The sequence below is a fragment of the Schistocerca serialis genome, chromosome 2, assembly GCF_023864345.2.
Source record: "Schistocerca serialis cubense isolate TAMUIC-IGC-003099 chromosome 2, iqSchSeri2.2, whole genome shotgun sequence".
NCBI lineage: Eukaryota > Metazoa > Arthropoda > Insecta > Orthoptera > Acrididae > Schistocerca > Schistocerca serialis.
The window spans coordinates 791,416,485-791,704,842 of NC_064639.1; the positions used below are offsets into that span (position 1 = coordinate 791,416,485).

The 288,358-nt window shown below is 42.6% G+C and overlaps 1 protein-coding gene and 1 pseudogene across 1 annotated transcript; one reads left to right on the forward strand and one right to left on the reverse strand.

The window, feature by feature from the left end:
* The first annotated feature begins 42,636 nt into the window (after positions 1-42,636).
* Positions 42,637-196,982, forward strand: LOC126456423 (uncharacterized). The gene is made up of 3 exons (XM_050092175.1): positions 42,637-42,959; positions 196,606-196,740; positions 196,906-196,982. Exons 1-3 carry the CDS (start codon positions 42,806-42,808, stop codon positions 196,980-196,982), a joined length of 366 nt encoding a protein of 121 aa, XP_049948132.1. The 5' UTR covers positions 42,637-42,805.
* Positions 196,983-214,773: 17,791 nt separating this feature from the next.
* LOC126458834 (5S ribosomal RNA) lies at positions 214,774-214,891 on the reverse strand (annotated as a pseudogene).
* Positions 214,892-288,358: the final 73,467 nt, after the last annotated feature.

Sequence of the window (288,358 nt, forward strand, 5' to 3'; positions counted from 1 at the left end):
ATCCTGTCTGATCACCTGCATCCGTTCATGTCCAATATGCATTCCGACGGACTTGGGTAATTCAAGCAGAACAATGCGACACCCCACACGTCCAGAATTGCTACAGAGTAGCTCCAAGGAACTCTTCTGAGTTTAAACACTTCCGCTGGCCACCAAACTCCCCAGATGCCTTGCGACTTGTTGTTCAGAAAAGATCTCCACCCCTTCGTACAATTGTGGATTTATGGACAGGTCTTAAGGATTTATAGTGTCAGTTCCCTCCGGCACTACTTCAGACATTAGTCGGGTCCAAGCCACGTCGTGTTGCGGCACTTCTGCTTGCCCACGGAGGCTCTACACGGTACTAGGCAGGTGTACTAGTTTCTTCGGCTCTTCATTGTATAAGGGGCGACCAAAATGTTCACGTTCGAATGTCGTACTGTCCACAATCGGTATGCCAATCAGGCAAAGTCACTGCAGTCATTGAGGCAATCATCCAACCGACGCAGCAGGATGAAGATGCCCATGAGTAAAACACCGTGTCCTGCAGCATGAAGAAGTCCGTAAATGCCTGCAATATATCCTCACCGGACAGAAATCGTCGAAACTTCGTGGCCTTTTTTAAGGGACTGAAGGTGTTATAATCTCATGCGGACAGATCAAGACTATAGGGCGAGTACTCGAGTGTCTGCCACTTGAGTTGGCGTAACTTCTGCGCTATGATATTTGCAATATGGGGACGTGCGTTATCATGAAGCAGCGGCATCCCGTGTCGCTCCATTCCACAACAGTGGTTTTCGACGGCCTTGCTGCCCCATACACGCTCTTCATTCTCCGATGGATACGTACCGGTATTTCTACTGTAGCAGCCAAGAAAAGAATAATAGCACGTTGGCCCTGTTTGGACGCATTTTGTCATAACGTCACCATATTTCATTTCCGCATTTATTACACTCACGGCGGAAAGACACAAATGCCACACTGACCCCATGTCTACATATCGATGTTTCTACACACACACCAGAATAGCGCTGCTTTGCATATAAACTGCAGCAATTCCCCCATACGGAGGCTCTTTGATCGACCCTTACGTGATACTGTGAAACATCCCCTTAGAAAAATTTATGAATTACTATGCTGGTAAACCTCTTACGTTATTTGATTTTCAAACAGCTGAGCACAACTGTATGTACTCAGATATTTCTCTCTTTATCATCACTAAACTGACACACAATATTTTTAGCGCAACGCAGTCTGACTTTCAATAATCCCTACAAAAGAATGGCCCTGACTAACAACAACCTGTACCTTTCATGAATCACTTACCTCACAAAAATCTTTGTTACTCGAACTGTAGGGAAGCAGCATACTCACGCCTTATAAAATTCACATCAGTCTTCCCATTGTGTGCCAGCCTAGTCCGCTGTAACTAGCTCTGACGTCATAAATATTGCGCAATACTTTAAAATGAAGTAAATAACCTGAAACGATTCTAGCATGTCAGGAGTAATACAAAATCAATATGTGTTGGATATCAGTTCAATAACTTTTCGAAATTTGGATGTTTTTCTGTAAAAATCATTGGCGCAACAGAAAAGAGCTAGAAACTTAAAAATTTGTATTTAGATTCCTTCTGCATAATAATTTAGTAGAAACAGTATTCTGGATCTCACAAATTAAAATTTTAGTTGAAATTCATGATTTTCTGGTTTTTGTCTTAGAAATTAAGGAAGCAAGATAGATTAAGTAGGCGAATAAATAAAGCTAGGATGTTTAAATTTAAGTAGAAGGGAGATCCGCTATAATTATAAAAATGTGAGAAGTTTCAACAGAATAATTATAAAAATATAGCTATAGCGTATCTCCAAAGAGCAAGTTCAGAGCTCGTCTACTGCGTGTAGTGTAATTTAATTAATTCTTTCGTCCAAAATATTTGACTTAGCCACGTCAGACTTTTAATATGATTACTTACTTGTGTGCTGATTGCACAATTAAATTGAAAGCTTCATCGGCCATCAGCAAAGGAAGCAATGATTTATTCGATAACATAAAGTGGTGCATTACTAGTCCAGCGGCTAGTCGGGAGAGCAGATTTGATCAGGCGTTCCCTTAGTCGTCCGCACCGCGGCTTTATATGTAAGAACGCTGCGCGAGAAAAGGAAGGCCCCAGTTCTTTCCAGACGCTGATTAGCGCACCACCTGTGCCGGGAGTCGCGTCGCGTAGCGTCGGTATGCCGTAATAAGTTTCTCGGGATACGCGTAACCATGAAATCGTTTTCGAGTGAAGTGTTAATTCTGGGATGACTTTAATGATCTATCTTAAGTTTGCGTATGTCGTATTTTCACGTGCCGCCGCAGGACAGACATTCTACCATTTTTTATCGTGGCGTTTGATGAACATTATCATCAAATTATGGCGAGCATTCACTTAAACATTTAATTTGAACAGTTATAGTGGCATCAGGGCATTAGACTCTAAACTGCTCTGGTAGTTGGATTGTGTGGATTCTTTTTGGTCTGTGACTTTCAGAATATAGTGATCATTTTAGAGAGAATGCTTTTTGATTATGAATCCCAGACAATCTCCTAATTCCTCAGAGCTATAAGCTGTAGCTATAAATGTATTTCTCAGATGAAGTGGGCACTAGGAATTCTAATTACAATCTTCACGTTTTGCTAATCACTTTCTGGTTGCCAATACTGTAGTTAGAGAGCCAGTGTTGAGAACGGCAAACAGCATAAATACAAAACATTTATTCTATTATTCCACCCGACGCCCCACAGAACTACTGCGATACAGCTAGCGCCAATACTGCCAGCTAAATAAAAGATTCTAACTACTTAAGGCACTAACTACTGATAGGCATAGTTAGCAAATGAAAAAAATTGATAGAGAACAAACGATGTATTTACCTTAATTGTGTTCAAAAGTCATAATATATATATCAGTTTATGACATCCAGTCTTACAAATTTCCTTTTTCTGGCGGAGATACGTCTTGATCGTCCGCTCTCAAACTCTGCCATCTCTCTTCCTACATCCATCACTGCTGGCGGCTCACCTCCAACTGCGCAACGCTATGCGCTGTTCACATCCAACTGCCCAACACTACAATAGCAAATATTCCAACAATGCAAATGAGCCACAGACTGTATACAGCACAGTCAGTGATTTTCATACAGAGCGCTACGTGAGGTTACCAACATAAAAACCTAAACAGCCTACTTATAACTGAAACGGAATTGTGATTTTTTCCAAATTTTCTGACGCCACTTGAGTCTCATTTCTTCTATATCTGAGTTATTTATGCTTTTAATTGTCATGCCATTACCACTTTCGGGGTGTGAACCACATCTTCAGCCGGGCGGAGTGGCCGTGCGGTTCTAGGGGCTACAGTCTGGAACCGAGCGACCGCTACGGTCGCAGGTTCGAATCCTGCCTCGGGGATGGATGTGTGTCGCTTGGTCTCCGGATCCTATTAGTAGTACCATGTCTCGTCTCCCATAATGATGCGAATGTCCAACAACGTGCGTGGCGGTGCTTCTTGCGATTCCACAAGAAGTGTTTGCTGACCGTTTCCAACAGCTTTATAACCGATGTCAGAAACGTGTTGCAGCTAATGGTGATTACTCTGAAGACCAATAAAGGTATTTTGTTTGAAACTCTTCTTTTCTTTATTTTCCGAGACCATACACCGAACTTTTCAGGCGCACCTTGTATATTCCAGATGCATGTAGGTAAACGTACCTAAGTTATCCTATGGTTGTTTTCTTAGTTGCAAAATAACTCTTAATACCACTACATAATTACTGAGATGATTATAATGATTACTTATCAGAATGTGGTGCAATAAAATTAGAGACTATCTCCCCCCTTCTTATTTCAGTACTCACCTCTCTCTCTCTCTCTCTCTCTTTCTCTCTCTCTCTCTCTCTCTCTCTCCCTCTCTCTATGTCTATCTCGCTCACAAATACACACACACACACACACACACACACACACACACACACATGGAAACCTCCTCGTGCTTTTAAAACACAAAATTACCAGGAAAATCACTCCTGATGAAATAACTAAAATTTAATTCCTTTATCTTTCTCCAACATTTAAATATCAAATCGCAAAGATTTGAGAAAATATTCTTGACGATAGTTTGTGTGTTTGCATTTAAGCATCTTGTATCATTTAGAGTTTACGAAACGATTTGTCGTACATTCAAGTTCCAATGGTGAGAAAAGCCATGTTACATAAACTGAAAGAAAACCAACATGCAAGTTTACAGGAATAGATCGCGTAGTCTCCCTTCCTTCTGCGTGCGGAATTTCACAATTTTCCGTAGGAAAGCTTTCAGGCGAAGGCAGCCCTGTCTCAGCCACCAAATTTAGTGATCGACCATATTAATTTCATGTAGGTTTCCCTAGACTTTCGACGGTGGAAAGAGATAATTAATCAGATTACATAATTCAGTATCACTATAATAACTCTGCTCATAGTGTTTGGAAAGCAAATGCACTTATATCTTTGCAGATCTGGATATATTCTGCTCCAGTAACTTCACGAAGGAACCAGTAAAATAAATCGAGTCTCGTTATTTAGCACTTACAATTACCTGTTTCTCAAGTTGAATGATAACGCGTTCATGAAACACAAATTCCATTTCACACCAATCAAAATAGGAAACTACTACTACTACTATTACTACTACTACTGTAATGGCTCACACGACATTACGTAACGTTTCAGGACACATTTAATTTAAAAGAAATTGGTTTAATAACTCTTTTGTTTGATCAACCCTGTTCACATATGTATAACTGGTAGAAATCTTTTAGTGGTCAGAATGTCAGTTTCGAATACTTCACTTGACGTCTACAAGAAGATGGGCCATTAGTAGCGTACGTATGTTGTATATCAAACGCTTATACCCGTTATCTAGCGTGTTCAAAAATGGTTCAAATGGCTCTGAGCGCTATGGGACTCAACATCTTATGTCATAAGTCCCCTAGAACTTAGAACTACTTAAACCTAACTAACCTAAGGACATCACACACACCCATGCCCGAGGCAGGATTCGAACCTGCGACCGTAGCAGTCCCGCGGTTCCGGACTGCAGCGCCAGAACCGCACGGCCACCGTGGCCGGCTATCTAGCGTGTTATCAGATATGTCTTCACTATTATTGTGTTAGATTTTGTGTCATCAAAAAAATGGTTCAAATGGTTCTGAGCACTATGGGACTCAACTGCTGTGGTCATCAGTCCCCTAGAACTTAGAACTACTTAAACCTAACTAACCTAAGGACATCACACACACCCATGCCCGAGGCAGGATTCGAACCTGCGACCGTAGCAGTCCCGCGGTTCCGGACTGCAGCGCCAGAACCGCACGGCCACCGTGGCCGGCTATCTAGCGTGTTATCAGATATGTCTTCACTATTATTGTGTTAGATTTTGTGTCATCAAAAAAATGGTTCAAATGGTTCTGAGCACTATGGGACTCAACTGCTGTGGTCATCAGTCCCCTAGAACTTAGAACTACTTAAACCTAACTAACCTAAGGACATAACACACACCCATGCCCGAGGCAGGATTCGAACCTGCGACCGTAGCAGTCCCGCGGTTCCGGACTGCAGCGCCAGAACCGCACGGCCACCGCGGCAGGCTATCTAGCGTGTTATCAGATATGTCTTCACTATTATTGTGTTAGATTTTGTGTCATCAAAAAAATGGTTCAAATGGTTCTGAGCACTATGGGACTCAACTGCTGTGGTCATCAGTCCCCTAGAACTTAGAACTACTTAAACCTAACTAACCTAAGGACATAACACACACCCATGCCCGAGGCAGAATTCGAATCTGCGACCGTAGCAGCAGCGCGGCTCCGGACTGGAGCGCCTAGAACCGCACGGCCACCGCGGCCGGCTATTTGTGTCATCGTTTCAGTATTTTACTGCTACTATGAGTTAATTCATCCTGTTATTAAGACACATAAAGCGTTTCGTTTTGGTATTTTAGAACTAATTAACTACAGCCGTACCATTAAGCTTTGAAATCAATTTAGTTAATGCTATTGTAAGGCTCAGCTATTAGCTGTTTCGTCACTATTACTTCCGTATACAGGGTGAAAAGTATTTAAGCCGACAAACTCTGGGAGGTTGTAGGGGACATCAAAACAAATATTTTTCCCTAATGTCATTTTTTCCTATGAGGAGTATTTAAACCAGCAGAGGCGGCAAATCAATTAAACCAACAAACACTTTTCCATTTTTTTTATGACCAAGAGATAACAGATTAACACAACCCAGTTTCAATTACAGTAGATTTTCAAAAATGCCTCCACAGGTTACACCGTCGGATCATGTTCTGTCTGACACGGGCAAAAACCCCAGGAGTATCCTGAATTGTTCCTGTTGCTGCTACTATCCGGGCAACCAGATCCTCTTCTGATGCAACAGGAGATGCAGAAACAAGGTTGCGCATCTCTCCCCACACAAAAAAGTCCAGAGGGGACATGTCTGGGGATCGAGCAGGCCATAGTACAGGACCACCTCTGCCAATCCACGTTTCTGGGAACCGTCGGTCCAGGAATCGACGCACTCGACGGCTGAAATGTGCCGGCGCCCCGTCATGTTGGAACCACATGCGTTGTCTTTTAGGGAGCGGGACGTCTTCCAGAAATTCTGGCAATGCTCTGGCGAGAAAATTGTAGTAGCGCCTACCATTTAATGGCCTAGGTAGCAGATACTGCCCAATTAAACAGTCCCCAGCAACACCGACCGACACATTAACGAAGGAAGAACCGCACTTGTTGAGCGTTAGTAACTGTGGCATGTGGGTTATCCCCACTCCAAACATGCGAATTGTGAATGTTGAAGACTCCATCACGCCCGAACGTTGCTTCATCGGTAAACAACTCAGAGGATGGAAATGTAGGATGCATTTCACACCGTTCCAGGTACCAGTGCGAAAACTGTGCTCTGGGTGGATAATCAACCGGTTCCAGGTTGTGGGCACGCTGTAAGTGAAATCGACGCAACGACTGCTCTCGAAGGGCTGTTCTCACATTCATCTGATTCGTCCCCGTGTTACGTGCAATTTTACGAATGCTGATTGAAGGCTCCCGCTCCACATGTTGCAAGGCAGCTTCCTCAAATTGCAGTGTTCTTAACGTGCGACTGCGTCTCTGTCCAGGTAATCCGCTAAATGACCCGGTCTCACGCAGACGTTGGTACACAGTAGCAAAGGTCATATGATACGGGATACGGCGATTAGGATATTGTTGTTGATAAACCCGCTGCACAGCTCGTCCGTTGTGATGTGCTACGTAGTACTCACCAACCATATCAGTGTACTCACTCCAGGTTTATCGCTCCATTAGTAAACAGAGACAATGCACTACTACACTGGTGGACAGCAGTTGCCTACAACTGAAGAGCGTAATACGGCCTCCACCGGTTTAAATAATCCTCATAGGAAAAAATGACATTAGGGAAAAATGTTTGTTTTGATGTCCCCTAAAACCTCCCAGAGTTTGTCGGTTTAAATATTTTTCACCTTGTATAGCTTATAGTCGCGGCATGAGGTGTACTAAGGACAAGGTATCAGCAGTAAGAAAATGTATGTTACACCACTATTGGAGATACTGCGAACAGTACGGACTAATTTTATTACTTTTATCCGCTTTACTGTCAAATTTTACGTTAGTACAAATGTAAATTTACTTGGTGATGTCACCAGAAGAGTTCACACAATGTTAATAAAACATGCTGTAAAGGATGTTTTGTGTGCAAGCGAGAGTACGCCCAATATAGTAAATTTGTGAACTACAATCTCATGAGTGACTGCAAAAATCGTGCTGTGCTACTTACACCTCACTGTTTAACACAGACTATGGATTAAGACAGGTCAAAGGGAAGATGGAACGGGTAACGAGTAGTCGAGAGAATACTAACGATTTACTGAAATTAAAATTGGGTAACAAGAAGCGCAGAAGCGATAGAATTCTGTTAACCAGAAAGCAAGATAGAACAAAACGGTGATAGAAGCAGACTGGTACAGACAGAGAAGGAGATAGACAAAGAAAGAAAGTGGTAAGTGTAGCGTGCCAGGGCTAATTTTAACCAGAATATTAGCACAACCTTTTATTACCCTACTTCTCTACAAAAATAACAAACACACATTGTCTTTAAAAAACTTATCTAGGCATTTAATCGTAAAAGAACATTTACTTAGTTCAGTGGTTAAACAATATGCGTATTATTAAAAACAATGAAAGAGTGTTACTAACTGCGATAATTAAACAATCTTTACTTCAGGACAATACACTTTTGGTTCACAGGTGTTACCGGTAACTTAACCAGTTCACTGGAGCGTTTGGAATATTAATGCCAATTAGTCAGGATAATAATAACGCGGGGCTATAACAGAGAGAAATAAACAATTAAAATAGCATCGAGATTATTAAAATCCCACTTTAAACAAGTAATAAAATCTTGGTTTGAAAGCAAGTGAGATTCCAATTATATACTTTGAAACGATTAAAGGGTACAATAGAATGTTAATAAAAAGTACGTGTGGTTCACCGATGCAGACATTATGTTCTGATTTGGTACCCCCGAAATTGTCATGTGGTGCATGGGGGCTTAATCAAATATAATGCAAATAATTTTAACTTTCTAGATTTAGTAGCTGTCTGTTCGGCTACGCTGTTTCGTAGACGGTTGGCCCTGACTAGTTCTTGTACGCAATCTGACTGCTTAGAACAACAACAAAGAATGAAAGAAAATTTCGTTAACACAATTAATTGATTAAGTCCCCAGCAACTATAAAACCTACGAAACCAAAGCACAAGTATAACTGTTCTGTATGTGGAAGTATGACTCAACGCACATCTGGCACGGTTCTTCTTCAACAAGACAAGAATTTTTAAATACCAATTATACTGACGTGATAAAAAAAATTAGAAATACTATAATTGCGCAAGAAAACCAGAATTACACTCTAATACAAGAACACACGCCAGATGCTTTGTTGATTGAACCTGTAATGACGCATTATTTAAGACATTGAGATAATAAAAAGAAAAGGAAAAAAATTTTTTTTTACCTTCATATATTGACGAAAATCTCTCTAATCATTACAATATATCTCCACACCGACTCTCTACTACCACATCTCAACAAGAACTCTCCACCACGACCTTTCGACAAGCACTCTTCACTACCACATCTCAGCAAGCACTGACTACTACGAGTTCTCAACAAGCACTGGCTACTACGAGTTCTCTCCAAGCACTGCCAGTGGAGGCGGCTGAATAATACTCTTTGGCGCAATCTCTGGCGCTGTGACTCAGTGTAGCCACCTTTCATATGCCCTTCCTCCACGGGCTGGAATTTGATGGTATTTTTGCCAGCATTGGTGGTGAAGATACCACCAAATTCGTCAAAAAAATACAGACAAAAATAAAAGATAATATTAATACGTAAATATCACATAATTAGATAAAATTTTGGCTTTGCACTGACCTTTCAATAACCTAATATATGAAATACAGTAAGCAATACAACTTCTTTTCATACATGTGACTTTACATAATAGTTCACACAATACACAAAAAATCAGTTTATACAAATGTTCACATAAAATGCTTTTAATTATTAAAAAAAAACAAGTAGTTGATAGTTCCAGCAATGGTCAACAGGTGCAAACACCAACAAGTGACATCATTTTAGTAGAAACAGTTCCATTAGTGGCACCCAGCAATGTTGAACAGGTGCAGACACCAACAAGCACTAATCAGACAGTTCAGGCATGAACAATAGTTTGAATGCACATACAAATGCTTTTACAAAATTATTCTCAATTCTCTTACACTAAACATACAAATTCTAATAAACACACAAATGATATCAGATAATTGTCATATTAACTATTACAAATACTCAAATATCAGTAAACCTATAATATTTATGGGTGTCAGTGCAAGCCACAACAAACAAGTAAAAAAAATATTTAGGAGATAGGTGGGTAGGATTAGGAAAGGAAAACACACAAAACACACTCACTCATCTTTCATCCACATTAAGTACTACTGTGTAATTGAATAGTGTTAACTGTGTAAACGCAATTCTGTCAAAATTTGATGTTCATCATGTGTATCAAGTAGTAGTGGCAGCAATGTATAACAGTCAATAATAGTTAAGTCAACGTCATAGTCATCATGTCAAGACCAATGTATGCCAAGCCAGATCAAAATGTACGGTTGCTGAACAACTGTCAGTGAGCCAAGATATGCAATTACTTCCTCTCTCCAAAAAAAAAAAAAAAAAAAAAAAATATATATACTGCTTATTGATTTAACAAAGTGTGTGTAGACAATCTTCCTTCTACTTGAGTGTTCCAGTCTGCTATCTTCATCCTCCTTGTTCCATATAGACCAACAAAAAAAAAAAAAATATGCACCTCACTTACTTTACCTCTTATCCACCAAAACTCCAATAATCATCAGCATCACACAATCTCAATACTTCAATAATACCTCTTACGTCGATACATACAAATCTTATCATCAATATCATTTACCTTACCTCTTGTCCACAAAAACTCCAATAAACATCAACTTCATATAATCTCAATAATACCTCAATAGTACCTCTTCAATACGTCGATACATATAAACCTTATCACCAATATCATTTCACTTCCATAACAACTCTTTCCTCTAGTCAGTCTCCTCGAACAAGTACAGATTAAATCCTAATGCAAACCTCATCATCCCATACAATCCGAAGACACACTGTCAACACACAGCCTCTGTGTAATCCATCTGACCCAAATGTTCTACTCATTATAAATTATAAGATGGATTTTAGTTACCCTTCCATCATTAAATAAAAGAAATGCATACATGACCTCTAACAGACTTAGTTCGAATAACTCTCAGTAGTTAAGTACGATTACGGAGTGTGAATGATCATAATATTTCACAGTGTGTACACCACTTCAAGAATTATGGCAAACAGAAGCAAACATGTGGAGTATTTCTTGTGTCAAGTGTCACTTCCTATTTCAATTGCTCACGAAAAATGCAGTGTAATAACTGTCAATGGTCTAAACCTAGTTTTGGTATGTCATGTCGTTAGCTTCCTTCCTATTAGCATAAATTTATACAGCTTCCATAAAACCTCCAGCTCTTGTGACTTCTATGAAGTTTCTTGTACTAATGTCGTTTATGTCGAATTATAGCAGTTCATTTTCCTATCTTAAAAATATAAGGCACTGAGCGTAAGCAAAACATGCAATAGCGAGTAAATACACCAGTAGAGAACAGAATGTCAACAAGTGGATGCAGCACAATTCTTACAACGAGGCTCTGCCAAGCGAACAATCTATAATTAATACAATAGTGTGACCTAAACTCTATGTTTGTACACAGTATATCAGCATTTCTATATACAAAATTAAAGAGTAGTTATGACAACAAACAGAAATGTATAAATATGCAATCCATATGCATAGCAGCAAACATATATCTTACGTAATAAACAGGTCATTAGCATCATATCAGCATAAGCAAATAAATGTTCATATGTCATCTTAATAAGTAAACATGAAGGCGCAAGCAGATAAATCACAAAGTATAACTTACATACATAACCACAGTCAGCACAATTAATCAGGTGACAATTATTATTTAAATAAATAAGCACAGCAGGCACATAATTAAAAAAATATGACATCAGTGAAAAAGCATTGCAGCCAAGCGATGCATAATATATACAAATAACAACCCTGTTCACTAATAAAACATTGACAAAAATCAGCAAATGTACGCAAGCACGTCGCTTCACAAGTAAATTCATAGAACATGAAATTAGCACAAAGTATGAATCACGTAATTGCGAGCAGCAAATTACGTCTAAAGTATGTACCTAAGTGGAAATATGTTACCTGAAAAAATAAACTCAATTAATAGTTACCTTTTTAGTTTATTAGTTTCTTCTTGGAAATTACATTCTTTCTGAAATTTTCTCGATAGCAAGTCGTCTTAACGTCGGATACACACAGAATTTACCTGAAGTTCTTAAATATTTTATAGAACCGTATCCTGAAAAATACTGAACGTTAATAACATAATTCATCAAGTCACTATAGCTTTATACTGAATTTAGTCGGAGAAATTAGCTGTGTATTTGTTTACGGCTGTCAGTGCATTCGCACTGAGCGCTCGATCAGCTGTAGGCGCGTGACGTAGGAAGCAATTGTTTGCGGTCAACGACTGCCTTGTGCGGCGCGCAGACTTGACTGTTGCTTTGAGTATATGCCGCCGCCAAAACACAGCGCGATATCCTTGTATTCTCTGCATGTTTACTTGTAGCTGTTAGTTTCTCTAAAGTATGTCATTCCACAAAAATTTTAATGTTTGATATATGATGTATTCCCTTAGAGCGTCGTGATTTAAGAGTTTCTACTTCAACAGTGTTATCATGAATAATTTTGCGAATTCTATATGGACCGTTATAAAGCAGAAAAAATTTGCGACACAAGCCTTTTCCTTTGTGAGACAAACGGTGAGACTTAATTAACACTTTTTGACCAACTGACAACATTTTTAAACGACCAGGACGCTTAGCTGATTTATCTCTTCTAGGAGCCGCAGATGCAATATTTTGCAGAGCCAGGTTCACAACTTCAGAATGCCGCAGTTTCCGTGAAGGCGGAAAAGGAACGATTTCAGATATGCGATTTGTCGGTGCTTTGTTTTTTAATATCAGTATAGGCGGTAAAGAAGTTGAGTCATTAGGAAGTTCATTCAGAATGTTTTGAAAAATATGAAGATACTGATCCCACGTTCTGTGATTCTGATGACAATAAAGACGACACAATTTATTGATTTCCTTCATCCATCTCTCTGAAGCGTTAGACTGTGGGTGAAAAAGTGAAATGAAAATTGGTTTAATTTTACGACGCCGTAGAGTACGAAGCCAAATTTTAGAACGAAACTGTGATCCATTATCTGATATAACCTTATAAACATGACCAACTTCTTTAAGAAAATGGTTGATGAAAGCGTTAGATACTGAACGAGCTGTTGCTTTGCGTAACGGTGTAAAACACACATATTTTGATGTCAACTCCACTGCTACGAAAATGTACGCAAAACCATTAGTAGAACGAACCACTGGACCGAACAAATCGACTGCAGCCATCTCCTTTAATTTCGCTGGAATGATAGGAAACAACAGTGCTCTGTGAGAAATTGTTGGCGGCTTAGCCTTTTGACATAATTTGCATTTCGCCAGAACAGATCGAATACGTTTTTCCATATTACTGAAGTAGTAATTTTCCCGTAATTTATGAAAGCATTTTCTGGGACCAAAGTGTGCATAACTGAAATGCGTATACCAAATCAGCTTATTAACCCACTCATCAGGAATACAAACTAACCAAACAGAGTTGTCGACGGATTTTCGTTTAAAAAGAATGTCATTGTGAACTAAATAATGCTGTCTAATTGCTACGCTTTCCTTTCTCCTCCACTTCCCCTTAATGTCCTTCCAGATTGGATCCTTATTTTGCTCCTTAGCGATTTCCTGGAGCGAAGACGAAATAAAGTTCTCAAACGCAACACCTTGAATATACATCAAACAATAATTGTTTTCCTTGCAGTCCTCGTCAGCACTTTGTTTCAAACCCATAGGTGCACGTGATAAAGCATCAGCAACAATATCTGAAGAACCCAGTATGTAAACAATACTAAAATCAAATTCCTGTAGGTACAACGCCCATCGCGACAATCTGCCATGAGTTAATTTTGTTGACATAAGAAATTCCAGAGCTCGATGATCGGTGTAAACCTTAGTATGTCTGTCAAACAAAAATATGCGAAATTTTGTGAAAGCCCAAACAACAGCCAAAGCTTCAAGTTCCGTAATCGAATAATTCTTTTCTGATTTAGAAAGAACACGACTTCCAAATGCAATAGTTTTCTGTACTACAACGCCGTCTTCTTCTATCTCTTGAAATAAGTGTGCCCCTAGGCCCTTGTATGATGAGTCCGTCGCCAAACAAAAATCTTTAGATAAATCCGGGTGTGAAAGAAGTGGAGCAGCAACTAAAGCATCACGAAGCTGTTCAAATTCTGACTGAGCTTCCTCATCCCAACACCAATTAGATTTCTTTCCAGATAGTTCACATAAACGAGGTGTGGCCAAATCGTCCAATCTAACAAAGCGTCTAAGAAAATTACAGACACCAAGGAAACTACGAACATCACGTTTTGTGGTAGGAACAGCATAATTACGAATAGCGTCTAATTTTTCTGGATCAGGAAGAATACCTTCTGTAGAAATAATGTGACCGAGAAATTTCACCTGTGAACGTCCAAATTCAGATTTTTCCAAGTTCACTGTAATGCCAACGCTTGCAAAGATACGTAATAATGAATCCAAAATTTTGTTGTGCTCACTCCAAGAACGTTTAGCAATAAGAATATCGTCAACATATGAAGTAATATTGTTTCGAAGATAAACAGGTAAAATTTCGTTTAGGCTACGAATGAATGCTGCTGAAGATACAGTAAGTCCAAACGGTAATTTCCGAAATCACTTTTGGGTAAAATAGTCATATCCGGTTATTGTTTACTTACTCTCTAGATAGATTGATAGTCGAAGAGTTGTTTTGACAGATGCAAAGAATAGTAAAAGAGTAGGCAGCGGTACAGAAAACTAAAAGAGAAATAGCACCACTACAGCTCGGGGCCCTATGCACGCTACGGCACATATTCAGTTAGAGTAGTGAATCCCCTGAGGACATTAATAGCCGCACATAATTTCCAGTTTGTGACTTAGTGGCAAATTTGGCGGGAATGCGTACATAAATTGATCTAACCATGAACATGGATGTATGTCATTCTTAGAGTTGCGGAAGATCTTAAATTTCCGAACAGTCAAAAAGTGTTTATAGTCAAAGTTTTCGCCTCGTGGCGACAAAGACCTACCGCGTCTGTCCCAGTCACAATGACGATTATTGTTAAATTCACGCGCCTGGCGCTCTCTTGTTGCATCACGTAAATGAAACAAATTATTTTCTTCAAACCCTTCTGCTAAACTAACACTTGTCAATTTATTTGAGATCTCCTCAACTCTTTCCGATGAGTCACTTAATTGTTCTTTCTGTTTATTTACGTCTTCTGTAAATGTCGCGACTCGGGTTTCAGTGTTGTCACATTTAGTAGTTAACTGTTCACACTGTTGCGTTAAGTTATTTATTCTGTCATTTGGTACGGATTCCTCGATTCTTTCAATTATTTCTTCCTTATCGTGTGCACGTTGTAAATTTAATTCTGAAAATTTTTGTACTATCACACGATCTCCTTCTTCCTGTTCTCTGTCCTGTTCCTCTTGTCTAATTTCTATTGAAATTAAACTATTATTGTGAGCATTCAAAATCGGTTGTACTTCTTCTCTGATTTCTTTCTTTAATTCATCTTTCATGTTTTTGAAACATGTCCCTATTCATGAGTCTAACCGTGTTTCCATTGTTTCCATCTCTGTTTCTAAACGTGTTGCCACTGTTTTTAATTCAGATCCTAACCGTGTTTCCATTGTTTCCATCTCTGTTTCTAAACGTGTTGCCACCGTTTTTAATTCAAATCCCAAAGTTCCCATCTCTGTTTTAAATTCAGATCGTAACTGTGATCCCAGTGAGTCTAACCGTGATCCCAAATTTAATATTGCACCCATCAACTGCTCCGTATTAACTTGTTCGGAATTCTTTTCGCCCCTAACATTTCCCGCAAAACCAGTTTCCTTCGTCATAGCTGTAAAGCTATCTGTGTTCGATACTATTCCTGAATCTTCTATCGTTAATCTCGTATTCTGTGAATTTTCTGATTGAGAAAAATTTTGAAATGGTTCCGGACTATCTTCCCGACTTATTAAATTGTTTTCCACTTCATTATTCATGATACTGTTTTCCTCTTTTAGCGAGTTCACCATGTTAACAATTTCGTCATTCTCACTATCCATCATTTTTGCCTTTTTCATCGATCGCGTAATCATTTACAAAACATACAAAACTCGTCACTGTACGAAAATTACACACAATGACTCTTTATCTCCAACAATACCATTTACATGAAATGTTTCCCTCAAACACGATTAATCGAACAATTGAAATAATTGCCCTAAATTGTCAAACCCATAGACAAGACAATAAAAATTAAATTTTGAAAAATACCATTAGAAGAATGCCAATTACCAAATCTACACATGCAAAATAGACTACAATTACTAAACTACAAATTACTACAACAATACTACTGTCTACTATTTTTACAATCAGAAGAATTCCAAGGGACGATCCGAAGCAGCGGTCGCCACGTGCATGGGGGCTTAATCAAATATAACGCAAATAATTTTAACTTTCTAGATTTAGTAGCTGTCTGTTCGGCTACGCTGTTTCGTAGACGGTTGGCCCTGACTAGTTTTTGTACGCAATCTGACTGCTTAGAACAACAACAAAGAATGAAAGAAAATGTCGTTAACACAATTAATTAATTAAGTCCCCAGCAACTATAAAACCTACGAAACCAAAGCACAAGTATAACTGTTCTGTATGTGGAAGTATGACTCAACGCACATCTGGCACGGTTCTTCTTCAACAAGACAAGAATTTTTAAATACCAATTATACTGACGTGATAAAAAAAATTAGAAATACTATAATTGCGCAAGAAAACCAGAATTACACTCTAATACAAGAACACACGCCAGATGCTTTGTTGATTGAACCTGTAATGACGCATTATTTAAGACATTGAGATAATAAAAAGAAAAGGAAAATTTTTTTTTTACCTTCATATATTGACGAAAATCACTCTAATCATTACAATATATCTCCACACCGACTCTCTACTACCACATCTCAACAAGAACTCTCCACCACGACCTCTCGACAAGCACTCTTCACTACCACATCTCAGCAAGCACTGACTACTACGAGTTCTCAACAAGCACTGGCTACTACGAGTTCTCTCCAAGCACTGCCAGTGGAGGCGGCTGAATAATACTCTTTGGCGCAATCTCTGGCGCTGTGGCTCAGTGTAGCCACCTTTCAGTGGCTTAATTAAAACAAACCATGGTTATAAGTAGTCTCTGTTGATAACAATGGTTATAAATAGCTAAAACAGTATTCAACCGTTATCATTCGATCCAGAGGAAGAGAAGGCAAATGTCATCACTCACAGTAAATCATATCGATAAACACACACATGAGATATTAGCAATGGCAAGCAGCAATAATTGAACTTCAGTGCCAATTTTCCGGTGCGATGCGAGAGGCAATTTTTGCATAAAGTTCTCACCAGATAATATTTCTCTGTGACCGTCCTAGAGTAACGATTTCATAGACCTCGTCGTCGTGTGCCAAACGTATGGGGCCAGAACGCTTCCACTTCATTCAATTAGACTAACCTCCATCTTAATGCCCTTTTCAAAGATAACCGCCAGACGTAGACTGCAGAAGCCACACCGGCACACGAAGGCGCCGGGTAAAGCCTTCTCGCTCGGCGACAACATGAAATTACATGGCTATGCAGCGCCTCTAGCCAACGGTATCTAGACCTACCTCTAGCTGGTGTTGCTCTAGCCAACCAGCGACAAAAATTTCCCTGCTAACTCCAGCACACTTCTGACTTCAGCGAGCGCGACCGATTCGCTTTAAGTCGGTGTAGCTCCGGCTGTCCCCTGTGGGTGAAGAAGTTTAACGCGTTCTTGCGAGTTAAGCAAAGTTGCAGTAAGACATACTATCGATGCCGCGCACTCGAATGGGTGAGAAAGGCAAAACGTTTGCGACACAGTCATGACCTGGCAAACGAGTCTCTTCGCGCCACGCTAGTTTTTGGAAATGTGCACTGCGCGCCAGCTTCCTTTCTACACAGCTATGTAGAAACACAGTTTGACTACAGCGCTGACCATAAAGGGAATTTAGTTCCTTTACGTAGGAACGGGCGTAGATTCTCTTCAACATCTACGATAATTAACTATTGTTAATAAATTACCATAGTATCAATAAATGAGTGGAGGAAGTGTGGGGGGAAATTGAAGATATCAAACAAGAAATAAATCTGTGAGTAGCCCTATTTGGACTCAATAAGTCAATAAAGGAAGTAGATATACGCTCTTAGTAAAAAATTAAATATAGTGGTACATAGAAATGACGACGAGAAGTTCAAGTAATTCACACTATAAACAAGTACCAAACGTGTTTCAATCTAAAATTTATAAATGTACTTTAAGATCAGTATCGATAGCATCATTGGTACAGGGGACTGCGAAGAATAACTGGCAGCGTAGTTCGGATGTAAAATTATACCCAGAAAGGTAGGAACAAGAGGGTTCTCAAGATCTAAGGAGGGAGGCGGGAGGGGAAGGGGTGTGAAAGGAGGGAAGGGGGGACGGCGGTTCATTTTAGTACTTCGGTGAATGACAAAATAGTTTTGAGAGTTCATAACAGATGACTTTGGGCACAACTGCTACCTGTCAGTATCCATCACATGTTTCACTTTCCTTATAACGATATTCTATCGATGCTCTGCTGTTTGGTGCGACCAGATACGAGTTCGGTTTGAAAATATTGTTTACCCTAGGATGTGGGGAGATGAGTAGTATTCCTCCGTGAACCTTCCAGCGTAACATTTGGAGAACACGTGAATCCGTGTACATTATAAGTGTGGTACGCATGTACACTATTGGCCATTAAAATTGCTACACCAAGAAGAAATGCGGATGATAAACGGTTATTCGTTGGACAAATATATTATACTAGAACTGACATGTGATTACATTTTCACGCAATTTGGGTGCATAGATCCTGAGAAATCAGTACCCAGAACAACCACTTCTGGCCGTAATAACGGCCTTGATACGCCTGGGCATTGAGTGAAACAGAGCTTGGATGGTGTGTACAGGTACAACTGCAAATGCAGCTTCAATACGATTCCACAGTCCTACAAGAGTAGTGACTGGCGTATTGTGACGAGCCACTTGCTCGGCCACCATTGACCAGACGTTTTCAATTGGTGAGAGGTCTGGAGAATGTGCTGGCCAGGGCAGCAGTCGAACATTTTCTGTATCCAGGAAGGCCCGTACAGGACCTGCAACATGCGGTCGTGCATTATCCTGATGAAAAGTAGGGTTTCGCAGGGATCGAATGAAGGGTAGAGCCACGGGTCGCAACACATCTGAAATGTAGCGTCCACTGTTCAAAGTGCCGTCAATGCGAACAAGAGGTGACCGAGACGTATAACCAATGGCACCCCATACCATCACGCCGGGTGATACGCCAGTATGGCGATGACGAATACACGCTTCCAGTGTCGCCAAACACGGATGAGACCATGATGATGCTGTAAATACAACTTGTGTTCATCCGAAAAAATGACGTTTTGCCATTCGTGCACCCAGGTTAGTTGTTGAGCACAGCATCGCAGGCGCTCCTGTCTGTGATGCAGCGTCGAGGGTAACCGCAACCATGGTCTCCGAGCTGATAGTCCATGCTGCTGCAAACGTCGTCGAACTGTTCGTGCAGATGGTTGTTGTCTTGCAAATGTTCCCATTTGTTGACTCAGGGATCGAGACGCGTCTGCACGATCCGTTACAGCCATGTGGATAAGATCCCTGTCACCTCGACTGTTAGTGATACGAGGCCGTTGGGATCCAGCACGGCGTTCCGTATTACCCTCCTGAACCCACCTATTCCATTTCTGCTAACAGTCATTGGATCTCGACCAACGCGGGCAGCAATGTCGCGATACGATAAACCGAAATCGCGATAGGCTACAATCCGACCTTTATCAAAGTTGGAAACGTGATGGTACGCATTTCTCCTCCTTACACGAGGCATCACAACAACGTTTCACCAGGCAATGCCTGTCGGTTAAATTTCGCGTCTGTAGCACGTCATTTTCGTGGTGTAGCAATTTTAATGGCCAGTAGTGTATGTAACATTTGTGCCTTATAAAGAGCAATTAAATTCTGTTATAATCAGACTTGACCTAGATGTCAAGACACTTTTAGTCTTACAATTTTTCCATAGTTAAGCGATCCACAGATGTCAACTGTGACCTGTTTTATACCTAAGTTGGTGTTCTGTGATGTTGTTTACGTGGTGTATAGTGGCCAGACACAACGAACTGCTATTTGAAGTTAGAGAGACACCCCATCGAGTTTTTCTGTGTTCGGGTGCTTTCGTGGCTAGGGAAAGGCCCCTTTATTGTGCTTACGAAAATTCTAAATGCATAAAGATATGGAGGTATACAAATTTTGTAGTATTGCATAGTGCGTTCAGTAGAATACGTTTGGAGACAATGAATGTATGAACATGACAAAAAACCTTTTATAAAGCAGCGTCTTTGAAGGATAGTTTGTGGATAATAACATTCCTGAAATGGACTGGCCTGCTCTTATTCGCGACCTGAACCCAATGGCGCAGCTTAGGGATGAGTCAGAACGTCGACTTCGCCCCAGACCCCACACTACCTCCTCTGGTTTCGGCTGTTGAGGCAGAATGAGCTGCCACTCATTTGCAGACACCTCAATGAAAGGAGCCGTCAGCAGAATTCAAGCCGTCGTAGAGGTCATTGGCGAACACACGATATATCCATGTACATTAATTGGTATCCGGATACTTTTCGTCGAATAGAGTATAATCTTTCACCCTTTCTCAGATTCACATTAACTCGACTGCCCTTGGGTTCGGTGCAGACCTCGGAAAAACTCGAGCGACAGTGCCTCGTCTGGAATTCGTAATAATATCCTCTTTTTAGCATATTGTACACTCGGTATAAATCGAGCCCTGTGTCCCATGTGAATTGCCACCTATTCAATTTCCTTACACAGTGTAAAACAACTACATATCCCTAGGAACCGTTTACAGTGACAAAAAACGAAGAATTAATGAACGTTGTGAACTACATATCTCTTGGAATTGTCTAAAATTTGAACAAATGAAGTAGCATTGTTATCACGACCTAAAAATTGACTAACATAAATGTATCCTACTAGATCTGTCTATAGGAGCAATTAATAAACAGGAATTACAGTTTCTAACATCAATACAAGATATAAAAGGGAAAACGTAACGCTACATAACACAAATGAGTCGTCGTAAGGAACTTTAACACTTATAAGCTGAGAATCCCTTGGCTCTTTTGTGTTCTGAAATCTAGTAGTACCAGAGCGCACGACCAAAACCCCGTCTCATCGTTTCGTGGCCAAAACCATATTAAATCCTCAGAGCAGATGATCACGGATCCGACTAGGTGGGTACTAATGGTCAAAAACGTCTAAGCTCCACGTGGGTCCACTTCTACTAAGACCAAAAAAAAAAAGTTTCTTTTCAGATTTTCAGCCATTTTCGATGTCACTTTGTAACTTCCCCACAAATAATTGTATATATAATAATATGATTATGATTCTAATTTTAGTATAACCTCAGAACAAAATTGGTTCCCATTTATAAACTCCCTACAGAAATTCATTCACATTTAACCTCCACACAAAATTTGTTTCCCATTTAATGTAAGCTCGAAACAGAAAAATTCCTAAACCTCGTAATAAAAAATAAATTCAGTAACCTGGTAAATTTTGGACGAGAGCAGTGCTGCGTCATGGCCCTGTAAGATCATTCTGATTAAAAAAGCAAAAATTCTTACCTCAATAAAGTCGCCAACTATCTGCTCTTACAATAACCTTTTTCCGGCACAGCTCTGTGCAACGCTGGCCGATAGATTTGTCATTTATGAAAGGAAGCAACTGATTTTTCTTTTGCAACAATCGGAATGATCATGGATTGGAGAAATTAGTAAATTCTTTAGATTGAAATGAATGCTTGTAAAAAAAATTAATTTATACACTCCTGGAAATGGAAAAAAGAACACATTGACACCGGCGTGTCAGACCCACCATACTTGCTCCGGACACTGCGAGAGGGCTGTACAAGCAATGATCACACGCACGGCACAGCGGACACACCAGGAACCGCGATGTTGGCCGTCGAATGGCGCTAGTTGCGCAGCATTTGTGCACCGCCGCCATCAGTGTCAGCCAGTTTACCGTGGCATACGGAGCTCCATCGCAGTCTTTAACACTGGTAGCATGCCGCGACAGCGTGGACGTGAACCGTATGTGCAGTTGACGGAATTTGAGCGAGAGCGTATAGTGGGCATGCGGGAGGCCGGGTGGACGTACCGCCGAATTGCTCAACACGTGGGGCGTGAGGTCTCCACAGTACATCGATGTTGTCGCCAGTGGTCGGCGGAAGGTGCACGTGCCCGTCGACCTGGGACCGGACCGCAGCGACGCACGGATGCACGCCAAGACCGTAGGATCCTACGCAGTGCCGTAGGGGACCGCACCGCCACTTCCCAGCAAATTAGGGACACTGTTGCTCCTGGGGTATCGGCGAGGACCATTCGCAACCGTCTCCATGAAGCTGGGCTACGGTCCCGCACACCGTTAGGCCGTCTTCCGCTCACGCCCCAACATCGTGCAGCCCGCCTCCAGTGGTGTCGCGACATGCGTGAATGGAGGGACGAATGGAGACGTGTCGTCTTCAGCGATGAGAGTCGCTTCTGCCTTGGTGCCAATGATGGTCGTATGCGTGTTTGGCGCCGTGCAGGTGAGCGCCACAATCAGGACTGCATACGACCGAGGCACACAGGGCCAACACCCGGCATCATGGTGTGGGGAGCGATCTCCTACACTGGCCGTACACCACTGGTGATCGTCGAGGGGACACTGAATAGTGCACGGTACATCCAAACCGTCATCGAACCCATCGTTCTACCATTCCTAGACCGGCAAGGGAACTTGCTGTTCCAACAGGACAATGCACGTCCGCATGTATCCCGTGCCACCTAACATGCTCTAGAAGGTGTAAGTCAACTACCCTGGCCAGCAAGATCTCCGGATCTGTCCCCCATTGAGCATGTTTGGGACTGGATGAAGCGTCGTCTCACGCGGTCTGCACGTCCAGCACGAACGCTGGTCCAACTGAGGCGCCAGGTGGAAATGGCATGGCAAGCCGTTCCACAGGACTACATCCAGCATCTCTACGATCGTCTCCATGGGAGAATAGCAGCCTGCATTGCTGCGAAAGGTGGATATACACTGTACTAGTGCCGACATTGTGCATGTTCTGTTGCCTGTGTCTATGTGCCTGTGGTTGTGTCAGTGTGATCATGTGATGTATCTGACCCCAGGAATGTGTCAATAAAGTTTCCCCTTCCTGGGACAATGAATTCACGGTGCTCTTATTTCAGTTTCCAGGAGTGTATCACAAAGATTATTATTAGGACATTTTTAAAACATTTACATCGGAGTTCACATAACATTACTAGATATGCGCGAGGCTGCTTTTTACCTTATACAATAATACTCAGGCTCCGGCATCACTGCACCGCGACCGGCCAGCCAACACGATACACCAGACCAGAGCAGAGCAGACTCCACACAAGCGCAGACTAGCGCAGACTAGCAACAACTTGCTGCTACAGCTACACAGTTCGTACTGCGTCAACACTGCTCTCTGGTCAGCGATTCTCTTATACCTTGCATATCGCAGGCAGCGCATGAGCAATACATCGAAATTACATCTGCTTGGACCTCTTACATAAAATTACATCTGTATTACATCTGCTCGGACCTCTTGCATAAAATTACATCTGCTCGGACCTCTTACATAAAATTACATCTGTATTACATCTGCTCGGACCTCTTGCATAAAATTACATCTGCTCGGACCTCTTACAACCTATACTTCCAAAACCGAGAATAAAGTTCCAGTGCTTGTTGCCCTCCTATGTTGAAAACTGCTACTTACTTGCTACGGACCTTGGCTCGGATTTTTCATCTCATAAACGAAACAAGTTAGACAATCGAATTTCATAAAAGAATTGCAGAATTTTAAATTTAAAGAATATCCTATGGAACTTTAATTAATAATTGGTCACAAGAGGACACGGCTCAGATTATCGGGAACAAAACCATACATACTAATCAAGAGATGAGCTATGAATATTGAATCGAATATGGTACTGTTAATTAAAAAATTAATGAAGGTCTAATTTCTTAAGAACACGAAGAGATGGTTTACTCTGTTTGTCAAATTAGTTATTGCATTCAGTATTCAGCACTGGCCTTTTAATGTACCATATTTGTCAAATTAGCTATCGAGATCGAGTATGTATTCAATATACAGCACTGACGTTTTCAGTATAACGCTTTGGAGTATGGTATTTGTAAAAAGTTCCATAAAGTTCATAAGATGTTGGCGTTGGCTATTGCCGCCATTTCGTATCAGTATGAATCAACTACACTAATATTTCGTGCCTGTATGAAACAGTCGGATTCCTTTAGTGAAATATTTACCTGATCTTCATGCTTTGACCGGTTGCGACTACAATCCTGCGTTCTATCACAAAGGGAAAGAAAAAGTCATTGACAGTTCTGAAAAGTACAACACGCCACCAAAAATCTATCACAGAGTTCGCAAGTATACTTCTGACACTTCTGAATGTACTGAATGTCTTACAAGAATTAACGTGAAGATTCTGCAACGAAAAAAGTTAATGATGTCGACTGGCTTAGATTAAACACTTTTAAACAAACATATAAAATTAAAGGTGAACATTCTTCTACAGCTCTAAATCTGAATTTATCTAATTTTGACGAGCGCAATCTCCTGCCGTATAAAACAGATTTGGAACAGCATTTACTCAAAAGAAAATGCATTTCACAAACGTGAAGCAACGCTCATGCGAAAAACCTAACAAAGATTTCAGTTGGTATGGCAACTAGCGACGATACGATTTTTCGTGATTCTGCGGTAGCCAACTACCAGAAATGACCGACGTTATTTTAGACGATGAAGCTACATACGCAAAACGTATAACTGACTCGAATTTCACTGTAAGAGTTTTATAAAGAAATGAGTGTTTTTACTAATTATATTCTTGTTCTAGAAGAAAATATTAAAGAAGTTGGTAGTGATCTGGAGAGTGAGTTTGACGATGATAGTTATATTAATGAGTTCCACAATTATTAAAAGACGCTCACATTTTTTCTCTTTAAATAAGTTGTATTTTTCGATCTTTATTACACTCTCTTTTTGTGCAATTTATTTACAGAATCTTCGGTACGATAGTTTCGAGTGAGCTCTGTATTAATCTAATTATTAAAATGCAACACTCGTTACGATCTTGTAATAATTTGTGAGTATCTAGTCGTTGTCTGATTAGTAAGGTGCACGACTAAATTTGTCTGATATGAATTTTTGGTGCATTGTGGCAATTTATTTTATCATATCCAACAGTTTTCTGACGTAATGTTTTGTTACCGGTGGGTAAAATATTTTAACATTTTCACAACGGTCTCAAAATTGAATGTGCTCATATTTTCTCCTCAAAAACAATTTCTGCGTGTTAACTGAATCAAATCTATTAGTAAAAGATATTTTCGGACGGTTTGCTATGATTTTGTTTCTGGTTCCATTTTGTATTCTTTCAGGTGAATCCCCAGGTTTGCGGTACGTCACAGGCATCTGGGAAACGTGTGTTGGTATGTTAAATCTGTCATTCAGTTATACTCCTAAATTCAGACGTACTGCAATGACAGAGTTCTGTAAAATTTGTTGACGTTTTTAAAAATAAGGTCATATCAGACTTGGCGTAAGAAATATCCGAAATTGCTATATTTAAGTTTACGGTAATCGAATCTATACAGGGTGGTCCATTGTTCGTGACCGGGCCAAATATCTCACGAAATAAGCATCAAACGAAAAAACTACAAAGAACGAAACTTGTCTAGCTTGAAGCGGAAAACCAGATGGCGCTTTAGTTGGCCCGCTAGATGGCGCTGACATAGGTCAAACAGACATCAACTGCGTTTTTTTAAATAGGAACCCCCATTTTTTATTACATATTCGTGTAGTACGTAATGAAATATGAACGTTTTAGTTGGACCACTTTCTTCGCTTTGTGATAGATGGCGCTGTAATAGTCACAAACATGTGGATCACAATTTTAGACGAACAGTTGGTAACAGGTTGGTTTTGAAATTAAAATACAGAACGTAGGTACGTTTGAACATTTTATTTCGGTTGCTCCAATGCGATACATTGCCTTTGAGAACTTATCACTTCTGAGAACGCATGCTGTTACAGCGTGATTACCTGTAAATACCACATTAATGCAATAAATGCTCAAAATGATGTCCGTCATCCTCAATGGATTTGGCAATACGTGTAACGACACTCCTCTCAACAGCGAGTAGTTCGCCTTCCGTAATGTTTGCACATGCATTGACAGTGCGCTGACGCATGTTGTCAGGCGTTGTCTGTGGATCACGATAGCAAATATCCTTCAACTTTCTCCACAAAAAGAAATCCGGGGACGTCAGATCCGGTGAAGTTGCGGGCCATGGTATGGTGCTTCGACGACCAAGCCACCTGTCATGAAATATGCCATTCAATACCGCTTCAACCGCACGCGAGCTATGTGCCGGACATCCATCATGTTGGAAGTACATAGCCATTCTGTCATGCAGTGAAACATCTTGTAGTAACATTGGTAGAACATTACGTAGGAAATCAGCATATATTGCACAATTTAGATTGCCATCGATAAAATGGGGGCCAATTATCCTTCCTCCCATAATGCCGCAGCATACATTAACCCTCCAAGGTCGCTGATGTTCCACTTGTCGCAGCCATCGTGGATTTTCCGTTGCCCAATAGTGCATATTATGCCGGTTTACGTTACCGCTCTTGGTGAATGACACTTCGTCGCTAAATAGAACGCGTGCATAAAATCTGTCATCGTCCCGGAATTTCTCTTGTGCCCAGTGGCAGAACTGTACACGACGTTCAAAGTCGTCGCCATGCAATTCCTGGTGCATAGAAATATGGTACGGGTGCAATCGATGTTGATGTAGCATTCTCAACACCTACGTTTTTGAGTTTCCCGATTCTTGTGCAATTTGTCTGCTACTGATGTGCGGATTAGCCGCGAGAGCAGCTAAAACACTTAGTTGAGCATCATCATTTGTTGCAGATCGTGGTTGACGTTTCAAATGTGGCTGAACACTTCCTGTTGCTTAAATAACGTAACTATCCGGCGAACGGTCCGAACACTTGGATGATGTCGTCCGGGATACCGAGCAGCGTACATAAAGCACGCCCGTTGGGCATTTTGATCACAATAGCCATACATCAACACGATATCGACCTTTTCCGCAACTGGTAAACGGCCCATTTTAACAAGGGAAATGTATCACGAAGCAAATACCGTCCTCACTGGCGGAATGTTATGTGATACCACGTACTTATACGTTTGTGACTATTACAGCGCCATATATCACAAAGCGAAAAAAGTGGTCCAACTAAAACATTCATATTTCTTTACGTACTACACGAATATGTAATAAAAAATGGTTGTTCCTATTTAAAAAAAAAGCAGTTGATATCCGTTTGACCTATGGCAGCGCCATCTAGCGGGCCAACCATTGCGCCATCTGGTTTCCCCCTTCAAGCTAGACGAGTTCCGTACTTTGTAGTTTTTTCGTGAGATATTTGGCCCGGTCACTATCAATGGGCCACCCTGTAGATTTTATATGCTGTAAGTCAGAAATGTTACTCGTGGGGGGTGTCGTACTATAGAATTTTCTTGTGTGCTATGTATAGGAGCAAAATTTATTAATGAATAGCGGAGTGGACAGTGGACACTCGTCCAGAACATAATGTGGGATGATTTTCAAGTCACTGTAGAATCATAACCGTATTTTCCGCATCAAAACAATTCGTGTAATCGGATCGTACAGGCTAGCCCCTTCAGCAAACGCCGACAGGAATTGTGTGCACGGTGAACGCTGGCAGCCAACTGACTGACCTCGCTTCACAGCCCAGGTAGGACATCAACATTCTAGACAAATGGTGTGCTACCGTATGCAAATAGCTAGCTGTTATAACTGTAACGTCTGCTAGCCTTCCTGTCGTCTCTTACCCTTGTACATAATTTGTGTGACTTCAACGTTGATGATAGTAATCTTTACTAGTCGATGCGTGATCTGCTGTCGTCCGGCAAAACACCTATCGTGCGACTCAGTCTACCCGTTATCTTTCAGACCGTAATTCCCCCTAGTAAACTGTTGAAGCACGGGATATATGAAACAGCAAATCTTTTTTGGAGGCAGCTGCAGGGAGAAATATTTTGTTATATGGCGTAAAAATCACAAAGGATCATTATGAATTATGTGCTGTCAGTAATAGTTACCCATTGTACGCTAGAGTTGGAAATTGGTCAGTAGAGTATTACAACGATATCTGTACAGTCGGGTCGCACACTCTAGCTCCTCTTCTGTTGTGAGATGGAGCAGCAATAGTGTAAATGATGAAAATGCACATACATAGAAATCTTAATGTTAAACAGAATACGTCCGTCAGAAGCGCACACACACACACGCACACACACACACACACACACACACACACACACACACACACACTAGAGCAGATAACATTGTGTATATTAAATAGAGCCCTATTGGCAGTGCAAATATGTCTGTCAACTAGCGTAAATTGCAAGTTAGTCCAAAATCAACTGTTCATAATGTTACGTGATTAGGATTTTGAAAAAGACATTCAAATTGAAATTGTTTTACAGAATAAAACAGAATTTCCCAAAAGTGTCAACTGCGTAATCATTATGACACAAAAGATGTATGACAATGAAAAATTTTGAGATATTTTCACATAGGAGATAACTTCTCGTGTCAACAGGTGCGTCAGTCAGCACAAATTCTGCATCTGGGGTGTGGAGTATCAAGCGGAAAAGTTGATTTTCATTTTAGTTCGCCTCGAACAAAAGTTACCCAAACTTTATAGAACTTGTGTGCTTTTCTTACCGAATATGAGAGCTATATAACTAGAAATGAATTGTATTAGCATCAGCTTCCATTTTACAACAAAGATACAAAGGGCGTTCAAAAACTTTTACACAGTCGCCTCTAATTATTTGCAGGAGGATACTGAATTTTTTTGTGAACATACTTGGAACATTTAGCTATAAGTTGGTGTATAGAAGTATTTTATTTTATTTGCAGGTGAGCCATAATGGACCGTAAAGTAGATGTCAGGTTGCGACAACGGTCGAAGAGTGGAAACAGTGTTTTGACGGGGCCATTACCAAGGATGAAACCTGGTTGCTTTTGTCCGAACCTGAGAGCAAAACCCGGCAATGGAGTGGCGTCATCTGGGTTCCCCTCGGAAGAAGAAGCCAAGACTTTCACGAACAGCAGGCCGAAAAGTGATGGCCTCCTTCTTCTGGGATCAGTGTGGTGTCATTTTCATTGACTTTTTGGAACCTGGCTCCACAATTAACTGGGACCGTTACTGTTTGGCACTGGACAAGCTGCAACTTGCCATCAAGACCCACAGACCACAGCTTCAGGTTCAGCTCATCAAACTACACCATGACAATGCCAAACCCCGTACAGCCCTTATGCCGCAAGAGAAAATCCGGAAAATGGGTTGGAAAATTGTTCCTCATCCTCCCTACAGTCCGGACTTGGCTCCATCTGATTTTTACATCTTTGGCCGTCCGAAGGCCCACCTGCGCGGTAAAACATTTGATAGTGAGGAAGACATTTCCTGCGTCAAGCCGGCCGCTGGTGGCGGAGCGGTTATAGGCGCTTCAGTCTGGAACCGCGCGACCGCTACGGTCGCAGGTTCGAATCCTGCCTCGGGCATGATGACCTGAGATCTTAAGTCCCATAGTGCTCAGAGCCATTTGAACCATTTATTGAATCCTGTGTCAAGCGATGGTGTAAAAGTCAATCCCCAGAATTTTACCAAAGAGCATTTACATCATAGAAAGAACGTTGGGCAGCTGATGGAGGCTACATTGAGTAGGCTCATTGTACAGGTAAATGTTCCAAGTAAGTTCACAAAATACGTCATTCTCCTCCTGCAAAAAATAAAAAAAATAGAGACGACTGCGTAAAACTTTTTGAACGCCCTTTGGCGAAAAACAGCTGAAACAGTTCCCACTGTCCTAGGGATTATCTGTGAGGTCCTATATGGAATTTGCGACTGCTGTTAATCACAATTTACTCCTCAAAAGATATCTAGTCTTTGCTGTGGAAACAAATCACTCAGAAACAAATAAAAGGCAGCAGAACAGATCGCCATTAATATCGTTCTGTATCTCTTAGGCCGGTATTACACTATCAAATTTCTTTGTCAAATATCTTTGTCCAATATCTTTGTCAAAGATATTTGATGGTGCAATAGGGAACGTTGTCAAATGTCGTCAAATATTTGATCAAATCTAGGTCTCGCTCTAGATTTGATCAAAGAAGTCGCTTGTCTTCTGCTTACTGCAATGTGACATGTTACCACATGGAGTGCTAGCATCGCTGCATTCTGTCGTCTGTAGTGTTTTTATAAACATTGCCGGTAAATACAATTGGTGTTTGACAACAACTACAAAATTAATAGAGATGTATGAAGCTGATGAGGCGCTTTACAATGTGAGGCACGCTGAATACAAAAATAGATTACGAAGATTTGAGACCTGACGTGACCTAACCTAATCTAACCTAACCCTCTCCTGTCCCCAAGGAATCGGAGTGTTACGGTGAGCCTACCTTCTGCAGATGTAGCAGTTCTTAAGTGAATATTATGCGTTGTGATATGAGGATACACTTCATTGAGCGCATACAGAAATGTATTCTCATCCATTCTTAAGTAATTGATGTACGACTTGACGCCCTCCAGTATAAGCTTATGTAACAAGTTTTGTTGAATGCTTTTATCGTGTCGTCGTAAAACCCACGGCTTCACCCAGGTATGTTTCCTTTCTTCCCCCCGCTTCTCTTCCGCATGTGTACACAGTGCAATTGTGGTACAGGCAACTGCTGCGGTTAATAACAAGTTGCTGTCGTCAGCCATCTTGAACTTTGACGAAAAATATGATGACAGTGTAATACCCCTTCTAACGCTACGTCAAAGATCTTTGTCAAACATATTTGACGGAATATTTGATCACATCTTTGATCAAATCTTTGACAAAGAAATTTGATAGTGTAATACCGGCCTTACCTCTACCACTACAGAATCAGCGCTCAAGTGTAATTACTTGTAGCAAAAGACCTTCTCTATAGCAGATCAGTATTTTTTTTTTCTTTGTGTTACGGCGTGAAGTCAAGCGCCGGCACCTCAGCCAGGAACGAAAGAGAAGAGAAGGCCATGAGAAGAAATCAGCCAATCGAACGCTGAACGGAGCTCCCGCCAGGACGACAACGCGACAGCAGCGACCCCTATGTGAAGAGGACATAAGCGCCACGACCGACTGATGACGGCCCGGTTCAATAGCAGCTTCAACATTAGGCCCTTGTATAGCAGCGTCAACGCTAGTCACGTCGCTTGTACTCTCTACGTAGTTGTTGGGGTTGTCTATACTGAAGAAGATCGAGTATTTTGCATGTCGCCTTTTGCTTGCGACACATCTGTGTGGTTGGCAAAGTTCAATACTCTCTCTTTTCTTATTGTAATAAAACTCATTAACACGACTTGCTTGATTGATTGTCTAGCGAACTGAGTACGCAGGCTTCCTAGACAGCCGGCCGCTGTGGCCGAGCGGTTCTAGGCACTTCAGTCTGGAACCGCGCGGCCGCTACGGTCGCAGGTTCGAATCGTGCCTCGGGCATGGATGTGTGTGGTGTCCTTAGGTTAGTTAGGTTTAAGTAGTTCTAAGTTCCGGGGGACTGATGACCTCAGATGTTAAGTCCCATAGTGCTCAGAGCCATTTGAACCTTCCTAGACACAAGATTGACGACGAGGCTGGACGAAACACTTTGGGTTCATTAGTCTTACAATTGGTTTGATGCTGCCCACCACAACTTTCTCTCGTACGATCAGCATGGACTGAAAAAACAGGTTGTGCAATAAACTTGCTTCACACATGACATTCTAAGATGGTTCAAATGGCTCTGAGCACTATGGGACTTAACATCTGTGGTCATCAGTCCCCTAGAACTTAGAACTACTTAAACCTAACTAACCTAAGGACATCACACATATCCATGACCGAGGCAGGATTCGAACCTGCGACTGTAGCGGTAGCGCGGTTAGAGACTGAAGCGCCCAGAACCGCTCGGCCACACCGGCCGGCCTTTATTAATTCCATCACTCGTTTTGCACGTTATCTTACCTCATTATTTGCGTCTTTAAAAGGAAAACAAGTTGGTGCGGAATCTAATATCAGCTGCGACTTGTTGTCAAATATCTCGCAAAAGTTGTTTCGTGACCAGTCCATACTCAGATAGCCTTAAGTTACGTTCACCATTCCTAGAGAGAAAGAATGAAATTGTCCAGTACGAGGACAGTAAGGTTATAGATGCAGAGATAGGGGAAGGTAGGTTGCTCTGCTCTTAGTGCCAAGTTGCCAAGTGTTGCCTACCTGTGCTATCTATTTCGTGCCGCATTCACTAAGTTTAAAAATAATGAATAGAGTATAAGGAACGTCCAAATGTTTGTGTTTGTATAACAGAAAGCGATCAATTAGTTAGGCAAAATGTGCAGGACGAAATACGGAGAAGACAAATGAAAATTACACGTGATTTGATGAATAGAAAGGACATTTTCCAAAGGCACAATACTTGACAAGTTTTCTTGCATCAAGTCGGTTTCCGTGTAGGCTGATCTTCTACTTTGAAATGACCACGTAATTAAATTATTTAGCAATCACTTTTTTCGCTCCAAAGGGCACTATCAAACTACTTGCTGGTAAAAAGAGTAACAACAGTTGTGTCGTCTTCGTGCAAAGAGAAAAAATAAAATAAAAAAACTAGGAACATATAGAAAATACACTACTCAGTCACTTCCGTCACGATAAAAATTGTTATGTTACATAACTATGGTTTTATCGAGATTCAGTCATTGCTATGCTAGGATGAACAGGCCATAGAAATTCAAAATCACAAAAACAGCTGTAATAGAAAGGAAGGAGGATTGAAATTAGACAAACTGTAGGCTTTAGTGCTAAATAGAGCAAACAGTGCCAACTCTTCCATATTACAAGCTTCATGACACACGTCGGCGCGGCTCTGCAGTCTTAGACATCGGTCTAATGACGACACGAACCAACCATTGCGTACGTACGTCTAAACTGTTTGGCTTGCTGAGCTTCTTAAAGTGTGTACTGCTGTCTGAATCTGTATAGCCTCTGATGATGTCCCCAGGACTGGAAGACGGTTTCGTGGCGCTAAAAGCCACATCTTCAGGTGAACATATGACTAAAACACTAGAGCGGAAAAGCTTGGAATGTTTTTAACCCAACATTCGTAGTCCGTCTAAAGAAAGCACAGCTAAAAGACAGAACTTCATAGATTAAAAACTCCAGTATAGTGGATGGATCCAAAGAAATCGTACCATAGTGATCGCTTTTCCGATCTATACAGAACCACGCATAGGTCGGAGAAGCGATCACTATAGTACGATTTGTTTTGGACCCATCCACTATATTGGAATTTGGCAGTTTTTAATCTATGACATACCGTCTTTTAGCGGTGTTTTCTTTTGACGTACAACGAATGTTGGGTAAAAAGATTCCGAGCTTCTCCGCTCAAATGTTTTAATCATACGTTCACCTAAAGATATGGCTTTTAGTGCCACGAAACCGGTTGTGAGCCAGTAATAAAGGACTAAATAAAGCTGAAGCGGCTGTTAATACTAAAGATAAGATGGACTGGTCAAGGCTTAGGCCAAACTAAGCAAAACACCGCTGATAAATACGATACTAGTATTGATTTTATGAAAGTTATTTTTACTCCCAGTGCATAATAGCCGAAAATGAGGCGACAAGCAGCGTAATAAATCTACAGTAATGCTACGATCAAAACTACAACCAAAGGAATTTAGCATGTATCAGTGTAGCAACTCGATACTTGTCACTACACATGCACGCAGCAGCCATGCTGACATTCTCTCTCTCTCTCTCTCTCTCTCTCTCTCTCTCTCTGTCCCTCTCTGTCTCATCTACACACTCCGTGAACCTTCTGTTACGCTCTCTCCATCTCGCTCTCGTCCACAACACCTTCAACCGCCTTGAAGGGTTGTTTCGCTTCGCTGTGTATTCTTCGCCGCCCTGGGCTATATAAACCCGCACCGCGCAGCTCCTACTCGTTTTGTACGCGTAGTTCTTCAGCATGTGAATCCACGCACCACTTTCGGACCGCAGTCTATTAGATTAGTGTTTGCTATTGACTACAGTTGTAAAATTCAACATCTTATAGCGATTCTGTGCTATGCTTGCGTTTTGTAAAACTGAAAATCTCGATTTTGAAAGACAGAGTGGAGTGTTGACTTAAATGTATTGCAACAAAACCTTTTATCAAAACTTCCAAGGTGGTTCGCCAGGCAAATGCGGCATAAACCTTAAAGAATTCCCAATCAAGACCATGAAAGAAGGTGATGTTACTATTTCAAGCTCTGCAGCCCTCCAGCAGTAAGATATGTTATATAACAAGCTAGTTCTGGATAGTTCCATGCTAAGATGCCCCAAAATTTAGAAACTATACACCCCAACTGCAAAGACAAGAATGAACAATTTTTTATACGCACGAAAGAACAGTTACTGAAAAGTCAACAAACTATGAAGTATGTACCCAAAACTATGAATGAAAAAGTCATGGAGGTATTGTATCTGGGTTGGTTATCGCACTGCACATGTCGACAAAGCTCACACTATACTTGAGAGTTTAATAAAACCATGTGTGGCAGACGTAAAGAAATAAACGCTCGGTGTAAAACCTGCGAAGCATCTGTCTACAGTGGCGATTTTAAAAGGCACTATTTCACGTTGAATTAATTGTCTTGAAGGCTACATCCAACAAGGACTAATCGGTTACCTTCAACACAACTAATTCGATTTGTAAATGGATGAGTCGACTGATGTTGCTGGACTGGTCATTTTGCAGACAATTATGTCATATCCATATAAACGCTCATTCAAAGAAAAAGTTCATTATGTCCGTATCGCCCACAAAAGAAATTTTTGACATGATTAACAGTTTTTTTCTTTGAAATAGATTATCTCGACTGGAATGACTGTTTCGATGTCTGTACAGATGGAACCAAGCCAGTGATTGGTAACACAGCAGTAGCCGAACCACTAATATAAAGTAAAGCGCTAAAATGTAGTTCCAGCGATTGTATCCAGGATGGACAAGCAAGCACTCGCCGTAAAGAAGATACCTCCAATCTAAAACCGGCTCTTGGTGAAGCAGTAAAAATACAAAATTGCATTACATCATGCCCTCGTCAGTGCCAATTGTTTTCAATATTGTGAGAAGATTGTGGAACCGAACACGAAACACTACCGCTCCATACGGAGGTTGCATGGTTATCTCTAAAATACTACTGCTTATCTTGGGGCAAGACCTTAAGAAGATTATTTGAACTAAGAAATAAATTACAAGTAGTTATAAATGATATTTATTTTAAATTAAAAGACCGTTTGAGCTATGTGACTTGGCTGTTGCGACTAGCTTTCTAGCCCTATATTTTTGGAAAAGTTTAATGAATTACATCCATCTTTACAAGGCAGACAGAAAACAGTTTTCAGTACTAATAACAAACTAACTGCCTTAAAAAATAAAATTTTTGGCTTCGTGGTGTTGCAAAGACAGAACTAGAAACCTTTTTAACAATTGATGTGATTATTGGCGTTTTGAAGAATTGGTGCAATTACTTACTTTACTTTTCCGTGTCCAGATCAAATTTTATTTTTCCAATAGTTAGCCACCGCTACGGCTTTGTCGTTGGCTTGTAGCAAGTCACTAAAACTGCAGGGCTCCGGCAGTAGTCGGCACATGAGCAGATGTGCCTCGTCTTGTACCTCTCCGCATCCGCAAAGAACGTCGTCATCGTTAGTCAGCAGTCCGCACTTACACAGATTAGTTTTGCATCTGGGTACACCAGCACTCAGCCTATTTAGTGTTCTCCACACTGTATAAGGAAGTTTGTTTCCAGGCGCCATTTGCTCTTTTGGTATTATCTGCAGTGCGGTTTGTTCATTCTTCCATTTACGGACTCTATTATCTTCCTGTGAACCGTCAAGGATCTTGGTTCTTGCAATAAAGCTATTTCTAGACTTAAGCCTCCGAGCCTGAGTGACGTGCCCATTCAGTGGGTGTCGAGAATTTGTTTCTTTCTTTGTTCTCTCAGCGTCTGCTGCCACCTGCCTTCTGATCTTGGATGGGGAAATTCCAGCAAGTAGGTACAAATTACCCGTTGGTGTGGGTCTGAGACAGCCTGTAACAATTCGCATTGTCTCATTTTCACTTACATCAACCTGTTTAGCATGTGCAGATGCTTCCCATACTGGCGCTGCACAGTATACTGCAGAAACACACAGAGCATGTGCTGATGTTCTCAGTACTGATGGTTGAGCTCCCCATTCATAGTTTGTCAGCCTGCGGATGATGTTATTCCTGGAGCAGACTTTAGCCTTGGTGTTTTGGCAATGCTGCCTGAAGGAAAGCGTTCTGTCAAGTACAACCCCAAGGTATTTAGGTATTGGACAGTGCTTTAGCTTCTTACCTTGCCATGTAACGTCGAGCTCAACTACAGCATCTCTATTGTGCAGATGGAAAGCACATACCTGGGTTTTGTCAGGGTTTGGCTTGAGGTGATTGGCGTCGTAGTATTGAGCCAGTTCTTCAAGCGCTCTAGAGAGATTTCCAGATGTTGGATCAAAATTGGACCCCTGGACCACCACAGCTGTGTCATCAGCGTATACGAACACTCTTGCATCTTGAGGTATAGGTTGGTCATTAGTGTACACATTATAAGGGATGGGAGAAAGTACACTTCCTTGTGGTAAGCCATTCTTCTGCAGTCGCCATCTACTGTTCTTACCATTTAGGGAGACATAAAATCTTCGAGTCTGCAGAAGACTACCAATAACCATCGTCCACCTACAGTCCCCTATGAGGTGATAGAAATTGCGCAATAGCTTTCTGTGGTTTACCGTGTCGTATGCAGCAGTAAGATCTATGAAAGCTGCTCCAGTTATTAATTTTTTTTCAAACCCATCTTCTATATGTTGCGTCAGATTAAGTATTTGCCCACAACAAGATCTTCCTGGTCTGAAACCGGATTGTTCCTTTATGAGCTTTCCATCTATAGTTTCTGCCACCCGAATGAGAATCATCCGCTCCAGTATCTTATAGAGATGGCATAGAAGTGACACTGGTCTGTAACTTTTGGGGTCCTTTATCTCCTTGTCAGGTTTTAGTAAAGCCATCACTCTCGCCTGCCGCCATAGTTTTGGAATATTCAGCTCTTTAATACAGGTGTAATCGGCGGCAGTTTGAATGTTCTGACTGAATCTTACTGCTAAGCACAAACAAATATACTGAAGCGCCAAAGAAGCTAGTAAACAAGCAGAATACGGCGCTGCCGTCGGCAACGCCTATATAAGACAACAAGTGTCTGGCGCAGTAGTTAGATCAGTTACTGTTACTACAATAGCAGGTTATCAAGATTGAAGTGAGTCTGAATGTGGTGTTATAGTCGGCGCACGAACAATGGCACAGAGCATCTCCGAGGTAGCGATGAAGTGGGAATTTTCCAGTACGACCAGTTCACGACTATACCGTGAATATCAGGAATCCGCTAAAACATCAAATCTCCGACATCGCTGGGGCTAGGAAAAGATCCTGCAAGAGCGGCACCAACGACGACTGAAGAGAATCGTTCAACGCGACAGAAGTGCAACCCTTCAGCAAATTTCTGCAGATTTCAATGCTGGGCCATCAGCAAGTGTCAGCATGCGAACCATTCCACGAAACATCATCGATATGGGCTTTCGGAGCCGAAGCCCCACTCGTGTACGCTTGATGTTGCACGACACAAAGCTTTACGCCTCACCTGGGCCCGTCAACATTGACATTGGGCTGTTGATGACTGGAAACATGTTGCCTGGTCGAACGAGTCTAGTTTCAAATTGTATCGAGCGGATGGACGTGTACGGGTTGGAGACAACCTCATGAATCCATGCACGCTACATGTCAGCAGGAGACTGTTCAAGCTGATGGAGGCTGTGCAATGTTGTGGGGCGTGTGCAGTTGGAGTGATATGGGACCCCTGATACGTCTAGATACGACTCTGACAGGAGACACGTACGTAAGCATCCTGTCTGATCGCCTGCATCCATTCATGACGATTGTGAATTCTGACGGACTGTGACAATTCCAGCAGGACAATGCGACACCCCACTCGTCCAGAATTGTTACAGAGTGGCACCAGGAACACTCTTCTGAGTTTGAACATTTCCACTAGCCACAGACTCCCCAGACATGAACATTATTGAGCATATGTGAGATGCCTTGCAATATGCTATTCAGAAGAGATCTCCAACCTCTCGTACTCTTACAGATTTATGGACAGTCCTGAAGGATTCATGGTGTCTATTCCCGCCAGCACTATTTCAGACATTAGTCGAGTCCATGCCACGTCGTGTTGCGGTACTTCTGCGTGCTCACGGGGGCCCTACACTATATTAGGCAGGTGTACCAGTTTCTTTGGCTCTTCAGTGTATGTCGTTATTATTATTATTATTTTCTCTGCATGGTGTCTGGTATTATGTCCCCTCACATTTCACTATTTCATACATCAGCATCTGTTTTCTAATTCTTTGCTGTTCACCAATGTTGACAACCGTTTCTGTTTGTCTTTGTGGCTGCTTTTGTTTCTATTGTGGTTTGTAACGAGCCAGGTGGTGCAGTGGTTGGCACATTGGACTGATATTCAGGCAAACGACGCTTAAAACCCGCGTCCGGCAATCCATGTTTAGGTTTTCCGTGATTTCCATTAAACGCTCCAGGAAAATGCCGCCGGAATGGCTCCTGTGAAAGGCACGGCCAATTTCCTTCCCGATTCTTGACGTGATCCGAGCTCGTGCTCCGTCTCTAATGGCCACGGTGTCGACGAGACGTTAAACCCAGTCTTCCTTCCTACCTTCCATACTTTCTTATTTTGGTATGAAAATCTACCTCTGAGTCCTCATTTCGTTGTTGCATACATGTACAGAGGAGAAGTATCGTAGGTTTAAAACCCAGGCATAGCTAGCAGTTTATGACCCGCGGGCCTCATTCACGTGCTTCCTTAAGCTCGCGAGTCGGGTCGTCACGTGACACAACAGCAACGCTTGTTACAAAGTCAAATCCATACCACCCGTAATGGTAATGTGTATGGAGTAACGCACCGATATGAATGACACACCTTTCCAGACACGCCACTCAACAAATTATGGCTAAAAAAATGGCTCTGAGCACTATGGGACTTTACATCTGAGGTCATCAGTCCCCTAGTACTTAGAACTAGTTAAACCTAACTAACCTAAGGACATCGCACACATCCATGCCCGAAGCAGGATTCGAACCTGCGACCGTAGCAGTCGCGCGGTTCCGGACTGAAAAATTATGGCTAAAAACACGCGTTTTTGAAAAGATATTCATTTTATGTTCTCCCCATCTTCAGATGTTTACATTTGTTTACGTATCGTGAACATTGTTATCTAATTTACAACGCTTTGCAGTAGCTGTCTTAAAGGCTACCGTTGCTAAATTCTGCAACGCGATTAGTAAATAAACAACGTCCAAGACACGTAACTAACGACAGGGTGCCAAGTACCTTGAAGTGTCATCATGGAAATATAAACACCTATCAAAGGGCCGGCCGCGGTGGCGATGCGGTTCTAGGCGCTTCAGTCCGGAACGGCGAGACTGCTACGGTCGCAGGTTCGAATCCTGCCTCGGGCATGGATGTGTGCGATGTCCTTAGGTTAGTTAGGTTTAAGTAGATCTAAGTTCTAGGGGTCTGATGACCTCAGATGTTAAGTCCCATGGCGCTCAGAGCCATTTGAACCTATCAAAGCAACTGGTTGCAACTAATTCATTATTAATGCCTTTCAGCTTCAACAACAGCAGTGCTCTAATACGTCGACAACGGGCAAGAATTATTGAATTATTTACTACAGTTAAAACAAGAAAGAATAGAAAAACGAAATACGGCAATGATGCAGGCAATCCCAGTCGACAAATAATTATGAGTACTTTTGTGATTTTTGGCCACGGGCATGTCATTAGAGTGTTTGAAATTTAGGTGTCAGTATAAAAAAAAAAATGAAAATTGAGGATGCGTTAAATGACGATCAGGTTGGCTGTGGGAAAGGTAAAGGCACCAGAGAGGCAATTCTGACGTTGCGGTTGATAATGGAAGCAAGACTATAGAAAAATCAAGACATGTTCATAGGATTTGTCGACCTCGAAAAAGCGTTAGACTTTGTAAAATGTTGCAAAATGTTCGAAATTCTCATAAAAATAGGGGTAAGCTATAGGGAGAGACGTGTGATATACAGTATGTACAAGAATCAAGAAGAAACAGTAAGGGTGCCCAACCAAGAACTGAATGTTCGGATTAAAAAGGGTGTAAGACAGGGATGTAGTCTTTCGTCCCTACTGTTCATTCGGTACATCGAAGAGGCAATGCCGGCTGTTGTGACCGAGCGGTTCTAGGCGCTTCAGTCCGGAACCGCGCTGCTGCTACGGTCACAGGTTCGAATCCTGCCTCGAGCATGGATGTGTGTGATGTTCTTAGGTTAGTTAGGTTTAAGTAGTTCTAAGTCTAGGGGACTGATGACCTCAGATGTTAAGTCCCATAGTGCTCATAGTCATTTGAACCATTTGAAGAGGTAATGATGCAATAAAAGAAAGGTTCAGAACTGGAATTAAAATTGAAGGTGAAAGGATATCAGTGATAAGATTCGCTGTTGGCATTGCTATCCTGAGTGAAAGTGAAGAAGAATTACATGATCTGTTGAATGGAATGAACAGTCTAATGAGTTCATAATATGGACTGAGAATAAATCGAAGACAGACGAAAGTAATGAGAAGTAGCATAAATGAGAACAGCGAGAAACTTAATATCAGGATTGATGCTCACGAAGTAGATGAAGTTAAGGAATTCTGCTATCTATGCAGAAAAATAGCCAACGACGGACGGAAAAGGAGGACATCCAAAGCAGACTGGCACTGGCAAAATGGGTATTGCTGGCCAAGAGAAGTCTTAATTTGAGGAAGAAATAGGTCTTAATTTGAGGAAGAAATTTCAGAGAATTTACATTTGGAGTACAGCATTGTACGTCAGTGAAACATGGGTTGTGAGAAAACCGGAACAGAAGAGAGCCGAAGCATTTGAGATGTGGTACTGCAGAGGAATGTTGAAAATTAGGTAACATACAGGGTAAGGAATGAGAAGGTTCTGTACGGAATAGGAGAGGAAAGTAATATGTGGAAAACGCTGACAAGGAGAAGGGACAGGGTGATCGGGCATCAGTTACGACATCAGGGAATGACTTCCACGGTACTAGAGGGAGCTGTAGAGGTCAAAAACTGTAGAAGAAGACAGAGATTGGAATACATCCAGCAAATAACTCAGGGTGTAGGTTGAAAGTGCTACTCTGAGATGAAGTGGTTGGCACAGGAGAGGAATTCGCGACGGGCCACGTCAACCCAGTCAGAAGACTGATGACACAAAAAAAAAAAAAATCCACAAACACTGTTAGCAAGCATTTTTTAAAAATATTTGTCCAAAAATATTTTTGATGACTGGTCACATGAGCGTGGGTTGATCTGCATCACTAAATAAATTAAACTATCATTTCTTTTTTCATTTTAAAACGTTTAAAAGCCCAAATCACGCGATCTCAACATATATTGGTTGTCTTTAAATGGGAACATTTCGGGTTAGGCTTTACCGTGACTGTTACTGATATCTAATAAAACAACAAGTTACTGTTACCAGTCACGGTTTATTTACACCCACGACTCACTTCGAAGGTTTAAACCTCCATCATCACGTGAAGTTACATGTATTAGTATGAAATGTGTGGTGTATCATGACAGAGCAAAGAGCCTGTAATTCCTGGAGACAGTGCCACAGGCCACACAAAGTCTTAACACAACACACACGTGTGGTACTAACACATGAAAATCTAGTTGATGTTGGAGGTTTAGACCTTCGAAACGCGTTGTGGATGTAAATTAACAGTCACTGGTAGAAGTGAACTTGTTTCATTCGCTACATCGTTTATATTGCACAGAAGCCAAACTAGAAAAATGCGAACAACAGGGTGGTGAATATCTGAAAACGCGTCGCGGGCGGTGTACAATGCGAGCGCCTCGCTCTCCCACGAATTTGTTCCGCGGGCCGGACTGAAAACAATCGCGGGCCCGGATCCCGGTCCGCGCGTCGTCGGTTGCCTGCCCGTGGTTTAAGTGACTGAGAAACAGACTGCTGAAATCCACAAATACATTCTCTGCTTATGTTTAGGAACACGTTACAACTGCGTCAGATACTGGCACACTGTTTAAGAAACGCGGAACATATGACAGTTGCGCTGCAGCGGCGTCGCCGGCCCGCGCCGCGAATTGCGATCGCGGGCGCGCCGCGTCCGCTGTCGACTGGCCCGTCTTCGCAGGCGGAGCTCTTTGGCACGCGGCTGAGCGCGGAGCCCAGCAGTCGTATCGTGACAGCGCGCGCGGTAGGTTCGGACGCGACCGCGGCGGAGGTGTGGGGCCACGCGCACGCGCTCAAGTTGCCGGTGCATCGCGACGCGGCCGTCGGACGCCACCAGTGAGTGACATGCAGTGAATCCTCCCGTGCCAGTGTCGTGTCATCGCAGTCGACCTCTACCGCTGGCACCATGGACGCACCGACGTCATCGTCAGCTGTAGCTGGGACTTCGTCCTCCGCAGCGGAGACTACGCAGCAGCAGATGGAGCAGCAGAAACTGTTGCAGCAGATTCGGCAGCCCGTCATCGTGGCTACGGAGACTGTCACCCACGAACTCACATACGGTGAGTTTAGCCCATGTCCCGTTCGCGAAGCCGGTGTTTCACGTAACTGTTGCTCCACTGTAGTATGGTGCCAGCAGTGAAGACCATTTCTCAGCTCTCTGCAGGGTCTTCCACATGCCGTGGCCCACGTGCAGGCGGGACCACCTTTCTGGGAGAGGGCGGGGCAGCGGCGGCGCGTTCTGAATCACGCTGTTACCAAGGCTGACCGCGCTTTCTGCTGAGGCACGCTCAGGTCGGCGCGCTCTTGTCTTCGCGAAACCCGATAAGCCGCCACTTATCGCGGGTTTCCTTGACAACTGCAGAGGCTGTGTCGCTCTGTTGCCTTGCGCGGGAAAGCGCAGCTGTTGCCCCACTGCTAAGCGTCTGATTAATGTGGTGGCGCGAACGGTGGAAAACATCTCACTTGTTGTAATCATTAGACACTAAAGACAAGCCTTGTTTATTTAACCAGTCTTCTCTGTCCTTCGCCATCTTCGCCATTTTATGGTAGTTGTTACGGTTCGTTTCACTGACAACACTTCGTATTATGGATTTGCTCGGTGAGCTTCTTGATTTTTTTTACTAGGATTTGCCCTTTGAAGCTGCTTTTATGAAGCTGTTATGTCAAGTTAAGAGTCACAATTAATGAAATGTTCCGTGTTATTATGCCGTCATCGAATGGATTTCACTTTAAAGCCCGACGTTTCGTCCCCATCTGCGGATGAATGTCCGTTTCACACCCTGGCTCTTCCCGCAGATGGGGATGAAACGTCGGGTTTTAATGTGAAATCCATGCGACCACGTCATAATAACCCGTATCATTTTATTAATTGTGACATTTCCGGCCGTGAAAGTTTACATTTTACAACAAGTTAAGGATACAAATAATTTCGTTTTTCTTCTCTATATTATGTTAGTCGATATCCTTTCCTCTTTACTCTATTGTGATATTTGTCGATTAGATTTTCTTTCAGCACAGAATGTTTTTGTGGTTTTTCCATATCAACATTTATGTTTCTTCTGATTTTTTCTTTTCTTTTACCCCGGTATTATCTGCATGAGGCGTTTAGCGGTTTGTCTTTCCCCTATTGCACGTAGACAGTTTTGTTACATTATAGCAGTGATCTTGAATTCTAATCTAGTGTAAGAAGTGTGCCCCTCTCAAGATGAGAGAGTAAAACCTTCACAATTCTATCTTACATCGTTCCAAAGTGTTGTAGCTGAATAAATCAACAAACCATTCGTTTCTACTTTGCTTCAGCTATTAAACGTTTCGGACATTTTAAGATGCCTTCTGCCTTTACTTGGTTATTGTTTTTTTAGAAAGTGTATACTGACCAGTGCAGCAAGTGTATTTTGGTGAGAACTGCATTACATAGCAGATTGCTGCGTGGTTCTGATTGTATCTTCTGTTAACACAGGCAGATATACAGTGTTTTGAAAATTTTACATTGTTCGTCAACAGAAAAATTTAAATTGACAAACAAAACATGCTGCAGAGATTTACTATTATTATTTATTATCTGCATGAGGCGTTATACGGTTTGTCTTTCCCCTACCCTAATTCACGTAGACAGTTTTGTTTCATTACAGCAGTGATCTTGAATTCTAATCTAGTGTAAGATGTGTGCTCCTCTCAAAATGAGAGAGTAAAACGCGTTCTGGAACAAATAATAATAATAATAAGGGACACATGCATTGTTTTTTATTAATCAACTCGATTTGCACCATCTCGGACTTAAAGCCCACCGTGGATGTCCTTAAATTAAAAGTGTTTTGTTATTAATTTGTAATGCTCAACACCGTAAACACATCTATTCATCTTCGTGTTGACCAATTAGGATCACATAGCTACTTCAGTTTCTCGCGTTTTTCCAATACTTCATCCTCTACTTGTGCTGTCTTTTTCTTCCATGTTGCTCCCGATATCTTATTTCATCTTCCTCGTAATCATGTCAATTTAGTATTTTATTCTTGAAAAGGCTTTTTTATGTGGTATTACCAGGCTACGATAGCATAAAAAACTTTTTAAGTTAAAAAGCTCACTATAATACTATTAAAGACAGCAATTTTATGCTACTTAGGATGTTTCTGTACCCTGAAAGACAACTCGTGGCACTGCCAGTTTTCAACTGGACATCCTGGAAAGTAATGCCTCCGAATTTTTAGTGCAAAAACTCTTAAAGCTTATGAATAAAACAAACGTTATTAATATTCTACTTCTTAATTCTTCATGTCTAGATGTTTATTTCTCGTCGCAGTCACCCTGGCGACGAACACATTTCTCCCAACGAGAGACCAGTCTGTTAACACCGTCACTATAGAATTTTGACTTCGTTGTTGGACCCGCACCCTTACCTCTGCTTGCATCGCTTCATCGCTATCAAAGTGAAGCCCTCCAAAGTGTTCTTTAAATTTTGGGAACAGATTAAAATCGAATGGAGCCAAGTCGGGGCTACATTAAGCATGATCAATGACAGTGAACCCAAGGCGTCGGATTGTTGCAGATGTCGCAGCACTCGTGTATGGTCTGGAATTATCATGCTGAAGAAGAGAGTGCTCAATGTGTGACCGAACTCTTCAGATTCGAAACTTGATTACAGCACGCTGTTTCTCAGGCGTCGACATAGTTACGGTAGACACCGCCGTGTTACACGCTACAATTCGGAAGCCTCTAGGGGCATTAGGCTGCAACTATGTAGACATGAATAATAAAGATATACAACGTTAATAACGTTTATTTTATTACATACCTCTAAGATTTTTCACATAAAAAAGTCGAATGATTGACTTTTCAGCATCCCCTCGTACTAAGAATTACTACCCAGGTGTTCAAGGACAGCTGACCTTCTCATTCAGTGAGAGAATCCCAAATGACGGTGAATTGCCTCTATTTCTAATGGGACCTGTTAAATAATACGACGAGTAGACTGGTTGTACTACATTGCACCCTCAGTTTACAATTTCTTTCACCGTTTCGGACGAAGTAGTAAGTTTTACTAAACAGTGCAGTGATGTCTGAAGGCATGCAGCGCTGATAGGAGTGACGGGAAATATAAATCACATTACTTACGAGGTAGATAAAAAGTGAGTTGGAAACTTCGATTTGTGTCAATCCGCCGGCCGGAGTGGCCGAACGGTTCTAGGCGCAACAGTCTGGAAGTGCGCGACCGCTACGGTCGCAGGTTCGAATCCTGCCTCGGGCATGGATGTGTGTGATGTCCTTAGGTTAGTTAGGTTTAAGTAGTTCTGCTTTATAGGGGACTGATGACCTCAGAAGTTAAGTCCCATAGTGCTCAGAGCCATTTGAACCATTTTTTGCGTCAATCCAAAGACCGTCTGAATGAAAGAGAACTACCTTGTAGACGTACAGTGTTGCGGCCAATAGAATTTCTCGAGTTTACAATTGGCTGTGGTGTCATCAGTTCTCGAAGTGACGGCCTGAGTGACAGCCACGTGATAGGGAGATCAAGAGATAACAGCGTATTCGATCGCGGGCCGATGATTAGGACGAGACACATAGAGCACTTCCTCTAATCACGTTAGAGAGTGCACTAACATGTAATCAAATGTGACAAAATAGCGGGTAGTACAAAATTAGCCTTTAAGGTACAGAAATGTAAAGGTGTCCACATCAAGAACTGTTTGAATGCAGTAAGCTTTCACTACAAAGCTAATGAGTCAGAATTGGATTACGTCCAACCATACAAACAACGGCCTAACTGTGCGTGGACGTATAAAGTGGAATGATGATACAACTTCACTTTCAGGTAAAGCAAATGGCAGGCTTCTATATGTACCTATAATATACCGGTACATTATTTTCGTGTCCAAGACATAGGATTGTAAAATCATGCAATGGCACAGGGGAAATATACAACAATGCAAGTGAAGAGTATCAAATGTAAAAAAAAAAAAAAAAAGAATAAAGACGTCAAATATGCAAACAATATATCAAAGCTACACAGAAATAAAAATATGAAACTGGTGGTAGGGCTCGATGTTCTACTACCTGTATGTTGTTTAAAAAATGGAGGATTGGATTTAACGTCCCGACGATATCGAGTCATTAGAGAGTGTGCATGTTGTTTCCATTAGCTTTGAACAGAGGCAGAGGTGCTATGTACCTATCAGTTCCCCACGTTCACAGAGTCTGAGCTGATGCTTCGGATTGTCCTTGCACTACTGCTCTTCTCTACTCCGTATGTTCCGCGCTGTACTCCGCTTGTCGGGGCCAAGACCAAGTGTCTGCTTGGTATCGTTAGATTGACTTCCAGGTATTGTTCTTCGTCAGAGCTCTATTCGGTGGGACTTAAGAGGGTGCGGAATGAGTTCCGCCTTCAGTAGAAAGGCTTTGTTTGAGCTGAGAGCAGGAGACAGCTTCCATAATCACTCAATGAATGACCGCTGCTGTCGTTTTTCTGCTTCTTTTCTCGACTTCTGACTCTGCCCTTAATCTGATGTCAGAGGATTCTATGACTGTAAGGTCTGCCTTGCTGACAGGAGTCAATCGTAGCCATCCTGTTACAATACGTCATTTATCTTTCGAAGCAGTGACAACCGGTTTGGTGCAGGAAGTATATTTTCAGACGGGTGTCACGTATTGTGTCGCGCAGAAGCACAGAGCAAGAGCTGACGCGCGGGGAACGTCAGGATGCGTACCCTGCTTCTGCTACTAGCGAGCGTGCGGATAACATGCCTTCATGTCCAGACTGCTCGTAAAACACTTGTGGAATACTGATAAAGTACATTGGATACTTATCATGCTGAACCGACTAAAGACAACGAAGGATTGAGGGCGAGCGCCAAGTTGTCACATGTTTATTTGACAGATGGGAGATTAAAACAAAATCTGCATTACTTGAAACGGCAGGCACTGAAAGAAGACGCATGATATTCTTCAAGAGCCTGATTAAAATTTTCAAGATGACCTTTTCTGGGCAGAAGTTACGGTTATTAACCAGTTTTCTACATATCACTTCTATCGAGACTCTGAACATAATTAGAGGCTTAGTCGTTCTTCAACCAGGTCCGTCTGTGAATCGAGGGGAAGAAACTGTACGAAAAAGCTGTTCTCAACACGAAAGCTGGTGTGAATACCATAGCGCTTTATCAGGCTGCTTCTTATTGGGTGCAGTAGGATGTCATTGCCTTACTTTTATCTTCGAATTGGCGTACCTCTGCCAGTTAACAGACCTTCCGTTGGACTCGGAAAAACGGCGCGACTTGACATTTTTCACATACAGGAATAAAATCGGCATGCGATTCCTCATTCAAGACATACGTTATGTAAAGAATTCATATCGAGTGCATTTTGAGCACACGTGTATGAAAACGAGGAGTCGACAACACTATCACACTGAGTAGCGCATCGGAATGTATAGAGAAACGTGTATCACGCCGCTGTTTCGTATCAGCCGTCGTAACTCACTGAGTAGACTGCTGAAACATCAAAAAACCCACATCCATCATGGACCTATGGTTCGAATCCTAATGTGGTCCCTTTTTTTAATTTTGTTTAGACGTTCCATTCTCTAGTTTCGTCGTTTATAAGCAGGACATCATTTTATCACATGGCAGTAGACTGTCACATGACAGTGGGATCCATCAAACTGCTTGAATGTGTCTACTAACTGCCCAGTGTACAACCATAACTGGTCATGTCAAGTTCATGTAGGGCGGCTACCCGACGGAATACAAAACAATGAATATGTCGATACGCTTTTGGTGCTGGGTGCATCAGATAACCAAGCTGCTGCTGCTGTTCGTGTGTATGTTGGTCGGTGCCCTCAAAGGCGCCATCCATGTTGTCCAAGGGCTAGACGTACAGCACAAATAGAAGGTGCGATTCTGGAAACCGTTCACCAATCACCTCGGCGAAGAACCCGTGATATTGCAGTGTAGTTCCAAATACCTCGAAAACTGGCTGAAGAAATGCTGCACGATAAAAAAACTGCATGTATATGATTACACGTTAACTCAATACCAGCAGCCAAAAGACCGCATTCGACGAGTATGGATGTGTGATTAGCTTTTGCACCAAGTAGAGGATAACGAATGTTTTATAAATAACGTGATGTGGACTGACGAATCTAGCTTCACTCGTGTGGGTGATTTCGAACTCCACAACAACCGTTATTGGTCTGAACACAACCCACATGTTACACGTGAACGAGGCCCTCAGTCATATTTTGGTATAAACCAATGGGCTGAGCCGGCCGCTGTGGCTGAACGGTTCTAGGAGCTTCACTCCGGAACCGCGCTGCTGCTATGGTCGCAGGTTCGGATCCTGCCTCCGCCATGGATGTGTGTGATGTCCTTAGGTTAGTTACGTTTAAGTAGTTCTAAGTTCTAGGGGACTCAGATGTTAAGTCCCATAGTGCTCAGAGCCACTTGAACCAATGGGCCAGAGTCGTAAGAGGAGTGCTTTTGGGCCCTTGCCTATTGCCGGACAAGTTGAATGCACCCCTGTATCGTAAGTTTCTTTGCAATACTTTGTCTGACCGATTAAAAAACTTTCCACTTGATGTTCGGCGACGGCTGTGGTTTCAGCATGACCCTTTGGAATGAATGTGCATAACTATTTTAATGAAGCGTTTCCATTGGCCATGGAGGCCCAATGCTCTGCACTACATTTTAATTTGTGGCGACACTTAAAGGAACAAGTTTATAGTAATCCACACATGGATGTACACGACCTAGTAGCTCGTGTGCATACCGCACCGGCAATAATGGATGCAGGAGTGTTGCGTAGTGTCTAGCAAAGTACGATCCAGCGAGTGGCTAAGTGCTTGCAAATGCAAGGTGGTCGCTTTGAACATCTTCTCTAAGGTAAATGTTGCCCATACACGTACGTACCGGCTTTGCGAATATAGGCCTGGACGTCAATTGTAGAGAATGCAATTATCGTACATGGCATCACGTGCAACTAGTGTAGCCTACCTGTTGCACTTTTTGTACCTCATTTTCTACTGACGATTTATTGTGTCCACTATTATTTTCTATTAGCTTTATTTGTGTCATGGACGAAACAAAGTGGTTGTTTATGTCTGTGAGAAGTTCATGTTATGTCTTAATGTAACAGAAAGAAACACACAAAATACAGCGTTGTGGAGATGTAAATTGGATACAATTTTATACTTTAAATGAAAAAAAATATTGAACACGAACACGACTCGAACATCGGCGAGTCTGCATACGCTTCCCCACGGCAGTGCCCTGTTTCACTGATCTAATGGCACAGCTCTGGCACACTGCATAGTTCATGCTACCTGTTCTTGGCCACTCTGCACGCAGTTATAACGTTGCCATAAACTCGTTTTTTATCGCATTTCAGTTAAATCTACTGGCTGGACTAGGTTTTGCTAGATACACTTTTGTCTTGATTTGGGATGAGGAATCGTATGCTGACCGCCAAGTGCAGTATTTTTTCTTCATCCTTTATACAAATCGCAGCTAGAGATGAAAAAAAGAAAAAAAAACAAAGCTGTGGGCATATTGAATACTGAACAACGAATTTTTGGATTTTCCGTCTGACAGCTATCCATGTAGCCACCACGTCACACGCCATACATAGTAAAGTAACCTCTTTCGCACGTAATTTATAGAGCACAAATTTATATGTAGCAACCGTGGAGGCTCTAATTTCTTTTTTCGCCAGCGACCGTTCCAAGGGTCACGTTTAAGTACCTCAGTTCAGGCAAAATTGTAACTGTCAGCTCAAGTGTTGTGGTCAAAAACGTTCGAATGGCAGGGATAACCGCCAGCTACATCGGACAGGCAGAAGAGAAATGCGCATCAAAGTATTAAAGATCGCTAACCAGCTAGATGATGGAGTAAAACATTTCAAGAGTAGAGATATCAATGGCGAGCAACTGCTCGTCACGAAGTGCAGTGGCCGCCGTCCTACACGTTTTATGGCAGAGACGTTTCCGTTGGAACTCTAAATGCGGAAAAATTATCAACGGGTAGATGAGGCATACACATACTTGTGCAGCTGAGGTTCCTTCTAGAGAAATTGTCCGTAAAATGGAAGTGCATTACACTGAGATTCGTCACTTTCTTCGGTTCGTAGGCTTCTCAAGTGAATAATTACTGTGTGCGTATAATATCACGAATGACATTGTGTATATTAAGAATCTGAGAGCAAGACTAGTATCATACAATAAAATACTTTGTAAAAGCGTGTTCGCAGAACTGTATGATTGATCGAAGAATTTTAAGCACCCCACGAACGGAAGTACAGAGGGCGAAGATGTTATTTCGACATAGCTCCAAACAATTTTATTTGAAACAAAAATAAATGAAACCAGTTATTGGTGTTTAGAGGGGGTTATTAAAATGGAAAAGGTGAAACCACTGACTTGCTCTTTTACACAAGAGTATTGGACACTTGCAGTGGTGAATTGTAGCAAAAGTCGCGAAGATAAGCATGGAGAGATGCACACCTGCATCAGCCAAGGCACCAGCCACCATAGCAGCCGTTGCGATGATATCAGTGCAAGAACTGGGCCTCGAAATAGCTTCTCTTACTGTGTATTTGACTCCTTGAGAATATTTTATATTCCCTGTCTTAGAATACTCCAAGGGAACAAATTTGCAAGGTTATCTGTGATTTATACGTGGGTCAAGTATTAAGCGGTGTTGAAAACATTTTAATTTTCTGAGGCTATAAAAATATGGAGATTGTTTTGGATAACATATTTCTGAAAGTTTTTCGCCCCTATGTGATGAGATGCACGTCATAAGATGGATTTCTGGTACCAGTGTCGGCCAGTGATGATGATCTTATACCGAGTGATTCAGCTAAACACATCGACTCAAATTTTTTCGTAACCGTTTACAAATATCACAATTCTTTTTTAACCCAGATAAATAATAAGAAAATTTTCACTGCAAAAAATGTACCCTTTTTCCATAAGATATTAATTACGTAAATACTGACAGCAACTTGGCTTGTTTCATATAGGGCTGTAGCAATTTCTGTTGCTGGTGCAGCAAATTTCGAAGAGATGATTGCAACTGCGTTTCAGTCTTAAAGCTCGTCGGAGAAATTGTAATATTTAAAACATAGGATGTATCTGTTTTGAACATCAGCCGATTGCTGTGTTACGTGCATTTTCGCAACTTCACATCCTGTAAGGAAATACGACACAAAAGATAAGGATGAAACAGAGAGTTTCGCAGCCAAGATACCGTTTTAAAACGGTCACTGTTTTCAGTTTTGTTTGTGTAGTTCACGTTTAGTGAGCCCTGGTTTCTTTTAAAATTCCATGCACCAATGGTCTACTTTTTTTGGAGGTTGTAGAGAAAATGAGAAGAAACAAATTAAGTTCAATGCACAAATTTATCCTGACGCACAGTGTCCAACAAGTACGACAGTTCAGAAAATATGCAAACAATGGTTGGTTGAAAGGCACCGGAATGCCTCGCTCAGCGTAAGGGGCAAGACGGCAACAAGTGGAGCGAACTAATTGGATGTTCTGGCAGCTGTTGGTCATAATTTACACGTTAGCTCCAGAGATACTGTGAGTGCCTCTGGAATAAGTCAGTCAGACGTTCTTGGCTTTATGCGTGCAAACAGCTTCCATCCCTCTCATGAGTCAGTTCAGCAACAGATTAACCAGTGGGATTTTGGGAGACGCGTGGGATTCTGTGACTGGGCTCTGACTCGACAGATTGTTTTTTGAGAACTTTCTTGCAATTAATCTGACTGAACACAGAATTACGATATCTTAAACGGTTCCATAAAAAAGTGAGGTGAGCAGCTTAGCTGAATTGGCCCGTACATTCGATATTTACGCAGGATACTTCACAAAGGAAGACGTAGAAAGCTGTTTACAAATCATGTACAACGGGATTTTCGTCCACAACGCTCTGTAGTGGACCTGCACGTGTTTTAAGACAAAGGACCACCACCAAATATGGTCGTAATTAGTGTATGGATACTACACATATGTGAGGGTGAATTCATTATACCTACATATATGAGGGTGAATTCATTATACGTGAGTTCATGTGACATCAGTACTGTGGAATTAATCTGGGATACTATACAGAGGAATGCACGTACATTGGATTCAGTTCCGACCAGTTGGACCCGATAGATGAAATGTGTTCGCAGTTGCGAATATGGAAAACCATCAACTGGATAGTGGAATACCGACTATGAAAATTTTTCTGCCGGACCGGGATTCGGACTGACTCGCCTCTTATCGCGAGCGGTCGCCTGACCATTAGACTATCAGAGCACGTTTCACAGCCAGAACCAACTTCCATTAAAACGTCACAATGAATGTACGAGTGCAGGTTATAGATACGTGGTTGGCAACATATGGAAGTTTGGTTTTTGTCGTGGAGTGTGAACGGATAGCCTAATGAAAAGGCGACCGTTTGCGTTAAGTGGAAAATACGAGTTCGAGTACCGGTCCGGTACAAATGTTCACTGTCGTCATTCTGTTATAGAGCTGATGGTTGTCCGTACTCAACTCTGAGAGTACATGTCATGTATTTCATAACGGCTGTAGTCGTCGCAGAGTCTGGTCCTTTGGACATGCTTGGATCCCCGAAGGAATATTGCATTGTACTTCTGAACAACAAAGACACTTCAATGTCGTAATTGGACACGATGCTGAACTCTTCAATACTTTCGATGTCTTACTAAAGTTCATTCCACAGAGAGTCATCATCAGTACCAGGATCGCACATTTGCTACATGCTACGTGGAAAGAGTGTTTGATTCAGCCTCCGGCGTATGAGGACGCAACGGTGACCGAGCCAAGAATTCGCGTTATAGAATGGAACAAAATGGTTATTCCCGAATGTTTCCGCTCATCGAAACGTTCAATAATATCCCTAGGGATACGTTATTAGACGAAAGAAGACCGGTGTTTGCTACACCGTTGACGCATCACACAGCGGAAATATTGTGTGGTGGTCGAAAATTCTAACAGCTCAGCTATTACAAACACATCGCTATGACGCCTGCGGCAATAGAGGTATTGGGCAGCCAGACATGGATTATTTTCCAATTACAAAAATGGTTCAAATGGCACTGAGCACTATGGGACTTAACAGCTGAGGTCATCAGTCCCCTAGAACTTAGAACTACTTAAACCTAACTAACCTAAGGATATCACACACATCCATGCCCGAGGCACGATTCGAACCTGCGACCGTAGCGGTCACGCGGTTCCAAACTGAAGCGCCTAGAACCGCACGGCCACACCGGCCGGCCACTATTAAGTAATACTGCTTATGTGGACGACTGACGAGTTATAAATAATGGGAAGTTAGTGGCAGTAATAGAACTGACGATTTATGAGTGGTGTGGTTTAATTAGGGTGCCCATTAACCGGGATTATCCCATTTTCTTAGTCTCAATAATTCGTTCTGACATTACAAAAAAATAAATAAAAACAATAAAACTGGCTATTTGGCCAGATTTTCAAAAGGCTTATTATCAAACATTACCAAACTGGTTATAATATTTTCTTATTGTCGATTTTATGAACTAACAATCGAAAATGTCATTCCTTATATGTTGGTACCCCCTGATATGTGTATAGATTAAGCATTATAACCGCTGCGATCTATATTTTCTTTGCTTTTGCCTGGTGTTAGCACCAGGATTAATTTCGGAAGGGCTAGCATATGGTGGTGATAAATTACAACGAGTCGTAATACTTATAATGTCGCAACGGAAATAAAACTTCTTGTAAGAGCTTCAGCGCAAACTGCATTGCATCACTGCCACAGACAATGATTTTCCAACAAAATGTAAGATTCGTAATTATGGTGTATCCGTGTCTCGCGACTGTGCTGCAGGTCTCGGATTCCGAGAAACGCGGGAAGAATCTTCTATCGGCAGATTCCTCGCTAAAGACGACTAGATATTTTGTGACTTCAAACGCAGAGAAACTGAAAAAACGTAGTTGCAGCAGAAGGATCCATGTCATTCTATGTTGTTAAACATCACCAGAGCTACCATTCTAATGACTGCAGTGTGCAACTACACACACACACACACGCAGAAAATGTTTCGTGTGTTTCGTGTAGAAGAGTGTATGAACCAAGTGCGAGGCAATCACCAAAAAAGTTATAGCTCCGTGTACCCAAAGGCAAGTGTGTAAACAGTACAATTCCAGAGGAAGAGGAAATTTGGAATCAAAGTCGATATTTTACGAGAAACTAAAGTCTCTCTTTTGCCCAAGGAAATTATGGTCATTCTAGGTTTAATGTTACCCTGGCTGCGTACGACAGAGTCCTGAAGATGCAGCTACATTTGGAGGAGAACGTACGAAGTTACGAAATTACGTAGCTGCTCAGTATGGAAATATTGGAGAGGATAAAGGTAACCTAATACATAGGACACTGAAGTAATAGCGGATGCATGAATTATGTATGTTATCCTGTCGGAATTTCTAAATTTAAATATGGATGTCTTTCTATTCTACTGAAAGATAGCGTGAATAAACTTTTCTCTTTCCAAGAAGAACACCTAAACATTAGATTAATCCTTAGGCGTATATGTTGTTCTTGAGCTACGTATCTAATTAAATAGCTGGAGCCAGTTTTGATGTGGAAACGTTGTGGAACTTCAGAGTTTGCATAGACCTGTGCGCCCTTATTATGCAAATATCTGTTAAGAGCAGTTTAGCGTCCAGTGTGGAACAGTATGGAGATTCGTTCTTGTGGAACTCTGCCACGTCGAAAGATACCCTCGAGCGAGGTGACTTTGCAGTCAGCATACACAGTAGCTTCGTCTCCCGATGTAGCGGGTTTCGAACCACCGTCCGACCTTACAAATTTAGATTTTTCTTGGTGCACCCAAATAAATTAAAGCGAATGCTCAGATGTCTCTCACAGAATTCCACGGGCGATTTGAATCTGCACCATTCCGGAATTGCCGCCTATGTAACTAGCCCTACTACTAGCATGCACAATCCCTCCCCAATAAGAGAAGAACTAGAAAAAAATAAATTTACATGGTGTTAAGAATTATGATTTGTAATGTAAAGGAACGCAGTGCTAGCAGCCTTGCTACACAGAAGTTAAGGTTCTGGGCAACTGCAATTGAGCATACAAATGGCTGTTTTCTGCGTAGATTGTTATTGGTATAGTTTTCAAATATTTTTCCGTTATGTATTGTTATTTCTTTACTTTCTCAGACGCTAAGTCTGGTTAAAAATGGAAAGTGACGCGGACCTTGATCAAGCGTCACTTCCCTTTAACTGTACGGTGTATGTTACATTGCATTTAGGAACTTTCGGGTAATTGAACATGTATCAATAATTACGGATTTCTGTAGTTGTATATATAAGTTTGGATGTAGCTGTATTGCATTGATGTACTGGTGGATATTGTGTGGTATGACTCCTGTAGTTGATAGTATAATTGGTATAATGTCAACTTTATCCTGATGCCACATGTCCTTGACTTCCTCAGCCAGTTGGATGTATTTTTCAATTTTTTCTCCTGTTTTCTTTTGTATATTTGTTGTATTGGGTACGGATATTTCGATTAGTTGTGTTAATTTCTTCTTTTTATTGGTGAGTATGATGTCAGGTTTGTTATGTGGTGTTGTTTTATCTGTTATAATGGTTCTGTTCCAATATAATTTGTATTCATCATTCTCCAGTACATTTTGTGGTGCATACTTGTATGTGGGAACGTGTTGTTTTATAAGTTTATGTTGTAAGGCAAGCTGTTGATGTATTATTTTTGCTACATTGTCATGTCTTCTGGGGTATTCTGTATTTGCTAGTATTGTACATCCGCTTGTGATGTGATCTACTGTTTCTATTTGTTGTTTGCAAAGTCTGCATTTATCTGTTGTGGTATTGGGATCTTTAATAATATGCTTACTGTAATATCTGGTGTTTATTGTTTGATCCTGTATTGCAATCATGAATCCTTCCGTCTGACTGTATATATTGCTTTTTCTTAGCCATGTGTTGGATGCGTCTGGATCGATGTGTGGCTGTGTTAGATGATACGGGTGCTTGCCATGTAGTGTTTTCTTTATCCAATTTACTTTCTTCGTATCTGTTGATGTTATGTGATCTAAAGGGTTGTAGAAGTGGTTATGAAATTGCAGTGGTGTAGCCGATGTATTTATATGAGTGATTGCTTTGTGTATTTTGCTAGTTTCTGCTCGTTCTAGAAAGAATTTTCTTAAATTGTCTACCTGTCCATAATGTAGGTTTTTTATGTCGATGAATCCCCTTCCTCCTTCCTTTCTGCTTAATGTGAATCTTTCTGTTGCTGAATGTATGTGATGTATTCTATATTTGTGGCATTGTGAACGTGTAAGTGTATTTAGTGCTTCTAGGTCTGTGTTACTCCATTTCACTACTCCAAATCAGTAGGTCAATATTGGTATAGCATAAGTATTTATAGCTTTTGTCTTGTTTCTTGCTGTCAATTCTGTTTTCAGTATTTTTGTTAGTCTTTGTCAATATTTTTCTTTTAGTTCTTCTTTAATATTTGTATTATCTATTCCTATCTTTTGTCTGTATCCTAGGTATTTATAGGCATCTGTTTTTTCCATCGCTTCTATGGAGTCACTGTGGTTATTCAATATGTAATCTTCTTGTTTAGTGTGTTTTACCTTGACTATGCTATTTTTCTTACATTTGTCTGTTCCAAAAGCCATATTTATATCATTGCTGAATACTTCTGTTATCTTTAGTAATTGGTTGAGTTGTTGATTGGTTGCTACCAGTAGTTTTAGATCATCCATGTATAGCAAATGTGTGATTTTGTGTGGGTATGTTCCAGTGATATTATATCCATAATTTGTATTATTTAGCATGTTGGATAGTGGGTTCAGAGCAAGACAGAACCAGAAAGGACTTAATGAGTCTCCTTGGTATATTCCAAGCTTAATCTGTATTGGCTGTGATGTGATATTATCTGAATTTGTTTGGATATTAAGTGTGGTTTTCCAGTTTTTCATTACTATGTTTAGAAACTGTATCAGTTTAGGATCTACTTTGTATATTTCCAATATCTGTAGTAACCATGAGTGGGGTACACTATCAAAAGCTTTTTGGTAATCAATGTATGCGTAGTGTAGCGACCTTTGTTTAGTTTTAGCTTGATATGTCACCTCTGCATCTATTATCAGTTGCTCTTTACATCCTTGTGCTCCTTTGCAGCAGCCTTTTTGTTCTTCATTGATAATTTTGTTCTGTGTTGTATGTGTCATTAATTTCTGTGTAATGACTGAAGTTAATATTTTGTAGCTTGTTGGTAGGCATGTTATGGGGCGATATTTAGCTGGGTTTGCTGTGTCTGCTTGATCTTTAGGTTTCAGATAAGTTATTCCATGTGTAAGTGTATCAGTGAATATGTATGGGTCTGCAATGTAACTTTTAAATAATTTAGTTAGATGTGAATGTGTTGAGGTGAACTTCTTTAGCCAGAAATTTGCTATTTTATCATTTCCAGCAGCTTTACAATTGTGCATAGAATTAATTGCTCGGGTGACTTCATGTTGCAAAAGTATCACTTCAGGCATTTGTGGTATCATCTTCTATGAGTCTGTTTCTGCTTGTATCCACCATGCATGCCTGTTATGTTGTACCAGGTTTGACCATATGTTGCTCCAGAAGTGTTCCATGTCTGTTATGTTTGGTGGATTGTCTATTTTTATGTGCGTGTTATCTATTGTTTGGTAAAATTTCTTTTGGTTTGTGTTGAATGTTTGGTTTTGTTTCCTTCTATTTTCACTTTTTTTGTATCTTCTAAGTCGTTTGGCCAATGCTTGTAATTTCTGCTTCTTTTCATCTAATTGCTCTATTGCTTCTTGTTGTGAGATTTTACCTAACCTTTTTCGTTTTTTGTCTGATATTTCATTTCTTATAAATTGTGTTAGCTGTCCGATGTCTTTTCTCAGTTTTTCTATTCTGATCTGTAGCCCGTGTTGCCATGCCGGTTTTGTGGGTTTCTTCTGTGTGTTGGTTGGTTCTGATCTCTGCCTGGTGTGTATATTTAGTGTAGTGAGTGCTCCTACATAAACCAGTAGTTGTAACTCTTCCACAGTTGTGTATTCATTTATTTTGTTGTTTATGATTGTGTTGATAGTTTTTATTGTTGTTTCGACTTGTGGGCTATTTGGTGGTCTATGCAAGAATGGTCTAATGTCTGTATTTGTGTCTTTGTATTCTATATATGTCAACTGAAATTTTTCTTCTATATCTAACGTGTGTCACTTCGTGTTCTATTTGTGCTTGTGCTGCTGGCTGTCTTAAGATTTCGTTTTCCTCTGATTGTTTAATTGATGCGTGTTGTTCTTTGTTTGCTTGCTCTGGGATGTTTGAGTCCATTACTGTATTTTCTTCTTCTTCTAATTGCACATTATTTTGTTCCAGTACTTGTTGTTTGATGTTTTCTAATTCTGACTGGGGTATCCTGTTATTTTTTATTATTACACGGATCTGATCAGCTAGTTGCTGTTCTGTTAAAAATTTTAATTCCGGGTATCTGGTAACAAATGTTGTGTATACTTGTGATCTGTATCCAGTTGTGTTGGTTCCTAGGTTTGTTGCTTGGTAATAACAGAACATGAGGTGTCGATTAACTTCATCTGACCATCTCATCCTCTGTCTTTGTTTTCCTTCTAGGGTGGTTGCAGGAAGCATATCCTGCAAAACACCTCTATTTGGATTTAAATCATTTTCCAGTTGGCTAGCAGTGTCATTACCATGTGGGCGGGCATAGGGTTCAAGCGTCGTCCCCGACCATGACGGCGCTTGTCCGAGGCTTCTTTAGTTCTGTCCTGAACCAAGTAATCACACTAAAAGGGGGGTTAGCCCTATTAGTGGTTTGTTCTTTTCGTCGCCTTTTACGACTGGCAGAACATACCGGGGGCCTATTCTTTTCCCGGGCCTCCACGGGGATGTATTGTTATTACTATTATTATTATTATTATTATTATTACATTCAGGACAATTGCAGTGACTTTCAATAGATAGTTCTTCCTATAATGACGTCAACACACTAACTGAAAAATTCAATTGCGTGCCATATACTGTCCAGTAATGCCAAAGATTAAATACCATAAATTGATCGAAATTAATCTGAAATTATTTTGTCTAAATACGTGTGTAAGAGGTAGCGCTCTAGAATTGTTCCCATAATGGAAGTAATTTATTTTTCTTACTCCTAACCTAGTGCAGTAGCCGAGAATCACTACTACCAATAACACATCAGACAGCTCTTTAACGTAAGTCACAGATCTTAAATGCACTCGCTTTCCTATTAAGCTTTTAGTAAAATCACAGTAAAGGTTAATATATTTTGCTACCTTCTTACTTACGCGTACTACCTTCATCAAAAATCCGAAATATGTTTCAAATGTATGAATTTTGACAGAAACAGTCAGAGATCTATTTTGATTGTACGGCAGCGCCCGTCCATAATGTAAACAGCGTCTCTGTCTATTACGAAACTACATTCGTAAACGTTAAACTTTAGAACAAAAATAAACCAATTCTTCGTATTTTCTGTACTTTTAAATAGATAACTCACTCTTACATCCTTTTAAAAGCAAACTATAGCCCTAATTATTTTATTATGGTTTTATCAGTTAAATGATCTTGAAGTGAAAATTCTTTAACTCGTAAATACTTTGGATTACCTATCTTGCGTTCATTTGTCTCTCAACAATCTAAGACTTTGACAGCTCTTTTCTACTTGCGAGTATTAAACAGTTTAAGATCTCAAATAGCAATTATTTAGTAACTTTGGGCTGAATGAGAACGCGTGGACTAGGTTTTGACTTTTAAACAAAATAGCAATTTATTTCCTTGTCTTTACTAACAACGTACACAGCAAACGCCAACGAGCGGTCGAGCGACAAACAAAATTAAATCCCCACTCTAAGCGAAAAGAAGTAACACAAAAAAAGGTGCTACAGCCACTTTTTAACTCAATTTCAAACTCAGACTGCAAAATTCTCAGCCACATCAGTTGTTAGCAATCCGCGATCCCACTAACAAAACCTCAGTGAAAATATTACTCGTCAGTATTACCTACATTAATAATGCTTGTAGTGGAATTCCCTTTAAATATGGTTCAGCCAGGGGCTGGATCAACGCGAAACGTTACTATTGCTACTCTGAATGGGGTAAACGTTATCAAAACAAAAAAAAAAAAAAAAAAAACAGCGGTAAAGATCTTCAAATCTCTACAAAAATCGAGAACTCCGCTCGACGATAAAGTAATTCATTGTCCGTAAAATCCTACTCACATATCACCTCAAATATCAAATCCTTCTGCGTGTGTGCGTTATCTTAGCGTAAGTTAGTTTAGTTAACTTAAGAAGTGTGTAGGCCTAGGGACCGATGACCTCAGCAGTTTGGTCCCATAGAAACTTACCACAAATTTCCAAAAAATTTTTTACCAAATCCATCCAATACATTCACGGTCGTTGCTCTATGCCTCAGAGAGACTTCGCCAACTTTTACAATAATCACGGCACCCACTTAATAGGCGTGTTACAGATTCATCATAACCGGAACCCCGACTCAAATAGCTTCAGTCCGACGGCTGAAGTCAAACATTACTTCTTCGATTCATGATTCACAGTCTTCAGAAAACCCGCAATCGCGTTACAAGTACAAAACTTAAATCCACAATCAGCTAATTGAAGAATGTGTCACTGCGATAATTCTTCAAATTAAATTGAAGAGCACAATAAAATTAAATTATTCCCAGTCTTTGATATGTGGCCCTATACACGTGGCTGCAACCTTTCACGGAAATACAGACACACTCAGCAATACTTCTAAAATTGCGGAATCTTTCTACCTGCACAATAAATCAATACAACCGTCTGATTAATTAATATGGAATCAGCTCAAATTAAGGATCAAACAGCAACTAAATATCCAATTCTTCTGACGTGCTACACACAAACTTAGGTCCTCTCAAGAGTCTGTCACTGCTCCTCGATAGTAACTCAACTTTCCTCGGACATAAAACCATGGCTTAATCATTTCCTTGACAAAAGTACGGCGCCACCATTATTCATTACCAATTGTAAATGAGCAACATATAGCCGTCGGTCGTTCTTCTAGCGGCCAGCAGGTGCACGATGGTCTCTGGCTCCATCCCTCTGCTGTTCTGTGTGGGCTGACGGATGATCTTTGCCGCCACCTCCCGAACTTGCTGTACAAGGTAGACGACTATCTACACAAGCACACGAGCCATACAATACACAGAGAAAGTTACAAATTTTTACACGCTCGTTTTCCCATATTTTATTTGTCTCGTCTTGTTTCAATTAATTACGTCGCCAAAGCGTGCAAAATCATTCTTTCCAGCACAAATCATCATCGTTGTCCAATCCGAGCTTATGCACTGTCTCTAATGACCTCGTCGTCAACGACACGTTAGGGCCTAATCTTATCTCCTTCATCACTGTTTGTCATACTCCCAAGATGATAGCAACACGTAGCTGCCGTATTCCAGCACCTCTTTTCCCTTAACGCCAACTCCTTTGTGACCGAGGCCGTGTACACAAGCATGTTGGGTCACGTTACATCAAGTGAACATCATCCTTGAAAGGGAAACGTATATGCATTTGATCCAAGCCAAATCACAGAAAGGGGTCGCAAGAGGACACTGAGGTGACAACAGTCATGGAATACCTTCTAATATCGTGTCGTATTTCCTTTTGAACGGAGTAGTGCAGCAGCTCAACGTGGCGTGGTCTCATTTAGTCGTTGGAAGTCGCCTGCGGAAATATTTAGTCATGCTGGCACTATAGCCGTCCGTAATTGCCAAAGTGTTGCCGGTGCAGAATTTTGTGCACGAAGTGACCTCTCGATTATGTCCCCTAAATATTCGATAGGGCTCATGACAGGCGATCTGGGTGGCCAAATCATTCGCTCGAATTATCCAGAATCTTCTTCAAACCAATAGCGAACATTGTTGCCTGGTGATATGATGCACTGTCATCCATAAAAATGGCATCGTTGTTTGGGAACGTGAAGTCCATGAAAGGCTGCAAATGGTCTCCAAGTAGGCGAACATAAGCATTTCCAGTCAATGGTTCGTTCATTTGGACCAGAGGACCCAGTCCATTCCATGTAAACACAGTCCACACAATCATGGAGCCACCACAGGTAGCAGAGTGCCTTGTTAACTACCTGGGTCCATGACTTCGTGGGGTCTGCGCCACCCTTGAATCCTACCATCTGCTCTTACCAACTGAAATCGGAAATCATCTGACCAGCTCCGGGCTTTCCAGTCGTATAGGGTCCAATTGATACGGTCACGAGCCCAGGAGAGGCTGCAGGCGATTCGTGCTGTTAGTTACGGCACTCATGTTGGTCGTCTGCTGCCATATCCCAGTAACGCCAGATTTCGCCAAGCTTTACTAACTACGTCTTACAATGATTTACAATGCGGTTGTTTCACCCAGTGTTGCTTGTCTGTTAGTACCGACAACTCTACGAAAACGCCGCTGCTCTCGGTCGTTAAGTGAAGGCCGTCGGCCAGTGCTATGTCCGTGGTGAGAAATGGTGCCTGAAATGCGGTCTTGTCGGCACAGTCCTGACACTGTGGATCTCGGAGTATTGAATTCCCTAACCATTTCGGAAATGGAATGTTCCATGTGTCTAGCCCCAATTACCACTGTGCGTCGTGCGGCGATAATCACGTGGGAAACCTTTTCACATGAATCACCTGAGTACAACTGACACTCCGCTAGTGCACTGTCCTTTTATACCTTGTGTACGCTATAGTACCGCCATCTGTATACGCGCAAATCGCAATCCCACGAGTGTTACCTCTGTGTATACCTATCAGACAGGACACAACTATTATTACATGGGTGGATGTGAAGTAATAAACATTCGACCAACTGTTTCACGGTAGCCGGTCTTTCGTTCTCTGTGCTACATGCTGCGTGCAGTTGTGGGGTAATGTGGAGGGCGGTTCGCAGAGGCGACATATCGCTGGGGTGAGTGTGACAAACTGTGACAGCGAACGCTGCCGACTGTATAATGCGGAGCAGGTTTCAGCTTCATAAACAGAAAATATTAGGCTGTATGGCATTGCTCGTAGGCTAAACGACGAAGGTACTATGAACGTTTCTAGTGTGTGAAGGTAGTGGATCTGCAGAAGTAAAATATGGCGCGCATCATTTACCTGTTTAAAATAAATAAATAAATCAATAAAATATGTTAGTGGTAAGTCTTTTCCGTATGACGAGAATCTGCAGAAATATGCCGTACATTGGGTAACTCATCAAGCACCGCGTGCTGTGAGAAAGAATTTCCTAGCCTGGTGCCAAGATATGCCAGACTGTCTTGAAGGCTATTGTGTAGAAATAGTTTAATCTTTTCGGCGTTTGGCGGTTGTATATAAGAACATGTATATAAGAACAATGACATTCAAATATCTCGTCTAACAATTACAGAAATGGAAACCTCAAAAATGAAGCATTATTTCGTAACAGTGACTCACTAGTGCTTTACTCATGTGTTAGTCTAGCTTCCCTTTGGAACCTATGCAATCGCTTAGTACGGTGGAGTGATGCCGAGCGACAGAGAATGCAATGCCGACATGCCGTTAGTGGAGCCAGTAATCTGCCCTCGAGCCGTGGTTGTGGTATTGCATAACCACTTAACCAAAGACGAATTCCGAAGGCGACACGCAGTCGCAACAGGTTTCGACAAGATGATGTAAAGTGAGTCCCAATGATATGGACATGCACTCGAAACGGATGTAACAACGTCCGCGAGGATGTTTTGAACCACGGCCGAATATCCACAAAAGGAATATCTGGACATCATTGGGTCGTGACTTCATACAAAAATCCGAAAAATGATCCTCCTATCTCATCGATTTTGGGCTTATTATAGACGGATGTGGCTATTACAGACTCACTCTGCCCAAGGATGCGACAGCGAATAGTTCGTAGCATCTTTGAAGCAACCGTTTGCTACGACCCTGAAATGATTTGGGGAGACTACGGTAAACTGATATGAGGAGAGGTGCAAGTTCACCTTACCTCATCTCGTGTATCACTACATTTTCCCCACAGTTGTGCGCTATCAGTCGGTCAATGACCCGAAGATAGTTGGACTAAAACCCGTCTAGACGAAGGACCATACCAGATGTTTCTCGTGGGTTTCTAGGACGAATGTCAAATTTCGTGTAGTGAGTTTTGAATTTTTTTTTACAATAAAAGCAAAATATATCTAGTTCATGTTTCTCTGCGCCACAGATGAAGAAGGGAACTGAATTATTCTTTGTAGACTCCACAAGTATTTTTTTCTTTTTATGTGTCAAGTGCACAGGGGTTAATCTGTAACAGTTGCGACTGCATGTATGTGTAGCAGAGTACTGCAGACTGTATTTTTTTTTTTACTCAATTACACTACTGGCCATTAAAATTGCTACACTGGCGAAAATGACGTGTTACAGTCTCGAGATTTAACCGACAGGAAGAGGATGCTGTGATATGCAAATGATTAGCTTTTCAGAGCATTCACACAAGGTTGGCGCCGGTGGTGACACCTACAACGTGCTGACATGAGGAAAGTTTCCAACCGATTTCTCATACACAAACAGCAGTTGACCGGCGTTGGCTGGTGAAACGTTTTTGTGATGTCTCGTGTAAGGAGGAGAAATGCTGATAAAGGTCGGATTGTAGCCTATCGGGATTGCGGATTATTGTATCGCGAAATTGCTACTCGCGTTCGTCGAGATCCAGTGACTGTTAGCAGAATATGGAATCGGTGGGTTCAGTAGGGTAATACGGAACGCACTGCAAGATCCCAATGACCTCGTATCACTAGAAGTCGAGATGACAGGTATCTTACCCGCATGGCTGTAACGGATCGTGCAGCCATGTCTCGATCCCTGAGTCAACAGATGGGGATGTTTGCAAGACAAAAACCATCTGCACGAACAGTTCGACGACGTCTACAGGAGCATGGACTATCAGCTCGGAGACCATGGCTGCGGTTATCCTTCACGCTGCATCACAGACAGGGGCGCATGCGATGGTGTACTCAGCGACGAACCTGGGTGCACGAATGGCAAAACGTCACTTTTTCGGATGAATCCAGGTTCTGTTTACAGCATCATGAAGGTTGTATCCGTGTTTGGCGACATCGCGGTGAACGCACATTGGAAGTGTGTACTCGTCATCGCCATACTGGCGTATCACCCGGCGTGATGGTACGGGGTGCCATTGGTTACACGTCTCGGTCACCTCTTGTTCGCAATGACGGCACTTTGAATAGTGGACGTTACATTTCAGATGGGTTACGACCCGTGGCTCTACTCTTCATTCGATCCCTGCGAAACCCTACATTTCAGCAGGATAATGGACGACCGCATGTTGCAGGTCCTGTGCGGGCCTTTCTGGATGCAGAAAATGTTCGACTGCTGCCCTGGCCAGCACATTCTCCAGATCTCTCACCAATTGAAAACGTCTGGTCAATGGTGGCGGAGCAACTGGCTCATCACAATACGCCAATCACTACTCGTGATGAACTGTGGTATCGTGTTGAAGCTGCATGGGCAGCTGTACCTGTACACGCCATCCAAGCTCTGTTTGACTCAATGCCCAGGCGTATCAAGGCCGTTATTACGGGCAGAGGTGGTTGTTCTGGGTACCGATTTCTCAGGATTTATGCACCCAAATTGCGTGAAAATGTAATCACTTGCCAGTTCTAGTATAATATATTTGTCCAGTGGTACCCGTTTATCATATGCATTTCTTCTTGGTGTAGCAATTTTAATGGCCAATAGTATTTTTCGATTTTCAACCTTAGGCGACGAAAAAAGATAAGCACTATCACTAATCAGCAAGACCAACGATAGGTTTAAACTATCACTACATCCACAGTACTATCAGCTGTCGTACATTCCTATTTAAGCCAAGACCAGTTGTTGAATTTCTTTGAGTTCAAGTGTTGCTTTGTTAATAAGTTCAGTTCTCACTTGCAGTTGAGTTTAATGCAAGTTCTACCGTTTATTGGCTTTGTGCTGTGTGCTGTTGTGATAGTTTCTAAGTATGGATAAGTTTGTAACAAGAAAGAAGAGGAAAATCGATTTTTATTCATTCGCTAGCGTTATGGTAAGTTAAAAATATGTACGCACTACCGTAATAACCTTAATACCTATCTACAGAATTTTAATGTTAACACATTAGATTTGTTATTTGGAGGCTGGTAGAACTTTGGGGTTGGAATATTTCAGCATTTCAGAAGGCAATGGAGCGGTAAATATCATTACAAATAACATTAAATTAATAGCGGTGCATAAAAATACACTCGGATTTGTCTGTGTCGCCCAAAAATCGCATTGCTCAACAAAAATATCAACCAAAGGGCGATGGTTGCATTTCTTTTTTAAAAAAATTGCTGAATATTGTATCATTAGTATTCCAAATGGCAAAATGTCACCCAAGAATGGTCATCTGAGCGGTACTCAATTATGAAAATCCGGGCTGCTTGAATTCGTTCAAGTCGACTGCACCCACTTTCGTCCAAAATCTATTTACACTGTTGTAATAATGTAATAACTGAAGCCAGCAATTCCATGTACAATTAAATTTTAAAATATGCATGTATTCATGCGCTATCAAAAGACTAAATATGCACAATTAAAGAGAAAACATGCAGTATCAGAATTCAGTCTTTTGCTGTGATGCATTTTCTTTTATTTTGAAACAATGCACAACAACCAATTTTTAAAATACTCCACCGACTTGGCTTAGCGCCATGTGTTCGGCTGCTAAGCTAGCAATCCCTGGATTCGTTAGGCGAGATAGTTTGAACCAATCCGCTCACAATTTTGAAAATGGTTTTTCCGTGGTTTCCTATTTTCAATTTAGGATAATTCTGGGTTGGTCTCTTACTGCAGACCACAGCCAAGTACTTCCGAATAACTTTCTTTTCTGACAGATTCCAGTTCTCTTAAAGATGCAGCCCTTCTGCTTAAATGAAAAGAGTTGCATTGAAGGCTATCCGAGCATCTCTGTGGAGACTCCCGGCACAAAAAGCCATATGATAAATAAACAATATTCCAAATTCTCCTCATTTAGGCTCACACATTTGTCTGCCGGGACATTCTTTAATGCATAAAATGCTCTTTCTTACATTGCAAGAAGCTAGAGATGCATAATTAAATGAGGAAATTTGGGAAAGTATAAGGTTGAATAATTCGGAACCTTTGTATTTGCGCCACGAAAAATTGTTCTCTTCGCTAGCTTCTCTTTCGAAGAGAGCTCTCTTTATTCCAAAAGCCCTGTCAGTAATAATCACGATGTCCCAGAAAATTAGTTCTCGTCCGTTCTTGATCAGTTCCCCAGTTCCAATCCAGGCTGAAAGAAGAAGAATGTAACATGACAGTGGAGGGAGAAGAGAGACTGGAACACGACTATTTTTTTGAGGCTTGCCAAAATACAGCACTTCTATGTAACGAGATTAGATCACCGCTTGGTGACAACCTCGAGATCATTGTCGAATAAAATGGTCTACCGTTATTTAAGGAATTTTAATCATAAATGAAAAACATGAGTCTTTTCGAGGCCCTCTTTAAAAAATTGTACACCCCTGCCCCTTAGACAAAATTCTGGCTACGTCCTTGACAGAGAATAAACTGAGAGCACCGGCGGCTGCCTTCTACGACAAATGTCTCTTCTATGTAGAGAAGTAGCTGGAAAGTGTATCTAAATGTTGCAAATAAAACAGTTCTGATTTTCACTGCGGTTTCCATTTCGCGACTGATCAGACCTTGAAAAAATAAATAAATAAATAACCCTCTTACTTAATGGCATCAATATGATAAACCTCTGGACGGAAATGATTATATTTGAAGGTGTACTACTGTTCGAACGTTTATGAATGAAACGAAAAATTAACAAAATTCTTTGTTGCGAAATAAAGCGACCGGCTCGTTGTAGTTCATGTTCTTATGATCTTTGGCCCGTTTGGCAGGCGTGATAGGGTTCAGTTTACAAGCTGTAATGGTCGAATTTCAGTCGGGCCTCGACACTCAGTCGCTCTACATGAAAAAAAAAACGAAGCACACTAGAAACAATCCTTACGGAAATAAAAATCAAATGTAGTAAAATGGGGGGGGGGGGCCGTTCAGTAAGTAATACAACATTTTTTTTGGTTGATTTTATTCAGTATTCCAGCACACCACATTATGCCTTAGTCTTCTGACTAGAAAACCCTATTTTTTGAACATAATCACCATTACAGTCCGCTCCTGGTAACTGAGTGGTCAGCGCGACGGAATGTCATACCTAACGGCCCGGGGTTCGATTCCCGGCTGGGTAGGAGATTTTCTCCGCTTAGGGATTGGGTATTGTGTTGTCCTTATAATCATCATTTCAGCCCCATCGACACGCAAGTCGCCAAAGTGGCGTCAACTCGAAAGACTTACACCAGGCGAACGGTCTACCCGACGGGAGGCCCTAGCCACACGTCATTTACATTTTATCTCCGTTCAATACAACGGCCTCACGCCACCTTACTGGGAAAGCCTGTATACCAGCAAGGTGCCACTCCACTGGTCGACGTCGGAGCCACTTGCTGCATCAGTAACCTGCCGATCATCCATGTACTGCTTCCTGCGGAGGGCATTCTTCATTAGGCCAAACAGATGGAAGTCGGAAGACGTGAGATCCGGGCTGTAGGGTGGATGAGGAATGGCAGTCCAATGAAGTTTTGTGAGCTCCTCTTGGTGCACAGATTGTGTGAGGCGCTGCGTTGTCATGGAGAAGGAGAAGTTCGTTTGCATTTTTGTGGTGACGGAGACTCTGAAGTCGTCTCTTCAATTTCCTAAGTGTAGCACAATATACTTCAGAGTTGATCGTTGCACCAGTAACACACAATAACCCCTTCATAGTCCCAGAAGACTGTCTCCATGACTTTACCGTCAGACGGTGCGACTGTGAACTTTTTCTTTAGACGAGAGGTCGTGTGGCGCTACTCCATGGATTGCATTTTGTTTCCGGTTCGAAGTGATGAACTCATATTTCATCGTCTGTGACAACGTACGACAAAAATTATCACAATCAGCCTCAGAATGCGCAAGCAGCTCCGCAAAGATGTCTTCACTTAGGAGGCGAGGAACCCACAAAGCACACACCTTTGAGCATCCCAATTGATGGACGATTGTGTCAGCCCCTCCCCTCCCCCCCCCCCCCCCCCCCCCAACAAAGACGTCCCGTTCTGCAACGAAGTGTTTGATTGTCATCCGTCCATCATCTCGAATGAAACAGCCCGCTCGCTCCAACATTGCAGGATCTGTAGATCAATCAGGATTGCCCGACCCAACGTCTCAACGTGCTTTTGTTCACTGTCAGGTCTCCGTAGACATTCCGCAAGCGCCTATGAATATATGCGATGCTCTGATTTTCCACCAAAAGAAACTCAATGACAGCTCTGTGCTTGGAACGCACCTCCGTTACAGACACATTTTTGGTGGCTACGTATAGTTCCGGCACCTACGGGAACTTCGTGAAACTATAGGACCTAAAGCGGTAATATTCCACGATGTTCCATAACAAATTACACATTTTTCAACTCAAATTGGCCTAGAAAAAAAAGTGTTGCCTTACTTATTCAACGCTCCTCATATAAATTAATGTGCTGATTAAGAAAATGCAAATTAAATATCCAAGAGTAGGCGTAGAGAGTGATTTAATATGGAACGACAACATAAAAGCATTCCCGCGCTCGAATGGTCTAGAACGTTAATGCACTGCTTCCAGGATTCGGGAAGATAAGAGCTTGTCCACGATCGAATCCGCCACGCGTATTAACATGGAAGGTTGGTGAGCCCTTCAGCCTGGATATGGTATTCAGGAGCTTTCACACCTCCAACTAGGTAAATACCAAGCTGCTTCTCGCGTCCCGCCTCAGATACACGCTACGCAAACATTTGGAAATCGTTCTTACATTTGAACATGAGAGTTACTCTAGACGATAGCATATGGGGTACACAGATTCCATCACAGGGGGACTGCTGGCATCAGGAAGGGCTTTTCGGTCACTACCTGGCACTAACATGCAAAAAACTATGTAACAATTCCGTCCACGTTGAGGTACGATAAAAGGGAAGGAATAAGAAGAAGGAGAAGAAGACCAAGTAAAACTAATCGCAGGTAAGGTAGATGACAGAATGGGGTTCACTGGAAGACTCCTGAGGAGGTGTAGTCACTCATAAAGGAGGTAGCTTACAAAACCATCGTTCGACCAATACTTGAATATCGCTCGTCAGTCGGCAGTCCGTACCAGACAGGATTCTTAGAGGAAGAAGGAAAAGTCTAAAGACGAGCAACGCGTTTCGTCACTGGTTCATTTATTAAGTGCGAAAGCCACACGGAGATGCTCAGCCAATCGACCAACTCCAGAAGCAGACGCTGCAAGAGAGGCGTTCTGCATCACTAAGTTGTTTGCTGTTAACATTCCGAGAACGTACATTCCTGGAAGAGTGAACCAATATGTTGCTTCTCTCTACAAATATTTTGCGAACAAGACAATAAGGCAAAATTGGTAAGATTAGAGCTCACACAGGAGGCTTATCAACGACAGTTCTTCCTGTGGACCTTTACCGACTGGAGCTAAAAAGGGGGGGGGGGGGGAAGTGACAGACGTACACAAAGTACTCTCCACTACACACCATAATTTGATACGGAGTACAGATGTAGAATCAAATGCAAAATATGTCGTCATTACCTGTGATTTGGTGCTGCGAGGGGAGATTTTCCTCTTTCCCGTCCCTCCAGGACGGCTCTCAGCTTCTTATTAAATGAGTACCAGGATTCTTTCCCAGGGGTAAAAGGCACCCGGGGGCGAAGGGCCCGTCAAACTTGCTCTCCTCGTGCTGCGGAAAGGAAAAAACTGTAGTCTAGTCACAGTCAGGTCAACAGACCTGTTACAGGGCTTACAGCACGGCCCGTACCTCTACGTTGTACATCTCGTAGAACGAGGCACAGTCATTGAGGCAACGGTGCCCATTCTACTGCCTGTTAAAGTGCCTATCACGAAACTCGACATATCAAGGTCATCCATCTTACCTTCTTATAGGGTTGTTAGTTAGTGATAATTCCAAATGTTAGTAAATATTCCCAAGAAGAATGAGGCATCCCTATCTTTTATGTAGAATATGAGAGTGTGTTTTACACAAGACAGTTCTTGCCAGTGGTGACGAAAAAAATTAAATAAAAATCAACTTTCAAAGAAATTTTGAAGAAAAATATACACTCCTGGAAATGGAAAAAAGAACACATTGACACCGGTGTGTCAGACCCACCATACTTGCTCCGGACACTGCGAGAGGGCTGTACAAGCAATGATCACACGCACGGCACAGCGGACACACCAGGAACCGCGGTGTTGGCCGTCGAATGGCGCTAGCTGCGCAGCATTTGTGCACCGCCGCCGTCAGTGTCAGCCAGTTTGCCGTGGCATACGGAGCTCCATCGCAGTCTTTAACACTGGTAGCATGCCGCGACAGCGTGGACGTGAACCGTATGTGCAGTTGACGGACTTTGAGCGAGGGCGTATAGTGGGCATGCGGGAGGCCGGGTGGACGTACCGCCGAATTGCTCAACACGTGGGCCGTGAGGTCTCCACAGTACATCGATGTTGTCGCCAGTGGTCGGCGGAAGGTGCACGTGCCCGTCGACCTGGGACCGGACCGCAGCGACGCACGGATGCACGCCAAGACCGTAGGATCCTACGCAGTGCCGTAGGGGACCGCACCGCCACTTCCCAGCAAATTAGGGACACTGTTGCTCCTGGGGTATCGGCGAGGACCATTCGCAACCGTCTCCATGAAGCTGGGCTACGGTCCCGCACACCGTTAGGCCGTCTTCCGCTCACGCCCCAACATCGTGCAGCCCGCCTCCAGTGGTGTCGCGACAGGCGTGAATGAAGGGACGAATGGAGACGTGTCGTCTTCAGCGATGAGAGTCGCTTCTGCCTTGGTGCCAATGATGGTCGTATGCGTGTTTGGCGCCGTGCAGGTGAGCGCCACAATCAGGACTGCATACGACCGAGGCACACAGGGCCAACACCCGGCATCATGGTGTGGGGAGCGATCTCCTACACTGGCCGTACACCACTGGTGATCGTTGAGGGGACACTGAATAGTGCACGGTACATCCAAACCGTCATCGAACCCATCGTTCTACCATTCCTAGACCGGCAAGGGAACTTGCTGTTCCAACAGGACAATGCACGTCCGCATGTATCCCGTGCCACCCAACGTGCTCTAGAAGGTGTAAGTCAACTACCCTGGCCAGCAAGATCTCCGGATCTGTCCCCCATTGAGCATGTTTGGGACTGGATGAAGCGTCGTCTCACGCGGTCTGCACGTCCAGCACGAACGCTGGTCCAACTGAGGCGCCAGGTGGAAATGGCATGGCAAGCCGTTCCACAGGACTACAGCCAGCATCTCTACGATCGTCTCCATGGGAGAATAGCAGCCTGCATTGCTGCGAAAGGTGGATATACACTGTACTAGTGCCGACATTGTGCATGCTCTGTTGCCTGTGTCTATGTGCCTGTGGTTCTGTCAGTGTGATCATGTGATGTATCTGACCCCAGGAATGTGTCAATAAAGTTTCCCCTTCCTGGGACAATGAATTCACGGTGTTCTTATTTCAATTTCCAGGAGTGTATTTCCACTGCGACTTGTGGAAATAAAGAGAAACAATAACGTATTTTTACCGAAGAAATGTATGAAAATTCTCAAAGGTGTGATAGGTCTTTTATTGTGAAAAACTAAAAGTATTCCGAGATAAAAGATAACATACTGTAAGAGGTGTGAAAGTGTTTCGCCTGTATAACGAAAAATGTCGTCGCTGATGAATTTAGTTCCTGTTGGACCTAGTAGAAACTTCCAGCGATAAAGCTGTTAAGGAAACTATAAAATTATTCTTACAACGTCTGAGACATCATTATTGTATCGTGTCACCTATGAATCCAATTTATTTACGAGACGCACCATGCTCGGCAGCGTTTAGATAGTTGTATTCCGCCGTCAACATTTTATTTCTCATGGTTCGCCTTAATAACATTGAGAATACTCCCTACCGCCCGAAATTTTTTTATCTGCTGTTGTTACACACCTTTCATTCATCATCGCCCTTGCCTCCTAGAACGCCGATATATGCCAGACTAAAGTAACTATACGAACTTGAGGCCACTACTTACGTTGCAGCCGAGGAAAATATATTTGTTCCTATGGATTTGTGAAACCCATGTTTTATTGAAGCATATTATAACACTGTCGTAATTTTTCCCGATGGCATGTATCTCTACTGTACGACTAAGTGATAATAGCATCCTCATCGGTAAAATATTTCGGAGGTAAATTAGTCCCCCATCCGGATATCAGGGAGGGGACTACTCAGGAGAATGTTGTCATCAGGAAATACAAAACGGATCGTAGCGTGGAATGTTAGATCCCTTAATCGGATAGGTAGCTTAGAAAATTTACAGAGGGGAATGGATAGGTTGAAGTTAAGTGCAGTGGAAATTAGCGATGTTCGGTGGCACCAGGAGCAGCACTCCTGGTCAGGTGAATAAAGGATTATAAATACGAGGTCAAAAAGGGGCAATGCAGGAGTAGGTTTAATAATGAATAACAAAATAGGAAAGGGGTAAGCTAATAAGAACAGCATAGTGAACGCCTTATCGTAGCCAAGATAGACGCAAAGTCCACACTCACAACAGTAGTACAAGTCTATATGCCAACTAGCTCCGCAGATGATAAACAGGTAGAAGAAACGTACGACGACGTGAAAGAAATTATTCAGATAGTGAAGGTAGATGATAATTTAATAGTGATAGAGGATGGAATTCGATAACAGGATACAAGAGAAGGAGAAGTAGTCAGTGAATATAAAGTGGGGTAGGGGAAAGGAATGAAAGAGGAAGCAGAAGCAGCCCGGTAGAATTTTACACAGAGCATAATTTAATCATCGCTAATAATTGGTTTAGGAATCATGAAAGAAAGTTGTATACTTGGAAAAGACCTGAAGACACCGGAAAATTTCAAACTGATTATATAATGGTAAGACAGAGATTTCGGAACCAGATTTTAAATTGTAACATACACTCCTGGAAATTGAAATAAGAACACCGTGAATTCATTGTCCCAGGAAGGGGAAACTTTATTGACACATTCCTGGGGTTAGATACATCACATGATCACACTGACAGAACCACAGGCACATAGACACAGGCAACAGAGCATGCACAATGTCGGCACTAGTACAGTGTATATCCACCTTTCGCAGCAATGCAGGCTGCTATTCCCCCATGGAGACGATCGTAGAGATGCTGGATGTAGTCCTGTGGAACGGCTTGCCATGCCATTTCCACCTGGCGCCTCAGTTGGACCAGCGTTCGTGCTGGACGTGCAGACCGCGTGAGACGACGCTTCATCCAGTCCCAAACATGCTCAATGGGGGACAGATCCGGAGATCTTGCTGGCCAGGATAGTTGACTTACACCTTCTAGAGCACGTTGGGTGGCACGGGATACATGCGGACGTGCATTGTCCTGTTGGAACAGCAAGTTCCCTTGCCGGTCTAGGAATGGTAGAACGATGGGTTCGATGACGGTTTGGATGTACCGTGCACTATTCAGTGTCCCCTCGACGATCACCAGTGGTGTACGGCCAGTGTAGGAGATCGCTCCCCACACCATGATGCTGGTTGCTGGCCCTGTGTGCCTCGGTCGTATGCAGTCCTGATTGTGGCGCTCACCTGCACGGCGCCAAACACGCATACGACCATCATTGGCACCCAGGCAGAAGCGACTCTCATCGCTGAAGACGACACGTCTCCATTCGTCCCTCCATTCACGCCTGTCGCGACACCACTGGAGGCGGGCTGCACGATGTTGGGGCGTGAGCGGAAGACGGCCTAACGGTGTGCGGGACCGTAGCCCAGCTTCATGGAGACGGTTGCGAATGGTCCTCGCCGATACCCCAGGAGCAATAGTGTCCCTAATTTGCTGGGAAGTGGCGGTGCGGTCCCCTACGGCACTGCGTATGATCCTACGGTCTTGGCGTGCATCCGTGCGTCGCTGCGGTCCGGTCCCAGGTCGACGGGCACGTGCACCTTCCGCCGACCACTGGCGACAACATCGATGTACTGTGGAGACCTCACGGCCCACGTGTTGAGCAATTCGGCGGTACGTCCACCCGGCCTCCCGCATGCCCACTATACGCCCTCGCTCAAAGTCCGTCAACTGCACATACGGTTCACGTCCACGCTGTCGCGGCATGCTACCAGTGTTAAAGACTGCGATGGAGCTCCGTATGCCACGGCAAACTGGCTGACACTGACGGCGGCGGTGCACAAATGCTGCGCAGCTAGCGCCATTCGACGGCCAACACCGCGGTTCCTGGTGTGTCCGCTGTGCCGTGCGTGTGATCATTGCTTGTACAGCCCTCTCGCAGTGTCCGGAGCAAGTATGGTGGGTCTGACACACCGGTGTCAATGTGTTCTTTTTTCCATTTCCAGGAGTGTATTTACAGGGGCAGATGTGAACTCTGATCACAGTTTATTGGTTATGAACTGTAGATTAAAACTAAAGAAATTGCAAATAGGTAGGAAATTAAGTAGTTGGGACCTTGATAAGTTGAAAGAACCAAAGGTTATTGAGCGTTTCAGAGAGAGCATTAGGGAATGATTGAATAGAATAGGGGACAGGAATGCAGCGGAAGACGAATGTGTAGCTTTGAGACATGAAACAGTGAAAGCCTCTGAGGATAGAGTAGGTAGAAAGACAAGGCCTAGTAGAAATCCTTCGGTGACACAGGAGACAGTAAATAAATTGATAAAAGGAGAAAATACAAAAATTTAGCAAATGAAGCAGACGAAAGGGAAAAGAAATGTTTAAAGGCCTGGTCGACAGGAAGTGCAAAATTGCAAAGCAGGAATGGCTAAGGATTTAGAAGCATATATTAGTAGGTGAAAAATAGATACTGCCTACAGGAAAATGAAAGATACGTTGGGAAGAAATGGAAGGTGTGTATAGAAAGTCTGTAGAAATGAAAGAAGACGTAGATGAAGATGAGAGGGGGGGGGGGGGGAACAAACTGCGGTAAGAATTTGTCAGACGACCTAAGTCGACACATGACCCCAAGGAATAGACAATATTCCGTCAGACTTATTGATAGCCTTGGGAGAGCCGGCCATCTGGGCGTGCAAAATGAATGAGACAGACGAAATACCTTCAGATCTCAAGAAGAATATAATCATTCCAATTCCAATGAAACCAGGTGCTGACAGTTGTGAATATTACCGAACTACCAATTAAATACGTCGTGATTGCAAAATACTCACACGAATTCTTTACAGAAGAATGGAAAAACTGTCAGAAACCGCCCTCGCTGAAGATCAATTTGGATTTCGGAGAAATGTAGGAACACGCGGGACATTACTGACCGTACGATTATCTTAGAACATAGGTTACGGAAAGGCAAACCTACGTCTATAGCATTTGTAAACTTAGACAAAGCTTTTGACAACAGTGACTGGAATACTTTCTTTGAAATTCTGAGGGTAGCAGGTGTAAAATACAGGGAGCGAAAGGTTATATTGGGAACTTGTACAGAAACCAGACGGCACTTATAAGAGTAGACGCGCATGAAAGGGAACCAGTGAATGAAAAGGGAGTGAGACAGGGTTGTACCCTATATTATTCAATCTGTTCATTGAATAAGCAGTAAAGAAAACCGAAGAAAAATTTCGAGAAGAAATTAAAGGTCAGGGAGAAGAAATAAAAACTTTAAGGTTTGCTGATAACATTGTAATTCTGTCAGAGATAGCAAAGGACTTGGAAGAGCAATTGAACGGAATCGATAGTGTCTTGAAAGGTGGGTGTAAGATGAGCATCAAAAAAAGCAAAACAAGGATAATGGGATGCAGTTATTAAATCAGTCGAAACTGGGGGAATTAGATTAGGAAACGAGACACTTAAAGTAGTAGATGAGTTTTGCTATTTCGGCCAAAACAGAGAGGATATAAAATGTAGACTGGAAAAGGCATGAAAAGCATTCTGAAGAAAGGAAAGTTATTAGCGTGGAATGTAGATATAAGTGTTAGGAAGTATTTTCTGAAAGTATTTGTATGGAGTGTAGCCATGTAAGGAAGTGAACCATGGGCGACAAACGGTTTGATAAGAAGGGAATAGAAGCTCTTGAAGTGTGATGCCACAGAATAATGCTGAAGATTAGATTCGTAGATCACGTAAGTAATGAGGAGGATCTGAAAAGAATTGGGAAGAAAAGGAATTTTTGGCAGAATGTGATTTGAAGAAGGGATCAGTTGATAGGACACATTCTGAGACTTAGTATTGAAAGGAAGTTTGGGGAGTAAAAATGGTAGAAAGAGACCAAGAAATGAATGCAGGAACCAGATTCAGAAGGATATAAGTTGCAGTATATATTCGGAGATAAAGGGGGTTGCACAAAATAGAGTAGCGTGGAGTAGGATGCGCCAAACTGTATTGAAGACCACACCAACAACTACATGACTGTTGTCCTCGGCACGCGGTAAGTGCAATACACACGAAAACTTCGCTCTTGCTGCTGAAATTTTTCTGCATTCCATTAAATATTCAAGACGCAGAAGAATTTATGATATTACCTGCCAGTAGGCATTAGTTTTAATGAATGGGCAAAGTTGAAATTTGTTAACTTTTCCACGCACTACTGATTATGCTCATTACTCGTGGCATTTCACTGATTCCCGTAAGAATTCGAGCGTGGTGTGCGTCCGCAGTGAAGTGATCATTGACAGTCCTCGCCTTAATTATATACGTGGTATCTGTTCTTTCGTGCGTGTCCGAAGAAACACACACCACACATACCATTAAATATTTTTGTCCGTAATTACACTTTTTTGAATGGAAAAGCAAGTGAACGAGCAAGACGATGAACGGAGGTCGGATGCTCTCCTCTCTCGTAATAAACAAGTAGAATAAGTTGAGCATACACATTATTTTTTTTTTAAATCATCAAGTTCCGTTAGCTTTCCGTTTCCTATTATATCCCTGTCGTGGAGAATCAAAAGCGGGCCGGAGTGGCCGAGCCGTTCTAGGCGCTACAGTCTGGAACCGCGCAACCCCTACGGTCGCATGTTCGAATCCTGCATCGGGCATGGATGTGTGTGATGTCCTTAGGTTAGTTAGGTTTAAGTAGTTCTAAGTTCTAGGGACTGATGACTTCAGCAGTAAAGTCCCATAGTGCTCAGAGCCATTTGAACCATTTTTTTGAGAATCAAAATACGGCCTCATATCTAAGATTCTGCCCATGTTTCTGCACTGTTAACATTGATTCGGAAATGCGACAAGCTTTTGTTTTCAGTTTATAAATTTGAGAATTTTTTTTATTATTCTTGACTTCTTCATTGTTGACCAGATCAGTAAAAAAAAACCTCCAGTACATTTGATACTACACTGAAGCGCCAAAGAAACTTGTATAGACATGGGTATTCAAATACAGAGATCTGTAAACAGGCAGAATACGGCGCTGCGGTCGGCAACGCCTATATGAGACAACAAGTGTCTGGCGCAGTTGTTAGATCGGTTACTGCTGCTACAATGGCAGGTTATCACGAGTGAAGTGAGTTTCAAAGTGGTGTTACAGTCGGCGCACGAACTTTGGGACACAGCATCTCCGAGGTAGCGATGAAGTGAGGATTTTCCCATACGACCATTTCATGAGTTTACCGTGTATATTAGGAACCCGGTAAAATATCAAATCTCCGACATCGCTGTGGCCGGAAAAAGATCTTGCAAGAGCAGGGCCAATGACGACTGAAGAGAATCCTTCAACGTGACGGAAGTGAAACCCTTCCGCTAATTGCTGCAGATTTTAATGCTGGGCCATGAAGAAGTGTCAGCGTGCGAACCATTCAACGTAACATCATCGATATAGGCTTTCGGAGCCGAAGGTCCACTCGTGTACCCTTAATGACTGCACGACACACAGCTTTACGCCTCACCTGGGTCCGTCAATACCGACATTGGACTGTTGATGACTGGAAACATGTTGCCTGATCGGACAAGTCTCGTTTCAAATTGTATCGAGCGGATGGACATGTCCGGGTATGGAGACAACCTCACGAATTCATGGATTCTGTATGTCAGCAGGGTACTGTTCAAGCTGGTGGAGGCTCTGTAATGATGTGGGGCGTGAGCAGTTGGTGTAACATGGGACCCCTGATCCAGAATTGCTACAGGTGGCTCCAGCAACACTCTTCTGAGTTTAAACTCTTTCGCTGGCCACTGAACTCCACAGTCATGAACATCATTGAGCATACCTGGGATGCCTTGCGACGTCCTGCTCAGAACAGGTCTCCACCCCCTTGAACTCTTACGGATTTATGGACTGCCCTGCAGGATTCATCGTGTCGATTCCCTCCAGCACTGCTTCAGACATTAATCTAGTTCATGGCACGTCGCGATGCGGCACTTCTGTGTGCTCGCGGGGGCCCTACACGATATTAGGCAGGAGTAGCAGTGTCTTTGGCTCTTCAGTGTATAATTTTAGTTTGTTTTCGAGAGTCTCGTATCCCTTTACGCACAGCAACTAGTGCAAGTCTTTGCCCCTGCGTCATACTCGCTGCAAAACAAAGGGCAGTGCATCTTTCTAAGGAGTCCTGAAATCACATGTGAACACATGATATCGCACGAATACTAAACGTGCAGCTGGAGCTGACCTTCGACGTTGCTGCATTGTGTATGTGGCAATAAGGCTGTAAAACGGACAAATCAAAGCGTTTTGCGTCTAACGACGCCACACAGCGGGTATAGCGTTGTGACGCCTATTTTGGTCACAGCCATCGAAGTAAGTGTTATGGAAGACGGAGGTCTGGCACTGCGGCAGCGCAGTGCTGGGTCGTAGGTGTGGAGCAGCTGTGAGGTCCACGGGCGTCACAGCAGCCAGGGTAGGACAGCGGCGCCTGTTGCCCGGCTGGCAGGTGTCTGCGCGAGGCGGCTGACCGTAAGCGCTGGTCTGGCCGGGCCGGGCCGGGTCGCGTGGGCGGCGGCCTGCGACCCACGCCGCACGCGCCGCCCGCTCACTTTCTCCGCAGCGCCAGCCGCAGGCTGAGCCCTGCGAGGTGCGGCGTGGAGTCTGTGCCGGGTGACGCGGCGGCCAGCCAGCCCCCCACCACGTCATAGGGGGACGCGGAGGAGGACACGCTCTAGAGACTCCGATATCGTCGAGCCACGGGGTTCGGTACTCGCGCCATTCCATTTTTGCTTTTAAATAATTCAGTGAATGGGTCGATATATCAGTAGCAACATACGTTACTAAACTAGGGTGTCCATTTCATTTTCATTGAAAAAGGGGACATTTGAAATAAATTAGAGAAAAACCTGGGACAACGAAGAAAACATGAACGGGACATAAATATTGTATTGACTAAATTTAATACACGTACAAGCTTTTGACAATGTTGACTGGGATACTCTCTTTCGAATTCTGAAGGTGGCAGGGGTAAAATACAGGGAGCGAAAGGCTATTTACAATTTGTACAGAAACCAGATGGCAGTTATAAGAGTCGAGGGACATGAAAGGAAAGCAGTGGTTGGGAAGGGAGTGAGACGGAGTTGCAGCCTCTCCCCGATGCTATTCAATCTGTATATTGAGCAAGTAGTAAAGGAAACAAAAGAAAAGTTCGGAGTAGGTATTAAAATCCATGGAGAAAAAATAAAAACTTTGAGGTTTGCCGATGACATTGTAATTCTGTCAGAGACAGCAAAGGACTTGGAAGTGCAGTTGAACGGAATGGACAGTGTCGTTAAAGGAGGGTATAAGATGAACATCAACAAAAGCAAAACGAGGATATGGAATGTGGTCGAATTAAATCTGGTGATGCTGAGGAAATTAGATTAGGAAGTGAGACACTTAAAGTAGTAAAGGAGTTTTGCTATTTTGGGAGCAAAATAACTGATGATGGTCGAAGTAGAGAGATATAAAATATAGACTGGCAATGGCAAGGAATGCGTTTCTGAAGAAGAGAAATTTGTTAACATCGAGTATTGATTTAAGCGTCAGGAAATCGTTTCTGAAAGCATTTGTATGGAGTGTAGCCATGTATGGAAGTGAAACATGGACGATAAATAGTTTGGACTAGAAGAGAATAGAAGCTTTCGAAATGTGGTGCTACAGAAGAATGCTGAAGATTAGATTGGTGTATCACATAACTAATGAGGAGGTATTCAATACAATTGGGGACAAGAGGAGTTTGTGGCACAACTTGACTAGAAGAAGGGATCGGTTGGTAGGACATGTTCTGAGGCAGCGTGGAAGGTAAAAATCGTAGAGGGAGACCAAGAGATGAATACACTAAGCAGATTCAGAAGGATGTAGGCTGCCGTAGGTACTGGGAGATGAAGAAGCTTGCACAGGATAGACTAGCATGGAGAGCTGCATCAAACCAGTCTCAGGACTGAAGACCACAGCAACAACAAGTTTACCTTTACAACGTGCACTCAGATGATCCCAAATCACTTTTTACAATTATTCTGCCACACGGTCACCATACTTCTCACTTTTATGTACTTTATCAAGAAGTGGATTTTCGTTTGAAATTATATCATCAAAGTCAGTACACGATACACCATTAAAGTGTGTTTTGGCAATGAGCAAGGCCCTCACTGTTTCAACTTTCATTCTGTTTTTTTTTTTTTTTTTTTTTTCAGCTGACCACAAAGAGTTCACTAACGAAAACACACGTTCCACAGCAGCATTTGACCCAGGAATTGCCAGACAAAACTCCACCAAATGAATCATGTTTTTCATGTTAATGTTTTTACTTTTGAAAAAAGCAAATATTTTACACCACGTTGCACCAACGCTTTCTTTTTCTCCTTCTTCACTTTTTATGAAGTTCTGTGCACATGAAAATTCATCGAACAGTTCGTCTTCATCAGTAGGAAAATTTGGTACAATATTTTTAACAAAAACACAACAGTGCTGAATATCCTTCCACTGTAGCTGCACCTTTTCAGTATTAACCCAGTCAACTGCTTTAAAAGGTGTGAGAAATGGTTAACACCATTCTTTAATATACTCAATACAAGAGTCATAGAAGATGTCAGCATAAATATGAAATTGTTCTACAGTAATTTCACCCTATTCTTCCAGCTTTCATAGAGTCTCATGTACAAAGGAAGTGAGAAATCATTCGGATTTTCTACATTGTAATTTGCCCAATAATTTGTTTATTTCTTGATAAACTTCCACTATTGTGATTTCTTGTTTCGCAATACATTTAATTGTCGTGGAGAAAGGTTTTAGCTGGCTAACAAGAAAATGTAGAAGAACAATAGACACAGGGTTATCAAAGAATTGCTTAAGGATAACAGGACACTTATCAAGGGAAATGAAATATGATTTCAAAGCAGGAAATATCTCTACAATTGTTTCCAATGCTAGTACCAGAGATAGCCACCTTGTCTTGCCGTGCCCAAGTACAGTTTTGTATTCAGTTTCAGTAAACTTACAGAATGACTTCAGAGATTCAACCCTTACTGTATATATGTCGAAATGCTGTTAGATTTTGTTTACAATTAATTGGCAGTCGACGGGTAGGCAATCTCAGCCAGTTTGTAAGGAATTGTGCACCACATGTGCTGGACAGCTAACATCTACTATATTATTCACTGTGTTCTGTTGCAGTTTATAGAACAAATTGTTTTTTCCTTTCCTCTGCTTACCACCAAAATTGGTGTTAGTGTTGTCTCCAGAAACTGCAATCACCTTTCCCTCAAGATCATATTTCTTTAAAAACTCCAGCACATAATTCTGAAGTAAATCTGGAGTTTCTCAAGCTAAATTAACCAATTCGAGCACTTTCACCGTGATGCCATTTTCAGGGTGAAAATACCTGATAAGGAGAGGAGCCAAGTTCAGATCCAGACTATGTGATGTATCAATCATTACAGAAATGAATCGAGCACTTTTCAGTTCATTTAAAACCTGCTGAGCTGCATACCGTGCAATAACATTTGAAATGATTGCATTACATTTTGTGTGTCCACATGTGAATTTAAGATTAAAAAGTTTTTTAACGACTCCTGTAGTACAGTTCATTGACTTAAAGCTATGGTTATGGATTGCACTGTGGTATGCAAACGTAGCTTCTTGTGCTGCCAACTGCCTACCCATTTCTGTTACTGGTTTTAAGTTTACATAGTAGTCACTCACGCATTTATTTGCTCTTTTCGATTGATCACTCATGCGATGTTTCTTCGTCTTAATGTGACTCACAATGTCAGACCTTCCACCATGACAAAAGCAAATTTTGATCTGCACAACGTACGTTCTACAGTTTCTCCACTACCAGTGATAAAAGGAAACACGCTTTTTATATTGCTGTCAAAATTACACTTTCGTTTTGGGATAATGAAACAGTGATAGCACAGTGAAAAACATTAACAGTGTGGTGACGAAAGCCAGAGAGCAAGTATCAGTGGTGAGAGAGTATCTCTGGATCCAAAGGACGGATTCAGTGGATCGATTTAGAAGAGAAGAGTCTTCGTTGTTATTCGTAACCTATAGTGCGTTTAAAATTACTTGCGATTTTTGACAGTTCGGTGCAAGTTTGGGGTATGCTGAAAGTCATCACAAGCTTCATAGCGTAAATAATTGCGCAGTTAATAGCAAGTCAAACAACCAGTAGCGTAAAATACTCTAACAAGCGGAATTATAAAAAAAAAACGGGACATCTGAGCGTCCCCAGAAAAACTTTCGGGACAGCGGAACATTTTGTTAAAAAACGGGACTGTCCCGGGAAAAAACGGGACGAATGGACACCCTGTACTAAACACCTGCAGACGCTTTTAGGGAGGTGTCAGTAAGTGCCGCACAGTGTCGAACAGGTTAAGGGGAAGAACTGTCGTCTGTTGTGGCTAGTGGAGGGTGGTGAAAGTGATCGCTTGCCGTAGGCCAGTAGAGCAGTAAAGTAGCGTGTAATTTCATTGCAAATTGAAGAAAAATCGATGTCGTATACATCAGATTTTTGCTGAACATGCGAGGGGCATTCAGTAGGTAAAACATCGTGTTTTCCTCTCCACCAACTTCGGTCGAAAAAACGGGGAATTTGTTGTGAGACATCACGGAATATTCCCGATTCAGTCCCTACAATAATGTAAAAGTCCTGATAGGTGGCGGCGGTATTGATAGCCTTCAAAGCGGCCTCTGTAACAGAGGTAGGTTCCAAGCAGAGAACTGTCATTGAGTGTCCTTTGGCGGAAAACCAGAGCATCGTAGATAGTCATAGTTGCTTTCAGAATGTCTACGGAGACTTGGGAGTGAACAAAAGCACTAGCGAGTCGTTGGGAGAGGCAACGAGGTCGTGCAAGCTAGTCTGAGCTCCCACGTGCTGGACGGGCGCATACCGCTGTGACTCCTGCAATGTTGAAACGCGCAGACAGTCTCATTGCAGTTGATCGAATGATCACAATCAAACGCCTCGCTGCTCAGTTGGACATTGGTAGTGCCGAACAGCTCGTCCACCAGTTCGGGTACTGTAAGGTTTGTGCCCGGTGGGTTCCTCGCCGCCTAACAGGATACCATAAAGAGTAACTAAGACCCATTTGTGTGGAACTGCTTTCGCTTTACGATGTTGATAGTGAAAATTTTTCGTCGAATATCGCCACAAGCGACGAAACATGGCTTCATCACTTCGAAGCGGAAACAAAACGGCAATCCGTGGAGTAGCGCCACACCACGTCTCTACCTCAGCTGGTAAAATTATGGCGACGTTTTCCTAGGACTGCCGGCCGGGGTGGCCGAGCGGTTCTAGGCGCTACAGTCTGGAACCGCGCGACCTCTACGGTCGCAGCTTCGAATCCTGCCTCGGGCAAGGATGTGTGTGATGTCTTTAGGTTAGTTAGGTTTAAGTAGTTCCAAGTTGTAGGGGACTGGTGACCTCAGAAGTGCCATAGTGCTCAGAGCCATTTTTTTTCCTGGGACTCTGAAGGGGTTATATGAAGATGGTATCTGTTCTTTCCGACATGTCCGAAAGAACAGATACCATCTTCATATACAGTTCAGGCTAATCGGCCATTGACCTTCTTCTTCTGTGCGGTTGCACACGTATTGCCCGAACTCTTACGGGACTCGGTAAGATTGTCAGTCCAGGTTTTATGGCGAGTGTGACATTCGGTTCTACAGCTACTTTTTCAGCTGTCGTTCTCTTATTTTTCGTCACAATCGTTTTTACCGTCCGTTAACTCTAGTTTACACGACGACATTGGGTTGCGCCACTCGTTGCGTGGAGTGCGTTGCACGCAAATAGTTTCATATTTGACTTTAGACACGGCGAAACCAGTATATACTTCAGTTTCGTCGTATTGTGGGTTCCTGAGTCGTGTCTGAAATGAAAGTTTTGGCAGCTGCACGTCGCACAAGTTGTGATGGTGTTAAGGCTTTGTTGCGTGGAATCGCTGCATAAAATAAAATAAGAAACTTGTTTCGATTCGCGACTGGATGAAAAAAAGACGTCAGCTCAGTTTCTCAGCATCCTTGCTGAAATAATTTGTAGTGGAAGACCCAAGAAGTTCTTTTCATTATCTTAGAATGTCACCAGAAGTGTTAACGTTTCTTCCAAATAGAGTTAATTATGCGACAAGGAATAAAGATATTCTAATGCATGAAGCACTGTCGCCGGAACTGAAACTACATATCACATTGCATACATTACAATCGGGAACACTCGGCACGTTATAAGATGCGGTTTCAGTTGGTGATGACGGCTTTTCATTAACACCAATAATTATTAACAGCAATAATTATTAACATCAACAGTAGTAAATACTCGATGTAGGTCGCATTTAAGAAGAGAATGCTTTGCAAACTACTCTGTTGAAGATGGTAATGTTTCGAAATTCAAACATACGTGAATGGGGAGCACTGCTGCGCCGTTTTAAATAGATGAATATTGAGTAAAGAATGTAGCTTCTTGATTTGCGTAGCCATCCCTTCTGTCAACAATATTCCTTTTTAAAAAAAAAAGAGTGAGCCAACTCGAACGATGGGAATTTAGTCTTGTAGACAAGAGTGTTTCTACAGCTACAATTACATTTGCTTATATTTTTCTTAATTCAGTTGTATATGTGCTCCTAATTCAATAAATTTTGCCCTGCAGCTCAGATATTGTCAAACTATCTATGCTCTGATCGCACATTATGGTCTCAGGAGCAGCAATAGGTTGCTTATTTTTGTAATCAGCGTCACTGAAATCCCACAAACACCTATGCAAAGCATATATATACAAAAAGCGAAAATTATTCTCCGTTCGCCACTTCATATTTCAGTTTTTCTACAGTCTACGAACACACATAACCACAAAACTCATGGAACTAGTGTCGCCCAAGTTGGAACACGCCGAAACTATTTATTTTCACCTACCAGTTGCGCCAACGCGCCTCGTGCGTGTGCAGTGGCCGGTAGCGCAGTTGCCTGCAACCTAGTCTCGTGTAAACTAGGCTTTAGGATCAATCAACACATACCTTTCGTCCGCGTTGTACTTAGGGGGATGAAATTTTTCTGCTTTCATTTGGTGGGATGACTCTTGTTTCACAGTGTTTCCTACTTGTGGCCGAGTTTACGTCGCAAGTGTGAAACATGGCGGGATGCTCGATGATGATTTGGGCAGCCATATCCTAGTATTCCATGGGCCCCGTGGTTACCTTGCATGCTCGTTTTACTGTAAAAGATTAAGTGACCATTTTAGCTGATGAAGCCCATCCCATGGTACAGTGTTTGTTCCCCAGTGGGAACCGTATTGACACAGATTTCATCGTCCAAGATTGCTTTTGTGGCCACAAGAATGAACTGTGCTTTTCCCGTAGTCACCACAGTGACCAGATCTAAATTTTACTGAGCCTTTGTGGTCTACTTTGGAGAGATCGGTGCCTCGTCGCTATTCACCCCCATCATCGATGAATGAACTTGCCAGTATTTTGCAGGAGCAATGGCGTAAGATTCCCTTGGGCCCTTCGTTATCCATTCCGAGACGACTGGAAACTGTCTGAATGCCAATGGTTTTCCTATGCTGTATGAGGCATGGTAATCTGTTGCGTCTTTGGTGTTTCCAAATTTTTGTCTATCCCCTGTACGTACTCGCTACAAAGAGCCCGCGTTGCAGCCATTAGCTAACTGGAGCTTTTTCTCAAAGAACGAAGCATTCTTGGAGAGCTCTGATAGAAAACAGTGAACTCGATTTGTTCGTATCAGAACTTTAAATGTGGCGCTTTTGCGCTTGCCTTTCCTCTATTTTTAAATTTAGACTGTTCTCCACTTTTACACAACGACGCTCCATAAAGGATTTATCCGAATATGGGATGAAAGTCAGTGGATGTGATGTAAATGTACAGCCAAACAAACCATAAAAACTTCAGAAAAATTGGATGATTTACTCAAGAGAAAGAGCTTCACAAACTGTGAAAGTCAGTAACGCATTGGTCCACTCCTGGGCCTTAGGCTAGCAGTTATCCGACTTGATGTCGATTGATAAAGTTGTTGGATGTCCTCCTGAGGGATATCGTACCAAATCCTGTCCAATTGGCTCGTTCGATCGTCACAATCCCGAATTGGTTGAATGGCCCTGCCCATAATGCTCCAAAAATCCTCAGTTGGAGAGGTCCAGCGACGTTGCTGGCCAAGATAGGGAACCCCAGACCATCACTTCTGGTTATCGGGCAGCATGACGGGCGACATTCAGGTTGGTATTCCAGTGCTGTCTGGAGTATCTCCAGAAACGCTTTTTATGGTCTCTGGGACTCAGTTCGAAACGGGACTCACCATCGGAGGCAGTTCTACTCCAGCCAGTGACATTGCGGGCCGAAGATGTGTCTAGATACGCCCCAGACAGCGGTGGGCTACCAACCTGACTATCGCCCGCCATACGGCCTGACAACCACGAGTGATGATCTGGTTCGCCATTTCGTTTCATAGCAGGACCACTTTGATTGTCATCCTCCACACCCTTACAGTACAGCTGTACGTCGACGATATTTTTCGCCCCGTTTGTTGCCCCTCATGACAAGCCATCCTAGTTTCACATTTCAACAAGACGATGCCCGCCGGGACACGGCGAGAGTTTCTGCTGCTTGTCTTGGTGCTTGCCGAACCCTACCTTGACCAGGGGGTCATTGGATCTCTCCCAATTGAGAACGTTTGGAACACTATGGGCCCTCCAACTATCTAGAGATTTTGACGATCTAACGCGTCAGTTGGGCAGAATCTGGCACGATATGCGTCAAGAGGACATCCACAATCTCTATCAATCAATGCCAAGCCGAATAGCAGCTAGCATAAGGGCTAGAAGTAGACCAACGCTTTATTGACATGCTCAGTTTGTGAAGCTCTTTCTCTCCAATGAATCATCCAATTTCTCTGAAATTGTAATCTATTTTTTGTCTGTATATATACCTCTCATCTACCGGTTTCCGTCCCATTCGGATAATTCCTTCATTGCTGCGTCTTTCTTTTTGTCTTAGAGTGTATTAGAGGGAGAGATTTTCGGCGGTAGTGGTTGCGGTGCTACTTCTTCAATCTAGTGGTCACATCTGAGAGTATTTCGAAAAGGATTGCTAAAAGGTTTCTATTAGTGGCACAGAAGTAATGACAATTTTAACCCTGTTTCGCTGGTCAGTGCGAGGCGACCCGTATGAGAAGCATTTAATACTGTAGCAGTGCAAGAGGATTAATCGAGGTGCCATAAACGTTTCCGTGTTAATCTATGGAGTCGCAACTTGTGTCGTTCGCCGCACAGTGCTGGGATTACATAGACTCCAGCCGCGCTCGCGAGTGGCTCTTCGCGCGACAGCAGGGACCTCCTGGAGCAGTGACGTCAGGCCAGCTCGCTGTCCCCCAAACCGCTGACAGCCCTGTAGCCAGCAATGAAAACTACAGCCTGCAAAAGGGAACACAGAATGGCAAGAAAACAGGCAAGAAAAGCAGAGAAGACACTGTGCGCAAATACCAACAATGGACGTAAAGTACCGTGCACGAGAACTCCACATGAACCAGGGAAAGATCTAATCCCCTGCGAAGGTTCCTAGCGAGCAACAGCTCGGGAGTTTTGAGGACTGAAGGAAGGAACCGCTATAACTGGTAAAATGAATGAAATTAATTTAGTTCGCCATATTGATACGATGGCTGACACATTACCCAAGGAATTTCCAGCAGGGAACTTAATCTTCCAGAGATTGTGGTTTACTCATGTTTGACCAAAATTTATTGTATGACAATGCTTTTGAAAGAACGCATTTTCCATGGTCCCTGTGACAGCCGTATTTCATTACTGTTCTGCCACTGAGACTTGTATTTGTCCAACAAGTAAGGAGCTTTATGCCCCTTTATAATCCCTGAATTAATTGCAGTAGTTTTAACTTTAATTCCTTTTAGCGATGTGCGGCGCAGAGCCTCCGCCCATCATTCACGAGTTGTAAACTTAGGGATCATTAAGAGGATTCATCTTGTTTTAAGTACTAAAAGTGCACTGTAACGAAGTAAGTGGGTGTTATTTTGTTCATCTACAGTAATTCTTTTCATATGTGTATCCTCTGTACGGCATTCCATATTTCAACATATAAGCGGAAGAAGGTATTTCTGCAATACAATTCTGTTCTTGAGCAAATGATGATAATGCGTGGCTTAATTGGGTATTATTGCATTTAGGTAGAGTTCGTGATTTTTTTTTTTTTAATTTTTCGTTCGAGCTCTGAAGGAGATGGCACGCTATGCTAGAGCCCTTTTCAGCCAGTTGCTTTTGATTTTGTTTGGCACTCTTTATTTTCGATAAGGATAGAAGCTGAAGCACTGCATTAAATTTTGTGCCATAGCCAGGACGTGAACCCAGGTCTTCTGCTTACTAGGCAGATGCGCTAACCACTACAGAACCACAGGATTATGGCTACCACAACTGCATGGACAACACTAGTTTGCTTAGTACGGAATTTGTAGTGCAGGTTGAAGGAAGGAAGATGCTCTTAAACGTACTGCATAGTTCTGGCATTCATCTTACAGTTGGGGGAAAACCTTCCTGTAGAAAAACCACAGATAGGATTGTCTGCCTTGTGTCATGGTGTTTTGCGTTCTCCTACTTTCCACTAGTCTAATGTCTTAAATGTTTTACCAGTAATATCTCGTGTTACGGAGTCATTTTTTATGCTAGACCATCCCGAGTTCTAGTCGGTGTAGTGGGTCTAAGAAGGAGATTGCTTGTTTTTTCATTGTTTACCAGAGGCTCGTGGAATACATCTGATGTAGCTTGAACTGTGCAGTTGAAAATACCAGGAGAGATTTCGTGGATCCTCCACGCTTTATTCGTTGAGTTCATGTCTAGCGCATTGCTCTTTGAGTCTGTCCTGTGATTTCTTTGTGTTGAGACATTCATGTGGACGAGCGGTTCTAGGCGCTTCAGTCCGGAACTGCGCTGCTGTTACGGTCGCAAGTTCGAATCCTGCCTCGGGCATGTATGTGTGTGATGTCCTTAGGTTAATAGGTTTTGGTAGTTCTAAGTATAGGGAATTGATGGCCTCAGATGTTACGTCCCATAGTGCTTAGAGCCATTTGATACGAGAGATTCAGGCAGTGAGGGAAAAGGGAAGTCGTATGCTAAGCCTCCAGTTATTCTTAGCATCCTCTTGCCCATGGACATGATCCTTTTATTGTTAGTTTGGTTGGGTGACGTTATCCACGACTGCATTCCAGCGAACTAATATTTAGTTTGCTAACAATGACGTCACAAGCTGTAAATTTCAAAAGTCCTACTCTGTTTAGTCTATTCTCTCCTTTTATAATTTTTTGTGATGTCCTTTATTGCTAGTTGAATAATGCGCCCAAGTAAATTCCAAGGGATTTTAGGTGTGCTTGTGTGATGATTTCTTGGCTCATAGTCGAATTTATAGCTTCTGTGGTTTCTGTACTTGAAAATTAGGGAGGTGCCTGGTTCGGAACAATATCAAATGATCTTTTGTGGGGTTCGGTCTTATCCTTCACCTTCATAGTCACGATTCCAGTCTTCCTATAGACTTTGGCCTGTTCGATAATTTTGTCACATGTTGGGGTGTGACATCAGTATGCAGTATCATCTGTAATTCTATTCCTTCGTTCCACCATCGAGGTCTAGGAATGTTAGCTGTATAAATTATGTACAGTTGCTGAGGTGTAACTGTCCCCTGTGTTAGCCTTGCTTTTAGTGTGAAAAATTTCAACAGTTGCTCACTGTCTTCGATTTGTGCTATCTTGTCACAGATAAGAATCTCTATAACAGCAAGATTTCACACTGGAAGCTGAAACGAAACATTTCAAAAAGTAGCCCAACAAGTCACAGCTTATCGATCATCCGTTCAGTGTAGAAGCATCCCCAACTCTTGTGGTTCCCTTTTTAGGTACTCCACGTCGACGTCTGCTCATTTAGTAATTTGCCCGGCTAAAACTCTCCCCTTTTATGATTAAGACAGCCTGCGCCGCCTTTCGGAGAGAGTGGGGACGTCAAAGAGTCACAAAAGTTCATATTAAGCAGTCCGTAAAACACGTAAACGTCACTTCAATTAGCGTGTTAGTTAATGCCTACGCTTTCCGCTAGATGGTGCTGACTTACTGCTGAACAGCTTTGGTTACGTAAAACCTTCACTGATTAGTACTAGGTAAATGAAATAAGTACAACACTCTTGTATTTCACTTTCACTCTATATTCAAGGATTAAGATGGTAATGGATAATGGTCTATTTAAAAGGTTCCTAGCCTGAAGGAATCTAAATAGTCCGCAAATGCCGATATGCACGCGCTCTATGTCCAGATTCGCAACTAACGGTACACGACACTTTCAAAAGTCCATACGTTAATATGTGAATACCGGTACCTCTGAATTCACTCGTATCAGCAGATAATTTGAGTTTCTGTCGTCTATATGTCCGTAAAGTTCCAGTCTAGCACTGAAATCCTAAAATCCCCTTAATACTCCTTTGCTACCAACAGTCAGAGATCGTACACTACATCACTTTTAATCTCCGTAATATTCTAACAGTTTATCCTGGATCTTAACACGATAAAGTCCAATCTTATTATTGTCTAGCTGACTGACACGTGTTCCCCCGCCCTTTAACGAAACAATTAAGGAAAAAAGGCGGCAATAATGACGATCAGGTCTTTTTATAGGTTTTTCATCACAAGAGTTTAACGTCACTGTCTTGTCCATGACGGAGCTTCCGTGGCTTTGCTGTACTTAAACGTTGAACTTTTTTTTTTTTTTTGTTTTTTTTTTGTTTGTGGTTTTAGGACGCAAAACTTCTATGGTCATTAGCGCCCAATAAACGTTGAACTACTTGCTGATATACTATAATTTTGATCTGCAATTACCGAACTCTGATTCTACACTGTTTTCCCCTCTAAAAATTCTATTCTTAATTTTAAATTATTCTTTCTATAGCTTTTATCACTGTTAACTGAACCGAGGTGTTACAGTGTCCAACAGAAATGGTGCTGTTACACATGACATGTTGCATACTTCTGTCGCTTTACTGGTTAACCTTACAATAGGATTAGTTCCTGATGTAACCGACTGCAGACATATCCACTACAAGTATCGAGAACATCTACTTATAGGCCGCTGGAACACAGCCTAGAGGGTGTAACGAATCCACATGTCCTTCCGTGATCTCCGGGTCTTGTAGGAACGAGAGACGCGGAATACTTGTTCCGGCTGGGCAGACGGTCATCCTTGAACAGAGTGAAGCCTCTGCCCACAGAAGCGTTCCGCGGTGCTAGCTGGCGCCGGACGCTGCGTACTTCCTCGTGGTCTCAGCCAGCGTGTCGCAGCCCAACGGTGATAAGGCGCGGAAGTGGCAGCCCGAGAGTCACTAGGGAAACGCCGTTGCTACAGCGCGCCGTCGAAATCTTCCAGGGAAAGTATCAGATTTTCCTGGTACTACGAGTTTTTAAATTAATCACGTTTTTCTTTGTTATCCACATTTTTATTCTCTGCATGTTTCTGTTGATTTCAGTTCTCATCGGCTATTTACATTTTTGTGTTAGAAACGTCCTTCTTTGGGATCTTGCTCAACTCAGTCGTTACAATGGCTTGAATGCCGGGTATATCGCCAGAGCGTTGACCCTTCATGTGGATTTCTGTACATTGTCATTTTGTGCTTGGTTTGTAGATGGTGCTGTGCTCTGAAAAAAAAAAATCTGGCGATACCGTTTGCAAAACTGATGAAAACTGTCTGACCTCTGATACCCAAATAACAGGTTCAATATTCGCCGCTAATTTACCGCTGTCTGCACTACAGCCAGTATCGGACCCAATCTCGTCTAGCAGTCGTAAATATTTGTAGGAGGCGGCCGGCCGTTGTGGTCGAGCGGTTCTAGGCGCCTCAGTCCGGAACTGCGCGACTGCTACTGTCGCAGGTTCGAATCCTGTCTCGGGCATGGATGTGTATGATGTACTTAGGTTAGTTAGGTTTAAGTAGTTCTAAGTTCTAGGGGACTGATGACCTCAGATGTCAAGTCCCATAGTGCTCAGAGCCATTTGAACAATTTGTAGGAGGCAACAGGGGAACTCTACAGACCAGCAGTCCGAAAATTGTGATTTTTTTAAAAAAAAAAAAAAAAAAAAAAAAAAAAAAAAAAAAAAAAAAAAAAAAAAAAAAAAAGAGAGAGAGAGAGAGAGAGAGAGACAGAGAGAGAGAAATGCGAGGTAGCAGGCTACAAGTTAATTATCACTTATCCACGGTCCAGGGATAGTTGATCGGTCTAGCCTGGGATATACTGCTGCAGAACAAGAGAAAAGAAGCAAGTAATTTCAGTATAAACAAGCGTCTTGTTATCTTGTCCAGTCCTTGATCAGAGAGAGAGAGTACACGGGTAGATGATTAATAACCACGATAACTGTGCAGCCGGCCGAAGTGGCCGCGCGGTTCTGGCGCTGCAGTCTGGAACCGCGAGACCGCTACGGTCGCAGGTTCGAATCCTGCCTCGGGCATGGATGTGTGTGATGTCCTTAGGTTAGTTAGGTTTAACTAGTTCTAAGTTCTAGGGGACTAATGACCTCAGCAGTTGAGTCCCATAGTGCTCAGAGCCATTTGAACCATTTTTGATAACTGTGCAGATTGAAGCCCCGGCCGGGATAGTACAAAGCATCGGGTGACTGTAATTAAATTTCTCCTATTTAACTCTTTATAACACGAAAAATAATTACCGTACGTGTACCAAACTTCGTAGCGTTAATGTCAAGGACATGGAGAAGAGAAATAATGCAGAATCAACTCAGTTGAAACACTTTTAATGTGCTGCTATTGTACATCATACCATTAGATACCGGTACCGTTGCTGCTACAAAAGGGGCTCAATATGGCGCCCATCAGCTTCCAGAAGAGTCTTAAAGCGCAGGATTGCATCCTGCACAGCAAAACCAAGCATGTCCGTAGGTATGCTGGCTATCTCTTGATATTCTACTCTTCATGTCAGCACATGTGTGAATGTTCCCCTGGTAAATCCTGGCCTTCAGGTAGCCCCACAACCAGATATCACACCGACTGAGATCAGATGAATATACCGGCAAACCATTCGGAAACGATCGACTGATAATTCGATCGTTTCCAACTGTGTTTCGGAGAAGTAGGCGAACTTCACGAGTGATGTGCAGTGGGGCCCCATCTTGCATAAAAACTGTTGAGTTCAATACGTCTGCCTTCTGCAGGACGGTTATGGTATGCAGCGAAACATATCACAGTGACGCTGGCCAGTCACACGGCACGTCTTTGATCCTTGAGCTCCAACCTGTTCAAAAAAGAATGGTCCAATGATGAACGTAGCCGTGAAGTGACACCACACAGTGACACGTTCACGACACAGAGGAAATTCATGCACAGTGATTGGAGGTGAAGATCCCCACACTCGGTAATTCTGTGGGTTCACCTCATCCGTCAGAGAAAATTAAGCTTCGTTTGTCCATAAGATGGTCCAGGACCAGCCCTCGTCAACTTTAGTCCTTGCGATAAAGTGGAGAGCGAAGTTAACACGTCGTTGTGGGTCCTGTGAGGCAAGTTGCTGTACGGTATGGACCTTGTACGGATACCGTTTGAGAATGGTTCGAAGCACCTTCCGTACAGTGGACCACAGGGTGTTCAACTGTCGTGACACAGCACGCGCACTGCCTGACGATCAGGAATTGCGCGCAGCGTAGTCTACATCTACATCTACATCTACATCTACATTTATACTCCGCAAGCCACCCAACGGTGTGTGGCGGAGGGCACTTTACGTGCCACTGTCATTACCTCCCTTTCCTGTTCCAGTCGCGTATGGTTCGCGGGAAGAACGACTGTCTGAAAGCCTCCGTGCGCGCTCTAATCTCTCTAATTTTACATTCGTGATCTCCTCGGGAGGTACAAGTAGGGGGAAGCAATATATTGGATACCTCATCCAGAAACGCACCCTCTCGAAACCTGGCGAGCAAGCTACACCGCGATGCAGAGCGCCTCTCTTGCAGAGTCTGCCACTTGAGTTTGTTAAACATCTCCGTACCGCTATCACGGTTACCAAATAACCCTGTGACGAAACGCGCCGCTCTTCTTTGGATCTTCTCTATCTCCTCCGTCAACCCGATCTGGTACGGATCCCACACTGATGAGCAATACTCAAGTATAGGTCGAACGAGTGTTTTGTAAGCCACCTCCTTTGTTGATGGACTACATTTTCTAAGCACTCTCCCAATGAATCTCAACCTGACCCGAAACCCCACCACCCTATAGCGCAAGTTGAGGGATCTGCAGCCCACACGGTCGCAGAACCGTCTCAGCCTCTGATTCAGACCCTCCACTCGGCTCTGTACCAAAGGTCCGCAGTCAGTCCTGTCGACGATGCTGCAGATGGTGAGCTCTGCTTTCATCCCGCTAGCGAGACTGGTAGTCTTCACCAAATCAGATAGCCGCCGGAAGCCAGAGAGGATTTCCTCGGATCCATAGCGACACACATCATTGGTGCCGACATGAGCGACCACCTGCAGATGGGTGCACCCTGTACCCTTCATGGCATCCGGAAGGACCCTTTCAACATCTGGAATGACTCCCCCCGGTATGCACACGGAGTGCACATTGGTTTTCTTCCCCTCTCTTGCTGCCATATCCCTAAGGGGCCCCATTACGCGCCTGACGTTGGAGCTCCCAACTACCAGTAAGCCCACCCTCTGCGACCGCCCGGATCTTGCAGACTGAGGGGCAACCTCTGGAACAGGACAAGCAGCCATGTCAGGCCGAAGATCAGTATCAGCCTGAGACAGAGCCTGAAACCGGTTCGTCAGACAAACTGGAGAGGCCTTCCGTTCAGCCCTCCGGAATGTCTTTCGCCCCCTGCCACACCTTGAGACGACCTCCCACTCTACCACAGGTGAGGGATCAGCCTCAATGCGGGCAGTATCCCGGGCAACCACAGTCTTAGTCCGATCGGGGGATGCGTGGGACGAGCTGGCCGTCCCCGACAAACCCCCATCCGGAACCCCACAGTGATGCCCATTGGCAACAGCCTCAAGCTGTGTGACCGAAGCCAACACTGCCTGAAGCTGGGAGCGAAGGGATGCCAACTCAGCCTGCATCCGAACACAGCAGTTGCAGTCCCTATCCATGCTAAAAACTGTTGTGCAAAGATCGTCTGAACTAATCTACAGAGAGCGCAAACAAATCGACACAAAATTTAAACGGTTATTAAAATACAAGATTGCCTAGTAAATGCAGTAATGCTGCTACTTGCGCACTGCTGACACACTGCTCGGCGGCGGAAGGAGACTACGCGATTTTACACTATTCAGGTACTAAAACGCGATGCTACAACTCTCAAATACTATAATACGCCCGAAATTTATGAATTAAACAATGCAAGTACCAAAACACGCAAAGAAATTAAGAATTAAACTGTGTAACAAATGAGTGAGCTAGGAGTATACGACTTGCTGCTGCAGCTGCTTATCCAACGACGGCAGGGAGCACACCGCGATTTCATGAACCACCTGTGATGCAACCGGTCGCCGGCCTCTTCCCGGAGCGACGCCCAGTTCTCCAATTGATTCGAACTTCTTCATCATGCTCCGCACAGCAGGTAGAGAAAGAGGACCCTTCCATAAGCATTTCAGTAGGCGATGTTCTCGAAGTGCAGCTGCAGCATTACTGTTGTTTTGATGATAAAGCTTCACCAATAATGCCTTGCTCCTTTTGTCTAAGCTCTTGTTGACACGTCAACAAGCACACTGCGACTGATCAGTAGACTATGAATCAGGATGACTTATCACAGCACCTGTTGGAACTGGAAGGTGGCACTGTGACGCATTGAGATCATGTCCCCCATATTCTGGACATTAATACTACCAAACTTGGTACTCGTACGCTAATTTCCGTGTTATAACGTGTTAAATAGGAAAGTTTAATTATAACCACGCGGTACTTCTACGAAAATAAGGCTAGCTTCATAATTTCCGCCTACTGAAATGGAAGCCGTTACATTTCTACGAATTCACGACCGAAATAGCCCCGGTTGCATTACAGTGAATGCGAAACAGCACTAATCCGAGCGCTTAGATCCATGGGTGCTATTAAGAACATTAAGCATACAGAAGGATACAGAAATGCTGACAACACCGCGCTGCCGATTATCATGAACCGACTCCAACCAAGACCTGCAAACAACCGAGGGCTAGGGGGCTTACTCGCGTTTTGTTACGGAGGACACGGCACCTTAGTATGCGTCCACTGGTAGAAAGAGGCTCGGGTGACCAACCTAAACAGGATGAAAGTTAGCACTTCTTCCAGCCAGTAAGGCCTGGTCTCACAGTTCAGAGGTTGGGGTTCCTGGAATGAGACGAAATGGAGGGACAGACTTGTGTCCCTGCATTTCTAGGAACCCGTGACAAGAAATTCAAATTAACGGATCGACCAGCGTTTGTGGCTGTTTCCCATTTTACGAATTATTATGAGTAATTAAAGTAAGACTCGTAAAATTCCTCCATCCCCATGATTCAACAGTCCTCTGCTTAAGCAACCTTTTGGTAATCTGTAAATGTCGAGGAAAATTAGTTTGATACCATTAAATTAATGAATAATTTAATCATATTTATTAAATTTTTGTACAAGCTGTATACTCTATCGGAAATGCAAATTATATTTTATTGGGAAATTCTCTCAGGAAGGCTGGACAGGTCGTCAGTCGTTCCTTTTGTTTGTGTGGTAAGTTCCTATGGGACCAAACTGCTAAGGCCACCGGTCCCTAGGCTTACACTCTACTTAATCTAACTTAAACTAGCTTAGGCTAAGGATAACACACACACCCATGCCCGAGGGATGAATTGAACCTCCGACGGGGGTAGCCGCGTGAACCGTGGCAAGGCACCCGAGACCGCACGGCTACACCGCGCGGCATTCCTTTTGCATGACTTGTAGGCTAGAGAAAAGTCCCTGATCTGAAGGTTCGTACTGTTAACGACAAGACTCGTCACTGACGTTGATTTTTTTCCAAAAATAATTGACTGCGTATTGCATTTTAATCAAGTCATGGCTGGCATCAACGCCTTGCTATTTCTGTTCGCGAATCAAGATGTATGGACAAGTTTTGCAGACACTTTTCTCCAAAACATTCCGGAGGAATGTGTTCAACGCTTGAGATAGATATGTTGCTCCAATATGTTTTGTGCCACCACAACGTTGAGACACTGTGATCGCACGTGCACCGCTTAACACTGCCTGTTCACAACTGTTTGGTCACAAGAGCAGCTGTTGTTTACAGTTGTTAGTTGAAGTTGCCACCACAGGCATTGCGCTGACGTTGCTTATATGCTTGGAATAACACCAGTCGCGGAACATCTTGGGTGGGTGGATGTCCTTACATATTGAGTTCCTTTCAGTTTGTATGATACGGCTTTTCTCTGCGGTGAATCTGGAATTTATGACAAATCGTTTCATGAAGTGTGTAGATGATACTGAGAAGTTAAGCTGCAAACAGACGAACTATTGTCGATAAAGTTTTCTTAAATGACTGGACTTGTATTCTGTCAGACGAAGGTAGACATTATTCACCACGTATGTGAGGGACTACACCAAGAAAACCATGAAGTTCATAGCAGAAATCGAAATAACAAGGCTAAATAGTGATCATAACCAAGGATTCCAAAGAGACACTCAAAATCTGTTAAAAAATTGGTCATGTGTCAGTAGGACTCAGGTACTGAGGGATCCCTACAAACATAATTGATATTTCGCCCATCCTGGGAATCGACAATGTCGACGATTTTTCCCGGTTGTCGATATCGATACTAGCAAGATATTGGTCCGGCGTTTTCCAAGATTGTATCAAAATCTGTCCAGTATGTCCTGATACTAGCCCGGAGATACAACAAGAATCATACAGGGGAGCTCAGTTTATATATGTAGGGAACGAAGATTTAATGAGATGTTTCGTATTTGCTTACTGAAACGTGACTACAGCTCACGCCGATAAATACCAAACGACGTCTCGCTTGGTGTACGGAGCGTAAACATTGGACGATTGAACAGTGGAAAAACGATGTGTGGAGTGACGAATCACGTTACACAACTAGCGATCCGATGGCAGAGTGTGGGTATGGCGAATGACCGGTGAACGTCATCTGCCAGCGTAAAATTCGGTTGTGTTCTGGTGTGGTCGTGTTTTTCATGGAGGAGGCTTGTACCCCTTGTTGTTTTGCGTGGCACTACCATAGCACAGGCCTACATTGATGTTTTAAGCACCTTCTTGCTTCCCACTGTTGAAGAGCAATTCGGGGTTGGCAATTGCATCTTTCAACACAATCGAGCACCTGTTCAAAATGCACGGTCTGTGGCGGAGTGGTTATACGACAATAACATCCCTGTAATTGACTGGCCTGCACAGAGTCCTAACCTGAATCCTATAGAACTGCTTTGAGATGTTTTGGAACTCCGACTTCGTGCCCGGCCTCACCGACCGACATCGATACCTCTTATCAGTGCAGCACTCCGTGAAGAATGGGTTGCCATTCCCGAAGAAACCTTCCAGCATCTGATCGAACGTATGCTAGTGAGAGTGGAAGTTGTCATCAAGGCTAAGGGTAGGCCAACACCATGTTGAATTCCAGCATTATCGATGGAGTGCGCCAAGAACATTTTCAGCCACGTGTCCATATACTTTTGATCACGTAGTGTATCTTTTAACTGCAATGAGTTAGTAGCTTGAATTTCTTACACAATCAAGCAATCTTAGACCGTAGTATGTTTCATAAATTTCAACTTTATATGTCTATCCAGTCCAGAGTAAAAGGGGCCTTAACGGACAGACACACAGACAGGCGGATAAAAAAATGACAAAACAAGTCTTTTTTTATTTGATATATTTACAAATTAACAACTTTCGGATTTCTTTCCTTTACTAATACTGTCAAACCTAGCTTCATGCTAAATTCATGGTTATAGGTCAACAGGAAGTACCTTGTAGGTGCTGATTAGCAAGTTTTTCTGTGTCAAATATTTGATATAATATTTGACATAAATCTTTTGATTGAACTGATTTAGAAGCTTACATTTATTACACCGACAAGGGACCATAGACTTTTGACATAAATTATAATTTGATAGGCCTAGGTGTTCTTGAGAAAAAGGGTTCTGTGCATCGGACAGACAAAAAAGTGATCCTACAAGGGCCTTTTTTTACCAACTGAGGTACGGAATCCTAAAAACATGAAATTTACGCTATCACAAATCCCTATAAAAAGAACAACACAGAAAAACCCCAGAGCACGCACACTCGATAGTTTACAAAAAATTCACATGCCCATTATGCCAATCAAACGTGTGATCAGTTTCAGAATTGCACCAGCATATCATTTAGCCAGACACATGCACAAACAACATTAGCTTAGTTTTTGAGTATCAAACATTTGACATAAATGGGCGTATCTTTTGATTGCACTGACTTAGAAGCTTACATTGATAGATAATACCAATGACCTGATCCACAAAATCAAAGACATGAATATGCTATGAGCGAGGTGGCGCAGTGGTTATCACATTGGTCGCGCACTCGGGAGGACGACACTTCAAACCCGCGTCCGGTCATCCTGATTTAGGTCTTCCGTGATTTTCCTAAAACGCTTCAGGCAAATTCCGGGATGGTTCCTTTGAAAGGCCACGGCCGAGTTCCTTCCCCATTCATCCATAATCCGATGGGACCGATGACCTTGCTGTTAAATCCCCTCTCCCAAATCCATCAAGCAACCATGAATATGCCCCATACTACTCTCGTTTCATATCGCATTAATGTACACCCACATACAAACTGAAGAAACAATAACAATAATTGAAAGACAGCGAATACAGAAAAATATTATACCAGACAAAGAGACACGTGGAGTCTAAACCGTGGCCGAGCGGTTCTAGGCGCTTTAGTCCGGAACCGCGCTGCTGCTACGGTCGCAGGTTCGAATCTTGCATCGGGCATGGATGTGTGTGGTGTCCTTAGGTTAGTTAGGTTTAAGTAGTTCTATGTCTAGGGGACTGATGACCTCAGATGTTAAGTCCCATAGTGCTTAGAGCCATTTGAACCATTTGTAATTGCAGGGATAAATTATTTCAAATTTAAAGATGAATTTTACATATAGCAGGAATGACTCTCCATGAGTTCACCTGGCAAATATCTTCAGTACTATCTTAAAGATAAAATCTTTGAATAAATAATACAACCAAAATAGTACAAATTAGTATGCTGGTACCAGTATGTTGAAGGCGTAATTTGCTTGGTGGAAGAAACATATTATTGGCTACCATAGTTACAGAGGGAGGTCAGTGATACCCACTCAGACATCCAGTTTCCACTTGTGACTGAAACAAACAGAAAAATACACATCCTAGACATCAGAATAGAAAACAAAAACCACAAACGCTAGTTCTCTATATTCAGAAAACCTTTATCAACCAGTAAGATAACACACAATAAATAAATAATCACACGGCACATAAACATGCCAGCCTCACATACATGTTACACAAACTGAACGTAATTTCAATGGATAAGATTAGACACGCAATAACTAAACGTCATCCGGCAGATTGTCGCAGTAAATGATTACAAAGCACGAGTATATACAATAGAAAACCGCAACCAGATAATAAAAACGCGACTGAAACCAAAAAAATATAATGGTATTACAGCGTAACATACCAGTGCGATCACACAACAGAGAACACACAAAACACAGGAAACACAGGAAAGCATGGCACACACTGACGTTTCACAACAAGTTTACACACAGAGCAGGAAACATTATTACAAAAGAAGGAATACATGTGGCGTAGAGCGCAAAAATACGCTACAGATAAGATTAAAAACACTCACCACCAAAGTAGATAAATTCACTGAAGCAGAACTCTGAAAGGCGATGGCACACACGCCACATTCAAAGACCCCTTCATTGAAACAAACCACCACCCTAGGGCATAGAAACAGACGTACAGACCCACAGCTCTTAAAATGAAATAATCATCGGTAGGACTTTTGAACAACAAAGGAAAATTACCACGGGGCACCATAAAGAGCAAAAAAGTCATCAATGATCAAACAGTACTCTCCAATAAAACATTCAACGCTCTAAACGAACTACAAAACAATGCAAAACAAAATTTGCACACACAAACATGCACACACACAGGCAGATACCCACAAACAGCCGGCCAAGGTGGCCGAGCGGTTCTGGGCGCTTCAGTCCGGTCGCAGGTTCGAATCCTGCCTCGGGCATGGATGTGTGTGATGTCCTTAGGTTAGTTAGGTTTAAGTAGTTCTAAGTTCTAAGGGACTGATGACCTCAGATGTTAAGTCCCATAGTGCTCAGAGCCATTTGAACCATTTTTTGAACACACAAACAAAATGAAAACACATGTGGACAAATTCAAATTTCGTGATCGGCAATCTAAAGCGAAACAATGAAACAAACAACTGCCAACAGCTCATCTCAAACGTACGTTGCGCAGTGAAATGTGGCCAAAGCCAAAGCAACATTATAAAATCCAGACTTTACCAATGAGCAAGAGAAAACCAAGTAGAAGTATTAAAATATGCAACACATTCTATGAACAGTAAATGACATCAAATAATTTTCCACATTAACGCTTCAGAACTTTTTTAGCGATGTCAACAGGTTATTTTAAATAAATCACCAATAATAAAGACATAAGCTCAGGATAAGTCTAATACAGTAATGGTGAGTGTAAAAACGGGACATATGTCTCAATTTCATTGGAATATATAGTTTCAAGGTTGTAAATAAAAATGCAGTTCAGATGTTGCCCTAACATCCTTGCGTTACAAACGACATGATGTACTGATTTAGACTTGGGGCGGATTTCCGTTGGCCGGCAAAAGGCACATCAATGTAAAAAAAAGAAAGAAAAAAAAAGTAGGGGAGAATCCTACAGATCGATCGTCTTACAGTATCGGCCATCGCTAGTTATCGTTTCTAGTACTGATTGACAGCACTTACAAACGATGAGCTGAAAGATGCCGCGATACGTCGGGAATTTTGTCCTGCGTTGGGTTGTTTGTAGATTGTGAGCGTTCATTGTTGTTTGTGTGGGAGGAGGGCGCAAGAAGATAGTTAAAGATTGTGGCACATGTTTATACGGCGAGTAAGTAAATTTATTTTTACATTTATTTTAAGTGTATTGTTTAAGGATAATTTAGCTGTAAAACTTTCGAGACATCGTTTAATAAACAATACGCAACAGGTGTCGTTTTTATTGCGTGATCGTCGTACAGTAAGGGCCGGCCAGTTGTCTTCCAGTTCCGACCAGTCAGAACGTTATGGGAAAAATAATGATAACTGTTTCTATTCATTTTTCAGAGTGCAATGTCTGAGAACAAGAGAAAAATGAATGGAAAATGGAATGAAGAGAATATGAAAAAATGTTCAAATGTGTGTGGGACTTAACTGCTAAGGTCATCAATCCCTAAGCTTACACACCACTTAACCTAAATTATCCTAAGGATAAACACACACACACACCCATGCCCGAGGGAGGACTCGAACCTCCGCCAGGACCAGCCGCACAGTCCATGACTGCAGCGCCTTAAACCTCTCGACTAATCCCGCGCGGCGAGAATATGAGGATGGCAATGTATCAAGTAGAATCGGAGACAATGACAGAAGGCAGGCAGCTGAGTCTTTTTATGTCCCGAGGAACACTTTAGTGAAAGTAATTAGGATAGGCGCATCTGTGGATCTAACTCCTAAGGTGGGCAGGTTTAAGAAGACATTCACCGATGATATGGAACTGCACTTAGTTCTGTATATGAAAGATTTAGACAACAGTTCCATGCACGTAGCAGCAAAGAATTTTTGAGTTCAGCATTTGCTTTGGTTGAACATTTGAAACTAGTGTAAAGTGTGGGCACATTATTTCCTGCATGCACTGGAACAGAACTTAAAATTTCATTGTGATAGATCTGTTCATTGACTGGATGCTAGGACTACAAAGGAGTTTGATTAGAGAAAGTTTGTGCGCCGTATCGTAGAATAATGCACGAATGTGTGAGACACATGCCAAACAGGACTAACAGGTGATGCTGTGTGTAAACAAAGATGCGCAGCAAGAATGGTCTTAGGTTTGTTTGTCTGAGGGGAGAGCGCCACGGAAACGCTGTCAAACAATAATTTGAAGACACTCGTAGATAGACGCCAATTATCAAGCGAACATCCGCTTAAAAAGTTTGAAGAACCAGTATTAAGTGAAGAATCTGCCCATCACACACTAGTCTGGAAAGGACGGACTAATTCTAGCGGGCAGAGAGACGTCTATGCAGTCATCGTGCCTGCGCTACGTTCGCCTGTGGAACGGGAAGTATCCGGAGACGTGCACTTCACAGTGGTTTGCCGATTATGTACACAGATGCAGGTCTGAATGTGTACTGTAAACGTAAGCTTTGCGTATCTCTGGTATATAAATTACAAAAGAAAATCTAGTACAAAAATGACTGTAATGTTAACAACTTCAATGTATATAATATTTTTTAGTTTCCTCTCCAAGTGTAGAAATCAATAAATTCTTACGTAACCCCTCTCTTGAACAAGCAACATAAAATATTTTTGTATATGACTCCCTTCACCTCCTTCGCATCCCTACTTACACTCATAGGTGTGAAATGCGTCAGACTGTCGGCACTCACGTCGAAAACTATGGATTCAACAGTAATATCGATCGTTTTTTATTATCTCTACTTGTCAGCTCTTTAGCATCTGCAACTGCAGCCCTAACATTGCTAAGAGCGTCTTACGTCGATATTGTTATTTGTTTTTCCGACAAGAAGTCCTGTACGTACCGCGTTCAGTTGAATGCGCTCGAGGTGTTCCAGGGTTACGGTTACGTGTGACTACTTTCTGACGCCTGCTCCTTAAATAGTAACTTTGCGGCTCGCTTGCCTGTACATTATCTGTTCCTAGACAGTAAGTCGGATGAATTCCAAAATTTTTCTTCCGTATCTCCCGCTCCCAGTCCTGTCCCCATCCCAGTGCTTGGAGTGTTCAGGGTGTTCTAGTTCTGCAGTACTTCTTTCCACATAGTAGTTCACGTGCGTACCAAATTCGGTTGGAATAGCCACATGCCTTCCAGAGTTATGTTTTATGTACCATGTCTTCCTACTGGAAACTGTGGGTTCGAAAGCAACCAGTAAGGTGTCCACCCCCCACCCCAGCAGAAATGTAATAAGTAATAATTTTCTTTATTTCTTTAATTTGAGCGATATGTCAGCGAGAGAGAGTTTCGAAAATATTTGAAGTATGTGCAAAGTTTGTTGGAAGTCGGTAAGAGCTCTCACTCTCAAATACTCGACGAATATAGTCTTGATAAGTCGCGCGCTGTGAATTACGCCGCCCCAAGACACATGCACGATTTATAACTTCAACACTTTACTTACTGTGTTAAACTAACGGAAGGTTACATATCTTATTGAGTAGATTATGGTAGCATTTTAAATTTTTAAATTTGGCCAATAAATATATGAAGCACTGAAAATAATATTTTTGTTTCCCCTGGAAGTTATTAGACAAGCAAATTACGAATGGAAGTGGGTGATTGTTGTAGACATTTAGTAATATAAGCGACGTTAGTTTTCGGTTGCTTCACACCCATACTCCACCCCAGGAATGCTAGCGGTGTCTTAACCCAATAGCATATTTTTTCATGGTGGTCTTGATTACTATACTTGGAAAAACGAGACAGTGAAATGAATCGGAAATTTTATGATCACGTCCATCTACTTTCTTTCCTGTAGCGTATTTACTTCGCCAGTGTACATTTAGAAGCACAGCTGCATCGTCAGAGCTTCATTTGATTATCGAAGGACCTTCACTGCAACGTCAACACTCCAGCAACGCGTATCTGTGATTCACTTCGCTTGCATATCCCATGGAAATGCCGTTGATTCCACATATTGTGTATACGATTATATGAACATACACAGTTTACAAACATGCCTCTACAAATATTTGTTTTAGGGTAGTGAGTTATGTACATACTGACACTGCATTTTTTTGTTTTCCGTCGTTCCTTCCTTGCTTCTATATTCTTGGGATGTGGTTCGTCTAATGCAACTACATGAAATGTTTGTATTGTGCCACACGCATTTCGGTTCCTGTTATTTGTGAAGCACCTTCGGTGGAGTGTTATATATTTTTACTTTTGTAACAATTATTTCATTATATAATATTTACAGATTTGTTATTACCTTAGAATTTGTTGTTATTCTCTTGTTGTTAGGTTGGAAGTAACTTTTTGTACCATAAGTTTTGTGAGAGTAAATTATTATTCGTTTTTACATACGATTTGTGATGTTACTGGTGCATGCGTGCTGTAATGGAGTTGTGCTTACAAGGAGACCACAGACACTCGGATTTTTGTAGTTTTTATGTTTATGGAAGATGAAGTTCAGAACTCAAATATCAATCAGTCAAAGCATTTCGATGCAAACGTCAAACTTCACGATAACATCGACTCTGAAGTTTTCCGAGCGTCTTTAACGCTCTATAGTAAGTTTTCGATAGGCAGTGTGTCTGTTGTAGAATGCTCACCTGCTACGAAGGAGTCCTGGGTTCGATTTCTGGTTGATGCAAATTTATAAATAAAAGTGCATTTTTCACGAGCATTTTCGTGAGGCGTAAAACACATGAAGATGGAAGAAATTAGTGACAGTCGAGACTGGTAATCGTTGGATCACTGGTTCGATTCTCATTTCGATCACCAGTTCGAATACCTATGTCATATAAAGGTAACATTCATCAATATACGCTAATTAACACGAATCTAATTGTAATTTTCTGGAATGATACATTTTATGTAATTATTTATTTCACACAAAAATCCCATTTTCATTGCGAATATAAATTCTTAATTACCATCTTTTATAAAAGATGTTGATAGCGATTGTTTAAATTTTTAAAAAATCGCAATTTAGTTTTTCATCTTTATGTTTTGTCAAATATCAGTCAGTCAAAGCATTTCGATGCAACCGTCAAAACGTCTGGAGAAAATCGATTCTGAAGCTTTCCGAGCTTCTTTAGTATCCTACAGTAAGTTTCGTGTTTGATAGGCGTGTGTCTATGTGATAGAATGCTCGCCTGCTATTCCACACAGAAGCTCGTAAATATGCACCTTTGTTTAAAAATTTGCCTGTACCGGAAGTCGAACCCAAGCCACCCTCGTGGCAAGCGATCAGTCCACCACAGACCACACAAACCATCGAAAAAATGTTCTTATTGTAGAGTATTAAAGACGTTTGGAAATCTTCAGAGTTGATTCTCTCGAGAATATTTGAGAGTTACATGGAACAGCTTTGGTTGACAGATGTTTGTGTTCCGAACTTCCCTACCATATACTTGAAAAAATCCAAAAAATCTGATTGTCCTGTGGTATCCTGGTAAGCAGAATTCCAGGACGGCACATATGCACCAGTAAGAACACAAGTCGTAAGTGAAAACGAGTAACAATTTAACCTCACGAGTCTTATGGTACAAAAAGTTGCTTCCGACCTAACAAGAAAATAGCACATTCTAAGATAGTGACAAATCTGTAATTATTATATTATGCAGTTGTTATAAAAAGTAAACATGTATAAAAATCCAACAAAGATGCATCACAAATAAAAAGAATCGAAACGCGTGCAGCACAAACAGCCTCTCATTTAGCCACATCAGACGAAGCACATCCCAAGAAAATGCTAAGTTTGGTTGAAATTGTTCCAAGTGTTGCTGTATGACGATAACATGTCACCCCCTTCTAACGTCCTCCCCCACCAAGTCCGTAGGAGTGCTAGCCATGTAGTAGTCCTCCAACTCTTTTTTACAAATTATATGTCATGTGTGTTCCAAGATTGTCTGAAATTTTCGTAGAATTATAGAGTTATGCTTCACGTGTCATCTCTTCTTATCTCCTCCTCCCCCTCTGCGTCCTCCAGGTGTTAACTGTATCTGAAACTACCGTCAGTCAGTCCAGCAATCCAGAATAATTGAAGCTAATATACGAGGAGCAGTCAAACGAAAACCGAACACTCGCCATAACGGGGCCATGGAATGACTCCATTCAAAAGTAATACCACACGCGTTGCGACAGTTATCCCTGTGGAAGACGAGACGATCAATTCCTGGTTCGTAGAGCGCGTTCAGCCACTAGTTGATCCACAATCGCTCCCACTCTTCCACTTCCTCGTCCGATTGAAACCGACGTCTACGCCTGTCTTTCTTCAGGTCGTCAAAGATGTGAAAGATCCCGGCTACACTGTGAATGTTGCAGTGTTTCCCAACCAAATCGTTCAAGCGTGGTCTCCCAGCCGACTGGCAGTGCGGGAACTGGCATTGTCACGCAACAAAATGAGTCTGTCCGTCAGCATTCCGACAGGACAAGGGCAAAAGGCAAAGCCAGCCGTGGAAACACTCCACATCTTCCCAGCCAAAGAAAATCCAAAGCTGATCACACAAGTTCCGGTAGGATCATGATGACCTCCTTCTTGGACTGCAGGGGCCCTCCGCTCTTCAAGTTCCTCGAGCTTGGAACCATAATCAATGCGCATCGATATGAAGACACTTCAGAAATTGCGACGCGCCATAAACGCCCAGGAATGCCGACCGATGGAATCATCTTCTTGCACTAAAACGCCCCCTCCCACACTGCCAATTGGAGGAAGGCTATGATTAAGCGCTTTTGTTGGGAAACACTGCAACATCCTCCGTAGAGCCCGGGTCTTTCACTGTGTGATTTTCACGCCTTTTGCGACCTGAAAAAAGGCATGCATGGACGTCGGATTCAGTCCAATGAGGGAGTGTAAGAGCGGGTGCGATCGTTGATCCGTCTGCGGCCGGCCGCGTTCTACGAAACAGGAGTTGATCGTCTCGCATTCCAGTGGGATAAATGTCTCACCGCGTGTGGTGATTACTTTGAGTGGAACCATTCCAGGATCCCGTTGTGGAGGGTCTTCTGTGTCTGATTATTTTTAAATGTCCCCACCTTTACGGCACCTCCCCGCCCCTAAATGTGCAACGGATGTAAGACACCAACAGTACATTTTCCCAGATAGTAAATTGTATTGTGCCAATCTTACTTGAAATTTTCTTCAAGGTTTCCACTGTTACACTAATCAGCCACCATTTTTTCAGACGCATAAATAGGGGGTGGCTTATCCCCATGGTAATTGTCTCTTGGTATTAAGTCACATGTGCACCAAGTTCCAGGAATTCCAGAGAAACACTGCAACGTAGACAAGAAGCTCCATCTGATGCAGAGTTTTGCTAAAAGGAGATTTAAGAGCAAACACTAACATCAGAAATATGTCAAACAACCAAATATTTGAGTAATTCGTGATTGGCTGTCTTACATATGGATATTTAATAAAAATTTAAAATCAACTATAAGAGTAAGAAATACATCGTAGAGTCAAATGTTCAAATGTGTGTGAAATCTTATGGGACTTAACTGCTAAGGTCATCAGTCCATAAGCTTACACACTACTTAACCTAAATTATGCTAAGGACAAACACACACACCCATGCTCGAGGGAGGACTCGAACCTCCGCCGGGACCAGCCGCACAGTCCATGACTGCAGCGCCTCGTAGAGTCCAAGTTGTGGCGCTGTACTACATCTCCAGCTTAGAACGTGTGAAATTACAATACAAAAGCATTTGGATTTCGGGATAACTGTCCCCATTTTTCAGCCCCGAGCATCAGAGCACTGTAGCAAGAATTTTTTCCAAGAAACAGAAATGGAGATTTCACCTTATGCGAGACACTATTGATTTACGTTTCTTGATTCATATGTCTATCAGCACATTGTGGCCTATCAAAAATGGCTTTATATTTTATTTATCTGCCTGAAAATTTTGTCAACGATTAACAGCATTTCAAGTTAAGAATTAACATTATTTCTGCAAACAGTCATATTAATTGTGGCTTTTATTCGAACATGTAGCTGAAGGCTATAATACACACTGTGAAACTGACCTATACATTATTCTACGTTTGTTCCTAAAAATTAGATATACAGAACTATTTGTGGGAATAAGACAATAAAATATTTGGATTTACCTTACGTAAGATTACCAGTCCTGAGTCAACAGTATCACAAGATAAACATTTCTACAATTTGTCAATCGTATCAACGTAACGTTCTTTCTCTCCAGAAGGAAAAGATTTTTTTCTACTAGCCACAAGATTGTAAGTTATGTCGCACAGTATTTAGAGTGACATACGTAATTGCTGTATTTTGAAACATATTACCACAAATGTGTTTCTGTTTAACGAGTTCACTCAGCACGAACTAATGTTTCCTAATGGAAACTTTGTAACATATTCTGCTATATGCTTGTGCGTTATTACTGCTGATGTTGGTGTTTTATTTGTTTTCCCGGGAATATGTTTGCGGGAAGCCCACAGTTTCAAAAAAAAAAAACAATGCAGTGTGTGAGTGTGTGTGTGTGTGTGTGTGTGTGTGTGTGTGTGTGTGTGTGTGAGGGGATGGGACTAAGCAGATATGTGTGACTGGGCTACTGACAACAAGAATCATCAAATAATAGAGAGAAATAATCACGATAACAAAACAGGGGAAATCACAGGTCTCATGGAAAGGTTTCAGTTTTCGTTTTCCCCGCGTGCTGTTTGAAAGTGGAACGACAGAGAAATAGCCTGGATATAGTTCGATTAATCCCTTAAATGTGAACTGCAGATTACTCCTGTAGCTGTGGACCAAGTGTCGTGGACGCATAGAAGAAGTGAGACGGGAAAGTGGTTAATGTATTTCATCTCTGGTAGTATCAGTATACCTGTTTAGTTATTCTGTCGCGGGAAAAGGTATTAAGGTATGTTAGTGGGAAGTCGTGAAGTGTGTTCGTTAATTGTATTTTTATTCTGAACTGTTGTGATTTCTAAGAGAGGATTTGCCTCTATCATTAATTTCTAGTACGAGCTATTACTAATTGTAAGAAGTCTACAGTTTATGTCTTTGTAAGTGGTGAATTTGCACCGCACATTGGGTACTAAATGTTCTCTTTTTTGTCTGAGCTGTTCTGCACACTTAGTTTTCAAATCCTTATATGTTTGACCTACATATACAGATTGGCCCGAGTTGCAGATTAATTGGCAAATACTCGATTGGCTGTGCTAACCAATCACAGCGATTTCTTTCCCAAGACCCCTTTTATAAAGCGCTAGGAAGCAGAGCCCAGCAGAAAAATAAACAACGAAATCAGACTAAACAATGGGCAGAGGAATAAAATAAAAAAAAAAAACATGACAGCTATGATACCTGACAAGACTAGAACATGTAGTATTTAGAATGTAATAAGCCATTAAAACAAACAAGATGATGATGATTATTATTGTAGTTACTAGAAGGCCGTAGCTCAAAATACGAACATAGAAACGCAACATGAGAGGACGATATCTCTCTAGCTGTATACTAAAGCTCTTCGCAGTCCGGAGTGTTATTTGAAAATCGCAGTGCTTTAGTAGGCGTAATCCATTTGGAGGTGATATGTCCTCGTCTTGCTCAGACTTTTGGACTGGGCTACCCAGCAGGTATGGGAAAACCAGCTGCTTACCGTGAATACCAAACCACGATGCCAGTTGGCTTTTATCACGCACACAAATCACGCACAGACGTCAAAGGAGTGATACGTGACAGAAATTGTCCTAGGACCGACCGGAGGACGAATATCTGACCTCTGAATTTTAATCGTGGCATCTGTAAAATTAGTAATGTGCTGAGGCGACTCATGAGAAACCTAATAAAATTGACAGACATGTCCACAGTGCATGTTCGTTATCCCGTGTACCTTTATAACAGCGCCAAAAATCTAAAATAATCCGTAGGTTTTGTTTGGTTCCAGATGAAGGCTTGTTCTTTGAATTCATGAACCACATTGAACTAGAGAGGGAACGCAAAAATTGCGAGCTACGTAGGTTGTGAATTCATCGAAATAAAGCTGCTCCACGATAATGCATTTGGCTTTTACGCTGATGAAATGTTTTGATGGAGCCGCACGCAGGACTGCCATCCGCGAGTGAACGCGATCTGACGACCTCGTCCCTACTTTCTCATCTCCCCTTCGCGCCCTCTTTATCAGCTTGCTGTGGCGTGCTGTTGGCGTATTGACTGAGCTGATTCGCTAGAGTGCGTTACCTCTTCACTTACCGCTACGAAACGTCGACGTCTTCTTCTCCTAACAAGAGCATCTTCGGACAAATTAACAACATACAGTGGTATTAAGATCTCTCTTTATAAGTTTATCTGTTTAAACAATAAAAAACTTGCTAATTTTTGTGGTTACATAATTTCACAATATTCCTCACTTTTATTTTCAAGAATAAATGTCTTTTTTCAGACAGTTCAGTAATATAATGTCTTTTTCTTGAGGTACTATGTCTTGAGCAAACTCAGTTAAATATTTACACATTTATATGGAAACATAAAAAGTTACGATGTTTAAAAAGAGTAATGTTTTTAATTTTTCAGATATTTGAATTCTTTACTCTTGTTTTCTGGTTACATGTCCCATATAACTTAAAAAAGTAGGATTTTGCTAGGTTATAAAAATACTTTTAATTAAAAATATTCACTAGATTATCTGTTATAACAATTATTATCACTGTGGTGCGATACACCGCTGTATGTCAAGCACGCCATTCGATAAATTAGGAATTAGGATTAAACTGTGATCAAGTTCATGTTTTTATAAAATAAAATAAATAACTTGGTGTTTTTTATTCTCCCCACAGACATTGGTGAATAGAAACAGCGGTGTTAATCCCCATTTTTTCTATTTATTGGTCTTCGGGGTAAATAGGAACACGTCAAAATCTGTTTTGGACCCAGGAGAATAAAAAAAAAAATTATCTAGTTCGATAAAGTTTTATTCAATACAAAAACTATAGCTTTTGCATGAATTGCGGTTCCTTATTACGTGTATCAAATAAAAATTGATGTATCTGTAATTGTGCATCTATAATCAATTTATTTTAACATTAAAGTGATGAACATGGTTCTTTCCTTAATGCTTCAAGTCGCTGACATTACGTTAAAAATGATGTACTTGAATCTACAAATCGTACGCCCAGAAGCAACGAATCATGCTCGAGTATCATCTGCTACACTAACAAATTATTCGTCACATAAAATAAACGTGTGTAATCGGCCTTTTTTATTGCAAACAAACATCAACGTAACCTTTGCCTCCTAAATAACAAATTTTACATGCATACAATCTAAATGACTGCTTTTTTATCCATATACTTAAATCACGGCATAATCTCCTGTGTTGCGAACAGTGACGGATAGTTCGTGTCTGACAAATTCTTTCTCTTCTCCTGAACAAACATTGGCGATTATTGTTTCTCTTTGTCCGACAAACTCTGAAAACACAATGCTACATTTTCAGTCAGCCGAAACATAAATCACATTGAAATCTACTTTATAACGGAATGTTTCGTTAGTGAAACGGGGTTGCAAATTTGCTTGCCACAGGCTTAAATTAGAACAATACAAATTAGATTGCACTGACAAATAATATTCGAAGTAAGCAAATTCAGCATCACATCCGAGGTTTGTCATAGACTGTCACAGACAGGGTCTTCAACTTTGAAATTCATATTTTCCCTGTTAGATTGGTGCATTACCAACCCTTCACACTTCCTTAGAATTCTTTCGATGAGCCCTCAGCCCGCCATCTGCGTTTCTTACGTGTAGTTCTGTGTAGTCGTTCCACTTTAAATTGCTCTCTGTACATATTCCCAGATATTTAATGATGTGGCTGCTGTCAGTGCTTTTTCGTAAATCTTGTAATCATACAATAATTTCTTACTTAATGGGTGAAGGCGAGCCACTACACAGGATTAAAATAATAATGATAAGCTGATGGGAGGTCTATGGGGATAGGCACGCCGGCAGAATCTCGAGATGATACTTGCAGTACTATGGTCAATCGGGAAAATTCACGGAAAGCAGAGACTAAAAGAAGTAATAGGCTTTAGTTTTTAGTTACTCACTCGACTGTTAAGTGAAATTGTAATGATAATAATAATAACGAGAAAGCGAACAATAATGAAAGGAGAGGATGACATTGTTCACGTTTGTTGTGGAGTGTACATTGATAAGAATGTTGATAACGAAATACTTATTTTCAGCATGCCTTTTACATTTTCTGTTGTGTACTTCTTTGTGCAAGCAGTCTCTCTCTCTATCCAAACAGCTTCAGCTAGCGCTCGAATCCGAAGGAATTGGGTGGAAAGCATTTAACGTCCTGTCGACGACAAGGTCATCAAAGGCTGAAAAAGAGCTCAGTTTTGGGAATGAAAGATTGGGAAGGAAAACGTCCATATCCTTTTCAAACGAAGCACCCCGATATTTGCGGTAATCTCTTTTAGGGAAACAATGGAAAATCCTATAACTGAGTGGATGGCGAGGATTTGAACCACCACTGTCTTATTGCTGCGCCACCTCGCTCTGTACGAATCCGAACGCAGATCGGCCATGTATACTGGGATATTCTTCGCGTTGACATTATTTCTCCAGGATAGCTACCTGTATGAGTTATAGCTTGTTAGCCTTTTACTCACAGCTCCACCCATGCAAGCATATGTACACGTGTTACTTACGTCTCCTCATCCCCCATTTCTCTGTCCATTTCCTCTTCTTCCCTCCTCTCGCCATCTCCCCATCCCCTCTATCCATTTTCTTCTTCTGCTCCTATCTCCACCCATCTCTTTCTCCCCTCTTTCTGACCATTTCCTCCTCACTGTATCTGTACATACGCTTCTGCCCCCTCTCTCCTTCCCTATCCCTCTAACCCCTCCCTAATCCATATCTCTCTCTCTTCTCGCTCTGTCTGTAACCTCCCCCACCTCTTCATTTCCCACCTGCCCACTACCCCTCTCCACCTTCCACCTGCCTCTTGCACATTCCCCTCTTCTCTCCTCTCTTTGACCATCACCTCCTCTCTCTGTAACTTTCCTCCTGTCACTCTGCCTATAACTTCCTCTCCCTCTCTATGTATATCTCTCCCTTCCCCTCTCTCTGTCCATATCCTCATCCTCCTCTGTCAATATCCTCTTCCCCCTTTCTTTGATCATATCCTTGTCCCATGCTACCTGTCCATCAACTCCTCCTCCCAATCCCCATTCATCTTCTCCTCAGCAAGCGAGGTGGCGCAGTGGTTATCTGCATTTACATACATACTCCGCAATTCACCATACGGTGCGTGGCGGAGGGTACCTCGTACCACAACTAGCATCTTTTCTCCCTGTTCCACTCCCAAACAGAACGAGGGAAAATGACTGCCCACATCCCTCTGTACGAGCCCTAATCTCTCTTATCTTTGTGGTCTTTCCGCGAAATGTAAGTTGATGGCAGTAAAACTGTACTGCAGTCAGCCTCAAATGCTGGTTCTCTGAATTTCCTCAGTTGCGATTCACGAAAAGAACGCCTCCTTTCCTCCAGAGACTCCCACCCGAGTTCCTGAAGCATTTCCGTAACACTCGTGTGATGATAAAACCTACCAGTAACAAATCTAGCAGCCCGCCTCTGAATTGCTTCTATGTCCTCCCTCAATTCGACCTGATAGGGATCCCAAAAGCTCGAGCAGTACTCAAGAATAGGTCGTATTAGTGTTTTATAAGCGGTCTCTTTTACAGATGAACCACATCTTTCCAAAATTCTACCAATGAACCGAAGACGACTATCCGCCTTCCCCACAACTGCCATTACATGCTTGTCCCACTTCATATCGCTCTGCAATCTTACGCCCAAATATTTAATCGACGTGACTGTGTTAAGCGCTACACTACTAATGGAGTATTCAAACATTACAGGATTCTTTTTCCTATTCATCTGTATTAATTTACATTTATCTATATTTAGAGTTAGCTGCCATTCTTTACACCAATCACAAATCCTGTCCAAGTCATCTTGTATCCTCCTACAGTCACTCAGCGACGACACCTTCCCGTAAACCACAGCATCATCAGCAAACAGCACCACATTGCTATCCACCCTAACCAAAAGATCATTTATGTAGATAGAAAACAACAGCGGACCTACCACACTTCCCTGGGGCACTCCAGATGATACCCTCACCTCCGATGAACACTCACCATCGAGGACAACGTACTAGGTTCTGTTACTTAAGAAGTCTTCGAGCCACTCACATATTTCGGAACCAATCCCATATGCTCGTACCTTAGTTAGGAGTCTGCAGTGGGGCACCGAGCCAAAAGCTTTCCGGAAGTCAAGGAATATGGCATCCGTCTGATACCCTTCATCCATGGTTCGCAAGATATCATGTGAAAAAAGGGCGAGTTGCGTTTCGCTGGACTGATTCTTTCTAAAGCCGTGCTGCTGCATGGGCAGCAACTTCTCTGTCTCAAGGAAATTCATTATATTCGAACTGAGAATATATTCGAGAATCCTGCAATAAACCGATGTTAAGGATATTGGTCGGTAATTTTGAGGATCCGTCCTACCCTTCTTATATGCAGGCGCCACCTGCGCTGTTTTCCAGTCGCTCGGGACTTTACGTTGGGCAAGAGATTCGCGATAAATGCAAGCTAAGTAAGGAACCAATGCAGTAGAGTACTCTCTGTAAAACCGAATTGCAATCTCATTAGCACCTGGCGATTTATTTATTTTCAACCCATTCACACTGGACTCACATTCGGGAGAATGACGGTTCAAACCTGTGTCCAACCACCCTGACTTAGGTTTCATGTGATTTCCCTAAATCACTTCAGGCAAATGCTGGGATGGTTCCTTTGAAAGGGTACAGCCGACTTTCTTCCCCATCCTTCCCTAATCCGATGGGACCAATGATCTCGCCGTTTGATCCCCATCTCCAAATCAACCAACCACCAATCTCCTCCTCCCTCCACTCCCTGTCTATTCCCTCCTACTCCTCTCTCTGTCGGTAACTTCCTCTTCCCTCTCTCTATCCATCTCCTCTTCTCTCTTTCTCTGTACATCTCTTCCTACCTTCTATCCAATCTACTTCTGCCCCCTCCCTCTGCTCAGTAGTGCCCATCTGCTCGTATAGCCCCTGAAACAGATTCCAATACTACGTGAACAATACACCTCTCACACCAGACATCCTAGATGTTGAAATCGACCCAGTGGATTAGGAGGAGATGTGGAACATACATACAAACATACACGTGTACGTTTTTGTATAGTTTTATGGTTTAGTGCAGGTTGAGATTTGATCTACCCACACAGCGCAACACAGAGTGAGCTGGCTTGACGCACAGGAAGATGAGCTGGAGCCGGCTCGCTCAGCGGCCAGCTTTAGTGTGTATTTTAGATGGTTTCCGATGCTCGTTTAGGCAAATGCTGGTCTGGATCTCACTTTCCGTCTCAGACAACACGTTACATGAACCATTAAAATACGATCACACAGAGAATAAAGATTTCACGAAGACTAGAGGCGCACATCGCTTGCCTTCCCTTAGGTAACTGACGATGCGGTGACAGGAAGGGCATCCGGCCACAGAGTTAAATACATCAAACTGTCAAAACTTGAGTGCAGTGGCGCCCGTGTATAAGATGGGATAAATGCTAACGAACCGAAGAAGTCTATGTCGAGACTTCCTCCATGATAAAAGGGAAAGAGCAGGAGTATAGCATCACTGGGACTCTCCTCGGCTGTCTGAGGCATATTTGTCAGTTCCTTGAACAGTGGCAGCAGTTGAGGTTACCAAGTGGAAAATCGCAGAGAGAAGATTCATTATAACATGCATGATGTAGTTTCCAAGCCTACGAACTTTAGGATCGAAAGTGAAATTTGTGAACTCGTGCAAAAAAATGTTGTGACACGTTGATCGAGAAATTTGATGAACGAAAGAGGGTAACATTGTTAACGGGCAAAACAGGCGTATAACCAAGTTCACTGAGAGGCAGTGCATGTATGACAAATGAAGTACGAATGTTGTAAGGGAGACGGAAATATTCTTGGAAACCATGGGAGAGACAATTTAATGTATCGATTGCATGGTACCTGAGACAGTTCAAAATGGTTCAAATGGCTCTGAGCACTATGGGACTCAACTTCTGAGGTTATCAGTCCCCTAGAACTTAGAACTACGTTAACCTAACTAACTTAAGGACATCACACACATCCATGCCCGAGGCAGGAACCGAACCTGCGACCGTAGCGGTCTCGCGGTTCCAGACTGTAGCGCCTAGAACCGCACGGCCACTCCGGCCAGCGTTAAGACAGCACAAGACATTTTTCGCCATGGGTAATTCACAACGCAAAGGGTGCGCTAAATTCATATTGAAAAGTCACTTGCAGAGAGGCTGTAACAAGTAATGAGATGTTTTTGTCTCAGCTGGGTAGATCAGTACCCCGCACGTAATAACTGTTACATTCTGAGGCGTATTTTTTTCAAATTCGATTCAATGAAGAATGTCTAACACTGCAGCACTCAGCAATATTTTAGTTTCGTAGACTATGCATGAAAAGGGTACTAATGACTTTGTTTCTCATGAAGTTCAAAAACGGCTCTGAGCACTATGGGACTCAACTGCTGTGGTCATAAGTCCCCTAGAACTTAGAACTACTTAAACCTAACTAACCTAAGGCTCTGAGCACTATGGGACTCAACTGCTGAGGTCATTAGTCCCCTAGAACTTAGAACTAGTTAAACCTAACTAACCTAAGGACATCACAAACATCCATGCCCGAGGCAGGATTCGAACCTGCGACCGTAGCGGTCTTGCGGTTCCAGACTGCAGCGCCTTTAACCGCACGGCCACTTCGGCCGGCCTAACTAACCTAAGGACAGCACACAACACCCAGCCATCACGAGGCAGAGAAAATCCCTGACCCCGCCGGGAATCGAACCCGGGAACCCGGGCGTGGGAAGCGAGAACGCTACCGCACGACCACGGGATGCGGGCTCTCATGAAGTGCCTCTGACTTGTTATAAAATACAGTTAAAAAGAAGAAGACTTATCGCAACATCAACACTCAATAAACTTAGGATCTATTGTTTCGCAAAAAGCCGAAATTTTCCCAGGCAGAAGACAACTCTAATTAAAGTACCACCTGAGTACACAAGTTAATAGCCAATCTGTGAAACTCTGAAAAATATTGAAAGAGAGATATTCCGTGCCGCGGAGAATAGAGTTAAGGAAAATACAGATTAATTTAGAGATATTTGGAATCTCGCAACAAATTTTCTCATACGAATCTGTAGCTCTCAGTATGCTTAGTCTTGTACTCTGCAGCACGCTAGGATATACTTCAGAATTCTATGCGACCATCATGATGCTGTAAACAGAACCTGGATTCATCCGAAAAAATGACGTTTTGCCAATTGTGCACCCAGGTTCGTCGTTGAGTACACCATCGCAAGCGCTCCTGCCTGTGCTGGAGCGTCAAGGGTAACCGCAGCCATGGCCTCCGTGCTCATAGTCCATGCTGCTGCAAACGTCGTCGAACTGTTCGTGCAGATGGTTGTTGTCTTGCAAACGTTCCCACCTGTTGACTCAGGGATCCAAACGTGGCTGCACGATCCGTTACAGCCATGCGGATAAGATGCCTGTCATCTCGACTGCTAGTGATACGAGGCCGTTGTGATCCAGCACGGTGTTCCGTATTACCCTTCTGAAACCACCGATTCCATATTCTGCTAACAGTCATTGGATTTCGACCAACGCGAGCAGCAATGTCGCCATACGATAAACCGCAATCGCGATAGGCTACAATCCGACTTTTTCGAAGTCGGAAAAGTGATGGTACGCATTTCTCCTCCTTACACGAGGCATCACAACAACGTTTAAGCAGGCAACGCCGGTCAACTGCTGTTTGTGTATGAGAAATCGGTTGGAAACTTTCCTCATGTCAGCCACCGGCGCCAACCTTGTGTGAGTGTTCTGAAAAGCTAATCATTTGCATAAAACATCATCTTCTTCCTGTCGGTTAAATTACGCGTCTGCAGCACGTCATCTTCGTGATGTAGCAATTTTAATGGTCAGTAGTGTATATGTACAAGGAGTGTTCAAATGAAAAGGTACGAAACGTAATAACCAGACCAGCTGAAATTTGCATATGCAGTTTTGGGATGACGTAGTGAAACATCTAGGTACTGGAATCATGCGTCACCTCCACTTAAAAAATTCAGACCCGTGCCCTCAACAGGCAAGATGACACTGACCGCGTTCTTCGACGTCGGAGGTGCGATCCCCATCGAATTTCTCGGGCAAGGAAAAACCATTACCAGTGACGTGTACCGTCAGACATTCCGAAGCCTACTCTGTGACTTTCATGTATTCTGGGAACTGGGAATCCTTCGCCTCGTGAAACAGTGCTATAGTTGTGCTCGTACGTCTGGTGATTACTTTTGAGTAAAGACTTCTGTTACCTCCACAGTGTTGTTTCGTACCTCTCCTTTTGAACGCCCTTCACGTTCTGAGCAAGCAATAAGGAAAACCAAAGAGAAATCTGGAACGGAAATTTTGTTCAGGGAGACGAAATAAAAAAATTTTGTGTTTCGCAATGATATTTTACTTCTGTGAGAGACGAAAAAGGACCTGTAAGATCAGATGAACGGAATCGATAGCATCCTGAAAAGTGGTTATTAAATGGACGTCAATAAAAATTTAAAAAAACGTAATGGAATCTATTTGAATTAAATTAGGCAATACTCAAGGAAGTGGATTAGGAAAGCACTACAAGAGTTTCTGTACTTGAGTACCAAAATAAGTGAGAACGGTCGAATGCAGACTCACAGCAGAAGGACAAATGTTTCTGAGAAAGAGAAATGTCTTAACACCGAAAATAAATATACATTAAGTGCTATATGTCGGGAGTGTAGCCTCGTTGTGAAGAGAAACGTGACTATTAACAGTTCAGGCAAGAAGCGAGGCGGAGCTTATGAAAAATGCTGAATATCAAATGGGCGGATCGGGTAACTGGTGAGGCGACAATGATCTGAAATGGAGAGGGAAGAAGAAGGAAGAAGATTAATGTCTCGTCGACATCGAGGTATTTGGAAATGGAGCACAAGCTCGGAAGGATTCAAGGATGAGGACGGAAATTGGCCGTGGCCCTTGAAAGGAACCATACCCCTATTTGCCTGGAGCGATGCAGGGAAATAATGGAAAATCTAAATCTGGGTGGCCAGACGCAGATTTGAAAAGTCGTCCTCCAGAATGCAAGTTCAGTGTGCTAGCCACGAGGTATAAAGAAGTTTATGTCACAAGTTCACTAAATGAAGGTATCGGTTGATAGGACACATCCTGAGGCACCGAGGGAGCCGGCCGTTGTGGCCCTAGCGGTTCTAGGCGCTTCAGTCTGGAACCGCGCGACCGCTACGGTCGCAGGTTCGAATCCTGCCTCGGACATGAATGTGTGTGATGTCCTTAGGTTAGTTAGGTTTAAGTAGTTCTAAGTTCTGGGGGACTCATGACCTCAGATGTTACGTCCCATAGTGTTCAGAGGCATTTGAACCATTTGAAACAGCACCAAGGGATTGGAACTGTCAATTTGCTAACGGAGGTAAGTGTAGGTTGATGTGTGTGTGTTGAGAGAATGAGGTAGTTGTAGATGGAAGCCAAGGGATGAATACAACAAGCAGGTTCAAATGGATGCACACTGAGATGACAAAATTGATGGTGTAGCGATATGGACCTACACAAATGGCGGTAGTATCGCGTACACAAGGTATAAAAGGGCAGTCCATCGGCGGAGCTGTCATTTGTACTCAGGTCATTCATGACGAAAGACATCCGACGTGTTTATGGCCGCACGAAGGGAATTAAGAGACTTTGAACGCGGAATTGTAGATGCATGGGGCATTCCGTTTCGGAAATCGTTAGTGACTTGAATATTCCGAGATACACAGTGACAAGAGTGTGCCGAGAATACCAGATTTCAGGCAACATCTCTCACCACGGACAACGCAGTGGCCGACGGCCTTCTCTCAACGACCGAGAACAGCATCGTTTGCGTATAGTTGTCAGTGCTAACAGACAAGCAACACTGCGTGAAATAACCGCAAAAAAAAAAAAAAAATCTATGTGGAACTTACGACGAACGTATCCGTTAGGATAGTGCGGCGAAATCCGGCGTTAATGGGCTGTGGCAGCAGACAACTGACGCGAGTGCCTTTGCTAACAGCACGACATGGCCTGCAGCGCCTCTACTGGCCTTGGGACCACATCAATTGGACCTTAGACGACTGGAAAACCGTGGTTTGAACAGATGATTCCCGATTTCAGCTGGTAATAGCTTATGGTAGCGTTCGAATATGGAGCAGACTCTACGAAGCCATGGATCCTAGTTGTCAGGCAGTGTCCAAACTGGTAGTGGGTACATATTTCTGTGGGCTGTCCTTAAATGGAATGGACTGGGTCCTGGTTATGTGCGGGTACTTGGAGACCATTTGCAGCCATACCTGGACTTCATGTTCCCACACAATGATGGAATTTCCGTATGAGAATGCGCCATGTCGCCGGGTGACAATTGTTCGCGTTTCGTTTGAAGAACATTCTGGACGATTCGAAAGAGTTATTTGGCTACCCATATCGCCCGACATGAATCCAATCGAACATTTATGGGACAAATGGTTGAAATGGCTCTGAGCACTATGGGACTTAACTTCTGTGGTCATCAGTCCCCTAGAACTTAGAACTACTTAAACCTAACTAACCTAAGGACATCACACACATCCATGCCCGAGGCAGGATTCGAACCTGCGACCGTAGCAGTCCCGCGGTTCCGGACTGCGCGCCTAGAACCACTAGACCACCGCGGCCGGCTTTATGGGACATAATCGAGAGGTCAGTCCGTGGTCAACATATTGTGCTGACAACACTTTCGCAATTATGGGCGACTTTAGAGGCAGCATGGCTCAATAATTCTGCAAGCAACCTCTGACGACTTGTGGAGTCCATGCTACACAGAGTTGCTGCATTACATGGAGTCCATGTTACGTATACTTGCTGCTCTGCGCGGATAAAAGGAGGTCCGACACGATGTGAGCAGATATGCCATGATTATCATCACCTCAGCGTAGGTCGCAGTAATTAAGCAGAGATGGAGTATAGATTTCCGTTGTAAGCTGCATCAAACCAAACTTCAGACTTGAAGACGACAACAACAACAACAACAAACATCAACAACTGAAGTTTAGTTATACACACGTAGCCAATATACGAGGGTTGGAATTATAATAGTGGCAACTATTTGTTTTCAGCTCATACTAAATAGATATGTGTTTTAATGTTTTACTGACCTTCACCTGCACTGTGTATAGCCCGTTGCCAGCGATGTAAGAGTCGTAGGATACTCTTAGCAGTGCCAGTTGTGTTGACAGTTCGAGCGGCGCGGTCTATTGCTCGACGAATTTGTAGCAGTTCTGAAGTGAATGCGGTGAAGTGTTTCCTTCAGTTTAAAAGTCGAGTTGAACTGGAGAGGGCTTATGTCAGGGGACTGCAGTAGGTGGTACAACACTTAGCAGCCCCATTAGTCAAAAAACTCAGTAACAGCTTGCACTGTACGTTCCTGAGCATTTCCTGCAAAGTGATGGTCAGATCCTGCAGAAAGTGTCATCACTTCTGTCTCTATGGTGTTCAGTTTTGGAACACAATCTACGACCAGCTTAGTGACAGAAGCGATGACACTTTCTGCAGGACCTGACCATCATTTTGCAGGACAATGCTCAGTCACGTACAGTGCAAGCTGTTACTGATTTGTTTGACTGATGGGGCTGCTAAGTGCTATATCACCTACTGCACTCCCCTGACTTAAGCCCTCTTCAATTCAACTCGATTTCTAAACTAAAGGAAACACTTCATGGCATTTGTTTTAGAACTGCTAGACCGCGCCGCTCGAAAAATGTTCAAATGTGTGTGAAATCTTATGGGACTTAACTGCTAAGGTCATCAGTCCCTAAGCATACACACTACTAAACCTAGATTATCCTAAGGACAAACACACACACTCCCATGCCCGAGGGTGGACTCGAACCTCCGCCGGGACCAGCCGCACCGTCCATGACTGTAGCGCCATAGACCGCTCGGCCAATCCCGCGCGGCCCGCGCCGCTCGAACTGTCAACACAATAGGCACTGCTAAGAGTATCCTACGACTTCCACATCGCTGGCATCGGGTTATACACAATGCTGGTGAAGGTCAGTAAAACTTTGAAACACATATCTATTTTGTACGATCTGTAAATAAATACACTCCCGGAAATGGAAAAAAAAACACATTGACACCGGTGTGTCAGACCCACCATACTTGCTCCGGACACTGCGAGAGGGCTGTACAAGCAATGATCACACGCACGGCACAGCGGACACACCAGGAACCGCGGTGTTGGCCGTCGAATGGCGCTAGCTACGCAGCATTTGTGCACCGCCGCCGTCAGTGTCAGCGTTTGCCGTGGCATACGGAGCTCCATCGCAGTCTTTAACACTGGTAGCATGCCGCGACAGCGTGGACGTGAACCGTATGTGCAGTTGACGGACTTTGAGCGAGGGCGTATACGGGCATGCGGGAGGCCGGGTGGACGTACCGCCGAATTGCTCAACACGTGGGGCGTGAGGTCTCCACAGTACGTCGACGTTGTCGCCAGCAAATTAGGGACACTGTTGCTCCTGGGGTATCGGCGAGGACCATTCGCAACCGTCTCCATGAAGCTGGGCTACGGTCCCGCACACCGTTAGGCCGTCTTCCGCTCACGCCCCAACATCGTGCAGCCCGCCTCCAGTGGTGTCGCGACAGGCGTGAATGGAGGGACGAATGGAGACGTGTCGTCTTCATCGATGAGAGTCGCTTCTGCCTTGGTGCCAATGATGGTCGTATGCGTGTTTGGCGCCGTGCAGGTGAGCGCCACAGTCAGGACTGCATACGACCGAGGCACACAGGGCCAACACCCGGCATCATGGTGTGGGGAGCGATCTCCTACACTGGCCGTACACCACTGGTGATCGTCGAGGGGACACTGAATAGTGCACGGTACATCCAAACCGTCATCGAACCCATCGTTCTACCATTCCTAGACCGGCAAGGGAACTTGATGTTCCAACAGGACAATGCACGTCCGCATGTATCCCGTGCCACCCAACGTGCTCTAGAAGGTGTAAGTCAACTACCCTGGCCAGCAAGATCTCCGGATCTGTCCCCCATTGAGCATGTTTGGGACTGGATGAAGCGTCGTCTCACGCGGTCTGCACGTCCAGCACGAACGCTGGTCCAACTGAGGCGCCAGGTGGAAATGGCATGGCAAGCCGTTCCACAGGACTACATCCAGCATCTCTACGATCGTCTCCATGGGAGAATAGCAGGCTGCATTGCTGCGAAAGGTGGATATACACTGTACCAGTGCCGACATTGTGCATGCTCTGTTGCCTGTGTCTATGTGCCTGTGGTTCTGTCAGTGTGATCATGTGATGTATCTGACCCCAGGAATGTGTCAATAAAGTTTCCCCTTCCTGGGACAATGAATTCACGGTGTTCTTATTTCAATTTCCAGGAGTGTAGTTGCCACAATTAAAGTTACAGTCCTCGTATATGCATCGCACTGAATTTCCCCCTAGTAATCAGCCACGTGTTTTTCCACGTTATTTTCAGGCCCCATCCGGAACAGTGAAACAAATCCCTCTTGCTCTCTTCAGAGTGTAGCGAGAGCTGTGAGAAGCTCGTTCTACTGGAGCGCCCAATAGGTTGTTTACGCACCACTGCTATCGTCTGAGTGTTTATGGGTACGTTGCCGGGCGACGACGGGTGGAGCGCACCCCTACCGGCTGTGTGTCCGCCGGAGCCACGAGGCGGCCGGCGCGGTGTCTAAGGACAGGTGACCAAGACGGATCGCCGTAATGAGCAGTTGCTAGCAGACCGTCTGACAGTGCTGGAGCACAGTCTAAAATATTCCCGCCGATTCATCACACAATATTTATCGCGCATCAGGTAACACGCCATTCTCAACGATAAGTGTAAAATCTGTGGTTAAATGCATCCTGAGAAGTGAGTCTGTAGTTCGCATAAAACTTCAGACTGAAACTGGTTCTCTATTTGGCGCGGATTTACCATTTCTGCAAATACATCGTTTTCGGAAATTCCCATTAAAAACTTCTCCAATTGTAGAGGGGAGTGAGTACGTAATATTGAGAATAGGAACCCACGTCCGGAAACGTACCGTTTCCGTGCTACAGCCGTTTGAAAACATCTTTGGTAGGTAGATATGCAACAGGGTAGTCGTGGTTAGGGGTGGTTACGTCGAATCGGCTGATATTATTTGACGTCTATCCTACCTCTCTGACCTGGTTCGAGCCTCATTCATGTGTCTGTGAGTGTTAGGGCAACATAACTGAGTACGCATTTGAGGAGTACACTGACATGATCCTTCTGAATGGCGAAGCTCACGATAATGGAAGAGCTGCACGTCGTCTTTTTCAAGATCGTTCTCCACAACGTCCGACTCCATCGCGTTCCTTTTTCGTCACAATTACCCAACGGTTTCGAGAAAGGGTACCTTCACCATCAGTAGGCGTGACTGTGGTGCTCCATTGGAAGAGGCTGTACCGCATCACGTTGAAGAGAACCCGTCACCGAGTACGAGAGGGATATCTTTGGCTGTTAATGAGTGGAACTGTAAAAGAAGTGATGTACTGAAATGAAATGTCGTGTGACGAGGGCCTCCCGTCGGGTAGACCGCTCGCCCGGTGCAAGTCTTTCGATTTGACGCCACTTCGGCGACTTGCGCGTCGATGGGGATGAAACGATGATGATTAGGACAACACAACACCCAGTCCGTGAGCGGAGAAAATCTCCGACCCAGCCGGGAATCGAACCCGGGCCCTTACGATTGGCAGTCTGTCGCGCTAACCAATCAGCTACCGGGGGCGGACAGTGATGTACTAGGTCGTCCCTAATCAATTACTTGTAAAAGTAGTCGCTTTACCTACATGTTTGCAAATGCCTGTAGCACAGAAGCGGTACGTTTCCGGACATTGGTTCCAATTCAAAATACACTCCTGGAAATGGAAAAAAGAACACATTGACACCGGTGTGTCAGACCCACCATACTTGCTCCGGACACTGCGAGAGGGCTGTACAAGCAATGATCACACGCACGGCACAGCGGACACACCAGGAACCGCGGTGTTGGCCGTCGAATGGCGCTAGCTGCGCAGCATTTGTGCACCGCCGCCGTCAGTGTCAGCCAGTTTGCTGTGGCATACGGAGCTCCATCGCAGTCTTTAACACTGGTAGCATGCCGCGACAGCGTGGACGTGAACCGTATGTGCAGTTGACGGACTTTGAGCGAGGGCGTATAGTGGGCATGCGGGAGGCCGGGTGGACGTACCGCCGAATTGCTCAACACGTGGGGCGTGAGGTCTCCACAGTACATCGATGTTGTCGCCAGTGGTCGGCGGAAGGTGCACGTGCCCGTCGACCTGGGACCGGACCGCAGCGACGCACGGATGCACGCCAAGACCGTAGGATCCTACGCAGTGCCGTAGGGGACCGCACCGCCACTTCCCAGCAAATTAGGGACACTGTTGCTCCTGGGGTATCGGCAAGGACCATTCGCAACCGTCTCCATGAAGCTGGGCTACGGTCCCGCACACCGTTAGGCCGTCTTCCGCTCACGCCCCAACATCGTGCAGCCCGCCTCCAGTGGTGTTGCGACAGGCGTGAATGGAGGGACGAATGGAGACGTGTCGTCTTCAGCGATGAGAGTCGCTTCTGCCTTGGTGCCAATGATGGTCATATGCGTGTTTGGCGCCGTGCAGGTGAGCGCCACAATCAGGACTGCATACGACCGAGGCACACAGGGCCAACACCCGGCATCATGGTGTGGGGAGCGATCTCCTACACTGGCCGTACACCGCTGGTGATCGTCGAGGGGACACTGAATAGTGCACGGTACATCCAAACCGTCATCGAACCCATCGTTCTACCATTCCTAGACCGGCAAGGGAACTTGCTGTTCCAACAGGACAATGCACGCCCGCATGTACCCCGTGCCACCCAACGTGCTCTAGAAGGTGTAAGTCAACTACCCTGGCCAGCAAGATCTCCGGATCTGTCCCCCATTGAGCATGTTTGGGACTGGATGAAGCGTCGTCTCACGCGGTCTGCACGTCCAGCACGAACGCTGGTCCAACTGAGGCGCCAGGTGGAAATGGCATGGCAAGCCGTTCCACAGGACTACATCCAGCATCTCTACGATCGTCTTCATGGGAGAATAGCAGCCTGCATTGCTGCGAAAGGTGGATATACACTGTACTAGTGCCGACATTGTGCATGCTCTGTTGCCTGTGTCTATGTGCCTGTGGTTCTGTCAGTGTGATCATGTGATGTATCTGACCCCAGGAATGTGTCAATAAAGTTTCCCCTTCCTGGGACAATGAATTCACGGTGTTCTTATTTCAATTTCCAGGAGTGTATTATCTACTCACTCCCCTCTACAACTACTAGAAATTTGTAACTGGAGTATCCGAACACCATGTATATGTTAAAACTTTGTGAAACTTAATTCTTGGATAAAACTTAATTCTTGGAAATTGCACCTGTTGTAAAGTATTATTAAAAATTTGCATGTAGTAAAAGACAATCTAGACCGCACACAATAATTTTATTATAACTTTAGAAAAGGCTTTATTTTTTTTTTTAAAAAAAGTGGTCGCTTTCGATCAGTGTTTGACCTTCCTCAGACCGTTACTCTGCACACGGAGTACCATGAAAGTTATTAGAGGCCACGTAAAAAAATAAACACAACAATAAAAATTCCATAACTACAATGTAAACAGAGAAGTACCCAAGCTGCCCCCTGGATATGATGGCATAGAACATGAACCCCTCTAGGATGGCCTGAAGATTAACAGTTGGATGACATGCGATTCCCGTCACATAAATAACGAAAGCTCCGCCAGCCATTTCCAGCAGTGCATTACGTCAGTGATAGCCAATGGCCGTGAAATACGAATAAAACGGGTATAAACACAACTGAAAAATGAAACAATTGGATGTACATATAAAAATAGACTTTATCAAAATATAATAAAATAACATGCATAAGAAGCTTGATAAAGAAATAAGTAATTCACTTCAGCATCAGTCACAAGGTGTCCTGTATGGGGCTTGTGCATAACATACGTAGAGCAAAGATGGTAACCATGGTAAGAGCACAAAGATACAAAAGTGTTGCCTTGTTAGTACAACTTTGATTCGGATCGGTATATGCACCATAATATTATTACACACAGCAGAAGTAATGGGTACAATAGATACGGTAGAAACAGACTACTGTAGCTGAATGTAGACTAGTTTTAATTACGTAAATATTTTGAATATTTTAAAGCGATGAAGTTTATCCTGTCCCTCACCTCCTAGCTTTTGTCTTGTTTTCATGGCTTCGCAAGTTTATTTTGTTGTAATTTTTGTGGTCGGGCCGCGCGGGGTTAGCCGAACGGTCTCTAGCGCTGCAGTCATGGACTGTGCGGCTGGTCCCGGCGGAGGTTCGAGTTCTCCCTCGGGCATCGGTGTGTGTGTTTGTCCTTAGGATAATTTAGGTTAAGTAGCGGGTAAGCCTAGGGACTGATGACCTTGGCAGTTAAGCCCCGTAAGATTTAAAAAAAAAAAAAAATTGTGGTCGGAGACCATCTTCTCGCCACAGTCATCTGTTAACCAAATAAGGGAGCGAATCGTGTGCGCCATCTGTCTGCGAATCGTGTTAACTTCTTTCTGTGTGTTATGGTGTTTTAACTGATGGTGTGTCGTAATTGGTGAGGTGGAGGTTGCGGACCAGCCCTGTGTTGGTGTAAGCCGGCCGAAGTGGCTGTGCGGTTACAGGCGCTGCAGTCTGGAACCACAAGACCGCTACGGTCGCAGGTTCGAATCCTGCCTCGGGCATGGATGTTTGTGATGTCCTTAGGTTAGTTAGGTTTACCTAGTTCTAAGTTCTAGGGGACTGATGACCTCAGCAGTTGAGTCCCATAGTGCTCAGAGCCATTTGAACCATTTTTTTGTTGGTGTAAGTAAACAAGTAATACGCCGGCTGACTTCAATACAGATCTTGCTATCCTCTCAGGCTCGAAAGCTAGCGCGTTGCGTGTAAATCTGTACGAACTACACTGAGAAAGCTTAAACTAACGGCAGTTTTTGTGATTTTTATTAGCATTCGGTTATGTAAATCACAATATCTTTTTTGATAAACTTTAAATTGCTAATACAATGAGTAATTATGTCATTTCATGTTTAACCGAAGGGAAGTGTAGAGTCACTTTACTTGGGCGGGTTGAAAAGTAATGCCTTCGAATTTTTGTGTGATAAAATTATTTTAAATAAAACAAAAGTTATTAACAGTCTACATCTTTATTCTTCATGTCTATATGTTTATTTCTCAATATAGTCACCCTGGCGACGAATACATTTCTCCCAAAGGAATACCAGTTTGTTGATACCGTCGCTGTACAATGTTTACTTTGTTGACCGAGTCACAACCTCATCAGTATCAAAGTAAAACCCCTAAAGCAACTTTTTTTCTTTAAGGTAAGTTTTAGAAAGAGATGGAAATCGAATGGGGCTAAGTTGGGACCTTATGGAGAATGGTCGATGGAATGTTGTAAATGTCACAGTGCTCGTGTGTGGTTTGGCATTGTCATGATGAAGGAGAGGGTACTCCATTTGCGGGCGAACTCTTCGAATTCGAAGCTCCGTATTTCTTATGCACCGACATATTTACATGACACACCGCCCTTTTGCACGCTGGAATTCGGAACTCCAAGCGGCAGAGGGCTGCAAATATATAGACATGAAGAATAAAGATGGATAACGTTACTGACGTTTGTTTTATTTAAAAAGCTTTAAGATTTCTCACATAAAATATTCTGAGGGATTACTTTCCATCACGCCCTTCTAGATAGCCCAGAAAGTTTTCATTTTGTGTCATCTTTTTTTTTCACATGTTACGGGAGCTGATTTGTAATTTTTGCCCACTGAGGAGATAAACTTGGACACCGAATGTAAGAACTTAATATAAAAAAACTGAGTAGCCCTGGAAATCAACTACCATAAGAATAAAAAGTAATGTGCAGGGAGCACATGAAGGAGAAAACTTTTTAAATTAAGGATGTGGTAATAAAAAAGTGAATTATTCCGTATATAGGTAAGCTGAAGACACCGACTGCATGGACAGAACAATAAATAAACTGGAGAGTAATAATGCCGTGGAGTGCTTTCGCTAAACTAAACAAGGTTTTCAAAATTAAAGTTCTGACCTCTTGAAAAGCGAAGTTTTCATGAACAATTAAATTGAAATGAACGTGGGGGAGACATGTAAGAAGACGAATGGACATTGTATGGACCGCGGAATATCTTTGTTACATTCCGAAAAATTGAGAAGGATCGATACGATAAGCAAATGTGAGCTGCGTACATGGCGTTAGAGAACAATCAGGAGCACGTGCGACGGAAGCTTGTGGTCGGAGACACCGTAAAGCAAGCAAAACTGTAGACGAGACTACTGTTCAACGGCGAGTGTCAAACGGCTGTTGACTGTGTGTGTCGATACAAAAGAAATATTTGATGATGAATCAAGCTTCATAATCAAGCCTACACGAGTACGCATCTACAGAATACTTCTGCAACCATTATTAATTGACATCTCGTTAAATTAAAAACCGCTTCTTCAACCTTATAGATCACGTACACAACATCATTAGAAATAAAAGATCAAAGCGAAAAGGGATTGTGTAAAACTGAATTCTTTTTCGAAGTTTAAAGTGGCTGAATCAAATCGTTTCCAGAAAAGTTTCCAGATACTTCAGAATAAATCACTCGTGTGTGTCTAACCTCAAACTTATGACCTTAACATCCAGAACTGTTCAGAGGAAATGTATCGTTACAGAGTTTTGGAAGTTTGTCAGTTCATGCGATTTCCTTCCAGGAAGACGGAAATACGTTATTCAGAACATTGCGAGACGGTGAGGAGAGAGAGTGCTCAGCACTCCACAGCTACGCCTTCCTTCTACATACAGGTCGTGTCATCATTCAAAGCGAAAGAAGACTAGGGTGAAGATATACGACAGTGCAGGGTGTTCCAGGAAGAAGGCTCAGTATTCAGGGATATGACAGGAACGCTCATTTGAAGAAAAACTTCGTATGGACATATGCCCCATTCCGAATTGTTTCCGAGATAGAACACTTTTAATGTGCTTTTCTTTTAGGGCTAGTGGAGCCCACGTATGTGTGTTATCCACCCAACGTCTTTGACGCTTTATTATAGCCCATTCTACCTCATTTCTTTTAATCTCTCTGCTCCGGTTGTCTTTTTGCTATTAAACTAACGCGCTGAACGCGCAGTTGTGAGTGAAGTAGTTCGAGGGACTGAAAGAGAATCATGGAGAAGCATCTGTCAACGGTGTTTGTACACCCGCTGCCGAAAATGCCACGCATCTATAATAATGAAGAATATGCAGATATGTTGTATGTTTACGGCTTCGGCAGTAGCAGTGCTGCTCTGCTGTCGAAAAACACCGTCGGCGCTTTCCGACACGTCGGATTCCAGAGTTTTCAGCACATTACGCGAAACAGATATTCCTCCGAGTTACCATTTTTCTTATGAACGTGTAGTTCAAGAACCTGTTCAGGAACAGCAACACATTGTTGAAAGAGTGCAGTGTAGTCCTACTTCCAGCACACGGCGACTTTCTGCACGTAGCCTGAGATGGCGAGATGACTTGCTCGGTCGCATCATCGGCGCTGCTGCGCTCATAAAGGAACGTGCAGAGGCGTCAAGACAATCAACACAACTTGTTCTCCCAAGACTGCACAAAGGCACTGAAGTTGAGGGTGTGATATTCAAACATGTATTGTGAACTATACAACAGCTGTAGTGTGACGTGTACGATAATGTTTACAAGGGGAGGGTCTGACATGTGGGTCACAGATTTCGATCAACTTTTGCAAGGAGATCCCACATTGAAAGTAAAGAGACAAATGTTTTGGCTTTTTACTAGTAATTCCTTAATTTTTGTAAAAATCATGGGCAGAGTTAATGAGCGAAAATCGTATTTTCAATGCTATACATGGAAAGATCACCTAAAAAAACATTTATATTGATATAATATGAGGTCCAGAGTTAATAATATTCGAGTTACTAACGTTTATGTGTTTCCATGCTGCAGCTTGGGTATCCGTTATTTTATGTGTCTAGCAAAGCGGTGTCGGCAGTCGAGCAGCCAAGGCATTAAACTACCAAATTGTTGGTCCGTGTTCGATTCTTGGTCGTGGCTCTTTTTCGTTTGATATTTTTTCTGTGTACCTGATAATTTTCTCATAATCGGAATACTTTTCTCTGCCTTTTTTGAAGTAAAACATCGGTAGGTATGATTAATAATCGAATAAGTATATATAATCTATTGACAGTTTATTTTCATCGTGATACATTGTACAAAAATACACCAAAAGCATGTTACTGCGTAAACTTTACTGATAGTCTATTAGTGAGCCTTCTCGCAAACAGTGTGGTAAAACTTATCATAAAAACAGGCGAAACATAAATGTTTCTCGCACCATGTATAACACACGAGCAAAGTCTAGCCGCATGTTTTCTGGTACACTTAAGATTCACATTGCTTGAAACAGATCTGTCAGATCTTAATTTCGATGCGTACCAAGCGTATGAAAGCATATCTTGAAAGATAGGCGTGGTCAGTAGTAATAGACTATTGCATGAATTTTGAGAGCATCCACTATATCTCGTAATTCTCTGCTCTGATGTGATGTCGCATGATTTTGAAGTCGTTCGGTGAAATTATTTATGCTTCGGAAAAATTAAACATCACAGGGTTGATAAAGAGAGGTACATTTCGGTGGTATCGCTTTCACGATGTTGGTCGGTTGAGCATCATCATTTACGAAAGTCGTATCGTAGTGCGTCATATATGACGATGAAAGTACTGTAAGTATATCATATTTACTCATCTGATTAATAATCACACTTCCCGACATTTTACTTCAAAATAAGGAGAGAAAGGTATTCCCAGTGCCAGAATATTATCAGATACACCGAAAAAAATATCGAGTGGAAAAAAGCCATGACCAAGATTCGAACAGGGGCTAGCAACTTGTTAGTTAGATGTCTTGACCGCTGATCCCGTCTTGCCAGACACCCGGAATGGGTGCCAGCAGCCGCGGTTATACGATTGATACAAGTGAATATTATTGATTAAAATTTATTTGTAGCTCTTTTTATGAATCTGTGAAATTTAAATAATAAACTAGGATTAGATACCCTATTATTTTAAATGTTAATTATATTTACCAGGGTACTATTAGTTAAGGTCTTTAAACCCAAAGAATTTGGCGGTATCTGATTCCATTCAGAGGAACCTACCCCGTGATTGATAATACACGGTTCACTCTACTTAATTTATGTGTTTGTATATCGTTATCAGACAATCTTTTTAGAGTTATAATTCTCAAGATTTATAATTATAAAATATTTCAGCTACAGCGGGAAAACATAAAACGTTAATAACTGTAACATTATTAACTTTGGACCTCATATTATATTAATAAAAGTGATTGCTTTTAGACGCTCTTTCAATGTATATCATTGAAAACACGATTTTCCGTCATCAGCTTCGACCTCGATTTTTTTCAAAAACTAGGAAGTGTTTAGTAAAAAACCTAAACGTGTAGTTCATTTATTTTCATTATAGGACGTCCTTGCAAAATTGTATCAAAATCGGTGACCTTACCCTTGCTAGAGATGAATGTGTTCAAAATACCTAGATCTTTTGATTGATACTTTATACTTGTAGTGTTCACTAATTGTTGTTTATGTGTACACACGTGTGAACCTGACAATGTGTTGAATAATACAGGAAGTAAATAACAGTGTACATTCAAGATTTTCGATCTCGGAAACATTCGGAATAGGGCATATGTCCGTATGAAGCTTTTTGCTTCAAATGATCGTTCCTATCATATCCCTGAATACTCTTGGGACACCCGTAGGAACAAAAGCATACCAGTAAACACGGATGCGCAAGCGAGCCGTCTGCGAGGTAATTGGGAATGTATGCTTACTCACGACCACCGACGTAATTGTGGAGTGTTGTCGTAGTTAATACCTTTCGACTAAATTTCCATCTAAATGGGTTCAGATTTGAAACATGGCCTACGCTAACAGGAAATACTATTTTACTTCTGAATGTTACATATTACAATTTACAGTGCACACTTACCTCTTAAAGGAGGTGTTCCATGTGACTTCTTCGCATTTTGATGCAATACCGCCCTCGTCTCTGCATTGCGTTACAGACTCTTTCGAACACTCCCGGATCATTTTATAAAAGCGTGATAAGATTGTACAATTCGTTGCTCCAGTTCGTCAACGTATCAAGGGCATGGTTCGGGCGCTGCTCATCTCGGATCACATTGTGGTACATTAGGAGCAAAATGTGCCTGTGTCTCATCATGCATGTGCCACATTCCACAGTCTTTCCTCATGTGTGGTGGGTCCAATTAGGAGAGGATTCAATCGAAAACTGTATATTCAAATATAACTGCGCTAAGTGGGACAATGACTGAAATGAGTAGCTGCACGTATTCACACATTCACAGCTCTCTCGCAAACGGCCCGTTTGGGGAACATCGTTGCTTTAATGTTTTTTGTTTTATTATCGTATACTTCAACTCGTATCTGAAATTACTATTAATTATGATATACTCTGTATATAAAAAGATGAAGACTGTTGCAATGTTCACATTCTTCAGAGTAAAATCTCCGATGAATGTCGCATTAAATTAGCTACTGAAATTTCGTGACTGAGAGAAGGACAGGGCCTCGAACATGCACCTTTGCAAGCCACCGTATTGTCTATTGTGTACGTCAGCTATAAAATCTCTTTCATCCTCCACACATGGGCATTTTGTTCAGAAATGCCGATAACCTGGTTTCCAGTCACCTTTCCAACTTTTACCAAGAAGTTTAATTACATTCAACTGTAGTAAAGAGTTGCTACTCTAGAAGGTATCAAAACAACGACTGTACATTTCTCATCTTAATTTGTAAAAAGGCATTCTGCACTTTGGTAGAATAGCCGCAGTTCTCTCATCTCCGCTCAGTTGGGTAAATTGGAACTTGCTAGCTAGCCCCCCCAATCCAGACCGTGACCCAGTTACCACTTTTCACGTCCTGCATGTAGTGTCAGATTATGTCCAGACTTCATTCTTAATGTCAACCGACATGCTTAAAGCTACACTTAGATATATTCGACAGGAGGACAGCTTACAACACTAATCAGATAAAAATTCTTCCGAAACTTCAATAAAGCTAATATATTGTGATATTATAAGCTAGTACAAATAAATCACACTGCTTCAACACTTTAATTGCATTAGAAAGAGTAGCAAAGGAAGTCTGCTTCATAGAATGTGAATTAAGAAATTAATCTGGCAGATATTTCTTGGTAATTGGATGATGGCGATCACAGCTAAATATATGCCTCAGATAATAAGGCAAAGGAGAGCGAGATAATATCAAGTAACGATAAAACGGCGGTAGAACATTTGGCGTTACCTGAGAGACAGCAACGATGATATCTTGACTTCGTGACACTGTTAAATCCGTGCTACTATCGTCGAATTAGCCAACGAGTTATCGCGACTCAGCTGGTAACAAGACAATTGGAGTGAGATTGAGACGGCAGCCTTCCTCAAGCTTCTAGCCTTTAGCCCTCAAGTAACTTGTACTAACTTGACACCGAAATTGTTAAGGCCTGGTTCTCTGGTGCGTGGCTGTACCGCTCGCGGAAGCGGGTTTTGTTTCTTAGAAGTCCACGTAAAACGTGCGGTCCTATTAAAAGATCTCTTAACCGGAGGCAAACAGTCGACTGATCACAGTCGAATTACATTTCGTGGCCAACCAATATGTTCTGCTACAAATTCTGAAATAATCACTCTCGGATGTTAGTTTGCCAGACTGTGGTGCTCTTTTTGCCGCCAATTTCAAACTGCAGATGTGTACCTGCACTTGAAGCCTCGCTTTTACCTACAAATACATCGTCTTCACGGAATCTGACATTTTGTCAGTACATTGTAACTTATTAATGATATTATTTATTTAGTTGTAAAATGTGGAGAAAAGTGCCTCTTTGTTTGAGGAACATAATAACGTTATCGGCATCCCGCGGTTGCCTTCAGAAAGCAGAAAATAATAATATTAGTTTTGGTAATTTGGTACTTAATAGCTAATGAGGTTTTCTAATTCTTTCTTGGTTTTAGTTACTTCCTCAACTTAATTTGGGAACTCCTTGATTTTAAACCCGAGATCGCCACTCCTTGAACTTGAGGCATTGCACATCTTAAAAATCCCAGTGAAGGATCTGTACAAAGAAAAGCGTCTTTTGGATGCCGTGAAAGTTTCTGAATAGAATCTGCACTTCGTCAGGATCAAATTGGACTAACCACTTATTCGGACGCCGCGCGGGATTAGCCAAGCGGTCTAGTCATGGACTGTGCTCGCTGGTCCCGGCGGAGGTTCGAGTCCTCCCTCGGGCATGGGTGTCTGTGTTTGCCCTTAGGATGATTTAGGTTAAGTAGTGTGTAAGCTTAGGGACTGATGACCTCAGCAGTTAAGTCCCATAAGATTTCACACACATTTGAGCACTTATTCGGACAGGGATTACTCGAACGGCCACTTCCTATAAATACGTCATTGGTAAGTACGGAAACTTGGTACAGCTGCATACGATATGCATAGTTTCATGTTCTGTAAGAAAGTATTCGCCATTTGTGTTTATATGTCAGCTATCTAAAAGGGGCGATAATTACATGACTATAAAACTGATGAACTTAACCGAAACCGGTTAAGATTAAAGCAGCGACTGAATTTTTAACCACCGAACATTAGAGCAGCTATTATCCAGCATAAGAAATGTGAAGTGTATGGAGATGAAATATTGAGTGAATCAGTGATTTATTGGTAGATGTCGCATTTTCAGAACAGGGAGTGAAAATGTTTACAGTGAAGAGCGGAACGAATGATAACTGAAGATAACTATTTGCTGTAAAGCGTAGACGCGGAAATTATATAAAGCTAACTTTTCAAAACGACGACCCTGCTTGTTGATGATAGTGAGGAACTAAAAGAAACTGTCGCCAGGCCGTTATCGGCATAGATGAGAGCACACAAAAAATGGGCCCATTGGTTGATAATGAACTGAAAATTTGAGACAATTCTCTAGGAAACTTGAGGAAGGTATGTACTTGCAAGGGTATGTTCCACTGCAGTAATGCTTGCGAAAATTCTAATACCAACGAACATCCTTGTCACTGATTAGAGTTCTACATCAAAGATTAAATACATGATGGTACGTAAATGGTCAGGACCTTCGCCTCTTAAAACAGGGAATGGTATGATGTCTCATTGTCTTGTAATGAGAGACTCTAAAAGTCCTGAAGCGGATTTATACACTCCTGGTGAACCGTCCTCTATACTGTTGCACGTGAGTCCAATATGCAACGACAATGGTGCAGGGCCACCGTGACCAGCAAGTTGCCGTGAACGACGGTCCAAAGAAGCAGTGTTACACATCTGTCTTTGGGGATTTCTCGCCGGATGCAATCAAGAATTGTCGTGATGAAATAAAAGTGGACTTGCTTTTATCTACCTATGCCCCACAAGCCACCTTACGGTTTTGGGGCAGAGGCTACTTTTTGTGGTATCGATAGCTGAAATGAAATGTCGTGTGGCTAGAGCCTCCCGTCAGGTAGACCGTTCGCTTGATGCAGGTCTTTCGATTTGACGCCACTTCGGCGACCTGCGCGTCGATGGGGATGAAATGATGATGATTAGGACAACACAACACCCAGTCTCTGAGCGGAGAAAATCTCCGACCCAGCCGGGAATCGAACCCGGGCCCTTAGGATTGACAATCTGTCACGCTGACCACTCAGCTACCGGGGGCGGGCGTATCGATAGCTACGATGCCACAACGCAGGTGCGTTCTGCTGGGTTGGCACTACGACACCGACCTCTAGCCGGCGCTGTGCAGCTCTACGAGCGCCGCTCCGGATTTAGCCCGTTTGATGCCGAGCCGACGACCAAGCAACATTGTTTCTATTTCGTAGTGGGCGAGCCACTACTTGTAACTTTGCAACTTGATGTACAGCTTCGCACCTACGTGCTTCTCTCAGCCAAAGTTAAGTACATAGTAAAACCACTTTCAATTGCAGTACCAAGTGCTCTACCTCAGCTGCTCCTCCTAGCTTCTTACATCCGGCCTACCCTTCAAGTTTCAGGAGCAGACCCACGCGCCGCATATCCAGGCGGGATACAAACCTTTTAGTACCATTAGTTGATGCCCAGCTTCTTTGTTCTGGCGCGTCGGAAGAAAGATGTCGGTACATCTCAGTATTAGCTCTAATTCCTCAGATTTTCTCGACAGACGTATGTGGGAGGAAGTAGAGTGTTTCCCGACTCTTACCAGAACGTGCTGTCTCGGATATTCAGTATCAAACGCCACCGTGATGTACAATGCCTCTCTTGTAGCATCTGCCGATGAAGTTCGTTGGGCATCTCCAAACGCTGTCGCGCCGACTAAACGATTCCGTGACGAAACGCTCCACTTTTCGTTGGATCTTCTCTATCCCTTCTACCAATACTGTGGTGTCACCGCCAGACACCACACTTGCTAGGTGGTAGCCTATAAATCGGCCGCGGTCCGTTAGTATACGTCGGACCCGCGTGTCGCCACTATCAGAGATTGCAGACCGAGCGTCGCCACACGGCAGGTCTAGAGAGACTTCCTAGCACTCGACCCAGTTGTACAACCGACTTTGCTAGCGATGGTTCACTGACAAAATACGGTCTCATTTGCCAAGACGATAGTTAGCATAGCCTTCAGCTACGTCAATTGCTACGACCTAGTAAGGCGCCATTATCAGTTGCTATTGATATTGTAAAGAATGTACAGACAAGAGCTACGTTCAACATTAATGGATTAAAGTTAAGTATTCCACCATCTGCGTCCGTTTCTCTAAGTTCTCATTTCCTTGTCCTGTTCCGGACCTCACGCCAGCCTGCGTGAGCTAAAACGCGTGCCTTTCGGCTTCCTCTCAATTTAGTGGGTTGGTCTCCTGCCAATCCACAACAAATACAACCTGTAGGTGTCCCAGACTGAAGAGCAATACACAACTATCGGTCGAACAAGTGTTTTGAGAACCCCGTCTTTCGTGAACAAATGACATTTCCTTAAGATTCGCTTATGAATATCATCCTGGCATCTGCTTTGCCTGCGGTTTGTTTTGTATGGTCGTTCCACTTTAGCTCGCTCCGTATAATTACTGCTGTTTTACGGTATTTAGTGTTTACAGTGATTTTTCACCGATGGTGTGGTCGCACATGAGGGGCCCTCTTCGCCTATTTATGCGCACCACGTAACGTTTATTTATGTTCCGGATCTACTGTCAGTGTCTGCACCAATCATCAACCCTCTCCATGTCTTTCTTCAGTTCGCTACAGTCTTCTGACTTTGCTACCTTCTTATAGACAAGAAAGCCCCAGGGCCCGATGGAACTCCTGTCAGATTCTATATCCAGTTCGCAGCTGAGTTAGCTCCTCTGTTAACTATGATCCACCATAGTTTTCTCGAACAAAAAGCTGTACCCAGTGGCCAGAAGAAAGCATATGTCAGATCTGCTTGCAAGAAGGGCAGCAGAAGTGATCCACAAAACTGCCGCTCAGTATCCTTTGCATCACTTTGTTGTAAAATTTTAGTACATATTCTGAGCTCAATCATAATAATGTAGCTCGAACGCAACGATCTCTTTCACGCCAACCAGCATGGGTTTCGAAAACATACATCATGTGGAACCCAACTCTCACTTTTCTCACATGACATCCTGAAAGCTATGGATCAAGGCAGTGAGGTAGATGCAGTGCTTTTCGAGCCCCGAAAACCATTTGACTCAGTACCTCGCCACGTTTATTATCGAAAGTACAATCATATGCGGTATCAGACGAAACACGTGAATGGGTTGAGGATTTCTTTGTAGGGAGTACGTAACATGTTATCTCGGATACAGAGTCATCAGCAGATATAAAAGTAACTTCTGCTAGCAGTGATAGTGTTATTCCCAACGAAGTACAATCTGGACGAAGCCGTACAAATACTGAGTCAGACCGTGATAAGATTTCATAGTGGTGTAACGATTGTCAGCTGGCTATAAATGTTCAAAAATGTAAAATTGTGCACTAAAAAAAAGTATCCTATGAATGTAATATTAGTGAGTCGCCGTTGGAATCTGGAAACTCATACAAATACTTGGGTGCAACACTTCGTAGGGAAATGAAGTGGAACGATTACATAGGCTCAGTCCTGGCTAAAACAGGTAACAGACTTCAGTTTATTGGTAGAATGCTAGGCAAATGCAATCAGTCTACAAAGGAGACTGTTTACAAATCACTCATGTGGCCCACTTTAGAATATTGCTCAAGTGTGTGGGACTCATACCATATAGGCCTGGCAGTGTATATTGAACCGATACAGAGAGAGGCAGCACAAGATGTCACAGTTTTGTTTGAAGCGCAGGAGTGTGTCACTGAGATGTTGAACGAACTGAACTGGCAGACTCTTAAAGATAGACAGAAACTATCCCTTCAAAACTTACTAACAATGTTTCAAGCACTGGTTTTAAACGATGACTCTAGGAATGTACTACATTCCCCTACAAATCGCTCCTATAGGGATCGTGAAGAGAAAATTAGATTAATTACAGCACGCTCAAAGGCATTTGCACAATCATTTTTTCCAAGCTCCATATGTGAATGGAACGGGAAAAAACCCTAATAACCGGTACAGTGGGACCTATCCTCTGCCATGCACTTGTCAGTGGTTCGCAGATTGTGGATGTAGATGTAGAAGTTCTAGAGAAAAGAAGACGAAAAACTTAGTTCAGCGTTCAGAGTTAATCATGGGTGGGTGACATGCAAAACACAAAACCACTAACAACCAACATGTTTATTTAAGGTGAGGTTAGCAAAAATTATTTTAAAAACATATAGTGCTCATCTGGGAATCTGAATCTCACAAACTAAGCAGCAAAAACATTAATGAGATCTGTGAAATTGACGTTGGCTTTCAAGATATCATTAGAGACCAGGGATAAGGTTATCCTTCCCCTGAAGTTCCAACTTCATTTCATTCGTGTGGGATGCGATGATTGAAAGTCTAAATTGGTGTCAGGGATGAACACGAGAAGTTGTAATGTACTCGATAAATCAGTAGACCCACGCAGCACCAGAGAATACCACGACAAGTGCCTAGCTTTCTCGCGTGTGTGAAGCACTATATTCTCTCCAGTTTGTTCTGTTCTCGGCACAGCTGAACTTGCCGAAGGGTTGATACTTCCAATCAAATCTGCTTTCTTATGGCGCAAGTCATGTGCTGCTTCAATCATACACTCTTTGATGAAGTTGCCGTCGGGAAACGGTTTCTATCGTCCTGCCATGTTGTGTACAATTTAGATAGACTCATTTTCAGAAAAATTTATAGCGAAGACCACAGCCAGGAGATCTCCGCACGTGTGAAGATCTCCTAGTTGTTGTTGTTGTGGTCTTCAGTCCAAAGACTGATTTGATGCGGTTCTCCATGCTATTCTATTCTGTGCAAGCCTCTTCGTCTCCGAGTAACTACTGCAAACTACATCTTCCTTAAGCTACATAATGTATTCGTCTCTTAATCTCCCTCTGGATCTCCCCCCCCCCCCCCCACCTCCCCCGATCACCACGGACAACGCAGTGGCCGAGCAGCCTTCACTTAACGTCCGAGAGCAGTGGCGTTTGCGTTGAGTTGTCAGTGCTAACAGACAAGCAACACTGAGTGAATTAATCGCAGAAATCAATGTGCGATGTACGACGAACGTATCCGTTAGGACAGTGCTGCGAAATGTGGCGTTAATGGGATATGGCAACAGATGAACGATTCGAGTGCCTCTGCTAACAGCACGACATCGCATGCACCGCTTCTCATGGGCTCGTGACCATATCTGTTGGACCCTAGACGACTGGAAAGCCATGGCCTGGACAGATGAGTCCCGATTTCCGTTGGTAAGAGATGGTGGTAGGGATCGAATGTGGCGCAGGACCCACAAAGCCTAGGACCGAAGTTGTCAACAAGGCACTATGAAAGCTGGTGGTTGCTCCATAATTATGTACGCTGTGTTTACACAGAGCGGGTACTCTGGTCTAACTGAACCGACCACTGACTGGAAATGGTTATATTCAGCTACTTGGAGACCATCTGCAGCCATTCATGGACTTAATGCTCCCAAACACCGATGAATTTTTATGTAAGACAATGTACCATGTCACCGGGTCACAGTTGTTCACGATTGGTTTGAAAAACATTCTGGACGATTCGAGCGAACGATTTGGTCATCCTGGTCGCCTAACGTGAAACTCATCTAAAGTTTATGGGGCGTAATCGAGAGGTCAGTTCGTGCACAAAATCCTAAACCGGCAATACTTTCGCAGTTAGGGACGGGTATAGAGGCAGCGTGGCTCAACATTTCTGCAGGGGACTTCCTACGACTTGTTGAGTCCATGCCAGACTCGAGCTGTTGCACTAAGTCGGGGAAAAGGAGGTCTGACACTCTGAAACAAGCACCTATTTTGTATAAGTTGTAAATAAATAGTTGACACTATTGAAGTTTCAACCCTCGTACATTTACTTCTGAACTCGACAAGCCCTCTTACTCTGTGTGGCGGAGGGTAAGTTTGGTACCGCTATCATCCCTTTCCCCTTTCCCTGCCACACCATTACCTCCGCAAAAACTTTCGCATCCGCCAGTGGCGCGTAGGATGAACGGTAGTGAATAAACCTCCGTTGTTGTTGTTGTTGTTGTTGTGGTCTTCAGTCCTGAGACTGGTTTGATGCAGCTCTCCATGCTACGCTATCCTGTGCAAGCTTCTTCATCTCCCAGTACCTACTGCAACCTACATCCTTCTGAATCTGCTTAGTGTATTCATCTCTTGGTCTCCCTCTACGATTTTTACCCTCCACGCTGCCCTCCAATGCTAAATTTGTGATCCCTTGATGCCTCAAAACATGTCCTACCAACCGATCCCTTCTTCTAGTCAAGTTGTGCCACAAACTTCTCTTCTCCCCAATCCTATTCAATACCTCCTCATTAGTTACGTGATCTACCCACCTTATCTTCAGCATTCTTCTGTAGCACCACATTTCGAAAGCTTCTATTCTCTTCTTGTCCAAACTGGTTATCGTCCATGTTTCACTTCCTCCGTATGAGCACTAATTTGTGTGATTTTACTCTAGTATTCATTTCGAAAGACGTGAATAGGAGGAAATAATATAGTGCCTGCCTCTTCTTCGAACCTGTTATCTCGGTATTTCAGTATTCTGTGTTGTCCAACGCCTCTTTTATAGCGTCTGGCACTAAGATTTGTTGTTGACCATTTCCATAACACTCTTGCGTTTACTAAATGATCCTTGCCGCTCGTCATTGAATTTTCTCGATCTCTTCTCTTAATCCAGCTTGGCAAGGCTCCGCATTGGTGAGCAATAATCAAGAATCGGTCGAATGGGTGTTTTGTAAGCCACCTATTTCGTGGATTAATTACATATCTTTAATATTCTTCCAACGAATCTCAACCTGGCATCTGTTTTTCCTACAATTATATTTACTGGGTGGTTATAATTAAAGTGCAGCAATCACAGAGGTCCTGTGGGGCTGTAATTATAGCGTGGCAGCGGAACTTGGTAGATATTCGAATGCGTTAATGCAGAACCGATTTTTGCTGGGAAAGAAATTAGTTCCAATCTTGGCCACCAGATGCAAATCTGGTGCTATATGACATCTCGTTGATGTCTCCGGTGCTCATGTTGAACAAATTGTGTGAGAGGCGGTTCATAATAACAACATTATGCCTTTCTCAGTTGTTTGACGTTTTCTGCCAGCGTCCCGTTCCTAATCCATTACATATGGAAATATTTCTGTACGCCTTTCTTGCACTCACAGCTACAATTTGCACCTGTTGGCCAAAATTGGAACTATTCTTTTTCCAACGTAGTTTAGTTCAGCTTTAACGCCTAGGAGTATCTTCTAATTTCTGGTATCATGCGATACCAGGTTACACTCAACAATCGAGCTAGGTTAATAATTGGCTCCTTTTACCGACCTCCCGACTCAGCAGCATTAGTGGCAGAAGAACTGAGAGAAAATTTGGAATACATTTCACATAAATTTTATCAGCATGTTATAGTCTTAGGTGGAGATTCCAATTTACCAGATATAGACTGGGACACTCAGATGTTTAGGACGGGTGGTAGGGACAGAGCATCGAGTGACATACTGAGTGCACTATCCGAAAATTACCTCGAGCAATTAAACAGAGAACCGACTCGTGGAGATAACATCTTGGACCTACTGATAACAAACAGACCCGAACTTTTCTACTCTTTAAGTGCAGAACAGGGAATCACTGATCATAAGGCCGTTGCAGCATCCCTCAATATGGAACTTAATAGGAATATAAAAAAAGGGAGGAAGGTTTATCTGTTTAGCAAGAGTAATAGAAGGCAGATTTCAGACTACCTAACAGATCAAAACGAAAATATCCGTTCCGGCACTGACAATGTTGAGTGTTTATGGGAAAAGTTCAAGGCAATCGTAAAATGCGTTTTAGACAGGTACGTGCCGAGTAAAACTGTGAGGGACGGGAAAAACCCACCGTGGTACAACAACAAAGTTAGGAAACTACTGCGAAAGCAAAGAGAGCTTCACTCCAAGTTTAAACGCAGCCAAAACCTCTCAGACAATCAGAAGCTAAACGATGTCAAAGTTAGCGTAAGGAGGGCTATGCGTGAAGCGTTCAGTGAATTCGAAAGTAAAATTCTATGTACCGACTTGACAGAAAATCCTAGGAAGTTCTGGTCTTACGTTAAATCAGTAAGTGGCTCGAAACAGCATATCCAGACACTCCGGGATTATAATGGCATTGAAACAGAGGATGACACGCGTAAAGCTGAAATACTAAACACCTTTTTCCAAAGCTGTTTCACAGATGAAGACCGCACTGCAGTTCCTTCTCTAAATCCTCGCACAAACGAAAAAATGGCTGACATCGAAATACGTGTCCAAGGAATAGAAAAGAAACTGGAATCACTCAATAGAGGGAAGTCCACTGGACCTGACGGGATACCAATTCGATTCTACACAGAGTACGCGAAAGAATTTGCTCCCCTTCTAACAGCCGTGTACCGCAAGTCTCTAGAGGAACGGAGGGTTCCAAATGATTGGAAAAGAGCACAGGTAGTCCCAGTGTTCAAGAAGGGTCGTCGAGCAGATGCGCAAAACAATAGACCTATATCTCTGACGTCGATCTGTTGTAGAATTTTAGAACATGTTTTTTGCTCGAGTATCATGTCGTTTTTGGAAACCCAGAATCTACTATGTAGGAATCAATATGGATTCTGGAAACAGCGATCGTGTGAGACCCAACTCGCTTTATTTGTTCATGAGACCCAGAAAATATTAGGTACAGGCTCCCAGGTAGATGCTATTTTTCTTGACTTTCGGAAGGCGTTCGATACAGTTCCGCACTGTCGCCTGATAAACAAAGTAAGAGCCTACGGAATATCAGACCAGCTGTGTGGCTGGATTGAAGAGTTTTTAGCAAACAGAACACAGCATGTTGTTATCAATGGAGAGACGTCTACAGACGTTAAAGTAACCTCTGGCGTGCCACAGGGGAGTGTTACGGGACCATTGGTTTTCACAATCTATATAAATGACCTAGTAGATAGTGTCGGAAGTTCCATGCGGCTTTTCGCGGATGATGCTGTAGTATACAGAGAAGTTGCAGCATTAGAAAATTGTACCGAAATGCAGGAAGATCTGCAGCGGATAGGCACTTGGTGCAGGGAGTGGCAACTGTCCCTTAACATAGACAAATGTAATGTATTGCGAATACATAGAAAGAAGGATCCTTTATTGTATGATTATGTGATAGCGGAACAAACACTGGTAGCAGTTACTTCTGTAAAATATCTGGGAGTATGCGTGCGGAACGATTTGAAGTGGAATGATCATATAAAATTGATTGTTGGTAAGGCGGGTACCAGGTTGAGATTCATTGGGAGAGTCCTTAGAAAATGTAGTCCATCAACAAAGGAGGTGGCTTACAAAACACTCGTTCGACCTATACTTGAGTATTGCTCATCAGTGTGGGATCCGTACCAGATCGGTTTGACGGAGGAGATAGAGAAGATCCAAAGAAGAGCGGCGCGTTTCGTCACAGGGTTATTTGGTAAGCGTGATAGCGTTACGGAGATGTTTAATAAACTCAAGTGGCAGACTCTGCAAGAGAGGCGCTCTGCATCGCGGTGTAGATTGCTCGCCAGGTTTCGAGAGGGTGCGTTTCTGGATGAGGTATCGAATATATTGTTTCCCCCTACTTATACCTCCCGAGGAGATCACGAATGTAAAATTAGAGAGATTAGAGCGCGCACGGAGGCTTTCAGACAGTCGTTCTTCCCGCGAACCATACGCGACTGGAACAGGAAAGGGAGGTAATGACAGTGGCACGTAAAGTGCCCTCCGCCACACACCGTTGGGGGGCTTGCGGAGTATAAATGTAGATGTAGATGTACTTACAGCCCACACTGGACCTCTGTGAGTAGCCAAACTTTAATTATAACCATCCGTAATGTGGTCAATCCACTTCATGTCACTGTAGTTGTGACATTTCTAGTGATTTTCGGCTATTAGCGAAATCCAACAGTAATGGATCTGATACTCTCTGGCAGATTAAAACTGTGTGCTGTACCAGGACTCGATACTGGGACCATTCCCTTTCGTGGGCAACTGCTCTTCCAACTGAGCTGCTCTAGTAACTTTACCTCCGCCAGTACTCATCTCCCACTCCAAAACTTCACAGAGGTTCTTCTGTGGAACTTGCAGTAATAGCACTCCTGGAAGAAAGGATATTGCAGTGACGTGATTGGGGAACTACACTACTGGCCATTAAAATTGCTACACCAAGAAGAAATGCAGACGATAAACTGGTATTCATTGGACAAATATATTATACTAGAACTGACATGTGATAACATTTTCACGCAATTTCGGTGCATATATCCTGAAAAATCAGTACCCAGAACAACCACCTCTGGCCGTAATAACGGCCTTGATAAGCCTCGGAATTGAGTCAGACAGAGCTTGGAGGGCGTGTACAGGTACAGCTGCCCACGCAGCTTCAACACGATACCACAGTTTATCTAGAGTAGTGACTGGGGTATTGTGACGAGCCAGTTGCTCGGCCACCATTGACCAGACGTTTTCAGTTGGTGAGAAATCTGGAGAATGTGCTGGTCAGGGCAGCAGTCGAACATTTTCTGTATCCAGAAAGGCCCGAACAGGACCTGCAACATGCGGTCGTGCATTATCCTGCTGAAATGTAGGGTTTCGCAGGGATTGAATGAAGGGTAGAGCCACGGGTCGTAACACATCTCAAATGTAACGTCCACTGTTCAAAGTGCCGTCAATGCGAACAAGAGGTGACCGAGACGTGTAACCAATGGCACACCATACCATCACGTCGGGTGATACGCCAGTATGGCGATGAAGAATACACGCTTCCAATGTGCGCTCACCGCGATGTCACCAAACTCCGATGAGACCATCATGATGCTGTAAACAAAACCTGGATTCATCCGAAAAAATTACGTTCGTGCACCCAGGTACGCCGTTGAGTACACCATCGCAGGCGCTCCTGTCTGTGATGCAGCGTCGAGGGTAACCGCAGCCATGGTCTCCGAGCTGATAGTCCATGCTGCTGCAAAACGACGTCGAACTGTTCGTTCAGACGGTTGTTGTCTTGCAAACGTCCCCATCTGTTGCTCAGGGATCGAGACGTGGCTGCACGATCCGTTACAGCCATGCGGATAAGATGCCTGTCATCTCGACTGCTAGTGATACGAGGCCGTTGGAATCCAGCACGGCGTTCCGTATTACCCCCCTGAACCCACCGATTCCATATTCTGCTAACAGTAATTGGATCTCGATCAACGTGAGCAGCAATGTCGCGATACGATAAACGACAATCGCGATAGGCTACAATCCGACCTTTATCAAAGTAGGAAACGTGATGGTACGCATTTCTCCTCCTTACACGAGGCATCACAACAACGTTTCAGCAGGCAACGCCGGTCAGCTGTTGTTTGTGTATGAGAAATCGGTTGGAAACTTTCCTCATGTCAGCACGTTGTAGGTGTCGCCACCGGCGCCAACCTTGTGTGAATGCTCTGAAAAGTTAATCATTTGCATAACACAGCATCTTCTTCCTGTCGGTTAAATTTCGCGTCTGTAGCACGTCATCTTCGTGGTGTAGCAATTTTAATAGCCAGTAGTGTATTTCCGCAATAAAACTTTGCAACGGAGTGTGCGCTAACATGAAACTTCTTGACTGATTAAAACTGTATGCCGGACCGGGACTCGAATGTGGGAGCTTTGCCTTTCGCGGGCAAGTAGTTAACCAACTGAGCTCCCCGAGCACCATAAGTTAGGTTGATAGGAGAAGAGGTACTGCCGAAGGTACAGCTGTGAGGAGGGGTCGTGAGTTGTGCTAGGGTACCTCAATTAGTAGAGCTCTTGCCAGCGAGAGGCAGTGTTCCCAGGTTCGAATCATGTTCTGGCACACGGTTTTAATCTGCTGGGAAGTTCCATATCAGCGCACATTCCGCTGCAGAGTGAAAATTCATTCTGAAAGTGCTCAATAGTTCAAATTTATATACATTCAAGGTCAACTTCTAGTCCCATCTTCAGTGATCGAACTTCTGCCGGTCCCCGTGAATTTCTCTATAGTCCTCTGTTATCAATATCGTCAGCGACCAGCCTAATCATTACTGTCCTGTGCTAACCTAAATGTGACGGTATGAAGACTACATTTTGCGGACACTCAGGATTCTGTTCCATTTTAACACACCTATTTGTTGATATTAGCTTTCTTCGTCGTTGACAATGTGTACTGGCACCTGCTTTCATATTCCCACTCACTATTCGGTGAGCGATATTTCCCACTATAGAAGAGGAAGTAGTCTTGTACATCTCTCTGCTATTCGAATTATTCACTTACGATGTATTGTTCTGCAAATCCACCAAGTTCGGATTCATTACATGTCGCTCGTGCACGATCGTAAATACTACAAGCATAAATGTTAATTGAGTGTGGTAGCTCGATCCAGCAAACACCAAGTTTTACCTGTTGGAGTGCTGTTAAAGTCTCCAAAGGGTATTCTACCGGAACAGCCCCCTCCCCCCCCCCCCCCACCACAAAAAAATAAATAAATAAAAAAATCGGTACCCGTTGTAGCACCACAATTGCATACTCTTTTTATTTATTTTTTTAATTTTATTTTCTTGCTCAATCCGTTTTTATTTTTATATCTACATTTTTCTCGGCAGTTTTCCGCAAGGAACAAGAGCACAATTTTATCTGACATTTTTCCGCTTCTTCAAACTCACATGTGTTGTCAACTTGACTTCAGCCGATTCATTGGTAAAGTCTGCAGGACGGTCCAAATGAGGATATTTTTTCATTCTGCAGGTTTTTTCACCCTCTTTCAAATACAGAGTACTCTTTTGAAGGTATGATATGCAAATAAACACAGTCGTGTGTGTGTGTGTGTGTGTGTGTGTGTGTGTGTGTGTGTGTGTGTGTTTTATGTGCTTGAGGGGAGAATGGGAGAGACTGACAGGAGTTCAGGGGTTTGTATTCCTTTGTACAGCGTCGGAACATTAAGTTTACGTTTTTTTTGTTAAGGTTCGCTGTCAAGATAAAGTTTTTACTAAGCCTCTAATGCAGGCCACTTAAAATGGTTTTATGCTTTGGCCGTATATTCGTTGACGGTATATTTCTTGATTTGAGTATTTTCAGTTGGACAGCGTTTTGCATTGTCAGATGATATTCAGCGCGTCATAACCAATTATTATTCAGTCATCCTTCAGAAACCCACCTTTCTTGCTTTCAATCGCGTTCAGGCACTCTTGCTTGGTGAGATGTTTCGTATTACTCTGGCATCTTCCCATGCTGTTCCCCCTGTGGATTACGTGGCGTCACAGCCAGTTTTAAAGGATTTTCCCCCCATATCAAGAGAAAAAATCATTAACTGACAGCGTCTAGTACGCTTAAGTGAAACAATATTTAATTTTAGTGTGACAAGGAACTACGTAATGCACCGATGAATGAATTTCTGATGGCCTATAAAAAGACTTGGAATAGCGTGGAAAGATCTATTGTTATCTGACACTCTTCCTCTTGGGTTCAGGTCTCTCTTGCTCTCTTCTTAGTTTCCGCTATTATCTCTGTTACCATTGGTTATACGAGATTGTTGCTGTGCTGTATAACTTCTTGTAAGTGTCGTAAATCTTTTTCAGATTAAAACTCTAAAAAGAAGTATTTTCTGCCTATAGACTACGTCATTAGATCATTATTTCATTGTAAAGTACAGTAACAGCATACCAGTGAATGAAAGTGAAATATTTAAATAAGGAGCCTTTATCGTCTGGTTCGCGATTTCGTTACGTGCAGTTTTGTGCGTGATTGCCATTTAATTGTTACACTCATTAGAGCGTGCAATCAAATCTATTTTCAGATGTCCGGTAACCTTTACGAAGACAAAATATTATATTTTCGCAGTCAAATACGTAAAAAAATGCCAAACGAATTGTGGACCGTAGCTAAATTCTGAAATGAGCGTAGAAAGTGATAAAAGTAGTAATTATTCTTGTCTGCGATGCAAAGTAATTACGATAAATCAGAAAGACATAATTTCATATTTAGCCCCAGTTCTTCTTATAACGTTACCGTCAGATATAGGATCTTCAGTAAGTCATTTACGTTAACTTCAGTTTTGCCTCTTATTAGATTTGATAGTTAAACTCAAGTTTTATTTCAAATTACAGGCAGTAAGGTTATAATTCGAACAACTGGGAATTTATTACAGTATACCGCGCATTGTCATTTCTCTTGTTTGTGATTAGAGCAGTACAACTGTATTAGAATATCGCCCGCTTCTCCGATATCAGCGGTGCGTGGATGGCAAAACAACTCAGCCTCGCAGCTCTTAACGACACACGATGAGCTTACAGTTCCTGTTATCATGTTTCCATTTATTTGCATGCAGACCACTGTGTGCGTTCGCTACGAGTGAGAAATTGTACGATACGTGTTGTTATCACAAGAGGATATGTTTCTGACGGGCTATTTATTTTCACGAGCTTTGCACTACAGCCTTGTATTCTGTATTTGCTATTTGCTTTCCCGTTAGCGGTGATGGTTGCTGCCACCACTACATTCCGCAATCTATGCGCAAGTATTTACCGTGTGTCGTGCCGTGAACAGAATGTCATTTGAAAATCTCTTTTAAACCTCTCCGTACCCCCTTCCCCCCCCCCGCCCCCCCCCCTCTCTCTCTCTCTCTCTCTCTCTCTCTCTCTCTCTCTCTGTCTCTCCCCCTTTCTCTTTATCAAACACGAGCGCAGAATGATGCGTCGTCGGCCAGTAGAGAAAAAAATGGTTATTTCGTGCCTATCCTGGAAGTCTCTGTCGAATTTAGTTTCAGCTAAATATATTCTTCTACTGATATCGCGGCCCAAATTTCGACGGAAACACATGTAATTCAAGTAAATGGAAAAACGTGTCTGGCACACTGCTTAGAACATACACTGTCCTCTGAAAATAGCAGGTCCTTATGTGTTGAACTAATCTGGGTAATATCCGGTAAATCACCAAACGTTGCAGTGAACTGTTAATCGTCACTTCAGTTTTGCATAATAGACCGAAAACTTAAAGGTCAGTAGTATTCTATTTATGCCACAGTTTACATGTGGGTTTCGCCGAATTTTCTGCCAATTCAGCGCTGGTGTTCAAATGCGAACGCACGTAATACTTGTTTGCACATTTCTGTTCCGTAGAGGCGCTCTGTATTTTTCTCTGACACTGTTTGCTGAAGCAGACTCGAAGTTCCTCTGGGGAACAGGATATGCCTCTTTCTCATCTGGACGCCACGTTTACAAAAACTTTATTGAGATTTATGCTACAGTGCTACTACGGCGTTACGATGTTGGACGCTTGTTCCTCAATACACTCGTCTCTTCGACATCGACTTTCTTGAAACGCAGTTGAAGTGTTTTGTTGAAAGACGTCGGTGTTAAGCCGATCAGACGGGAGTCCTTAGCAGAAAAAAAAAAAATAATATGTACGCTACAGAATCTAGAGTGATTTCTGAAGCTAGTAACAAGCCTTCCATGTACAGCGCTGTTATAAAGCACTAATAGGCAGTTTCTCGGCCATTTCAGATTACTCTATTTATTGACGGGTCATTTATATGCATAATATAAAACTGTAGACTACCAATAGGCCGTGCGGTTCTAGGCGCTTCAGTCTGGAACCGCGCGACCGCTTCGGTCGCAGGTTCGAATCCTGCCTCGGGCATGGATGTGTGTGATGTCCTTAGGTTGGTTAGATTTAAGTAGTTCTAAGTTCTAGGGGACTGATGACCACAGATGTTAAGTCCCATAGCGCTCAGAGTCATTTGAACTGCCAATAGGACACATGATATTTACATTAGCAGCCGCCGATTGCAGTCACTACTGAGCTTGGCTTTCTTGTTTTTACACGATGAAAAGTGTCACCATTATCAGCTTCATAGAACAGTCCTCTAACTTTTTCCGAGGTAGCAGACCACTTTATTTAAGACACGCCAACTACGACCTCGCATCGCACAGCTACTTTCAATACGGTTTATCTATTCATTCTCGTTAAAATCTTAGTTCGTTTCTATTCCTATCCTTGTACTATAAGTCCTATGTAACAGTAATATATTTCCTCTCCGATGTAGTAATGACATACATAGTCTCTCTTGAAACAGTACTTTCCTACTTGTGATCATTTCTTCTACTTGGATGTGGGCTTCACCGGACAGTTTTGGTACTTTCATAAAACTGACCCTGCAACAGCCATAGCTTTATTCAACTTATATTGTATCTTTTCTGAGGTGGCTTCCCCACGTTCCATATATCGTGCCACACCGTATCCTGTATCCTATAGAAGACGTATTTCTTATTTTCAATGTCTGGGTTTTGCATCGAAAGAACTCACAGCGAAGTGTGTAATCGTTTATTTTTCCCAGTTTACATTATCGTTATGTACGGTCCAGTTACGTTAATGTGACCACTGCTACGTTCCACGTCGCTGTACAATAACCATTCGCAGGCAGCAGATGGCAGCACTAGCAGTGAAGGGTATACAGGTATAAAGTCTGCAAGTGGTGATGGTGACGGGGGAGGGGGGGGGGGGGGTCGGGGGCGCGGAAAACAGTGCAGTCGCTATCGTAATGCAGAAACGGAGCGATTTATCTGGCATCCAACCGAAACAGACGCTGATGCATTTGTGGTGCACCATAGGCCGTAGATGACAGGGGTGAACGACGGATGCGGAAATGTTTACGGGCGAATAGACGTGCAATTGTTGAGCAACTGACCGTCCAGATGAACCAAGGGGCTATAACAGTGTCTCTTCTATGACAGTGCAGCGAACGTTGCTGCGTATGGGCATCCGCAGCAGGTGCCTACTTTATCTACCCATGCTGATTGCAGTTCGTCGATATTTACACGCCAGAGCCGCAACTGGAAGTCTACTGAATGCCGGCAGGTGGCGTTTTCAGGTGAATCACGTTTTATGCTCCATCGCACATATGGCCATTGGCGTGTCCACGTGAAACTTCTGAAAGCAAACACCTTGCAACAGTCGCAGGAAGGGTCCGGGCAGGAGCTGGGAGTGTTATGGTATGGGGAATGTTTTCATAGCATTACCGGGGTGATCTCGTCATTCTGGAAGGCACAATGGGTTAACACAAGTATGCATCTATCCTAGGGGACCGTAGTACGACTACAACTTACCACGTCTCCATTGCACTGCACATACTACGAAACACTCCCAAAACTGGGCACTGACCCATACAGACGACTTTTCCGACTTTATGTCCACCTCTACATCCAGTTTGTTTCCCCTCGCCACTATGACAGCTTCCAGAAGGACAATGCAACGTGGCACGCAGCTTGCAGTGAATGTGGGTGGTTCGCAGAGCACTTCCCTGGCCACCAGACTCTTCCTCCCCCCACTCCCCTCCACCGCAGATGTAAAACTAATTGAGAATATGTGTGACCACATCGACTGGGCTGTTTGCGACGTTATCCTTTGCCATGAAACCTAAAGCAGATGGTAACGGCACTGGAGTCGGCAAGGCTTCACATCCCTGTCGGTAGCTTTCAGAAATTCGTGGCACTCTTCCTGCACTTCTCCCAGAGGCCTGCGCCGCAAAAGATGGTTATTCAGATTTTTGAAAAATGGTGACATTAGTGACGCTGGGCGGTGTATGTTTCCTATATTATGTAGTCTTTGCATCGGAACTCCATTAATTTAAACTTTGCAAATACATTCCGCAGGAATTCTTCTCTACTACTGACAATATTGTGGATGAACAGGAAAGTAATTGCCGTTTTCTGACAACCAACTTATATCCCTCTAGGCGCTTCCACTTTCCAGTTTTGCAAGGAAGGACCGAAAATTGGAGTAGAGCATCCTGTCGATGACGAGGTCGTTAGAGACAGGACGCAAGCGCGAATCAGGAAAGATGGGGAAGTAAGTCGGCCGTGTCGTTTTCTCCTAAGCGATTTCGGAAAACTAGTCAAAACCTGAATCAGAGTGGCCAGACAGGGATTTGGACGTTTTCTTACCGATTTCGAGTCCGGTATTCTATCTCTGAAGCATTCGTCAATGTGCTTATAAGTGAACAATGCTAATAACGGTCTGATTACGTGTCTGTCTTATTGCATCTTTGAAACCCTGACTAAAGCACCATGAAATATCAGACGGCCATCAACCAAACTAGAGAAGTAAACAACGTCAATGAAGAGATGGGCAGAAATTTAACTCTTACCAAGAGAGTGAATCAAATTGCTTGAAGCCCCAGGTTATAATGTGCTAAGCAATTGGATATGTAGGGGCATAACGGGATAGTTAGGATAATGTGTTGAACTATTGGTTGAGTTTGGGTTACACTTTTAACAAAGCCTTTATTACAGTAATTGCCAAATTTAACCTTGACAGAAATTCCTGTATCACAGTCAGTTTCATGGACTCAGTCTCGCCAAGGAAAAATGTGACTTCAGAGCTATAAAAGAATTTCAGCTCTGATTTATATTAAGAGAAAATAAATTTAACTTAATGAGAAAGATAAACAATAAATCATTATTACGTAAGAGCGTCTGACTGAACCAGAGCTAAATAAATGTGCTTGAATACAAAACCTCATGCAGATTAGGAATACTGTAGTGAGAGAATTAGTTGTCAGACTGTGTGTCGGGGTGTACAGTCACCAGTGACAGTTACATTTCTCTGCGATTCCGTACGTAATAAGGCATCACACAGTCATAATTCATTTTCTGAAACAGATAAGGTTATGAGAAAATCTGAGTTCAAGATTATAATCACTAGTTACAATGGCGTCAATCTGTAAATAGTAATTTTACGCTGATACGGCTTCCCCAGAATATTCATTCAGTTACACCAACAAATTTGGTACTTACAGACAACACAATTAGCCTAATATTCCAAGCAGAAAACTGGCCAGTAGTTTTTAATGGCAACATACTAAGACAACTAACTACTTATAATTATACGCCATTACAACCATAACTTAAAAGGTAGTAATTAAAAACCAGATTAAGGCAAAGTTGAAACCCTTTTCCGATCTACAGATGAGATCCCACCTTCGGAAAATATCATGATCGTACGAGCTTTTTGACGCACGGTACCTTTTGCAATACTTTTGTACTACACAGCTGTGTACCAAAATTTCAAATACGAGTACTGAGTCATATAACAGATATATCTTCCTTGGACAAGAACGAAATGCGTCACGCTACACAGCTTGGCGCAAATCTTTAGCACACGGAAACTTCAAACTGCAATGCATAATTAATAGCAACCGGGAACAGGCTGTTACTAATACGCAGAAGTGACGAATCTTATTATCAAAAGAGTTCAGTTCTTCTTCTAGTTACGATAATATCAAACAGCGTACAGCTTCACACGCATTACAGAACGGTCAGTTAACATGAGTTGACTTGCAAAACTAGTTACCAAATAATGGCTCCCACAAGAAGGTCGATGGAACTTGACTCAGCACATACAATCTCCAGTGAACTCGCTGTAGCTCACTACTGTTCCTCGCAGAATGTCACAAATATCAGTACCTTTAACACGAAGCGTAGGATGGCCACACCTAGCTGCACATAGTCTACAGTCAAGCTCTGTCTTCTTATGACCTGCTCGCTTAGTGGCCGCCACAACACAAATAGGCAACCCACAGCTCCAGTATCTAACCGTCCGACGAGCTGCGGACCGAACTTTCAACGCTAAGAGCATCAACAACCAGTACTTCTCGGTCACCGCTGCGTAACTGACTCCTCGTTCTTTCTTTTTTTTTCCTTTATTGGATTTCGATTCCCCCTGAAGGCGATAAAACTGTGACGTAAAACGTAAAACGGCGGAAAATTGTGGAAAGTTAAAACATAAGTCTAATGGTGGGCGATGATAATAAAATACACAGGAAGTAGACAGGGAAAAAGTAGACAGACAATTAAAAAAACACGGCGACAGTCTGGATTCTGTTTGCAAGAGATATAAAAAAAAAATCACACCCTCCGACAGCGTGATGTCCGTTCGCAAAACTTCGGAAAAGATGCACAACACTTAACAGTCACTAGGAACATTGCACTAAAACGTCGGCACCTCCACAGGCAAGGACAGATGGGAGGGGGGACCTGGACAGAGGGAGGGAGCGGGCAGAAGAAAAAAAGGGGGGAGAGGAGAGGAAAAAACGAGATGCGGGGGAGGGGGGACGACGAAGGTAGAGGACTCAGAAGGGGGGAGCAGGGTAGACGCGAGAGTGAATGGGGAAAGGCAGAGGAAGGAAAACGGAAAAGGAGTCGGCGGAGAGAACGGAGGCAGAGAGAGGGTAGGTGGGAAAAAAACAGGATGGAGGGGGGAGTGGGGAGGGGAAGAGAAAGCCTGGAAAAAGGACAAAGGAAAGAAGGGGGGGGGTGAGGATCAGAGTCGATAGGAGGGATAAATGGAGGGAGAGAGGGCATCATCCAGGAGGGGGAGTTGATGGAAGCCACTTTGGGAAAGGAGATGAAGGGTGTAGAGATGGAGGGTAGGGGGGACACAACAGTGAAGGCGCAGCGGAGGGTGGGGGTTGAAGAGGAGAGGAGCAACCAAGGGATGAGGGGGAGCAAGGTGGCGGGAGGTGTAGAGTGTGCAGGTATGTTCGAGGAACCCTCGTTCCTCCTTGTCACCTCTCTTATAAACCCTACTTCACTAGCGATACCACGAGTCCAGAAAGCGGAAATACTGCCAACCTCTGTGAACAGTGGCAACCCTGGCACAAGTGGGAGGGAGGGTAGAGGATGTTCTAAAACTCTATTCAGTTTATGACGTGGCTTATTCTCCGTAGGACATTTTGAGTGGAGAACTTACCTTATAAACTTTCGCCTGAATGACAGTTTGCATCTTGGTTTCAAGTTTATCGATCGATAACACATTTTTAGTCAAGGCATTCCAGTGCAACTACCACCCTCACTTTACTCTCAGGGTAGTTAGTAATTAACCACGATAATTCAACCTGAGGCTTCTATTAATTCCTCCTACGGCTTCCTATCGCATTAACGATTTACCCTCACGCCTAACTTGCGACGTAACGAAGATTTTCGAATGGGTTACCTCTCTGTTTCTGCCTCTTTTCTGTCCCAGCTTCTGTTTGTCTTCCTCCGACGTTCAAACTGACTGAATGAGCCAGTTAGATGAATAACTTGTAGTGTAACGTGCAATCCCTAACTTGTTGCATTTTTCTCGTATAGCCGGCCAGAGTGGCCAAGCGGTTCTAGCGCTACAGTCCGGAACCGCGTGACTGCTACGGTCACAGGTTCGAATCCTGCCTCGGGCATGGATGTGTGTGATGTCCTTAGGTTAGTTAGGTTTAGGTAGTTCTAAGTTCTAGGGGACTGATAACCACAGCAGTTAAGTCCCATAGTACTCAGAGCCATTTTAACCATTTTCTCGTATACAAATTGTTACGAGATGATAGCGTTCACAAAAAAAAAAAAAAAAAAAAAAAAAAAAAAAAAAGAAAAAAAAAAAAAAACACACACACACAGAATGAGCGCGGGGTATCACGACTTGTGGCGCCCGTGAACAAACTCCGAGAGTCAACCTAATCGCTTAGCAGTGTGTCCGAAAGCGCGGTCAGGGACGAACACGGAACTAAGAGAGCGCGACAGTGCCAAGTATTCACACGAGAGTGCAAGCGAGCGTAGGCCGAAGTAAACAGGAATCCAGGCTAGAGCTAGCAAACAACTGACTCCGAAGTCCTCCTCGTCGCGCCACAGAAGTTACGACACCAGAGAGGCTGCCCATTGCAGGCAACGCTCACGCCGCTTACGGTGGAGTCGCGGATCATACCGACACTCGACCGCACTCGTCAAACACGCATGCGGGGATACCAAACAAATAATTGTTAGCGTATAAAGAACAAGAAGTAAGAGACATAAAAACCAGTGACTGACCAAGGAAATAACCCGTGAATATCGATTTGTAGTGTGACACTATCCCACTTATCTAACGGTACATACGTCAGGTTTTTGGTGTGTGAAACGAAATCACAAAATACTTCAACTAAAAGAAGTCCCAAAATGGTGAAAAACCATATGTCAGCTGGTTGGTGTACCAGAGAAACCGTCAGATCGATCCCAACCTGATTACCTTACCTCTCGCAGGCAGTATGTGATCAAACTGCTTTCGAATGGGTAATTAGCTGATGCCCACTACAGAATCTCAATTCAGGCAGATCTTAGGTTACTTCCAGTGAGCGTAAAAAAATAAGACTGATTATAAAATTCAGTCCGACATTTATAAACTGTACGGTTTACGTCAGCAAGTTAAAAAACACACTGCGTTAATTCGAAAAATACAGTGTAATGGATAGTACGCTGGTTCACTACCCCAGAAGCATCAGGCGCCAAGACCTCAAAAGAAATTGTTGTGCTATCCATTCAACAAAATGCTTTCAACCAATTGCAGAAAGTATTGTGCATATAAACATTTTAGTACAGAACATGTTGACGGTGCTAACACGAAGATTGCAAATTTAATACAACGTTACTGGAGTGTTTGTTACTGCAGGATAAATACTATGTTCGGTCAAAAAAAGCGCTATGGAAAATTCGTCATCAACTTTTTATGTTTCAAAAGGACTTGCTAGTCGGCCGCGGTGGCCGAGCGGTTCTAGGCACTTTAGTACGGAACCGGGCGGCTGCTACGGTCGCAGGTTCGAATCCTGCCTCGGGCATGGGCGTGTGTGATGTCCTTAGGTTAGTTAGTTTTAAGTAGTTCTTGGTCTAGGGGACTGATGACCTCAGATGTTAAGTCCCATAGAGCTTAGAGCCATTTGAACCACTTGAAAAGGACTTGCTAATCCGTCGATCAAATACCGGCTGAAGAGCTAAGTGCCCTAGCCGCACTGTTACTTTCACTGCTCTTTGTGAAATGCAGTTCATTCAACACTTATCCTCCATGTCATCAGATCGGCAACCATCATTATGCATTTTTAACGGTCACCTGTATTCATTGTCTTTGTGGGTGTTGTTTTACTCATGGCCTCTCTTGTGCGCAACAGCAGTTCGTACGTAGAACAACATCGGAGGTGTATCTGTGATATTAGTCTTGATATTTGTCCGATCTGGCCTTCTAACATTTGTCACATGGCCCAAAATCCAGATCATTTTGTATAAATTGAAGTATTAGGAACGATATTTCAAACTATTTGTGTGGAGTGTAGCTTTATATGCAATGCACATTGGATGATTAACGCTACATGCGATTAGTGAATAGAAGTACTCGAAATGTGTTGCTACAGCAGAATGCTGAAGATTACGTGCTTAGATAAAATAACTTACAAAGAGCCTCTTTGCACAATTTGACTGAAAGAAGATATTCTTCGTTAGGACACATCTCAAGGCATAAAGGAATCGGGAAAATGAACGAAGCGTGAAGGGATGCTAATGCTTGGATTCAGTGTTCCGGTTCAAGAGGACGTAGACTGCATCAGTTATACAGAGATGAAGATCCTTGCACAGGATCTATTCGTTTGGAGAACTGTATGAAACCAATCTTCGGGCTGAAGACGACAAACTATTTCAGCAGATTTAGTGACATAAAAACCAAATGTTTGCTGATGCTTCTCTATTCTTTCATGGTATTCGGACAAGAAAGCATTCCCGTTAGTGTCGAAAGTAACATACTCAGTCCACAGTTTAAGTGGTCTTAACCGAACATTCACTTCAGTTTAATTTATTACATTGACGGTTAACTCTACATCGTATTGGTCGCTAGTCTGCGCGGTAGCAGCTGTTTAACTTTGATGTGGTGGAATCTAACAAAACGTTTGTCACCTGGTGTACTTTTCGAAGCAACAGCAGATTGTGTACTATGAGTATACACAGCTGTAGCACTGTACGTGATGAATAAGACCGCTTCAGCTGCATGAGAAGTCTTTAATTTCTGGGTACGATCTATCTAGTTTCGCGGCGTTGAAGCCACACTTTCAGGGAGACATATTTATTTCAAAATTTGTTTCAAACGATGACCAGTAGGTGACCCAGCCTTCTTCGTCAAATTGCAATAAAATGTTTAACCGTCAAGAGGTCGGTAACCCAATTTAAAACAGGGAATAATGCAGGGAACATCATCCCGATACAAGAAATCTAAGGAATTAACGTCGCCATGCCAACGTGAGGTACGCAGTGACCACCTAGACGAACTTAAATTGGACTACCGACGTCTTGGCGGTTAAACCTTTTATTACAGTTTGACGAAGAATGTTGAATTATCTACTGGTTATCGTTTGAAATAATTATGAAATAAATATATATCCATGAAGATGTGGCTTTAACGCCGCGGAACTAGTTAGATCATAGCTACTCACCACTGTGGAAGTTTATTCAAAAGTGGTTATTGCCGGACAGAAACAGAAGAGAATGCAAAAGAAACATTTAAAGTCATGGGAATGTAATATTGCAATGTTTATTGAGTGGAGGATATTGCTCCTTCTCATCTAACAGCAGGAGACGAAACTGCAGTTCAGATCATCGAGTTTAATAACGCGACTCGAGAGTGTCCCAGCGATGGGAAACCAGTGAGGAACTCCTACAGGAGCGCTAAAATCCTCTGCCACAAGCGTGTAGTCTCTCACGTCCATTTCTGACATTACATGCCCCCCCTCCCCCTGCCAACATTGTGGTCTGTAGACAGCAGGAAGCGAAGGGCGCAAGAATCAGAAATTCTCTTCTCATCACCGGTGGACGATGCCCTAGAACAGAAACAAAAGGATAAGGCGAAGACGGAAGACCAAAACAAAGAGAGAAACAGAGTACATATCTTCTAGAACTGAAAAATACTCGTTCTGCAAAAAGAAAATTGTTCGTTACTCGACAGATACCTCATACCACAAAAAATGCATTAGCAATGGTGTGGCCACAGAACAGAGAGTATACCGAAAGGCGAGCGGCTCCTTTGATCTGTTGTGAAGTCAAGCGTTGCGCTCGACGCCATATTGAAACCGAGTAAACGCGAAACGGTAGCTGCTTCATACTACGGCTCGAAATTGACATTCTTACGAAACGGTACTAACTTAACCGACTAAATTAAAACTTTTACGAAAGGAATCGCTAATGAAACAATGTGTGACAAATTGTAAGTTAAAAACGTATCACATGAGATTTTAAATTAATTACTGTGCGCATGTGCAACCTGTGAATTGCCACTGCTTTTAGCTTCAGACGACAATGAAGTTACTTCGTTTTGTAAATATTATTTTTTTTCTATGCAGCAATTTTATTTTACTCTTTAATTTTACTTTTATGGAATTGTGAACCGATAAATCAACTTCGCTTACAATGGAAACAGCTGTTACTGAACACTCTGCAGGAGTTTGTGTTTGCATCATTGCTGGAATTATCATTCATGTTCTCATCCTGAAAGTATTACTTTAAATGGCGCCAGTAGGCTGATTAACATTTAATTTACAAATATGTTTTGAGTTAGGTCCAGATCCGTAAGTTCACTCTAACATTTTACATACTATGAATCGTATTCGGATAATAAATGACGACAGATAAGTGCATGAGATGCGTGCATCATTTTTCGCGCATGTTGGGAGAGGCATTAGACATTTATGTTGGCATAGTTTCTACATAGTGGTTGGCGCAGCGGAAAGAGTGCAGAACGATAATCCGTGGGTCGGGGTGGGGGGAGGGGGGTGTCCGAAGGAGGGCTTGGGGGAGGGGGGGAGCCTTAGGGGTCGACACTCTATGTGGATACTATTTTGTCTTTGCCTCAATTTGTGTGTTATTTACACCGAAAAAGAGACCGAAGTAATGCTCTATATGCTGCATTTATCGATATATTCATAAAAGGTATGAAAAGGAAAAGCGAAGGCAAAATACAAAAGTGTCATCATTATTTCATCAATATCGGAGAAAATAACACCAGCCCTGTTTTAAAAAAAATAAAAAAAATATTGACATACAGGGCGTTACAAAAAGGTACGGCCCAACTTTCAGGAAACATTCCTCACACACAAATAAAGAAAAGATGTTATGTGGATATGTGTCCGGAAACGCTTAATTTCCGTGTTAGAGCTCATTTTAGCTTCGTCAGTATGTACTGTACTTCCTCGATTCACCGCCAGTTGGCCCAATTGAAGGAAGGCAATGTTGACTTCGGTACTTGTGTTGACATGCGACTCATTGCTCTACAGTACTAGCATCAAGCACATCAGTACGTAGCATCACCAGGTTAGTGTTCATCACGAACGTGGTTTTGCAGTCAGTGCAATGTTTACAAATGCGGAGTTGGCAGATGCCCATTTGACGTATGGATTGGCACGGGACAATAGCCGTGGCGCGGTACGTTTGTATCGAGACAGATTTCCAGAACGAAGGTGTCCCGACAGGAAGACGTTCGAAGCAATTGATCGGCGTCTTAGGGAGCACGGAACATTCCAGCCTATGACTCGCGACTGGGGAAGACCTAGAACGACGAGGACACCTGCAATGGACGAGGCAATTCTTCGTGCAGTTGACGATAACCCTAATGTCTGCGTCAGAGAAGTTGCTGCTGTACAAGGTAACGTTGGCTACATCACTGTATGGAGAGTGCTACGAGAGAACCAGTTGTTTCCGTACCATGAACAGCGTGTGCAGGCACTATCAGCAGCTGATTGGCCTCCACGGGTACGTTTCTGCGAATGGTTCATCCAACAATGTGCCAATCCTCATTTCAGTGCAAATGTTTTCGTTACGGATGAGGCTTCATTCCATCGTGATAAAATTGTAAATTTTCACAATGAACATGTGTGGGCTGACGAGAATCCGCACGCAATTGTGCAATCACGTCATCAACACAGATTGTCTGTGAACGTGTGGGCAGGCATTGTTGGTGATGTGTTGATTGGGCCCCATGTTCTTCCACCTACGCTCAATGCAGCACGTCATCATGATTTCATTCGGCATACTCTACCTGTGCTGCTAGAACATGTGCCTTTACAAGTACGACACATCATGTGGTTCATGCACGATGGAGCTCCTGCACATTTCAGTCGAAGTGCTAGTACGCTTCTCACCAACAGATTCGGTGACCGATGGATTGGTAGAGGCCGACCAATTCCATGGGCTCCACGCTCTCCTGACTTTCATTCAGGGGGACATTTGAAAGCTCTTGTCTCGTGCTCGTATTGTGGACGGCTGTGATACAATACACCATTCTCCAGGGCTGCATCAGCGCATCAGGGATTCCATGCGACGGAGGGTGGATCCATGTATCCTCGCTAACGGAGGACATTTTGAACATTTCCTGTAAAAAAGTGTTTGAAGTCACGCTGGTACGTTCTGTTGCTATGTGTTTCCATTCCATGATTAATGTGATTTGAAGAGAAGTAATAAAATGAGCTCTAACAAGGAAAGTAAGCGTTTCCGGACACATGTCCACATAACATATTTTCTTTCTTTGTGTGTGAGGAATGTTTCCTGAAAGTTTGGCCGTACCTTTTTGTAACACCCTGTATATGTAGAACCCCTATGTGCGGGAGAACAAATTTCTTCCGTTAACTGACTAGTATGGAGGACAAACAAATCCATAATTATACGACAAGATTTTTCAAGATGAGGAACGATTGCCATCAGGCAGCGTTATTGTGATTCCCTCAAATGCACTACGCTAGTGCAAACCCATGGTGTCTGTTTCCATCGTCAGGTAAGGAATTTGATGAGGAATCAAAAAATGGCTCTGAGCACTATGTGACTTAACATCTGAGGTCATCAGTCCCCTAGAACTTAGAACTACTTAAACCTAACTAACCTAAGGACATCACACACATACATGCCCGAGCCAGGATTCGAACCTGCGACCGTAGCGGTCGCGCGGTTCCAGACTGAAGCGCCTAGAACCGCTTGGCCACCGCGGCCGGCGATGAGGAATCTTCAAAACTGCTTTTATCTCATAGACAAAAAAATGGGGGGGGGGGGAATCATATTCAGAGTAGTCTGTTTCAAAATACATTCTATTGTACATCATCGGCTATCTTCGCCAGTGTTTGGCAACATGATGCGTTACGTGTGGTTTGCTGCCAAACTGTGCGTTGAGGGAGAACGTTTTTTGAGTGTAAGCCAAGTTTGTTTCTGTACAGAAACTTTCAAACAACTACGCAATTGTAAAATTACGACGTTTATATTGTGTGCAACATGCCAAGAATTTTGTCGTTTTCCCTGTTTTTACGATAAATATGACGCCAGCAATTGTAAATCATCAACTGCAAAATTATGAAAGTATCTAATTTTATATACGAAGTTCTCGTGTACAGTTTACAATCGTTTTCTGGAAAATCATATGTGATTCCAAATTTTTGTTTCCCTTTCCTTTTCATGTCTTTTATGGAAGTATTGATAAATACAATATGCTATGTTAAACATTATTTCTGTTTATTCTGCAGTATAAGTAGCGTAAACAATTGAAAATATAAACGACAAAATATTTCCCACAGTGGAACTCGAGCCCGCGACTCTCGGCATTCCTTTCCGCACTATTTCCGGTGCGCAATTATAAATGGCTTATGCCTCGGCCGAGTCGCTCCAAAAATGCAATCTTCTTTTAAACGCGTGGTCACTTTCGTTTCTGACCATGTCTTGCGTAGGCCTACTTCATAAATTTGGACGAAATTGGTGATGAGTAGGTGCGGTCCTCTTGTGAGCTACTTTTGCGTGGTGCGTTCAGGCAGCGCGCTCAAATAAAGTACTTTAACTTCTATTTTCTCCTACTGTAGTGAGATGTGACATTCCTTCCAACTTTAAAAACAATTACGATACGCTAACTATGTTAGTATACAGCAACGTATCACCTAAAATGAGCCAAACGTAAAGTAGCCAGTGACCACATTTTTCACTGCAAGCTCTTCAAATTATATCCTACAGAGTACTTGGAAATTTAGTATCACAGTAACTATGACCCACATCGATAAAAAAGACACTTCATCATCAAGACGTGTTATGGAACTATAAAACGCGTCAGAAATCAGTTTTATATGTTAATTACTTTCCTCAGAATCGAATAAGAGATAATATTATTCAGTAGTGAAGAAGACGCACAAACTCGAAACAAGTTGTATTTAATTTTTGAAAGGAAAAGGAGAATCTCTACCGAAAAACTATCTCCAGGAGTTGATGTAGCTATGATTCATTTACACAAAGTATTTTTTTCCCGGCTTAATGAGATTTTATTGTTGACACCAAGAAAATTGGGAAACTCTTTTTTTTTTTTTTTTTTTTTTTTATGACGTACGGCTATCAGCAGCTTCGAGGGAATTGCTCATTGCTTTTCTGTGTGACCTTTCTCTTACTACTGTTCATTATACGTTTCTAACTTTCATATAACATCAGACAAATGTTTATGTGTAAGTAAGCCCAGCAGCTAAAGTGCACAATTATCAAAATAAATAAAACGCATCCGTTCGCCTTTGGCTTCAAACACAGCTATTTACTCGGTTTGAATACGGCAGACTTCGCACATGCGCACTAAATTTTGGCAATTGGATTTCAGCTCAGTGTCAATCCCATGTACTCTCATTTCTGTGGTGTGGTTTTGACTTTGATTATGACTGAATAGAGTGTGATAAATGTAAAGCATGGTAGCACGAGAAGTTTATGGATTATGAAGATGTAGAACATAATCTCTGTGATTACTGCTGAAGGATTCCGTATGCGAACTCTTGTCTGTGCGTGGTGATGGCACAGCTAGTTTTAACAACCCACTGTCCAGTTGATTGTACTTTCGTGCAGTCAATTATTTCAGTCGAATGAAACATCCGAATAAAACTAGTCTCTGCGGCCGAGTCAACTACACCAATGTTTTCGCTCTAGCACTGTGAATACGAGAAAGACGTATAGAATGATGTTGATTTTGCTATTAACCGCCGCTTATGAAATTGTTCAGTGTGAGCACCAGAGACATCGACGAGGTACTGTGCAGCGGCAGATTTGCGCCTTGTAGCCAAAATTGGAACTAATTTTTTTCCGGCGTAAATCGGTTCTGCATTAACGGCATTAGCATATCTACCAGTTTCACTGTTACATGATAATTACAGCCCACACTGGATCTCCGTGAGTAGCCTCACTTTAATAATAACCACCCGGGATTAGTGTTTTCGCCGTCTCCGTGTGTGAGTGATAACGTTTACATACTTCTTCAACCATATCGGTTGTACATGAAGCATGACTAGCATTTTTTAGAGTTATTTCAAGTAGAGGCGAATAAAAAGTATATTTCTAAAAATGAAATGTTTCCAAAATTTATGTATTTATTTACTCAAATACGGTTGTTTCCTACTTATGGCATTAAATATGAATTTTTAATAGGTTTTTAAATTTTAATAACTGAAGCTATATTATAAATTTATGTTTAAACGAATCAAGAGTTACAGTTTTATTTATATTTATTGAAGCTCTGTCTCTCTCGTCCCGGGGATTTGCAATCATCGCCGATAATTCTGTTATGGTAAATGCTGAAGTGACGTGAACAGAAAGCATATAAGATACAATTTTTTTAATTGTTTGGCGACTTAATCACTTGCTTTTCAAGCACAGTCACTTACCGGAAGTAAAATTTTGCGAGAGAAATAAATGTTTGTCACATCATTAAATATTTCATAACATTAATCATCCTTTCGGATACTGTATACAGAGTGTCTCAAACCTTTTGGGTCATATTTAAACACGTAATAGTGGACCCACAACTGATTATATTGAGATAATGAACCAATGGTTAGAAATGCGGATTTATTGTCTTACGGACACGCACAGCATCACGGCTTAACAACAATGCAGCTCGTAATAACTGTGCAAAGCGACGACCGCCAGACTCTGTGCATACATGGCAACAGCGCATGAAGTTCTGTCGCACTCTCTCAAAGATCACTGGTGTCTGTTGTACCAGGAAACAGGCGGCTTGGACCCTAGCAAGCAGATCTTGATCCTTTCCTACGGATTTTTATACTCCAACGATTTGGCGTAACCCCAGAGGAAAAAGTACAGAGGTGCGAGATCCGGCAATCGCGCTCGTCATGGGACAGGACCTACCCTTACAGTTTAATGATGAAGGTGGAGGAAAGGTGCCTAATAAGAGACACACTTTTGTAAACCCATTTGAAAGACCTAAAAGTAAGTGCAATTGAATTTTTTATGATGGTAAAAATATCTTGCATTATCTACTTTTATCATACAATTATCGTATTTGCAATAATTAACAATCTTTCAGAGTAGTTATTAAAGCTTCACAAACAAGGCATTTCGTAGAAATGAGATCACGGTTTCCTAATATGAGACAGTATTAATATTTTGCTTTAATTATTTTATTACATAATAATGACATATGAATGTACAATTTTTACATGTTCATTCATTTCTGTTATCCTTCACTCATTTCACACTACTTAGGTTTATATTTACGATATCCGGGGCAAACAAAATTGTCTTCTGTGACACCGCAATCTTCATGAGCCCAGCGGTAACATTTCATGCACTGTGCCTATTTCTCCCCGTGTTTGCCTTCAGAAAAGCGACCAGTACAGAACAGACACTCCGCGTCATCATCACTGCTGTCTGAATCCCCACTGTCATCAAGATGGACATCGGATGCCGAGTCACTAGACGATTCTTCTGCTTTAGGCCTACGATTTGAAGATTTTCCACTCTTCTCCCCAAATAACTTTCTGGCTGCTTTCTTAGCTTCAGCCTCTGATTTATTCTCTTTAGATTCTTGAAATTGCTACACATAAGGAGTTGAAGATATATTTGACTATCTCCAGGTGGGTTTGCGATATGTGGGAGAGGTCTGATGTCTGCCGGGCTGTCCGCAGCTCGTGGTCGTGCGGTAGCGTTCTCGCTTCCCACGCCCGGGTTCCCGGGTTCGATTCCCGGCGGGGTCAGGGATTTTCTCTGCCTCGTGATGACTGGGTGTTCTGTGATGTACTTAGGTTAGTTAGGTTTAAGTAGTTCTAAGTTCTAGGGGACTGATGACCATAGATGTTAAGTCCCATAGTGCTCAGAGCCATTTGAACCATCTGCCGGGCTGACGGCTTGACCATCACCATCAGTAGTGTCATTTTCGTTTTTGGCATCTCTTTCTTGAAGAGCGGCAGCATGGCGATGGATTGAAAATCCATGTTCCGTGAAGATGTTGCTGTTGCATGGGATGAGACCAGTTTTTCTGAAGGCATTCACAGATGCTTCCATTGCTGCTGCTCGGTTGTAAGCTGCCCCAAATAACCTAGCTATTGATAATGGGATGATAACACGACCTGGGTTACTTGCCAACCACGTTTCTATCTCTTGGGCATAGTAGGTTTTCAAAGGCCCCATAAATCTGACGTCAAGTGGCTGCATTTTATGCGTCGAGTGAGGTGGCAAACATTCAGTATGAACATTGTTTTCACGTGCTTTGTCTAACACATCGAGATTCTTTGTGTGGGAATAATGACCGTCAAGAATCAAAATGACAGGGTCATTTGAAGATGGCTTGACCTGACTCACAAAATGATCAACCCACTGAGTAAAAATGTGAGTTTGTATCCAGCCACTTGGATGACAAGCTGATATTGATCCTGCAGGTGCACCGTCCATCAATTCCTGCTTCACATTCTTCCTTGGGAAGACGATTAGTGGTGGAACCTAAGTGACAGCTGCGTTCATACACGTTACAACTGTGATGAGATTTCCCCTTTGTGCTGAAGTCAAGGCAGCAACTTGTCTCTTCCCTTTCATAGCAATAACCTTGCTGTGTTTGTGCTGCACAGGCGTCACCCCAGTTTCATCAACATTGCAGACTCGATGCTGGTTATGGTTGACTTTACATAGCACAGATTTGTAAATATCAAAAAATCTCTCCACATTTTCTGGAGTTAAAGCTTTCACTCTTGCTGCTGCAAGACCCTGAGGAGTTCTCAATGATAAAACGGGATGCCTCTTAAGGAAAGCTTGGAGCCATTTCTTTCCTGCTGAAGCCTTTTCTGAATTGAAAGGATTCTTCAGCCTATTCCCGACAGCTAATTGGAAGGCCATGCTTCATATGTCCTTACATTTAAGAGCATAAAATCGCTCTTCCATTGCAAGACAGTATTTCACTTGCCAAAATTTTACTACAATAAATGATAAAATATTGTTATGTCATGATAGTATTGCGTAAATTACATATAACAAATCGTGAGAGAACGAGTTCCCCCAATATGCGATAGGTATCGTAATATGCGACACTGTCGCGTATTTGGATCCCCATACTATCGCATATTAGGAATTTCGCCATGTTACGCAAACAATCACGCACTTACTAACAACGTTCGTTGGAAAATGAACCTAATTGTCAATTACTATAGGTAATACCGTCACAAATAACATCAATAAAACAGCGCAGTAATATTCACTCACCTTTAAGCTGAAATATTGTCTTAACACCGATGTCGCAAAAACTCCAAACACAAGAAATTTTTTATCAACCTCTCCGTACTGTGTCCGGCTCAACTATGGCGTCCTACTCGCTGTGTCGTCGTCTGGCACGCAATAGACGTGTTTAAGAAACTCTCCGCCAGAGTGCAACCCCTAACATGAGCACAGTTGGGGTATCTCATATTAGGGAACTATCGCATAATAGGCACCTTTCCTCTATGTGTTGTTCAGGAGTTCGCGGATGTTAACATCGAAGTGGGCTGGTGTACTGTCGTGTTGAAACGACATACTCTCGCGGAGAACAAGAGGTACAGTCTCCAAGAACTATGGCTGTTCGTACCACAGTAACACCACGTAATGTGGTACGCGGGGAGGTAGCAAATAATGTCGTATTAGGTGATCCTGGACAATGACAGCCCATATGTTGACAGCGAATCGTTGCTGGTGTACACCGATAGGGTGGCGTGGGTATTGCGGCTGTTGAAAACAACATTACAGGTGAATGAGCCCTCATTCGTGAACAGTACAAATTGTATGAAGTTTGGCACTACAGCACTGCAATGGATAATCCACTGACAGAAGTGAATGGGGCTCACAGAATCCGTTGGTCCCGTGCTTGCACGAGTTCTTAATGATATGGGTGTAATATCTGTTCCATCAGTACTCTCCACATTGTATCATTCGAAGTGTGCGTTTGATGGGCAAGTTCACGGGTGATTATTGCTGGGTGGGCGGTCACGCATCCAACAATATCCCCTCGAAGTCTTTGGTGGGAACCCTGTTCGGCTCTCTGTGGCGTGAACGACCCCATCTCTCGTAGGTTGGTATCCACAGAGATAAACTTCTTCCAGTTACATGGCACATGTTGGGAAAGCGTGCTGCTGTACGTGAACGACAACCTGCTGCACTATACATGAAATACATGTCTGACAACTCTCGTCACGAATAGCGTTCCATCTTTGATCACTCGTCAAGTACTGTACACAATATCACACATCACCATGAACACATCACAAGCTGTTTGATGCAGTGGACAACTGACACAAAGGATAGTGGTGCATATTGCACAGGTTACTGCGCTGGTGCGGTGCATGTGGTCGTCACATGACACAAGTACTATGAACTAAAGGTGTGCACAGTATGTCTGTTTGGTAGTCAGGTGCGTAAGCCGTTATCACCCGCTGCCTTTCTCCTGTTACAACAGACACCGACGATTTTTGGGAGAGTGCGGCAGAACAGCGTGCGCCGCTGCATTACAAGCATTGAGACTGGCGCTCGTCGCTTTGAGCGATTACTATGAGCTACATTGTTGTTACACGGTTTACGCTGTGTGCGCCACAACACAATAAATATGCATTTCCGACCACTGGTTCCCCTATACAATGTAATGGACTCTGGACCCCCCTATCACCTGTAATAATTTGATCCAAAAGTTTTTAGACACCGTGCATAGTACTGAATTCATCTAGAGAATAACTTTTTGTCCCACCACGGAACATTTCGTTATTTTGATCCAGACGTAAGGACTCACTACACAGAAAACGCCTATTCATAAATATCGACGTTAAACGGAACTAAAACTTTCTTATTGGTACTCAATAAAAATTATATGTTTGAACGGAAATAAGAGTCATGACAGGTGATAACAGAAGGCAGTCAACAATAATGGTTTAACCATGACAGAACGAGCCTGCGTTTCCACCCGTAACTGAATGCGTTGCACGGCGTCGACTATTTTCATTCGAGTGTTCCCACAGACTGATTTCACTCGAAAGAAATGAATGAATTAGCATCCAAAGGATACGTAAAACTACAACCAACTAAATCGATTGTTTTGATTTGGTTGGTCCCATACAGTGGTTTCACTCAAAAGAATGAGCGAAATTCCCCCGGCACGTAAAACTACACGGAATGAGTCGATTGTTTCCCGACAATCGACTGGACAGATCGGTTTCATTCAATTGTTCCCTCACTACCTGCACAATTAAGAACATGCAGTGAACGCTTTTGTAGTCTCCCTCTTAATTTGAGGAGGCAACTATCAAAGATGGCCAAGAGCCAAGTCCACTTTCGATTTTTATGCAGGACAGGCAGAAAATCGGAAAGCATATTAGCGGAAAACTCACAGTTGTGAATTTTTTATCTGCTCTTTTTTTTCTGTAAATCAAATGACTTTTAGCAACGAGAACGTGGCAAAAAGTAGTCGTAAAAATGGCTTGAAAGCTGAACTTGGCCAGCTTTGACGCTAATTACGGATTTATCCGCTTTTAAAACTAAACCAAAGTGTACCCACGTACTTCTTGGATTAGTTTTTGCTGTAGATTAAAAAAAACAGAAAACAATCTGTGCTTCGTGTACTTTTGTATTACGAATTATCCTGTTCATACTTAATATAGAATGAACACATAACACAGGAAGCATGGAACGGTTTAAACAATAAAAAAAGCTGAACTATTAAATCTGAACGTTTATTAACTGACTCGTCTAAATTAAGTTGCATTAACATGAATTTTAGCTCTGGCTGCTCTTGAGTAAAAAGAGAAATACTTAAGATGTTTCTAACATTTAATTTTCTTTTGCGTGCCTCGTTTGGAGGAATTGACATATTAATTTACATTTTCACAAGGAAAAACCGATTGGAAATTGAACAAAAACAGAATAATCAACAGCGCTGAGACACATACACGCGCAAGCGCACACGCCCGCACGCACGCACACACACACACACACACACACACACACACACAGAATACACAAGTAAACAGAAGAAGATGGGTGTCGGGTACAGAGCGTGATTGTCTACTGATGCAGTTGGCTTTTGAAAAGCCACCTGCAAGAGGCGTTTTAAAGCATATTCGCCCATTTTTTAAGCTCAGTGAGGCTACGATCTGGTTCAGCGTGGAAAATACTATGAGAAAACATCGATACCAGAAAATCTAAATAAATGTACTTGGCTGATTTTGGTACAGGTTCCTCATTCATCTTTTCAGTGATTAATACGTAGGAGCTTAAGCGACAGGGTGGTATATGAATGAATTACAATAAACGATTGCGTAGATTTTTGGATTTTTGTTCACTGTGTATTCTTACCAGAAACTGCCTTATCGTGGTTTAGTAAGAAAGGATGTGGTAGAAAACTAGACACGTGTTTGCTATCGTAGGGTCCTTAACTGATATGCAAGTTAGGTGAATATGTTATGTAAATCACACCCAAGTGAGTTTATAGCCGGCCGAAGTGGCCGTGTGGTTCTAGGCGCTGCAGTCTGGAACCGCGAGACCGCTACGGTCGCAGGTTCGAATCCTGCCTCGGGCTTGGATGTGTGTGATGTCCTTAAGTTAGTTAGGTTTAACTTGTTCTAAGTTCTAGGGGGCTAATGACCTCAGAAGTTGAGTCCCATAGCGCTCAGAGCCATTTTTTGAGTTTATATTGAAACTGCATAAGGTGTGTAACGCAATTTTATAATGGCTTTGGTATTAAATCCTACGTGGGGTGGCTAGCCTCTATATAATTTTTTCATTAAATTAATTGATCAAAGTTTCTCTTCAAGAATGATGATGAGAACGGATTCTGGTGAGTGTGACTGTTTGACAAATAAACGCTGTCCTAAAAATTTACAATTAGATTTATTTTCTTTAAATGAACACATAATTTGTCATGAATTTCAACAAGGAACAGTCATGCATATTAACGTAAACCAAACATGTAAATAATCATCTGTTGATAGAGGTGTCGGCAAAAATCCAGTGCGAACGACACATAACGCAATCTAGAGTGCTCCTCTACTACGAAAAGGCGGAGCGAAGAGAATAGGTGAAACGTATAATGTTGATAAACAAGTGGGTAATTGACATCTCGTGGAAATCGGGTTTTCTGCCGTATATCAGCGTCTTCCAAACACGATATTTCGGCGTCATTACTTGACGTCTTCATCAGGTGTTCCCTGAGACTGTGGGTAATTGGTTGCAGTACCACGCCTTCACCTAAGGAGGCATAGTGGTTTTATGGTTGCTACCAGCGAGGCAGCTCAATTCGAAATTTGGGTGGCTGAAAAATCAACTGAAACCCTATAGGCCAGAAATGTGTATATAACCAACAATACAGAGCGTGCTGATGACGGCTGCTACTCGTGGTCGGCCGCTACACTGAGATGGGCTCTGCCTTGGAGACTGATCGAGCGAAGAGTGAGCGGAAAAAAAAACCTGTCCAGCAAAGGCGGCAAAGTACGTGACCGACTCCTTCGGTGGCCAGGAAGCAACAGCTTCATAATTCTCTTCCGCTCAGCACCCAAAGAGCGGCCGTCAATAGACAAAAGATTTCGCCAATTATGGTCTTCAGCGAATTCATCTAGACGCCCACTACTGCACTGTGTCAATCTTGTCGCCAATACCGTTCCTTCCCACCAGTTCCCGATAGTGACTGCAAACGAGTGCTGACGTATCAGTCAAGCAGCCTATCGTAGCCTCCGCGAGGACTTAGTGCGGGAAGCTTTCTGGTGACGAATGCCACTGGAATATGATAATCGGGTTGTTGCATGGGGCGCCATTCTGTCGGCTATCCCGTGGAGCTCGGCGACCATTTCTCCAAAAAGAGGATCTCAAATTAAACACCTTTCAGCCGTCAATTTTCAACCACATTTTATTAGGCAACCAGTTTCAGCGTTTTATTACGGCATCTTCAGGCCCCTGACAGACGTGTAGGAATAATCTACCTCACTTGTGATCAAAACAGGGGCCAGCAATACTGGTATTAGTGTCAACAAGCGATGGTTGAAGTGGTCATTGTAACAAGAAGATATCTAGTAATACCAGCGTTGCTGACCCTTGCTTTGATCACAAGCTAGGAAGATTTTTGCTACACGTCTTTCAGGGTCCTGAAGATAGCGTAGCAAAACGCTGAAGCTGGTAGCCCAATAAAATAAAGTTGAAAATTAACGGCTGAAAGGTGTTTAATTTGACACCCTCTTCCGAACAGCCGAGTCCCGCAACCGTCGCTAGAAAGATGGATATACAGAGATTTCTCCGAAACGTCCCCAACAAAAGTGCAGCCATGGCCCCGAGCTGGAGCGTTCCTGAGAAAAATATGAGTCTTTCGCGAGAATACTGCCTCCAGCGATTGTAACATACAGCGAGCGTCCGTCGCTCTGTCCCCTGAGATCCGAAATCAGGAGAGAAAGCCGCCTGACACGGGTCGGGACTCTGTGCACCATTCCCAGTGACTGGATGTTCCCCCCGCCTTCTGACCATTCGTTGTTATTACGAGCAATTTGCCTCCTCACAGCCCAGAAGTTCCCGCTCATCTCCTACGTGAAATGAACAGAATTATGGTACGCATGCATCCTATTCTCAATCATGTACATGCCGGTACAAAGCATCCGATTATCTACTTTACATGACAGTCCTTACGGGAGTACATATGGTAAAATTAGTCAAAAAGTGACATTTCGCGATTATTATCTCTTAATAATATTGGAAATCTCCTGAATAATTTGATGCATCATTCGTCAATTAATTCCATTTGGAAGTGTGGTTTTCATTATTTCAAAGTTAATAGTGTAAGTGTAGAAAAATCCAGTCATTCTGCAATGACTATCTTAAGTGTCTCCATCTCCGGAACTATTCAATCTAGAAGGCCGTGGTTTTCAGCTATTTATTCCTTGAGTTCGTGTAAACAGGTTGAATACAGTGTGTAAAGAGAAATGGCGCTATTACAGATGCATTTTGTGGAGACTCTGAAAGGTAAAGGAAGACTTACAGACAAAAACATTGATGAAATACACGTGACCTACAAGGGATGAAAAGAGCAGTGTCGGGTACATTCTTCCACAAATTATCCACTGATGATAAACATATACATGGTCCAAGTTCTGGATAGCTCAGACAGCGGGCACACAGGAACAATTTAGGCGCAAAAATAGCATACCATCTGCAGTGATGGAAGCTATTAAACCAATATATAGAGAGAATTGGTTCATCCTGACCTCCTTCCAAAATGTGTCCATGGTCGAACTCAAAAACCGAATGAGTTTTTCAGCAATGTCATTTGGACCCGCATGCCAAAAAATGTCGTTGCAGGAATGAAAACTCTATGTTTGGGTGTTTGTGACGCTGTGGCAACGTTTAATGTTGGTAATAAGGGAAGAATTAGGGTACTAGAGCGACTTGGTATCACCCCAGGAGTCAACACGCTGCAAGCCTTCCAGTGAATGGATCGACTTAGGATCATGATAGCCCTGCAGCAGACGAAATGACTAAAGAAGCAGGAGGCAGTAAAAGAAAGACGCTTTTAGGTTTGCAGCATGATCAAGAACAGGATGCAGATAATGCTGATTATGGGCCTGGCTCTTTCTAGGAGGTGGCATGCCTCCATATGTGATCTTATAGCAAATGAAACGTTTAAACTTGATTTCCTGAAATTAGTCAATTTTTAATATTTGCCCCATTATCTCAGGAACTATTACAGATTCGTATATCTAATTGTACACTGTGGTACCTCTTAGTATACTGCTGCTGAACCTCCAAAACATTTCTACCTATAATGTTTTTTTACTGATACAAGCCACCGTGGATTTTAAAAAATAACATAAATTTAAAAAAATAATAACTAACCAATTATATAAATTCTGCTTACTTATCACACAAGTATTATGTAGTTTTTTAAACTGCATAAGATTTTCTGACATTTTCTTGTAGATTTTGACCTCCTAAAAACAGAAAAAATATTCAAAAAATTCTATCACATAGGTTTTTATGTATATTGCAGTATTTATATTCATTAGCAATAAATCTATGTGGTTTCTTTAATTTAATAATTACTCAAAATTATATCAATTATAATTGATAAAATAAACTTAAATTTAAAAAAAAATACGATCCTAACTATTCTTTGTTACCACTTGCAAGTTTTACCGTGAACTCCTGGACGCCAGAATCAAATGCAAACAATCTTATTGCTCAGTTTTATCATGTTGCGAAAAGTCAAATGACGATTTGCATCTCGCATGAAATGAAGAGAAACTCTCAGTAGACATATTGCTATTCAAGTGAACAGTGCTGTTGTTTCTGTCTAGTCATGGCTACAACAGGTTGTGTTATTTCTCCAGACAGTTTTTGTTACATTTGTGGTGAGTACACTATTAAAAGTCAACAGAGAAATAAAAGTGATTTTGTGAGGAAAGTTTATTTTGCTTACTTTAAATTAAAATTTGGCGATAAGATAAACCATGGGCCCCGCATAAGGTGTGCAGAAGATGTGAAGAAGTTCTTCGTTTTTGGTTTAAGGTTAAGAAAAATACATTTCTATTTGGAATTCCAATGATATGGCGTGAGCAGAAAAACCACTGATTGCTACTTCTGTTCAGCTGAAGTAAAGGGATTCAATTCAAAAAACAAAAGAAGCATAAGTTATCCTAACCTTGACTCAGCTATACGTCCAGTGCCCCATAGCTCTGAAATACCTATCCCACAGCCACCTTCAAGTTTGGATGAATACCCGATTCAGTTGGAGGACGAAGTTACGGTACCTCCTCAAGGTGAGTCAAGCTCACATTTTTCTTCAGACGAAGATGAAATGCCTCAATTATTTTCGTTATGTGAGCTCAATGATCTAGTAAGAGATTTAGGTCTTTCAAAAGATGCAGCCGAAGTGTTAGGTTCCAGATTAAAAATAAAATCTTTTTATCATCTGGTACCTCATTTTCATGGTACAGACACAGAGAAAAAGAATTTACCCAGTTTTTCTCAAAAGAAGGAAATTTAGTTTTTTGCAATGATGTGGAAGGACTCATGCATTGATTTGATACGCAGTATGACTCATCTGAATGGCGCCTATTCATTGATTCATCCGAAACTAGTCTTAAAGTAGTATTATTGCACAATGGAAATAAATTTGCATCGCTTCTGATGGGACATTCTGTGCATATGTACGAAAACTATAACGTTCGAGGATGTAGTGCGAAAGTTTTTGGGAAATGCTATGGATCCTGACTACAAAACCATTGTTCAACGGATGCTGGCAAGATGAGATTGGAGGTCCATTTTTTACACTCCCACATAGACAGTGTTCCTGAAAACCTGGGAGCTTACAGTGAAAAACAGGAGGAGCGGTTTCACCAGGATGTCCGTGATATCGAGAGACGGTAGCAAGGAAGATGGGATGTCACTATGCTTGCTGACTACTGTTGGATGCTTAAGTGGGAAACTAAAGATGGAAATCGGAAAAGGACTCAGCGAAATATCAAGTAAAAGAAGAAAATGTTTCATAAAAAACATGAATAAGTATAATATTATTACTATATGTCTCAAAATAATTGTTTGTAAAAAAATATTATGTTTGAAAATTTAGAATAAATGAGTGCTTTTACCAATTTTTTGTGTTTGAATTTGCAAAAAAACCCTATGTGATAGAAAAAAAATGGACATCAGTTCTGAAACCAGCGCATTCTAAAACATATAATTCAGTAAAAATATGTTTTTGCAGAACTGTATCATTTGTCTGTATTTTATGATTCTGGTTCAGTGATCAGAAAATGAGTGAAACTATACTTCTCGAAAATTTCAGATGTCTGTCAAAGATTCTGAGATAATGGATCACCAATATTACAAATTTAACACTGTAGGTATAGGATGTAGGTACTCCGCATAACTTGCATATATGGAAATTCATATTTTAGAAATGCAAGATAGGCTGGTTTGATGGCCCTTAGTAAGTACACTACTGGCCATTAAAATTGCTACACAGCGAAGATGACGTGCTACAGACGCGAAGTTTACCCGACAGGAAGAAGATACTGTGATATGCAAATGATTAACTTTTCAGAGCATTCACACAAGGATGGCGCCGGTGGAGACACCTATAACGTGCTGACATGAGAAACGTTTCCAACCGATTTCTCATACAAAAACAGCAGTTGACAGGCGTTGCCTGGTGAAACATTGTTGTGATGCCTCGTGTAAGGAGGAGAAATGCGTACCATCACGTTTCCGATTTTGATAAAGGTGGGATTGTAGCCTATCGCGATTGCTGTTTATCGTATCGCGACATTGCTGCTCGCGTTGGTCGAGATCCAGTGACTGTTAGCAGAATATGGAATCGGTGGGTTCAGGAGGGTAATACGGAATCCCGTGCTGGATCCCACCGGCCTCGTATCACTAGCAGTCCAGTAGCAGTCGAGATGACAGGCATCTTATCCGCATGGCTATAACGAATCGTGCAGACACGTCTCGATCCCTGAGTCAACAGATGGGGAAGTTTGCAAGACAACAACCATCTGCACGAGCAGTTCGACGACGTTTGCAGCAGCATGGACTATCAGCTCGGAGACCATGGCTGCGGTTACCCTTGACGCTGCATCGGAGACAGGAGCGCCTGCGATGCTGTACTCAACGACGAACCTGGGTGCACGAATGGCAAAACGTCATTTTTTCGGATGAATCCAGGTTCTGTTTACAGTATCATGGTGGTCGCATCCGTGTTTGGTGACATCGCGGTGAACGCACATTGGAAGCGTGTATTCGTCATCGCCATACTGGCGTATCACCCGGCGTGATGGTATAGGGTGCGAATGGTTACACATCTCGGTCACATCTTGTTCGCATTGACGGTACTTTAAACAGTGGACGTTACATTTCAGATGAGTTACGACCCGTGTCTCTACCCTGCATTCGATCCCTGCGAAACCCTAAATTTCAGCAGGATAATGCACGACCGCATGTTGCAGGTTCTGTGCGGGCCTTTCTGGATACAGAAAATGTTCGACTGCTGCCCTGGCCAGCACATTCTCCAGATCTCTCACAAATTGAAAACGTGTGGTCAATGGTGGCCGACCGACTGGCTCGTCACAATACGCCCGTCACTACTCTTGATGAACTGTGGTATCGTGTTGAAGCTACATGGGGAGCTGTACCTGTACACGCCATCCAAGCTCTGTTTGACTCAATGCCCAGGCGTATCAAGGCCGTTATTACGGTCAGAGGTAGTTGTTCTGGGTACTGATTTCTCAGGATCTGTGCACCCAAATTGCGTGAAAATGTAATCACATGTCAGTTCTACTATAATATACAGGGTGTTTCAAAAATGACCGGTATATTTGAAACAGCAATAAAAACTAAACGAGCAACTATAGAAATACACCGTTTGTTGCAATATGCTTGAGACAACAGTAAATTTTCAGACAGACAAACTTTCGAAATTACAGTAGTTACAATTTTCAACAACAGATGACGCTGCGGTCTGGGAAACTCTATAGTACGATATTTTCCACATATCCACCATGCGTAGCAATAATATGGCGTAGTCTCTGAATGAAATTACCCGAAACCTTTGACAACGTGTCTGGCGGATTGGCTTCACATGCAGATGAGATGCACTGCTTCAGCTGTTCAATTGTTTCTGGATTCTGGCGGTACACCTGGTCTTTCAAGTGTCCCCACAGAAAGAAGTCACAGGGGTTCATGTCTGGCGAATAGGGAGGCCAATCCACGCCGCCTCCTGTATGTTTCGGATAGCCCAAAGCAATCACACGATCATCGAAATATTCATTCAGGAAATTAAAGACGTCGGCCGTGCGATGTGGCCGGGCACCATCTTGCATAAACCACGAGGTGTTCGCAGTGTCGTCTAAGGCAGTTTGTACCGCCACAAATTCACAAAGAATGTCCAGATAGCGTGATGCAGTAATCGTTTCGGATCTGAAAAATGGGCCAATGATTCCTTTGGAAGAAATGGCGGCCCAGACCAGTACTTTTTGAGGATGCAGGGACGATGCGACTGCAACATGGGGCTTTACGGTTCCCCATATGCGCCAGTTCTGTTTACTGACGAAGCCGTCCAGGTAAAAATAAGCTTCATCAGTAAACCAAATGCTGCCCACATGCATATCGCCGTCATCAATCCTGTGCACTATATCGTTAGCGAATGTCTCTCGTGCAGCAATGGTAGCGGCGCTGAGGGGTTGCCGCGTTTGAATTTTGTATGGATAGAGGTGTAAACTCTGGCGCATGAGACGATACGTGGACGTTGGCGTCATTTGGACCGCAGCTGCAACACGGCGAACGGAACCCCGAGGCCGCTGTTGGATCACCTGCTGCACTAGCTGTGCGTTGCCCTCTGTGGTTGCCGTATGCGGTCGCCCTACCTTTCCAGCACGTTCATCCGTCACGTTCCCAGTCCGTTGAAATTTTTCAAACAGATCCTTTATTGTATCGCTTTTCGGTCCCTTGGTTACATTAAACCTCCGTTGAAAACTTCGTCTTGTTGCAACAACACTGTGTTCTAGGCGGTGGAATTCCAACACCAGAAAAATCCTCTGTTCTAAGGAATAAACCATATTGTCTACAGCACACTTGCACGTTGTGAACAGCACACGCTTACAGCAGAAAGACGACGTACAGAATGGCGCACCCACAGACTGCGTTGTCTTCTATATCTTTCACATCACTTGCAGCGCCATCTGTTGTTGAAAATTGTAACTACTGTAATTTCGAAAGTTTGTCCGCCTGAAAATGTACTGTTGTACCAAGCATATTGCAACAAACGGTGTATTTCTATCGCTGCTCGTTTAGTTTTTATTGCCGTTTCAAATATACCGGTCATTTTTGAAACACCCTGTATTTGTCCAATGAATACCCGTTTATCATCTGCATTTCTTCTTGATGTAGCAATTTTAATAGCCAGTAGTGTATATGGAGAGGCCTGAGGGGGCTGCCGTTTTGCGTGGTAATGACGTGCACCGTAGTGACTGCACAGCAGCTCGAGTACGGTCCGCGCGGCGTGCAGTAGGCAGACGTCTGAGCAAGTGCCGGCCGGCCGGCAAGTAGCTGGCAGAGTTACAGCGGCCGGGGCCGGCTGTTAAATGTGCTCCTGCGCGACCTTGACCGAGTTCCTGCGCAGCGCGGCGCGCGCGAGGCGGCCGGCGCCTGGGACGCGCCTCTGGCCTGCAGTCTGCGCTGCGAGGAGCGCCGCCCATCGATTCCGCAAAGTGAAGTGTCCGCCGGACGTTCCGCCCTTCCTTGCCGATTATCTCGGCTGCCCGGTCGTGAGACGCTCACCAGATAACTTTGGTAAACAAGCCGGCTCCCCAGATAACGCCAGCCGCACGGGTCGCCTTCGGGAGTAACTCAGTAAACCTACAGAAAAAAGTAGAACCGTTACGACTGTTTACGGGAAACACTCCCCCCCCCCCCCTACAAGTGTCACCAGTGTAGCCACGGTACTAACCCCATTTTTAAAGAGACTGCAGTCCGTGTGGGGATCACAACTGGATCGCAACATGTCGGAAAAGATTGCGGACCTCCGTAAGCCGTCCTATCCTGGTCTTCTCACTCCAAGTATGATAATTAAATCAAGACCTTAAGCTGTCGAGAGGCGTTGATATACATCAACGGGGGCAGTTGAAAATGTGTACCCCGACCGGGACTCGAACGCGAGATCGCCTGCTTACATGGCAGACACACTGTCCATCTGAGCCACCGAGGGCACAGAGGATAGTGCGACTGCAGGGATTTATCCCTTGCACGCTTCCCGTGATACCCATATTCCCAACTTAATGTCCACACACTACATTCGTAGTACCCCTACCCATAGCACTCATTACTCGCGGCAGACTATCTTGAGTGTTATAGGCAGGGGCACTACGAATGTAGTGTGTGTGGACATTAAGCTGGGAATATGGGTCTCACGGGAAGCGTGCAAGGGATAAATCCCTGCAGTCGCACTATCGTCTGTGCCCTCGGTGGCTCAGATGTACAGCCGGCAGGGTAGCTGAGCGTGTTCGGCCAGAAGGGTTAGCTGCCCTCTGTAATAAAAAAAACTGAGTTAATCGACCAACAACGAACTTAAACGGATGTCTTACGACGTCCGCCTCGAGCAGATGCAACGAAGAAAAGCGAACAAAATGAGATAAAAAAAAAGATGGACAGAGCGTCTGCCACGTAAACAGGAGATCCTGGGGTCGAGTCCCGGGCGGGGCACACATTTTCGACTGTCCCTGTAGATGTATATCAACGCATGTCGACAGCTTAGGGTCGTCATTTAATTACCATTTCATTCTAGAGAGCTGCATGGTCACTGATGGCATCTGTTCTTTCGGACATGTCCGAAAGAATGAATACCATCTTCATATCACTCCAAGTAGAATGTCCCATCGCAGTCATAGACGTGGCATCAATTATTCATTAGATACTGGTTTCTGAAATGGATCGCTACTATACGTGATGCGGATGTTCAGGGTTAGGCAGATTATTAAGTGACCGAGTCGAAATTTCAAAACAGATTATAGCTATTTTATTTTCGACATTGGTGTTCTTTAAAACAACAAAATACGAGGGGGTATCCGAGAGGGACAAAAAAAAAGAAACGGAATAATATTGCCGTAGGCGTCGGTTGTGTAGTACGCATTTCTGCCGCTAGGCGTGTACAATGTAACTCATTGCCAGTTCATTTCCGCCAGTGTTAACGACCTTGCTCGTTCTGTTCATCTGCAGTGATTGTATGTGCTAGCGTCTTGTTTCGTTTTCTATCTCTGCTTGTTCAAGTGAACAACGTGCAGCTGTGAAATTTTGTTTTCCATTCGATTAAAATGCTGCTGAAACTGGTTTAATGTTGAAAACAGCTTACCAAGATGACGCTGTGGGAAAAAGTCAAGTGTACAAGTGGTTTGCTCGATTTAAAAATGCCAACATGTCTATTGATGACAAACCTCGTTCTGGACGTCCATCAGCTGCCCGAATAGACGAAAATATTGAAAAAAAATTCGAGAGCTTGTGCTCACAGACCGTGTACAGACAGTTGATCAACTGTCCAGAGATTAATGAGTTATCTTGGAGCTCGGTTCAGCGAATTTTAACAGAAGATTTGGGAATGAAAAGTAGTGCTGCCAAGTTCGTGCCTCGGGTTCTCACCGCCAATCAAAAGAAACGCCGTGTTGAAAAATGTCGTGCTTTAAAACAACAGCTTGAAATTGACACAGATTTTCTGTCAAAGGTCATTGCTGGAGTCATGGTGCTACAGTCAAGCCAATGGAAAACGTCCGCATCACCCGCTCAAAAATAAAAAAAATAAAAATAAAAAAATGTCGTCAAGTCAAAGCAAAACATCAAAACAATGCTGATTTGCTTTTCTGATCCCAAGGGCGTAGTTCATTCACAGTTTTTTCCCCCTGGTCAGACGGCCAATCAAACCATTTATTTGGAAGTCTTAAGAAGATCGCACAACGCTGTTCGTCAAAAAAGGCCCGATTTGTGGCAGACAGGAGACTGGTTCTTCCACCACGACAACACACCCGCACACACAGCAATCTCTGTTGGCTGAAAATAGCATGGTTCCACTGCCCCACTTATCTTATTCGTCTGACCTGGCTCCGTGCAACTTTTTCCTATTTCCACGAACGAAAAGGGGCGTGAAAGGACACCTGTTCAACAAAATTGAAAAAGTCAAGAAAAAACGAGGTAGGAGCTGTCAGTCGTTTCTAAAGATGACTACAAAAACTGTTTCGAACAGTGGAAGCACCCTGGGACAAATGTATTAGTTCTAATGGAGAGTATTTTGAAGGGAATAAGGTTGTTTTGTAAATAGTTTGAAGATATAAAGCTTTTAAAAAATAATTCCGGTTTTTTTGGGCACCCATTCGTATTTATCGGAAAGGCACGTGCTCACGACGACTAAAGATATGTAATGCACGCCTGATAACCAACATATGTTACAATAACACTTTTCATACACAGTGAATAACTTTCCTGATAAATATAAGGGGCTGTCGAGGAGTTTCCTCTCGAAGCCCGTACAGTCCAGAATCGGTATGCCAATCAGCCTAAATCGCTGTGTGCATTGAGGCAATCATCCCACCGATGCACCACGTATATTATACCCACTTGTGGCCCTATTGGTTACGGGGCGCCATGACAGTGTGGAATAATCACTTGTTATTTTCTGTTAACAGTCACTTTTAATTGTTTTTGTGTTTAATTTAACTTATTGCAACGCGTTTCGACCATTTTCTCGCCAACTTCAGGCGTTTATACATAAAGAAAATCGTTACTTAAAAATAAAATAAACATAGTTTATTGTTCGCTGCTGGTATGGCTGTTGGGGTACTTGGAAAGAGGAGGGAAGGCAATGGTTGCCCAGAAACTGATGTCCAATGACGTCTCTCGCTGATGTGGAGCTGTGTCTCGTTGGGCGGCCGGCATGGCCGAGCGGTTCTAGACGCTACAGTCTGGAACTGCGCGACCGCTACGGGTGCTGGTTTGAATCCTGCCTCGGGCATGGATGTGTGTGATGTCCTTAGGTTAGTTAGGTTTAAGTAGTTCTAAGTTCTAGGGGACTGATGACCTCAGAAGTTAAGTCCCATAGTGCTCATTCTTTTGTGTCTCGTTATTTATTATAATTGACACTACAGGGGTTTTGGCGTGCCAAGGCTTCGTTTGCATCATTGGTGCCCTGGCGGAGCTGAGAAGAGCACTACTTTTTGGCAGTTTTCCACTGCACAAATTTTTCTACATACATGTAAACACTACACGTTTAATACATGTTTTTCGTCGTAATCCACTGCACAAATTTTCTACATACATGTAAACATTATACACTTCATACTTATTGTAATACATTAGAATCCCTATGTTAATTTAGTTTAAGACATTATTTTTAAGTAACATTTTTATGAATGTGTGAACGCCTGAGGATGAGCAGAGCATGCTCGAAACGCGTTGAATTAAACATAACACCTAATAAATGTGGGTAGTTGCAGGAAATACAAATAAGTAATTAGAACATAGCCGATTGGTAAAACGCGGTGACCTGGTGCGTGAAAAAGTCCGTTGCTGCCTGGAGCACAGCTCGCATCTCGTGGTCGTGCGGTAGCGTTCTCGCTTCCCACGCCCGGGTTCCCGGGTTCGATTCCCGGCGGGGTCAGGGATTTTCTCTGCCTCGTGATGGCTGGGTGTTGTGTGCTGTCCTTAGGTTAGTTAGGTTTAAGTAGTTCTAAGTTCTAGGGGACTTATGACCACAGCAGTTGAGTCCCATAGTGCTCAGAGCCATTTGAACCATTTGAACCTGGAGCACATCTCCATCCGACAGGAATCGTCGACCGTACAAGGACACCTGTAAGGGACCAAAGACGCGATAATCACGTGTGAAGAGATCAGAAATACAGGGCGGGAGCTCGACTCTGTCCCACTTGAGTTGGCGTATCTTCTGCGTTACGACATTTGCGATATGGGGGACGTGGCGTTATCATGAAGCAGCAGCAGCTCTTGTCACAATTGTCGTGGTTTTCAACAGACAAGCTGCCCCATAGACATTCTTCACTCTCTAATGGATGCCTACCGGCGTTTGACCTTCGACAGCTATGAAAATAATAACAGCAAGTTCACCCTGTTTGGACGCATTTGGTGATAACGCTATAGTGCATTTACCGCACGCATGTCGGAAAGACACAAACGCTACACAAATCTCTTGCTTACTTCTCGGTGCTTGTACAGTATAGTCGCAGTACGTTGCATATACGCTGTATCAACACCCTCAAACAGAAACATTTTGATCGTCCCTTATGATTATCCTGCACTGCTCGCAGATTCACGCCAACACGCAGTTATAGTTCTGCCAGCAAGAAGTACACCCTTCGATTAACTATCAGCGCGGATCACTTCCCGGGGCATTCTTCGTGACAGCCCGACATCGAAGTGATTTGGGTTGTTCGTATCTTTTATTGTTTTACAGTCGTTGTAATTAGATTATTGTAATAAACACTTCGTAATGCTGTTATTGCAAGAGACTTTTCTTCACCCTTTAGCAAATTCTTGTTTGATGTCGTGTTCAATTAATGAATAGTACTTGATGCTATAGGTTTTGTTACGGAGCCCGTACTCCGGTAGCCAATCATGGCGTGGTCTTCTCCGCTGTTTCCACGTCATCTAAGGCATGAGCTCACTGAACTTTAGTACCATATGCAAATCTATGCGTGGCAGCTTTTTTTGGTCGGAAACACAGATCAGTACTTTTCTGTAACGTTATCTCCCTGCAATAACACGTAAGATACTTAGAACATCAAGAAAGTAACCAATGCTGCAACAGCCAGTTACACATTACATCGTTATTCTCCTGAAGATCAGTGTGAACACAGCTGTGCTTTACTGGGTGTGCGACTTTCAGCGACAGTATGCCCTCTCCTTCTCCTGATCGAAGAACCAGCTTACTCAAGAAGAAATCTACCGTCTTAATCTGTATTTCTACTAGAAAAGCTCTGCAAAGTGTGACAAAGTCTACTAAATGGATAACTACACGCCTAAAGAGCACATTTACGCATGTACTCTGAAGCCACCTTATGGTATGCGGTGGAGGGTATTGACGGGTCAACCCCCCCCCCCCCCCCCCTTCTCCCCTCCCCCCCTCCCGCCACCCTCTTCCTTTTCCAGTTGCGAATTATCCACGGAATGGACGATTGATTGTTGGGCCCCCGCGTGAGCTCGAATCTCTCTAATTTTACGTTCATGATCTTCACGCCAATATACGTCTATGAAAACATGCATTTGAACGTGCGCTCTCGGAATTTTAACAATAAACCATACCATGATGCAGAACGCGGCTCCTGCAAAACCGCGCTGCTTTTCTTTGGATCTTATCTATTTCATCTACCAATACTAAGCGGTAAAGATCCCACACCGACGAGCAGGAGTCAAGTGTTCGTCGTATCAGTGTTTTGCGAGTTACCTCCTTTGTGGTTAGTTTACGATTCCCGATGATCCTTACAATGGATATCAGACTTACCTGCCATTAGTGCTGCATTATGAAGTCGTTCCACCCTAAATCGCTCCGTATTCACAACTGTGGTAGCATTCTGAACATATCCTGCAACAAAAACTGTTGTACTGAATGAAGGCTTCTTTCAACCTTAGCGCGAACGCTAAAATGACAGATACCGAAAAGAGTTAGACAGGTGAACAGAACCAACTACAATCGATGAAGAAAAAAGAGTCTTGTTTGAGGGGTTGTAGTTATTATTTATTTACCAATGATGCGTTTTGCCTGTTTCAGGCATCTTCAGACTGGCCGATGTTAGATGGTCTTACGAACATGGGATAATGAGCACACAAAACGTCCCAGCAAATAACTGCCCTCGTCAAATATTCGTATACACTCCACGGTGTACTTGTTGAGGCATGCAACGGAGATCAATGAATACAAAATAGTACCATTGGACTTCGTTGCATGCCTCAACTAGGACACCGTGTGATGTTTACGAAAATTTGTCGAGGGAAATTATTTGCTGCGACGTTTTGTATGCTTGGTATCCCGCCACCTAACGTCATCCAGTCACAAGATGCCTGAATAAGGCGAAGCATGTCATTGGTAAACAAATAATAATTACAACCCTACAACCACGACTGTTCGTTTCTCCACCGCGTATTAGGCCTACTCGTTGCTAGGAGCAAGAAAAAGTTTTACCAAGTAAAATCGTTCATCAGAGGAAATAGGACTTGATTCCATGGTATATCAACACGGTACTGCAAAGAGTATGCGAAAGACTTGCACCTGTTCTAGTAGTAGTCGCCGGCCGCGGTGGCCGAGCGGTTCTAGGCGCTTCAGTCCGGAACCGCGCGACTGCTGCGGTCGCAGGTTCGAATCCTGCCTCGGGCATGGATGTGTGTGATGTCCTTAGGTTAGTTAGGTTTAAGTAGTTCTAAGTTCTAGGGGACTGATGACCTCATAGTGCTCAGAGCTATCTGAACCATTTTTTTTAGTAGTAGTCTTCCATAGTTTGCTGAAGGAACGAAGTGATCGAGATAACTGGAAATATGAGCACGTCATTCCGATTTTCACAAAGGGTTTTCGAACACACGCACGAAGCTCTAAACAGACCTTTTGCTCGCGTATTGCGACCATTCTGGGCACCGAAAGCGTCCCCTGTAGAAATTATCATAGATTTCACAAATAACTACCATGTGAAACCCAGCTTGCCCAGTTCGTCCACGAGACCCAGGAGGCAGTAGATACCGGCGCCCACGTTGATGGCGTGTGCCATTACTTCCAAAAGGTCTTCGATGCATTTCCGCTCTATCATCCAGTGAACAAAATACGAAAGTACAGAATATTAGGTCAGCTTTGTGATTAGACTGAGGAGTTCATAGCAAAAAGAAGAAAGCGTGTCAGTCTTGACGAAGACGAATCTTCAGACGCAAATTTAAGTTCAAGCGTATCCCAAAGGTGTGTAAAAGGAAGATTACTGTTCATTGTATATAAATGATCTAACGGACAAATAATTAGTCTCTCGGTTGATCTTCGCAAGTTCAGTTTTTTTGTGTTTATACTAAAAAAGGAAAAGAATTCGTTACAGATGACTGCATGGCATAAAATAAGCAAAATAATAATAGACCGCCTCTAAAGTACGCCTCTCAGTTTTAGCTCGAGCCACTGAGCTGTTCGTTCTACAACACGCTCTCATTTGTAATTAAAACGTTCACATCTATGGATGTGTAAGTAGAACATAAGGTACTTTAGACAGTGCTGTACATAAGATTTATCTAGGCCCGAAGGCACAAATAAATAAAGACATCAGAGCTTGTAAGTGTTCTGGTATTTGTAATTAATTTCATTTCTTATTTATATTGTTGGATACCATTTAGTGTCCGTTTAGCCTCGATAATTAAATTCTTGCGCAGTTAAAAGGAAACTATGTTTTGAAACTCATACAAAGAAACAAGTCTTTAAATTTATTCATTGCAGAGTGATAATGAATGCACAAAGGTAAGAGAAATGGGTCTTAAATTTCAAAACTGATGAGGTCTCCCTGTTACAAAGGAGAATCATTACGCTAATAAGGCAATGCTTACAGTAAAGTAACCAATGTCATCTATCTTGAACAACCGCTCTGCATTTTGAAACTTTTCGGATTAGTTGTTGTTGAGACCTCGCGAAACAGAAGACAGTCTTCAAAATTGGAAAGAAATATTTTACTGAACTTGAAAAGTCAGAGACAATGTAGACGATGCCTCTGGAGAGGGGAGAGAAAACAAACTGAACAAATACGGTGAAAGAAAAAGATGAAATAATAAAACGGATTCCTGCACTGTAGAAGTGGGTGATCTACAAATTCAAGAAAAGGGAATGTAGTGAATACATCAGAAACAGTTGGAATAAACACAATTAATGCGTACGCTGTACACTACGCAACAATGCCCATCTTCACTTTCTGTTCTGAAATGAACAGTAAAATATTATTCAGCATATAAAGCGCAACTAGGGACCGTCAAAAAATTTGAAGCTGGGTGCAGACATAGTGTACAGGAGACACAGATTTCTGTTAAGGGAATAAAAAGCACCTTGAAATGTGAAATCAGCAAAGGTTCGAAAAACAACTGGCATACATACAGGCGCTTGGAATAGTGGAAAGCTGAGGTACAACGGAGTGAAAATAATGATAAGTACTGAGTAATGCGACTCCGGAACACAGTCACTATCATGAAAATCTGTAACGATTGATAATAACGTGATCGTTGAGCGTAACATCGATCAACGAAAAGTTCGTATCCTGACGAGCAAGTGAAACATAACAGGTAGCTTGCGTAGCAATTACACCAAAATCGTTTAGCGGATGTCGTCGTAAGTCATCCGTTAACAGTCTGGTTGTAACCTTGACAATAGCGGTGGGCACATTACAGTCATATTCATAGGCAATTGGCAACTGGGTTATGAATGGGTTTACACAGTGCTACAGAGAGTGGGTGCAGCGCCTTAAGGTCGTTTCACACGTGATAGCACTCAACGGAACGTCAAAACATCCTACATTGAATTTCAAATGGCGGCACTCAGACAAGCCGTCAGCGGGACGGGATGTCAGCGTCAACGGCACCGGCACGGTTTCTCGAGGCGGAGATTTCGACGTTGACGTTGGTGGAAGATCGGTAGCGCTGCCTGCTAACCAACTGTCGGTGCCATCGCTCCTGCTATAGTTGTGGTTTTTCGTGCGTTTCTGTACTTTGCAGAGCTACCGGGAGGACATGTATATTTTTGCTACGAGTGTTCTTTCACAAAAGAGGCCCGACACATAAAAGCAAGAAACATTTACGTTTTACAGAACCTCTTCACAATTACACTTCTGCGTATGTATAAATAAAAACATAAGCAAATCAAACACTTCCCGCTACAAAAAACCAGCTCAAATGAAGCATTATTTGGTACTTGAAGAAAAAAAAGTCTAAATGGGTAAAATAATTTCGTTTGATGTGTTTATATGCATATATTTTCCCTAGCAAATAAATATGGACGTACTAAAATGCTTGGATGAGACTTTTCCTATTATTTCACTTTTCATCTGTTTACCATCTGTTTGTCAAGAACATCCATTATGAATTTTGCTTTAGCCGTTAATAAACTTTAACATTGCTAGTTACTTTGTCAGTATAGATTAACCGTTTTGCCTCCTGGAGTCCACACTTGAACACCTGACCTGCTGCGCAGGGGTAAATAACCATTAATGACTTGCTCTTGCCACATGTACTTGGAGGTACCAACCAATCTAAAAATATATTACTCTTAATAGCTAAAATTATTAGTCTGCAAATGAAGTAAATACTGATGAATGTCGTTCAGTACGCTGTCCTCAGTCACCAATAAAAATATCTGGACTTACACCGCAAAGACCGTGTGTATATCTAATCCATTTATTTCATACATTCAATTTCAATTAAATGGAAAAAGATGAAGGCGAATAATCAGTGTTATTTTTTCTTTTTTCTATGTTTTTTTAATCAACCTCTTACATCTCTTAATATTTTTAAGAATTTTTTTTTTTACATTTACGTGCCATTTTAAAATTTAATGAAGTAGAAGACAACAAAGAGAAGAAAGTCATCCCCTATTCTTACAATTTTTGTGTGATTTATTGTTGTTACTGTTTTTTGCCATTGACTTCGTTACAGCGAAGTTTTTTAGCTATGGATAGGAGATATATTTTCTTCCAATTTAAAACCGCAGGTGAATATTTTATTTTTTGCAAAAAAAAATTATAGTGTTATACAGCCAGGGCGAGATGGCAAATCAGTTTCTTAGCGAAAGGAAGGGCTGCAGGGCATCGTCTGGTGTCTAAACGACTGCGACCATCTCGACGTCACTGTCTGGTGGGGATGAATAAATACTGGGAACAACAGAAATGAAGATGAGCAGGATCTCGATGTAGACCAACTACAATACTGGGACAATCAAGACATTTACGCGAATTTAAAGTCCGAGGAGGTCAGAGTTGGCTTTTAATCTTAATGGCCAACAAAGAGGTGTCGAACTGCAGAAATTTGATGGTGATGTCTCGGCGTCGAGTGTACCCGGTGGGTTTTGTCTGTGGCTGCATTTCTGTTATTGATAAAGTACTGCTGGTGACGTGAAGCACCTGATGTAAGTTCCCCACTGTGTGCATCTGTATGAACTTTAGCCCAACTTTACCTCCACTCTATAAAAAGTCTATATATTAACAAAACTATGTACCCACAAAATGTTATTCAACTTAAGCAAAATTTGAATTGAGTTGTAACTGGTCTGAATACAACTTCTCTTTATATTAAATGCGCAACTGAAGTAAAACAATTATCTGGTTCTAATCAAAATTTCCTTTTACCTGCGTCTTGACAACATCGTTGCAGACTTCTCGAAAGCACAGCAAGAAAGGGAATGCAGAGAGCGGCTAAGCTAGTTCTGTATTTTTAATTAAAATTTCCAAACAATATTCAAGCTGTTGCATACCATATGCTGAATATGGCAATGCGTAATGATAAACCTTCTTTAAATTGTGGAATGGTGAGAGTAACTATTCCTACGAAATGATATGCCAAGACAATGGTTTTAGATCGAAACGTGTGTTGAAAAAGACAAGAGTAAAATTTCGCGTGATTTCACGCATAACATTGGTCTAAACAACAGTATCCTCAACAAAGCGAGCAATAATCTTAAAAGGATATAATGTTAACATAGAGTTTCTGTAAACATCAAACAGCTTAGTCAGTTAATATGCTAATGCACGACTCAGGGGAAAAAAAACATTATTCCAAGTTTATACATCATATTCATCCTTAGTGTCCTTTACAGTAAATCTTTCTTCATATAACAGATACGATCACAAGTCGACACAGCACTACTTAATACGTCCATCACCTGCCACACTTCAACTAAGAATGTGTCAGACTGCGCAGAGGCACAAACTGTGCCAGAACAAGAACAAAGATCGTTTAACAGCAAGATAACTTGCTCTCTGTTTGACGTGCACATCGATAACTTACAAAAATCGGTCGACATGGCCATGTTGCAATGTGATCGATCTCTGTTGCAGTCAGTCTCTCGCACTGGATAACGGTGGAGAGTACAAAGCATAGGGCACCATTTGTTACTGGCGAGAGTACCAGTATGTGTACTCAGAAGCCTCACTGGATTTTCTTTAATGGGATGCCGTGGCAGGGAGTTGACGGAGTCTAATGATGCCAATCGTATCGCTACGTGTTTGTACAACGGGGGATAAGCGACGAAGGAAACGCCGATTAATTTGCCGTGAGGTTCTCTTCGGCTATGTTTTAGAGGAAATAAAGAATGAATAAATACAGAAATAATAAAAAATACACAGAAAGGGTTAGCATAAATATGTCTATAAAAACTTGCAATGAGTATTTAACCAGAATATCACCAAGAAATCTCCATGAACTAGAGATTGCGAAGATATATTAATTATCTCATTGTAAATCAGAATCAACACGATCTTACGCATTCCCGACAGACTATTTCCGTATTCGAAAGTTTCTTATCGTAGTTAATTTTATCTTGTACAATATGTGGCACTCCGACGTAGAGGATTTGATAGACGCTTTTTTTAAAACTAAGACCCACAGTAAACTTTTCTGTACTTTTGATTATTTTCAACCTTTGACTTATGGTGCGATGTACTGATTTTGTTTCAGGTAAGATCCTGTCCACAATTCCACTTCTTGTAATGTGGAACTTTCGTCTCGTCTTTGACCAGTTTACCAACACAGCAGAATTAAATTACTGGTTCGTAGCACAATTCCAAGATGGGAAATTCTTGCAGAAATGCGGTAAGTTTATTTATTTCGACATGAGAAATACTTTTGTTGCATGAAAACCGCCAGACCCTTCGGCATGTCTGGAAAATTCTTTGAAGAAACGAAACTGAGAACTATTTGCAAGGAAAAGGCGAGGGAAAGGGAGATTACAGTGGTATCTATTTTTCTGTTTTGTAGATCATGCAATGTTTTCTTGTTTATCACTGACCTACAGGTATTATGCGGACTCTCCAATAAATTTGGGTTGTGTCTGAACTACCAAATTGTATGGGAGAGTAATCAGGACTCTGTATAGCATGTGTAAGGGCTTCCCAGCGAAAATTCTGCAGCGTAGACGAAACAACCTTTGCAACATGTGGGCGGGTTCGCATAAAATTTGCCGGCCGCTGCCGTGGAGCGGCTCTAGGCGTTCAGTCCGGAGCCGCGCTGCTGCTACGGTCGCAGGTTCGAATCCTGCCTCGTACATGGGTGTGCGTGATGTCCATAGGTTAGTTAGGTTTAAGTCGTTCTAAGTCTAGGGGACTGATGACCTCAGTTGTTAAGTCCCATAATGCTTAGAGCCATTCGAATTTTTTTCGGATAAAATTTATGAACAGTTATGGCGATTAATTTGGAAATAGTAAATCTGTCTCTTTTTCATTTGACTGCCCCTTGAATGTCGGAAGGTGTGATATGTTTCTGAAATCATCAAGGGACGTTCCCTCTCAGAAATTTAAGAGCAAGCAATTCCATGATGTACCTCTTGCATTGCAAGCAGTAGGGCACAACAGTTATCACGCAGTTTGCTTAAATTGAGCAATTTTGTGCTATAGACATGCGGTGTTTTATGTTTACTGCAGCGAATGTTTTTCATGCTTCATGTTTCCGCGGTAGTTGCCTGAAGCGGCAAAACAGCAGACTTCAGTATTTATTTAAAATTGTATGGAAAAAGTGCCTGAAGCTTATGCTGCCGGATCGCTTGGTTACACACTTCCAGCATTCTTTTTGGAAGGAAAACTTCTAATGTGTCTACAGATCTGACTGACTTCCATACTGTTCTCATACATTGAAGCCAGTACTTTCTCTCATAATTGCACGCTAAATTACCTGTGTTGCTTTAGATTCTCTCTTTCACAATTCTTGGATTTCCCACCAGAGGAGAGGCCACTGATAAGGGCCGTAACTACGAGGATTATATTTTTCGATCACTTTTTTTCTCAAAAGACTAAAATTTTCTTTTCAAGCTGCTGACAGCGCTTTGTGTGTTCCAGAGTTAGGTTATAGTTCAATGCACCGCACCGGCATTTTAAGCGCTTGTACGGGTAGGGCGAGGTATTTGTATTGTGACGCCGGAGAGCCCGTAACGAACTCTTCACAAACGATCGCCACACACACGCACACACACACACAAACACTTACACGCTCAAGAGCGCTTACTGATAGCGCTACCTATCGCTACATTGACTCTGAGCTTAAAGCCTATCATACTTTTTAAAAAATTAAAAATGTTTTCGTTGCAAGCACCGACTATGTCTGCTGTCCTATTAGGAAGGTGTGTTGAAAAGTAATGCTTCAGAATGTTTTAGGTAAAAGCTCTTAAAGCTATTTGAATAAACAACATTCTACGTCTTTATTCTTCATGTCTGCATATTTATTTCTCAACGTAGTCACCCGGGCGACGAACCCATTTCGCCCAGCGAGAGACTGGTTTCCTGATAACGTCACTGTAGAATGTTTGATTTTGTTCGTGGAGTCACAACCTCACCTCTGCTTGCACCGCTTGATCACTATCAAAGTGAAGTGCTCTAAGGTTTTCTTTTAGTTGTGGAGTGAGATGAAAATAGGCTGGGACCAAGTCGGAACTGTATGGGGGATAATCCATGACAGTGAACTCAAGGCATCGGATTGTTGCAGATGTCGCAGCGCTCGTGTGTGGTGTGGGATTATCATCCTGAAGGAGAGGGAGCTCCATGTGCGGACGGACTCTTCGAATTCGAAACTCGATCACAGCACGCTGTTTTTCGCGCACCGACATAATTATGTTACACACCGCCACGATACATGCTACAGTTCGGAGCCCTCTAGCGGCAAAGGGCTGAAAATATGTCGCCATGAAGAATGAAGATGTAGAATGTCAATAAAGTTTGTTTCATTTAAAAGGCATTAAGAATTTTCACACGAAATAGTCGGAGGAATTACTTTTCAGCAGGCCTTCTTACATCAGCTGAAGGAAACGGCGACAGGTTACCAGTCAAACCAAGGTATACTTTAAATTCCTTCCCAGCGCTGATTACATTAAACGTGAATTTTCTGTTATGTTTTGTGGGTACAGTTTGAATGTTGAATCAACTGTCCTCAAAGTACTGCTATATCACTGAAATGGAAATGCTGTGTGGCTGGGGCCACCTGTCGGGTAGACCGTTCGCCTGGTGCAAGTCTTCCGAGTTGACGCCACTTCGGCGACTTGCGTGTCGATGTGGATGAAAGGATGATGATAAGAACAACACAAAACCCAGTCTCTGAGCGGAGAAAATCTCCGACCCAGCCGGGAATCGAACCCGGGCCTTGAGGTATGACATTCGTCGCGCTGACCACTCAGCTACCAGGGGCGGACGCTATATCACTGATTTGTCACGATAATAAACCGTAAAACAGAAACAGCACTCCGACAAGATAGTCAACATATGGTACTGTATTGTGCAACATAATAAAAATGATGTCCAAAGGCCACGAGTTTTAACTTTTGCTAATGTTCGGAGAGAATGAATCAACTTTCGTTGTGACAAGTACAGTATATCAGTAATTATGAGCTGAGGTAATGATAAAAAAGGAAGAAACAAATGAAATTTTAAATACACTTTTTTGTTAAGTACCACTTTTTGTGACATATGTTCGAAGTTCCTGTCTGGACCACTGCTGCATTGTTGACATCGTCGAATAAATGAGTCTCGTACACTCTCGAAAATTCCTGATATCTAGAGAATGATCGTCGCGACCTCAAAAGTTCTTGCGGCCAGTCCTTCACGGATGTTGACTTCCGCGTGACCGTTACTGTTTGGTGGCCGTTTTGTGACCATAGTTCCACAAGTGTGCTTCTTAAACCTGTGGTTATATACGGCAGGTTTTGTTCGATTCCTCATCCCCCTACCCCCTCTGACCTCACTAATACGCTCTTTTTCTCCACCCTGCATATTGTGTGAATTTTGATCCGCCTTAGCCATTAATCTCGCCGGACCTTAAAGTTAAACGTTCGGATAAATAAATACTTTACGTATGGGGTACGGATGACAGTGAAGGGAAACATAGAAATTACTACGTGTTTCCTAGAGTGCGGAACACGGCGGAAGAATCAGTCTAAAAATCTTTACGGCGATAGTCACGAGCGATTAAAGAACTTGAAGAAATTGAACATGTAACCATCGGATGTATATCTCATACTGTATCAGACTTACGTGACAAAATGACATTGTCTTGTCACCGTCTCTCGTTTGAAAGTAGTCACCTTGCTACCACACTTACACGATTGTGTTCATAAATATAGAACAAATATTGTCTGATTATTTTTCTTAATAGTGTGTCCAATAGAGACGCTAGGCATTTAATTTCCGTTTGGAATAGCTGGATTTAAGAAAGGAACACCCTGAACGATAATATTTTCAATATTAAAAGCATTTTTAAAAATGTATGTAAACTTCAGTCAGTAGAAACAGACTGCGGACAATAATGGAAAAAAGAGAATATCCTGTGCATCTTATACATACAAAAAACTTCTATGACGATTTCAAAACAATTATAACAACAGGAAGCCCAAAAACAGAAGCGATAACTAGAATCAAGATGCCAAGCAGGGATGGAGATTATCTCCGATACTCTTTAACGTTTATGTTGAGGATCTCCTAAGAAAACTGAAGAATGAAGCAAGTGAAGTTATACAACTGAAGAGAAACTATAATCTGTTCTAAACCCTTTGCTACATACGGATAATGTGGTCTCAATACAGAACAAGAAAGCAAACTTACAACATTCAGTGTACAGATTATGTGAACTAGGAGGACAATGCTACAGTCTGAGAATATATTCCACTAAAACTAAAGTAATGGCCCACTATGGAAACACCCATTTAGATCAAAAACTGTTATTGAAGATAAATAACTGAAACAGTCATCAGTTTTAGATATTTACGGTCTGACATCTACTCAGATAAGCACGATGATGAACAGAATACAATAAAAAATGTTCAGCAGATATGTGGGGCTATAAATAAAACCTTAAGGAAAATGATAAGAAAATTTAAAAAATTAAAGTTTTACTAAATATTCGTTGTGCCTTTCTTGCTCCATGGAAATACATCTTGCATTAAAAATAGTGAAGACAGAAGCAGCATACAATGGGCTGAAAAAAGATTTCTAAGGTCTGTCTAAGGTTGTTCAATGAGGGGCCTTATAAGAAATGAGGATATACGAGAAGAATTAGAAATATTTAACCTAAATGACAAAGTGAAATAATATAGGGAAAAACAGAGATGGCATCTTAAATGCATGAATGAAGACTGAATTACATTCGTTGTAAACTAGTACGAGAGCGTGCTGAAAGGCAAGGCCTCCAAATTTTTTATGTGAAAACTCTTACAGCTTTTTGGCGTATTGCCTAGATCTTAAAGTGAAGAAGGAGAAGAAATAATGTAAATTGGGTGACTATAGATGGTCGCCTACGCTGAGAGTGACGTTGGATCGAATTTTGTTAAGGTAGCAGAAAGAAAACGTTTCGTTTGGTCGTATTGGGGCTATCACGTTACATGCCACAATAGTGTCAGAGCAATATTCGTTGCCGTCCTCTACTGTAATCGGATGCTGTTAGCATTAGACCCCAACATTTACATCGTATTCGACTAAATATTGCAATGCGAACCCCACGACAGCCAGTTCTTAATACAACAGCTAATATGACAATTATAATCAATTAGATTTTGTGTGTGCAACTTCTTGGACCGTATTTAATCCCCTGGCATTCCGACCGTAACATCTTTCGCCCCTCTTCCGACTGAGTCGACAGACTGTAACTACAGTGCTTGCTCCCGTCTTTTATACCCGACGGCGGCCACAGATCACAAGCGCCAGATGTGCCGTTCGGCGGTCAAGAGTACGCATGTCAAGAGCTACGCATAAAACGACTCTGTTAGTAACTGGTCGATACAGTCTGCGATATAAATTTATCATTACTTGTTGCATTTTAGTGATATCTTTGAGAAATTATTAAGAAAGCGATGGATTCCAAGCTTCGTCCTGGCTAAAATTGCTATCCCTGTTAATCTTCGCCAAACGAACTTCTACTGTTTCCTTCAGTACCGAGTCCCACGAAGATGGAAGTGGACACTAAGATTTCGGAAACCTGAAGATGCACATAACAATTGTTTTACATTACTTTCTCGTGTCGAGTCGGGGTCAGCCGTCAGGTTTCAGAAGAAGCACGCAACGTCATGATTGATGTCAAGCAACGATGATCAATACCATCTACAGTAAATTATCTATCAGTTCTGAATGTGGCAACCGAAGAGTTAACAACCGGTATAAACATACAGAACTTTGTTTGACTTGTGCAGTCGAGCCCAGGTAGAATTATCCGCCGTATAATTTGTAGTAGCTCTTACACGTGACTCAAAGGTTTAGAAGTTACGTCACTAAGTTTGGATTGATATAGGTTACGGTCCGTCATTGTTAGTTATCGGCGTTAGCGTCTGGTGAAACGTCCCCTTAGAAAAATTATACAAGACTGAGCTTAAACTGACTCACAATATTTTTAGCGCAGCGCAATCTGACTTTCAAAAAAAATCCCTACAAAAGAATGGCCCTGACTAACATTAACCTATACCTTTCACAAATCACTTACCTCACAAAAATCTTCGTTACTCAAGCTACTGCAATACAGCGAGCGCCACTACCGCCAGCTAAATAAAAGATTCAAATTACTGAAGGCACTAACTACTGATAGGCTTAGCAAATGAAAGATTCTAATAGAGAACAAACAATGTATTTACCTTAATAGTCATAATATATATAGCAGTTCATGACAAATTTCAAAACTCCGCCATCTCTCTCCCCACATCCACCACTGCTGGCGGCTCACCTCCAACTGTGCAACGCTACGCGCTGTTCACATCCAGCTGCCGCTGCCCAACACTACAATGGCAGACAACAATGCAAACTAGCCACAGACTGCACACAGCACAGCCAGTGATTTTCATACAGAGCGCTACGTAACGTTGCCAATAAGAAAACATAAACAGCCTACTTACATAGCCCCCATGCTCCCCACAAAAAATTTTACAAATTGTTTTGGGCAGTGGCCAATAATGATTTAAAAATTTTTTTCATAATTACAATAACAAAGAAATCAAATGCACACACTTATTAATACAATGTTGGTCAAAAGCTAAAATTTTCTCACAGTCCATAAAGACAGTCCTGATCATTCATCACGGTAAAATTGCAGTTTTTTTTTCTCAAAGTCTGAGCAGTAAAAGAGAATGCACACGGAAGTAGTGGATTTCCATGCAGTCTTGAAGAAGTGGTGTTGTCCTTCCAACGAAAGACAGTGCTGACTCTTGACATGCAGACAGGTAATGGGCCACAACAGAGCAAACCCACAGCAGAGTCATTCGACGTTTTGAAGAATATTGGTAGGTAGGTCATCACAGAGTCGACCCACTGTAGTCCTGGTAGAGATTACGATATTGGTGGGCCACCACATGTGCAGACCCACTGCAGTCCTTGTAGAAATAATGGTATTGGTGGGCCATCAAAGATGCAGACCCACTGTAGTCCATGTAGAGACGGCCAGCAGCCATCTGTTGCGACTGTGCAGATGCACAATCACTATCAAAGAGTCTTGCAGAGAATATAGCAAGTCCATAAACCACCACTAGTGCACTCACAAAGTTTTTTTTCTAATTGTCCCTAGAACCAGCAATGCTGTTAACCAGTCCCTTGCTGAATTATTAACACACGTGCAAACACTATCAGTCCCTACTTCTCACATATTGTCCATATACTATGACCAACAGAAACGTGTGCAGTGAAATGTAACTTACAAGTTACTTAGTTTGATGAGCTGGTGTCAATTACAATTTTATAACATAAGAATACAATTACAAAGATACAGAAAACATCATTAAAAACATAATAATACATATAACATATGTAGGAATACAGGCTTTACAAAAGAATCGAAATAACATATACATCAGTGTTTACAGGAATTATGATGTAAGTAAATAAATAAAATAATGAGAATAGTTCTTGAAACATAAATTTTACAGATGATCATTAAAACAAAACAGAATAAATGTCTAAACATCTTTACAAAGTAAATAACATGTTATAAATGCAAATTATATTTGAGGATAACAGTATTCCTCATTATAGTGAATGTAGCTTAGTATTAGAAGAGAAAAAAATTCTATGAAACAGTACATAGAGACAGGAAGAAAACAAATACACAAGGGTACACAAACACATAGGGGGATAACACAAAAGGAAAGGACAGAGTTTGTTTTCAGTGTAACATTTGGTACTGCAGTCCAACCTAAAACTTCATTCCATAGATTTTTCGTCTTATTTCAACATTTGTTTCCACCAAAAAAATCCTATCCAAGCATGCTATCTGTATTTATATGTTCACATATTTCTTACCTCATTATTTATTTTCCGTTATCTTACCTCATCGTTTATTTCCAAGAATATCCTACCTAAACCTGCTGTCCCTAAACCCTACTTTTTTGGTTCATATCCTCTTTCAAAATACATTTTTTTGGCCGAACCATTTTCTTATAGCTTCTCAATGCATTTCATCCAATTCATCACAACTCATTCTCTTATATAGTCTACCCCCTCTTAAGCTAACTTAAATCTACTGAGCTCAGATGCTAAACTAAAGGACGAGGCAATGCAGCAGCACAAAACAATGAACACAAACAGCAATGATCAAAAATACAATTGGCAAAGCAAGCAGCATAAATTACAACTAATATAAGGCAATGAGCAGCAAACAAGAAAAATAAATCAGTAGTGAACTGGCTTAGCAGAGTAACACAAATTAAAATTCAGTAGCACTATCCCTGGCAAACAGCAGCAGCAAATGAAATAACTTATACCTAAACATGACAAAGTTCAAGCAGAAAAAATAGTACACTAAAGACAACAACGCAGATAAGGGAAATGTCTGTTCACATCTTAATATCTATGTCATTAAAGTGGTGCACCACAAAAACTAATTCTACAAAAAATTACCAAGTACTTGAAAAGAAAATTATGAATGCAGTTCCTGTGAAGGTAAATGTCTTTTTGTGATCCCTCATTTTTTTTGAAAAAAATTATTATTTACTCGATCTGTAGACAGAAAATATTTATATTAGTACATCTATAAAATTTTATTTGAACCAATGCTGCAGTGCAGCTAGAAACTAGATATTAAACAAAATGAGCCATCTCTAAACTGCAAAGACAATAGATGTAAAATGTTTCTCATCATTTCATTAGGCATTTTAGTAAATATCATAAATTAATAGTTTCACAGTGTAATTGTATGTTTTCAAGTTTGAGCGTGTCGTATTTGCGATGCTTTCTACAAAGGAATGTCAATAGTGAGGATAATGGCCTCCCCCTTTTTTTTTTGCACCTTTGTCCGACGACTACCTCTCAGCTGGGCGCCCAAACCGCATTACATCAAGCTCACTTACCTTTCTTACTGAAATATTTACGACAGCAGTTTCCGCTACAGTGGCAGTCTCATATAAAAAAACTCACAGGTTGAGAATTTGGTTACAAATCTGTAGAAACAAAATCCTATTGATATAACAGTGTCCAAAAAATTTTCGTCGGCATTGTAATACATTCACGCATTTACATACATTTCATAACTCTTAAAGTACGATTCTTGGTTTCCAACAACCTTTTTCACAAACCAGAGTCCCTAACCACTACTCACTATTCATATACGTATTCGTCGACACTTCTTCAATATTTCATCATAATAAATACGTAGCATAATCAAATTCCTCATATAGCATCAGCTTATTCATCATAAACACACCGCATCAGCATAATACACATAGTCATCGTAATAATAACATCATAACACCTCAGTCAACTCTCAAAGTCGTCGTAGCTTCCTCCAATAATTTCAAAACCTAAAAAAAATTCTCTGCTCATGTCAAAAGTGTCATCTGCCTCAAACGTACTTTAAAAATCGTGATCCCATACCAAATGTATCATTCAAAGCTCTCATAATATCACAATGGGTCCGAAAAAATATGAACAGTTCACAAAGTACAGACAAAATAGAATTTCGTAAGTGTGAAGTTATCCAACAGTGTAATTACGTAAACATCTGTCACTGCCGTAGTAAAAAAGTTTGTCTCTCTCAGTTAAATGATTAGATAGCTGCGTAATTATGTGTTAGAGAAATATGGTACCGATGTGTAAAGTTGTGTAAGCAAATACCATATTAGCTAGGGCTCCTTGTGCTTGCCAAAGACATGGTACACAAAAGTAAGCATGTACCCCCCTGAGGATTAATGTAATTATACCCTCAGGTGTTAAAGATTAATCTTTAAAAATAAATATTTTAAGTACAAAATTAATCACTCAAATACGTGTCCTGTAGCGCTAAATGTGCATCTTGTTGTAAGATAATTCTGTGGATGTGTCGTAGTTATCGTCCTCCGAAAGCTAAGTTCTGCAGTAGTCAAGGTACTTACTTCATGATAAACAAAAGTGAAATGCTTTGCGTATAGATATCTTAGTTATTACGCTTATTGCCATGATGAAGAAAGTACTGTACAGTAACGTATTTTTGTGCCACGAAAAAGGCTGTCTCATTGTTGCTATACCACAAAAGTTACTACTAAAACATGTTTTACTTTCCGGAATAATGCAGAAAAACTGTGCAGATATAAAACAGAAACACCGCAAAAGCAACAATGTAAATTGTCACTCATTAGTAGAGTCATGATAAAACCGTGTAGTTGTCACATAAACTCCAGAATGTATTTTCAAGTAAACCAAAATGTTGCATTAAAATCTCATTAGCAGTACCGGTATGTTCTATGTATGTAACCCTTATAGTCGTTATGTAATCGTGCAACTAACAAGCAAGAGTGTACAAATAACAACACTGTGTCGTCTGTTCACTATAACAATGCATTCGCAATTTCTGTTGAAATAAGTTCTCTTGGTTCTTGACTGGATATTTAACTTCAAACAGTGTTGCATGTTAACAGTTTCTTAAGTCTGACAAAGCATACTAGAAATGTGAAGTGAAAAATTTTATAGCAAAGACTAAGTTAAAAAGCAGATTATCTCTCAATAAATGGTTTTACATGTGAAATGTGGTGCAAGCTTTTACTCTACATACTACTCAGAGTCTCAACTTGAACGCAATTATCATGCGGTATACGTCGGTAAAGAATACTGGAATTGTTCTCAAGGTTAGCGTCTATTTTTCTCTGAGCCAGCCGGCGCACGTGGCTGCCTGCGGTACGAGTCATTGTCTGCTATCTCTTTGTTGGCGTGCGTCGTTATTGGGATTAGGAGACCTAACTTCTACGAATTCACCTTGACGAGAAGGCCCTGCCCTGTTTGAAGCTCGCCAGTTCTGATGGAATTCAGGTCTGTCGTTTTGCCGGTAGTTTACATAGTTTCTTGTTCGTCGGTCATGTAGTGCAGAATTTCTCCCGGAATCGTAACTGCGTGGTGGACCGTTGCGTCTGAAGTTATTCTGTCTCCCTTGATAATAATAGTTCTGGTTGCCATATTGTCTGTTTCTATGATTGTCTCTGTTATAGTCATTACCGCGGTGAGGTGATCTTTCCCTGTAATTATTACTACTCTGCCAACGTTTGTCATACGGGTGGTGTCTGTTTTGGTCACGATTTACGTTGAAAGAATAGCCTTGTCGCATCCAGTTATTATTTCTTTCATCGCGGAAATGTGACGGATGTGACCTGTAATTGTTGTGCTCCTGTTTTCGCGTTCCGCGATTGTCAGTGTCAATTTCCAGTTCTTGTAAGAGCCCCTGAAAAGCTTCAATGTCGTCTTTGCAACGTCCTGCCAAAATAATATGTCGTAAATGTTCAGGTAATTTGATTAAGCAAATGCGGATGAGTTCTGAGGGGCTGTATGGGTTTGACAGGTACTGATTCTTGTGCAACATGTCTTCAAAATACACTCCTGGAAATGGAAAAAAGAACACATTGACACCGGTGTGTCAGACCCACCATACTTGCTCCGGACACTGCGAGAGGGCTGTACAAGCAATGATCACACGCACGGCACAGCGGCCACACCAGGAACCGCGGTGTTGGCCGTCGAATGGCGCTAGCTGCGCAGCATTTGTGCACCGCCGCCGTCAGTGTCAGCCAGTTTGCCGTGGCATACGGAGCTCCATCGCAGTCTTTAACACTGGTAGCATGCCGCGACAGCGTGGACGTGAACCGTATGTGCAGTTGACGGACTTTGAGCGAGGGCGTATAGTGGGCATGCGGGAGGCCGGGTGGACGTACCGCCGAATTGCTCAACACGTGGGGCGTGAGGTCTCCACAGTACATTGATGTTGTCGCCAGTGGTCGGCGGAAGGTGCACGTGCCCGTCGACCTGGGACCGGACCGCAGCGACGCACGGATGCACGCCAAGACCGTAGGATCCTACGCAGTGCCGTAGGGGACCGCACCGCCACTTCCCAGCAAATTAGGGACACTGTTGCTCCTGGGGTATCGGCGAGGACCATTCGCAACCGTCTCCATGAAGCTGTGCTACGGTCCCGGACACCGTTAGGCCGTCTTCCGCTCACGCCCCAACATCTTGCAGCCCACCTCCAGTGGTGTCGCGACAGGCGTGAATGGAGGGACGAATGGAGACGTGTCGTCTTCAGCGATGAGAGTCGCTTCTGCCTTGGTGCCAATGATGGTCGTATGCGTGTTTGGCGCCGTGCAGGTGTGGGCCACAATCAGGACTGCATACGACCGAGGCACACAGGGCCAACACCCGGCATCATGGTGTGGGTAGCGATCTCCTACAGTGGCCGTACACCACTGGTGATCATCGAGGGGACACTGAATAGTGCACGGTACATCCAAACCGTCATCGAACCCATCGTTCTACCATTCCTAGACCGGCAAGGGAACTTGCTGTTCCAACAGGACAATGCACGTCCGCATGTATCCCGTGCCACCCAACGTGCTCTAGAAGGTGTAAGTCAACTACCCTGGCCAGCAAGATCGCCGGATCTGTCCCCCATTGAGCATGTTTGGGACTGGATGAAGCGTCGTCTCACGCGGTCTGCACGTCCAACACGAACGCTGGTCCAACTGAGGCGCCAGGTGGAAATGGCATGGCAAGCTGTTCCACAGGACTACATCCAGCATCTCTACGATCGTCTCCATGGGAGAACAGCAGCCTGCATTGCTGCGAAAGGTGGATATACACTGTACTAGTGCCGACATTGTGCATGCTCTGTTGCCTGTGTCTATGTGCCTGTGGTTCTGTCAGTGTGATCATGTGATGTATCTGACCCCAGGAATGTGTCAATAAAGTTTCCCCTTCCTGGGACAATGAATTCACGGTGTTCTTATTTCAATTTCCAGGAGTGTATTTCGCAAGACTGAAGAATTCAGATTGTTCGAAATGTTTCGTCATTATGATGCTATGTTTTAGTCGGTCTTGTGTAGCTTGAGACCAATACGCTGAGAGGAAGGCATGATAAAATTCTCCTTCACTGTGACAATCGTGAATGACCGATCGCATTCTTACAGCTGGTTCATTCTCTAAGTAGCCACACATAAATTCTAATCTGTGTTCTAACGACCAGTTGGGAGGAAAACAATTAGAGAATTGATGGAGCCATGCTTGTGGATGAATGTCGTTGCCAGAATTCTTAAATGTTTTGAATTTACGTGTAGTAATGAACAGCTTATAGTCAAAATCATCATGTCGGCGAGTCGCATATCGGTCATTGTTAGGTCGTGTCGGCGGTTCCATCTCAAAATTCGGTGCACATTGCCTATTTCTTTCATAACTTCCGAAATGCCCTGTGTTATTATTTTGCGGCTTTTCCGTATTTCTAAGTCCCTCTTCCCGTGTTGGAGCGCGAGTGTCCTCTGAAATTTGTAATTTTTGTATTACTTGTGCCAACTGATCTTGTACTTCCGGGATTTCTCTTTTGTACTGTATATTGATTTGATTTTGATTGAGTTTCCTAATTTGTTCGCACTCTTCTGTGTCATTAAAGACTACCGGTATTGTGTCATTCAGATCATCATCTACCTTCGTAGATAAATTAGTGAACTGATCCGAAAGTTCGGCTACTTTCTCCGATAGTGTATTTATTTCCTCAATGTGTTTTTCTGAACCAAGTTTCAGAGTATCTACTGTGTCCTTAAGTTTTCCTGAGTTTTTGCAAGTTGCGTAATCGAATCGGTAGATGCAACTGAGTCAAATTTAGCTTGCAAGGTCTCATGATTTTCATGAACAATAGTTTGCAGTTCTTTTAGGGCTGCTTCGTGATTCTGTAATGCATTTTCATGCCGCGAAAAAATAGGTTGAAAATGCTCACAAATTTGAGTTTTTACGTCATTACAGACTTTTTGAAATTTCGATTCAATGTTATGTAACTCAGTAGTTAAATCTTCACGGGTTTGTTCAAGAGTTTGTTCCAATGAGTCTAACTTTTGAAGCTGTTGCTGTGTTTGTCTCTGATTTTGTTCCATTGTGTCTAACTTTTGAAGCTTTTGCTGTGTTTGTCTCTGATTTTGTTCCATTTGTTGCATTAACTGTAATAACAATGCATTAGTGTCTGGAATCTGTTCCTCTATGCTTTTCGGCAGTGCATTTGCACCGGCAACATTCACATTTTGACAAGCAGAAAATGTGTCTTGACTTATTTGAGAAAACGGTGAGGACGCAAAACCTGAATCTACAGTATTTGCAAAATTGTGTCCTGTCATTTCGGATCCCTGAGGCGAGCTGTTGCCGACCGATCGATCGATAATTCTTCCCTGTTCACTAATTGTTTCACTGCCTACGCCATTGTTTGCCGCCCGCTCCATTTCCCTGTGCACAATTAACAAATTACTATGTTGAACATTAGTTAATTCATTACACGGTGGCGCTAACACACCGCTTTCGTCTTCACTGTCATTTCTTAGTTTACTTTGGAGCCTAGTATTACGTTTTTCACACGCCATAATTGTCACAATATTTCACACGATATCACAGAAAAGCACAATTTGAAGAGCAAAATAAGATAACACATTAACATAGAAATGGAAATAATGTCTACTTAATTGCAAGCGCAGCTGCGAAATACTTGCTGCAAATCTACATGCATGCTACAACTGTTTTACTGTACAACAATGAAAGACTGCAACTACAAAGGACATTCTCTCTACAATTACGCGCTAGCAATAAACAAAATCTACACTAATTACACAAACTACAAGAAAAAATCAGAAGATTCCAGTGAGGTATCCTAGGCTAAGGGTCGACGTATGTAACGTCCCCTTAGAAAAATTATTACTTGACTGTGCTTAAACTGACACACAATATTTTTAGCGCAATGCAATCTGACTTTCAAAAAAAATCCCTACAAAAGAATGGCCCTGACTAACATTAACCTATACCTTTCACAAATCACTTACCTCACAAAAATCTTCGTTACTCAAGCTACTGCAATACAGCGAGCGCCACTACCGCCAGCTAAATAAAAGATTCAAATTACTGAAGGCACTAACTACTGATAGGCTTAGCAAATGAAAGATCCTAATAGAGAACAAACAATGTATTTACCTTAATAGTCATAATATATATAGCAGTTCATGACAAATTTCAAAACTCCGCCATCTCTCTCCCCACATCCACCACTGCTGGCGGCTCACCTCCAACTGCGCAACGCTACGCGCTGTTCACATCCAGGTGCCGCTGCCCAACACTACAATGGCAGACAACAATGCAAACTAGCCACAGACTGCACACAGCACAGCCAGTGATTTTCATACAGAGCGCTACGTAACGTTGCCAATAAGAAAACATAAACAGCCTACTTACACTGGAAATTTGGAAATTTGTGGTAAGGCCTTCTGGGACCAAACTGCTGAGGTCATCGGTCCCCAAGCTTACACACTATTTAATCTAACTTAAAGTTACGGTAAGGACGACACACACACACACACACACACACACACACACACACACACACACACACACACACACCAATGCTCCAAGGAGGACTCGAACCTCCGACAGAGAGAGCCGCGCGGACCGTGACGAGACTCCTTAGACCGCGCGGCGGTGTCTGGATAAATTACTGTTACTGAAAAGGCCTGTCGGAGTAGCGTACAGTTTCATTCGCTTGTAGTGTCGGAAATAATTGCGTCCGACAGTCCATAAAACGGCCGTGATCTCATCGCCTGCACCTGGCAAGAACCCAGCCATTGTGGCCGAGCGGTTCTAGACGCTCCAGTCCGGAACCGCGCTGCTGCTATGGTCGCAGGTTCGAATCCTGCCTCGGGCATGAATGTGTGTGGTGTCCTTAGGTTAGTTAGATATAAGTAGTTCTAAGTGTAGGGGACTGATGTTAAGTCCCATAGTGCTTACAGCCATTTTTTGAACCTGGCAAGAAGATGCAATCATTTGTGTATGTTCGAGAGGTCAGAGTTCAGTTCAGGCACCCGTAATTTTTTCTCAATTTTCTTTCATCGTTACAGACAGTTTGATATCTACCTTTACTTATTTTCTGGAATTTAATCGAGCACACATTAGCAGATAACCTAATCCACATCTGCCGTGGATACTGGTATATCTTTATTGATTTCGCTTCGACCAGATTCATAGGTCAAAGGCTTTCTTTGATGTCTCAGGTTATACTGATCTTCCAGTAACAAACAAAAACATTACGGAACTGGGAAAAACGACTTCTCGTTTAAGGAAATTGGTGATACACTCATTACAATCTTTTGTTTATTTTTCACATAATAGCTGTTTCTGACAAAATCGTAACATTTATAGGTCCACAATGGCGAACTTCAAATGATATTGGCGGCATTAGATGATCAAACGCCCATGCTTTGTCATATCGTATTGATGAAAACTTGAACTCCAAGAAACGGTATGCTCAGACTCTCAAACAATTAAGTCCAGCTGCTTTTACTCTTCTTACAATTTTTAGCCTTGGAAACAAACGAATTAACGTCATGAAAAAAAAGTTCAAATGGCTCTAAGCACTATAGGACTTAACATCTGAGATCAGCAGTCCACTAGACTTAGAACTACTTAAACCTAACTAACCTAAGGACATCACACACATCCATGCCCGAGGCAGGATTCGAAGCTGCGACCGTAGCAGCAGCGCAGTTCTGGACTGAAGCGCCTAGAGCCGCTCGGACACAGCGGCTAACGTCATGACATATTTTGCATATTTCCTCTCAGTAATGTCTTATGGAATGATTTTATGGGGTACCTCACCACTTACAAAGAAAATATTGATTGCACAAAAGCTACCAGAAAGAATGTTATGTGGTGTTCATTCACGGACGCGAGAGCCAGGCATTTTAAGTCTGTCTCCACAACACACTCACTGTCCTGTCGCATTAATGTGACCACCTGTCAAAAGTGTCAATAGCCAGCTTTTGCGACGTGGACCGCTGCGAGACGGGCAGGGAGAGAGTCAATGAGGTTGTGGGAAGTATCGACAAGGATGTGGATGGAGCAATGTCGATTCCGGTGCCGTGGCCAGCTGCTCTGGGTTTCTCAGTTGAGGATCCATGGCGCGCACTGCTCGATCGAGGTTATCCCACAGATTCTCGTCTGGGTGTAAATCCGGGTAGTTTAGCGGTCAGAAGAGTACGGAAAACTCATCCTGGTGCTCCTCGAACCACGAACTACACGACGAGCTGTGTGACACGTTGCGTTGTCCTCCTGGTAGATGTCATCGTGCCGAGGAAAAACAGACTGCATGTAAGTCTGCAGCTCGTGGTCTCGCGGTATCGTTCGATTCCCGGCAGGGTCAGGGATTCTCACCTGCCTCGAGATGACTGGGTGTTGTTGTGTCGTCTTCATCATTATCATTCATCCTCATTACGGTCGGAGGAAGGCAATGGCAAACCACTTCCATTAGGACCTTGCCTAGCACTGCGGCGCGGGGCTCCCGCGTCGTTCCCCTACGCTCTGTCAGAGAGTATGGGACCTCATCATCATCATCATCATCGTAAGGGTTGACATGGACAACAAGGATAGATCGATACTTGTATTGATGCATTACGCCTTCCAGAATAACGAAATCATCGACGGAATGCGACGAAAACATTCCCCAGGCCATAACGCTACTTCCTCCGGCCTCAATCTTTCCGACTATTGTTGCAGCGTGTTTACTTTCAGAGGTTTCACGCCGTACACGCCAGCGTCCAACTGTCTGATGCAGCATGAAACTAAATTCATCTGAAAAGGCCCCATGTCGTCATTCAGTGGCTGTCCAGTTTCGGTACTGGCGTGCAAACTTCAACATTCGTCGCCGATGAACAGTAGTCAGCATAGATGCAAGAACCAGCCGCCGGCTGCGGAGACCCATACAACGTTCTCTCTACAGTCGTTGAGGAGACACTCTTGGTAGACCCTTGGTTAATCTTGGCGGTCAATTGCTCAACGATTGTACGTCTATTCGCCCGTAGACATCGCAGCCGTCGTTCACCCTTGTCATCTAAGGCCCTTGGTGCACCTCAGTTGCCTCGGCGCCAGTTTTCGGTAGCACCATTTTGCTATTCACGGTATACTTTAACCCCGGCGGTACGTGAACACTTTACGAACTTTAACTTAACTCCTCCCGAACAGGCCATGAAGGCCCAACGGAACCGACCGGCCGCCGTGTCACCCTCACCCATAGGCGTCACTGGATGCGGATATGGAGGGGCATGTGGTCAGCACACCGCTCTCCCGGCCGTATGTCAGTTTCCGAGACCGGACCCGCTACTTCTCAATCGAGTAGATCCTCATTTTGCCTCACAAGGGCTGAGTGCACCCCGCTTACTAACAGCCCTCGGTAGACCGGATGGTCACCCATCCAAGTACTAGTCCAGCCCGACAGCGCTTGACTTTGGTGATCTGACGGGAACCGGAGTTACCACTGCGGCAAGGCCGTTAACCTTTACGAACTTTACCGTTTCGGAAATGCCTCCACCACTGGCCCGCAGGCCAACGATCATGCCATCTTGCATGTCAGATAAAAAGCTCCGTTTCCTCATTACGACAACGACTGTGCTGTTTCCCGCGTCCCCCATACACGCACGCTGTATACACCCTCCACCGCTAGTGCTGCTACTTGCCATTTTGAGTGACTACTGCAGGTTGACATCGAACATAGGCGGTGGTCACATTAATGTGGCTGGACGGTATATATTCGCTATTAAATATCATCATAAAAAACCCATCACAATATTAGCAGAACTAGAGCTTTAAAACTAGAGATAAAATGACCTTTATTACCCGTTGTTAAAGCTGTTAAAGGAGTTCGACATGCAGCAACGAAATTTTGTGTCATTTGCCCAGTAACATGAAATGTCCGACACTACCAAAATAGATTTTAAATCAAACTCTGGTTTTAAGTGTGGTTGCGCACCACAAAAAATGTGTTCATTAATGTTCACACTAACAATATGTCCTGTAATTGTTTTTTTTATTCTCAATGTCCAGCGCAAGTAGAACATATCTCAGTCGTTCCAGAATGACTTCTATCAGGGCTACCATCATACCATTATTCATAACCAAAATGCAGTGCCATCTGAAGGGACACACTTGTTAAACCAGCTAGTAGTGTCCGCACTTCAGTGTGTACATATGGCATATTTGGCAGGTACTCGACCGCTTGATGCAAATCTTTTTGTTTGATGCCATTTCGGCGACTTGCGTGTCTATGTTAATAAAATAACAACGAGGACAACACAGCATCCAGTCCAAGAGCGCAAAACAGTCTCCGACCCGGGCGGGAATTGAACCCGGGCCCCTCGCATGACATTATACAGCGCCGATCACTCAGGTTCGGAGTCGGACATTGCCTGTAGTCTCTGCTCACCTTCAGCTGATGCACCTTGTTTTGTAATTGTGGCTGATGACATCATTCTTATGGCGTCAACGAAGCTGTATTTCATAATCGCATCCGTCTTTTAATTCAAATTATCACTTAGTTAATTTCAAATAACGCTGAAGGCTAATGTCGTGCAAGATTCAGTGTATCAAAATAAAAATTGGAGTTTCTTACCGACTGATGTTTTTTTTTTTTTTTTAATTTTATTTACACGTCAAGTTCCGTAGGGCCAAATTGAGGAGAAAAACTACAAGGTCATGGAACGTGTCAGTACATTACATTACAACATAAAGTAATAACAGACAAAAATAAATGCTCATTAACCCGAAAAAAGTCAGTTTGTTCGCGTGCTAATAAACTTTACTATATAAGTTCATTGAACTGGATTAACATTCGGATAAAAGACATAAAAACATACAAAAATAAGCCCTCTGAAAATATCAAAATAAAAAATTAAGAAAATTTCGTCATTATGTACATCAAATAATCGCATTTGATTAGGACAGCACATATCTGAAATCCTAATTTGCCAAGGCAAAGTATTTTGAAAGTTATTGATGCATTTTAACAATGTTTTATTTAATTATTTAAAACATCCTACTTTAGGTGAAATCATTTAACTGAATCGAAATATTTTAACTTCGTGCTTCGATTGAGATACCTTAAGTATACGCAGCGTGAAACTTTGATCGTCCATCCATCCTTCGGAAAATTATCTGTCAAGCCTTCATCGACCCCTATGACCTCACTGTGTTATTTATAAAGTTTTTTAATAACAATACTAATAATTATGATGTTTTAGGTTACTGGAAGTGAAAATCAGCCTGAAATCAATACAAAAAGACTCTAACGCTTCGGACAGAGGCTAACAGGGGAGTTTTCCGCGGCGAGTTGGTGGATGCTTTAGGTAAGGATAGGGGTGTTAGGTACTACAAAATTTCAGCAGCCGACTTCGTCTGTAGCACTGAAGTATATTGTTGGATAGAGTGGAATCTCTTGTTAAAATTTCCATATGAGATTAAAGACAGAAACTATACACTGATACTGTACATGCCTGCGGTGCAGGGGCAAAAAGTGTTTGGACGACGTTCATAGCGATGATTGCCTGGCTACTTTTTCATCGTGGGAACTTCCGTCAGCACCTTAGTTGCAGCAGTACCTCTAACAGCAACTGTGACATAATTGACGATCTTAATCATATTCGGCCGGTGCATAAGTTCGTAGTATTTTTCATAAGTTTCATAAACATAAAAGACGCACATAACAGAGACTTTAGTCATCAATAATATATTTTCCCCTACTATTTACAAGCGCCTCCCAACCCTACGGTAACATTCCGATTTCGCGACTGTAGAAAACACGTGGTTTGAGGCGATGAACTCATCGAGCCATGTCTGGAGTGCATTTTCATCAGAAAAGGAAATTTGATCGATAAACTGCGGAAAAGGTTAAAATCTGAGGGTGCAAGATCAGGTGAATAATGTGGATCCAGAATGACTTTCCAACCCAACTCCTGTACAGTGAGTGTTTCTTGTCAATGTAGCAGAACGCGGGCTGGCGTTATCATGAAGTAGGATCACTTCACACAGTGTTCCTGGTCCATTGCTCTTGGAATGACAGTGAGTATCATCAGTGAGGGTTACACCTCGGGGAATCGTAGTACAACACACAGTCGCTGTTCCACATGATGCAGAACATTATCTTTGTGGATGCTCGCCGGTCTTTGTACATGGAGTTGACGCTTTATTTGGGCTCAGTCATTCCTTTCGTTTCTTATGTTACCATAAAGACACCATTTATCGCCGCCAGTAACGATACAGAATAGAAATGGTCGGTGTTGCACACGAGCCAATCGACGAGCAAGCACAGATGCTCATATGGCCACTCACTGATTTTTGTGATTTTGGCGTAGAGCGTGCTGTACCCACACAGCCTATTTTTGAACCATCCCCAGTGCATGCAAATGTCGCACGATTGTGGAACGATCACAGTTCATCACATTTGCCAATCCTCTGTACACTGACATGGATCGTTGTGGATTAATGTGTTTAAACGATCTTCATCATATCTCGAAGGCCACCTGAACGTGGAGAGTCAGCAATGTCAAAACAATTCTCCTTAAAACGAGAAAACCAATTTCTACTCGTACCCTGTCCAGTGGCATTTTTCCCATATATGGCACAAATGTTTCCGCCTGTCTCTGCTGCTGTCACCGTTTATTGCACTCAAGCAGAAGAATACGTCAGATATGTTCCGATTTCTCCACTTGCACTTCATTTTCTAGCTACAGTGCCACTCACTGTCTCCAAATGACAAAATGACAGTATGTAAACTCACATGGCAATAGTGAACTACAAATAAAAAATAACAATCGGTAGATAAATTCATAGAAACCGGAATACCATCATCTAAAACAAAATCACTAATAACTTTTGCAACGACCTAATATTTTCCTTTGCCTCGCCAAGAGACTATGGGCCTATTTGTAGAAGCCGGGAACCTGATTTATAATGAAGTGTCAAGACTTTGCTTACAGCGAAAAATCAGCCCTGAACACAAACTTTTGTACGAGATTTTAACAGAAAGACTTCTATGTTTGTATTAGAGTGATGTTAGAGATGTTTCATAACTTCATTCATTATCGATTGAAAATGATACAGTTTCACAGACAAAACTTCGTGTCTGTGTATGTGTAAGGCGGCTACGTGCAATTAGTGTCCGTGGACCAAATAAAAACTGAAATAAGGAAACGTATTCTATTACAGAGACTTGTTGCGGCAATTTTACTTGGCTCCATATAATGTTTTATGTCGAGGATCAGCACCAGGCAAAGCATGGAGGCGAAATATTTCGTTACTGTTGTAACAGTTTGAAGGGATTGGAATTTGAGCCGTTACTTGGTAAACGGAGCGAAGTGTGGTGGACAAAAATTGTAGACGGAGATAATGTTAGAATACAGTAGGTTGATGTAGTTACGCAGAGACGAAGAGATTTGAACAGGATAGAATAGCGTGGTGAGCTTCAGACTAAAGGATACGACAACAACAACAACAACAACAACTTCCAAAATAAAAAAGTACAAAAGGAAGACTCTACATGAGGACTCTATATGGAGAAGAAATCATCAAAACCGATATAGCTCAACATGCAAATGGTATACGCGTTATCTGAAATAACAGAAGTAGAAAATCCTCTTATGTGCCTTAATGTTTAGGTTAGATTCTAGATTTTATACCACACGGGCTAAACTATGGCCGGAAGGCTATACTGCGCACCAAACTGAGGAATCAATCGGAACATTATTTATTTCCTAATCATTTTCTCTCGTTGAAGATTTCGGTTTGCCTGAGTTATGCGAAGATCTGAAACACTGGTAGTCCTCCAAATGTGTGTGACCAACATTAACAAAACTGACGGTAGAAGACGCGACAGGACAAAATATCCAAGGCTATACGTATTGAAACCCACATCCATTACCAAGGCTAGACGTGAGAACATGTATTTTTCTTATTTGACCACGACTATAGTAGATCGTATGAAAGTAAACCGTTCAACAAAAGCCGGGAAATCCTGTATGTATGGTCTACGTATAATTGAATTAAGTTACGCATACAGCGAAATCAAACAACCGTGTTTTTCCTTTGTAGAAGGATAGAATCTTTTACTAATCTGTATTGGGAACAGATTAATATCAAAGTACATTAAATAAGAGGAAGTATACCTCTGACTAGAAAAATATTGCCCTAAGCAGCTTACATGGCAGAGAACAGCGCTATTCGCTGCAAATAACTGTTGATTTGCTCGTTTATTATTCCAGAAGTGTACTTTGTAGCTTTTGTAAGGTTGGTGGAACCGACTCTGACAGAAGATCTTTACTGCCTAGTAATAATAACACAACCCTTTGTGAGCAGCAGAGAAGAGGCTGACAGTCAAAAGGGACTTAGAATAGAACAGGGTCGCGTGGCAGGGTACACTCCCAAGAAGTGAATCGTATATCTGTTCCTTCTGAGCTGTACAAATATCTTAACGTATTGTACAGTAGAATAATTTGAGCAATGATTTTAGATCTACAAATTTACAAGACATAAGAACATGTACTGTTAGACAGTCTGTTCTTTCTTTATTAGACGTTCTTGAACCCGATGCGAGCTACGGAAGAGATGATAGTTTCACTCCGGCAGCAATGCGAGAGTGGTGAATCCTCTTGTAATGCAGTGCAGCTACACTAGACGGCACCATCCCTTTCTTTCAATGCAGGCGCGACGAATTTAATTATTTATAACTGGTATATGACCATTTTCTCATTATGATAAATCTTAATGGTTCAAATGGCCCTGAGCACTATGGGACTTAACATCTGAGGTCATCAGTCCTCTAGACTTAGAACTACTTAAACCTAACTAACATAAGGGCATCACGTACATCCATGCCCGAGGCAGGATTCGAACTTGCGACCGTAGCAGCAGCGCGGTTCCAGACTGAAGCGACTAGAACCGCTCTGTCACAACGGCCGGCTATTATAATATCTCTTTTTAGATGAAGCTAATGAGAACGGTATAGTAATATCTGTTTCTGTTATTGATACAAGTTGTCTTGATCCAAGTTTGTAAAGTTCCAAAGGTATTTTTTTAATAGGTTAATAAACTAGAGTTAAACAGAAGCCTATTTTGCATGAGTAAATGTGTAGATCATTTATGATTTGGTTAATAATGCGCTGTCGAGCAAATGAGTAACAGCTGTGGATTAAATATTAAGCATCCTTTATAACTGGTATAATACAGCGCAATAATTACTAATTTCACATTGAACAAATTTTTTCTTATCTATAACTTTGCACATTACTGATGGAACTTATTCCAAAATTAACTGTCGTGGGTTTTAATGAGTCTCTCTACCTACCACCGATGCTCCTTTTAACATAAGTTTGTGGGTATTTCTCAGCTACGAATAATCATATATTAAATATTGATGCACATTCTTCGTTATTTTACATACCTAGCAGTGAAGCAAGACATTATTAAACGTATTAGATAGATACGATGTAGACATTACAGCTATTCAAGAAACTCGGTGGCAGGGGGAGGGTAGCATAAAGAGGTGTAACTATACATTTTTCTATGGAGGTGCGGTAGCTCACAGTTTCGGAACAGGTTTCGCAGTACAGAGAAAAGTGCTTCACGCAATCAGAGATATAAGGTTCATTAGTGACCGACTATCAGTTACAGTGCTGTCCGGCAGGTGGAATAGGCTAGTAGTACTTAATGTACACGCACCAACTGAGGACACTGAAGAGGTTGTTAAAGACGGCTTTTATGAAGAACTAGATCAACTGTGGGATGAGTTCTCGTACGATACAAAATTAATCATAGGTGATTTTAATGCGAAGATAGGGAAGGAGGAAGCATTCCCGGCTACAATTGGGAAAGAAAGTTTGCATAACATTCCGAATGATAATGGCACAAGGGTGGTTAATTTTGCTGTTTGAAAAGACAGGATTGTTGAGAGCACATATTTCAAAAGGAAGGACATTCATTCTGCAACTTGGGTCTCTCCGCATGGACACACTCGAAACCAAATTGATCATGTTCTTGTAGATAGGAGATGGCACACTAGTATAGAAGATGTTACGACTCTAGGGGAGCGGACTGCGATTTTGATCATTTTCTTGTAGTCGCCAAAGTTCACCAACGGCTATCTACAGCAACATCAAGGTGTCGCAATGCAGAACTTGTTAGGTTCGATACTGACAAGCTAAATGATGAAAAATTTAGAAGAAGGTGCATGATAGAAATTTCAAATAGGTTTGATGCTCTCAGGACACACGAAGATCAAGACGAGGATATAAATAAACAGTGGATCACTGTGAGCAATAATATCAAAGAGGCAGCGAAGGTCACAATAGGTACAATTAAGAATAACAGGAGGAAACCGTGGTTTGATGAGGAATGTAAGAAATTGGTAAAGGAAAGGAGACAAGCGCGATTAGATTGGGATAGAATGGGAGACAGGAAACGAGAGAAGTTCTCGAACATGAGAAGGGAAGTTGGTCGTAGGCTACGGGCAAAGAAGAGGGATTATTTGAACAATCAAATAAAAAAAATGGAAACAAATAGTAAAACAAAAAACATTAGGGAACTCTACCTAGACATAAATGGGTATAGGAAGGGGTTCAAGGCTAGGACAAATGCACTTCGAGGGGATGCCGGGGGAATACTGACAGACCCTACTGCTATATTAAGTAAATGGAGGGCGTATTTTGAGCATCTATTAATTGTACACCAGGAAGCAGGAAATGAGCAGGCGTACGAAATACATACAGCAGAACCCCAGATACATGAGCGAACGTTAAAGGAAGTAAGAGATGCAATCAACAAATTGAAAAACCACAAAGCACCAGGATCAGATTGCATAACTGCAGAATTAGTTAAAAATGGGGGCAGAAATTGGTGGAAGTAGTTCACAAAGTGACAACTAAAGTATGGAACTCAGATATGATACCCGAAGAGAGGCAAGAGTCGATTCTGATCCCAATTTTTAAGAAGGGCGACAAAATGGATTGTAGCAATTATAGAGGGATATCGTTATTACCAGTATGTTCCAAAATTTTCTCGAATATTCTGCTAAGCAGGCTTACACCATATGCAGATGAAATTGTGGGGGATTACCAAGCTGGCTTTCGGAGGAACAGATCAACTATAAACCAAATATTCACCCTGCGTCAAATTTTGGAAAAGAAATGGGAATACAGTAAACCAGTTCATAATCATTTCATAGATTTTAGAAAAGCATATGATTTAGTATTGAAATCAAAATTGTACAGAATTATTTTGGAACTAGGAATACCAAAGAAGTATGTTAGACTTATACGAGGGCAGTTCAATAAGTAATGCAACACATTTTTTTCTGAAACAGGTGTTGTTTTATTCAGCATTGAAATACACCAGGTTATTCCCCAATCTTTTAGCTACAGAACACTATTTTTCAACGTAATCTCCATTCAATGCTACGGCCTTACGCCACCTTGAAATGAGGGCCTGTATGCCTGCACGGTACTATTCCACTGGTCGATGTCGGAGCCAACGTCGTACTGCATCAATAACTTCTTCATCATCCGCGTAGTGCCTCCCACGGATTGCGTCCTTCATTGGGCCAAACATATGGAAATCCGACGGTGCGAGATCGGGGCTGTAGGGTGCATGAGGAAGAACAGTCCACTGAAGTTTTGTGAGCTCCTCTCGGGTGCGAAGACTTGTGTGAGGTCTTGCGTTGTCATGAAGAAGGAGAAGTTCGTTCAGATTTTTGTGCCTACGAACACGCTGAAGTCGTTTCTTCAATTTCTGAAGAGTAGCACAATACACTTCAGAGTTGATCGTTTGACCATGGGGAAGGACATCGAACAGAATAACCCCTTCAGCGTCCCAGAAGACTGTAACCATGACTTTACCGGCTGAGGGTATGGCTTTAAACTTTTTCTTGGTAGGGGAGTGGGTGTGGCGCCACTCCATTGATTGCCGTTTTGTTTCAGGTTCGAAGTGATGAACCCATGTTTCATCGCCTGTAACAATCTTTGACAAGAAATTGTCACCCTCAGCCACATGATGAGCAAGCAATTCCGCACAGATAGTTCTCCTTTGCTCTTTATGGTGTTCGGTTAGACAACGAGGGACCCAGCGGGAACAAACCTTTGAATATCCCAACTGGTGAACAATTGTGACAGCACTACCAACAGAGATGTCAAGTTGAGCACTGAGTTGTTTGATGGTGATCCGTCGAGCATCTCGAACGAGTGTGTTCGCACGCTCCACCATTGCAGGAGTCACAGCTGTGCACGGCCTGCCCGCACGCGGGAGATCAGTCAGTCTTGCTTGACCTTGCGGCGATGATGACACACGCTTTGCCCAACGACTCACCGTGCTTTTGTCCACTGCCAGATCACCGTAGACATTCTGCAAGAGCCTATGAATATCTGAGATGCCATGGTTTTCCGCCAAAAGAAACTCGATCACTGCCCGTTGTTTGCAACGCACATCCGTTACAGATGCCATTTTAACAGCTCCATACAGTGCTGCCACCTGTCGGAAGTCAATGAAACTATACGAGACGAAGCGGGAATGTTTGAAAATATTCCACAAGAAATTTCCGGTTTTTTCAACCAAAATTGGCCGAGAAAAAAAATGTGTTGCATTACTTATTGAACTGCCCTCGTAGAAGCGAGTTTGAAAAACACAAAAGGTAGAGTACGCGTGGGGAAATTGGACTCAGAAGAATTTGTAATAAAGAACGGACTTAAGAAGGGAGATGTCCTGTCTCCGCAACTTTTTAATTTAGTCCTAGAATATATTGTACGAATGGCAGCAGATAATTCAGAGGGTGTGGAGTTAAATGGAAATATTAAGATATTAGGGTATGCAGATGATCTAAACATCATTAGCGATAGGAAAGAATCTGTAACAGCAAATGCGAATGCGTTTATCAAGGCTAGTGAAGATGTAGGTCTAAGGATAAGTGAAGACAAAACTAAATACCTGGTTACTGCTAGAATGCCAACAGCAGTAGATCAGGAAATGTTAAGAGTTGGAGACATGTAGTTTGAAAAAGTGAACACATTTAATTATCTAGGTGTGGACATCACTTCGAGAAATGAGATTGAATCCGAACTGAATAAGAGATTACGGGCGGGAAATGCGTGCTACTTCTCACTGAATAGATTACTTTCATCACGGATATTGTCTAGGAATTTAAAGATTAGAATATACAAAACTATTATTGTACCAGTTATGCTGTATGGTTGTGAAACTTGGTCTCTCACTATGCAAAATGAAAAGCCGTTTCGAGTATTTGAAAACAAAATTTTGAGGAAAATTTTCGGAGCAAAAAGGGGTGACATTAGCGGAGAGTGCCGAAAACTGCATAACGAAGAGGTTCACGAACTTTATTCAATCCCTGACATAATCAGTATTATTAAATCACGTAGGCTGCGATGGGCAGATCACGTAGCTCGAATGGATGAGGGCAGGGCAGCGCGCAGAGTACTGGTAGGGCACTTGGAGGGAAAGCGTCCTGTGTGGAGACCGAGGCGTAGATGAGAGTACAATGTGAGGGCTGATTTGAGGAACCTGGGTATTGAAGGTGAATGGAAGCAAATAGCCCAAGACAGGGACAGATGGCGTTGCTGCGATAATGGACTGTCGAGTCCGGTATGACCAGTGAGTGTGTGGGTGTGACTAGTGAAGCAAGTAACGACTCAAGACAAATCGATGACTAATCTTAGGCATCAACGGAATTACAGCTATAAAACTAAAGTATTTTACTTTCACTGATCAATGAGTTTCAGTTTACGTATGACAAATGGATCATGAGCGTGCAATAATAGTTTAGTCAGTAACTATACCGCGCTTTGAGTTGAAGGATCACTTTTTCGAAACCCCGTAAATGCCTCCCATTGGAACGCGTAAGTTTGAATTTTCGTTAAAAGGCCCATACAAACGTCGTCTAGCAGTGGAAAGACGTGGCGTCCAACAACATCACCCTCAGGCTCGACGACGCTTCAGCCAGCAAGGTGGCGACACGTGCGAGAAAAGGCGGCAGCTTGGAAGTTCATGTGACATCACACTGGCACCAAATTTCACCACAGTGCTGAACACCTATACCGTGGACGTGTCACACGATGAAAAAGTCGTCGCAGCCCTGCTACCCACATTTCACCCCTTCTTTAGACGTCTCTGCGATGAAGATGAGAACAGCGACAGCCAGCATTGAAATCGCGCGTTATTCTTGTGATTGGCCGAGAAAAACATTTTGGACACACTGCCGCTTAGAATCGACATGGAAAGGCCTAAGAGGGTGGCATCAAGGGTGCCAGTGAACCCCCCCCCCTTGCCGTCCGGGGTGGCCGAGCGGTTCTAGACGCTACAGTCTGGAACCGCGCGACCGCTACGGTCGCAGGTTCGAATCCTGCCTCGGGCATCGAAGTGTGTGATGTTCTTAGGTTAGTTAGGTTTAAGTAGTTCTACGTCCTAGGGGACTGATGACCTCAGATGTTAAGTCCCATAGTGCTCAGAGCCATTTGAACCATTTTTGAACCCCCTCCCCCCTTTCCCTGGGGCGCACACTTTGACACCTTTGCCCTGCTGACACTCTCGGACGTTTTAACGCTTCTCTAAGGGCAATGGGAGACTGCATACCCACTGAATATGATCGCACCCCTTTAGAGAGCAGCGCTACCGTAATTTTTTCTCTCGTGTTCAGGTTGGAACCACTGGTGACCGTTCAAAACCATTCGACGAAATGTGAAAGTGATCCGACGCAGCAAAGGGTGCATACGCTTTTTCAACCCTCCCGTTTCCCGCCCTCCTGTAGCGTGATTACAAGGGAGTACATGAACATGAAAATGAACGTGAATAAAAAACGGCAAAAGGTCACTCTAAGAACGCCCTGCAACCCCCCCCCCCCCCTCCCCTCTCCGAGCATCAGTTCGTCGGCAAAATCTTCGATGCTACCAATACAACTTTGCTGAGAACTTTAGAAACGTTCCTTCAGAAATTTCGATACCAAATTAGCATGGCGGCTGCTATAGTAGCTGAGGGTTAGGAAATGCCTTCCACACCCTGCAGGTTACGTTTTTCTTACCTTCATGCGCTAGAGCAGCCGTCAGGCTTATTTGGTGCTGAAATTTCTGAACGATCCATAGCGGTTCGAACCTGTACGCGAGAGCAAAAATTGCGGTCGCGTTGCGCTGCGGAGGGGTGCTATCACATTCAGTGAGGATGCAGCACCACAATTTCCTTATAGAGGGGTTGAAACGTCCTAGGTTGTCAGCAGTGTTGAAGGTTGTCAAGAACGTCTTCCCCCTGCTCTTCGCGTCGCGGACTGTCGTTTTCGACCCCGAAATCTGTGCGAAGTAGCACCCCAGGGAAGGGTTGGTTTCACTGGTCCCCTTGATGCCACCCTCTTGGACCTTTTCATGCCGATTCTGAGCGGCGGTGTGTCTAAAACTCTGCATGGGGGCTTAATTATATAAAAAAAGAATGCAAATAATATTTTAAATTTTTGATTTTAGTAGCTGTCTGTCCGATTACGAAGTCTCGTAAACGGTTGGCCCTGATTAGTATTTGTACGCAATCTGACTGCATAGAACAACAACAAAGAATGAAATGAAAATTTCCGTTAATACAATTAATTAATTAAGTCCCCAGCAACTATAAAACCTACGAAACCAAAGCACAAGTATAACTGTTCTGTGTGTGGAAGTATGACTCAACGTACACATCTGGCACGGTTCTTCATCAATAAGACAAGAAATTTTAAATACCATTTATAATGAAGTAATTAAAAAAATAGAAATACTGTAATTGCAAGAAAACCAGAATTACACTCTAATGCAAGAACACGAGCCAGATGCTTGTTGACTGAACCTGTGATGACGCGTTATTTAAGACATTGAGATAATGAAAAAAAAACGAGTTTTGTTACCCTCATATATATTGACGAAAAGCACTCTAATCATTACAATATCTCCATTGGAACAATATCTGCTGTCTAGCCCATCAAACAACTGCATAAAACATGGAACAAGCACTCACTACTACAACATCTCCACAAGCACTCCCTACTACGACCTCTCGACAAGAACTCTTCACTACGACATCTCAGCAAGCACTGCCTACTACGAGTTCTCGACAAGCACTGCCAGTGGAGGCGGCTGAATAATACTCTTTGGCGCAATCTCTGGCGCTGTGGCTCAGTGTAGCCACCTTTCATATGCCCTTCCTCCACGGGCCAGAATTTGATGGTATTTTTGCCAGCATTGGTGGTGAAAATACCACCAAATTCGTCCACAAAAGTACAGACAAAATAAAAGATAATATTAATACGTAAATATCACATAATTAGATAAAATTTTGTCTTTGCACTGACCTTTCAATAACCTAATATATTAATTACAGTAAGCAATACAACTTCTTTCATACATGTGACTTCACATAATAGTTCACACAATACACAAAAAATCAGTTTATACAAATGTTCACATAAAATGCTTTCAATGATTAGTTCCAGCAGTAGCACCCAGCAATGGTCAACAGGTGCAGACACCAACAAGTGACATCATTCAGCAGAAGCACCTAGCACCTAGCAATGATGAGCAGGTCCAGACAGCAGTCCATAATATTCACTATCACTAATCACACTGTTCATCAGAGTTTATAAGCAGAAATTAAACATGCCCTAGTGGCACGCATTATGTTGAACAAGTGCAGGTAACAGTCCATAATATTCACCATCACTGATCACACAGTTCATCAGCAGAAATTAAACATTTCTAAGTGGCACGCATTATGTTGAACAAGTGCAGGTAACAGTCCATAATATTCACCATCACTAATCACACAGTTCATCAGCAGAAATTAAACATTTCTAAGTGGCACCCATTATGTTGAACAAGTGCAGGTAACAGTCCATAATATTCACTATCACTAATCAGACAGTTCAGGCATGAACAATAGTTTGAATGCACACACTATTAATTTTACAAAATTATTATCAATGCTCTTACACTAAACATACAAATTATAATAAACACACAAATGATATCAGATAATTGTCATATTAACTATTACGAATACACAAATATCAGTAAACCTATAATATTTATGGGTGTCAGTGCAAGCCACAACAAGCAAGTAAAATAATATTTAGGAGATAAGTCGGTACCACTTTTCTGGGATTAGGAAGGGAAAACACACAAAACACACTCACTCATCTTTCATCCACATTAAGTACTACTGTGTAACTGAATAGTGTTAACTGTGTAAATGCAATTCTGTCAAAATTTGATGTTCATCATGTGTATCAAGTAGTAGTGGCATAGTTTATAACAGTCAATAATAGTTAGTCAACGTCATAGTCATCATGTCAAGACCAATATTTGCCAAGCCAGACCAAAATGTACGGTTGCTGAATAACTGTCAGTGAGCCAAGATATGCAAATGCTTCCTCTCTCAAAAAAAAGTATATACTGCTTAGTGATTTAACAAAGTGTGTGTGTAGGCAATCTTCTTTCCACTTGAGTGTTCTAGTCTGCCATCTTCATCCTTCTTGTTCCATATAAACCAACAAAAAAAATACGCTCCTCACTTACTTTACCTCTCATCCACCAAAACTCCAATAATCATCAGCATCACATAATCTTAATACTTCAATAATACCTCTTACGTCGATACATATAAACCTTATCATCAATATCATTTACCTTACCTCTTGTCCACCAAAACTCCAATAATCATCAACTTCACACAATCTTAATACCTCAATAATACCTCTTCAATACGTCGATGCATATAAACCTTATTACCAATATCATTTCACTTCCATAACAACTCTTTCCTCTAGTCAGTCTCCTCGAACAAGTACAGATAAAATCCTTGTGCAAACTTCAATTCATCATCCCATACAATCCGAAGACATAATGTCCACACACAGCCTCTGTGTAATCCATCTGATCCAAATCTTCATTATGAATTATAAAATACATTTTGGTTACCTTGTCCATCATTTAATAAAAAAAATGCATACATGACCTCTAACAGACTTTAGTTCGAATAACTCTCAGTAATTAAGTACGATTACGGAGTGTGAATGATCATAATATTTCACAGTGTGTACACCACTTCAAGAATCATGGCAGAAGCAAACATGTGGAGTATTTTTTTGTGTCATGTGTCACTTACTATTTCAATTGCTCACGAAGAATGCACTGTAATAACTGTCAATGGTCTAACCCTAGTGTTGGTATGTCATGTCGTTAGCTTCCTTCCTATTAGCATAAATTTATACAGCTTCCATAAAACCTCCAGCTCATGGCAGTTCATTTTCTTATCTTAAAAATATAAGGCACTGAGCGTAAGCAAAACATGCAATAGCGAGTAAATATACGAGTGGAGAACAGAATGTCAACAAGTGGATGCAGCACAATTCTTACAACGAGGCTCTGCCAAGCGAACAATCTATAATTAATACAATAGTGTGACCTACACTCTATGTTCGTACACAGTACATCAGCATTTTTATATACCAAATTAAAGAGTAGTTATGACAACAAAACAGAAATGTGTAAATATGCAATCCATAAGCAAGGCAGCAAATATGTTATCTAACATAATAAACAGGCCATTAGCATCATATCAGCATAAGCAAATAAATGTTCATATGTAATCTTAATAAGTAAACATGAAGGCGCAAGCAGATAAATCACAAAGTATAACTTACACACATAACCATAGTCAGCACAATTAATCAGGTGACAATTATAATTTAAATAAATAAGCACAGCAGGCACATAATAAAAAATATGACATCAGTGAGAAAGTAGTGCAGCCAAGCGATGCATAATATATACAAATAACAACCCTGTTCATTAATCAATCATTATCAAAATCAGTTAACGTACGCAAGCACGTCGCTTCACAAGTAAATTCATAGAACATGAAATTTAGCACAAAGTATGAATCACATAATCGCGAGCAGAAAATTACGTCTAAAGTACGTACCTAAGCGGAAATATGTTACCGGAAAAATAAATTCAATTAATAGTTACCTTTTTAGTTTATTAGTTTCTTCTTCGAAATTACATTCTTCCTGAAATTTTCTCGATAGCAAGTCGTCTTAACGTCGAACACACACAGAATTTACCTGAAGTTCTTAAATATTTTATAGAACCGTATCTTGAAAAATACTGAACGTTAATAACATAATTCATCAAGTCACTATAGCTTTATGCTGAATTTAATCGGAGAAATTAGACTGTGTATTTGTTTACGGCTGTCAGTGCATTCGCACTGAGCGCTCGATCAGCTGTAGGCGCGTGACGTAGGAAGTAATTGTTTGCGGTCAACGACTGCCTTGTGCGGCGCGCAGACTTGACTGTTGCTTTGAGTATGTGCCGCCGCCAAAACACAGCGCGGTATCCTTGTATTCTCTGCATGTTTACATCTAGCTGTTAGTTTCTCAAAAGTATGACATTCCACAAAAATTTTAACGTTAGATATATGGTGTATTCGCTTAGATCGTCGTGATTTAAGAGTTTCTGCTTCAACAGTGTTATCATGAATAATTTTGCGAACTCTATATGGACCGTTATAAAGCAGAAAAAATTTGCGACACAAGCCCTTTCCTTTGTGAGACAAACGATGAGACTTAATTAACACCTTTTGACCAACTGACAAGATTTTTAAACGACCAGGATGCTTAGCTGATTTCTCTCTTCTAGCAGCCGCAGATGCAATATTTCGCAGAGCCAGGTTGACAACTTCAGAATGCCGCAGTTTCCGTGTAGGTGGAAAAGGAACGATTTCAGAAATGCGATTTGTCGGTGCTTTGTTTTTTAATATCAGTATTGGCGGTAAAGAAGTTGAGTCATTAGGAAGTTCATTCAGAATGTTTTGAAAAATATGAAGATACTGATCCCACGTTCTGTGATTCTGATGACAATAAAGTCGACACAATTTATTGATTTCCTTCATCCATCTCTCTGAAGCGTTAGACTGAGGGTGAAAAAGTGAAATGAAAATTGGTTTAATCTTACGACGCCGTAGAGTACTAAGCCAAATTTTAGAGCGAAACTGTGATCCATTATCTGATATAACCTTATCAACATGACCCACTTCTTTAAGAAAATGTTTGATGAAAGCGTTAGATACTGAACGAGCTGTTGCTTTGCGTAAAGGTGTAAAACACACATATTTTGATGTCAATTCCACTGCTACGAAAATGTACGCAAAACCATTAGTAGAACGAACCACTGGACCGAACAAATCGACTGCAGCCATGTCCTTTAATTTCGCTGGAATGATAGGAAACAATGGTGCTCTGCGAGAAATAGTTGGCGGCTTAGCCTTTTGACATAATTTGCATTTCGCAAGAACAGATCGAATACGTTTTTCCATATTACTGAAGTAGCAATTTTCTCGTAATTTATGAAAGCATTTTCTGGGACCAAAGTGTGCATAACTGAAATGTGTGTACCAAATCAATTTATTGACCCACTCATCAGGAATACAAACTAACCAAACAGAGTTGTCAACCGATTTTCGTTTAAAAAGAATGTCATTGCGAACTAAATAATGCTGTCTAATCGCTACGCTTTCCTTTCTCCTCCACTTCTCCTTAATGTCCTTCCAGATGGGATCCTTATTTTGCTCCTTGGCGATGTCCCGGAGCGAAGACGAAATAAAGTTCTCAAACGCAACACCTTGAATATACATCAAACAATAATGGTTTTCTTTGCAGTCCTCTTCAGCACTTTGTTTCAAACCCATAGGTGCACGTGATAAAGCATCAGCAACAATATTTGAAGAACCCTGTATGTAAACAATACTAAAATCAAATTCCTGTAGATACAACGCCCATCGTGACAATCTGCCATGAGTTAATTTTGTTGACATAAGAAATTCCAGAGCTCGATGATCGGTGTAAACCTTAGTATGTCTGCCAAACAAAAATGTGCGAAATTTTGTGAAAGCCCAAACAACAGCCAAGGCTTCAAGTTCCGTAATCGAATAATTCTTTTCTAATTTAGAGAGAACACGACTTCCAAATGCAATAGTCTTCTGTACTACAACGCCGTTTTCTTCTATCTCTTGAAATAAATGTGCCCCTAGGCCTTTGTATGATGAGTCCGTCGCCAAACAAAAATCTTTAGATAAATCCGGATGTGAAAGAAGTGGAGCAGCAACTAAAGCATCACGAAGTTGTTCAAATTCTGACTGAGCTTCCTCATCCCAACACCAATTAGAATTCTTTCCGGATAGTTCACATAAACGAGGTGTGGCCAAATTGTCCAATCTAACGAAGCGTCTAAGAAAATTACAGACACCAAGGAAACTACGAACATCACGTTTTGTGGTAGGAACAGCATAATTACGAATAGCGTCTAGTTTCTCTGGATCAGGAAGAATACCTTCTGTAGAAATAATGTGACCGAGAAATTTCACCTGAGAACGACCAAATTCAGATTTTTCCAAGTTCACTGTAATGCCAACTCGTGCAAAAATACGTAATAATGAATCCAAAATTTTGTTGTGCTCACTCCAAGAACGTTTAGCAATAAGAATGTCGTCAACATATGAAGTAATATTGTTACGAAGATAAACAGGTAAAATTTCCTTTAAACTGCGAATGAATGCTGCAGAAGATATAGTAAGTACAAACGGTAATTTCCGAAATCACTTTGGGGTAAAATAGTCATATCCGGTTATTCTTGAACGATTCTCTAGATAGATTGATAGTCGAAGAGTTGTTTTGACAGATGCAAAGAATAGTAAAAGAGTAGGCAGCGGTGCAGAAAACTAAAAGGGAAATAGCACCACTACAGCTCGGGGCCCTATGCACGCTACGGTACATATTCACTTAGAATAGTGAATCCCCTGAGGACTTTAATTATTCGCGTCATTTCGCGGATCAATTTCTACGATTTGCACTTGTCTCTCAGAAGTTCTGTCACGTGGAGGATGCCAATTAGGTCCCTCCTGTCTATTAGATACAAATTCTTGGTTGTGTCTGTTATTAAAATTTCTATTTTCCTGTGTGTCTGCATGACTACTTCTTGTGTAATTTCGACTGTCACTTCTAAAATTATTGTTGTATCTACTACCCTGGTTATTTCTGTAGAAAGAATTTCTATTACATAATGAATAATTTCTGTCTTGATGACACCGATTACTGTTTCCGTATGATTGATCATACCGGTAGGAATTACCGTTATTATAATTGTCTGTGTAATTTCTGTTAGAACGTCTGTTATTGTCATTCTCAAAATTACCGCTATAACGTCCGTTCCGATCACTATCCCTTTTCTCTGAAAATCTATTGTAATTACTGTTACTGAAAAAATTACAAGAAGTCCCGTCGTCGTTGTCATACTGAAGTTCTTGTAGCAAAGTCTTAAAAGTCTCAATGTCGTCTTTACATCTTCCAGCTAAAGCAATTTGTCTTATGGATTGTGGCAGCTTAGTTAAACAAATGCGAATTAATTCAGTCGGGCTATAAGGGTTGGACAGGAACTGATTCTTTCGAATCATGTCTTCAAAGTATTCTGCCGGCGTGCGGAATTCAGACTGTTTAAAATTACGCTGCATAATAAGACTGTGTTTGACTCTGTCTTGCGTGTTTTCGGACCAATATGCCGATAGAAATGCGTGATAAAAATCATTTAGATTATTACAATCTCTAATAAGTGCACGCATGCGCGTCGCCGGTTCGTTTTCTAAATATCCACAAATAAATTCCAGTTTGTGACTCAGTAGCCAATTTGGTGGAAGTGCGTACATAAATTGATCTAACCATGAACATGGATGTATGTCATTCTTAGAATTGCGAAAGATCTTAAATTTCCGAACAGTCAAAAAGTGTTTATAGTCAAAGTTTTCGCCTCGTGGCGACAAAGACCTACCGCGACTGTTCCAGTCCGAATGTCGATTATTGTCTAGTTCACGCGCCTGGCGCTCTCTTGTTGCATCCCGTAAATGAAACAAATTATTTTCTGCAAAGCCGTCTGCTATCTGTGATTCTAAATTTCTTCTGCTGTCTTTTCCTACGATTTCGCCTTCAATTTGTTTGACTTGCTTTCGTAATGCCTCAAATTCCCTTTTGACGCGTTCATTAAATTTTCCCTGATTTTAAACATGCTTATTTATATTTTGGTACTCTTCGGTTTCTGCAAATGGCAATGGTGCTGTATCATCTGAATCTCTGTCCCCATTTAAACTAAGACTTGTCAATTTATCTGAAATCTCCTCAACTCTTTCCGATAAGTCACCTAATTGTTCTTTCTGTTTATTTACGTCTTCCGTAAGTGTCGCGACTCGGGTTTCAGTATTGACACATTTGGTAGTTAACTGTTCATATTGTTGTGTTAGGTTATTTAATCTGTCATTTGGTACGGATTCCTCGATTCTCTCAAATATTTCTTCCTTATCGTGTGCACGTTGTAAATTTAACTCTGAAAATTTTTGTACTATCACACGATCTCTTTCTTCCTGTTCTCTATCCTGTTCCTTTTGTCTAATCTCTACTGCAATTAATCTATTATTGTGAGAATTCAAAATCGGTTGTACTTCTTCTCTGATTTCTTTCTTTAATTCATCTTTCATATTTTTGAAACATGTCCCTATTCGTGAGTCTAACCGTGTCTCCATTGTTCCCATCTCAGTTTTAATTGTTCCTATTTGTGATCCTACTGTTTTTAATTCAGATCTTAACTGTGATTCCAGTGAGTCTAACCGTGTTTCCATTGTTCCCCTATCTGTTTTTAATTCAGATCGTAAATTTAATATTGCACTCATCAACTGCTCCATATTAACTTGTTCGAAATTCTTTTCGCCCCTAACATTTCCCGCAAAACCAGTTTCCTTCGTCATAGCTGTAAAGCTATCTGTGTTCGATACTATTCCAGAATCTTCTATCGTTAATCTCGTATTCTGTGAATTTTCTGATTGAGAAAAATTTTGAAATGGTTCCGGACTATCTTCCCGACTTATTAAATTGTTTTCCACTTCATTATTCATGATACTGTTTTCCTCTGTTGGCGAGTTCGCCATGTTAACAATTTCGTCATTCTCACTGTCCATCATTTTTGCCTTTTTCATTGATCGCGTAATCATTTACAAAATATACAAAACTCGTCACTGTACGAAAATTACACACAATGACTCTTTATCTCCAACAATACTATTCACACGAAATGGCTCGGAGCACTATGGGACTCAACTGCTGTGGTCATAAGTCCCCTAGAACTTAGAACTACTTAAACCTAACTAACCCAAGGACAGCGCACTACACCCAGCCATCACGAGGCAGAGAAAATCCCTAACCCCGCCGGGAATCGAACCCGGGAACCCGGGCGTGGGAAGCGAGAACGCTACCGCACGACCACGAGATGCGGGCTCACACGAAATGTTTCCCACAAACACGATTAATCGAACAATTGAAATAATTACACTAAATTGTCAAACCCATAGACAAGACAACAGAAATTAAATTTTGCAAAATGCCATTAGAAGAAAGCCAATTACCAAATCTACACATGCAATATAGACTAGAATTACTAAATAAAAATTACTACAACAATACTACTGTCTACTATTTTTACAATCAGAAGAATTCCAAGGGACGATCCGAAGCAGCGGTCGCCACGAGCATGGGGGCTTAATTATATAAAAAAAGAATGTAAATAATATTTTAAATTTTTGATTTTAGTAGCTGTCTGTCCGATTACGAAGTCTCGTAAACGGTTGGCCCTGATTAGTATTTGTACACAATCTGACTGCATAGAACAACAACAAAGAATGAAATGAAAATTTCCGTTAATACAATTAATTAATTAAGTCCCCAGCAACTATAAAACCTACGAAACCAAAGCACAAGTATAACTGTTCTGTGTGTGGAAGTATGACTCAACGTACACATCTGGCACGGTTCTTCATCAATAAGACAAGAAATTTTAAATACCATTTATACTGAAGTAATTAAAAAAATAGAAATACTGTAATTGCAAGAAAACCAGAATTACACTCTAATACAAGAACACGAGCCAGATGCTTGTTGACTGAACCTGTGATGACGCGTTATTTAAGACATTGAGATAATGAAAAAAAAAAACGAGTTTTGTTACCTTCATATATATTGACGAAAAGCACTCTAATCATTACAATATCTCCATTGGAACAACATCTGCTGTCTAGCCCATCAAACAGCTGCATAAAACATGGAACAAGCACTCACTACTACAACATCTCCACAAGCACTCCCTACTACGACCTCTCGACAAGAACTCTTCACTACGACATCTCAGCAAGCACTGCCTACTACGAGTTCTCGACAAGCACTGCCAGTGGAGGCGGCTGAATAATACTCTTTGGCGCAATCTCTGGCGCTGTGGCTCAGTGTAGCCACCTTTCAACTCTTCCCTCGGCCACCCATAAGACAAATGCGTGATTTTTCGCCGGGTATCGCTGTTCTCACCTCCGTCACACAGACATATAAAGAAGGGATAAATATGAGTAATAGGGCTTCGACGACCTTACCATCGTGTGACACGCCGTTGGGCAGAATTTTTGTCAAATATGGTGCCAGTGTCATATTATAACCGACATTATAGCTCACATCAGCTTCTGAGCCGTGGCCATTTTTTCGCATGTGTCGGTACCTTGCTGGAGCCCGGGGGTGACGTCGGGAACGGTCTCGCTTTTGCACCGTTACAGGGGAAGGTTGTAGATACATTTGAGTTAAGTTTCAAACTTGTGCATTTTAATGCGAGGCAATTACGGAGTTGAGCAAAAGTTACCTTCTAATTTTGTTGCACAGAGTAGTGGCCTCCATCTACTCTGTAAAGAATCTAACTCCCATGTATAAGACAAGTTCAGAGATCTGAGTGCTTTACAAGTCAGTTAGTATGTTAAATATTTAACGGTAAGCATGTAAAACCTTTATGGCCCAAGACGTAAAACGTTCAGCGCTGCATAATGTGTCGCGATTAGTGTTAGTAGTAAAGGAGTAATAAATTTAAGCCTCATGCCCGGAGTTGACGTTTTACTACGTGAACAGCGATCACGCAGAAACTGATAAACTTATTTCTTTCATTAAATTGTGTGGGTGGGTGAGGGGGGGGGGGGGGGGGGGGGCGTCGGCGAGAAAAAGTTTCGAAAAGTTGTGAAATTACGTGTGAAGTTTGTTGGAAGTCGGTAGGTGCTCTCATTTTCAAATATTGGAGGAATATGGTCCGAGTAATTAGAGCGAGGTCAGTTCTACATCTACATATTTGCAAATCACTGTAATGTGAATGATCGAGAATATGTCCCGTTGTACTACTTGTTAGGACTTCTTCCATTCCACTCACGTACGGAGCGGGAGAACGACGATTGCTTAAATGCCTCTGTGTGTGATGTAATTAGACTTCGCTGCCACAAGGGTTTCTAACTTTAATACTTGTCTCATCGTGTTAAAAATTTATCGTAAGATTGTCGCTCTTAATGAAGAGATTACGACAGTAGTGTGATTATTGAAATCGGTCAGTATTGTATGAAACACTAAAGAAGAAATTTTACTGCCCCTGAAAGCCGTTACGTACGCAATTTGCAATTGTAATTAGATGATCGTTTTAGTCGCTCAGTAATATACACTGGAGTCCAAAATTAAAGCAACAAACGGAAATGTTGCAAGGTTGCGCTTATTTCGCCACAAAACAATATAAACTGCGGATAGTAAAGTAGAAACAATGGAAAGAATACAGAACGTCAATAACTGCAACATGCAAAACAGTAGACGAAAATGTTCTTCGTTTCTTCCAACTTAACAGATTTGCTCACACATTCCGACATCGGATTAATGTTCTCACTATGGGGTACTACCACCTCTGTGAGCAATACAGGCCTGTCAACGACGGAGCATGCTGTGAATAGCGTTATCAACGTCGTGTTGAGGCAATAACGCCATTCTTTCAGCGGCGCTGCTCGCAAGTCTTGGAGAGTGGTTGGTGGATGCTGACGTGATGCAACCCCTCTCCCCAGTGCATCCCAGACGTAGTCTATGGGATCCAAATCGGGAGAGAGAGCAAGCCACGCCATGCGTGCAGTATCTTCCGTTTCCATGAAAACACCAACCTCTCGTGCTCTATGAGGACGAGCATCAGTACGAAGTCCGAGCACGCAGCACCTCGTAACAACTGTATGTGAGGTCCCAACACCTCGTCACGATACCGCAGTTGAACTTTTCCGATTCACCCGTACAATCTCATGAAGAGGTGTTCATGTGGTCAACATAATTCCTGCTCACACCATTAGGTATCCTTCCCGGTATCGGTCTCTTCCCACAATATTTGTGATCCCCAAGTCGTGTTCCACGTTCCCTCCAGATGCGAATCCATCGAGAATCACTTTCCAGACCAAATCGGGACTAAACTGTGAAAAGAACATTGGCTCACTATCCGACCGTCCAGGTGGCAGTTTGAGACCGCTCTAGATGTTCCCTTCTATGTGTCAGAGGTATATATACAGTAGGTCTCCGTCAGTGAAGGCCAGTTTACCGAAGCCTTCTCTACACGTGTGTTTAGATACAATACGTCCAATGGATGCTGCGAAATCAGACGCCATGTGCCGTGCAGTAATAAGGCGGTACCGTCGTGGCCTTACAGCCAAATAACGGTCCTCCCTTTCTGATATCACACGTGGTCGGCGCTGCCCTGGTCTTCGGGATACAGTTATGGTCTCTGTAAACTGTCGCCTCATTCGAGAAACAACAAAAAGATTCATATTAAGCCATCGGGCTATCCAGCTTCCATTCTTCCTATGGCCCTCCACGCAGAGAGTCTGGTAGGGGTCTTCTCTGTGACATACTGCACACCATCTGTGAGTATGCACACAGAGATTATGGATGTCGGACTGCCCAGCAAGCACTACTCCGTTCAATAGGTGGCCTGAAGTCATCGTTGGCGTGGTTTTCCGTTGACCGTAGTGACATCTTCCACGCAGAACACGATCGTACGGACAAAAATGGTTCAAATGGCTCTGAGCACTATGGGGCTTAACTTCTGAGGTCATCAGTCAACTAGAACTTAGAACTACTTGAACCTAACTAATCTAAGGCCATCACACACATCCATGCCCGAGGCAAGATTCGAACTTGCGACCGTAGCGGTCGCGCGGTTCCAGACTGTAGCGCCTAGAACCACTCGGCTCGTACGGACATCTGATTGACAGTTTGTATGATTATATCGTGAATTAGACACACGACGGGGAAATAGCGGTTTGTCACTTTCATTTTGGACGCTAGTGTAATTCACCGTTTGAATACACAGGCGGAAAAAATTCACAACATAAAAAATTAATTAAAGTAGTGAAATTTCGGCAATACATTTGTTTAGGTAACTTATTTAAGTGATGAACATTGCAAGTTAACAGGTTAATCTAAGCGCGAAAAAAGCCACTGCAAATGTGAAATGCTGGTACGGTTATTGCAGGTTTAACCACCAGGATGATGAATGCAAGCATGCATTGTGTTATAGATGTGCCGGATGTTAGTTTGTGGGCTGGTGTTCCATGCCTGTTGCACTTGGTTTGTCAATAAAGCCACGGTTACCGATAGTTGTGGATGACGCCGAAGTTATCGTCCGATGATGTTCCAGAAGGGCTCGATTGGAGACAGATCTGATAATCGAGAACGCCAAGGCAGTGTGTCGACACTGTAGGACATTGTTGGGTTACAACAGCGGTATGTGGGCGAGTGTTATCCTCTTGGAATACACCTCCTGGAATGCTGTTCGTGAATGGCGGCACAACAGGTCGAATCACCATATAGACCTAGAGACTTTTAGGTGCGGAGCTTGTGATAACCATGACAGTGCGTCTGCTGTCACACGAAATCGCACCCCAGACCATAGCTCTAGGTGTACGTCCAGTGTGTCTAGCACGCACACAGATTGGTTACATGCCCTCAACTGGCCTCCTTGTAACCAAAACAGACCATCGCTGGTACTGAAGCAGGACCAGCATTCGTCAGAAAACACAGCAGACCTCCACTGTGCCCTCACTTGACACCAATGAAGCAGCAAAGGGCGGTGGTTTGGGATCAGTGGAATGCACGCTCCAGGACGTTTGCTAGCAGCTATCTTTGAAACAACCCATTTGTAACACATGTAGATAGTGACTGTTCTCGAAAGAACACATACCATTGATGACCGTGCAGCTTCTCTAGAATAAATGGTAATTAATTGAAACCCTCAGCTGCCTACAGCTGTTGTTGATATACCTCGATGGGGACAGCTGAAAATGTGTGCCCCGACTGGGACTCGAACCCGGGATCTCCTGCTTACATGGCAGACGCTCTACCCATCTGAGCCAACGAGGACACAGACGAATAGCGCAACTGCAGGGACTTATCCCTTGCACCCTTGCATTTATTCTAGAGGAGCTGCACGGTCATCATTGGTATCTGTTCTTTCAAGAACAGTTATTATCTTCATATATACAGTTAAAGGCTACCCAGCCATTGGCTTTCATCTGCGTGAATGCGCACAGGTTGCCTGAACTCTTACTGGAATCGTCACCTTAGTGTGCGCGAGTATTGAGTGGATGGGCAAATATCTATTAGGTACATTACGTATGTAGATTGTGGACAGTTGGATATGTGGGTCTCACGGGAAGCGTGCAAGGGATAAGTCCCTGCAGTCGCGCTATTCATCTGTGTCCTCGGTGGATCAGATTGATAGAGCGTCTGCCATGTAAGCAGGAGATCCCAGGTTCGTGTCCCGGTCGGGGCACACATTTTCACCTGTCCCCATCGAGGTATATCAACAGCACCTGTCGGCAGCCGAGGGTTTCAATTAATTATCATGCATTTGTAACAGTTTGCTGTGTCACTCTGGTGCCTAATGCTGCTCAAGTTGCTGCTGCTGCTGATGCGATACGGTGCGCCAGAGCCATACGCCGAACACGGTGCTCTCCGCTCTCGCTATTGCCACGTGGCCGTCCGGCGCCCAGTCTTCTTGCGACTGTACATTCTCGTGGCCACCGCTGCCAGCAATTACGTGCAGTGGCTACACTCCTGCCAAGTCTTTGAGCAATATCGCAGAAGGAACAGCCAGCTTTTCGTAGCCGTATTACATGACCTCTTCCGAACTCAGTGAGGTGCTGATAATGGCGTCTTTGTTGCCATAAGACGTTCTCGACTAACATCAACTCGACATGTCCAATATCAAAGATAACTAACGCTCATGACCGTTAGGCGTGTATTTAAAGCAAATCTGATTTGTATCCTTATAGTGGCGCTAATAGCCCCAATTTTACGCGACTGGCACGAAACGTGAATAGACATCGTCTCTCACATGTAGAAACACGCCTCCCAACTTTCGTTTATGTCGCACAACTACTTCTTGGTGACGCGTTTTTTTTGGTCGGTGTATATCATAAATTTGAAATGAATTATGACAACAGACAAACAGTTATCCTGTACAACTCCTTACACAGCAACAGATATACCAGGTTTGCTGTTAATAAATTATTTTATTGTGGGGTTCCTACTCTAATAAATGTAGTAGAAAACAGATTCATCGCGTGGCATATCCCTGTTCAGCAATGGTTGACATCCCGAAGAATCTCTCTACAGTCATGTAAGTAGCCTAACACTTCTCCTAAAACAAGATGCTAAAACTGTACCACGGGAAGATACTCGCCTTCACTGATGAGTAATAATAGCGAGACCTCCTCAGCCGTAAACTTGGTGGAAAAAACTAACGGTTATTAAGCGCTAAGTTTAGATCAAATGCAAGTTGCGGGATGCTTAAAGGATCTAGACGTAGTGAATGACTGTATATATTTGATATGAGACGAATGACAAAGGAGAGTTGATAAAGAAATAAAAGCACGAATCGTCCGCGTTGGATAAACCCACATCTGACGGCACCGGGCAATGTCTAAAGCAACGAAAATGCACTTGTTTCCTGTGTTCTTGTACAGCTGCGACACTTGGGCCGTCAGAGCTAGTGACAAGATCAGAATTGATGCCCTCGATATGTGGCGTTGGCGGAAGATATTACACGTACCATGGAAAGAAAGAAGAACCAATGCTTCCATTATAGAAGAACTTATCACAACAATAAGTTAACCTTCGCGTGTCAGCCAAAGACGCTTCTAGTTCCTTGGACACATTTTGAGAAGAAAAGTGGATAATTTAGAAAAGCCAATCTCTCAAGCAAAAATCGAAGGTGGTGGTGGTGGTTAGTGTTTAACGTCCTGTCGACAACGAGGTCATTAGAGACGGAGCGCAAGCTCGGGTTAGGGAAGGATTGGGAAGGAAATCAGCCGTGCCCTTTCAAAGGAACCATCCCGGCATTTGCCTGAACCGATTTAGGGAAATCACGGAAAACCTAAATCAGGATGGCCGGAGACGGGATTGAACCGTCGTCCTCCCGAATGCGAGTCCAATGTGCTAACCACTGCGCCACCTCGCTCGGTGTAAAAATCGAAGGCAAAAGGCCACGAGAAAGAGCAGCAAGCATATGTTTGGATCGAGTGAAGAAGATTACCGGTCTACTTCTTCATATTATATTAAGAAGAGCTGAAGATTTCTCTGGATGGGACGCCTAGTTGAAGACTGAATTACTTAAGAAATGAATGAAGAAATTAGGACATGGCACTCAGCAATGAGTAAACCGAATAATGATGATGACGATGATGATGATCTAATACTAGAGGACTTCACACACTGGAACAGTAATCCAGAATTGGCTGCAATAGCGACATGTGCGCTATCCGCTTTACAGATGCACAGCTCCTATCCAGAACCGTCCGTAATTTAAATGCACTACAGAAACAAAATTGTCACTTTTACGAAACCCTGTAACTTTCTCCCATTGCGAAGCCTAAGTTTGAAATTTGGCTCTAAGGTGCCTACTACCTTCCTCTGTAATGGCGGAAAATCGTAGCGCCCTGCAACGTCACGCCAGGGCCCGGGGACGCTCCAGACAGCAAGGTGTCGAAATGTGCGGGAAAAAAAGGTCACAGCTCAGAAGTTCGTGTGCGGTCTCAGGTGGGTCAATTGTCTCACATCGGCACCAAGTTTCACCACAATTCTAGCCAAAGCCATTGTGGACGTGTCTGACGATTGGGAGGTCGCCACACCTCCTTACCCACATTTCACCCCTTACTCTGACGCCTGCGCGATGCAGGTTAGAGCAGCAGCACCAAGCGTTCAAGCGATTTTTTATAGGTGGACTTGGAAAATATTGCAGACACAATGCCGCTCAAAATCGACACGAAGAGCCCTCAGAAGGTGGCATAAACGACATCACTGAAACCACCGCTTCCCTTGGACCGTTGATTCCCTCTCGTTTACAGGTCTAAAACGACAGTTCGCAGTGCAGTGAGCAACAGTAGGGCTTTACTGACAGCGTTTGACACTGCTGATACCACCCCGGACAGTCCAACTGTACTGTAAGGGTATCGTGGAGCTGCAAACCACTGAACATGATCTGACCCCTTTAAGAGTGTAATGCGACTGCAATTTTTTGCTGCGATGTACAGAGTGGAACCACTAGGGACCATTCAAAACCATTTGACGAAATTTGAATGACTAGAAGTAAAAAAGGGTTCAAATGGCTCTGAGCACTATGGGACTTAACATCTGAGGTCATCAGTCCCATAGAACTTAGAACTACTTAAACCTAACTAACCTAAGCACATCACACACATCCATGCCCGAGGCAGGATTCGAACCTGCGACCGTAGCAGTCACGCGGTTCCGGACTGACGCGCCTAGAACCGCACGGCCACCGCGGCCGGCTTAACAAAGGGTGTTCATGCTTTTTTAGCCCTCCTGTCTCGCGCCCTCCTGTGGCATGATCATGGAGAAGTGCAACGTAGACATGTGCGTCATTAAAACAGCAAAGGGTCCTTCTAAGACATCGCACCCTCCTCCCTCCCCCCCCCCCCCCGGCCCCCTCCCAGTTTGGCAGCACCTTCGCTGCCAGTCACGCAACTTTGTTGCTCATGTTAGAAATATTCCTGTGAGAGACTTCGATACCCATTCAGCTGAGTCGTGCCTCGCTGCTCCTCAAGCCCCAGAGGGCAGGCAGCCTCACCTAAGGAGTGTCCATTAGCTGTGGACTTACAAAGCAAAACTTTTGTTACAATGAAATGAACACCCTTAGCTGCTTACAGGCGTTCACATACGTCAACGGGGACAGATAAAAATGTGTGCCCCGACCGGGACTCGATGTAGAAACCCGCCTCGGTAACGCGCCGCGAGTAATGAGTATAATGGGCGGGGGCACTACGAATGTAGTGCGGGACAATATGTTGAGAAGGTTTCGCAGGAGGCGTGCCAGAGATAAAATCCCTGCAGTCGCGCTATCCAATGTGTCCTCGGTGGCTCAGATGGATAGAGCGTCTGCCATGTAAGCAGGAGATCCGAAAGAACAGATGCCACCCTAGTTTACAAAACTTTTGTGCTCGATATAAAGTTGAAATTTGGCTAGTAAACACATGAAATTTCAGTATAGTTCAGAACACAAACGGGCCTGTACCTGGCAACATGTTTACTGGTGCTCTTCTATGTCACTCATTCGTGCTCGAAAAGCCTCAGCAGTTCCAAGTCACCAGGCTCCTCAGCTCTCTATGTTATCCTTCTGCTGTGTTCCAGTGAGTTAAAAATGTTGGAGGATTTGAAGACAATGTGTGAATATATACTGCAGGAGTTCCAGACATGTTATGAAAATCACTTCCAGTGGTGTAGTACTGACAAGGGTTTCCTCCATCGCACCCCCCTCAGATTTGGTGGTAAAACAGCCCAGTGGATAGCTGGTCAAAAACTGAACAAAGATCAAGCGTGAAAACAGGAAGAATGTGTACTGAAATGTGGGAAAAGAAGCAAAACAGAAAGTGAACGGTGCAAGCCCAAGAATAGCAAGAATGTCGGTGTCGTGGTTGTGTGGACACTGTGTTGGACTGCAAAGCGGGAGATCCGTGTTCAATTTTTCCTCGTGCTCCATTTTTGTTTTCACAAAACTATGAACTTTCCGCCCGGTTATTGACGTGTCTGTTCTCCTTCTGCAGACTTGGCGTTTGTCATGGTTATAGATTGACTCGTGTGGTAAGTATACATTATCGTCACAAGTAAATGTGATAAATAGTAAGAGCAGGCGAGATACCGCATAGATCTCTCACAGAAATGAGAACAACAAATAAACGGGTGTGAACTATCTTGCAACAAAGGAATTCAAGAGTCAAAACTTCCAAAACGGAATGCAAGAGTAATAACAGGTGGTACTTCTGTAGCACAAACAGGAGATACGTACGTTTGGAGGTCCCTCCATTACACCCCACTGTTGCAGACAGACGCTGTACCACGACGCAGATACAAATTTGAATTTAGCAAACAGACACGTCAATGAACGGACGGACAGTCCATAACTTTGTGAAAAAAATGGTGCGATGGGGAGTTTGCCTTGTGAGATGGACGATAACACTGCAGATGACAATTTTTTGTAAAAATTTCCCTCTCGCACACAACACTGTCGTAAAGTGGTTTCGTCATATTGCTTTGTATGGCGTCTTATATATGTCAAGTGTTCTCATAAAAATACTAAATATGTCACGTGTTTTCTGTATTGTTTTCCGTCTGTAACATAAGACTGAATGAAATTTTGGATTCCATCTACTTTGATAATTAAATATTTCCCTTCTCTAACAATAACTGTTTTTCATCCAAATGTTATTCATTTATTGCAGGAAGTACATTAGCTTTTTCAAAATTTTTATTTTTATAGTATGCGACTGAAACAACGTTTTGAGCAGTTTTCTGTAAAAGATTTGATTTGATTTTAATTTGGAAAAAAATATAGAGTTTTCTCACTCACGCGTAAAATTAGAGAAACAAAGCTTCAGTTATTTCTTCAGTCACTCGTACAAGTCGTCATTTTGCGTTCGAACGTATGCCGTTCTTTGTTCTCGCAGAGCTCGGCTGCACTCCTTGTGTTTATGAGAAAACCGTTTTCGTGAATAAACACTTTTACTGTATCCACGAAGGCGGCAAGCAACGTTCAAAGTTACAGCTGTCTGACATTACAAAGATTCCTTTGTCTGCAGTCTCGTGTTGTAACCTCCCCCCTCACTTACCGACCATAATGACAGTGAAAAATGAAACCGCGTGTACCTAATGGGAGTTTTGGAAAAGCAATCGTCACCGAAGTTAACCTGTCGGTAAAGAGGGAGGAAAGGGTTACATCTAAATGAAAGGAAATGTGCTGATGAAACTGGTGGAAATTAATTTTGAAAAGGGGTAAAGTTAATAAAGAAAGTAAATGTGCGGCCGTTACGTTAACAATTAACTAGCGGTAATTAGATATTTGAGATTTGGGGGAAATCACGGTCGCCAGTCCTAAGGACAATTACTATAGTAACTGAAAAAGAAAGGTTATTACACATATAATTAACACTAGAAGCGTGGCAACTGAAGGTTGACACGTGTAGTGTGAAAACTGAAAGTTTGTCAGAAGTAATAAATTTCGCTACACTCTGACTTTATTTAGCAAAAGAATTAATAAAACCGGAAAATCGAAAGTTAATTTAGTGACTGAAGTTAATAGTGAGCTTTCTTTCTGAAGCACATCGAAATCCAGTAAAATACGGTTAGTCTTGGACTACCTCATCAATCATTTCAAAAGCAACTTGACTCGACGCAATTTAGAAACAAGAGATTTTACTTTGAACTTGAATTAAATGATTCTGAACAATTAACAATAGTAAAATGTAGTACGTACCAAGCTGAGCTGCAGTCACAGGTAAGCTAAAATACGGTAACAAAGCTCGCACTCTTAATTCGTGCTTGTGTAATCTGAATATTGTAGCCAGCTCTGAGACTTTAACTGAACTTTGAAATTAAAGCAGTGAAATGGAATTATGCTGGCGTTTGAATTTCAACGACACTCGGGTTCATTTCGGAAAAGGAAGGGACCCTGCTTGGCAATGCAATTGGGACAATGAGCAACAAAGGTTCATGCTAAGTTGCTGTAATTTTGCGAGGCAAATGGAACAATTTGAAAGGCTGAGGTCTGCCATACAGTTCTGAAACTTTACGTGCTTTTAGTCTTCCTTGTTGGTTGAGTGAAGGTTTGAAGCCGTCGATCGAGGAGGCGGCGACAGTCACTCATTGTCGGCCGTCGCTGTTGCAGAAGCTGGATGTTGGCGCGCCTTCTTCTCGACACGGTCACCAGGCGAAACGGGCTCTTGATGTGCGCCAGCTAATGCTTCCCGTCCGCGACACCATGTCAGAAACTATCATCGCGAGTCGAGCGCAATTACATGCTGCCAAACCCCGAAAGCGCGGCAACTCGCGGGAGCGTCACACAACACACCTGCTCCACTCGCTACTCCCGCCAGACTCTCACTGCCCTGCCCGCGCTCCACGCGGCAGAGTTAACACTACCAAAGATCCTACACACTTTGATTCTTCACACGACCCATCGATGTAATCGTTCGATAGCAGTTTTCCCTAGGCAAGACCCAGCGTAAAAATACAAATAATATTTACGAAACAAACCAATTATACATCGACATAAGTGCATAAATATATATATATCCAAACAGTAAAGCAATTACAATATATAAAGAGACAGAAATGTCATATCTTGAGGTAACAAAACAAGGAAAAAAATAATAGTACAATAGATGGAAATAGGAGGATACGCATTTCCGGCGTTACACGTGCCCCACATTGTCTGAGGATGTTCGTGTAACGTAAACAGACTCAGAAAATGTCCCAAAAAAGAAACAGCGGAAATGCATATGCTCAAAACATCAACAAAATTTAGCATTCGTCTAATTAACCATAAATCAATTTTTAGACCATAATAACTGAGTGGAGACACTCCTAATCTTATTCCACTCTGTCATCTTGCACAAAATAAAACAGGTTGACAACATATTAAAATTCATAGAAGATATAGAAAATGGTTTAGCTATTCCAAAATCGTCAAAATTCCTAACAGTATCAAGAAATGGAATACTATTTACAAAATTAATCAGAGTGCATGGTCATAAAAACAGGTAGATCAAAATACGCAAATTAATAATTAATTACATAGAATACACATTTTTACATAACCCTTTCCTAATTAATATTCTCGTCATGGGAGTCCATTAAACGCTAAACAAGAAAATAACACACATCAGATCGAAAAAAAACATAAATATTGACAGTAGAATTCTTTCAGCTGTCCAGGAAAAAAACAATTCCGCCTTCCGTACTCGCAAGTACAAAGAATGCCGACAGCGGCCCAAGAGCCAACAGCGGCACAAGAGCCGACAGCGGCTCGCCCTGCCAGTATTGTTGCGCCCGCGTGTGCGGCACGCTTGATCTCACTCGCCCTTGTGACGGCGTTTCCAGAACGTCCGTTTCACTGAATTCTTTCGGAAAAACTCACTCCCGAGTAATCTCAAGGAGTCCATAAACACTATCACAGTGGATAACTCAACACTGTCCATCATCACACGCATGTACTAGCCTGAAACTTAAAACAGCGTCTAAGTACATCGGCAATGACTAGTAAATCACATATTTATGAAATCTTACAGCTATTTACAAAATCATATTTACATTCCTTAATCTACTGTGACTCAGCTGAAAACTTAAACTAGCAGCTTGGATTTTTCAGTTGATTAGATCATGATTAAATTGATTAAAATTAAATTGATTAATCAAAATTAATTACTTATTAATTACAACTTCTTTAATGGCCTTGGTCAGTCAAAAGCATGGCAATCTAGCAAATCGTTAAATCTTACACTCTATTTTACATACTGTATAAATTACCCATTGTGTGGTATTAATCGATCCTAGGTTGGTACAATTTCAGGTCTAATAGCTTTCCAGAGCTTGGATACTCTAAGCAATAAGCATTTGTGTGAGGTATACCAATGACTTTATATGGTCCATTATAAACAAACTTAAATTTAGAGATTTCATTGTCTATCTTGCTCGATTTCTCATGAGCTTTTACAAGTACTAAGTCTCCGATCGCAAACTTAGCAAAACGCGCTTTAGCGTCATGACGACGTATGCGAGCATCGGCTTTTAGCTTCATTACTTCTCGCAAACGATCTTTTTTCACACCAATACTAATGTTAATCCGTGGAGGGAATTTGATTATCTCTTCCACTAAACTTTTACTTCTGTCATCCAACAGGATTTCCTCTGGAGAAAATCCCGTCGATTCATGTCTCAAGGTGTTCATAATTCTCTTAAATTCTGCTTCATATTTTCCCCATGCCCTATGGTTGTGATGGCAATAGGTACGGGAAAGTCGGCCTCGTCTTTGTTCGTGTGTTACGTTTGACACACCGTCTACAATACTTTCCAATTCACTTTCTAAATTATTGTCAATGCGGAGATTCTTCACATTACAGTAGTTCAAACTCATTCCTACGTCAATGTCATCCGGTCAGTTAACAATGTGTATAGGCTGATATTGCCTATGCACACCGTCTCCTGCCTCGTCAAAACCAACTACCATTGTTTTATCTAGTGACATACATGTCAAAGTTTTGCTTTCGCAGTTAATCACTGCACGGTACTTAAATAGCCAATCTAACCCGATAATTACTTCCGTAGTTAAGTCTGGCACGACGACAAACTCTTGTTCAAATCGTGCCCCACATATCTCGAAGTTGACAAAAATCTGTTTTGTGACCGGTTTACTGGCCTTCCCAGTAGCACCGATAATTTTCACTCCTGTTACTGGCATAACTACGATGCCGGGTCTGTCTTTCAGTAACTCAAATATTTTCCCAGATACAGCACTCAATTCTGCCCCGGTGTCAATCAACACGTTTAGTTGTAGGTCGTGCATATTAACGGACACTACTATCTGTCTACACTTGTCCTCGACTGTTTCTTTATTTTCCCACAGTAAATCCTCGTCTATATCCAGGTCATTCCAGAAAAAACCATCCGGCTTTGATCCTAAATCCGATTTATCTGGCGGCTTTTTCAGCCTCTGTTTACATACAGTTTTAATTTTAACACGTTTGTCCTGAGGCTTAGTCTGTAGCTTCGCCTCCAATACCGAAACCTTTTCCTGTAACTCGTCAGCTAGTGAGTGTTGCTTTGCTATCAATTCACTAATCGTCACCTTCGTTGATTCCACTTTGGTCAGATTGATCTCATCTGCCAATCTACCTGGAGGAATGTGCCCAGTAGCATCTGAAATTACTTCCTCTGGATCTGCGCAACCCACACTGCTATCGTCTGACTGTATAATGTCAGCTCTAACCCCATACACGCTGTAATCTATGTGCTTTTCTACCAATCGTGTCCGGCTATCACTAAAATTTTCGTAATCTTTCTCCTTAATACTCTCGCAATGTTTAAACTGGAGGTTCGCATCGGATGGGTCGGCTACTTCTACCACTATAACTTTCGGTAAAGTCTGCCGGTTAGGGCCAGAACTTTCCGTTACTACTTCAACATCTAACTCCTGCGGGACGAAACACGACGAATCTTGCTCGTGCTCCCCATTAACATCAACTATTTCTGGTAAAGTCTGCCGTTTAGGGCCAGAACTTTCCATCACTTCACAAATACTATCTTCCTGTGGGACGAGACGCGGCAAATCCTGCCCGCGCTCCCTATAAACACTCCTCCCGTACATGCCCCTGTAATCTCTTAGTTCGTCGTATAAGCGACCGAACTGCCTTAACCAGACCTCATCCCTCTCTGCATCCCCTCGCTCGATGACGGACGTTTTATCCGACATCTGATCTTCTCTCAACAATTGCGAATCATTCTTAAACTCAATCTCCAGTTCCACTGTGGGTGTTACAGCTGCCACTTTATAATCGATTTCCGGAACACTGCTTAAACTGTTCTCACTGACAGTGAATGTATTTTCTACTACCGTGTCTACAGCTGATCTACTACTTGTGGGCGCACTCCTTTCTCCTAATACTGGCACACTCTCCCGCCGTTGATTATTCCATACGGAATTTCCATAACGACGACACCTCGGTTTTCTACTGTTATTGGGCCGCCAAAATTTCTCCACGCCCGGTCGGCCCCTCACCGGCGCGGCTAATGGTTTCCCTGTCTCGTCCCAGCAGATACGCTCCCCGGATGCTGCTGAGGCGGCTGATCACACCCCCTGGCGTTATTACTATTCTGTGAAGCCCGTATCACGTTAGTGTGATACTGGTTTCCGTCATTCCTGTTATTATTTGCATTGTACCGATTGTTATTACGGTCCGAACCATTATTGTTATTGCTGCCATGGTTGCGGTATGCATTATTCCCATGGTTATCGTTGCTGTGGTTGCTGTGGTACCCGTTGTTGTTACCACGGCCTCTACCACTGTCGCGATTATTGCGCCAATTGTCCTCGTCCTCAACTCTTTCTAGGAAATCATTGATTGTCCTGTAATTGCTTCCTACGTAGCGTTTTGTATCATCTGGAAGCTTCTTGTAGAGTTCCCAGACTATTTCGGATTCCGTGCGGCGATCACGCAAATATTCCAACTTGCGGATCCAGCCCTCACAAAACTCCCTCATCGAACCGCGCGAATTCGCATCGAAAGGCCTCGATACGACAAATTCGCGCCAGACACTTTGCTGTTTTTGCTCTGACCAGTATTCAGCCAGAAACAAATTTTTAAACTCGTCAAAAGTCAGGTTCGTAATGTCGAGGTTTAAGCCCCAACGCTTGGCATCACCAGCCAGCACATCAATAACCGCATTAATTTTTCTCTCATTAGTCCATGATCTGGGTAAAACTCTTTCACAATTCTTAATGAAATCCGTCGCGTGTATACCGCCTTTTTTCAAGGGGTCGAACCGCTCCTCTTTCGTCAACAATTCCGAACTATGTGCACAGATTGGCACATAGCTCTGTTTTTCATCAAGTTTCTTTTCTAATTCCGACACTCTCGTAATTACTTGGCAAGTGGTTGTCGCAAGCGTTTCCACTTCCCTCTTTTTCTCTTCGCAGGTATTAGCCTGCTCCCTCACTTTAGTGTCTACTTCGGACACTAAAGCCTTTAAAGTTTCCACCTTCTGTTGATCCTCTTTTTTCACTAATTGAATTTGTTCCGTCACCTTATTCTCGATGATCGGAGCAATTGCTTCTCCTACACTTTTCTCGATTCTGCTAATTTCGGAATCAAAACGAGTATTTATGCTCGCAATTTCCGCCTGAACGCCTATCATTTCCTGTTTAAGATTACCGATTTCGGTATTAATTACAACAATATCTTCTTTGATTTTATCAACTTTTGTATTAACAACTCCAACATTGTTGTTAACAACATTAATAGCTTTGTTCTGATTGTCTAGCTTTCGTTCAATTTTTTCAGACTGAGCTTCTTGCTTGGCAGACAGAGCTATAATTTCTGCCGATTGACTCTTGATTTCATTAATCAAAACATTCAATAAATCAGTTAAATTCCCGGAAACTACCGGTTTCACTTCCGTAGCGGCTTCCTCTTTAATTGTCCCCCCGTATTCGTCATTAAGGGATTCAGATTTGATTTTCACTTCCGATTCCGAAACATTTTCTAAAGTTTGGAATTCCATTTCTGCCCTTTGTTGCGTTTCGGCGGTCGCGTCTTTCATGCTAGCCGCCTGCCCCGGAACAATGGGTACCGCTGTGCGCGTTTCCCACTGTTCGACCGATTGTTCCGTATCCAAGTCTACCAAATTTTGGTAATTGTTGCCTTCACTCATTTTAATAATTTTCAATATAAATGCAAAATCTCAACTCTAATTAGGATTCCTCACACGAATATTCTCGCTGACGTATCGACCATTTCGTAACCAGTACTTTGTTACGAGATTTACACAATGCAAAATTCGTGTCCAGAACAACCTCAAATTCGAAGATTGTCCTGTCACCAGGTCGCCACGTGTAACCTCCCCCTCACTTATCGACCTTAATGACAGTGAAAAATGAAACCGCGTGTACCTAATGGGAGTTTTGGAAAAGCAATCGTCACCGAAGTTAACCTGTCGGTAAAGAGGGAGGAAAGGGTTACATCTAAATGAAAGGAAATGTGCTGATGAAACTGGTGGAAATTAATTTTGAAAAGGGGTAAAGTTAATAAAGAAAGTAAATGTGCGGCCGTTACGTTAACAATTAACTAGCGGTAATTAGATATTTGAGATTTGGGGGAAATCACGGTCGCCAGTCCTAAGGACAATTACTATAGTAACTGAAAAAGAAAGGTTATTACACATATAATTAACACTAGAAGCGTGGCAACTGAAGGTTGACACGTGTAGTGTGAAAACTGAAAGTTTGTCAGAAGTAATAAATTTCGCTACACTCTGACTTTATTTAGCAAAAGAATTAATAAAACCGGAAAATCGAAAGTTAATTTAGTGACTGAAGTTAATAGTGAGCTTTCTTTCTGAAGCACATCGAAATCCAGTAAAATACGGTTAGTCTTGGACTACCTCATCAATCATTTCAAAAGCAACTTGACTCGACGCAATTTAGAAACAAGAGATTTTACTTTGAACTTGAATTAAATGATTCTGAACAATTAACAATAGTAAAATGTAGTACGTACCAAGCTGAGCTGCAGTCACAGGTAAGCTAAAATACGGTAACAAAGCTCGCACTCTTAATTCGTGCTTGTGTAATCTGAATATTGTAGCCAGCTCTGAGACTTTAACTGAACTTTGAAATTAAAGCAGTGAAATGGAATTATGCTGGCGTTTGAATTTCAACGACACTCGGGTTCATTTCGGAAAAGGAAGGGACCCTGCTTGGCAATGCAATTGGGACAATGAGCAACAAAGGTTCATGCTAAGTTGCTGTAATTTTGCGAGGCAAATGGAACAATTTGAAAGGCTGAGGTCTGCCATACAGTTCTGAAACTTTACGTGCTTTTAGTCTTCCTTGTTGGTTGAGTGAAGGTTTGAAGCCGTCGATCGAGGAGGCGGCGACAGTCACTCATTGTCGGCCGTCGCTGTTGCAGAAGCTGGATGTTGGCGCGCCTTCTTCTCGACACGGTCACCAGGCGAAACGGGCTCTTGATGTGCGCCAGCTAATGCTTCCCGTCCGCGACACCATGTCAGAAACTATCATCGCGAGTCGAGCGCAATTACATGCTGCCAAACCCCGAAAGCGCGGCAACTCGCGGGAGCGTCACACAACACACCTGCTCCACTCGCTACTCCCGCCAGACTCTCACTGCCCTGCCCGCGCTCCACGCGGCAGAGTTAACACTACCAAAGATCCTACACACTTTGATTCTTCACACGACCCATCGATGTAATCGTTCGATAGCAGTTTTCCCTAGGCAAGACCCAGCGTAAAAATACAAATAATATTTACGAAACAAACCAATTATACATCGACATAAGTGCATAAATATATATATATCCAAACAGTAAAGCAATTACAATATATAAAGAGACAGAAATGTCATATCTTGAGGTAACAAAACAAGGAAAAAGATAATAGTACAATAGATGGAAATAGGAGGATACGCATTTCCGGCGTTACAGTGTTCAGTGTAGAATGTAATTTCACATTCCACGTCTTTTTCCATAAAAAATTTTAATCACTTACTGCAAAATTTTCTGGTAGTTAAAATGGAGAAGGTGTGAAGAACATACGTAAATGTTACAGATGGATCAGGTTCGGATATATCAGCAGCCAGTGGCGGAGGACAACCATCAGCTAACCGCATGGGTAGTAATTTGTAATGCCTACATTGCGGAGGAGCCACCATGCTACGGAAAAGAACTGTCCTATTTTCCTCAGGAAGTGTAAAGAGAACAAGTTAGCTATACTCAATACCATATTGTTCAAAGACACCGAGGTCATACTTAATACAGGATGCAACGAAAGCGCCTGGCTAAACTTTCAAGAAACATTTCTTATTCATGGAGGAATAGAATGTGTTCTATAGACATGGGTCCGGAAACGTTTTATTTCCATTTTCTGCTTCTCTTCATAACCAAATAATCATGGGAAATACGCAGATACAGAACATACTAGCAGTACGTTAAACGTTTTCTTGTATGAAATGTTCAAAACATCCTCTTGGTTACGCTTGGTTAGAATATACAGCAAGTTGTAATTCTTAGGTTCATCGGCAGCGTTAGTTGTTCCAGTAGAACTATATGACATGTTGACATGTGACTCTCTTTATTGCTTGTGTTGACTTTATTGTTCTATTACCATGAAGCACGAAACATGAAATGTTTAGTTTTCACCGCTGATGCGGTTTGGCGTACGGTGCAACGGAAGAGTACTCAAATGCAAAGTTGGCACATGCCCATTTGCTGTACGGATTAGCAGATGAAAATGGCCGTGGCGCTCAACGTTTGTATCGGCAGAGATTTCCAGAACTCGGTGGCCCAAGAGGAGGACGTTTGAAGGAATTTATCTTCGTCTTATGGAGCATGAGTTGTTCAAGCCTACTATTCGAGAAGCCGACTCGTGTGGCCGAGCGGTTCTAGGCGCTTCAGTCTGGAACCGCGAGACCGCTACGGTCGCAGGTTCGAATCCTGCCTCGGGCATGGATGTGTGTGATGTCCATAGGTTAGTTAGGTTTAGGTAGTTCTTAGTTGTAAGGAACTGATGACCTCAGATGTAAAGTCTCATAGTGCTCAGAGGCATTTGAACCATTTTTTTACTATTCGCGACTGGAGGAGACCTAAAAGGACGAGGACACTCAGCTAGAGGATGAACTTCTTCGTGCAGTTGAAAACAACCCTTGTGTCAGAGTAAGAAATTAGTTGCGACAAGTAATGTCGACCATGTGACTGTCTGGAGAGCATTACGTGGCAACCTGGTGTGTCCGACTGTTTACGTCTTGCGCAGGCACTATCAGCAACTGATCTTCCTGCACGGGCGCGTGTTGCCAAATGGTTCATTCAACAATGTGTCAGCTCTCAATTCAGAATGTGTTGAAGAGTTGTAGAAACTGAGCTCTAACGCGGAAATAAGCGTTCCCGGACCCGTGTCCGTATAACATATTTTCTTCCTGTGAGTGTGAGGAATTTTACCTGAAATTTCGGCCATACCTTTTTGTTACATCCTGTTTACAAAAGAAGATCTCACAGGAGGCTATTGGATTGACAATAACTTTAGATATGTACTCAAACCTCAAGCTCAGCTCGATATTTTTGGCATACGGCATTAGAAGTCTTCCTTTGCTCTTCCTCAACTTGTTCATCAGCAATGAGGTTTCCGTTCCCCAATTGGTGCGTCAGGTCCTTCTCAGGTACACGCACACGAGTAATTCAATGTGGACTTCAGTTTACAGGGACAACAGTTCTCAACATTCGATTCTGAGACCAGTTAATCGACAGTTTAGTACACGAAATAGATTTCAGTCTCAGGAAGTTCGAGCCCCTCCTTCGACCTGAGCGATGTGTCGGACGTCCTATGACGATGGACCGCTATAGTCCTCCAGGTTACCCTTCAGACATTGGGACAAATGGCGGCAACAGTGAATTTATAGATAATATATGCCGTCTGATACTAACAACTGTGGAACATTTCTCTACCGTAGCATAGCTATAGAATCACAAATTTAAGGAACAGAATTGTAGGCATTATTTCAGATTATGGATGATAACTGACTCGAAGAAATGTTTGACAGCTTGGCTCCTCCTTGAGTCTGTAGTCCCACTGTTCCCCCAGTAGGCATAGTATTCGACCATTTCCTGTGCTCGCCGTTTCGGTTGAATGATTTAAAGGAAGTGCTGAAGTTCTCAATCAACTCTGCCCCTGGGATGGATTATGTTCACTATCCTGTGTCCTACAAGCTCTCAGATCATACATTAACGACACTTCTGAGAACCTTTAACGACTTCTGGATGAAAGAGGTTGCTGACTGGATAACTCAAACAATTGTTCCAGTTCCAAACCTAAACCAACACCTAGAAGTTCAACGTCAAACAGGCGAAACAGGTTGTCCCCGTGTGTCGGAAAAACGCTTGAAAGACTTATTAAGGCCCCGTTACAGTGGCGCTTGGATTCTGAGGTTTTCTTTCAGAAAACTAGTTTGAATTTCGAAACAGCTAGGCAAGGAGATTCAAGATCTTAATGTGTAGCTAAAAGGCATAAATCATCTGCATACTGGAGAGTTCCAACACCCGATAAATGTTGCTGTCCACATCTTCTTCGTATATTTAAAAAAAAAAAAAAAAAGGTCCGAGTATGAGCCTTGAGGCAGTTCCCTTGAGCCTGCATGAGAGTCGAGTAATTATTTATTGAAATTTCGGATATATAATTCTGTTCTCAAGAAAGGTTTGAAAGCCAAATACAAAATGGTTGGAGGGCCCTTTCAGATCTCTTCCTAGTTGAGAACTTCTGGAGCATTACGGACAGGGACCAACGAGCTCGGGATTATGTCGGTCTAGCGCGCCAGTGAGACAGAATCTGGCACGATGTCCCTCAGCAGGATACCCAACAATTCTGTCAAACAATGCGAAGACGAATAACTGCTTGCATAAGGGTCAAAGCTGGACCAACGCGTTAGTGACTTGCATAATCTGCGAAGCGCGTTCTCTTGAATAAATCATCCAGTTTTTTTGAGATTGCAATCATCTGTTTGTTTGTACACGTACATCACATCTACCGATTTCCCTTCCATTAGGATAATATCTTCATGGTGCGTCTGGATGGAGGTCAGCGGCCAAACTGTTTAAACGGACAATTGTTCCGTAGTTCGCTTCCGCAGCAGAAGCATACGATTTACGAGTTCAGGCATGTCGTTAGGTCTCTCGCTGGTGAGTAAAGCGACATTTTCAGGTACCGTTTTAGATATGCGGTAAACAAGAGCTGATCACGTATCTCATGTAAACACCAAAGCAGAAAATGGCATTAACGAAATGAGATCTGTAGCTGGAACTTGATGGGGTGCAGACCCCTCTCTTGGTCATGTACAAAGGCCTCGTCTGCTCTGTCATCGAATATGGATGCGTTTTGTATCACAACGCTACTAAATGTCCACTTCCTAAACTAGACATGGTGCAATTCCGATGTCTATGGATATACGTTTGACTCTGACGAATGCTTCATTACTAGAAGTCGACGAACTTCTGCTATGTGTCCGGCGCCAGTATGTGGCGAGAAATTTTATTAGCCATAAATGTCCACATCCTGATAGTAGACCGATCACCCACGTACGAGAAATGCGAGCCAAACTTCTTCTCATAAGGTCTACACTAGAAATGAGGAACCTTTGCCCTCTGCTAGTGCCAGAATTAGACTCAGTGCATACCATCGCCCAGTGAATTGAAGTAGATAGCTACATAGCTCAATTTGGAACCTCATTCAGACATCAGTTGGAAAATCTTGATATGCACTATCATAGTTTTATGTGCTTATGTATTAACCACACTTTGTTCCATGTGTTCATTGATAGCTCTCCATTTCAAGAAATTTGAGCAGAAGAATGAGTATTTCCACTGTGGTATCAATAGCAATTCGAAAGGCCCTCAAATTTGATCGTCATGAATTTCTTCAGAACCTGCTGGTAGTGTCAGACTCAAGAAGCTGAATGCAATATATTGAGAACCCGAAGTGTAACAGTAAAATGAATATTCAGATGCTGTAAACCACACGGTAATCACGGATGAATAAACGAAGAGGTATGAGAATCTTCTTTCTATGTGTCCCATCTCAAGTAAGATTGGTCTACAACGACGTCGTCGACCAGCTAACGAAGGAGACCAGAGTTTCTGGCCTAATGGAAATCAGTCTACCATCCTCCGATTTCAAGTTATGGATGTGGAAACTAGCGGAAGAAGATTGTGTAGAGGATTGGCACCTTTCAGTCTGCCATACATTGATCAGCTAGAACATTATGTCCACCTACCTAACAGCCGGTATGTCCACATCCGGCACAGGCAACAGCAGCGGCGCTTCGTGGCATGGAAGCAATGATACCCTGGCAGGTCGCTGGAGGAAGTTGGCACCATGTCTGCACACACAAGCCACCTAAAATGTAAGTGTCGTGTGACTAGGTCCTCCCCCGTCGGGTAGACCGTTCGCCGGGTGCAAGTCTTACGATTTGACGGCACTTCGGCGACTTGCGCGTCGATGGGGATGAAATAGTGATGATTAGGGCAAGACAACACGCAGTCCCTCAGCGGAGAAAATCTCCGACCCAGCCGGGAATCAAACCTGGGCCCTTAGGATTGACGTCACGTTCAATCACATCCCAGACGTATTCGATCGGGCTCACATCTAGCGAGTTGGGGGGCCAGCACATCCATTAGAACTCGGCACTGTGTTCCTTGAAGCACTCCACCACTCTCCTGACCTCGTAACATGACGCATTACCTCGTTGAAAAATGTCACTGCCGTCGGGAAACATGATCACCACGAAGGGGTGTACGTGGTCTGCAACTAGTGTTCGGTACTCCTTGTCCGTCATGGTGCCTTGCACGACCTCCACTAGATCGAAGGATGCCTACGTGAATGTTCCCCAGAAAATAATAGAGCCGCCGCCAGCCTGTCTCTGTCCCACAGTAGAGGTATCAAGGAGCTGTTCCCCTGGAAGACGGCGGATTAGCCTCCTCCTACCGGCATGACGAAGAAGGCATCGAGATTCATCAGGCCACGCAAGGCTCTGACACTGTGCCAGCGTCCAGTGCCGATGGTCACGTGCTCATTTCAGTCGTAGTTGCCGACATCGTGGTGTTAACATTAGTACATGCATGGGTCGTCGGCTACTGAGGCCTATCGTTAGGGACGTTCGGTGCACCGTGTGTTCAGACACACTTGTAAAGTCTGATGTTAGTCCCGCCACAGTTCGCCCCCTGTTCATTTTACCGGCGTGACCAGCCTACGACGCCCGACACCTGTAATGAGGCGTGGCTGCCCAACCCCAAGACGTCCTGGCGTAGTTACACCTTCGTTTCGCCACGTCTGCACTACACGCATCAGAACACTCCTCCAACACGCGACAAGTCGTCGTTTCCGAAGTGGTCCTGCCGAGGCAGCGCGCCATCACAAGCTGCCCTCGGTCAAACTCAGCTAGGTCGCGCGCCTCCTCCAACCTACACAAGGACAACACGCTCACTGATACTACATGCACCGTGCGTTTGTCTGACTAGCAGTCATTTTTCGCCAGATGATGCTGCTATCGCCTGGACGGCTTTACATCGACAGCAGGTCATTAGTCGTAATGTTCTGGCTGATTAGTATAAATGTCCATACTACGCTACGATCCAACCAGTGATCAGAAGAACACGCTGGTTTCGAAAATAGAGCAGTACATTGGAAACTACGTTGATACGAGTTTGTACCAACGAGCTCCTTCTCTCTTGCATCAGATATGCATCAAGGATAATCCTTTCGTGTCTATCAAAAGAAAGAACAAGATATGAAGCAATGGGTGTTTTCCTATTGTTTCTTCGAAGCACAGGAAAACCTCTTACAGCAAAATTATGTGAAATTAAGGGCATCCCTTCCATCATGCTCTCCTGTTTTATTACGCCATGAAGATTCTCGAACGTGCAAACCCATTTTCTTGTTTTCTTTGGGACTGTAAAGTGTCTATATGAAATTTAGTGTTCTGCGCACGGTGGATTACACATTATGGTATAGTCTACAGGTGTGTGCTTCCCATAGTTGTTGAGTTCTTTCTATTTTCCATTTTGTCTCTGGTTAATAAGTGAAGTTTCCTTAGCTATATGTTTTGTACCTATGTGAATAATGCAAAATAATTTTAAATCATTGTTCCAACATTTTATATTGCAATTTTTCAGTGTTGTTGTTGTTCAGCCCGAAGACTGGTTCGATGCAGTTTTCCGTGCTACTCTGTTTTGTGCAAGCTCCTTCAGCTCCGAACCTGCTTACTATGTTCATCTCTTGGTCTCCCTCAACAATTTTTACGCCCCCCCCCCCCCCCCCCAACTTCTCTCCAGTACTAAATCGATGTTTCAGATCGCGTCCTATCAACCGATCGCTTCTTTTAGTAAAGTTGTGCAGCTAATTTCTTTTCTGCCCAATTGCACGCATTCAGTACCTCATTATTAGTTACATAACCCATCCATCTAAACTTCAGCATTCTTATGTAGCACTGAATATTCTCCTCTTGTCCAAACTGTTTATCGTCCACGGTTCACTTTCACACGCGGCCGCTCTTGAAAAAGTGCCTTCAGAAAACGCTTTCTACCACTTAAAAATCTATATTAGATGTTAACAAATTTCGCTTTTTCAGAAACGCTTTTCGGGTCGTTGCCGTCTACATTTTATGTTCTCTTTACTTCGATCTTCATCAGTCACTCCTCTCAGTTTTATATCATTTCATCGGCTGTATGGTTCAATAAACTCAAGCCAAATAAAAATAAATTGATGATGATGATGAGTCCCATACTTCTTTACAGAGCGTAGGGGAGCGACGCGGTAGAACCGCGCCGCCTTACTAGGCAAGGTCCTAGTGGAGGTGGTTTGCCATTGTCTTCCTCCGACACAATAACACCCAGTCATCTCGAGGCAGGTGAAAATGCCTGACCCCGCCGGGAATTGAACCCGGGACTCCGTGCTCGGGAAGCGAGAACGCTACCGCGAGACCACGAGGGGCGGACAAAAATAAATTACTGTAATGGTAATGAAGTAATATATATTCTGATTGAAATTATATGGTTATTAAATAACTGGGAAGTGATGACTTGGAATTTTAAGAATAGTATTCGCCACGATCTACCTATGTATTTGTCTATCTATCTATCTATCTATCTATCTATCTATCTCTGACCCCTCCAGTTACTTTAGCTTGGTAGGGATCGAAGACTGACGAACAGAGATTGAGAATTAACCGAGTGAGTGAATTACACTTTCCGTGAATCTCATTCAGGTACTTACCTCCACAGTAATTAGATTTTAAACTGAAATGCTCACGAAGTAGCTCTGTTAAAATACTTTACGGTGTGACAGATTCCAAAGTTGCGAACCACTATCGTATACTCATACACTATCGAGCCTGATTACGACCATTACGTTATATCTATTTATGTTGAGGGCCAGTTGCTAGCCTTATCACAAAACGATTATTTTTTGCATGTCTTTCTGCATTTCGAAGCTATTTAACAACGTCACCTTCCGGCATACAACTGCGTCGTCTGTGAACACCTTAAGAGCGTTGAGAACGTGGCCCGTCTTGATGTGGTAAGCAGGAACGATGTGGAAATCAGGTCGTTGTTGTATGAAACTACGAGACATTGATATGAGCCTGTCAGTGTACTGTTTATTGGGTTACATACTATGACACCATTTAAAGATATAAAAAATCAGGAAGTGCTGCAGAGAAAAATGAGAAAACCACAAATAGGGAATCAAACTTACTCGATCTGAACACGTATAGCGCTAATACGCAGTCTGGAAGTATATTCACCTGGGAAAACGAAGTCGGTTTCCGTTTATTACAACGTTATTGCAGGCAACCAAGTAAATATTTCTAATGTTTGCGTCTTTAAGCCAAGAAAAGCATATAACCAATAACCAAGTTTTCATACTCACTATCATTGAATTAACAGCTACATAGAGGCGTAGGAGATGCAGAAACGTAACAGAATTCAGCCATGTTCTTTACTGAGTGCCTTTCACAGAACAATTCGTGAAAAGGAAATATTTCAGAGAATTCAAAAGAGTAAAAATAATTAGTTCAGATGATACGGATGTGACGACGACTTGTATACATTATTTTAGGTTTTGACATGTACCAAAGCACACTTTCTCACAAATTCGACTTGATAATGGTCACATGACTGAAACTGCAATGCTGGGGTTTCTGAATAAAAGAATTTTACAGTCAAAGGAGACAATGAAGTCATCTACAAAATAATTGAGATTTGAGATTCAGGTACAGAAGATATCGCTTTAGACGACTATTACTTCCTACCATAACTAAACTTGACAAAGGTCATTAGCCAAAAATGAATTGAATCTATCGAAGTGAATTGGTTTTAGATCGACACTGGGTTCCAAACCAAATTGGAGGCCATATTTGATTTATCGATCTGACAGCTCCCCGCGACTCAATATGCCATGAAGGGGTACAATTTGAGGTTCTTAAAACAGATCCTTGCCAAATGTTATGTAAACTTCTAAACAATATTCTTAACAAATTCCGATTTAAAGCACACTAAAGAGGGGGGAAATAAGAGGATGGTACGTTATCATCAATAGCTTGCGGCAAGGAGTTGTTCAATACTTAGTGGCAGATGTTTCTGCAGTATAAAAAAATCGCATTTTTGTCTGCAAATTATACTGCAGTATTACTCCAGAATAAAAACTGGAGTACCATGAAGATGAACTGAGGAAGAGATTGAAGAAGTTGTTCTAGCACTTCTAAATAGCGCTTCAAACCCAGTATTCCAAAAGCAGAAAGGCGATTTTTCCTTTAACATACCAGCAGGCATCCTGTAAGATAGTACCACGTTCTGGACGAATTGTAACAGTAAACTATAATTACAAATCAAAATGGTTCAAATGGCTCTAAGCACTATAGGACTTAACATCTGAGGTCATCAGTCCCCTAGAACTTAGAACTACTTAAACCTAACTAACCTAAGGACATCACACACATCCACGCCCGAGGCAGGATTCGAACCTGCCACAGTAGCAGCAACGCGGTTCCGGACTGAAGCGCCTAGAACTGCTCGGCCACAGTGGCCCCCCAAACTATAATTACACCCTGTGTCTAGACAGGGCATTTATTAAGAGACAATTCAATGTTTAATTGTGGTTTATACTGCAGAGTGACTTGCATAATGCGCAACCTTGCTGTACATCTGGCGCAGAGCACTAGAGGAGCAGGCAGTTATATCAGAAGAACTACCTTTGCTTCCAGTTTGTCTGTTACAGAGAAATGTTCGCCAATATGCCTGGAAAATATTAATATTCTGCACATTGATTAGCAGCTATGAGAACAATCAGTGGAACGATTCCATCAACTTGTAGCTGTTACATTCTGAAGGTGTCAAATATTTTCCAGTTACTTTTGCGCAGAATAATCATGTTTATAAATAAGTGGGGAAACATTTTAAGTAACAAGGATATCCTTGGTTTCAAAAATTTTACAAACTACCATTTTGGTGAAGGATACTAGGTCATCAGAGGAAGCCATAAGACCATAACAACCTGTATTTGAGTAGCTTAAAGTCTGTCGGAGAGAATGATAAGTGAAAATATTCCTGCAGTTTTCAATAAGTGCATAGTCCGACTGCTGGTAATCCTCGTCACTATCTATCTATCGCTTGAGCCTTGTCCCGCAGTTACGCAGAGTCGGCCATCGTTAATCGGATTTGGCATGTTAATGTTTAAGGGGTGGCCGGATGCCCTTCCTGCCGCCACTCCGTACCCCCCTCCCCCAGTTCGGAATTAGCGTTCCCCAACTGTCTGTGTCGAGTGTAATCCATGGAATAGTGCGAAAGTGTTCAGATGTCTGCGAGCCGTGTGACTGAGGCGGAACATAGAGACCAGCCCAGCATTCACATAGCAGGATGTGGAAAACCGCCTGAAAACTACATGCAGGCTGGCCGGCACATCGGCCCTCGTTGTTAATCCGCCGGGCGGATTCGATCCGGGGACGGCGCGCCTATCCGAGTCCTGGAAGCAGCGCGTTAGCGCTCTCGGCTACCCTAGCGGGTTGGTAATCCTCGTCACTATCAACAAGGAAAGTGTTTGGTACCATACCTGTCAGGGAACTGGCAACTATACAGCGCAACAGGAATAAAGAAGCATTTATTCGAAACCTCGTAATTGTCTCCCATTGCGACGCGTAATTTTGAAATTTGACTCAAAGGAGTCGACAGCCTTCCTCTGTAATAGTGGCAAAGAGTGGCGTCCTGCAGCTTCAGTCTCGGACTCGACAACGCTTCAAACAGCAAGGTTTCTACACGTGCGAAAATGAAAACGCCGCAGCTCAGAAGTTCATGTGACGTGTACAGTGGGTTAATGACGTCACTGTGGCACCAAATTTCACCACAATTCTGCCCAACGTTACCTTGGACGTGTCACACGATGGGAAGGTCGCCACACCGCGTCTTACCCACATTTAAACCCTCTTTTGATGCCTCTGCGATGGGCAGAACCGCGACGCCCAGCGTTGAAATTACGCGGTTTTCTTTTCAGTGACCGAGGAAAACATTACAGAAACACCGCAGCTGAAAATCAACACGGGAAGGCCTAATGCGATGGCATAAACGACGTCAGTGAAACCTTCCCTTTCCTTGGGGCGTTGATTCTCATGCATCTCGCAGTCGAAAACGACAGTCTATGGCGTGATGAGCAACAGGAACACACTATTGGCAATATTTGGCATTGCTAGCATTTTTATGGCGTATCAGCCCTTCTCTAAGATGGGCTAGCAACCCCACTGAATGTGATTTCACCCCTTTGGGATGCAGACCGACCACAATTTTTGCTATGGTTTACAGTGTGGAACCACTCGGGATCGTTCAAAACCAATCGACGAAATTTGAACGTGATCCGAATAAACAAGGGATCTTCTGCTTTTTCAGTGTTCCTGTTTCACGCACTCCTGTGGCGTTAACATGGAGAGGTGCAACACTGATGCATGCATGAATAAAGTAGCAAAGGGTCCCTCTGAGATCCCCCGGTTCGGCAATAACCTTCGTGGCAATCCCCCCTCTCCTTGAGAACTTTGACAATGTGCCTTTACAAAGAAAAAGTTCGAAGTTATATTATCAACCGCAACGTCAGAACTGCCTCTCTGGTGCCTTTACCTTTTCTAAAGCCATACTAGTCGTCACTTTACACACTCTCGATTTTCTTTATCATTCTTCTGTGTATTACACTCCTGGAAATTGAAATAAGAACACCGTGAATTCATTGTCCCAGGAAGGGGAAACTTTATTGACACATTCCTGGGGTCAGATACATCACATGATCACACTGACAGAACCACAGGCACATAGACACAGGCAACAGAGCATGCACAATGTCGGCACTAGTACAGTGTATATCCACCTTTCGCAGCAATGCAGGCTGCTATTCTCCCACGGAGACGATCGTAGAGATGCTGGATGTAGTCCTGTGGAACGGCTTGCCATGCCATTTCCACCTGGCGCCTCAGTTGGACCAGCGTTCGTGCTGGACGTGCAGACCGCGTGAGACGACGCTTCATCCAGTCCCAAACATGCTCAATGGGGGACAGATCCGGAGATCCTGCTGGCCAGGGTAGTTGACTTACACCTTCTAGAGCACGTTTGGTGGCACGGGATACATGCGGACGTGCATTGTCCTGTTGGAACAGCAAGTTCCCTTGCCGGTCTAGGAGTGGTAGAACGATGGGTTCGATGACGGTTTGGATGTGCCGTGCACTATTCAGTGTCGCCTCGACGATCACCAGTGGTGTACGGCCAGTGTAGGAGATCGCTCCCCACACCATGATGCCGGGTGTTGGCCCTGTGTGCCTCGGTCGTATGCAGTCCTGATTGTGGCGCTCACCTGCACGGTGCCAAACACGCATACGACCATCATTGGCACCAAGGCAGAAGCGACTCTCATCGCTGAAGACGACACGTCTCCATTCGTCCCTCCATTCACGCCTGTCGCGACACCACTGGAGGCGGGCTGCACGATGTTGGGGCGTGAGCGGAAGACGGCCTAACGGTGTGCGGGACCGTAGCCCAGCTTCATGGAGACGGTTGCGAATGGTCCTCGCCGATACCCCAGGAGCAACAGTGTCCCTAATTTGCTGGGTAGTGGCGGTGCGGTCCCCTACGGCACTGCGTAGGATCCTACGGTCTTGGCGTGCATCCGTGTGTCGCTGCGGTCCGGTCCCAGGTCGACGGGCACGTGCACCTTCCGCCGACCACTGGCGACAACATCGATGTACTGTGGAGACCTCACGCCCCACGTGTTGAGCAATTCGGCGGTACGTCCACCCGGCCTCCCGCATGCCCACTATACGCCCTCGCTCAAAGTCCGTCAACTGCACATACGGTTCACGTCCACGCTGTCGCGGCATGCTACCAGTGTTAAAGACTGTGGAGCTCCGTATGCCACGGCAAACTGGCTGACACTGACGGCGGCGGTGCACAAATGCTGCGCAGCTAGCGCCATTCGACGGCCAACACCGCGGTTCCTGGTATGTCCGCTGTGCCGTGCGTGTGATCATTGCTTGTACAGCCCTCTCACAGTGTCCGGAGCAAGTATGGTGGGTCTGACACACCGGTGTCAATGTGTTCTGTTTTCCATTTCCAGGAGTGTATTATTGTCAACCACTTGGATGAATCAGCTGTTAAGCTGATTGTGCTATAATTCTCGCACTTATTGGCTCTTGCCATCTTCGGAACTCTGCGGATGATGCTTTTCCGAATGTTTGACGGTATAGCACCGGTCTCATACGTTCTACATATCGACGTGAACAGTTGTTTTGTTACCACTTCCCCCAGTGATTTTATAAAATTTTTGGTGAGGAATTTGGAATGTGGATTGAGGCAGCTGGTTCCCCACTCTCCTGTCAGAGTCTTTTAAAGAGGAACATATTCGCAATTTTCGTGCTCCGACGGAAGCATTTTTCCGCTGGTCTTTAATACGTTCCGTACATTCTTGTCTCACGGCACAGTCGTTGCGAGACAAGTCCTTGTGGACATGCTGCAAAACTGGCTTGCGAGATGATCGGGACATTTAATTACTTGCTGACCAGCGAATTCGGGAGACTCGGGTAGCATCTAGTTGCTCGACAGCTGCCTGCAAGCGGCACTGCACTGTCATGCCGACTGTACCATTCACAGCGCGAATTTTTCGAAACAATATCTCGCGCTTTTAACGGCATTCATTATGTCTTTCCATTTATATTAATTACCATTTTAAACAGAATTTGCAATTAAATGCTCAAAATAAATTTGTAATTCGTATTTGTCAAGTTATTTGCGTTTAAATTTTGTAAATTATTTTATAATTGTAACTTTAGATACATTTTATGCGCAGGATTTCGAAAAAAAATTCCTGTCATGACGGAAAAGGGCGTACGTTTAACCCTGTGTTGTTCGGGATAGAAATTGAACTTAACATTGTTTGTTTACGTGTATGAAATTATTGTAAAACACACACACACACACACACACACACACACACATACACACACACTAAAATATTGTAATATATTACACAGTCGCCGTCGTTGCTTTAAGTGCACTATTTTTGAGAAATGAAATGAATGAAAAAGCACAGTAAGACTTGTCTGTACAAGTGGAATGCAACCAAATTTATTTAATACTTATCCTCCAACCAGAGATAGAATTTTCTGAAACGTAGACTAGAACGTAGGTCTTTCATTTCTAATATACATTTACAAACGTTGCTATTACAAATATGTAGTTAAGGATAGTGTGAAACCGACCACGCCTTCGGAGATATGCTCACTGCATCGATGCACCCTTCTGAATGAAAACAACCAACAGTGTTCATTTAGTCATTAGGCGCATTGTTTTCCTAAGTGAAAGTCTTTTACTTTATTTTTGGTTTTTTTGTAGTTTCTGTTGTCCTCCATTGTAAGAGGAGGGTTCCTGTAACGACGCACTAGAAGTTCAAACTGATTTCAAGCATACTCAGTCGAGATCACGTCATCAGATACGGCACGATATTCCAGATTTATCATTTTGGAAGTTGAACACATGACTGCATGGCTGGACGATAGGTTGGACGACCCTCTCCAGATCTCGACAATCCTCAACTACCCTTAAAGGAATGAGAAGAATGCGATGTCCGTGCATGATACCTGCAACGAACATGTGCTGTTAAAGCAGCAGGGGGACCACGCCTTTATTGTGCTGTAAAGGGATTAACGGGACGTTGGCAAATATAGGGCACGTTTGCAGAACGAATTTTTTACTTTGCAGCGGAATGTGCACCGATATCCCCTTGTCAGAAAAGTTTCAGGAGAGGTTTTTTTTTTTATTTACGAGTGTGCAATACTAAAAAGGAACTAATGTTCTTTTTTTGTATCCTGGTATTTGTGCGTCCTTGAAATGACCTTGGCCACATTTCCGCACAAACTCACTGGGTGGCAGGGCTGTGCTTAGCAACACACTTTTTGGGTTCTTGGCGCATCAATTACGGTGACATGGTGGTAGCTGATGGTGAACAAAGAGTGAAACGTGGACAATGCTTGAGGAAGTATATGCAGGCGAGGCACTTTAAAAAAGCCGTGTTTCCGAGTGGCCCAAAGCGTTTCGTGAAGGCAGAGATACAGTGTAGAATATCCCAGGCTTGTTCGCACGTCTACAGCACATACCGACGCAAATGTGGAGTGCGGGAGGCAGTTATTGCAAGAATGGCAACATGAAAGTGTCCGTGCGATATCAGAAGAACCTAATTTGAATCGTGATGTGTGTCATAAGATTTTACCCAAAGATTTAGAGAAACGGAAACTTAATGCAAAACTCGGCCCTCGCACCCTAATAGGCGAACAGAAAGACGAAAGACGAAGAATTTCTGCTGAGCTACTAGATGGAGCCAGACGTGGTCCCACATTTCTGCGAAAGATTATTGCTTGAGATGAAAGTTGGTGCTACCAGTACGATCCTCATACGGAGCGTCAAAGTGCTGAATGGCGTAATCCTGGATTACCAACCTCGAAAAAAGTCAAACGACAACCTTCGAAAACAAAAACAATGTTGATCGCAGTCTTTGATAGTAAAAAATTAGTTCACTGTGAGTATGTTTCTCCAGGTCAAACAATGAACCAATCTCTTTACATTAGCCGCGCGGGTTTAGCCGAGCGGTCTATGGCGCTGCAGACATTTTTTTCTTTACACTAAAGTCTTGAAACCTTTGCGACATGTAATTCCACGTCGCTCCCCTGATTTGTGGCATTTTCAGGACTGGTGCGTACTGCATGACCATGCAAGGCCCCATTCTGTTTTATCTGCTACCGCGTATCTGGTCGGACATACTGTTACTGTCATCCCACATCCGCTATATTAGCTCTGCCTCTCACCTTGGGATTTTTCTCTATTTACTCCGAGTGGAAAGATGTGTAAAAAGAAAGCTTCATTAAAAAGTCGCAGACATCCAACGGACTGTGTCAAACGAGCTTACAAAAACCGCAGTTGAAAATTTCTCTGCTTCCTTCCAAGACCTCCAGAATTGTTGGCAACTGTGTATAGGCAGCAATAGGACTACTTCGATAGGAAATAAGAACATTACTTGATAAGTGCAGTTTTATATTTAAAAAAAAATAACGGTCATCTCGAAGTAGTCTGCCAAAGGGAGTATTTAACCTCCTGAGAGACCACTTGCTCTCGAAAGACAAAGGTCCCGAGTTCGATTCTTTGTTCGGCACACAGTTTTAATCTGCCAGAAAGTTTCGTAGGGCACGTTTGACTGAAGTCAGGAAAAGATGGAGTTTCAGGAGGCACAGCCCTACGTTGAACGTTTCTTGGTATTACAGTTTAAGAACAACAGAAATGATGTGTTTCACACACTGAAGCATCCAATAAACTGGTATAAGCATGAGTAATCAGATACAAAAAACAGGCAAAATATGGGGCTTCGTTCGGCAACGCATATGTAAGACAACAAGTGTCTGGCGCAGTTGTTAGACCGGTTATTAAGATTTAAGTCAGTTTGCACTTGGTGTTATAGTCGGTGCACGACCGGTGGAGCACAGCATCTCCGAGTAGCCACGAAGTGGGGATTTTCCCGTACGACCATTTCACGAGTGTACTGTGAATATAAGGAATCCCGTAAAACATTTAACCTCCGACAACGCTACTTCCGGAGAAAGATTCTGCAAGAACGGGACCAACGACGACTGAAGAGAATCTTTTAACGTGACAGCAGTACAGCCCCTCCTCAAATTGCTGCAGGTTTCAGTGCTGGGCCATAAACAAATGTCAGCGTCCAAACCATTCCATGAAACATGATCGATATGGGCTTTTGGAGCCGAAGGTCCACTCGTGTACCCTTGATCACTGCATGACACAAAGCTTTACGCCTGGCCTAGGCCTGTCAACACCGACATTGGACTGTTGATGACTGGAAACATGTTAGCTAGTCGTTTCAAATTGAATCGCGCGGCTGGACGTGTACGGCTGTGGAGACAACCTCAAGAATTCATCTACCCTCCTTGTCAGCAGGGGACTGTTCAAGCTGGTGGAGGCTCTGTAATAGTGTGGGGCGTGTGGACGGGTACGGTTATGGAGACAACCTCAAGAATCCATGGATCCTGCTTGTCAGCAGGGGACTGTTGAAGCTGGTGGGGGCTCTGTAATGGTGTGGCCCGTGTGCAGTTCGGGCTGTATGGGACCCCTGATACTTCTAGATACTACTCTGATATGTAACACGTACGTAAGCATCGTGTGTGGTCACCTGCATCCATTCATGTCCATTGCGCATTCCGACGGATTTGGGCAATTCCAGCAGAATAATACGACACGCACGTCCAGAATTGCTAGAGAGTAGCTCCAGGAACACTCTTCTGAGTTTAAACGCTTCGGCTGGCCACCAGACACGTCAGATATGAACATTATTGAACGTATGTGGGATGCCTTGAAACGTGCTGATCAGAAGAGGTCTCCACCCCCTCGTACTGGTTAGTGGACAGCACGCAGGATTCATGGAATGAATTCCCTCCAGCAGCACTTCAGACTTTAGTCGAGTGCATTTAACGACGTGTTGCGGCACTTCTGCGTATTCGCGGGGGCGCTAAACGATATTAGGCAGGACGACGGTTCAATCCCGCGTCCGGCCATCCTGATTTAGGTTTTCCGTGATTTCCCTAAATCACTCCAGGCAAATGCCGGGATGGTTCCTCTGAAAGGGCACGGCCGACTTCTTTCCCCATCCTTCCCTAATCCGATGAGACCGTTGACCACGCTGTCTGGTCTCCTTCCCCAAACACAACCAACCAACCGATATTAGGCAGGTGTACCAGTTTGTTTGGCTCTTCAGTGTATATACAGACATTTACGTACTAGTTTGACGAGGATGGGGCAGGTTGTCGGCTGTGGCCTTATTGTAGGAACGATCACAGAATTTATCTGAAGTAACAGAGATAAACTACGGAAAACCTTGATGAGGAAGGCCGGATAAAGGCTCTACCGTTCCGACTACAAGACCAGTTGCAACGGTACTTTCGCGTTCTCGTCAATACGGTACCAGAACGTTTAAGTTCTACCACTGCAAAGACGGAAGATCCGCGATTCGGAATGCCAGAATTGTGTAGTAAGTAGCGGCAGGAACACCACCACAAAATTACGCAGCACCAACACCCTAAACCATCGACGCTCAAAGAGAGACTTTAACCGTTTTCAACCTAATGGTAAAGTATCGAACTATTTATCTCCGAATCATAGAGTTTGTGGGAAAAGCAGTGAGAATAATTACTTTTGGAAACCTTTAGTCAGACAAAGCCTGTTATAAAAATAAACTGTTTCGCTTAATAAAACGGCCGCCAGCCCAAATCGGGCACAGTGTCTACACAAAAAGATGAAGTCAATTTTCGACACTGAATAAATAACTACTTTCACTTACTACTATTAATTCCACTTTCTGTTACTTATGGAATTTATCACTATACACACGTATGTTTCAACAAGGATACAAAAAATATTAAAGTTATAGCTATCGTTAATATGATATTATTTAACACGACTAAATTTTATTTCTTTAGGACTGTTATTTGTTAACATTTTACTAACACCAATATTTGTCTGGCTTTCTTTGACATGGAGAAGCAACACGAATACTGTTAAGATTGTTGCAGTTAAACAATTATGTTACTTTACTTTCTGAAATGCTATTGAAAACTTATCCTCATGGTCACGCGAAGCGGTGGCCCTTAAACTTTAGTATTTAATAATGATTTTCAGAATTTACTACCAAAACAATACTATTGCCAGTAATTTACTATTATTCAAGCTTGAATAAAAGTCAGGATACTCGGAGTAAATTCGTTTAGGTAAGGACCCTACTGAGGTAAATAAAATAGGAAAATTACGATTAAACACAAAGGTACACTTAACACTTATATTCCACTGATTGAAGATGGATGGTTCATACTGTGATAGACTTCTAAATAGAGTACTTTGCCTGTTACTGATGCCGAAGGTGGCGTGAGGCGGCACTGCGTAGTAACATTGCGCAGGTATGGCTCTTGGTGTACATAGCTCTGTCTTCCTCTTTGTCGCGACGATAAAATTGCAAATTTCTGAGCTATTAATTTATTGCCGTGCTGCGCCAATCATGTAGAACACGTCCGAGGCCAAAACCCAGTCTTGCAGGTAAATTCGGGGCCTCTAGTGCTTGACCAACGTAACGCATGTTCACCACCTGCAGGGCAGCTACCGACTGACTGAGCCACTTGCGCGCCAAATCTCACTCGCGCGCCGCGCCACTTTTTCCATTCCACCACAGAACAGAGCCCCGTTCTACCTATGATCCCTACACCTTTTCAATTTACACTTCTGCTTACAAAAACCCTAAGTATGAAGCACCTACAATTGCATGGCAGCATATGCATACAAAATTGACATAATTACAGTTGTACTTGAAATATTACATAATTATTTACAAAATATGTTTTAATACATTTATTCCACCTTCGTCAAAGAGGTTATTTTAAACAGATAAACTACACTCAACAAAAGCTCACTCTCGTTGTAGTATTTGCTTAATTTTTCAAAATTATTACGGAACAAAAAAATTTTAAAATATACAGCTTAATGGCCGTTTATATTTACAATAGCATTACATAGTGTGTTTGAAACAGCGCTGCCTCATTCGATTTATTCTTACTGTGCAATTTTGTTTCGCAAATAAGTTATTTAATAATGTAACAGGGTAATGCTAGACTTTCAATTCATTGCTCACTCCCAGTCACTGAACACACTGCACGCTCTATTCACACATTATAACACTGCATACAGTATCAGTTGGTGTCAACGAGCGGCTGTGAAACAGTTTGAGTCCAGCTAACAAGTTATGACATCTGTCTACGGGTATTTTGCAGACACTTATGCACTCGAACACCGCTGGGAAAACTGCATAGACCTAAAAAGGGAATGCGTCGAGAAATGTGTGCATTTTTTTAACTAAACACGTTGTTTCACTGCAACGGTCGCTTGACAAACAGCTTGTAAGGGACACGCTATTTTGTCTAAAACTGACATGGTGAGACCGTGGCTGTGCACAATTAATGTAGGTTAATTATTACAGAGAAGAAAACAGCAACGAGCCACTATTAATACTGCTATTTATATAGGTAAATAGCGCCGTTACCGGTTTCGAACTGGCAAGTTCATCATCAGACGGCTGTTCACATGATTTTCAAGATACACTTTACATTATCGTCCGTTTATTATTCCACTGTGGCGAAGTGTTTTTGGTGTGTTGTTGCCCTACGGTACAAAAACAGTGTTAGAAACGCCCTATGTGAAAATAACTAACCTCCAAACGATGAAATACAAAGTAAATAAATATGTAAGGTTAAGTGGTTATGGTACTTAAGTAGAAAATTCCGCGCGATTTTGTTGCGAAGTTGCAGGATTGTATTTTTCGCATATTCCTAATTATATCCAGCACTTACGTAACTTGTACAGCACCATATTGTACAAAGCACCACACACACTAACACACCAAAAAGAATTTGCCACATGTGAAGTTATCACAGAAACTACAGATTTACAAACTAAACAGTGTCAGAGACGTTCTCTCTCAGAGACATCACAATATACAGTTTGCTTTGCTACTAAACAAATAGCAGTATTAATAGTGACTGGTTGCTGTTTTCTTCTCTGTAAGAATTAACCTACATTAATTGTAAGGGACTTGTTTCAGTCCATTACGGTACACCGTGCAATACATTCGTGTAAAAGAGCAAAGCTTGACTGCATAGGGAGCAAACAGTGTGAGGCACCAGCAGGAGGCCGCTGCCGTGGACACTTGTAAGTAACCGCGAGGCGCAGGGAATCTCGGGTCCGCTAATGGCCGCCAACTTGGCCGCTGCCGGAGTGGAGCGCCAGCTCCTCCGGTTCGCTGCGAACAAAATCAATTACGCGGCGGGCCGAGGCTCGGAAGCCGCCCACGACCGGGACCCTGCCTCCTGCAGCAGCGCCGCCCGCCCGCCCGGACCGCTGGACACCACTTTGGTCCAAGTAAACCGGCTAACCAGCTACAAGAGCCGTAGTCACGTTTCAGCCGAACCGAGTCTGCCTTACTGTCAAGGGTGCAGGCGACCATTCAACAAGTGTTACCGGTACATCGCTTACGTCCCGGGCCCACTGCTACAAAAACAACAGATATCTTTGTGATTCACTTACACTACTGGCCATTAAAACTACTACACCACGAAGATGACGTCCTACAGATGCGAAATTTAACCGACAGGAAGAAGATGCTGTGATATGCAAATGATTAGCTTTTCAGAGCATTCACACTGGCTTGGCGCCGGTGGCGACACCTTCAACGTGCTGACATGAGGAAAGTTTCCAACAGATTTCTCGTACACAAACAGCAGTTGACCGGCGTTGCCTGGTGAAACGTTGTCGTGATGCCTAGTGTAAGGAGGAGAAATGCGTACCATCACGTTTTTGATAAAGGTCGGATTGTAGCCTATCGCGATTGCGGTTTATCGTATCGCGACATTGCTGCTCTCGTTGGTCGAGAGCCAATGACTGTTAGGAGAATATGGAATCGGTGGGTTCAGGAGGGTAATACGGAACGCCGTGCTGGATCCCAGCGGCCTCGTATCACTAGCAGTCGAGATGACAGGCATCTTATCCGCATGGCTATAACGCATCGTGCAGCCACGTCTCGATCTCTGAGTCGACAGATAGGGACGTTTCCAAGACCACAACCTTCTGCGTGAAAATGTAAACACATGTCAGTTCTATTATAATATCTTTGTCCAATGAATACCCGTTTATCATCTGCATTTCTTCTTGGTGTAGCAATTTTAGTGGCCAGTGATGTAAGTTACTGGTTCACTGCTACTCTGTTTACAATGATGTTGTTCATATCGTGTACGTCGACATTTTTAGCCGCTAGAATGGCTATTACTCTCAACCATGCGTGATTTCGATAATTTGTTTCGATGCTTTGGAAAACCATATCTACTGTTTTATGTTTCTTTTGAATTCTCAAAGTTCCAGAAATCATATGGGAAAATGGTTTTTTCCTGTTTCTAGGTTTGTATGTAAATCCCGTTACCGACCTGGAGAAATTGTGTTGAAAATGTGTCAGGAGTTGGATTAGTTTGAAGCTGAACTCTCATTTGTTCTTAAATGCATTTTTTGACCGTGTTCCAAAAAATGAATATTTCAAGCGGGATGCAACTCATCAGCGCTTATTGAGCCAGGTATAACTAGACGCGTTTGCCTATAATCACCGGACAGTAAAACCAATGTTCCATCAGATGGACCCTGAGTATTATCTTTCAATGTATGATCTAATGCTTCCAAGGAATTCTTTTTGTCCAAGGTAAATTCATTCCACACATTGATTTTACACGTCTGAAGAAACTTTTCCATTCCTAATCTTTTTGAACTGTCAGTTATTGTGTTTTTTTTGTGAACTGCATATTTACTGACAGTTTAAGAGCTGAATGCGCTGTTCTCCCTCCTAGCATCAGAGTGGTAGTAATGCCTAAAGAAGCAAGAACTAACGCAATATAGCCGTTTGAAAGGGTTTTAGCCACATCAAGGAAATTAAGAACGTTTTTCCAGTTCCACCGGGATTGTCCGCAAAAGAACAGTCCACCGGATTGGTTGGCTACAGCTTGTATGGTTGTATAAAATTCCATCTTCAGCTCTGGAAGGAGTATCGATGTATTTTCTTGATGAACAGTTGTAAATCATTTCTAGAGCCCGAATTTGATGTAATACCAAACTAAGAAATACAAACAAAGAAGTGAAATATGTAGATAAATATGTAATTAAGCAGTTATATGTAAGAGCCGAAATTGTATTCTTTTGCTAGAAAATATAAGTTCATTGGTAGACTAGTCAAATACCTATGTTAATTGTTAATCAGTCCTCTTTTGCTACAAAGCACTGAAGTGCAAGTGTCTCCTATTCAAGCATGTAAGTTACATTGGAAAGGGACGCACAATTAATTACAATACACATCTCCAAATATTATATTGCCATGCACAATCTCCTGTCTGACAATATGGTTTTATAAATAGAGAATATTTGCTCAACTTCACAATAAGGCCGGCCGGGGTGGCCGAGCGGGTCTAGGCGCTACAGTCTGGAACCGCACGGCCGCTACGATCGCAGGGTCGAATCCTGCCTCGGGCGTGGATGTGTGTGATGTCCTTAGGTTAGTTAGGTTTAAGTAGTTCTAAAGTCTAGGGGACTGATGACCCCAGAAGTTAAGTCCCATAGTGCTCAGAGCCATTTGAACTTCACAGTAAGTCAACGGTGCATATTTATACAGAGGGCAAATGCTAGGAATAATATTGTCCGGGGGTTCTACAGTGTCGCCATTAAATAAGCGAGACAAAATAAAAAGATTCGAGTTTTCGTGGTTCTTATTCAGCACAGATTGAAGTTTACTGGAAACTACTCAACCCACTTCATCTCATATGACACTGACATTCCGGAATGCATCTTCCATTACTCCCACAGCCTCCTGGAGAGGCATACTTGAAGTCTCCAATTTCTTGATACTGTCGGGAAGCCAGCTGAAATGATTTGCGATGTATGAAACTGAACTGAGCACTTTAGATCTGTGGAGTGCTGACAAGGATTCACTCACAGACACTGCAGGATCAGAAGAAAACTTCTTCATCACTCACTTCACCGTTTCGAAGTTCGTACTGTAGAAAATGATAGCTTCAGTCCAGGTTGCCGACCTTGTTATCACTGGCTGCGGAAGGTAGGTGCTGCTTGTAGCGTTGTATACGATAAGGAGATTTCAACAAATCCTTCTTCGTTGCTGATATCAGAGTATTTACTTCTGGGAATTAAAATCTGACTGTCTCTGCTACTCGTTGCAATGCATGAATCGTACGTGTCACACGCACTAAGTTTGAATAACAGACATGAAACGATTTCTCCGCTTTCAACGTCAAAAGGACCCTCTGATCTTTTACTCTATCAGTCCATTGTACCATAAGTCCATCATTATTTAACCTAGCAGTTGTTGAACTATTTGCTGCCCCCAAAGGCTTACAATAAATTAATCATGGTTTAGATGCAGCCTTAGGATCCAACTTGCCCACAATTAGACTAGCGATGAAACGGCCTATGACATCCGACGGCCTATCAGCAGAAATCCAAATAGGTGATCTGCCAATGTCAGCCCTGATTTTTTTCTAATATGTCAACATAGTAAGAATCCTGGTAAGCCGTGCGGAGTGGCCGTGCAGACAAAAGCGCCATGTCACGGAATGCGCGGCCACTCCCGCCGGAGGTTCGAGTCCTCCCTCGGGCATGGGGTGTGTGTTGTTCTTAGCATAAGTTGGCTTAAGTAGTGAGTAAGTCTAGGAACCAATGACCTATGCAGTTTGGTCCCTTAGAAATTCGCACATATTTGAACAATCCCGGTAATTCTTCCTGAGGGTGGATCCGTCGGGAATGCTGCGGTTGCAGTATTTATGTAAGAAATGTTTAACTTCAGGTACCTGAGTTTTGTCCCAGGATATTTTCCGTGAAACCAGTGCAAAACACAGTTCTTTGTAAAATTCACTATTAGGTGATGTACGCTTTCCCTGGAACTATGTAAACAGAGTCTGTTTCTTTGAAGAAATGCGTTGCTTATTCACAATATGGAGAATGCTTCATAAATATTATTCATTTGTAAATTTCATTGTACATCCTACTCGTTTATTACAAGCCTGGCAGAGGAATGTTTTAACGTCAGTTGTTAAAGCACTGTTAATAGATACCCATGTTTTCAACCTCGATGACCATGAAGGCGGCATTCGGTGCCATTGTTAACTTAAACGCAACTGACTGTTACTTATTGTGAAGCTCCTGAGAAGAAGAAAGGAAAGCGTTTAAAACGAATCATGTTGTCGACATGAAACTTACGCAGTTTAGCTTTGGGTGTAACGCGGTTGACTGCAGTATGAAAACACAATAATAAAACTTAATTTTCTTTCCTTTCTTGCTGTGTTCGAAAATGTTTAATAATTCCGCAATAATATTAAAACGTCTAAAACTATGTACTGTGGTGTGAAATTTGTATTATATCTCAAAATATGAAAATATGTAAGAAGAGTCATTTAAAACTTTGAAATAAGAGTCCTTTCACTGTAATTAGTCGAGATTTTACTTTTGGTCTTATAGCTAAATGAACAGAATACGTAATTACGTAAAATCCGGGCTCTAGTCATTTGTGTTGTTTGATTACTCGCTGAGCAGTTATCTGTCGAATGTTGCATTGATGGACCGATTTTGTGCTGTTATTCCCAATCGTCCCAACAACTTAACGCACGTTGCAACTTGAAGATCCTAAATGAAGACTAACGCTTCATTGTATAATTATTCTGTGAAATCCGAGGCATTTCCTGGCGCATTTTGTGCAAAGTATCTTCCGTGATGCAATCTTTGTAATAGTCCCGGATGCGACGCGGAACATGTAGATAAAATAATTGCGAACAGTGTACTTATTTGAATGATTAGAAGTGGCTGATCGATCTTCAGTTGAGTTGTCCCAGTGATCGCCCTTTTCCAGAAAATGAAGTGCTAACACGCACTTCAGTACGTGTTATATACTATTTCTTCCACTGTTCGTAAATGTACACTCCTGGAAATGGAAAAAAGAACACATTGACACCGGTGTGTCAGACCCACCATACTTGCTCCGGACACTGCAAGAGGGCTGTACAAGCAATGATCACACGCACGGCACAGCGGACACACAAGGAACCGCGGTGTTGGCCGTCGAATGGCGCTAGCTGCGCAGCATTTGTACACCGCCGCCGTCAGTGTCAGCCAGTTTGTCGTGGCATACGGAGCTCCATCGCAGTCTTTAACACTGGTAGCATGCCGCGACAGTGTGGACGTGAACCGTATGTGCAGTTGACGGACTTTGAGCGAGGGCGTATAGTGGGCATGCGGGAGGCCGGGTGGACGTACCGCCGAATTGCTCAACACGTGGGTCGTGAGGTCTCCACAGTACATCGATGTTGTCGCCAGTGGTCGGCGGAAGGTGCACGTGCCCGTCGACCTGGGACCGGACCGCAGCGACGCACGGATGCACGCCAAGACCGTAGGATCCTACGCAGTGCCGTAGGGGACCGCACCGCCACTTCCCAGCAAATTAGCGACACTGTTGCTCCTGGGGTATCGGCGAGGACCATTCGCAACCGTCTCCATGAAGCTGGGCTACGGTCTGGCACACCGTTAGGCCGTCTTCCGCTCACGCCCCAACATCGTGCAGCCCGCCTCCAGTGGTGTCGCGACAGGCGTGAATGGATGGACGAATGGAGACGTGTCGTCTTCAGCGATGAGAGTCGCTTCTGCCTTGGTGCCAATGATGGTCGTATGCGTGTTTGGCGCCGTGCAGGTGAGCGCCACAATCAGGACTGCATACGACCGAGGCACACAGGGCCAACACCCGGCATCATGGTGTGGGGAGCGATCTCCTACACTGGCCGTACACCACTGGTGATCGTCGAGGGGACACTGAATAGTGCACGGTACATCCAAACCGTCATCGAACCCATCGTTCTACCATTCCTAGACCGGCAAGGGAACTTGCTGTTCCAACAGGACAATGCACGTCCGCATGTATCCCGTGCCACCCAACGTGCTCTAGAAGGTGTAAGTCAACTACCCTGGCCAGCAAGATCTCCGGATCTGTCCCCCATTGAGCATGTTTGGGACTGGATGAAGCGTCGTCTCACGCGGTCTGCACGTCTAGTACGAACGCTGGTCCAACTGAGGCGCCAGGTGGAAATGGCATGGCAAGCCGTTCCACAGGACTACATCCAGCATCTCTACGATCGTCTCCATTGGAGAATAGCAGCCTGCATTGCTGCGAAAGGTGGATATACACTGTACTAGTGCCACATTGTGCATGCTCTGTTGCCTGTGTCTATGTGCCTGCGGTTCTGTCAGTGTGATCATGTGATGTATCTGACCCCAGGAATGTGTCATAAAGTTTCCCCTTCCTGGGACAATGAATTCACGGTGTTCTTATTTCAATTTCCAGGAGTGTATAAATGATGTTGGACCACAATAGTTAGGAAGAATATACACAGTATATCCGAACAACGTTGAATGCTTGTACTTATGACTGCTTCTGATAACTACCTTACACTGTTTTCTCTGATGAGAAGCTTCCCAGTATTTTTGAGCAGTTTGCCGAGAGACATAATTTCAAGAGAACACCACCAAGTCCTAGGACACAAGAACAAAAAAGCTGACGGAAGAAAGAAGTAGCATGACTAGTGGGGCCTCTAATTTGCAGCGTTGATGACTGAGAAGTCTTCTAAAGCAAAAGTTGAATTTAAGAGGTTCCACAGTCGTTTCACTGGGTCAGTGATATAAGTAAAAGTGCATCCAAACTGTTTACATTTCAAAGGTGTTAACGGCGAGAAATCACACAGACTTCAGCATATCGAAAATGTAAAGCTATACAATAAAAGTTAAGGACTATAATCTGCCAGTGTTGTATACACTGAAGAGCCGAAGAAACTGATGCATCTGCCTAACATCGTGTAGGGCCCCCGGGAGCACGCAGAAGTGCCGCAACACGACGTGGCATGTAGCTCTGTCCTGTTGTTTTGTTCCTTGAAATACACTCTTTGTCCGTTTTTAGATGAACAGTAAGATGAATGACCGTTGGATCCCTCTCGTGGACTGGGAATCCTAAAATACGCCAAACTACTCCATTGCTGCTGATATATCTGTCGATTTGATATTGAGACGTTTCATGTAAATTACTTCTTGTTGAAACTCCGAACACGGGCATGTTGCTTCTTTTGTTGACGTATTTGCAAACGTATTTTATGGTTTTCACAGAACTGTAATACTCAGCGGTGATGTGTGCTTTGAAAGTTTTGGATAAAAGAGGGAAATAAACCAACGATCATTTCAAATGTTCAAATGTGTGAATTCCTAAGGCACCAAACTGCTGAGGTCATCGGTCCCTAGACTTATGCACTACTTAAACTAACTTACACTAAGAACATAATATCCAAACATGCCCGACGGAGGACTCGAAACTCCGGCGGGAGGGCCGCGTAACCTGTGACAAGGCGCCTCTAACCGCGCGGCCACTTCGCGCGTCTATATTGTCATTTACTTCCACTTTCAAAGCAATTGCTTTTCCATTGTCTTGTGTACTTCTTCATCGATATATTGAGCAATCATCATTGCCAGTAATTTTGTCTATTAACAACTGTCAGGGATACCATTTACAGCATTTTCAATCACTCGTATATGGTGAATTTGTACTGATTGCTCCAAATGATCCGTGTATCATGTTCTCGGTCAAAATTTCAAACAATCTATTTTCAGTTGAGAGATCAGGTGTTTCGGTAGGTATTCCTTTATCAACTTCACTTGGCATTATCTTCACAGGAAGCAATAGTAGATAGTGTGCTTGTGACAATCCTCTTTTTTGCTACTCCATATAGTACATCCAATATTTTTTTTATCCGAAAACATGTAGCGAAGTGATAAGTTAATGTATTGAGCCTTTGTTTGAATACGCGTGCTGTTATGCTGTAGCGATTAGTATGAGTTTTTCCTGGAAGTAGTAACTCTTTTATTTCATCCCATGCTGGATTACAGTTAAATATAATGAAAATATCGGAACGATCGTATTTTCAAACATACGCTGTAGCTCCCTGCGCATATTCATGCAAGTGTTGTGGACTACGAATAGATGTGGCAAGCGGTACGCTGATCTTTCCCGTGTTGCTTTTATCTTCATCAGTACTTATCGGGTCTCGCAAGTGTATATATTCTTCTGATCTCAGTTTCTTTCGATTGAGCGCAATGAACAGCAATCGTTTCGGCTCTGTTTTCGAGTACATATCGACGAAATCCTGGTGGAAGAGCTGTCGGAATTTCAGAGCAGGGTTGTCTTTATTTTAACGTACCATGATCCGACAGGAATATAATCCACTGATCTAACTTCCTTGCTTATGAGTTCACACGTGACTGTGTTTTATCATTTTGACATTGAAATGACTACCGTCTTGACCGTCTGGAAACATAATTGGATACTGCAATGTATCTAGCATCTGTGAGTGTTAGAAATTATTTATAGTTGTTCATTTCTGTGCTGCAGAACATTATCGCGAGGATGAAATTTCTTTTACAACCATTGACAACTGCTACCTCATCAACAGCTAGAATACTATATCGTTTGGCTTACTCGCTGGATTGTGTTTGATCAGCACGAATGAAAATTCTAGGGTTGTCTGATTGTCGCATTTTTTAATATCTGAATTAAATAATTCTTGTCATGTGACATTTTTGACAACGACTCAACAATGTTCAATAGATGTTCGGCACCATGCATTCAGTTGATCATTTTCATCTGCAGTGAAGCAGATTTGGAGAAATTTATGGTTATTTCTGGGAAAAGGAAACAAAATTTATCCCTGAATTTTAAATGTCGGCACATAATGCTCCGCTACAACATTAGCGCCAAATAGTCATCTGGAAACAGGAATTGAAATTTCTGATGTTTTTGAGGAAATGTTCTGAAACATCATTAATTTCATTTAGCAGATTTTAGTGATTCTTTTTGCCGCTCAGATTCAGGTAGCTTCACTTTCCCGCTCATACAGAACATTCCCAGGGTATGTCCTTTAAATTTCGTAGCTACTTAGTGCGGAGAAACTTTACCCATTTTCCTGACCTGGATGAATTTACATGAGATATTACATTGAATATCTGGTTCGCATGAAAAAGCAGTTCGTTGATACGAAGCTCAATCATTCAGATACTGTAACTGTATACGTCTTCCCTGTTGATCTGATTATTCTGGACGATGTTCGGGCTCTAAGTCGTCCATTGTCATTTAAACGTTCTTGATCAGTGCAATTTTATCTCCTTTGACGTCCTGCGACTGCGTGCCAAGAACGGTGGCTTCTGTTCGAAGGCGAGGCATAACAGGTGATTGATGAACGAGGTACTATGACTTAAGAATCTTTTATTATGACATAAATATGTTAAGCTCGACCAAACAGATGTAACTGTATACGTCTTCGTTGTTGATCTAATTGTTCTTGGCGTTGTTCAGACGATTGTGGTGCTCTTCTCCTCGATTCAACTCATAAAACTGGGGAAAAACGAAAGAAATGAATTTAATTGAATATAATAATCACAAACAAAGTAGCTCACGTTTTTATTTTTGAAAAAAAAATTAAACCATATCAAAAACAAAAGAAATTAATTGAAATGAATACAACAGTCGGTATCAAATTAACTCACATTTAGTTTTTCGAAAACAGATAATCAAATCACTTCTCAAATAATCAAGTCACTTCCAGCGATTGATTATGCACACCTTTGTGTAGGAAAGCAGATTTTCTCTTCCTCTTCGACCAATAAAATTTGTAATATGGCCCACGAAATCAGAGACGACAATCAACTTAAAAAAACGAAACCTTTATCGGAAACAGGTAATCAAATCACATCCTAAACAAAAGAAATGAATTAATGCAACAGTGGGAATGGAAGGAATCTACATTTTGATTTTAGAAAATATGTAATGAAATCACTCCCCACATATAAAAACGCGGGTTTTCGAATGCAACGTTGTGTCAAAATTTCAAGTCAATCGACCGACTACTTTTCGAACATTGCGGCCACAGACGTATGCAGGGTGAACGTTTATATATAAAAACTTTTTTCTGTTGGTATTTTTGTCAAAATATATTCTACTTCCAATTTATTAATGCTTACATACATTGCAAAATTTTCTAGTCCATTCTGCTGTATAATTTTACAAAATGCTAACTGCTCTATTTTTCCTATTTGTGTGTCTTTTTATTTTAGTGTGCGTTTTCTAACAGTCATGATTCTTTTTTCATGCGAAATTCTAATGCCAGTTTCATTCATCATTGTCTGCAGAAGATTTATTTGAGAAACTTTTTCTGTCATATTATCTGAAATTATTGAGAAAACGTGTGCAAAAGTCAGGCCGTATTAACTGAAATTCCATATGATTTTCTTATCAGAAATTTTGCTATTTTTAAGCTCCACTTTACAGATCATTAAATATTTTTCTGGAACAGTTAAACAGTCAAAGTGATAAGTCGTGCCCTTATGTAAGTTTTAATTTCAAATGGCTGAGACGTTTCTCGCATAAATTTCGCATAAGATATTGTATTTGCTAGAATGTTAGATTTAATGACTTTTTATTACTATCTTTCAGCTGAATTCTCTGATTAATATTCTCCTGGTTATCACACGTTCACTTCTTACCTACCATCGACATTTACCTCAGTTATAATATTCATTACTACTGAATATGACTTAGTTCATTTCAAGAATCTTCCTATATACCTTCGCAACACAGCCTGCTGGTTCATTTTCCCGTATTCTCTGTACATCAGTCGCTTAAAACGAAGATGGTATTTATTCTTTCGGACATGTCCGAAAGAACAAGTAGCATTGGTGATCTGCTGCTTCTTGAAGAATGAAATTACAATGAAATCCAGACCATTAGCTCCTTATGGGCGTTGATAAATATCAACGGGGACAGTTGAAAATGTGTGCCCCGTCCGGAACTCCATCACGGGATCTCCTCTATCCGACTGATCCTTCGAGGACACAGAGATTAGTTCGATTGCAGGGACTTATCGCTGTCACGCTCCCCGCGAGCCCCACATTTCCAACTTACTGTCCACAGACTACATTTGTAGTCCGAAAGAACAGATAGCATCTTCACGTAGATGAGGCTTACCAGCCAATGATCTTCTTTAGTGCGGATACACTAACATTGCTCAAACCTTTACGGGGATAGGGAGATCGACTGCCGCGAGTAATGAGTATAGTGGGCAGGGGCGCTACATACGTAGTGTGTGGACAGTAAGTTGGGAATGTGCCAGACATGGGTTCCTGCAGTCGCACTATTCTCTGTGTCCTCGATGGATCAGTCGGATAGAGCGTCTGCCATGTAAGTAGGAGATCCTAGGTTCGAGTCCCGGTCGGGGTACGCATTTTCAACGTCCCCGTTGATATTTATCAACGCCCGTAAGCAGCTAATGGTGTGGATTTCGTTGAAATCCTCACATGCCACTTTGTTGTCCGTCTGTCTGCCTGTCTGTTTGTCGCCGGCCGTAGTGGCCGTGCGGTTCTAGGCGCTATACTCTGGAGCCGAGTGACCGCTAAGGTCGCAGGTTCGAATCCTGCCTCGGGCATGGATGTGTGTGATGTCCTTAGGTTAGTTAGGTTTAATTAGTTCTAAGTTCTAGGCGACTGATGACCTCAGAAGTTAAGTCGCATAGTGCTCAGAGCCATTTTGTCTCTTTGTCTATCCGACTGTTAAAAATCCTTTTCCTCAGAACAGATAGACGTATCAAGCTCAAATTTACGTCACATAATAAAGTCTGTGGTCGCTTAACGGTGTAATAGTTTCAAACTTCTATTTCAGTGCAGTCAAAAGATACGGCCATGATAGTCTGATACTCGCAAACTCACTCATCAAAGTCTAGAGGGTACTTCCCGCTGTATAGAACCACGAAATTTGCCAACAAGCAAGCAAGGTTTCACAGTATACCTAAAGGATAAAATCCGAAAATTGTTAATTTCTAACTGTATCACACGGAAACCTATAATTTGTCATTTTTTATTCAATTATGTCTTTCCAACTGTTACGATCCCTTTTTTTTCAGTAACGGATAGATATATCAAGCTGAAATTTGTGTCATATACTACGGTCTGCGGTCACTTCTCACTGTTATCGAGGAGAGAGAGCTGCAAAACATGTTTTTGTCAGCCGTACCAGCACGCATACGAAGAGAAGATGCGTACTTTTAATGCAATGGCTGGCCGCTGTGGCCGAGCGGTTCTAGGCGCTACAGTCTGGAACCGCGCTACCGCTACGGTCACAGGTTGTAATCCTGCCTCGGGCATTGATGTGTGTGATGTCATTAGGTTAGTTAGGTTTAAGTAGTTATAACTTCTAGGGGACTGATGACCTCAGAAGTTAAGTCCCATAGTGCTCAGAGCCATTTGAACCATTTGATTTGAAGTCAATGAATTCGAAAGGTATGCTGTTTATGTCAAATATTTTGATACTCGCAAACCCAGTCATTAAGCCTGAAGGCCTAGAATCATGAAATTTGGAAGAAGGACGTTTCATATTGCAAGTAAACCAAAAAATCGGAAAATTGTTAATTTATAATTATATCACACAACAAAAATATTTCTTTTGTTATTTGATATCTGACTTCAGCTTAAAATTAAGACATTCTCGAAAGTCTCGGAATTTCTCCGGACCGATATCTTTACCGTATCAGTGTCTATAGGACGCAAAAATCGTCGAGATTCCCGATTCCCTGAATGGATGAACTGTCTACATACAAAATTAAGTTTGTACGGAACCTTCAGAACGCGAGCCCTACTCGCACCTGGCCAGTTATCTGAGTCTCAGCGTACTCGAAAAAAAGCACGCGTACTCGAATCCTAGAACGGGCATTGTTAGAGTGACAGTGTCCAACAAATGTCCTCCTTTCAAAGAACACTGGTCCCGGCAGATGTAGTTTACATACCTTCAGTTACAGGGATGCAATCTAGTCGAGAAACACTGATCAGCGTGCACTTACGTTGCAAGTAGACTACGTCAAAAAATCTAGTTCGGTTTTGACGCAAAAACAGTATGTCAGCCAGGATGGAAGGTGATACCATGACATTCTTCCCGTATAACAAGAGAGACTTGATCAGTTTTTAGATACCGCGAAAACTCTCCTTTGAATCAATAAAACTGATCAGAATTTCGCAGGATTCAATTACTCAGCCGGTGCGTAAGCGAATGGACTGCCACAGCTGCTCTCGGTGAAGTAGTTGGGCCGTTCAAGCAGCGCCAGAAACAGGTGTTCGCGCCGAACGGCAGTTCCATTAGTCTCTCTCC

Bases quoted from the DNA above. Each gene is read 5' to 3' on its own strand.
- LOC126456423 (XM_050092175.1), top strand. From the start codon at position 42,806: ATGGACGCACCGACGTCATCGTCAGCTGTAGCTGGGACTTCGTCCTCC. The intron at 42,960-196,605 runs GTGAGTTTAGCC...ATTTTGTTTCAG, and splicing joins CACCCACGAACTCACATACG to GTAAGATCCTGTCCACAATT. The intron at 196,741-196,905 runs GTAAGTTTATTT...TCTGTTTTGTAG, and splicing joins GAAATTCTTGCAGAAATGCG to ATCATGCAATGTTTTCTTGT.